At 42.9% G+C, this 226,428-nt stretch overlaps 4 protein-coding genes across 5 annotated transcripts; 2 read left to right on the top strand and 2 right to left on the bottom strand.

The window, feature by feature from the left end:
• Positions 1-593: 593 nt before the first annotated feature.
• LOC128844913 (nodal modulator 1) lies at positions 594-33,699 on the bottom strand. Its single transcript, XM_054043053.1, has 31 exons — positions 33,489-33,699; positions 32,216-32,305; positions 31,534-31,579; positions 29,795-29,895; positions 29,578-29,684; positions 29,290-29,362; positions 28,497-28,649; positions 27,325-27,462; positions 23,811-23,900; positions 23,004-23,109; positions 22,399-22,549; positions 21,792-21,969; positions 20,377-20,518; positions 19,180-19,311; positions 18,216-18,352; positions 17,254-17,341; positions 16,273-16,336; positions 15,242-15,337; positions 13,028-13,237; positions 12,650-12,732; positions 11,287-11,446; positions 10,997-11,123; positions 10,513-10,626; positions 9,621-9,748; positions 8,511-8,652; positions 7,398-7,481; positions 5,010-5,120; positions 3,183-3,284; positions 2,832-2,951; positions 1,700-1,792; positions 594-1,093 (listed from the first exon to the last, which is right to left on the bottom strand). Exons 1-31 carry the CDS (start codon positions 33,618-33,620, stop codon positions 962-964), a joined length of 3,630 nt encoding a protein of 1,209 aa, XP_053899028.1. The 5' UTR covers positions 33,621-33,699; the 3' UTR covers positions 594-961.
• Positions 33,700-36,720: 3,021 nt separating this feature from the next.
• On the top strand, positions 36,721-84,639 carry ABCC6 (ATP binding cassette subfamily C member 6). The gene is made up of 31 exons (XM_054043052.1): positions 36,721-36,844; positions 41,371-41,547; positions 43,212-43,337; positions 43,871-44,008; positions 45,864-45,989; positions 47,779-47,840; positions 48,791-48,922; positions 49,702-49,914; positions 52,928-53,105; positions 53,597-53,758; positions 56,455-56,547; positions 57,094-57,297; positions 57,885-58,031; positions 60,010-60,097; positions 60,808-60,877; positions 62,374-62,500; positions 63,047-63,223; positions 63,661-63,828; positions 64,894-65,074; positions 65,514-65,577; positions 66,587-66,698; positions 67,895-68,102; positions 69,414-69,724; positions 71,265-71,464; positions 74,296-74,422; positions 79,624-79,725; positions 80,455-80,601; positions 82,292-82,450; positions 82,721-82,887; positions 83,523-83,717; positions 84,249-84,639. The coding sequence occupies exons 1-31, from the start codon at positions 36,791-36,793 to the stop codon at positions 84,355-84,357; spliced, it is 4,524 nt and encodes a 1,507-aa protein (XP_053899027.1). The 5' UTR covers positions 36,721-36,790; the 3' UTR covers positions 84,358-84,639.
• An 11,471-nt stretch (positions 84,640-96,110) lies between these two features.
• On the bottom strand, positions 96,111-194,726 carry ABCC1 (ATP binding cassette subfamily C member 1). 2 transcript variants are annotated; one of them, XM_054041819.1, is made up of 32 exons: positions 194,574-194,726; positions 150,536-150,712; positions 149,478-149,603; positions 147,960-148,097; positions 146,174-146,299; positions 142,767-142,828; positions 141,740-141,871; positions 139,184-139,411; positions 138,079-138,256; positions 137,174-137,335; positions 136,194-136,286; positions 134,275-134,478; positions 130,934-131,080; positions 130,177-130,264; positions 127,546-127,615; positions 126,221-126,347; positions 123,023-123,199; positions 121,224-121,391; positions 120,267-120,444; positions 116,501-116,527; positions 110,593-110,677; positions 109,444-109,582; positions 108,036-108,243; positions 106,742-107,052; positions 105,441-105,640; positions 104,861-104,987; positions 104,137-104,238; positions 102,381-102,527; positions 101,136-101,294; positions 99,640-99,806; positions 98,515-98,709; positions 96,111-97,623 (listed from the first exon to the last, which is right to left on the bottom strand). In XM_054041819.1, the coding sequence occupies exons 1-32, from the start codon at positions 194,619-194,621 to the stop codon at positions 97,515-97,517; spliced, it is 4,605 nt and encodes a 1,534-aa protein (XP_053897794.1). In that variant the 5' UTR covers positions 194,622-194,726; the 3' UTR covers positions 96,111-97,514. The 2 variants fall into 2 exon arrangements, with proteins under 2 accessions (XP_053897794.1, XP_053897795.1); XM_054041820.1 differs by lacking the exon at positions 116,501-116,527.
• A 17,770-nt stretch (positions 194,727-212,496) lies between these two features.
• Positions 212,497-226,153, top strand: CEP20 (centrosomal protein 20). The gene is made up of 5 exons (XM_054042750.1): positions 212,497-212,558; positions 219,540-219,737; positions 221,242-221,326; positions 222,219-222,355; positions 225,682-226,153. Exons 1-5 carry the CDS (start codon positions 212,531-212,533, stop codon positions 225,756-225,758), a joined length of 525 nt encoding a protein of 174 aa, XP_053898725.1. The 5' UTR covers positions 212,497-212,530; the 3' UTR covers positions 225,759-226,153.
• The last annotated feature ends 275 nt before the right edge of the window (positions 226,154-226,428 follow it).

The raw sequence follows: 226,428 nt of genomic DNA, 5'->3' as shown, positions 1-226,428 counted from the left end.
ATTAAAACAAATAAATAAATGAAACAAATTACAACAACTTAAAGGCAGCCCTCCAGCGGGCAAAATGGTCACACGTGGCGTGACAGTTTCAGAAAAAGCAGGACCATAGGCCATGCATATTGCAGTTATGATGCATTTTAACTTCAGGAAGGAAGGTAGAACTTGCTGCATCCACTTCGTGAAAATTGGAGGTTTACAGAGTTCACATTACGTACATAAACTTGAGATTTACACAACTTTTGCAGTGGGAACACAAGCATATATATCAGACATTAACACTAGTCATCAAGCCAAGGACTGTCTTCATCTTTGTCAAGCAAACATTTGGCATTTAACTAAAGGTAATTTACTCACTGGGCAAGCATTGATTACATTGCTGTGCAAACAATAGCTAACCTTAAACTGAGTTTTTGAACTATTTACACACCCAAGATATAGTTCTCCAGTTCATACAGATCCATATAAACTTCATATTTCATGGACCTATTGATTTAACAGAATTCCCTGATGGCTGACCTAATAGAATTAAGTGGATGGTTGGAAAGAAAAGGAAGCGGACACCTCCCCCTCCCCCAATAATAAAGGCTGAGAGGTAAATCAAAACCATTTTTATTAGAACTGTCCCTGCAAAGTTATCTGTGAAGATGAGTGTGTTACATTTTTAAACCAATAGGAGGCTTCCAATAAGGAGACAAATGTTGTCTTCAGTATGGAAGAGCTGTTCAGAGTGACAACAGAGCCATTCAATTCTTTATTTTAAAACAAGACAATCTGTAGATGCCATAGAAAATTTACAACCAAAATGTAGTGACTCTGAGAAAGGACTCACATAGTATAATGAAAATTTCAAGTCAATAAAGTCCACAGATTCATCAAAAATATGGTTTAGTGGCCAGGCTTCTAAAACTCCTTGGGCTCCAACCTGACAGACGCGTCACTTCATGCAATCATTCCTTTCACCTCACGTCCGTCTTGTTTTCTGTTTTTTCGCTTGTCTCTTTGCATCCTCTGGGCCACCCATGTCTGAACCTGTCTGTCCAAGTGCCCGCACTCCTTGCAGTCGACTTGTCAGCTGTAACAGCAAGGGAATAAGCTGGGAAAGAAAGGGGAAGCAAGATATTATTATGATGATATATGCACTTAGAATTATAACACTCTATAGTACTTCTCAGCCAAGCATTTTTACAAACAGATCGTAGACATGCCCTTCAATAGGTTCAAAGACTGGACCATGGTAAATTCTAAATGGTAAAGGGTCTAATCCAAACCTCCTGGAAATCTTAAAGCTCAAATATGGTTGAAATTAAATAATTAATGCCTACTTTGAATTCCAGCAAGCAAAACATGTAACGGCGTTAGTGTTATGATCCCAAAAAGAGAAGAGAGATTTGGGTCACTATGAAGGAAGTAAAATACACTTACATCAATGACAGCTGTGATTGGTTATCTGGCATTGTTCTTTCCAGGACCATCATCAGACCAGCTGACCAAAACACAGAAGCAGCATAGGGACTAAAACACTAACCCTAAAACTAAATATGCAGGTATTTAAGAAACTCTAAAGCATTTTGTTTCCTGACATTTAATCCTGTTTTCTTACTTCTATTTAGACATCCACATCGGTTGTACCCTCATTTTATGCAACACAGTACAAAATGTTATGGGGAGTATTAGAATAGTAAAACAGAACTTTTACTACCTTATCGTGATTGTAACCAGCTAACAGCAGGAGCAGTGTCAGAGGCAATGCAATGTAGGATCCTTGGGGAATATCTTGTTCAGGCAACTTTCTCTGCAAACAACAATGGCCACTGGTTTTCAGAACGTTTCTTGCTGTTTTACCTATTAAATCTCTCAACTTTAAATGACTAAAAACTGATTGACAATAGAATTGTGTGGCATGTTCACCACTTACTATGTGACCAATTCCTGTTCAAGTGACATTGTAGGAGGACTACGTCCTCCATTGTAGAAGCAATCTTCATTCAGCTCAGCTCGCCTGTTAGCTGGGGAGCTTGTTTTTAAAGTTCATGCATTAAGGCAAGTCACTACACTGCTTTTAACAAGGTACATTGTGATTTACCTGACATGATACCTAAATATCACCAGTTGCATGGATTATTCTACAACTACACTACTAGAGGAGCATCCAGGCACACCTGCATCCTTCACTCAAAACTGCCATTTCATGTTTCCCTCCTATTCCACTGGGGTCTAGATGTGCACTGAAGCAGAAAAGAAACCATCCATTTAAGTGCCACACACACAAAACATGGCTACACTGGCAGAGGCAGAGCCTGACCATACATTTTAAGATCTGTCTCACGGGAGGGATGGAAGTTTTACTGCATGTTAGTTTGGAGAATCCCCCCGCTTTAACTGACAGTCTTGGTTCCAAGTCTCATTCTTTACCAGTAGTAACCAAGGACTTTCCTAAGTGACACTCCTTACCTAAGAGTCATTGTGGAATTACTATGGCAACCTCTTTCCTTTTTAAACCCCAACACATTTCAGCCATTAGCAAATCTGAATTACAATGTCATGGCTGCAACTCTTTCATGCCACGGCCATCACTTACTCCACGGGAGCTAGGTATGGCAGCTTATATGACAAGTATTAGGTCACTTGTTGTTTGAGGCCTCATATGTATGCATGTTCCTCTGTGCACCAGATCCAACTTGCACTGAAATCAATGGCAAGACTTCCACGGGAGACAACAAAGTTAATGGAAGTCTTTCCATAGGCTTCAATGGAAGTCTAGAGAAGCATACAAGCTACAATACCTCAAGTTCAACTTTGCAAATGAACAAGTTAGAACACTAGATACTTACAGTGGGACTGAAGACCAAAGTGATGTGTTTGTGGTATCCAGTGGCAGTGAACGAAACTTGCGGTAGAGTGTAATCATACTGGGATTTGGACAGTGTGGAATCCAAGAGCACCACATAATTCTGGGTGTAAAAAATAAAATCAATTGCCAGCTCCAGTAGAAAATATGAGGTTCATAGACAGGAGAAGATTTAAATGTAATAGTCGTTTTAACAAGCACCAAGCCTTCCAAGACACCTGTTGCTCCAGCACAAGTACAGATCTCATTTGTGCCACAAGCACTCGGGAAATAACGCTAACATCTTTTAAAAAAATTGAAATGAATGAAACCAATAATTAATCATTAATATTACCTCTCCATCCCGGAGCAGAGGTGGGAAATGGAAAAATAGGGACTGGCCTAAGGAGACTGTTTGAATTGGGTTGTCAAGATTTTCACTTTTGTAAAGCTTCACCTGGGAGAGGGGGAAAAGCACAAGAGAAAGACAGTTACGAGGGTGTACTGTGATAAATATTGTAGATGTCACCTATAAAAGGGAGAACAGCACTTCAAAGTACAGTGGACAAATGTTAAAAGAAAATGCTGAAATCAACCTGGCAATTTAGAACACCTGGTACTGTCAAACTACGGAAGTTTAAAATCCCACAAACTGGCTTGGTATCTTGTAACCTGAGATCTCTGGGCTTGTAAAAAACTCATCTGCTCCTAAGTACCTACTAGGGCTTTGGATTTTTCTATATTTTATAAAACTACTTCAGCAGCTTCACAGTAATTTGTTTTCTATATTTCCCCTTACAATTTAATGAATTTTGCATGCTCAAACATAACCTCTTCCTTTTCCATTGACCAGGCAGTTGGTAGGGCCACGTACAGTCCTTTCAGATGCAGGACAGCTTATTCTCATCAATTCCGCCCTGTATCTCTGAGATTTCGGCTCCAACCAAAGCTGCGATTGCCAGCTGTTCTGTCAGCTTATGCATCCACAACAGGCTAAACTGAGGTCACAAAACCTCTCACTTGTGTTTATGCCAATCCCGAATGCATCTCTTTCCAGGATAAAAATCTCTGTGTTAAAAAACAAGGGCTATTGTCACCCACACCCGCAGGGTGCATGCAAGAATCAAAGGGTGTGTAAGATTAAAACTAATAACAGAACATATGTGCAGGCTTAAAAACTTGAAAATATATTTCATTCTAGAATAAGCTGCCTTAGTCACCTAGGCTAACTTGTAGGTTATGAATTCCCCTAAAAGAGCAGAGAATCATTCACACACACAGCCCTAGAGCAAGGCATTTTTCCTTCACTCCTGTTCTGTGCGTTTGGTGCTTCTGAGGTTTCCTGTAAAAGCCAATGACCTGGAACTAAGATCTTGGTAACTGAGGGGAGGAGGAGACAATCTATTTGTAACCCTATACCTTGACTTTAATATTTTCTTTATTGCCATTAACACATTAACAGTCCAAATAAAGCAACTGTTTGAAGCTGGGGAACACAGCATTAAATCCTACACTCAGGCCCTGAAACAATTTGGCCTGACTTTCAGATGCCTTCAGCACCCCCATCTCTCACTGAAGCCAATGTGAATGTGAGTGGCTCAGCTCCTTCTCTAAAAATGAGACTGAATAATTTGAACACCTAACTTCAGTCACTCAAGTTTAAAAATTTCAGCCATGCTACTCATTCCCTATACTCCCATCTTCCTATACCGTAACTGTATTCTTATCTGTGCATATTCTTACGATAAGTTTTCATTCATGTGATCTCTTTTCCCTAACAAAACCATGTGTCAAGACTTCTAGCAACATAGCTGTTTTAGGGTCAAATACAGTTCTCTGATCCGAATAGCGGACCTCAATTCTAATGTTTTACTCTCCTTACAGAGAGGCTCTCCCAATGGGAGAGCACTCCATTAGATTAGAGAGCCAGTCCAAAAGAGATCACTACTCCTTAGCTCTGGACAGTTCCATTGAGAACACTTTACTTTCAGTGTCTCTATTCACTGAAATCTCAACTCTAACTAGAATGCAAATTCAGCTTTAGTAAGTAGTTAGTCACTACTAATCTGAATATAATTTATAGTCTGGCTACTGATCAACTGCCAGCAAACTAAGACATAGTTATCTTGGAGTTGAAGGAAAATCCTCGGGAGTAGGATCAGAGGGCTGGCTTTACACTTACCCATAATGTAGAGAGATACTCTGAAGCTGTGATCACATTTCCACTTAAATCAAATTGGTTAATTTGTCGGAATGCTATAATATTCACATCATCGATGTCACTGTTCCCAACCTACAATAGACAAACACTGGAACATTTACATTGCTAGGAGGGAAAATTAACAGAACACAGATACTGTTCAGAATTTTAAACAAACATTGGGTTTCCCACTATCATAGTCCCATGGAAACTTGGAATCTGTTTCCAATCATAACTGGGTTTTCTCCATTGCTGGAGCGTGCATTACCAGCATAAGGCTGCTTGGTGCCATGGTGACAAGCACTGTATTACTACGCTAGGACCAGCATAGACATTTGAGAAGTATAGAACATGTAGGCTAAATTGTAAGACCATCATCCTTGAAACAGTCTAACCTCTTTTGGGGGGGGGAGGGGGGGAGGAGAGAAAGGGGAGAGGAGCAGCGAAGCAAGACCTGACATGACCTCTCCACCAGGCCTTTCCGGCAGAATTACAATTTAAATACTATGTGCTTTTAACACCAGATTCTGATTGATGTCAGACCAGAGTATCTTTCTAAATAACCTCATTAAAAAAAGTGGTTGTGGTTGGAACGGGTGCTTCTTGGTTTTCCATATCAAAAAGGGACACTAGTCAAGGGGGGGGGGGTAGACCTCAAAACTAGCGATATCATGAGTAGGCTCAATCTGGAGGGTCTTATACATTTGAAAGACAAAGAACCCAGGGCCCTTCTCCAGCTGGAAGGAAATAGCGTGCTAGCTAAGAGGAGAGTCGGACAAATTGGTGTACATAGGCTATCATTCACAGCATACTGGCACTGATTTGTTTTCTGTAACTTAGGTGGCCTCTTCCCTCCCACCTAAGGAGCAGGCACAATTAGCATGAAGAGTGCAAATGCTTCAAGAAATTCTGCTCCTTTCTTTTGCTGCAGTGAAGGAAAGCCTGGTCAGCCATCCGTTTTAGCTTGAGTAATGACCATCTCCACAGAAAGATTTTAAACAACTAATGGCAGGCTAATTAACCTTTGCCGGATGTCAAGAGATAAATGAGAGGCAACTAATCAGAATCTCTAACAATTGAGGAATATTCATGAAATCTGATAAGTTTTAAGTTCAGGAGGTTTTTTTATTGCATTTTATGGAGCTCTACAGAGCTTAGGGTGACCAGATGTCCCAATTTTATAGAGACAGTCCCCGATTTTGGGTCTTTTTCTTGTATAGGCTCCTATTACCCCCTACCTCCTGTCCTGATTTTTCACACTTGCTGTCTGGTTACCCTAACCGAGCTGAACTAGTAATTTTGCCTGCAAGAGGACTTCATGATTTGGACCATATAAACAAACAAAAACAACAGAAAAGATATCTACCATGTGTAATTAAGTGTAAAATATAAGCATACTATAAATAATTGAAAGACTTGCACATGCTAAGAAATAAAATCCTTCAGAGTTGCTAGCTAATGTTTCATTGTCTGTGGTAAAGGAAATCCAGAAACAGTGACCTGTGTTAATTCCCTAGACTCAGATACTTGGTGACTGAAGATCACTTATTTCAAACTTGGTTTCTATTGGGGCTTCATTTAGTTTAAGCTTCAGTGCTAATATCCAGCATGAAGACATGGATTTGATGAAGATACCTTGTTTGAACCCTCTGGTTCAAAACAGAATCCACTCAGCTACTCCACTGATGGAGGATATGCCAAATACCAAAACAGACTCAAGATGTGTACAGCTCATATAGAGATCTGACCTTTCTTAAAGTGCAAGCAAGGACAGACCCAGGATTCCAGATCAGTGTGCAGAGCTATCAAAGAATTCTCCTGGCACTGTTGTTATTCTAATATGACCTATTATAGTGACCAAGGTACTCCCTCATCCCTAATGAGCCAAGATAAACCTTTTGTTTATTTCCTTATGCAGATGCTCAGGGGAAGGGAAGGAATATAGTTTGGTTACAATGGATTCAGAGGGGAGAGGTGTCCTTTGGGAAGGCTGGGCTCCACATCCAAAGTCATAGAGGTGCATTTAACTTCAGGGATGGAGGAGTCTTCAGGTACTATTTGTATTTATGTTACCTTGTTTTTATTTCTGGTTATAAACCATGTTCCCTTGAATATAATCCCTTGCTGACTGCCTCAGTTTGAGTCAATGTGCCTTCTTAAAATTCAGGTCTAGAGCCAGAATTTCAAAGTTAATGAGGTACCTAAAGATGCAGATAGGCCCTATTGGTATTTTCAAATGCATCTAAGCAGGATAAGAATCTAGTTCCCATTGAAATATCCAACATTAAATGAAACTTAGCAGAGACAACCAGCAACTCTGATGCCTTTTAATAAAAGGTTCAGGTTTAAAAAGATGCCAGAAGAAATTACCTCAACTGCACGATGCTGTGGTAAGGCTCTTTCAATATGATCGTTGCCTTCAGCTTTGAGCTGGACGTGATACACACAACCAGGCTAAAAAACAAAATTCAGACAAATCCCATTGTTCAGTTATGTTAGAACCTTTGTCATTAACAGACCTGAGATACTCAAAAGGCTTTAAAAAGCTGAGCACAATTCAGTTCATAATTCACCACCATAAATGGATGCAGTCCTATTCACTGAAAGTGTCTCCTGCCCTGCCACAAAAATGTCACTGAATAACACTATCTAAAAAGAGAGGCTCCATTCCTGCAGGGAAGTTTTAAAGGGCCAGGACTGTACTTCCATTGGTTTATCAGAAGGAACGGTCTGCTATGCAACATTTTACTTGCACAGAAAATGCATTAAACAAGGTTTAAAAACAGATCAAATAGTCCCTTCCTATATTCAATAAACACTGTGCAATTTGGACTTTTGAAAAGCATAATTATGTCAGGTTAATTTAAGCTGCCATCAATGAAGTAAGGACAGCACAGGAAACCATAGCTGTGCAAAGCATGACAAAATGCAGGAAGCAAAGGTTCTGTTTATGATCCAGTATTCTATAGCTGATCCTAGACACACATGCTAGTCCAAAACTTCTGCTTTCAGGTCTTCATCCAGAACTGTTTACTGTATCTAAAATATGCATGCACAACTGCCTGATAAGACAGATATGTTACTGAGGTAATAATCTCACACAAGAAAGTAAACACTCTCCAAACTCCTCTTTGCCTAGGATACTAGTACTATTCATGTGTATATTCATACCCATTAGATATGTCACACATATTGTGTGTTATTCTAGCTGAACAAGGGAAGTGCAAAAGGATTCTCCCAAGGCCCCCACAGGATACTGACAGAAAGTTCTGTAGGATGTACACTAATGAATGTTTCTCTTTTACTGGAGTTAACAATTACTATACCTCAATGTCTCCTACCACAGACAGACCCAAGGGAGTCTGATCAGGCAACTGTGATAGGAAAATACTAAGCTGTGACTAACTATAAAATGCATTTTATAGTTTTGTTAACACACAACACTATACAAGCAAACAACGCTGGACGCATTAGAATCCTTACCAGAAGTCCACGAAGTCTGAATTTACCCTCTTCGTCTGTTACTGTGTCTTCTCCATAGATATTACACTCTTTCTGCCCCACAGCTTCTACTGAAACTCCTTGTTCAGGTTCCCCATTTAAAGAAGAAACTGTACCATAGCAGCTAGGGGTGGAAAAGACGGATCTATTACTACAAGTATGTGGCTGCTGCTGATGATGCACACGTTAAGACACTCCACTATTATAACAGATACTTTAGCTCAGGGGTAGGCAACCTATGGCACGCGTGCCGAAGGCGGCATGCAAGCTGATTTTCAGTGGCACTCACACTGCCTGTGTCCTGGCCACCAGTCCGGGGGGCTCTGCATTTTAATTTAATTTTAAATGAAGCTTCTTAAACATTTCAGAAACCTTATTTACTTTACATACAACAATAGTTTAGTTCAGGGATTGGCAACCTTCAGCACGTGGCCCGCCAGGGTAAGCCCCCTGGCGGGCGGGGCCAGTTTGTTTACCTGCTGCGTCCACAGGTTTGGCCGATCGCGACTCCCATTGGCCGCAGTTCGCCACTCCAGGCCAATGGGGTTGCCGATCCCTGGTTTAGTTATATATTATAGACTTATAGAAAGAGACCTTCTAAAAACGGTAAAATGTATTACTGGCACGCGAAACCTTAAATTAAAGTGATTAAATGAAGACTCGGCACATCACTTCTGAAAGATTGCCGACCCCTGCTTTAGCTGGTCCCAAACTTCTTGATGGGAATCACACCTTAAAAGGAAATGGTATAACAGACAAATCTCTGTCTCCCACTGGCTGTGGTGCAAACCCAACTCAGTGCAGTTGCCAAAGCTCTTTCAAAGCAATGCCCTTGCTAGAAATGCTTCAACCCATGCACATTCAATCATAAAACCACATCCATGGAGTATGCATTTTTAAATGAAAACTGCTTTCATGATGCACAGTGTGAGAAAGTTAAGTTCTACCTTGAAAAGCCCCCATAAGCAACTGGTATAGAGGTATATCAGGAAAAAATGTGAACGTTTGGCTTAATGTCCATCCATGCAGAGCAGGGGGCAGTTTTGGGTACACAAGCTAAGCGGGACAATAAAGTATCTCAGCTCTACTCACCTGTAAGCTGTTCTGTGACCTGTTATTGTGATTTTAAGATTCTGTCCCTCCTGCACTTCGATCATTTGAGATGACGGTTCAAAGCGGAACTCTTTCATCATGGGTTTAAAGTAATACTGCCCTGGGCTCTGCAAACAGCATCAAGCAATTTCAGTTTTATTGCCATTAATATACCCATAATAATTCACTTCGCTCCTGCCAACTGCATTTCCTAAAGAGTTCCATGCTATATGGGCTAAGGTTTCCCCCCAACAGCCACATGCCATGCTGTCTTTCAGAACAAAGAAAGAAAAACGTAAGAAGCACTTGAGAAAGACAGGGAACATATGGGACCATAAGCCAATGCAGCCCTGCTGGGAAAGAGTGTGAAATACAAAGGGAGAGGGAACTGCAGTGTCACCTTTATTACAAGACCCCAACAACAGGTGAGTGACCAGGAAACAAGAGATTTATGGGAGGAAACATGGCTCATGTGTGTAAATACTGGTGTGAACAATACTCTAACTGGATTCCAGCCTCAAAGAATCCAAGAGTATTACAAACTAATGTGTTTGTTTTGTGTTTACAGGCTGCATCTAGAACTGCAGGCCAGCCTAGTCTGCCAGCTATGTGGAGAAGGTCGGAGTAGGAGTCAAGAAGCACAGTCTTTCCTGGTTAGTTTTCTCCCATTTCCACTCACTGAAATTTGGGGTGTTCTTATAAAACTGTAACACACCACTTGTAGGGGAACTCAGGTCTATCGTGGATGGGTAAGACGAGTGGAGAGAGAATATGGGCTCCCAGTACTGTGGGGTATTGCTAACATCTCCATTTTGGAGGGCAAGGTACGACTGAACATAGACATACATACACACTTCCAGAATAGAGAAAATCGTAACTGCGTGAACATTACCAGGTTGGAAAAGGTCAGCATGCCGTTGTCCTGGGTAAGGAGGTTAGACCGGAACACCCCTCCACTAAGGGATAAGAGAACTCCAGCAAGAGGCTGGTCATCTTCAGCTTTAATCTGTTTTTAAAAAGCAGCAATGATCAATGAACACCAGCAATTCTACTGAACTCTGCAATTTACTTTATAAGGCATTAACATCATCAGGAAATTACTGACAGTATCAAAGTAGTTATGAAAACAATGGTCTAAATTAGGAACACACACACAAAGCCAGTATTTTGTAAGCGATTCTAACACCTTCACTGTAATACATGCAAGATAATTTCTGCATAGCAAGTCACAGTCCACCAGGGAGATTTGTTCCACTGATTAGTGACACCAAAATCATCCCAGGGCAAATTCTCCCCATATCCCACAATTATTTCTCTGCATTTGGGTTTTTTGCTCTTGAGGCTTTGACTACATACTCTCTTGTGAGGAACATTACCTCAAAAGTCACTCCAGCAAGAGCAAAAGCTTTGAAGTCCCCAACTGTTCCCTCTACTTCAGTTAAAACAAACCCTTCTTTCTGGGCAGTAATGGTATAGTCCAAGTCACTGTGGAGAGGGCCAACGCTGCAAATAAAAGGAAACAAGAACCAGTTAAAAAGAAAAAAAAGAAAAAAAAAAAGTCTACCAAGAAGCATTCAAATAGTACACACACACAGTTTCAAGTTTATAGTCCTCACAGCATTCAAACTAGGGCAACCCAAAAGACAGAAACAATTGTGCTGTTTACCTATAGGCACCTTTGTCATCAGTAAAAACTGTAATGAGTGGTGAAGTCGCTCCCTTTTCACCAATGATAATCTCAACGCCCTCCAACTCAGGATGAATCTGCCCTTCCAGAAATAAGCCTGCCTTTCCATGAATCTCTATCAGCTTCCCAGGGCAGCTTTCTTGGAAAGGAAAGAAAACAGACAGTAACAATACACTCACCCTGGGCTCTACAGCAATATCTCAGCATCATCAGAAGTCACTGACTGAGGTTCTTTGGCCTGAGTTATGCAGGAGGTCAAACCAGATGATCATAAAGGTCCCTTTGGCCTTAGAATCTATTAACATTGCCCATGCTCAAATCAGTCAACTGAATTTCAAAACTTAACCCACATGTACCCAACACTGAAGTTCTAGATATACTAGATTAACTCTCAGATAAAGCACTGTGTATTATACAGGCTTGGAGAGGAATCAAAAAGCCATAATACACCCACAAGTGACTTTAGTATTTCAAAGCTTGGCAAGAATTTATTTGGGGGGGGGGGCAAGGGAGGAGGCAGCATGAGGGAGGGAGACACCTCATGCCACATTAACAACAACATTATCCGGAAAAAAAGCCTAAACCCATTTGTGTGCAAGAATCAAAAACAGTGCAGCCTAGGACAGCATTCAAATGTGTATGAGACACACAGGCAGTCCAGTACTTTCTTGGAGGTATCAAATATCAGATGCCATTCACCTACGAACCAATGTCATATTGGGCATAGGCAAAGAATTTGTGACTGTATTGCAAACTATCTGTAGATGGCAATGATATTATGAACTAATTTGTTTCATGCGGACTATTTTTTATTAATTCATTACAAAAAAATCTCTGGCAACAGAAAACTAGATTTGCCAGATGAACTGTAAGATGAAGGAAAAAATACAAAAATAGAAACAAATAAAAAAATCTATCCAATAACTAACTGATAGATCTAATCACAATCAAAAGCTCAAGTCTGTTCCACTAAAGATGTACTCTCCTCATCTGTTTAATGAAAGAAAAGACCTGACCATTCAGCTATAGCTTTAGTCACCCTACCTTACAACACGTCTTGCACACATTTTTTTCAATGTATTATTATTGATATTGTTATAGCGCCTAGTGGGTATGAACAAGGACCCCTGAGGGAAAACATCTCTCTCTATTATCCTGTAGCTCAAACACTACATTTTCAATGTTTAATAAGTGAAATTAGGCCATACAGAAACTGTGCTGCAATTGAAAGGGGCTACGTATGTAATGCCAGAACAACCCTAGAAGAACAATTTATGAATTGATCTGTGGGAATGTGACTTGGCTTACACTGTATATGTTTTACTATCTTACACATATTTACCTCCACTGACAATTGTTTCCACAGAGGGTGGATAGAATAGCAGCTCTTTTGAGGAAGGTGTCACAGTGATTTTCTCTCCAGACCTAGATAACAAACAAGACCAAGATTAGCAGCTCTAGTAATACTGCCTAGTGATCAGAATGCCCATCAAGAGACTTTAGAAAAATTAACTAACAGTAAGCTATTAAACGCCAACACTATGTAGTAAAATTTCCTCTTTAGACTGCAGCCACAGAACATTACTACAGGCACTTAAGTAGCTTGGACACATTCCACCCAGATGACAGTGGTGCACACACAGTGTGAGATGATGCAAGTTGGATAACATTAGACAATAGCACCAAGAAAATGGTGCTGCACATCTGTGTGCCATAGTACCTTGCCCAATATGAAAATTCATATGAGAATGGCCCTTGAAGTTCCTCCACCATTTCTTGTACTGGTGGCTTTGTTCCTTCTTCTTCCTGACCCTTCTTTTCTCTCTCCTGTCTGCGAGCCTCAATTTCTGCCAGCTGTTGCTCTCTACGCAACTCTTGCAGTGACTTCAGGGGTCCTAGAACTAAGGCAGGTTCGCTGTCAATTGAAGACCTGAAAGTGGAAATGGGAAAATGAAACAGTCTCTTTGGAACTGAGGCCCATGCTCGTTGCATCTGCACTGACACAAGCCTCTCTCCTTGTTCCATACTGCTCAAATCTCTCCAGTTTCCTCATTTTCTTTATCCATCCTTCTTTCATTCAACTACCTATTCCAAGTGTAAACAAAAGTAAAGCAACTTGAAAAGCAGAACCAACTTCCCTCCTGCACACCAGCCAGCTAGTCCTAGAAATGCATGTTCACAGAAGACACAGAAAGCCTACCATCAACTTAGCCTAGAGGAAAATTGCCTGGTTTACTCTAGAATGGGGAAAGATTGAGGCTTCACATTTTGAAGCTACTTTACCACAGCAGCTCAGTTACACAGAACAAACGCAAGCCTGTGAGAGCTCATATTTCATTTGCCAGTGCTCTGAAACTGTAAAAACCTCAGTGAGAGCCCTGCTTAGAGGTGCAAAGCGTGCATGGCCAAAATAGCTACAAAAATAAAATCAAGGGGACCAAGTGCGGATGCTGAAGGACAGTAACTTCAAGTCACCAGCCTTCATAAACAAAAACAACCTTTCGAGTCAGGTTTGGCCACCAGCTCAAGTTGTGAAAACAAACTTGGCAGAAATTAAGATCAATAGAAACATTTCTATTTAGACACTATATACGTGCACTATATACTTAAACAACAAAACATTTCCCTGCAGCACCTGAATCCCACACACTGTAGCATTAACATTTATACAGCATTCTGGGTGCATATATGGTGGTGCTTTAGAACTAGACACATAGATATGATCATTCCCTTGGGGAAAATGAGCTAGAACCTGAAAGCTGAACTGGCTAGTCTACTTTATTTTCCAAGCTGAAGAAAATGTGCATAGAAAAAGTGAACCATAACTGTGAAAAGATATTCCTTCTTTTACATTTAGTTCCATTATAATAGTCATGCCCATGCTTCAGATCCCAGGAAGTAGGAATTTTTAAAACAAATAGATGGTTTTTAACGTAAGAACTGGCCCTTTAAGATCTGGGACATGTTTTCCTTTATGTCATAAAAGGCACTTTCTCTAGAAAGCTTGGAACAGACTAGAGCAGACGGGTTCTGTGGACCAGCAGCAGTCTGCAGAGCACTTGCTGGTGGTCGGTGGAGAGCTGGTTGGTTGCATGATATTGTATCTCCTTGTTCGTGGCTGCTAAGAACTGTATTTAAAAAAGCTAACCATTCTTTGCTGTTACTTTTCTATGTTAGTAGTTGCTGTAGCTGCCACAGGTTTGTGATATACTAAGAGAGGTGGGGCCCTGCAGGGAAAAGCACTCTCTGTTAAGATGATTTCCATACCATAAGTAAGCCTAAGAACCCCGGACTAGAAAATGTGAATATCAGCAAAGCTCTAGTAAAGCTCTGATCATTAGCAGTCTCATCCAGCCAGATTTGGCACCTCAAACAATTACATGTGTTCACAAATCAGTGCTCCCTTGTGTGCTGTGTGTTTAGCTATACATAAACAGGCACATTAGTGTGTAATCACTCTGCATGGTTCTCTTTTTATAGCCCTCTTTACATCAGTAACAGGCCGCTAAAACAGAAGACTCTCTCTTTGAAGTACTAAAAGAGAAAAACAGATCCCAGGATTAGAGAGTTCAGAACAGGCTAATATGTCGATTCCCCTTTAGATTCCAGCTAAGGGGCAAGTCACTAAAAATATAAATTCTTGCAAAAACATAATCCAGGTTGTTTTTTTTTTACCCTGGTACAAATAAGTATAAAAGTGGCTAAATGGGAATCAGGAGACAATGTTCAAAACAATCATCAAGAAACACTTATACATCCACAGAGAATCCCAAGCACACAGCACGACCTGCCACTCAAGAATGCTGTGGCTAAAAGTGGGATCACTCGAGAAGCAGTCAAACAGCTGTGCTATAGACTGCAGTATTAAAAAGCTCAATACAGTTTTATGCAATAGATGTCCTTTTTTTTAAACCCGAGATTTCTTTGTTCTTACTTAATTGTAACAGTCACCTCCATCAGTTTATCTGTTGTTATTGTTCCCAGGACATGGTGTCGAATTGCAGTGAGTGTCAGGATACTGGGAGAAGATCTGAAAACCAAAGCAGCAAAGAGGTGAACTAAATATCTCCCTCCTTTTAAAAAAACTGAAACAAAAGCATCTCATTTAGCTGAATTTGCCCCCAAAAGTCCCATGCACTTTACAAACTTGGAAATATAAGTTATATAGGAAAGGCAGTGTGGTCTAGCTAACAGGACACTGGACTGGAAGTCTATTCACAGTGCTGTCACTGATCTGTTCTATAACCTTGGGCAAGTCACTGCCTTACTCTGGGCCTCTGCTCCTCCTCCCAATCTTTGTCTGTCTTGTCTATTTCAACTGTATGCTCTTGGGACCAAGGTCTCCTGCTATGTCTTCGCACAATGGAGTCTGACTCTTGGTACTATCTCTGGGTGCGAGTGGAATACAAGAGTAAAACTACTCCACCCACCAGCCAGGCAGCTCACCACTGCACAACAGCAGTTTAAGGTGAATACTTTATTCAATAAAGACTGCAGGCAAAAGCAAGACAGGTAGAATGTAACTACCATGGCTAGAATTTAGACACAACACTATGGGTAGTTACACAGAGAGCAATTCATCTTCTTGTGCACTTTGTTCCAAGTCTTTTGCATGCCAATCCTGACAAGTGATCAATGTTCTATGTAAAAAGCCATTTTGATGTTTGCTACAAAGAAAAAAATCATTATTCAGAGAAACAAAGCTGTCAAAAATATCAATTTAAAATGACAAAAACATTTTGAAAGCTTAAAATATGGATGAGGCAAGTTTTTGGCCATATCTAATGAACATGAATGTGTCTCTCCTCTTTCTAACATTGTTGTGGTAAGGACTCCCTCTACTGGTTAAAATGACTCACTGTCAACATTTGAAGCTTGATTTGATGAGTCTCAGGTGAGGAAAGCATCCTGAAAGCGTATTATGGAAGATACATGTCAAATACATTGAGTAATATTTGTTCTTACGTGTCGTAAGTGTAGTACTTGTGCTCAAACTGGTGACAGGAACGTGGGGTCACTTCATACACACCTGAAGAGTCAAAAACAGAAGCACTGAAAAGATTGAAGTTTTCCATGTTAACATTCAGCGAAATTCTAACGACAGCTTATGGCCAAAATTTGCGCCATTTAAAGCAGTTTAGTTAAATCAGTGCAACCCCTTCTGTGGGCACTAACAAATTGTTTTATCTCACTTGAATACCAGTCACTAGAGAGGCACTATGGGCTAGTTCCCAGATTTTCCCAGACCACACTGATACAAACAAAATTAGGCAGCATGGCAGGTGGGGACATGCACATTCTGTTGTGATACTGGTGTGGACACAAACTGAACAGGGTTACTTGTAACCCATTAAGGTGACCAGTCTCCAACTGGTTACGGACCACTGCAGTATCAATAAGACAACTGAATTTAACAGTGAACTGAAGATCAAGGCCTAACACTGAGTTAAACCCAGAGTTGTGTTGATGTCCCTACTAAGCAGGCTATCGGGGCATTCAGCACAGAAAAGTTTAAATCAAACTTTCTGAAGTTCCTTTTTCTAATTTGAAAAATCTTTGGTATCTTCTATTTCAGACCTATCCCAGAAGGAACCCTGGATTGCAATGAGGCCTATGGGATTTGTGATGTCACATTCTAGAAAGGGAAAGCCCAGTTATGAACAAAATATATGAACCATTAGCCTGCTCAATTTAAATGGTCAAAGATCAGTGCCTCTGATCCAATTCAATGAAAGTTTCTGACCTCAATTAGTTTGTGAGGAATAAACTACCCCTAATAGAAGAACTAAATAGTATGAGAGACTGCATAAGCCTTACAAGGTATTTCTATATGAACAGGACTATAGCAAACACCACTCAGAGCTTTGAGAGACCCCAGAAGATCAGTTACCTTAAAAGAGGTTAAACTCACAGCAATGTTTTAAATCAACATTATAAAGAAGCTACCTGGCTTTGAAAGACAGAATCGGTTAACTCCTTTGGACAGGTTATAAACACCAACATTTTCTGGTCCATTTCCATCCTGGTAAAATTCCTGAATGAGGGACCCCAATACAAAAGATTATCAGCAGGTACCAACACAACAGCATTTACATGGCAAATACTATTTACAGCACTTCTATAGCAGTTTCCAACCAAAGATCTCTAAGCCCTTTACAAAGGAAAATCTCAAAGAGCTCTAAGCTTAAATACTCTTGTGAATTAAACATTGTCCTTATTTTATAATCCCAGGGAGAGGGGCAGTGACAGGTAGAGAGATCATTTGTCATTGTTACATATGAAGTCAGTAGCATAGCTGGGAACAGAACTCACATCTCCTGATTCCCATTCCTGCGCTGCAACTATGGGTGTCTACACTACAATGTAAACCCAAGGTTAGTGGACTCAAGTCAGGGGGGACCCATGGTTAGGGAACCCTGGATTTGAGCATCGTCTACTTTGTATTTTAACCCTACGTTAAGCCTTTTCTAACTCATGCTCAAACCTAGGGATCTGGCATCCACTAAAGTGCGCAGACCCGAGTCAAAGTAACCATATCGTAGAGTTCCCCCGAAATGTGGCCGCTCTAGCCATAGGACCATGGTGCACTTTGGAAAAACTTTACCACCCACTTTGCAAAAGCCTTGATCTGTTCGCTCTCCATTGCAAACCCAGGCTCTCTGACAGTGTGCTTGCAGATCGGTGATCAGAAGAGAATGGGTTCACACAGACCTCAGCTGCTGCATTTGCAAAAGGCAGGGGGGCTTCAATTTTCCACAGTGACCCTCCCACAAGTCTACGTAACACTCTATCACCTCTAAAATGCTTTCAAACAGGAGGATAACTGCAGAAATTCCAAACTGTGTACACGTCGGACTGTGTTAAACTGTGCTTGTAAGAAAACAGAAGAGAACATGTCACGTACGTACCAGTGTAATTGCATGGGAAAGAGAACACCTCAGCATATACCCAGTCTGCCTAAATTCTATTCCAGACACATCTTCCTCCAGAACTTCCAGCTCCAAAGATTTATTCTTCCAACACCAGTCTTCATGTACAATGCTTACTAGAAAACATGCACGACAGAGAAACTCTTTGTGATTTATAATGGGGGGAACAAAGGTTGTCCTGGTTGCATGGATGTCTCATATGACTCTGATTGCTCCCCAACAAAAACTTGCCCACCCCAGCTACTCAACAATTTTAAACCCATCGAACGCAGATGTGACAATAGGTTTGGGGCAGCCTAACCAGCAGCACGTAGCCATGCAGCATCACTGCTAATCCAAGCACATTTTGCAACTGAAAAACTGAACAGCAAAACCTTCAAGCTGTTCCCATGTCCTGATCTCACTGTGGGTGTGACACTGAAATGTGCCTAGAGGAGTTGCGATCCTTTGAAAATCTCTCCTTATAAGACTATGTTTCACTGCCAGGTTTAAGAGGGAAATCTCAGAGAGCAAACACTTTACAGTGGCCTGGTAAGGGTTTCTAAAACACTGTTAATGGGAGTCACTCAATTACTATAGGAGTTGGGAGAATGACAGGTGGAAGAATTAGGGCCCGATCAATGCTATCAGTTTTGGCATAACTACATTTACGTCAATGGCCCTTTGATTTACACCAGCTAAAGATCCAGGCCTGCATGTATAATTCCCAGAGCCTATGGGTCTTTGACTGTAGATTGATTTCAGGGTTGGATACAAAGGGCAAGAAAAGTTGAGGATATTCATCTGTGATATTTTCAAACTACTCTCAAACATCATGTATTTGACTTGGGAGGCAAGTACTGGAGTACAGCAGGACTAAAGCCAATTTAAGGAAAGGAAGCAGATTACAGTTACAAATGTAGTGACTGAACTAGCGTATTGAGAAATTCTCTCTAATCCCTACTTTTGTATTTGCCAGGTAGCACATTCTCAAATGTGAAAGCCACAGAGTCCATCTTCGCAGAGAGCTGGAGGTTGCGCTTTTCTCCCTGGCGGCTCACGGACTGCAAAGCCACCATCAGATCACCACAGGAGTCTGTGAAAACAAGCAAGGCAGACAAAGGAATTACAATGGCTTCTAGTTTGCAAACCAAACCCGTTTTTCACATCCTGAGCACTATGACTACAGGAAATTAATCTTTTAAGGGGATTATTTCTTAGGCACTCATTTACCAGAGCTTTGCTGTATTTTTTTAGCGAGTTTTAGTTCATTAAACCACAATATATTCTTGGGGACCAGCTGGTGATCTATTTGGAGCAGACAAGCAGAGCCCAGATTAGACTCCTGGGATCATCCTCTATACACAAGTTGCAGGGCCTAGAAACACTGCAGAGAGAGAATGTTCAGTCCCTGGAGAAGGCCCATGGGAAACAATTTAGGTGCAACTATGACCAATTCCACAGAGTTCTGACCCCAGTCCTTTCTGGTGAAGTTGGCAGACGCTTGGGGTTCGGGGTTAAGGGGAACCTCAGGACACCATGTGCAGCTTGAGGGACCCCGCTGGGAGGAACAGGAACATAGTCAAACACATGTACTTTGTATGTACGCTTGTTGGTGGTTTAGGCCTTGAGCCTACAAACACTCATGTGCACAACTATTTGTGAAGTTTATTCTTGTGGCAGCATTTACTTTCAATACACTATCCCTGCACCGGAAAGATACACACTTGCAATCAAGACGACTTATCTATCAGCTGGTGGGGTTACAGCAGTAAAAGATAAAGTAGTTAGCGAGTGCTGGCAGTGTGTTTGGTGCAATACAGGACACACAGACAAAGCCTCTGATCTTGCACACACTTAAGTACATACATAGTTTTACTAATGCAAGACACCCCAATGGCCCCAACAAAGAAAAGTCTTATTGGACTGTAAGCTCTTCAGAGCAGAGGTTCTCTCTGTCAGTGTTTTGCACAACACAAAGCACCCCTGGCACCAAACAGTAAGAAGTCTGCATTTACCTGGGTTAGCCCTGCCTGCAGATTGGTAACTAGTACTGATCAGAACAATGCTCACGTTCTGCTCAGGTGCAGGGATATCACACTTACCACGTACACTGCTAAGAAGTCACCACCCGTGCTTTTACTTTCAAGGCAAGTCTTACCCAAACAGGAGATTTTCCCCGAAACTGATGCTAGAAATTGAGAAAAGGTCACATCCATCACTGGCCTGTCTGCAACAGTAACAGGGAACATTTTGGGTTTCAAAGCAAGTCCTGCTCTGCTTTCAGCCTCCGGAACGATTACCTGCAGGGTACACCACATCACCAGAGGCTTTTATTTAAATGCTACAATAATTGTACTGCACACAATTTATCAGGGATTAGTGGCTGGAAATTTACTGTATATCTTAGAGAAAACAGAACTTGCCCTTCGGTGCATTTGCTTTTCAGGATTATCTGGTCACTACTACAAAAATATAGTTCTACAGAGACACAGGGGTGAGAGAGGGAGGCCACATCCTGGGAAAAATGGATGGAGGGAAGCTTCTTCTTTCTTACACTATGCAGTCTAGCCTCCTCCTAAAAACTGCTGAGATACCTGTGCGCCAGGAACCCACCCAACAGTTCAGTCATGATGACCTGCCAATCCCACAAGTGGCAACTGATAGGAACCACCACTTTGGTAACTGTCAGCTCTGTGAGGGCCAGGGCAGCCTGAATCTATGAGTCGTCAACCATCTCCTAAAAGCATGCTTCCTAATCCTTTTCCAGCGGGAAACAGCTGCAAGTTCCTGAGCTCTCAGCTGGAAGGGGATAATCGTGTGTGTCAGCCTTAGTTGCGCCTTGTATCTCAAGCAGACACTTAGGCTATGTCTACACTTATGCTAGTGTGTAGAGTACACACAATGCTCTCCCCCTGCACAGGTATAAACAGCAGTGTAGACAGTGAAGTACTGTTTAGGTAAGTAAAGCCATGTCAGATCCTTAGGGTATGTACCCTACACAGCTCTCTGCACACCCAAGCAGTGCCTCTCACAGCTATACTGCTATTTTTAGCAGCGAAGCGTCCCGCTGCTGAAGCCTTTCCCTGCCAAAGTGAAAGCAGGGAGCTGCTAGAGCCTTTCCCCACTGCCTCCCTGCTGCCAGTCTTTTGCTGCTGCATGTAGCTATACATACTCTACATGCCATCAGCAGCATAGACAAGGCCATAGAGAGCAGGAACAGGCAGACTGCAACAAGTTGTCTGACAAGTCTTACTCACACGGCAATATAATAGGACAAGATGGACTGGCAGACAGGATTTCAAACCAAAGACACAGAAGAAAAACAACATTCATCCCGTGTAGCCTGGTCTCCTACTTTTGCCAGCTGTAAGCAGAAAGGAGCATAGGAACTTTAACTCCATTAGAATACAGCAAACTTTGTTTTGCCCAGTGTAAAGGGGATAAAAGTACTGGGGAAGACACCTTTTCAGATTCTTAAACACAAAGTAAAACATTAAAATATTGGTTTTCTTGAGTGTCTAGAAAATTACCCAGCTTTTCACTGGAGAAGGAGAAACTGAAACTTGCTCTCACCTGGATGCTGTATGTGCCTGATTTTGCCTTAAAACAAAATGCTCCATGAGGGTCAGTCTCTGTTGTAACCAAAGATGCTTTGTCCTTGTCTTGTGGCATCATGATTACCTTGTATTTATTGAACTGTTTGATTGTGTCAGGGAAGCGAGTTACCGAGATCTGACCACACACACTGAATCTACAAATGAGATTGCCATCCATTAGCCAAAACACACAGATCCCATGTAAAATATGTGCATTCAAACCCCATTAAAAAAGAAATATTACTAAGTTGGAGAGACAGATGTTCAGTGCAGTGCACTCCTCTTAATTACCACAAGAGACTCCAGTAGCATTAATGCAAGTTACTGTATAATCAATTTTATTCTTAATGGAGTCACCATGAAGTTACTGCCCAAAATGTATGTTTTAAATTGACCTACACCATCCCATAATAAGCTAAGTGTTTCCCAAAACTAAACACTGAACATTTCTCATTGGCTACAACAGCTCATTGTTAGCACAATGCTAAGTAGTATCTATGCAAAACTTTGAAAAATCTAAACCTGTCTATTAAAGGTTGTTCTTTTTAATCAATTCACATTTCTACCCTTAACATTGTACTCACCCTGTTGCTATGATGTCAGCCAGCTGAGGTGTGTTCGGTGCAATTTTCACTGTAATGGTATCAAAGAAGAGGTGCTCTTTCTGTGCATGAATGGTGTATGTGCCTGTTGTTATGTTTTCAAGGCGGAAAGAGCCATCAGCTTTTGTTTTCACTATAACAAAAAGACAAGACAGTGAGGAAAAGGTGTGTAAAGTGCATTTTCTTGTCAGAGTTAAGAAAAAATTCTGAGATGTCCTTCAAAGCTCCAGGTTACTTTTAACGAGCATTGTGTGGCAAGAAATAGTCAAAGGGTTTTTTACTAACACAGCTTTTGTTTCTGTTTCTTACAGCTCTGTCCTTGATTTGACAAGTCTTTGAAAGAGAAATTGTGACAAAGCTTTAGAAAAGCAAAACAATACAATGATTACAGCACTATTGTTCTCATAACAACAGACTGCAAATGGAAAATTAATCCAGTGACTGAAAATCCCTTTAACTTGCCAAATAAACCACAATGAAAATGTCTTATTGCCCTCTAGTCTTTAGTTCAATCTCAGGCCCTATTCCCCTAGTTCAGTCTTACTTTAGACTTTCCCTTAGCACCATAGGTCAAGGTCACTGTGCACCTTTAATTTGGTCATTCAGTGTCACAGTAGCATCAGCAACACCTTCTCCTTCAGGGCCATTCAACACCCTGCCTGTGACCGAGAAGCCCATTACATGGAAAAGAGGCTGTTGGGGAGAAAAAAAAAATTGTTATATGGTGGGTACAAATGTTAAAAACAGTGTTTGGCTGTACATTTGTAGTTAGGGCACATAGAACAGATTATAAATTTCCTGTGTTTAAAAACAAAGACAAATTTCTTTTCACTTTTAGAACTAAATCTCTCGGATGTGTATGCTACATAAATTAAGATCAAAATCAAAGCAGCTTATATCAACAGCTGCAGAAGCAGGATAGCTTTCACCTTATTCTTTGTATTATTGTAGTGCCTCTAAATCATGGAGCAGGACCCATTGTGCTAGGCGCTGTACAAACACTGAACAAAATGATAGTCCCTGCCGAAAGAGTTTACAATCTAAGGAGCTCACATAACCAATTTAAAAGGTTACTGTGCATTTGCAACAAAGAGAACAGTTCACTGATCTGTAGGACTACTTTCCCAATTTTGCTTTAAAACCAGGCTCAAGTGTCAAAGCACCATGTCACAGCGTTCAGACATGAAACGTGCCTGATCTTCCCCTATTATCAGCTTATGTGCTCTACAGTTTGCTTCATACCCAAACGTGGATTAGGAATTTGCTTAACACTGATCATTAGGAAGAAAACTCTGTTGGAACAAATCTGCTTTCTACTAAAACAAATGCAGTTGTTACAGGTATAAATTTACAGGGAAGTTTTTCTCTGTAAATATCTACAATGAACCCCTTACCTCAATTTTCAGACTGTCATGTTCTACCAAGAAGTCCAGTCTAGATGGAGCAACATCAAAGGTAATTCTCTCTCCCCTGTAGAATGGTATCTGGAACAAGATGCATTTCTTTGAGTCCTAAGCAGCTGTGGTATAATCAAGGCATTGTGTCCTATGTGGCACATTAGACAAAGTTACGCTGCACAAATCTGGCACGCCTTCTTGCCTTTCTGAAATGGAGTTGAAAATTTGCTGGAGAAATAATTCAGAGGGATGGAGGAATGGAACGAGTTAACCTTTCAGAAATGTTTTGGTCTGGCAGACTTACATTTAAGCATAATAAAGGAGAAATTAAATCAGGCAACCCAAGCTCCATCGTAAGAGTCACACGCAAACACACATGGCAGGGAATTGGTAAGCGTTGTCCACACAGTCAAAAACAGCACATATAAACGGTTCTATAAATGTTATATCTGTTCTTAGGCATTTAAAAGCTGGCATTCAAGCCAAAATATTTTCACTAGTAGTCCCAGCATCTAGTGCAGAGGAGGATTTAGAGCACACACTGGGAAGATTGCCTCATCACTACTTGCAATTTCCTGCTAACACACCCAGCTACAAAGCAAGCAGCCATTGTAAAGAGGAAATACATTTCCTCACTGATTACCCTCAAGTTAAAATGGGTCTTACCCTAGTACTCAGTCCTACATATTTTCAAGAAGTTATTTGGTGAATAACAATCAAACATGCACTGAAGATTTCCCAGGTTTTATACAAAGAATGGATTTACGCAATTTCTAGTGGTGAGAGGAGGAAAACAGCCAGGACTTCTGCATCCTATTTTTCAACTCTGTCACTGACTCCCTGTATACCTCACTCAAGTCACTTGACTGCTCATGTCTTAGGGTATGTCTACACTACGAAATTAGGTCTATTTTATAGAAGTTGATTTTTTTAGAATTCGATTTTATACAGTCTATTGCATATATCCATACTAAGCGCATTAAGTCAGCGGAGTGCGTCCTCACTACTGCGGCTAGCATCGACTTACAGAGCAGTGCACTGTGGGTAGCTATCCCACAGTTCCTGCAGTCTCCGCTGCCCATTGGAATACTGGGTTAAGCTCCCAATGCCTGATGGGGCAAAACCTTTGTCACGGGTGGTTTTGGGTACATCTCGTCAGACCCCCCTCCCTCCCTCCCTCCTTCCATGAAAGCAACGGCAGACAATCATTTCGCGCCTTTTTTCCTAGGTCCCGTCCGCCGGACCCACTCAGCCTGCTGCCTGCCTGGATGATCGGAACCCCAGGCAGGCAGTGGGCTGAGTGGGTCCGGCGGACAGAACCCCAGACTGGCAGCAGGGTCCATCCGCCGGCTCCTGCCAGCCGGGGTCCCGCCCAGCCCTGCTCAGCTGGCAGACCTCAGAGAGGTAAATCGGGGTGCCTGGACTGATATGGCTATCCTCCTCTTAGAGCACCGAATGGGAGTGACTCCAGGTCATTCTCTTCTTTAAGTTTCGTCTCATGGAGATTCAGTCCTGCTTGGAATAGCATGCGAGCTGGAGGCTTCTGCCTCAGGCTGCTCTCCCAGCCAGCAGCACCGCACGGTTGCACCTACCCCAGCCTGCCCCTTGCTCCCATGGCTCATGAAGCCTGGACAGTAGTAAGGAGCACTTCAACTTGTGCAATGACAAATCCAGAACAAAGGATCGCACTCTATGGGCCACGTTAAGATTCTTTCAGAGTCCTAAATAGCATTTAGTCCCTATAAAAGGCTTCATGAAAATTTTCCCCTGCCCCTAACAAAAATGTTAATTTATCAGAGCAGCTGAAAGAGTAAGGAACCCGGGACTAAAACTTAGAAAGAGCTTCCATATTATTTAACTCATAATTGATATAATTCAAAGTAAAATTTCACAGCACTAAGACTAAAAATGCAGGAGGGGAGTCAGAAAAAAGAACAGTGACCTTTTTCCAAACGGTTTTGAACCAGGGACGTTTCGCGTGTTAGGTAACGTGATAACCACTACACTACGGGGCTTTCGCGTGTTAGGCGAACGTGATAATCACTACACTACGGGCTTCTCTTTTTTTGCCACAGACTTTGCCGAATGCACAGGAATGTTTTCTCTAGCTACAGAAGCTACCTAATGCAATGTTTATATCTATGGCCTTCCTGATACAGCGCTGAGTGCATGTGACACTGCGACCTGCCTCAGACAGGATCGCTAGCGAGGCATGATACTTTTGCCATTAAGCAAACACAGCAATTCTTTCCTGGCCTCTGCCACTGAATGCCTCCATGCATTACGCTGTGCCCTATCACTGTGGGAGGACTGCATGAGCTCGGAAAACATGTCATCCCGAGTGCGTTTTTTTCGCCTTCTAATCTGCAATAACCTCAGGAATGGAGATGATAGGGGGAGCGTAGAAACATTTTGGGGGGACTGCATGGTCACCTGTGCTGCTGAGTTCACCACGCTGGCCAAACAGGAAATGAAATTCAAAAGTTCCCGGGGCTTTTCCTGTGTACTGGCTAGTGCATCTGAGTTCAAAGTGCTGTCCAGAGCGGTCACAATGGAGCACTCTGGGATAGCTCCTGGAGGCCAATACCATCAAATTGTGTCCACACTACCCCAAATTCAACCCGGCGATGTCGATTTCAGCGCTAGTACCCTCGTCAGGGAGGAGTACAGAAATTGATTTTAAGATCCCTTTAAGTCGACAAAAATGGCCTCTTCGTGTGGACAGGTGCAGGGTTAAATCGCTCTAACGCTGCTAAATTCGACCTAAACTCGTAGTGTAGACCAGGGCTTAGTTCACCCATCTGTGCCAAGAGGAAGAGGGTTGCCAGGTGACTGATGCTGGTCAGAACAATCGCTGATCAGTGGGCAGGAACGCTTTGGGAGTTCAATGGGAGGATCAAATACACTCATGCAGCTGCCTCACTTATATGTGCTGACAGGAAAGTACAATGTTAGTGCAATCATAGCTGTGGGTGCCTCTACACCACTAGAAAAAGCTAAGGGAATGGACGCATGGCGCATTCCAACCGTTCTACAGGTTACAATACCAAAATGCTCTATACCAGGCCCTCGCATGAGACCTAATTAGAAGACTTACAAGGTCTTTTCCTCCCTGGCTCAGAGTGACTATGTTTATTAGGAGTTGTGAGTGAACTAAAGAGGGGTGGTGAAAGTAGAGAACTTTAAGGATACAATCCAGCAGCAGCTATCTGCAGCTTTCCAGTCCAGAACAAGCCTCAGGGGAGGTCTGTGACTGGCTGAGCTATCCAGACTTGATTTGCTTCATAAGCACTGCCTCAGAAACCACACCACACAGCTCTTCCACCCCATCTTACTTCAGCGCCCAACTTTTTACACTGCACAACTCTTTTCCAGCTATTTCATCCAATACAGAAAGCTTCCATTAGTGCTGTTTTGGCAGCTATAAAATTATGAATTCTGGTTTAGAAAAAATAAGAAACCCTACAGCAATCTAGTGTACAAAGAAGGGATGAACTTTCTAGTTACCTACCACAGTGTATTCCCCACTCGGTAAAGACAGGAAGGTGAAAGATCCATCCTCTTTTGATATAACATTGCACAGATAGGAAAGAGACTCGTCTCTTGCTTGGAACCCATCAACTGGAGAAATGTTGCAGCCCATAATGTCCTGTGCAAATAAAAAGCAATATTACTTCTTTCTCCCATACGTTCGGTCTCCTCCTGAGTGGAGAAAAACAGTAACGCTTCACACAGAGGGACAAATTTTCAAAAGCAGCCTCTAAAATTAAATCTGCAAATTTGCACCCACGAGTTCTTGTGCACACTTTTTTGTGGGGGAGGGAGTGGCAAATGTTTAGATGTGGCAGGAGAATTGTGTGTGCCTTGAGGGGTGGAGTTTGAAAGTGTGTACATACCAGAGAAAACTACATGAATGAAATGTTATGGTAGCAAGTTTAAAGGCACAAGAATCAATAAATTCAACATTTAACAGCCGCACTGCATGTCTGTACAGTACTATTTGTAATACCCTGGACAGGATTAATATTTTAGGCTAGAGGTGTGTTTTGTTCCCCTCCCTCCCCCCCCCAAAAAAGAGTGATAAGCACTTGAAAATAAACACTTAAGAACAAATGCTTTCTGAACCAGAACATTAATTTTCCTAGTCCTATGCTACAGTGGGTGGGGGGCTGGAGTTGCCATACCAGATGAGATCAAGGTCCATCAAGTGTGGTATCCTGCCTCCAACTGAGGCCTGGGTCTGATGCTTCACAGGAAGATGAAAACCCTAGCGCTGCACAATGCTGTGCCAGAAGTTATTCCCTGACCCCTGTGGCGCTTGTGCGTTGCTGGAGAAACCCAAGATTTGTGACCCAGAGTTTAGCATGCAGGGACAGGTTACTGGACAAATATGATTTTAGAAAAATGTAGGGGATTAAATCCCCCTTCTCGCCCTCACAACAAAAATCATATGACTGACATAAACACGAACACTTAGTTTTACATGTACTGCAACCTTAGAGCTCACGCACATGCTTAATCTCACTGAGCTCACGTGAGTAAAGTTAAGCACATGCAGACGTGTTCATAAAACCATAGCCTTTTTGTTAAAGAATAATTAAAGGAACATTATTCATTATCAAACTACAAATGTTCTCTATTTACATCCTTATTATTAATAAAATGTGTCTGATCTTACACTACCTCTTTGGTGACTGAGGAGGAGAAAAGAAGAAACATGACTCCTTTCATGGGTTCCCCATCACTCCGCACAGAGCCTGAAACATTGTAGCCAGCAACGACTAGAGGGCCAGCAGCATAGGCATTAGAATTGGTCACTCGCACCATTGTGTTTGCCTGAAATGTAGAAGCCAATACATTTCAATCAAAAATAATAATAATAGGATGCCTTTTATAACTACCACTAAGACACAACAATGTTAAACAAAACCAAGACAACTAAACGACAATGCAACTACATACATAATATTCAAAAAGGATTTATAATCCACAACATCATTATTCAGGGGGAGGGTGATTCAACACAGCAATAAGCAACGTGTCAGACAGAAGACCCTGTTGAAAAACCACGATTAAGTTGCTTTAACAAGAGACTGGGATGGACAGAAGTCCATGGGAAGTAAGTGTCACTACTACAAAGGCCTAGTCACCCTCCAGCCATCTCAACATAAGACAGGACTGCAAACTTTCTGTTTACAAATACAAGTAGGAAGATGCAGGCTCTGCACATGCATTTTTGATGATGTATAGTCATTCAGCCTGCTAGCCCTGTACCTTTAAAGCTCAGCCTGACAAGGCAGTTTCCCACCCCCCTCTAAGTGAAATTTACAAAAAACATTGATCTAAACTTGTTTACCTGATTCAGATCTTCTCTCGTGTTCATTCCTAATTACTTAAAACAGAGTGCACTCATTGATATACACCCACAATAAGCAGAAAGTCGCCTCCTTTTTACCAATGCTTTCTGGGCACTAACCTCTTTCAACGTCCAGGTAGGATGAGATGCAAAGATTTCATATTCTCCGGGAAGCACTTTGAAAAAAGCAAACCTGTGCAATATGAAATGTGTTATTTTTCTCAGCATTTCCAGCATATTCATAGAACAAACAGATAGCGGTACACATTAGAAAAAATATTTAAGCAAAAAAAACCAAAATCATTAGCAATAATCCCAAATAATTTAAATATTTTCTTCCCAAATCTACTAATGCAGTGTAAACTTAATAAAATCAATCAATCAATCACGAGCACACACAAAACTCACTTTCCTCCAGCTTGGGTCACAGTAGCTTGCATGTTTACTTCAGTACCAGGATTTCTCAGTACAACCTGGACTCCTGCAGGACCTAATGTTTGACCCTTGCTGAGAACCTGTCAAGATCAACAAAAAGTAACTTGCCGAGCAGCAGTGTACTGCTCCTATGAAATAGACATGCATTGTTAAAGTGAGATGTGGCAAAAGAACATAAAAGAAGTCTAACCTTTCCAGTCACAGAAAACCCTGTAAACACAAAGTTAATATCGCCTCCTTTTGTGCAAATGTCATTAACACCATCCACGTGGATGTCCACACTAGTTGGCTCTGGAGAGAAAAAAAAAAAATGAAATCACAAACTCCATTAGTGACATGGGAATTGTGGGTCTATTTTACTGCAGTTTTGCAGAATCATCATGGAAATTTACTAGCCCAAGCACAATATCAGCTTGCCAACCCATACCATATGAAGAAACTACTGATGTTTAACTCACCAATCAAAAAGTTACTTTCCCCAGGCAAATGAGTGAATGGTCTCATTATTTTGTACACTATTTTTACTGTTTGATTGTATTCACTGAAATGTTGTAAGCCTCTTTAAAAAGCAAATCATTTAAAGGGTTGGGTTCTCAGAAACAAGTGACTGAATAATGAAGTCATAAAATGTTCTAATTAGAGAGGTGCTGGAATATAAAGACCCACCACTGTCAACCACTTGAAGTTGCCTTGAAAATATCCACCAGACACATTAGAGTCAAGCTAGTCGGTCTTCTTCCCTCCCCATCTCGCAACTTAAGTTTCTTCAATGAAATCAGTTAAAGTCAATGTGCACTTTTTCCTATAACGTGGTAAAAGGGGAAAGTCTGGTGGCTGGAGATTTAGTCTGGGAGTTCATTTTAGATAGCAAGATATTTAATTAGGAAAACCAAACTTAGTTTACTAAAAATCCTTAATGCTAGTTCATATGTTCATTCTTCAACCTACAATTCAGTGTTTCACTGGAGTGCCAATACTGCAGCAGCCATTTGCCACATTTGAAGGAGTCCATAGCAGTAACCACCCCAAAGCATGGCCCATAGTAAGAGCCTCATGAGCCCCTTCCCCCACCCACAGTTCATTCAAGCTTCTATTACAAGCGCCAAAACTCCATGCACTTTAATTCTATAAAATTAAAGACCTCGGTGTCTTCTGGGAAATTTTTCTTCCCAGAGCAGGAAGAGTAACATCTTTATAAACGAGAACTAAAAAACACATTATGTGTTGCTGTTCTGTAGTCCCCGCTTTCTACAATTAAGCTTTAAAAGAGTGTCAGGACACACTGAACATATTCAAGATGCCACAAACACTCTAAAATGGTCACTATTTCTACCAATGCACTCACAACTGCCTATTACAATTTATTTATATACAAAGAAGCAGCTGCTATCCCAACCTCTAGACATGTCTGACATCTTTAAAACAGACAAGGTCTGATTTTCAAAGGTACAGAGCATCCACATCTCCTGTTGACTTCAGCTAATTGATGGGCACTCAGCATTTCTGAAAGTCAGGCCTATACAGTGCACGCATTTCAACCAGTGCAAAATATAACAAATCCAGCAGCCTAACTCTTAGCCAAGGCAAACCACAAAAAAGTCAAACTTAAAAATACCCTATTCCGCTGACCATTCTAATTTCCATCCATAACCCCAATTCTCCTAAAGCAGTATAGCCTATACAGGTGACCAGACCATCCAGTTAGTGGTTTTTGTTAGGTGCACAATAAGGATTGGGATGAAACCAAACCAATTTTCAAAGAAAAGTACATTTTAGACATTTAAACCATAACTGGGACATACGTAGGTAGAGCTTAGCTCATTTGAAACAATTGTTTTTTCCTGCTTACAAATCAAAGCCAGTCTAAAGGAGGCAATGGAACAGCTGCATGGGCAATTGCACCATTTCTACAACAGATCAAGTACTCACCAAAACTCCAGCCAAGAGGCGGCTCAATCTTAAGAACAAAATCCCCCTAGAAAAAGAGCATAATGAGGATCTGTTGATTTAAATGGAATCATCCAGCTTAAAGAAAAACATTCAGTGCATAGTTTCAATGTTTTAGACATCTTTAGATATAAAAACACATTAAAAACATCCAAAGCATAATTTTCAAATCCCTGTGACTGCTTGAGCATCTCCATTCAGGAAATAGGTCAGGGGCCTCTCTCAACAGGGACTTCCATTTCAGTGATATTATCCCCGGGAGGCCTATGGAAGATACTAAGCCCCCAGTCCTGCCATGAGCTCCATGCAGATAGGCCCATATATCCATGCAGAACCCCACTGAAGTCAACAGGGTACCACAGGCACTCAGGGGTCCACCTGTGCAGTGCTCATTGTCGGATTGGGGCCTAAGCACTGGAAATCTGAAAGCCTCCAAGTTATGAGAAATATAATTTAATTAACCATTTTTTAAAAAAAACAGTAAGCTATTATTAAACATCTGAAGCTGATTTCCATTTTTTTCCCAATGTAAGCATCAGCTGTCCCAGTGTAACTTTGCATCAAACTCTAAAAAGACATTTCATTCTGCAAACAGGACTGAAAGTTAAATTAGCCCATTATGTTATTGTATGGTAGAGAGACCACAACAGCTTTGGCTTCTTACCTTATCATACAAGGGAATCATGAAGTAGCCATTATTTGGGGCACAATCTGTTTGGTATTTCAGAGTCCCATGCTTTGTATATAATTTAATCTACAAGAAAGAGAAAAAGATGAAAAGTTGTCTCTGAAAAACTCACATGTAAGTGAAGTTTGAAAGAGGAATTCCCAGTGAATTTTGCACCTCAAAACCATCACACAGTTCCATGGGGATAACAGAGAGGAAATTTACAGTGGGGGAACCCCCAAAAGGGTGAATCTCAGACTTGGGAAAACATGGATGAATGTTTTTAAAAGAATGCAATTTAAGAGCAAAATACGTTAAAGGAATACTATCAACTTGAAACCTAGTCAACATAAAAAAATAGTTAACGTGGTTTCACACAAATTCCCAAATCCTCACGCAATCTCTTTTGTGGTTTTACAATCACATTTTCCTAGGGTTGTTTTTTTTTTTTTTTTTTAATTGTTCTCTCCCCCTCTCCTATTGTGATACAAAACTGACAAACAAAATGGAAATTAAGTGACTGACTATTCAGGGAAAAACAATGAACCTTGCTAAACACAAAAAGCTGTCAAATGCACAAAATGGAAAAAAAAAAAATCCCTCTAGTCTACCACTTCAAATAAGATTAGATCTTACTAACTATGGTAGGCAAAAACATTCAGGCAAAGTTTGATTTTTAAATTGACAGCCTCCCTTTAATAGGGCATTTAAAACCCCCACAATCCTCTGAAACATAAGCTGGACCTTAAAGACAGCAGAAACACATGGGATTTAAAGACAACAAAGCCCGTTTAAAGAATAATAGTAACAATCCTTTCAAACACATCAGCATCCTCCAATTTTAAAAAACACCCTAACTTGGGAGAGGGATAGTTTGGGGACTATTTCCCATGGAAGGCGCTGACACACCGGAGCGATCGGTGACCTTGTAAAAAAAAAACCTGGACGAGCAGATAAAACCCACCATTCAAACCACAAAGGGGCCTGAACCAGACACCCTCACACTCTGGGCGAGTTCAGATACAGGCTCGCCGGCGTGACACACACAAGCCAATGGGCGGACCCTGCTACCTCCGGGGAGACCTGGCTGCCCCTGGGGCAAGAGGGAGGGCGTGTGCCAGCTGCTCTCCGAGCCGGGCACAGAGGAGAGGGACCCAGGGACTGAGGAGAACCGGGGATGTGGTGGAGGAATCCCCCGCAGGGAAGCCCGGGGCACACGGCTGGGCATGGGGGCGTCTCAGGGGACCCTGCGGGGACCCGGGCCGCTCACCTCGATCAGGGAGTAGCTGATCTCCACGTCGGACTTGACGAAGCCCCCGCACCCCACCACGATGTCCTCGGAGCCCCGCGCCAGGGCCCAGCACAGGGCCCAGCAGAACGCGGCCGCCCAGCCCCGCCGCATCCCGCCCGGCTGCCCACGCGGGACCGGAGCAGGTGCTGAGTCACGCACCGCGCCTCTGCCACCGCAGCCGGGCTCTGCCTGCCCGGCGACAGGCGGCTCGCGGAGAGGGCCCGAAAGGCCGCGGAGTAGGAGCTGAAACCGCAGCCTGCTGCCATCTGCTGGCCTGGAGGGTTCCCGCACCTGAGATCCGAGACTCGGCCCCATCCCCCAAACCGTGCCCCATCTCCCCATGAACATCCATACCCTGACCCGCCCCACCCCCTAGTCCCATGCCATGCCCTATCCCCCTCCACCCCATACTCCTAAAAGCTACCCCATTCCCCTCCACTTCAGGCTCCTCAACCCTCAGTTCCTATATTCTGCTCCATTTCCCCTCCACCCCCAGTTCCTATACCCCCAGCTCCCATCCTAAGGTTTTGTCATATAAGTGTATCTAAGCAAGTGGTACAAGCCCTAAAATTTGCTACAAACTAATGAAATTCAAATACTGGGCAATGACACACCCAGCACTTCTCTAAGACCATTTTAAACCCGCTTATTTCCGATGTTCACACTAACTTTGTGACAGCTTTCAGAGTAGCAGCCGTGTTAGTCTGTATCCGCAAAAAGAAGAACAGGAGTACTTGTGGCACCTTAGAGACTAACAAATTTATATGCTCTAATAAATTTGTTAGTCTCTAAGGTGCCACAAGTACTCCTGTTCTTCTTTTTACTAACTTTGTGCTCTCTCTGCCTGTTATCAACATCATCACCTAGAAAAATAATTTACCAGCCCAGATTATTTGTAGGTATTTTGTATTTAAAAAAAAATAAAAAAGCTGATGTTTGAGCTCTATTATACTTTGCTCTGGATAACCTCAGGCAGCCCAATGTCAAAGCAGGACCAGAATGTTTTAGATGGAGTCACTGACACTGCAGAAATCTTCCAGCTAAAACAAAGCATGAAAAGATGTACAGAAGCCTGGGATTTGCTATCGGGGAAGCCTAGGGAATCTATCTCAAACAATCTGTTCACTGGCTTTAAGCACTTAGACCCGGGGTTGGCAACCTATGGCACGTGTGCCGAAGGCAGCACATAAGCTGATTTTCAGTGGCACTCACACTGCCCGGGTCCTGGCCACCGGTCCAGTGGGCTCTGCGTTTTAATTTAATTTTAAATGAAGCTTCTTAAACAGTTTAAAAACCTTATTTACTTTACATATAACAATAGTTTAGTTATATATTATAGACTTATAGAAAGAGACCTTCTAAAAACATTAAAATGTATTGCTGGCATGTGAAACCTTAAATTAGAGTGAATAAATGAAGACTCGGCACACCACTTCTGAAAGATTGCTGACCCCAACTTAGACATTACTTAGCGTGTAAACTCATCAGGCAGGGACCATCTTTCTTCATGTGTTGGTATAGTGCTTAGCTTAATAGGACCCTGATCCATTAGCCCCTATGAACTACTGTAATACAAATTAATAATAATTATTAATAACAACAATACTGAAGGCCCAATTTTCTTTGGTGCGGAGCTTCCACCCTTCCCAGTGAATTTAGTTAGGGCTGCAGGCCCTCAGTAACTTTCCAGCTAGGGAATGCATTTCCCTCTCCAGCTCCTATATAGATATTTTCTGTGGTTTACATTAGGGGACAGATTTTCAAGAGCTCTGCACCTAGGAGCTCTCATTGTTCTTCCTGAGCACTTTTGAACATCTGGTCAGTTCATGCAGGTGTCTAAGACCTTGTCTATACAAGAAAATTGTACATATTTAACTGAACTTGCTTAGGGCTCATCTACACTAGAAAATTAGGTTGGTTTAACTACATTGGTCAGGTGTGTGAAAAATCCACACCCCTGAGCAGCATAGTTAGGCCATTCCAAGTCCCCATGTAGACAGAACTAAATCAACAGAAGAATTCTTCCATCAGCCTAGATACTACCTCTCAGGGAGGTGGATTACCTATGCTGATGGGAGAATGCTTCCCATCAGCATAGCAATGTCTACACTAAGCGCTACAGTGCACAGCTGTAGCATATTAACTGTAGTAGACAATCCCTTAGAAACTGATTTAGTTTAATCAATGCAACCTCCATGGATTTCGGATTAGCAGTGCCTTATAGCAATTTAGTTTGATTCCTCCTGAGTTAATTAAGGGTATGTCTACACTGCAGAGATTATACCTGCATAGCCTAAATCAACGGGTAGAAATCGATCTCTCGGGGATCAAATTATCGCGTCTCATCGGGATGTGACAATCGATCCCCGAATCGACGCTCTTACTCCACCAGCAGAGGTGGGAGTAAGCGCTGTCGACGGGGAGCCGCGGAGGTCGATTTTGCCGCCGTCCTCACAGCGGGGTAAGTCGGCTCCGATAGGTCGAATTCAGCTACGCTATTCGCGCAGCTGAATTTGCGTATATTAGATCGACACCCCCCCCCCCCCCCGTAGTGAAGACCTGCCCATCGACAGAGCCAACACCAACAGAAGGGGATGTTGGTGTAGCAACACCAGGTTGCTGAATGAAGTTAGCTAGTTGCCAGAAGCCCCCTTTCATTGACATAAGGTGTTAATGCAGCATAGCTAAGTCATTCAGGGGTGTGGTTTTTCCACACTCTGGGCCCTGATCCACATGCCTATGCTGCTATTGCTTTCCAGTGTACACCAGGCCTAAAAGAGATCATTAGTGTTAATTGGTGAAATTGATGCCACTTTCTCTGGGCTGCAAGGTGAGCTAAGCTCCTGGAAAGCTGACCCTGGGGGCCAATCCTAGGCAGTTTTGGGGTCTGTCACTCCCCAGCAGTCAGCAGAGATACATGGGTGGTGTAATGGAGCAGGGAGTGTGGAGTCTGACCCCCAACCCTCCCAATCTGGAGCTGGGCGCTTGTATCTGCTCTTTGAGACTCGCTGGGACGTTCCCATCGGGATGCGGCCTCCGCTCCAAACTCTCCCCAGGTTCGGGGCCGGTCCGTCCAGGCCCAAGCCCAAAGGCCATTTGCCAGGCAGACAGGCCCAGGCTCTCGGCAGCGCCCCCGGACCCCTTCCCCCGCCCCGGGAACGTCACACATTAACCACCCCTGGCCAGGAAGCCACTGACGCGGCGAAGGCGGGCGGGCGGCCGGAGCCAGCGCAGGGGGCCCAGGCCAGCTGCAACCCCCGCCGCGCTCCGGAGCACGCACCATGGCTGGGGGCGGCTGGTTGTGCGGCTCCCGGGAGGGCTTCGCTGGCCTCTGGGTGAGTGAGCTGCCCGCGTCCCCGGCTGTGGGGGCGTTTTCACAACCCCCCTCTCCCCCGGCAGTCCCCAGCCGATCGCTCTGCAGCGGGCGGGCATCGCACCGGCTGCTCCCTGCCCCGCGTTGCAGCTGGGCACGGTTCGGATCTTGCAGCTGCTGCTACCACCCGTGGAGCCTGCTGTCTGGTACCCCGGTTGCAGTGCTTGTACATAGCCCAACGCTGGGGTCTGTGCACGGGGGAGGGGGGCACTTAAACGCTGCCTAGTGCCTGGAGATGGGGACCATTCCCTCTTCCTAGCCATGCAATAACTGCAGCAACTTCCCAGCTACTCAGTGCCCGCTGGCTTCTCTCTCTCGGGTTTTCCTGTTTGCAGTGTTATATGACAGGGCACTTTATCTCCACCTGCAGAGTCCAGACCTTTGGGAGCTTTGCCCACTCTCCAGCCATTTCTCCTCTCAATCATTGCAGCCAAATGGTTCATCACCCCTTGCTGCAGGGGGTGGGAGGAAAGCGAAGTACAGTGTACATGGGGGGGAGAGACCAACTGGTGTGGGGTGTAGGAGAGATCCAACAAGGAGAACTAGAACCCACAGTGAAGGAAAGCCCACACCAGCCCAGCAGTGTTATAGAGCTCCACCCATTCATAGATAGCACCTCTCCGCTTCAGTGACCTTTGTTACTTCAAGAAACTTTGGACTCATGTGGAAGTTGAAACCCTTTCCCATGAGCCCTTAGCTTTTGGCACAGCCCAAAGCTAATACACCACTCTGGACTTTAATATTTGAAAGTATAAGCTACAAGAACATACGTGGAAAGCAGTCAAAATCTGTAATAAATTGCTATGCTGGTTGTGATACTTTTGCATCATACATTGTCTCTACCTATTACCAGTGGTGAAAATATTTGCAACCCTTCTAATGTATAAGGCCATGTCTACACCACAAAATTGTCAACTTAACTTACGTCGGCATACAGCCACTGCAATTATTAAATCGCTTGACTGTGCACACATTTGGCTCCTTAGGTCAGCGGTGAGCTGACACCAGGCTCGCTTGTATTCATAGGAGTGCTGGGGCTTCTGCCGCAATCGCTGGCTTGAAGTGATTTCTATTATATACCAGGCTTACAGTTTGGTTCAATGGCTCTCAGCACCCCCACTATAAAAACTGTTCCAGCACCCCTGCTTGTATTGTCAGCCTTGGGCATTATGGGACGGCTCCTGAAAGCCAGTAACAGTCAGTGTAAGTAATGCAATGTCAACACTGACACTGCTTTGACCTAATTACATCGACCGTGACTGCACCACTCAGAGAGGTGATGTTATTTAGTTGCTGTAGAGAGGCATCTGCATGGGTGTGAGCCAAATGTAAGTGAAGATACTTCCACAGCTAGATCAGTGCAAGGCAGTTTATGTCAACTTAACCATGTAGTGGCCCAAGTCAAGACACTAAAATTACTGTTAGCTGGAGCCATTACTGGTACCGCAATAATTTTTATATGGGAAAGAAGCTCCTCCAATTGACACTGTGTCTGAGCAAGAAATAATGGTGGTTGGAAATAAATACATTAATATTACAAAAAACAGTATTAAAACATTAAGAATGAAACCCTTTCCCATTCAAGTCAAGGGGACTTTTGAAGTTGACATCAATGGGGCAGGATTTCACTATCAATATATAATGGACCAAATTATTTTCTGAATTACACTAAGCATTCAGTGGGGCTTAACTAGAGTAGAACTTAGTCCATGATGGAAGGATATTAAAATGGCTTTAGCCCTCCTTATGTTAACTTTACTTCAGTATACACCTGTAATGTTATGTATTCATAAGAGAAATACTTTTAAAAGGGCTATGGTGAATAGAAACCTAAAGGGGGACACTTTACAGTCCCCTTGCTAAAAACTGATAAAGCCTCATAGTAATTAGCAAACCATCATCCACTTTCTCTCCTCACCAAGTGATTGCTTTCTTCTCAGCCTTGCCTATCAGCATACTGAATAGGAAGGTCCACATCAGGTGTCAGTAGCCCCCTAACTAATGAGGGCACTGATACCACCCTAGCAAGCAGCTAAAGGAAAGATAATAGACTCCACTTACATGGAGCTAAAACAAATGTATGTGATTTCCCAGTTATATCCACACCTGTCTCTCTAATCCTGTGAAAATAATCCTAGCACTGGTCTTTTGAAAGTAACCCAAGCACAGGTCCAACCAGTGCCGGTGGCTGCTCTTAATAGCCAATGCTCCAATTGTGCACTGTGACCTACACGAACAAATTGTTGGGCTCACATGGAATCCCAGTCAAGTCAATGGGGCTCTGCGCAGGCATGGCCATCCAGCTGGGCACATCACAATGCAGGATCAAGACTCAAGACCATTCAGGGGCTTAGGGAATCATACAGGCAGCAACCTGAAACCAATCCACTGAATATGAACAAGGCAGGCGAGTGCTGGGTTATCAATCCCAGAGAGATATCTGGCAGCAAAAGCTTCAACATTAAATCCTTCAGTCACGTGAGCACCAGACTAGAATCTGCCATAACTATCTCTCCTCCTATTTATTACCCCCTAAAAGCTCCAGGAGAACCAAAAATATCCACCCAGTCCCATCTGTTCTACCCTGGTGATAGAAGGAAGAGTTCAAGAAATGTAGGCTAAAATTTTCAAACATGGCTGCCTAAAATTAGGCTCCTAAATGCATGTTTAGACATCTTAATAAAAGGAGCCTAATTCTCTGAACACCCACAAATCTCTCACATATCAGTGGGAGCTGCAGTAAGGTTGCCAAGCCTCCAGGATTGTCCTGGAATCTCCAGGAATTAAAGATTAATCTTTAATTAAAGATTATGTCATGTGATGAAACCTCCAGGAATACATCCAACCAAAATTGGCAACCCTAAACTGCAGATGTTCAGCACTTTGAAAATCAGGCCACTTTTATTTAGGTGCCTAAATACAGACTTGGGAGTTTCACTTCAGTCACTGATGTTTGAAGGTTTTGGTTTTATTTCTCTGTGTAACGTCTTCCTCCCACCTTCAGGCCCAATTTCTGTACAAACACCAGGGCCCATGAAAGTAAGGACCAAAGCATTATTCACTGTAAGCATCTGACTAGCTTAGCAGTTACCTGCTGAATACCCCTTTCAGATACCACATGCTCAGACTTGTCCCCAGTGTGCCTGGTAGTTATTTCCCCCTGTAAATCCCCATGGGAAGGAACCTTTGCTGTTATTCTGTAATTTCTGTAATCCACATACTTACTTAAAATTTTTCAAATATAAAAAAAATCATTGTACTGTCAATTTCATTATGCTAACACCCTAATCCAACTATCTGATCATGGGATTTTTAAAATACATTCCCAGAGATTATACATTAAAGATTTCAGGAGGTGGGGGGAAAGGAAGTAACAGAGTGCAGTTTATATACTGAATTTAACAGACCTTATCTCTCCTCCTAATCCTCTCCTTAGCCTATTTTATCTTACTCAATTAACAACTCTCCATAGCCTTCCTGTTTCCCTGGTCCACAACCTTGAAGTAATCTTTGACTCTAACCTCTCTTTTTCCTCCACATCCCAGTTTCTTCCTTAATCCTCTCAGTTTTTCCTCTTTAGTTTTTCCACAGTCTGTCCTTTCTTTATTATCTCAACTGCTAAAATCCCTGGCCATTCCCTGGTTATTTCTTACTCTGCTTTCTGGAGCTCTCTCAAAAACATAAGAACGGCCATACTGGGTCAGACCAAAGGTCCATCTAGCCCAGTATCCTGTCTTCTGATAGTGGCTAATGTCAGGTGCCCCAGAGGGAATGATCAGAACAGGTAATCATCAAGTTATCCATCCTGTCACCCATTCCCAGCTTCTGGCAAACAGAGGCTATGGACACTATCCCTGTCCATCCTGACTAATGGCCATTGATGGACCTATCATCCATGAATTTATCTAATTCTTTTTTGAACTCTGTTATAGTCTTGGCCTTCACATGCATTTTGTGAAGAAATACTTCATTTTGTTTGTTTTAAACCTGCTGCCTATTAATTTCATTTGGTGACCCCTAGTTCTTGTGTCATGAGAAGAAGTAAATAACACTTCCTTATTTACTTTCTCCACACCAGTCATGATTTTATAGACCTCTATTATATCCCCCTTTAGTCATCTCTTTTCCAAGCTGAAAAGTCCCAGTTTTACTGATCTCTCCTTTCTAGCCTTCCCTCATCTCCCCTCTCCCACCTCCAGTTCATCCAAAATGCTAAAAAATCTACCTCTCTCTCCCATCTCTTTAACCATGTCATTCCCCCACCCCTCTTGAATCTTTCTGTTGTTCAAACTCCTTTTAAACTGTAAATGTTTAAAAACAGCTCTTCAGCTGGTGAAAATCAGCATAGTCCTCAACCAACCTACATTGATTTACTCCAGCTGAGGATCTGGTCCCTTCTCTCTGTTTTTCCATGCAGTCCAAGATAGGGGTAAGGTCGATAGCAGGCTATGGCTGTGCTAAACCATTTCTCTGTGTGTGTTGTTGCAGGACTGGAATCAGACGTGGTATACAGATAACCCAAGCTTTACCCAGTGTTTTCAGAATACAGTCATTGCTTGGATTCCCTGTGCCTATCTTTGGATCTGTTTTCCATTCTATTACCTGTTTCTTGAGCACCACAGCAGAGGATATATCAGAATGTCGCACCTCTTCAAAACTAAAATGGTAATAATCAAAAATAATACCTAGCTATGACACATAGCACTTTTCATCTGTAGATCTCAAAACACTTTGCAAAGGAGGTCAATATCATTATTCCCATTTTACAGATGGAGAAACTGAGGCACAGAGCGGTAAAGGGACTTGACCCAGGTCCCTAAGTAGGCCAGTGCAGAGGCAAATCTCCTGAACCCCAGTCTGGTGCTTGCTCCACTAGGGTCACACTAGCTAGTATTAGAGGCTGGGTATTTAATGCTAAGTTTATTGTGACTTTGTTTTTCTAAGTCAGGGGTGGGCAAACTTTTTGGCCTGAGGGCTGCATCGGGTTTCGTAAATTGTATGGAGGGACAGTTAGGGGAGGGGGTCGTGGCCTGGCCCCCACCTCCTATCTGCCCCCCCGGGACTCCTGCCCCATCCAACCCCCCCCCCCCATTCCCTGACAGCCCCTCTGGGACCCCTGCCCCATCCACACCCCCCTGCTCCCTGTCCCCTGACTGCCCCCAGACCCCGCTGCCGCCCCATCCCACCCCTTCTCTCATTCCTGACAGCTCCCACCGGGTCCCCTGCCCCATCCAACCACCCCTTCTCCCTGCCCTGTCGCCCCATCCAGTCCCCCCTCCTTCTTGACTGCCCCCTGGGACTCCTGACCCCATTAAACCTCCTGTTTCCCCCCCAACCACATCCCCGCCCCCTGACCACCATCCCGAACTCCCCTGCCCTCTATTCAACCCCCCCATGCTCTGCCTGGAGCACTGGTGGCTGGCAGCGCTACAGTCACGCTGCCTGCCTGGAGCCAGCCACGCCGTCGCCACCGCACATCACAGAGACCGGGTCAGGCCCCAGGAGCTCACAGCCCTGCTGCCCAGAGCATTGTGACAGCAGCAGAGCAAACAAGCTGAGGCTGCGGGGGAGGGGGGACAGCAGGGGAGGGGCCAGGGGCTAGCGTCCCAGGCCAGGAGCTCAGGGTCCGGGCAGGACGGTCCTGCAGGCTGTAGTTTGCCCACTCCTGTTCTAAGGCTAGGTCTACACTACCCGCCTGAATCGGCAGGTAGAAATAGACCTCTCGGGGATCGATTTATCGCGTCCCCGAATCGGCGCTCTTACTCCACCAGCGGAGGTGGGAGTAAGCGCCGTCGACAGAAAGCCGCAGAAGTCAATTTTGCCGCCATCCTCACAGCAGGGTAAGTTGGCTGCGATACATCGAATTCAGCTACGCTATTCACGTAGCTGAATTTGCGTATCTTAAATCGACTCCCCCCTGTAGTGTAGATGTACCCTCAGTGGTTAAAATTGTCTTGATAATCTCCTTTGAATCCCCCATCCTCCTCATGGTTAGTATGACTGTGTAGGTTACATTGTCTTTGTCTGATTGTGGATCTCCCATATAAGTGCCAGATCCGGAGAGCCTGACTTAGTTTTTACTCTCTTCTTAATCAGGTAAGCTCAGTTCCGAGCCGAGGAGTGAGTGAGTAAGGATTTCAGGATCTGGCCTAAAACAGAATAACAATCCTTGTAGCACTCTCCATCTTAGCCTGCCCCTACTTCCCAAACTGCTTCCAATCACAGTGTGTCCCAAACCGCCCCTTTACTGTACCTTAGAGTACACAGACTACTGTTATCATATTTGTCCTTTTACAGTCCATTCCAACATGTTTGTTTCCCTATCCCAGGTACTTGGATTCATATTGATATTACTGTGTTTTTCAAACCTATTCTATACCCTTTGGGAAATAAATCAAGGAACCCTACGAGCTCCAGTGTTCTTCATTAGCCCAGCAGTTCTGGGGATCACAATGGTAATTCCTTTTTTTTTTTTTAAACATAAGTTTCAATTTAACTATTATAGGGCAAAGCTGGTCTTGGCCCTCTTGCCCCTCACCATTGGTGGATGCAGAAGACCCAATCGACAGCAGGACTGATGGGGTTCTATAGGTGAGCTGGTTTTGTCTGCAAAAACCTGTGCACTGTGAAGCTGTGTTCTCTGAGGCTTCACCTGTGGTGCTGCATGAAATGGTGGCAGGCCACGGTTGGCACAGTGGTGTGGTCACTTAGTCTGCACCTGTATGGCTCCACTGACCCAAAGCACCATGTGGGAGCTGATGCAGCAGAGGCTATGGCATCCCTGAGGTTGCAGTAGTGACTGCAGAGTGGCCTCAGGCAAAAGGAGAGAGGATTCCATTTCCCACAACCTACATGTGGTAGAATTAAATGTTACCATAAGGGGAACAATAGTTCAGCCCATTAACATTGAACTGATCTGACACCAGCAGACAATAACCTCTATTGACCATTAACTTGAAAGTGTTCATTGTTTCTCTCTTCTTCCCAGATCCCTGCAGTGTTTCTCACCCAGTTTGAGAGGCTGAAGGGTGTTCAGTCTTCGGGTATCTTGTTGATTTATTGGCTGCTGTCATTCCTGGCTGCTACTGTGACTGTTAGTTCTAAAATTCAACAGGAACTGGAAGGGGTAAGCAGAACTTCTAGTTTCAGCATGTGCTTCTGCTAAGGTCTCCCATGTAGCCGCTCTTTGCCAGCAGAAGAGAGCTCTCCTGCCAGCAAAATAAAACCATCCCCAATGAGAGGCGGTTATCAGGAGAGCGTCTCCCACTGACAAAGCACTATCCGCACCTGTGCTTTTCATCGGTAAAACTTTTGTCAGTCAGGGGTGTGTTTTTTTCACACCCTGACCGACAAAAGTTTTACCAACAAAAGTGCAGTGTAGACATAGCCTTAACAACAGCATGGCTCCATTTGGCCCTCTTGTTTGCCGTCTTGGCCATTAGGCCAAGAACTAAAGAGGGCAGTAGACTGAATTGCTCTCTCCAAGTAGCCACACTGAATTATGCGTGAGGAGCATTGGCCAGGCCCTTTGAAAGAAACTAGCACTGCCACTACCCAGGCTGCATCTGTTCTATGGGTGAAAAGAGCACCTTAATCTCCAGGCCCCACAGCTTTTCTGAGCACCCAATTCACACACAAATCAAAGGAAAAATGCTCTTTGAATTTTAGTGCTGTTACTAAGGCCTGGTCTACACATAGATTTTGTACCGGTAGAACTGTGTCAGTTAGGGCATGTGGATTTTTACCAGTATAGTAATTCCAGTACAGCCTCTAGGGTGGATACAGTTTTACTAGTATAAAGGCGCCTTATATTGTTAAAGTTTATTCCCTTTCCCATCTGGGAATAGCTATACCTGTATAAACAGATTTATACCAGTATGACTGTGTCCATACTATGGAGTTGTACTGCATTAACTATACTGGTATCATTAAAGAGGTACAGCATGGGCGTGTAGACAAGATTAGGCAGAGCAACTTGATTTCAGAGAGCCACTTCTGCTGTAGATCTTTTATATCAGCTGTTTTGGTTTCATTAGGTTGAGCGTCTATATGTTAAAACTCACTGGATAGATTTATGGACCTGATACTTACCAGTACTGGTCATTCTCCTAAGTGATAAACCCCACAGGTGAATCTTTCTGTGACAACAGGGAAAGATCAGAAGTTCCAATCAGCACCTATATTTCACTGACAGACAGAAGAATGATACACTCCCACAAGACAAGGATGGTGGGAACTCACTATTGTATTGAATTAATATTGATTGAATTAATTAATGTTAATTAGTCCCACACTCTAGGGACATGCTAGGCATTTGACATTGCCATCTTCTTTTTATTGCCATGATATAATTTCTCACTCATGTAATTCTTCCACACTGCTTGCCTGTCTCAGACGCAGAGCGGATTATGAGGCCCAAGTGGAGGTTCCCCAAACAGCTCCAGAACACGCTATTTAGAATAAAACCAGGGAATGGCCTTTTTCCATTTTGAAGTATAGGTGAATGGGGAATTTATATCCTCACAGGACTCAACCCCTTGCATTAGTTTAAATTAAGCAGCCATAAACATTTACTGGAAACTGCCTAGTCAAAGCCTGACACTGCCATTTTCAAAGCAGGCTAAGGGACCCAAATCCCCCTGAATTACAGTGGGATTTCAGCATCTAGCTCTTTTAGGCACCTTCGAAAACCCCAACTGAAACCTTTACTCTAGTCTAAACTATAGTTACACTCCAGCTCCCCCCAGTGGTTTGTTAGTGCATGTGTTGTGATTTTCAAATTGCATGAGTTTTCCGTATCAATAACAGTAATTTAACTCTTATATAGCACACTCTATAAGAAACTGGTGCAAGAAATACACATGGCACACATCCACAGCAACACTCAGAGCTTATGGCTTACACAGTGTGTGAATCCACCTTTCTTTAGTGATTTCACATTAAGTATTTTACCTCAACCTCAGCAATTCTCTTTTTCGTAGGGCTTCGCAGAGGACCCCTTCCGTCATGTCACCTCTTACATTTATTTTATCCTGCTGCTAGTAGAGGTCGTACTGTTCTTCTTTACCGATTGGCCTCCCTTCTTCTCAAAAGCTGTCAATGACTCTGTAAGTATATTTGACTTCTTCAAATGAGCCCACTGGAAACGGGCAGCTCAGATGAATGTCTGAGATGAAAACATGGCAGCCTACATATAGACCAGTATTTAAAAAAAAAAAAAACCTAGTAACTTGGCATGCCAAGGTTTCCGGGTCCCCAGCTTGATTTTCAGAGGTTTCATAGATTAGAAGGCCAGAAGGGACCTACGATCATCTAGTCTAACCTGTAATGCCCTGAGCATAGGACCTCCCTGAATTAATGCCTGTTTGAACAAGAATGTGTCTTTTAGAAAAACATCCAACCGTCATTTTAAAATTTCCAATGATGGAGAATCCACCACCACCCTTGGTAATTTGTCCCACTGGTTAATTAACCTCTCCGTTACAAATGTCCACCTTGTATCTAGTCTAAATTTGTCTATTTTGAACGTGCAGCCCTTGGCTCTTTGAGCAGCTCTAGTTCCCATTGACTTCAACTGGAGTTGCAGATGCTCTGCAGCTCTGAGACGCAGTCCCGAGCTCTCTGAGTTTGGTACCAAAAACAGAGGCAGTCTACGGCAGGGGACATGGTTGAAAACATAAGTCTAAAATTGTATTATTTATTTATTGTATTGATTCATCAACCCTTCTTTTGTCTGTTTTTCCCACCTATTGCATCCGGACTGACACCCACATTGTGAACTCCCTGGGATGAGGATTGTGGTTTTATACTTCTTCCCTGTGTCTGGGCCCTGATACTTGCATGAAATTCCTAAGTAGTTCTGTAATAAAATATTACAAACAAACAAACAAACAACAACAGAACTGGCCAGTGAGGCAATTTAAAACAAATTATTTGATGTAAGAAGGTCCCATGTCAGCCTGCATTAATAGAAATGGGCCTCAAGTATTATTCCTACTAGCATCCCATGTTCTGTACTGTACACACAGAGAATGACTTAGGATTCCATTTTGTGTCTGACAGCCAAAACAAAGCGGCTTTAACCAATACTATATGTAGTCCCACATGAGGTTAATGTATCACAATAGAGGCAATTATCTAGAAACAACAGCTCTTATTAAAAGTGCAAAATTAGATCTTAATGGCAAATTGAGGCGCATTCCATGTTATGTTCACTGCCTTGCTCAGGAAGAACTGAGATGATAGGGAGAGATGTAAGTGGATCTCTCCAAAGGGAGAGTACGGAAAATCACTCCTGGAAATAGTTGATCCTGAGAATCAAGTGTATTTTTTTAACATGCTTCTGCTTTGCCCTGCACAGGACAAATCAGAGAAAAGGGTTTACAGTGCAAATGACCAGACAGACTATATAACCAGTGCCACAGGACCATGTCTCTGCCTGTGCTGAACCTGGCATACTGATGGCATGCTTCATATGTACATTCTGAAAAACTAGTGACCTATCCCTATCCACGCATCTCACTTCCATTTTCAGTGCTGTTACCATACCGTGCTGACATTTGCCACATGCCTTCCCAGTGCAGCCAGCATTGCATCTCCCTTCACTACAATCATGGCAGTAATACTTGATCTTTTATAAACAAGTCATAGCCCAACTCCTGCATGAAATTAGTGTTTGTAAATCATAATATGAAGAAAAGGTACCCCTTGCTCCCAGCTCAGGCCTTATTCAGATTTGAATTAGTAAAGATCTGCTGCTTACAGCAGTCATAGTCTTAGTACCTTAACACAAGCAAGTTGCACATCATTTCTTGGTGGGGCAAAACCAGGATATTGTGTATTATGCAGTACGTGACTATTTCTACATATGAAACTTGTCTGTTTTTCCTCTCACAGAGTCCGTGTCCAGAACTTGGTGCCTCTTTTGTTTCCAAAATCACTTTCTGGTGGTTCTCTGGGTAAGAAAACAAGTGGCAAGAGACGTTTACTCTAAAATATCGGATAAGCTCCATCAGCTTAAGGCAGAAGGGCCCAGATCTTTGCTGGTATTTAGGCACCTAACTCCATTACAATTAAATGGGAGATAGTCGCCTAAATACCTTTGAGGATCTGGGCTGAGGTTTAAGGGACAGTGGCAAAGCTGACAAGCTCAGAGTTCCTTGCAACAAGACTAATTCTTTCCTCAGACACCTATGTGTACTCCCCAGGGCTCAAACTGTGCTCTGAGTTACGCTAGCGCAGTAGAGGCCTTTTTCACACCTGGATTTGAAGGGGACTTGAGTATACAATTTTCCCAGGTAACTTTGTGACTTGGAAAAATCCAGCCACCCTTCAAAATGATCACTGCAACTCTGCTAACATCCCAGCTTTCTGTCAGGAGAGCCTCTTTCAATCTCTACAGGGCCCCAGGGTAGTTAGAGATCATGAAGTTGCACCATCCTGCTACTTAGTTTTCATGAGCAAAGTGGTTCCTGAAATTTTTGAGAATACTTAAAATATTCTTGTAAATGTTTAGGGGTGGGGCAGCCAGCAACCATGCAGAATGGAAGGACAGTGCCAGATGCCCCCAACCAATGGGCCTGCTCTCAGATAGGCCAAGGCCCTGTCTCTGTTTCACAGGAGTCATGGGAAGCAGAATGCAAGTTTGAACAACCTCAGGGCTGATCTAATTTATGCGGGGGGTGGAGGGGGACACACAAGGCCGCTGAATGGCCCCAAGAACACGGAGGTTGCAAAGTGGGCTTAAAATCACCTTTGTCCTCCCCTTTCTGTCCCTGCCCCAAGCTCAAGAACGGAGTAACTGAGAATTAGGCTTAATATGTAGGACTAATTTAAGGCCAATCAACTGAACATTTTTCTTGGACACACAATCCTCTGTGCTTGGGACCGTTAACCATTTATTTTACAGGCTAGTCTGGAAAGGCTATCGGCAGCCGTTACAAGCAGACGACTTATGGTCACTGATGAAAGAAAACTCCTCAGAGGAAATTGTTTCCCAGTTTGAAAGAGAATGGAAAAAGTACTGTAACAGAGCCAAGCAGTAAGTACTTGTTCCAGACGGTGGGAGTTTCTCCTCTAGCTAGTGCAGAGCTAGCATGTTCAGCTTCCCAGGTGCTAACACACCACCTCAGAGCCCCATTTGACACCATCTAGTTCTCATTAAAGACTGGATCGTGGGGTTTATGCTGATAGGGCCAAATCCTGGACACCAGGGCTCAGCCCATGTGAGGGATTGTGTGCTGGAGATCGCCGTGGGGGCTGAATGTGGTAGGGTGCAAAAGAAGCTGCACTGCTGCTGTTTGTGCAGCTTCAGAGATGAGGCAGCCCCAGGGCCATTGTATTCCCTATTTGCACAAGGGAATGGGCAATGGAGTCACTGCCATTGAATCCTCAACTCATTCAACTAGTGGAAGGGGGAAGGCAGCCCCTGTGGATGGAATACCCGGCAAGGAGAACTTTGTGGAGTTTCCCTTCCCTTGGGCTCTTTCCACTGCCAGGTGATCTTCTGGCCATTTATCATTTAGAGCCATCTGACCTTAACTATGTTGAAATCTACTGGGGAACATCTTTTAATGTCCAAATATCCAGAACTGCTTTGGGGCAGGGACCATCTTTTTGTTCTGTATTTTTACAGGGGTCCTGTTCCATGACTGGAGCTGTTAAGTGCTGCCACAATACAAATAAATAACTCACTATTCAGGCCACTTGGGAAGCCCTGATTCCAAGTGTGGGGTGTTTATAGTGCTGTTGACAGCCCAAGTCAAACACTTCAGGCCTTCTTTGGTTTGCAGCCAATTTTCTTTGTGTTTATTTCTTTAGAAACACAGAATCCATCAAGTACAAGAAGGATCAACAAAGTGGAGCTGGTTTGGTTGAGACAGAAGAGACCCAGGTTCTACTGCAGCCAGAACAGAGTCAAAGTGAGCCACTGTTGAAAGCATTTTGGAACATGTTTGGAACCTATTTCCTTCTTGGTACCCTCAGCTTAGTCATCTGTGACGTCTTCTTGTTTTCTGTCCCAAAGATACTGAGGTACTTGCACATTCAGGAATGACTGTCTAGAAGGAAATGCTGTACATACCCTTACATTAACTACTTTTTCCTTACGTTATTTTTTTATGCTGATGAAAGGTGTCAGATTTGGCATCTTTGGATCGCTAAATCCTCTGTTTATTTGCTAAGCAAATGTGGCACTGGCCACATAACACAAGGTTCCTTGCACTTCTCTGCCAGGTTATTCCAATCTCTGTCACATAGAGAGAGACTTAAACCTCCAAGTCCTGAAAATTGTTGGTCTCTTTGTTACCAAAGGTGGCAGTTAGGGCCAGTATAATGGTCTCAGTATAGTACATACACATCACAAAAGTCATTTCACACAGGCTGCCAAACAGCCATCAGATGGCCGTGACTTTTCGTCAACACTGATGGGAACAAGATTCAAGCTGTTGCAGCATTGCCAAATCCAAGTCTTTAAATATCATGAGTCAGGCTCCTAAATTTCAGGAAATTGTCGTAAAAATTATGTTTAATATCTTTGGGGTTCTTTTTACTTGGCTTGTGGGATTTGAGCTTTTAGGGTGCAGTGCACCTAGGTCATGTTTTCAAGCTTCTCTCTGTGACCAGAGGACTAGAAACTTACTACTTGTTTTTAAAATGAAAGCCGAGGCTCTTAATTGCATGACTCCAGGAGCTGGGGCTTTAAGGAACACATTGGCTATCATGAGACTCCATATAAAACCGTGAGAGCAGACAACGCACTTGTAACTGTAGAATTGAAAGACTCTGTGCTTTGTATCCAATGATAAATTATAAACAGTAGAATAATGCCCCCCTACAGTTCTTAAAAAACTACTTCTTCAGGTAAGTATTTTTCTGCAACAGTATTGGTTCAGCACCAAAATGCATTATAGTATCACTTCAGACGAGTCAAACCCAGTTCGCAGGTGGAATAAGAGCCTGAAACACCATTGACTGCAGCAGAGTGGTATTTATACCACATATATATCAGCAATGAATGTGGCCATTGATTTCTCTGATATTTCCGATCAACTCATGCAACCCAAAAAGAAATGCAATTAGGACTGTCAAGTGATTTAAAAAATTTGTTGTGATTAATCGTGCGATTAATCGCGCTGTTGAACAATAATAGAATAACATTTATTTAAATATTTTTGGATGTTTTCTACATTTTTAAGTTTTTTCTTACTACAAATATTTGCACTGTAAAAAACAAAAGAAATAGTATTTTTCAATTCCTCCATTACAAGTACTGTAGTGCAATCTCTATCATGAAAGTTGAACTTACACATGTAGAATTATGTACAAAAAAAACCCCTGCATTCAAAAATAAAACAATGTAAAACTTTAGAGCCTATAAATCCACTCAGTCCTACTTCTTGTTCAGCCAATCAGCCAAACAACATTTTTACATTTGCAGCAGATAATGCTGCCCACTTCTTGTTTACGTCACCTGAAAGTGAGAAGAGGTGTTCACATGGCACTACTGTAGCTGGCGTCGCAAGATATTTACGTGCCAGATGCATTAAAGATTCATATGTCCCTTCATGCTTCAACTACCATTCCAGAGCACTTGCTTCCATGCTTATGACAGGTTCTACTCAATAAAGATTCAAAACAGTGCAGACCAATGCATGTTCATTTTCATCATCTGAGTCAGATGCCCCAGCAGAAGGTTGATTTTCTTTTTTGGTGGTTTGGGTTCTGTAGTTTCCGCATCGGATTGTTGCTCTTTTAAGACTTCTGAAAGTCTTGTCCCTCTCAGATTTTGGAAGGCACTTCAGATTCTTAAACCTTGGGTCGAGTGCTGTATCTTTCCTTAGAAATCTCACATTGATTCCGTCTTTGTGTTTTGTCAAATCTGCAGTGAAAGTGTTCTTAAAATGAGCAACATGTGCTGGGTCATCATCTGAGACTGCTATAACATGAAATATATGGCAGAATGCGGGTAAAACTGAGCAGGGGACATAAAATTCTCCCCCCAAGGAGTTCAATCACAAATTTAATTAACGCTTTTTTTTTTAACAAGCGTCATCAGCATGGAAACATTTCCTCTGGAATGGTGGGCGAAGCATGAAGGGGCATACAAACGTTTAGCATATCTGGCACGTAAATACCTTGCAATGCTGGCTACAAAAGTGCCATGCGAATGCTTGTTCTCACTTTCAGGTGACATTGTAAATAAGAAGCATTATCTCCTGTAAATGTAAACAAACTTGTTTGTCTTAGCGGTTGGCTGAACAAGAAGTAGGACTGGGTCGACTTGTAGGCTCTAAAGATTTAGACTGTTTTGTTTTTGAATATAATTATGTAACAAAAAAAATCTACATTTGTAAGTTTCACTTTCATGATAAAGAGATTGCACTACAGTACTTGTATGAGGTGAATTAAAAATACGGTTTCTTTTGTTTATCATTTTTACAGTGCAAATATTTGTAATAAAAATAATATAAAGTGAGCACTGTACACTTTGTATTCTGTGTTGTAACTGAAGTCAATGTATTTGAAAATGTAGAAAAAAACATCCAAAAGTATTTAATAAATTTCAATTGGGATTCTATTGTTTAACAGTGTGATTAAAACTGTGATTAATCACAATTAATTTTTTTAATTGCAATGAATTTTTTTGTGTTAATCGCATGAGTTAACTGCGATTAATCAACAGCCCTAAATGCAGTAGATCATTTTACACTGCAGTTGCACCGTACCGTGCTGGGAAAGTGTTATGCTAGGACATCTCTGCTCCAGCATGAGAAGGAGCAGTTGAATGTTCTGACCTGCAGTAAAATAAAACAAAAACTAGGTTGGGTGCTGCCATTTTACATACTTGGGATGCTGGGCTGTTTGCCCTGCCTTCTATTGTTTTACTGACAAATATCAGCCAGTGAGGGTTACAAAGCCTGTAGCCTTGCTAAAGACAAGACAAAAAATCCCCACTGTTTAGGCCTTTCTAAAAATACTGCCTGCTGTAAGGGACATGTATTTTGTAATCTCAGTTTGTATCCATCCGCTCAACGTTCTCTTGCAGCCTTTTCCTGGAGTTCATCATGGACCGAGAAGCCCCAAATTGGAAAGGTTATTTCTATGCAACGTTACTGTTCCTATTAGCTTGCCTCCAGACTCTGTTTGAACAACGTTACATGTACGTATGTCTTGTACTGGGAATGAGGCTGAAGACTGCAGTCACAGGCCTAGTGTATAGAAAGGTAAGCCAGCTTTTCCCTTGGGGAGTTGTTTTTCTTATCAACCACTAATGTTTTTGATGCAATGGTAAGTAATAACTTCTACCCCAAATATGAATAATAGTTAAGAGCTATTTTTAGCAAATAATTCTGAGATCTGGGGAAAGCATTGTCCCGTTTGCTGTTGTGAGGTTCATGGAGTAGCTCTTACATCTAAAAAAAAAAAAAAAAAGGACTGGAGAGCAGGGGGTGAAAGGTGTGCTTTGCCGAGCAAGCTAGACATTATTTCATTTTTTATTGAGCACTGAATAGACTCATCTGCAGGGTGAAGTCACATGACCCTGAATGATGTTTTCGTTCTTGATATTACAGTGACTAGTACTTGGCCTCTTTATGAGCCTGATCCTTCTTCCCTTTGACCTCAGCATGAAGTTGGTTATTTATTTTCTGAACAGAAGCTGATTTTGACTGTTTGGGCTCTTGCTTCTCCCACCCCCACCCCATCCCACCCCCAGATCTTGGTCATGTCAAATGCAGCAAGGAGAGCAGCAACTGTAGGAGAAATTGTCAATCTGGTATGTGTCGATGTGCAAAGATTAATGGATCTCATTATATATTTTAATGGGACCTGGCTTGCTCCCATTCGGATCATCATCTGCTTTGTCTTCCTGTGGCAGGTAAGAGATGGTCACGTCTATCTGTTCCTATTCATGAGATCAATGGTAAAGAGAAGTTGTCATGAGTCAGGTGTGAAGTTTGCTGCCCAGAACAACCTGATATTTCCATCTGTCTCTTTTCCCATCCATCTTTGAGCTCTGTGGTATAAAGCAAACACAAACACACACACTCATTAGAAGGAAAAATGAATTTCCCCACACATTTAAATGTGTCTTTTCATTGTTGTTTGTTATTCTTCACTGGATGCCTTGCTTTGCTTCATCCTTCCACCCACACAACACACAGTTCTTGGCTTAATTTTGTGGATTCCAGTGTTCAATCTGATCTCCGAGATAAAGACAGTGAATGCAACTGTTCTTACAACCTGCTCATGGAAAAAAAGGGGTCTCTCCTTCCGGTGGTGCCATTTAGAAGAAAAATATGTTGCCCTTTCACAATCAATACTATAACTGTTTCCAGCTCTCTGACTTTCATGGTTCTGGTGTTCAGTTATTTGGCACTGCCCTAAAACATAACAATGAGTATGACCTGCAATGTGAACTTTCCTACACTTTATCCTAAAGGCTGATTCCCATGAAGTCAGTGAGACAATTTGATGAGAGCGATCATTGTGGTACTGTTATGAGAAATGTTCGTTGTAGGCTTACTGGGTAAACTAGATTTACTACGTGCCAACGTTAGGATATAAATGATCCTGAATTAGTGCAAGACTGAGATGAGCTAGATAATGCTAGTGACCTTTCCATCCCTACATTTAATGAGGAGTATTATATTTCTGCAGAATAAAGCCCCCAGTTTTGAATCACGAGCATTTCTGTTTCAGCCTATTTGGTTCTTTGCCAGATGAAATCGTGCACCCTGTGGGGTGGGATGATCATGTTTGTAAAGTCAGGCAGCTTTGAAGACTGGGGTCCTGAGAGACTTGCATTACCCCGCTTTGCTGACTAGGATGGCCCATGCTCTTGTTAGCACCTGGAAGGGTATTACAGCACCAGAAAGTGAATTAACAACTGTATGTCATGTTGAGCATCACCGCCTTTCTGGAGATGGTGTTGCTAGTTGTCTGGGGGAACACGGAGGTATTTGGGGGTTACTTGCAGGTAACTGATATAGAGATGTTGGTCCATCTCTTCATTTGGGAGTAATTAGTGCTCACATGAACATCAGAGACTGGTATAATCAGCTAGAGCCAGGAGTAATGCAAACTGGCATAGTGCCAATTCTACCACCCTACCTCTGCCCCAGGCATGCATCACTGTGATTATTCCAGTACTGGCCTCTCCAGCACACTGAGGTGATTTGTAAAGGGAGCAGAGATCCATTAAACACTACGCTAAGAGAGCCAAACATTTATAATTTACCATTCACGTCAAATTTGCACTCATATATCCAGTGGTCCAAAGCTAGTGCAATAAAACATTGCTGTTGCACTTTGCTAGCTGATTTAAATCCAGCCAGACCCTGCAGCATTGGCCCGTGTGACTTTCCTAAGCCAGCCACTAGATGTCTCCATTAATGCATCCAAAGGCTGCTAGAGGAAATAGCAATGAAGTGTTGGTTCTCAAGCACGTTTCTGGATCTCTCACAGACATGACTGTTTTGTTCCTTCAGGGAAATAAACATAATTCATCAAAATAAAAAACATTACCACCTATGAGATAGTCTATGAAAATAAAATCACTGGGCCAAGTCTCCATCCACATCATTGGCTTCAATGAGCTTCCCCCGGGGTATGTGAGAGGAGGATTTGCCTCTGAATTCAGTACTTAGGTGTTTTGCATCAGCACAGTTGAGTAAGGCCCATGATCACTCCAGAATCCTCATGGAGGGCTGAGGCGGCAGCAGGATGAATTGGTCACAGTGTCTTCATTAAAATACTCCTGAAGGCAGAGGAGGAGGAAAGTTCTAGGATTACCCAAAGGAGTGTGCAGTGAAGCGTGACTTACCAGCACGGTGCCTCCTGCTGGTTGTCCTGGGAATTAGCTCTTTTCCAGCATACGGTGCGCCCTCTGCAGGCAGGTGTCTCACCTGCCGCTGGCCCCATGTCCCTCCCAGACCAGGGTGCCCTTTACCTCAGGGTTCTGCCACAGCAGTACCCCCATGCTCTGGGTCTCCCCTCCCTGGGGAATCTCCAACCCTCTAAACCCACCTTGCCTCAGTGGCTACTGCCAATCATCATCTAGCCCCCGCTCACTGGGGCAGTCTGCAGTCTGTAATGGCCACTCATCATTGGAAAGGGGTTAGGACCTGCTGCCTTTGCCTATTCCCAGGCTGTATCTCTGCAGTCCCAGTACCTCTGTGGGCCTTCAACAAGGCCTGCAGCCTGGGGTTTTGCCAGGCTGGAGCTCTCCAGCTCCCTTGTCCTATTCCCCAGCACTTCTCCAGTTCAGGTACCTTCCTCTCAAGCAGCTAGCCCTTCTCCCTCCAGGGCTGGAGAGAGAGACTTCCTCAGCTCCTGGCCCACAGCCCTCTTATCAGGGCCAGCTGTGGCTGCTTCCCCAATCAGCCTAGCTTGGCTGCTTTTAACCCCGGCTTATCGGAGTGGGGCAGCCACCCCACTACAGGGTGTTAGACACAAGCCTCAAGTGGGAAAACAGGCAAAGAACAAAGTGACCAGGAAAACTAGTATCTCTACAAATATTTCACCAATGTTTCTTGTGTTTCTACGGCAATCTCACCTCTTCTCTCCTGGCAGCTCCTGGGACCATCTGCCTTGACTGCAATTGCTGTATTTTTAATTCTTTTGCCTTTGAATTTCGTGATCACCAAGAAAAGAAGTCACTTTCAGGTACTTTTTGCCTCCTAAAACTGCAAAATGTTATCATTGGCATGTGAATTTCTGGGATTCAAGATCTAGCCTCACAGATTAAATCCCATCATTCTCACCCAAGTAAGAACCCCATGGAGCCCAAGGATAAGGAACAAAACAGAGGTGATTACATGTGGGTATATTGTAATTGCACTGAGATGTGACTAAGTGATAGCTCAGTGTTTGTTATCCATGCTGATCGTTGCTGTTTGAAAGGATCCCAGACATTCAAAGCCTCTGAAGATTGCTTATAGATGTAGTGTGAGCTCTCTAATAGGATTATATTTTGCAGGTTCATAGACCAAAATTTTAATGTTTTTCTGCTACTACTAAACAATTAAATTGCCTGAAGCTACAAAAGTAAATATCCAACCTTACAGAGCTACAGGCAAAGGGCCCACATGTTACTTAAGGGCCCGGAGATCCATTCCGAATTTACAGCTAGGTTCAAGGTGGTGTTCACAAAGATGGAAGAGTGACATTTTCAGCATTCCTAATGACAGCCTCAATGGGCCTTTATTTTAGGAGGACCAGATGAACCATAAAGATAACCGAGCAAGACTCACCCATGCCATCCTCAGTGACATTAAGATCATCAAACTCTATGGCTGGGAGAAAGCCTTTATGGAGAAAGTACTCGGTATCCGAAAGCAAGAGCTTCAAGCTTTAAAAAGCTCTCAGATCCTCTTCTCGCTGTCTCTGTCTTCCTTCCACTCATCTACATTCCTGGTGAGCAGTTCACTCTCCTTTACAGCACACAGCCTGTTATTCCCTTAGCACCATAGCTGTGCATGGCACTTTATAGACAAATCCAATAGACAGATGCCTGCCCAGAGAAATTAATTGTCTATTTTCCTGATTCTGCAATGGGTTCCCTGCAGGCAGATCTCTACACTCACACAGGGCCCACAAGGGCCTGAGGCTCTGTGCAAGTCCAGAGGTCCACCCACACCAAGCTCACTGCAGGATCAGGGCCTCAATATTTTTTTATAATGCACTGTTGCCTTTGCTGCTGTCCCATCCCAGCAACATACATTATCTAGGATAGCCTTCTGGAGGGGAATGTTCATGTCACTATCTCACTGTATTTGCAGTGCTGCAACGATCTCAAAAGCACAATAAGTGGCACAATCAAATTGGCTGAACTGTCACCAGATTATAAAAACTTAGCTTCTAGAACTCACAGGACAACGTAAATGGGTGTGGCGGATGCCACTGCGGTTTTACAAAATGAGTCCTGGGAGAATGACGCACCATCTGAGCACTGCTTTGCCGGTCTGTGAATACTAGTTTGCCTTCCCTTTGCTCCCTTGCAGATTGCATTTGCCATGTTTGCGGTCTACACCCTGGTGGACAAGCAGCATGTCCTAGATGCTCAGAAAGCCTTCGTTTCTTTGACCCTTATCAACATTCTCAACACTGCTCACTCTTTCCTGCCATATTCCATAAATGCCACTATACAGGTTAGTTGCAGGCTATGTTCTCATTTGCTTGGTCATTACTTTCTTTTGCACAGCACTGGTCCGAGGTGAAGGTAGGGATTTCTTAAGGAGCGGCACACTCCTAGCTTAGGTCATGTGGGGAAGGCCATGGGAATCGGGGAGTGGCGCATGTGGGCATACAGTCATCCAGATGCGTGGAGCCTTCTGGGTACTGCTATGCAGTCAATGTTCCATAGTGTATTGAACGGGTTAGCAAGAGCAGTTTTTTCACTCCTTTTTGGCTGTCATCATGAAATGTAATGTTAATGATTTGGGTTTATATTCATTCACATGGAACAACAAGGATGTATTACTATCAGGGGCAGTCTTAGGGATAGGTTAAGTAGGCTGCCACCTATCCCATACAGCAAGAAGGGACCATATCTCCCAGGATGCCACATCTCAGAGTCTGACGAAATAGCATTGTGATGGTCAGACTCAGCAATGGTCTGATTCCAATCCACGCTTCTCCAGCCAGGAAGAGGGCGAACTCCAAACTCCTGCTTCAGAAATGTTTTCTTATTTCTAGCTCATTCCTGTGCAGAAGGCACCACTAGATCTCGGACGTGTCCCAGGCTCCATTATGCCGAGTGGGGTGATTAAAACAGACTGAGACAGAAGGGGAAGGGTTCTTAGCACTAGCCCATGAGAAGAGGGGGAGTTGTGAGTGAGCACTGCTCACCCAAGCCAGGGAGACGAGGAGGAACATCTGCTGCTTCTAGCAGAAGTGGGGAAGCTGGGCTTCCCTCCTGTCTCCCAAGATGACTGTCATTGCACCTCATTGAAGGAGCATTAGAGCCAGTGAAAAAGGATTCTGGGGCATATTTGGGAAACGATGGCCAACTGCAGACCTCCGAACAGAGAGAGGAGCACCCTTCCAGAGGAAGAAAGGACATGGAATGACTGGGTATTGCGGAGCTGGATGGGAAGAAAGGCAAGTGGGGTATGGTATGGGGAAAGGGCACCAACGCCCATTGTTGTCCTCGCTTACAGACAGCTCCCCAACTTGAAGCAAATACTCACCAGCAACCACACACCACAGAACAAAAACACTAACCCAGGAACCTATCCTTGCAACAAAGCCCGATGCCAACTCTGTCCACATATCTATTCAAGTGACACAATCATAGGACCTAATCACATCAGCCACGCCATCGGGGCTCGTTCACCTGCACATCTACCAATGTGATATATGCCATCATGTGCCAGCAATGCCCCTCTGCCATGTACATTGGCCAAACCGGACAGTCTCTACGCAAAAGAATAAATGGATACAAATCTGACATCAGGAATCATAACATTCAAAAACCTGTAGGAGAATACTTCAACCTCTCGGGTCACTCAGTAACAGACTTAAAGGTGGCAATTTTGCAACAGAAAAGCTTCAAAACCAGACTCCAATGAGAAATTGCTGAACTTGAATTAATGTGCAAATTAGACACCATCAACTCAGGTTTGAATAGAGACTGGGAATGGCTGAGCCATTACACACATTGAATCTATTTCCCCATGTTAAGTATCCTCACACCTTGTTGTCAAAGTGTCTGAAATGGGCCATCTTGATTATCACTTCAAAAGTTTTGTTTTTTTTTCTCCTGCTGATAATTGCTCATCTTAATTAATTAGCCTCTTAGAGTGGGTAGGACAACCCCCACCTTTTCATGTTCTCTGTAATTATATATATCTTTGCTATATGTTCCATTCTATGCATCCGATGAAGTGGGCTGTAGCCCATGAAAGCTTATGCTCAAATAAATTTGTTAGTCTCTAAGGTGCCACAAGTACGCCTGTTCTTAAAGCACCAAGAACGCTCAACTGTCAGTTTAATTTTCCACGAATAAACTGCAAACACCCAGACAATACCATTGCCAGGGAAATGACCTGAGCTGGGCATTCACTTGAATTGTAACCATTTACTATTTTAAATCCATTGACTGGTTTGTGTGTTTTTAAATTTCAGGCCAAGGTTTCCTTAAGCCGTTTAGCTGCCTTTCTTAATCTTGAAGAGCTGGATCCAAACAACATGAGCACAGTTACCTTGGACCACCGTAAGCATTGCCCTAGGGTGATTGCCCTGGTGAGGAGAGCATAGCACTCCACTTCCACTAGTATTAGTTACACACAGCATAGGGAGTGTGCGCCATGTAAAATGTGGCTGTATCGCCATTATAGCTACTAGTTTCATTCGGTTCTCTCTCCTGTATATTGATGATTTGACAGATACAATTTTTATCCTCCATGTGTATTTTTCTTCCCCCAAAAAGAAATAATCCACTGCTGTCAGTTAAGCTTTTAAGAGGAGGGTCAAGAGAAGATTTTATAGCGTTAACATTAAAATACTCTTAATTATAATAATTAACTTCCTAGAATGCAGCCCTTAAGGGTCACTGAATAACTCAAGGAAGTGGTGAGGGGCCTGCAGGCCACATCCTTGGCTAGTGTCCATCAGGATAGCTAGCCAACTGAGGACCAGACCCACAAAAGCTCATCCCTAAGTCACTAGGACAAATCTAGCCACTGGTGGATATTGACCAAAAGTCACTTTATCTGTTGGTTTGGTGATCCCGCTCTAGTTGCTAGTGTATACGCATTCTACTGTGTGCACTCAGTTTGGTGATAATTAAACTGCATTAATCTTTTTTAAGCTATTGAGAACATTGCATAATTTACTGCAATGTAATAAATCAAATAGAAACAAGTACATTTATGTAGCTCTCTAAATACCCATGTATGCCTTTCATGTCTCTTTATATGTTAGTACAGAATGGTATCACCGTAAGAAATGGAACATTCAGTTGGTGCAGAGGAAGCTCTCCTTGCATTAAAAGGTACAGGCTTTTATTTCAAATAAATATTTCCAGCGATTCAGTGATCACCACCAGTGCTGATCAACAGCCCTGCAGAGTGAATCCAACGAGGTCAGTACAGGATAGTTAGAGGGATTTCTGATCTAAATTTCCTACATTTTGTTTTTCTAAACATAGTTCAGCTTAAATTGCAAAATCAAACCATGCAGGACATTTACTGTACCTGTGTCCAGTCCAAATGTGGCACACTAATAGGATGTCCCAACTCTATAGTAGATTCTCAATTAGGCACATTGGTTTGTCAAACTGGCTGTTATCAGCTCAACCACCCACTTGTCCAAATATGAGCTTCGGGTGTCTTAATAAGACAACATGCTAAACAATGGTTTCAGAGTAACAGCCGTGTTAGTCTGTATCCGCAAAAAGAAGAACAGGAGTACTTGTGGCACCTTAGAGACTAACAAATTTATTAGAGCATAAGCTTTCGTGGACTACAGCCCACTTCTTCGGATGCATAAACAATCTGTTTATGCTAAACAATCTGTTCCACCTGGCATTTGACTGCGAAACTCGGAGTACATTTCCCAGACCTGAAGAAGAGCTTCATGTGGCTCAAAAGTTTTTCTCTCTCTCACCAACAGAAGTTGGTCCAATAAAAGATATTGCCTCACCCATCTTGTCTCTTTAGTAAGATAGCTTCCTTTGAAAACTGGAACAGCCATATGTCTTTCCTTTACAGTGCAAGCCATTTTATGCCATTCCATATGCGAGGTCCATTCTTGTGACCTCGCAATGCACAGCAGTTCCAGAAATGGATATTATAATAAAATGCAATAACAAAAAGTTAAGCGTATGCAGTGGAAGAGGGGGGGTGTAGGAAGCTGACAGTACCTGAGATGGGCTCAAGTCACAAATTTGGATCTGAATCCTGATTTTGAGCATGCCAAAGAGCAAGGCTATTAAGATCCAGTACTTGGGCTGAGCTGAAAAACCTGGGGCGCAGCTGGGGAGCCATTGAAAGACTTGCCAGAAACAGACAGGAGTGGAGGAGCTTCGTCGCTGCCCTAAACGCCAGAGGTGTAATGGGAACATGATGATGACGACGACAACGACAACAATGACGATGACTTTGGTTTACACAAATAGATGGGCCTGTTTCAACATTTAGATCTAGATTTCAAATAGCCTCAAACAGGGGTTAGATCTGGGATTTTGTTTAGAAGAGCCCATCTCTAGATGATAAAAAGCAACAGTGAGCAGAATGGGACAATGGCATCCTGGCCAGAGACAGCTTTGACGAGCTGAGTTTGGAGCTGTCAGGAAAGTTAGTGTGGCAGAAGGAGATAGTTTGTCCCATATAACGGGGCCTGACAACTGGCAGAAGGAAAGGGAAGCAACTTTTTTCTTCTCTCTTTAAGAGACAATAGCAAAAATGTTGCTAGTTTCCCTTGCAAATGCTGCATCTAAAAGGTACTGACGGCACTAATCTGGGGAGACGCGGGACTCTCTTTTTGCAGGATAAATCTAACCGTGCCCCAAGGCTGCCTACTTGTTGTGGTTGGCCAGGTGGGAGCTGGAAAGTCTTCCCTGCTGTCCGCGTTACTTGGTGAGCTGCAGAAGTTGGATGGCTACGTGGCTATTAAGGTAAAGCCCTCCCTGGGTGTTTGCTTTCAATTAGCACGTATGAGCTGACAAAGTTGCACATGGAGTCGCTGATATTTGGTGAAAACCCATCTTCTGCCAAACGTTGAGGGAGGAGGGGCAGCAAGGAGCCCTGGGCTGGCTGCAAGTTTGCCTCCCATCTTGCTCCAGTGACTTGGGCAATGACCTGGGACTGGGGGGGCTGGGTTCTATTCTCTGCTCCAGCACTGACTTTCTGTGACAGCTTGGGTGAGTCATTTCACCTTTCTGTGTCTCAGTGTTCCCATCTGTAAAATGGGGCTAATGACGCTTTCCTTACTTTATGAAGTGCTTTGAGACCTATGGGGAAATAGCACTCTATAAGAGCCACTTATTGTTAGTGCTTGGGCTCTCATATTTTTGCATTACACAATGGCAGTAAGGTAAATCTAGGGAGGTGATTATAAAACACCAGATTTCTGCTCTATAGAATACTTTTTTGGGGGGGCCTCTGAGAGGCTTATGAAAGAGACAAATGCATTAGTGATTTCACCCATTTCCATTTTATAGGGCACAGTAGCTTATGTCCCCCAGCAAGACTGGATACAAAATGCTTCCGTGGAAGAGAATATCATCTTTGGAGAAGAGATGGATGAAAGCTGGTATAACAGAGTGATTGATGCTTGTGCACTGCAGCCAGACCTGGAGAGCTTCCCTGCAGGAAGTAAAAGTGAAATAGGAGAGAAGGTATTGGACCAGTTACTATCCCCCGCCAAGCTTTCCATGCGTGCCCAGTGACTGTGGGTGCCCAGCTTGAAACACCTTAAAGGGAGAGGGCAGGTGCTCAGTGCTTGCTGAAAAATCAGGCTCTAATTTAAAGGTGTCAGACTGGCCACCTGAAAATTGAGGCACCTCAAACTAGGAGAAATGGTTGAAAATGTAGGCAAAAATCAATAACTCCAAGATGTTATAGGGTCCCCTCCTGCACGACTGCAGAAATTGATTGGCTGATTCCGCCTTTAGTAATGAAAGCACTTCTGGGATGAAGAAGGTATAAGGCTATGTGAAACTTTATACAGCAAATGTATCAAGTGCCATTAATCTCGTTAAGTCTCCGTGTAAAATAGTGAAAAGGGTCAAAACACATACCAGAGCATATGAAATACATCATTGTATTTCAACAGGGGATAAACATATCTGGAGGGCAGAAACAAAGAGTGAGTCTAGCTCGTGCGGTGTACAAGAAGGCAGCTGTTTACCTGCTGGATGACCCCCTTTCAGCCGTGGATGCCCAGGTTGGACAGCATATTTTTGAACATGTCATTGGACCCAATGGCTTACTGAAGGACAGGGTACGTAAACAAATTCATATCCCCCATCATAAATAATAAACGAAAAAAATGGTTTTGGTCATCCAGCCTCTTTCAATGCCTGCCTTTGGTAAGAATAATCACTACGTTGTATTGGTCTGCTTTATGCCCTTGTTGAATATCTGCAGCGACGGCACCTCGTGGCGTTAAAAACTTTGTCCTAATATCTATCCCAAGTGTTTCTCTTCACTTCCTTCTTCCTGAAGGATGCTCTTGGCAGTCCTTATTCTTGTCAGAAACAATCTGAGCATCACCTTTCAGTGCAGTAGAGTGGAGAATTGGTTGGCTGTATGGTAGTTTCGCAATCTATGCTGTGGCATGGGCTTTGTTTTGTTAGCATGTAAGTTCTAAGTGCCTGCGCTTTGTTAGTTGGCACTCTTTTTTAATTGGACAAGGATGGAGCAGAGCATTCTGACAAAACCAAGATTAAAGTCCAACATGAATGTGTAAGTAGAATGGATTCTGGAAGTGCTGATTATTAGTCCAGTTAGGGTAAGATGTATGGGTAAGAGTTCAGTAAAAGGCTACATTAAAACAGGCAATCAGTGCTTACAGACGTCAAATTTGTATTCACAATTAGATTGTGAGATTGAAATTATGAAAGACACACAGAGAACTGACTTTAGGCTTAATCAGCACTTGCAAAGAGTTTGATTGTATATTAGAAATAGAGACATGCTCAAGTCTTATTTTGAAAAAGCTTTACTGACTTTCTTCCCACATACAATTGTGTGGAAATATCCTTAGAATTTCAAATCAAAGGGCAACTTCGCACCAAGTGTAACTTCACTGAAGTTAATGTTGCAGAAGGGATGAATTTGGCTCTAAGACATTCAAGTTAGTGACAATAAATCTGACATAGAATCCGAAGAATGCCATCCAAGTTGAGAGGTTCGGCGTTGGTGCTAACATGAATGGTGAAATGGACTAGATCAATCGCACTGCCAGAGGTGCTCACCTGTGCAGTCCCTTCAGTAGACAAAAGAGGCTGCGCAGGGCAGCAGAAGGCTGGAGCAATTATAACTGGTATTTATTTATTTAAAGTAGACTCGTGTTCTGGTGACTCATGCAATCAACATTTTGCCCCAAGTGGACAATATTGTTCTGATGGTGGATGGAGAGATTTCCGAAACTGGCTCCTACCAAGAACTTTTACAGAGAAACGGGGCTTTTGCAGACTTTCTCCATTCATATAACAATGCAGAAGAGAAAGAGGGTGATTTACAAGGTACACCAACTGAATAACTCTCTTTTTGGTTTCATGATTCATGTGTTTTCTGATTAATGAATGTTGTCTCAGTGGGGATCCACTGCTGTTCACACAGGGGAAGAGCAAATGAAAGAACAGATCAGGAAGAGACAATCAATAATCATTAGCTTTTTTCTATTCATGAAGTCTCAGGCATTTTCCCATGAGATCCCATACTGTGATGCATCCCACTAAATGGGGCTATGTATGCACAATGCATGAAAGGTACCATCTTATGAGGCAAAGATAATGCTATTAACACACATTATTCAATGCCTGTGCCATCACTGCAGCTTTGCTGAGGTGACTCACAAACACTTACCTTTATCGGAAGTTCTTTCCAATGATCCCTCGTTCTCTCCGAGGCTGAACAGAACAAAGGAGGATGTCAGGTATAACAAGAATATTTATTCCACAGCTGCAGGAAGCACCAAGGACATCATCGCTTCCAGAAATGCCGTGTCCCCAGGAAAGCTCTGCAGGTGAGTGTAGACCTGCCTTAGACACCAAAGCACAAGCGCCTGCTCCAAAGCCCATTCGAGTCAATGGAAAGATTCCTACTGAGTTCAGTGGGGTTTGGACCGGGCTGTAAATGAACAGGATGTGCACATGGATGGATTGCATGGCTGTGAACAGGCACCACCACCAAAGAGTGCTTTTAATAATATTTTCTCTATACTTCCCAAGGAGCTGTAAGTTTCCTCCCCAGAGTTCAGATGCTAGGCACTTCCATACCATGAGGTTGATAGAGATACTCCTCTGGTATTAAAACCACAGATCAACCAGTAGCAGTTAAAGGGAGGTAAGCAATCCTGTCAGGCCAGGGAGAAAATGGGTAAGAGATGGCAAAGTAAACAAGGAGTAGACATTTTGGACTGAAGCCATAATGGGTTGTCAATCACAGTAACTGACAGACAGCTCCCATAGGAGGCAGGTTCAGACCCATTAACAAGTGAACTGTTATTAGTAAAGTTTGCTTAAATATTTGATTCATCAAGGTTATTAGCCCTCACTTGTGTGGTGCATCACATAGTTAACTGAATCATTGCTTTTGGATGGTGCTGGATTGACAGCATTAAAGGCTGAAGTCTTGTGGATTAGCCTCAGAACAGTAAAAGCACTAGCAAGCTTCTCTGTCTGCCAATGTGCCACCTCCCTGCGTGAGAGGGTATTTCAGTCTCTGTACCCATTTAATCCGTGGCCTCTCTGCTGAGACTCCATAATAGTTACCAGTTTGGGGAATGTGAACATCTGCCACTGGGAAACAGACCGAGACCAAACATTTCATCCAGTCTGCAGTTGGATGCGAAAAAGTTTTGTTCATCACCAATCTGTTCCGGATTCACATTGCTGGAGGTGTGCCCTGAATGCGGGGAATGCTCGGAGTAATTCCGGGAACCACAGAAACCACAGCCCTCTTAGTAATGCTTAAAAACGTCATGGTCTTGGATAAAAAATAATGGTGTTTGTTTTGCTTTTATAAATCGACAGATCTTCTATTAAGAGAGATGGAGCCAAAGCCATAAATCAAGACTGCACAGCTGCTAGAGTTCCAAAAGATGCAGGAAGATTAACAGAAGGGGAGAAAGTTCAAACCAGCAGGGTAACTGCAGCAATTCCTTGTTAGAGTAATGAAATCTAAAATAAACCTGTTATTGCAACAGGAACTTACACTAAAATCCTTAGCTGGTGTAAATCAGCATAACACCGTGCAAGTCAGAGCGACACCAATTTGCACCAGTGGAAGGTCTGGTCCTATTCAACCTTATTTTGTGTAGCATCTGTACCAACCGTGTTCCCCAAAATGCTTTATAGAGCTAAAGTGTAGCTAGAAAATTAGAATAAAACAGCAACAGAGGGAGAGAAAATTGTAGAGATGAGGAGGAAAGTCTTTCCATTATGATGGGTGGAGAGATACAAGACTGTTTCAAGTGGCTTGTGCTGCAGAAGGAAAGTCTTTTGAGTCAACCGGGGGGAAGTGGTGTGAAGGGACAAGTGAGACAAGTGACAGGAGACACATAAGGTCAGATAAGGTTCATGGAGGACAGCTTAACCATGTCCTGAAATGTATGGTTAGAAGTGCTGTTGTTACTCTTCCATGGCTGCAGGTGAAGGCAGAGATGGGTTTTGTGGAGGTCAAGAGCAGGGGATGTGCGTTAACCCAGGTGAGAGGATGAGGATTTCAGCAGAAGTGGAGTCCAGAGCGCAGTATACCCAGGCCATGTGGGGGTGATGATGAGGAGACTTAGGAGATGTGGGAGGGAAAAATAGTCAGGATCAAAACTGTAAATCCTGTTACAGAGAACAGAGGCAAATGGGAGGTTTAAGTCCCAAAGAGATATGGGGGTGGGGTGCTTAAGGAGAGTTGTGTCCAAGGGAAGCACATTCAAAAGATGTTGCTTTCACCTTAACGGCCAGATGGCGATCCCTGCACTCCTGCTGGTGATCAGTTACTCACACGAGTAGTTAATGCGTCTTGTCAAGTAACCACTTACCAATGGGAATAAAGTGGATCATAATATCACTCAAAGGGATAGTAAAATTCATTACTGCAAATAATGACACTTTCAACCCAATAAGCATTTGTACATTGTTTGCACTGGTTAAAGCCTTGAGGTTGGTCAACATGGCTTCAAATTATTCATCCTGCACTGATAGGACAAAGAGATGAATGAGGCTGTCATGGCATGCGATGCGTAACAGAGAACATACACCATAGAGCATTCCTTCACTTAGGAACAGACAGCTTAACAAGCCTGACCCTTCTTTCCCTCCTTCTTTTTGATTGCTTCACTCCAGGTCAGTATTTCCATTTATCTGGACTACCTGAGGACCACAGGGCCTGTGATCTGTTTGTACATTGTGTTCTTGTTTGTGTGTCAGCAAGCTGCCTCGTTTTGTCGCGGTTACTGGCTCAGCATGTGGGCAGATGACCCTGTTCATAACAGAACGCAGCAGCACACAGAGCTGCGAGTTGGAGTCTTCGGTGTTCTTGGAGTCCTTCAAGGTTTGCTTGACCCGGTCACCTAATTCTTCTGCATTTCATTTGCCTCCCTCTTTCCCATTCCCAGGAAATTTTCCCATCATACAAACTTTGGCATGTCCTAGGGGTGCTAGTCTGCTGGGCTCTTGGCAACAAACTAAAAGGCTTGGCATAGGACCTAAAAAAACAAGTTCTGACGCACATTTGCACAGGGTGCACTGATTTTTTTGGTGGGTTTTTTTGGTTACAGTATCTGAACAATATTCCAGTGTCACTGCATAAAACTCTGGCTTGCTTGTGTGTGCATTGAATTCTTCTCTCTAGTGTGCATTGCAACTGAGCATGATGGGTGGTTCCCCCACCTTTAGCCATCTTGCCTCTCTTTGTCAGAACTGTATGATCTGGTACCCATGAAAAATTCACATGTTGAGGGAGATTATGATGTCAGTTTCACTTTTCCCATCTCTCCCAATTTTATTTACTACTCCCTCTTTATCCCCCTCCCCTCTCTTCCTCATACCCCCTTCCCATCCTCTCTTCACCAAATCCTAATTTAGCCAAATTAAAATCTCACTTCTCAATGAGGGCCAGATTTAATCTTTTTACCACCCTAGGCCTTTTGGATCTAAAAAGCTGTTAGAAAAAGGCTGCCAAAATGTGTATTATTTGAAATGCGTACATTGTTTAACTCTTCTCCTAATCAAAAATAGCTAAAATGAAACTTTCAACAACAAAAAGTAAGTTTAGGGCAGAAACAAAATCTGAAAAGCGTAAGCCCAAATGGTGAAAGTTTTGAGCCAGTTAAAACAGGGGATTAGAATAGAAGCTCTTAGGCAACCTTAACTATAGAACAGTCCCGGCTGTAATAGTGAATCTAATAGTACATGGGAGTCTACCCGACTCAAGAGAGTTAATTTAATTCAGAGTAATCCCAGTTATTTGCACCATTCACTGAACAGAGGGCTTCTGTCTTCAGGGCTGTTTGGTAGGAGACAGAACTAACTGTTCAATCAAATTAACACGTGCTGATGCCCATTCTATGGCTATTCTGCAGATCCAATAGCCATACAATGGGCTCTGGGGTGACTGTTAGACTGTAAACCGCTTGGTGCAGGGATTGTCTTCTGCGTTTGCACAGTGATGATCACAATGAACTCCTGGTTCATGACTCGGGCTCCAAGGCACCAACTCAATATAAATAAAAAAATAGCAATAATAATAGACCAGCACCTTTCACCAGCACCAAAGTCACATTCAAGAAAAACTCCCCTTAACATGCTTTCAGCTGAGAAATCTGAGTCTAGGTTGTGTGACTTCCCTTCCCTTCCATTGCAGCCATTGGCAAATTCGGATCAACTGCAGCCGTCCTGCTAGGAGGAGTGATTGCATCACACAAGCTCTTTCAGCAGTTACTGGAGAACGTTGCCAGATCCCCGATGATGTTCTTTGAGCAGACGCCCATCGGAAACTTGCTGAACCGATTCTCCAAAGAAACAGATGCCATTGATTCTGTTATCCCCGATAAACTGAAGTCCCTGCTGGGATTCTTGTTCAGTTTACTGGAGATCTACATAGTTGTTATAGTGGCCACGCCAATAGCGGTGGTGGCGATAATGCCACTGACAGCGCTGTATGCCGTGTTCCAGGTAGGATTTTGAGATACGTGGCTGATCTAAGAACTCGCCACACCCTTTCCTACAGGAACCTGCTCCGATTGTTTAGAGTAACCTGAACCAGACCTTTTTGAGGGGCTGAGATTTTCAGTCAGTGTTTTTTCACCTCTGATTTCATGCCGGAATCAAAACCACCGTGTCTAATTTTAAGAAGAGTCTTCCCACAGAATCCAGGCTCTCAGTAGTTGCCTCCGAAGCCTTATTAGAAGGCCTGAGATATCATGATGGTTTTAGGTGGAACTTCTGTGGAGATTCCTGATTGACATCAGTGTAAAGGAGATCAGACTAAGGCCCGAAGTGTTTTTCCTCTTCTCCAGTCTTCCTGTGCCACCCTTAACATAAAACGTGTGCCAGAGAGGCAGATGCTTTTCAATGCACCCATTTATTCTCCCAGTCTGGTTCTCTGAAATGTCAAATAACTTTGCCAGGGAGGACTGGGGGCAGAGGAGGGGGTAGCCGGGGGAATATCAAAAGTCTTGAGTACAGTACTTTTACTTGTTACAGAAAATTAAGATCAGTCTGCTTTGCTACTTTAGTGAATAAGTCAGGTAAACAACAAGGGATTCTTCATGAAATCCCATCTGAGCACGGAAGGATGGGATTGAAGCAGTCAGTACAACTCTGCAATTCCATTCACGCCATGGAATTCTGTGATCGGTGTACCCGTCACCCAGGACATAATGAAATGGGGCAGGAAATCATCTGGCCCATCACAGCACTATGAAAAAAGAACAGGAGTACTTGTGGCACCTTAGAGACTAACAAATTTATTTGAGCATAAGCTTTCGTGGGCTACATCCCACTTCTTCGGATGCACAGAAGCACTATGCACCACTTCAACAGACTCTCTTCTTTCTGGAGAACTCTGCTTGTCCTGGCACACTCAGTCTGCAGCAAGACACCCTGCTCTCGGGCCTAGCTTGTTGTATTGGGTGAATACGTTGCTAAACTGTAGGTTGCTAATCTACTGTCTTGAACTAGAGGCAAAGTTTAAGAGATCAGGAGAGATTTTAAAATGGAGGAAGTATAGAAATGATGGGTGAGATCCTGACCCCTGCTCCCGCTTAAAACAGCCAGAACCAGGGCTTTTAGGACCCAGAGATTCCCCCGATGCAGGTATGTGGAGCACAGCCCTATAGCTGCTCTCCAAGGACTCTTTCACAAATTCTGGCATGCCAGGGATGGGATTGCAACATGTAGCACTGTGGAGATTCCAGGTAATGCTGCAGCCCATAGGGCAACCTGGAGAGGCTGCCAAAATTTAGATAATGCCCCCAAGGACTCAAAGGCCTCCTTATACCTCACCCAGGCTACAAGTTCTATGCCACAGTATCTCACCCAATAAACACATTCTGCCTGCACATTTGGTTTTATAACATGAGGTTAATGTGCACTGCTGTATTTTTTTGCATCATTTCTAATTTTCTGAACATGATCAGTTCCCCTGATGAATTAGCCTAGTGGGGGGAACATAGTGGTAATCACATACCCTTTCCATTTCCCTCTGTCTCAGAACTTCTACGTTGCCACCTCCTGCCAGCTGAGACGCCTGGAAGCTGCGAGTCGCTCGCCCATCTATTCCCACATTTCAGAGACTTTCCAAGGGAGCAGCGTGATTCGTGCTTACAAGGAGCAACCGAGATTTATTTTACAGAATGATTCCAGAGTGGATGAGAACCAGAGAACATGCTTCCCTGGGGTCGTCGCTGACAGGTATGGAGCTGCAAATATAGGGGATACAATCATGTTATTCTCAAGCTATAGATTAGTGCAACCCTTCTGCCAGGTGGAGTCGGCAGCAACAAGAGCTAGGTTCAGTATCTAAGGGTTTCTCTTAACAAAGACAATAGAACCAGCTTGAGTCCCCATTCAGTAATCTGGGAAAGCTAAACACCTCCCCCACTTGGTGCCTCTAAGTGGCAGTACTTCCCTTCTCGCCAGCATTGAGTCCGTGTACAACCAAATACAACTTTGATTAAAAGGGAAAAGAGGGTCCAACATTAATTTGGGAAAACACCACAATCGAAATACAAAAGCATGTGACCATATGCAAACACTCACCCCACAGAGGGGTTGGGCAGCATCCTTTGCCTCAGTTTCTCCCCTTGTGGTGTGAAAGTCTGTGACCCGAGTCCCAGGGGAGACAACTGAGGTCACTCAATTAGGATGAACAGCAAAAGAATGGGGCAGACAATCCCCAAAGCTGGTGGATATTCCAATGCTTTGATTCACCAACCCAGCACAAAACAACTTCTATAATACCTCACTGGTTACCCAGAAGCCAACACCACAGTTCCCTTAAAGCCGTAGGCCTCCATCCAGACACCCAAATCAAATATGAGGATTACTGAAAATCTTATTCATCATATAAAAAAATTCTATCAATCCCAAAGGATCGGACACAGTACCACCCAGGTTAATGAATATTCCGGATCTTACCCAAATACACACTTACAGCCAATTCTTATTAACTAAACCAAAATTTATTAAAAGAAAAGAGAGAGTAGTGGTTAAAAGATCAGTATACATACAGTCATGAGTACAGTTCTTGAGATTAAATTCATAGCAGAGATGGTGAACTTTGTAGTTGCAAAGAGTTCTTTCAGAAATAGTCCATAGGTTATAGTCCAATGTTCATATTCAGGATGATTCCAGATTAGGACTGGAGATCTCAATCTTGGGTTTAAACTTCCCCTGCATGAAGCATCAAGCAGATCTGAGATCCAAAGGATTGGGACCCAAAACATCTTTATACAGTTTCCAGCCTTCTTTGACAGGTCGGAGTCCTTCGGTGAACAAAAGGCACTCATGGAGATTTTGAAGTAGACCTGATTTCTTAAACATTGCCGCTAATTAGCTACACAGCTTAACATAAGGCAATTGCCCATTTTTCCACCATTCGCGGATTATTTGCTATACATTTCAAAGAGATGAATGCAGTGATGTTACTATGTTTACAGTTCATTTAAATGTTAATATGTCCTTTTGATCTCTGAATCAATAGCTATAGTGACAGACAGGAACATCCTACAAGAAAAAAGTACACACATACATTTAGTATCATCTCCAATTCTCTAACAATACAAGTTTGCATTTCAAAGTTCTAGCCAATCTAACATGCAGTGGCCCTAATTACCTTTCACATACTTTAACACGTCTCTAATGGTTGCCTTTGGGCCATTTATCCTGCAAGCTGCTTAATCCTTTCTGGCCACGTGTCACACTTGGTATAAGATCTGTTGCAATTATATAACAGTAGTAGCAACCATGATTTTGCATGGTCATATTTTAATCAGATGTCACAAAGTCCAACAAACAAATGTCTCTTAACACACCACTCCCTTTCCCTCCCCAGCGCCCCACTCACAGTTGGTGGTCTTTGCTTAGCGAACACCCAGGGTTCAGAGGTGCATTCATGAGGGGGTTGGGTCCACGCTCTACTGCTGCTAATCGCCTCCCACTGCTACCGCTGTCTCTCTGCCACCACTCCCACTGTCCCACCACTCCCACTGTCTGGCGTCTCGGCGCTGCTGAGCTTCTGCAATGTCACATTCTGAGGTTCTACCACTTCACCCAGCTCTCAGTGATTTCAGCAGGTAGCAGGGAACATCACTGCCAAGGCAGTTTCTGTGTTGCCTTTACCTGTTCCCACACAAGGTCCAGGGCTTAGCCTTAGACTTGCTCAGCAGTGAGGACAAGCTTTAGGAATCACCACCTGGAAACAAGGACTCTTAATTGAGTCTAAGCAGCTCTGTCATTAAAAGCTGGAGAAGGGAAGGTCAAAAAGTGTCTAGGACTCTTTAGGGAGTGTCCACGCTACCAGTTAGTAACACTTGTCTTCATCCACTCATCGCTGGAATTTGGTATTCTACCCCCTGCTTAGCAAGAGAGGTTCAGTTTAGGGTGACCCCCTCAATCAGGGCATGCTAAGCACAGTTCTGCTGCCCTTTACTCATACAATAAGGATAACATTATTTCATTATCCCTGCATTTGAATACTACAGTGATTTGTAACCCAAACCAGCCAAAATTGATCATTTTGGCAAAGCAGCTCCATGTCTATGCAAACATGCTCTGCTCCTGAAGTCTTCCCTCCCCTCCCCCATCCCCCACGGCAGTGCATCACTAGATGTCAGGGGAGGGAGGGAGGGGGAGAAGAGGGGAACTCCTTCAGACCCAGCTTACATCAGAACTAACTCCAAGGGAAGAGCCATTCATTGCTGGTGCCAGGCTCAGAGCAACAATTCCAGGCTCTGAACGAAAGCTGCTCACCCGGTGGAAATGATGGACTCAGGCTACAGCGGAAGAGCTGTGGCGCAGCGCATGGGCCATTTACAGACCAGCACTGCTGTCAATTCCAGAGGCTTGCTAGCGGTTATGTAAAAAGCCAACCCTATGATCATAATGACCTTATTTAACATCCTTTACCGAGAAGGCTTCAAATACATTTTACAAAAATAGTTGCAGGCAGTATATGAAATTGAGAGGACACAAGAACATAAAGAGAATGGAGGTGGGCTAAATCCTCTCTTCTCTACTTGCAGGTGGCTTGCTACAAACCTAGAGTTTCTAGGTAATGGTATCGTGTTGTTTGCAGCCCTGTTCGCTGTGCTTAGCAAAACACATCTTAGTCCAGGGATTGTTGGCTTTTCCATTTCGTGTGCTCTTCAGGTAACTCAAAGCAGCAGTGCATGATTTTACCATCTCATCAGAGGGGATGTCAGGTTACAGATCATTTTTTAAAATCCTTACCTGTATCACAAATAACTCTATGGGTCCAATCCTGCAGCCCTTACTCGTTTGATTAGCACATAGATTGCAAGCATCAGGCTCTAGAGAATTAAAAGTGGAAGAATTTTAAAGACTCTAATTTCCTTTCCACTAGTTGTGCTGTTTATGTTGGACATTTCTCAGCTTGGACAATGAGAATAGATTAGCTAGCCTCTTATTTTTAAAATTTCCTAGGCAATATCAAACTCTCAGGGTATGTCTACACTACGAAATTAGGTCGATTTTATAGAAGTCAATTTTTAGAAATCTATTTCATACAGTCGATTGCGTATGTCCACACTAAGCGCATTAAGTCGGCGGAGTGCGTCCTCACTACCACTGCTAGCATCGACTTACAGAGCAGTGCACTGTGGGTAGCTATCCCACAGTTCCCACAGTCTCCGCCACCCATTGGAATTCTGGGTTAAGCTCCCAATGCCTGATGGGGCAAAAACACTGTCGCGGGTGGTTTTGGGTACATGTCGTCAGTCTCCCCTCCCTCCGCGAAAGCAACGGCAGACAATTGTTTTGCGACTTTTTTCCGTGCAGACGCCATACCACGGCAAGTGTGCAGCCCGCTCAGCTCACCGACACCGCCGCTGTTGTGTCCTGGGTGCTGCTGGCAGCAGATGGTGCAGTAGGTCTGCAAACCATCGTCATACACCGCTTCCGCTGCAACTCTGCTCTGCTGCTATTGCCTCGATAGCGATTTTTTTCCATGTTTTCTGTCATGGGCTCCCAGGTACATGTGTTCTTCCTTGGGAAATGTGCGCGGTGCTAACCGTCGTCCTCCACCGCTTCCACTGCAACTCTGCTCTCCTGCAGATGTCATATCATGGCAAGCATGGAGCCCACTCAGCTCACCACTGCTGCAGTGAGCATTGTAAACACCTCGTGCATTATCCTGCAGTATGTGCAGAACCTGCAAAAGCAGGCGAGGAGGACACGACAGCATGATCACGATAGTGATAAGGACATGGACACAGACTTCTCTCAAAGCACGGGCCCTGGCAATTTGGACATCATGGTGGTAATGGGGCAGGTTCACGATGTGGAATGCAGATTCTGGGCCTAGGAAACAAGCACAGACTGGTGGGACCACATAGTGTTGCAGGTCTGGGATGATGCCCAGTGGCTGAGAAACTTTTGCATGCATAAGGACACTTTCATGGAACTTTGTGACTTGCTTTCCCCTGCCCTGAAGCACAAGAATACCAAGATGAGACCAGCCCTCATAGTTGAGAAGCGAGTGGCAATAGCCATCTGGAAGCTTGCAACACCAGACAGCTACCGGTCAGTCGGGAATCAATTTGGAGTGGGTAAATCTACTGTGGGGGCTGCTGTGATCCAAGTAGCCAATGCAATCACTGAGCTGCTTCTATCAAGGATAGTGACTCCGAGAAATGTGCAGGTCATACTGGATGGCTTTGCTGCAATGGGGTTCCCTAACTGTGGTGGGGCAATAGACAGAACGCATATCCCTATCTTGGGACTGGACCACCTTGGCAGCCAGTACGTAAACTGCAAAGGGTACTTTTCAATGGTGCTGCAAGCACTGGTGGATCACAAGGGACATTTCACTGACATCAACGTGGGATGGCTGGGAAAGGTGCATGACACTCGCATCTTCAGGAATTCTGGTCTGTTTGAACAGCTGCAGGAAGGAACTTACTTCCCAGACCAGAAAATTACTGTTGGGGATGTTGAAATGCCTATAGTTATCCTTGGAGTCCCAGCCTATCATTTAATGCCATGGCTCATGAAACCGTACACAGGCACGCTGGACAGTAGTAAGGAGCACTTCAACTATAGGCTGAGCAAGTGCAGAATGGGGTAGAATGGGCATTTGGACGTTTAAGAGTTCGCTGGTGCAGTTTACTGACTAGGTTAGACCTCAGCAAAACCAGTATTCCCATTGTTATTGCTGCTTGCTGTGTGCTCCACAGTATCTGTGAGAGTAAGGGGGAGACCTTTATGGCGGGGTGAGAGATTGAGGCAAATCGCCTGGCGGCCGATGATGCACAACCAGACATCAGGGCAATTAGAAGAGCACAGCTGGGCGCCCTGCGCATCAGAGAAGCTTTGAAAACTAGTTTCATGACTGGCCAGGCAGTCTCTTTGTTTCTCCTTGATGAAAACCTGCCCCCTTGGTTGACTCTACTTACCTGTAAGCCAACCAATCTTCCCCCTTCGATCACCGCTTTCAGAGGCAATAAAGTCATTATTGTTTCAAAATCATGCATTCTTTATTAATTCATCACACAAATAGGGGGAAAACTCGCAAGGTAGCCCGGGAGGGGTGGATGAGGAGGGAAGCACTGAGTGGGGTGGTGGATGAGGGGAGAAGGGAAGGACAAAGCCACACTACAGTTCAAAACTTATTGAATGCCAGCCTTCTGTTGCTTGGGCAATCCTCTGGGGTGGAGTGGCTGGGTGCCCAGAGTCTCCTCCCACCCCACCCACGTTCTTGGGCATCTGGGTGAGGAGGATATGGAACTTGGGGAGGAGGGCAGGGGGTTGTATAGTGGATGCAGCGGCAGTCTGTGCTCTTGTTGGCTTTTCTGCAGCTCCACCAGACGCCTGAGCATGTCTGTTTGCTCCCCGATTAGCCTCAGCATTGCATCCTGCCTCCTCTCAGCGTGCTCCTCCCTCCTCTCATCGCGTTCATTTAATGCTTTCCTGGACTCTGCCATTGTTTGCCTCCACGCATTCTGCTGAGCTCTTTCAGTGCGGGAGGACTGCATGAGCTCTGAGAACATCTCATCGCGAGTGCGTTTTTTTCACCTTCTAATCTGCGCTAGCCTCTGGGACGGAGATGATAGGGGGAGAGTAGAAACATTTGCAGCTGCGGGAGAAAAAAAGGGAGAGTAGTATTTAAAAAGATACATTTTAGAGAACAAAGGGAAGACTATTTCACACTGAATCAAGTGATTCACATTACAAAGCACATGTGCTTTTGCTACCAGATCGCATTTTTCCTCTTATATTGAGTGCCTGCTGGTTTGGTGTGGGACATCACACGCTCGGCTGGGCAACAGAATTCGGCTTGCAGGCAGCCATGGTAAGGCAAAGGGTTTCGGCATCTTCAACCTTCATAACATGTGGGAACAGTTTCAAACAGCAGCGCCCTCCTTTCCCATACCAAGAAAAGCCCGTTGGGTTGGCCATTTAAAAGGAGGGGCTGCGGTTTTAGGGTGAATGTGCAGCACAATCCAACCCCACCCCAATTCTCTGGGATGATCGCTTCACACCCCCACACCTCCACCGCGTGGCTAGTATCAGGGAAGATCCCGGTCAGCCATGAACAGGCTTCCCCCCGCTGCGTGGCTAACAGCGGGGATGATTTATTTTCAGCCACAGGCAAACAGCCAAAGCCCGGGTCCATTCGCTACAAGGTTTTGTTCTGCAATGAATCCAGACTACTTGCTACTGGCTTGGCGTGTAAATTAATCATTAAACACACTTGCTTTTAAACCCTGTATTATATTTAAAAAGGTACACTCACCAGAGGTTCCTTCTCCGGCTTCCCTTGGGAGAGTTGGGAGGGTATTGGCTCCAGGGTGATGAACAGGTCCTGGCTGCCAGGGAGAAGGGATTCTCCGCTTGCCTGCTGTGCGCTATCCTCAACCTCCTCTTCATCTTCAGACTCCTCATCCCTGTTGCGTGAGACTGCCCCCTTGCAGGTGTCCATGGACAGTGGTGGAGTACTGGTAGGGGCCACCCCCCAGAATTGCATGCAGCTCATCATAGAACCGGCATGTATGGGGCTCTGACCCAGAGCAACCGTTTGCATCCTTTGTTTTTTGGTAGGCTTGCCTCAGCTCCTTAACTTTCACACGGCACTGCTGTGTGTCCCTGTTGTAGCCTCTGTCCATCATGCCCTTGGAGATTTTGGCAAATATATTGGCATTTCGTCTTTTGGAACGGCGTTCTGCCTGCACGGATTCTTCTCCCCATACAGCGATCAAATCCATTATCTCCCGTTCGGTCCATGCTGGAGCTCTTTTGTGATTCTGGGATTCCATGGTCACCTGTGCTGATGAGTTCTGCATGGTCACCTGGGCTGATCAGCTCACCACCCTGGCCAAACAGGAAATGAAATTCAAAAGTTCCCGGGGCTTTTCCTGTCTACCTGGCCAGTGCATCTGAGATGAGTGCTGTCCAGAGCGGTCACAATGGAGCACTCTGGGATAGCTCCCAGAGGCCAATACCGTCGAATTGCGTCCACACTAACCCAAATTCGACCCAGCAAGATCAATTTTAGCGCTAAAGCCCTCGCCAGGGAGGAGTACAGAAATCGATTTTAAGAGTCCTTTAAGTCGACAAAACAGGCTTGGTCGTGTGGACGGGTGCAGGGTTAAATCGACCTACGCTGTTAAATTCGACCTAAACTCGTAGTGTAGACCAGGGCTCAAGTACCAGCACAATTGTGCAACATTTGAGTTGCAAATACTGGAAGGGAATTTTTTATTATTTTAAACAAGATGCTTCCATTGACTTTTGAAAGAAGCTTGGAAATATTTTTATTCCTTTCCAGACATTAAACTAGTTTTATAGACTCCCTTATTTTTTTAAACCTCAGTAACCCTGTCACTGTTATTTATAGACTATAGGACCTTACAGAGAACAAGTCTCAAATACATGCAACATCCCTCTTGTTCCTTTGAATTTGAGCTTAAATGGTCACTGTAGTTTAACAGCCAAATGGTTTTCTTCAGTGTTTATTTTCTATGTTCATGTGACTAGTCGCAGATTATCTTGAACGGTTTTCATGTCACTTTTAAGAGCTGGAAGTTTAACATAAGACAGGCAGTAACATCTAATTCTTGGTAAATTGGCACTGAGGTAGCCTCAGGGTGAGCTGGCAAGGCTCCTCCAATGTGGCCTGGGCAAAATTTTCCAGAAAGGTCTGGTGTCAGCAGGATTTATTTTATTTTATTTTGTCTTGCAAAACAATTTACAGACAGACAATCTCTTAATAGCTTATCCAGGGAGGCCCCTTGTGCAAACACTGGGCCTGATCCTACAAAGTGCCAAGTACTTTGTAAGAACAAGGTCAAAGTTGGTATTTCATTTCTAGCCAGTCCTCTCTCCTTTTGTAGATAACAGGCATTTTGAACTGGATGGTGCGCTCCTGGACAGAAATAGAAAACAACATTGTTTCCGTGGAGAGAGTGAGAGAGTATTCAAAAACTCCAAAAGAGGTAACTAGCCAACCATTGTTCTTACCCTTTGAACTGAAATTTGTCAGAAACCAGATCAGCAATTTTTCTATTCTAAGGATCAACACTTCCCCATTTTAATTCCCAGAGACCCGGTTAGGTTACTTTAAAATAACTAGGTGTTCTTTATAACCTCTGCTCAGTTTATGTCCTTAAACCAGTGAAGCTGTAGTTGTTATTTTAAAAAAGTATAATTTATTAACAGTTACCACACCCATGGAATGCACGGTGGCGTTTTCTCCATGCTTAGAATAGAGACTAATTGTGGCATCTCAGATCTGATGTTATAAGTGTTGACAGTTGCTGGCCTTTAATGACAGAATCTCAACAATCATTTTTATTTCTTTTATGCTATATAAACATTAAAAATGAACAGGTACGATCTCTTCAACATAGATTGAACTGAGTGTGGCAGAGCCAACAGTTAGAACAGTCAGTGTGGTTTCCCGATAATGTAATTAATCTGACGTGCATACAAATGCTTATCCCCAAACTTCAGTTAATAAAGTAATCTGGATCTTTGTATAAAGAAATTAATTTCAACTTCAACAATTCCTTTATGAAGAATAAATGCTGCCTCTAAAGAAGCTTTTAAAGAGAGAGATCCAGAAAGAATTTTTGCTCTGAGAAGTTTTCCATTTTGATTATAGCCATATTACTTGAAGACTTAAACCAGCTTAAGAAGGTGCTGTTTGTTTCTCTTTTACACAGGCTCCCTGGACTCTGGGCAGTAATTCTGCAAGTCAGGCTTGGCCAACTGAAGGAGCAATTGAATTTAGAAACTATAGTGTGCAGTACAGGCCAAATTTAGAGTTCGCACTAAAGAACATCAATATAAAAATAAACGGGCAAGAGAAGGTAAGCAAGGCCATTTATTTCTTTGGAGCTGCAAGCGTGAACAGTGCTTTCGAATAGGCAGCTGCTGCTAAACTGAAAACAATCCCTGTGTCAAAGAGTTTAAGGCTTGAAGACAAAAGCTACACTGAGGTAAATACACAGTACGTTTGGCCTTCATAGTCTCCTAGCGCACTGAGGAACCCCTTCTTAATATATGGCTTTGTTTTCAGTTTTGATACTGTGTGTTAGGAATTCTACCGAGTCAGATCCTATTGTTTTATAGGAAGTTGACAGAGCAGCTCTAAAGGAATTTGATGTTTATTTTAATTTAATGTAACATCTAAGCTCCTTTATATTTGGCAGCTATTCTGGTTTTTCTCCATCTAAGGCAGGGGTCTCAAAGTCCCGGCCGCAGGCCATCTGTGGCCCGAGAACCTCCCCACTGCGGCCTGCGGAGGAGAGACTCATGCAGCCATGCTGTTGGCAATGTTCGCTGCAGGTGCCACCCCTCCCACCCCCACAGCTCCCATTGGCTGGGGAAGAGGAACAGCAATACCATCACTAGTCGCCAGGCAGTCAGCATTATTAGTTGCCAGGCAGAGTCAGCCATGGAGGCAGGGTCACTTTTTTCCACAATGAATAAAAACAAGTCAAAATACCGAACACAGCTCTCTGATGCACACCTTGCTGCAATCCTGAAGGTTTCAACTGCTCAGTCACTGAGGCCAAACATCAACAAACTGACAGAACTGAAGCGTTGCCAGGTGTCTGGCAAACACTAAAAACTCTCTGGCAAGCGAAGAATTGTATAAAGTTGTATGACAGTTTTATTATTGCTAAGAAATTCAAAATAAAAAATACAATATAAACATTTTCTTTTCTGAATACCATCTTCAGTGACATTATTGGCCCGCTGGGAGGATTTGAGGACTGGCACTGGCCCGCAGGTAAATTGAGTTGGAGACCCCTAATCTAAGGCTTTTAATGATTTCCCTCTGTAATTAAACAATTTAAAGTTCGCTATGGGTTGTTACCCAACTCTAAGAATGTTAGGTGAATATTTTGACAACGTGAGGCCAAAGGTTCTTGGAGAAATGGTCCGATCCTTTCAAGTCATGTGCGTCCTGGTCCTAATGACTATGTATCAAATTTATGCTGGAATCCACATGGCTGATCATGTGTACCACCAACCTGTAACCAAACGTGATGCCAATTCATGCCAGTCCTCAGCTATTCCAGGAGGCTGCAGTGAAAAGGAATTAAATCCTTGGCCTGTGACAGGAAAGACTGGCAGATATTGCACCCAGGATCTGCATAGGACAGGCTGTTTGTCACTCACAGATCCATCCACTTGTCTTCTCCACCATTAAAGCAGAGGAATAGTGCCTTTACTTTGTAAACTGGTGAAAGATATTGGATGGCTTTCAAAAAGAGGCCAAGGGGAACAGCAGATGAAGGCAGAACAGCTTGTAGTTGAAAATGCAAAGGAAAGTTATAAGTCCATGTGTCAGCACCACCCCTGTATGCAGAGCAGGAACTGCAGGAATAGGTGCTTAATGGGGTGTTTTTCTCTGACAGATATGGTCAAAGGCTGGACAGATTTAACCAGTGGTTTGTTACCTGTCAATTCCATGGTCCTAAAATGTAACTATGACTATGAGTCAAATAGTGTAAAACATACATCCTAAACCTTCATTGTATTTTTTTTAAGATTGGCATAGCTGGAAGAACCGGAGCTGGGAAATCAACTCTTGCCATGGGGCTTTTGAGATTAATGGAAGCTGCAGAAGGCGAGATCTTAATTGATGGAGTGAATATTGCCCAAAGAGGCCTCCAGGACCTTAGAGCCAAAATAACTGTTATCCCCCAGGTATGAAGTTAATTTCTAAAGGCATTTATCAATTCTGCAGGGTATTTCCATTAATGTCCATGACACTCAGGAAGGCTTAAGTGGGTCACAGAGAGAGGTAAATTCATTGCTTTTAAAATGGAAAAGTAACCACTTTACCACACTGTCTGACTTCCACATAACACTGGCTGTAGCATTTCACCCTGGGATTCCTGCAGTGGAAGGAAGTTAAGGAGCTATGTTGTTTTGTAACAATCATTTCAGGAATCTTTTGTGCTGTTCTATACTCAGGATCCAGTTTTATTTGCTGGTTCTCTACGAATGAACCTCGATCCTTTAAACCAGGACTCGGATGAAGCCATCTGGACAGTTTTGGAACTGATTCAGCTCAAGAACTTTGTATTGGAGCTGCCTGATCAATTGAACCATGAGTGCTCGGAGCGAGGGGAAAACCTGAGGTACCATAAATGCAGAAAGAGAAAGGCAGAGCACGTTGTATCTGAGGGTCAGAGGGTGCACAATTAGTAAACGTTCCTAAATGCGGTTAATAAATTTAAACAGAAAAATCTAATTTAGTAAAGCACAAAAAGCAATAGTCAGCACAGAGCAAGCTTGTGGTAGCAGTATAACCCTTAGCACTGTGGAATTGCTTAAATCAAACTTTCTTGGGGGTAGGGGCAGTCTGTTCTGTGTTTGTACAGCACCTAACACCGTGGGCTCCTGGATGCTACTGCAATACAAATAATCCCCTCGTTTGTTTGGCTCGCTTCATGCTGCTATCTGCAGTGCTACCAGGTAGCTGAATTAAGAACAGATCTGTTCTCTCAGATGGTGCTGGTAGTATGGTGTCTACACACATTGCACATCTGGCCCCTCGGTCTTGTCCCCAGAACCAGACCAGGTGCACTCCTAACATTCCCAGACCCCTGCCTCGCTTGGGAAAGGCCATCAGCTGCTGTGCTGCTTTCAGACTCATCATTGCTTTGAGCAGGGGGTTGCACTAGACACCAACCCTAATCTTCTATGATTCTTTGATTAAACTCAAGGAAAAGCAACAGCCTGTTTGTTCACCATCTGCCCTTCTTGCTTTCAGTGTTGGTCAGAAGCAGCTAGTTTGTCTGGCCAGGGCACTCCTGCGGAAAGCCCAAATCCTGGTGCTAGATGAGGCCACCGCAGCGGTGGATCTGGAAACTGATCTTCAGATTCAATCAACCATAAGGACTCAGTTCAAAGAGTGGACCGTGTTAACAATAGCTCACCGTATAAACACCATCCTAGATTACGACAGGTAACCTTTCATCGGTGTATTTGTTCACATTCATTTTCACAAGGACAGCAGAAGACAGAGGCAGGCTTTATAAAACTGGACAGACCCCATAGCATTTTAGAGAGTGACATCTCCTTGGAACCATTTAGGTCTCATTTCTGTCTATTTCTTGTTTACCCCACTCAAGATTCTGCCTTAGGATGGGCCTTCTCACCATTAACCATGGGTTAATCAGAGGGAAAGTGAGATCTGTGTCCATTTCATGCTCTATATAGCCCTTTTTGTCCACTCACAGATGAATCGTTACTGCTGAATGTCTACTCACTTGAGCTCCTCTCCCGTGCTCGGATACAACTCGGTGGTTTGGAGTTAATCCAATGAATTAAAGATCACATTTACTGCATTCCTAGTCTCTCCAAGGGAGTATCTCATAAGTAGTAGCTCTCTTCAGAGGGGTGGAACTGAGGCATGCTCTAATAATAGCTTAGGTATTGTTTGAGTTCAGTGCAACTGTTTATCTTGGTGCTTACATTTCTTTTTTAATATTCACAGGATTTTAGTCTTGGAAAACGGTCAGGTTGCTGAATTTGATTCTCCAGGGAAATTAATAGCTCAGAAGGGACTATTCTACAGACTGGTTGAAGAATCAGGCCTTGTCTGATTGTCACCCAAGGAACACACCATACTACCAGCACCGTCTGAGAGAACAGATCTGTTCTTAATTCAGCTACATCGGTTTGGCTAGAAAATGCCTGATACTTAACCAAATCTGATTTGAAACTGAACCCCAAACTACACTGGATATGTGAAGGGAAACTGCCTTGGTGTATTTGGAAAATGATCCATGTATATCACATGCTATAGCTGAGATGATGGCTACGGAGAACGAGTCTTGTTTTCACGTTCAGTCATTGGAGTATATTAAATTATGGTTGCAACTGAATGTTAGTTACTGAGTTTGTGGTCACTCTCTTGACGGAGTCATGACCACTGTATAAAGTTTTATGCAGCTCCAAATTAATTGGCTTCATTTTCAAAATGAAATACCAAAAACTCAGTTAAGTCCAATTAATCAGATGAGCCCATTAGAAATCTGGAGTAAGCATAAAAAATATGTACTCACATCTTACGCATTTATGGCAAAGTAACTGAACTTTCCAATCAGCTCTGTTTAGAATATAAATAATGGTAAAATACACATTGCAACATTTATGGGCGTGCTGTGGATATTTCTAGGAATGCCAAAGAAATCATACTAGATAGGTAATGTTCTAATAGACAATGAATAGCATTTTAATTGGTAACAAATGAATACACAAGTGTTTTCAATCCCATGCACATTTTAATGAATATGTTATGAACATTTTTAAAATGTCCATAAGGTAGTTACCCGTGGATTCAGCTGCTCACCTAGCACTCTCCCATATGAAATAAAAACTAATCTTTCACAATTGTAATTTTTAATCTGTGCAGATTTGTAGCCCAGTGAATCACAGAGGCGACCAGGCTTTTGAAAATAGAACAGATATTCTAACTGGTTTGGCCAATGCAGCAGGACAAAATACCACTAGTCTAAGTTGTAAGGAAAGGTTGAAAAAGAGAGGACTTTGGGAAGGGATTGATCATTGAACACCATTTTTTAGATAAATACAAGTGCCTGATTTTATGACCCCACTGATAATGTGAACCAAAAAACCCCACTACCTAAGCATAAACAAGGAACTCAAATCTGTTGCACACAAAAGTTAAACGAAGTGTATAAAGCAGTTTATGTACTACTGAGATTTGATTATGGCTTGAAGGTTGGGTGAAAAAGCAGGAAGGAAAGGTTGCTGAAGAAAGATGTCTCCGGCAAATACCTAAGAGAGATCTAGAGATTGAAAATTGAGTTATTCTGTTTTGTTTTCCAGCTTCAGAACAGATTTCTGTGCTGAGCACTAACTAGAATAGCTTCAGTGACCCAGGAATTACCAAAAGCATTTCATAAATGGAATGTGTCTTTAAAAGAAATAAAAAGGTTAAGTAAAATGTATTCCTGTGCTGAATCCCAGAACAGCCTAATTAACAGGAGCACAAAAATCTGGATTCCATGTATTGCTTATTTTTGCTTAACATTTAATAAAGATAATGACATTTTAGACTAATTATCTTCCTTACAAGCTAATAAAGCTCTTTCAGATCCTTGCAGTGTTACTATCACTATACTTTGTGAGCACAACCTTATTTCAGCTTAAACAATTGTCCTGAATATTTATTGCTCTGGACATGTGGCTGAATTGTTACATTTCCTCTGATTACAGAGTAGCTGTTCAGAGTCATTTTCTTTAATCCCAGTGAAGAGAATAAGATGATATATTATTCTCACTTCTAGCAAGAATGAAATAAGTCTAGTCTCTTTAATCAAAAACACAGCAACAAGGAGTATTTTGAAACAGGAAATTCGAGGAAGTATATTCATGAATATGTAGTTTCTAGTAAAAAGATAGGATTATACTTGTTACAAGACTAAGGAAATTAACTTTGGTGGCTTTGCCAAACTGTTTTATTTGTAAGACTGATACTGTGCAAAGTTACTGACCTTGCATTTCAACTGAAATTTGGTACCTTTTCCCCACACTGGCAGAGGAGTGGTGTCAAGAAATAATCCAGCCCAACAATTTGTCAAAACCATAGGTTCAAATTCTTTCATGAAATACATGCCGCCCAACAAAAATACTAAATTTCCAAGCAACATTTCGCATTAAACAATAAAAACACAATAAAATATTTCTACAGCCGGGGGGGGGGGGGGGGGAAGAATCCACTTTGTGCTTTAGGGTTTTGTAGCAAGCTAGCTATACCCAGTTAAATTGGGAGGCAGGGTTGCCTAGTGGCTAAAATACTGGATTAGGATTCAGGAAACCTGGTTTATATTCCTGGCTCTGCCCCTGGCCTGCTGGGTGACTGAGCAAATCACTTTCACCTCTCTGTGCTTCAGTTTCCTCATCTGTAAAATACTTACCTTTGTAAAGCATTTTGAGATCTACTGATGATATGAAAAAGGCACTAAGAGCTTGCTATTATATTATTAAGAAAACCAATATTATTCAAGGAAGATTTAATTTGACTTGATTTAGCAGCAGCCCAGATCCCGTCAGCCTGCACTCAGTTTATTCTTCTTTCACTTGTCTCCTGAATCGGACCCCTTTCTCTTCTCCAGTGCTAGTGCAAGTGAAGCAGAGTGGTTTGGAACAGAGGCTGCAATAATTTTTTAGAGCCCTACCAAATTCATGGCCATGAAAAACGCATCGCGGACTGTGAAATCTGGTCTCCCTCTGTGAAATCTGGTCTTGTGTGTGCTTTTATCCTATACTATACAGATTTCATGGGGGAGACAAGCATTTCTCAAATTGGGGGTCCTGACCCAAAAGGAACTTGCGGGGGGAGGGGGGGGGAGGATCACAAGCAGGGCCGTCCCTAGACATTTTGGTGCAATATGCAGCCCCCGCTCCATGGGTGGGGAGGCTGGCCCCAGGCCTCCATGGGGTGGGGGCTGTGCCCAAGGTCTGTAGGGGCAAGAGCAGGCTTGGAGGGCAGGGGGAAACCACCCCCCAGCACAAGCCAGCGGAGCAGGTTGGGGTTAGGTCGCTCCACTTCCCACCGCCCAGTGAGTGCAGGTTGCGCCCGACCCCTGCTGCAGTTCCCCGGGACGTAGCTCAGCGGAGGGGATGGAGCTGGGGCCGGGCTGGGGCACAGCGGGGTGGGGAGACGCAGGGCAGGGGCAGAGGCTATGGGGAAGGGGTAGCCTTCCTGGCCAGCTCAGCCAGCCGGGGGATTGGTCTGGCCGCAGGAGCAGCATGCAGCTGCGTAGTTTGCATCAGGGTAAGGATGGCCCTGGTCACAAAGTTTTTTTGAGGGGGGTTCATGGTATTGCCATCCTTAGTTCTGTGCTGCCTTCAGAGCTGGTTGGCTGGAGAACAGCGGCTGTTGGCGGGGGCCCAGCTCTGAAGGCAGCATCCTGCCAGCAGCAGCACAGAAGTAAGGGTAGCAGTACCACAACCGCCCTCTACAATTCCTTATGACCCCCCACAACTCCTTTTTGGGTCAGGACCCCTACAATTACAATGGCCATGAAATTTCAGATTTAAATATCCAAAATAATGAAATGTAGGATTTTAAAAATCCTGTGACCATGAAATTGACCAAAATGGACCATGAATTTAGTAGGGCCCTAGCTGTTATTCTTAATCTTACCAAGGAAGTCTGACATCTGCCTGAACATTGGCTGGGCTGAAAATCATTATATATGCAGGTGCATAACTTCCATGATTGCTAGTAGCTGCTCTTTGCCTGTAACTAAGGGAGAGAGATCTCCTTAAGTGACAGCACGTAAGTACCTTCTGAGACAGAATCCAATGAAGACCAAGAGAACGTCCCATCTTCTATAGCAATCTCACCTGCTCAAACGAAAACAGTCCAAGGGGGAAATAAAAGCACAGCATGGAGAACAGGGTTTTTAGAGTAACAATAGGCTTTTAAAACATTAATATGCAATACCTTTTACCTCCACAGGATTCCAAAGCACCTTACCTCAAAGTAAAAATGCCTACTGACTGCCAGGTGGCATCCTACCAGATTTGAGGTGAACAAGGGGAGGGCAGCCCAGCAGAACATCAGCTCAAAAGCAGGGCAGGGAAAGTTGGTTTGTTTTTAACGAGGGCACTAGTCTGAATGTCTAGTCTTTCAAAACAAATCCTACGATCGTGCAAAAGTAGACATCACACCCATTTTAAAGTGTTTTTTGGAAGATCCCGCATCCCTCCATGTCGACTACATGGCATTCAGACACCCTTTTGTGCTATCCAGTTGTTTCTCAGATATTTGTCACCACATTTTTGTGCTGCTGAAATAGGTTTTCAAAGATTTGGTCACAAAGCATGTGCTTAAGTTCAGTGGAACTGCTCACATGCTCGAAGTCGGTATGTTTAAAGTTAAGCAGGAGTGCAAGTGCTTTGCTGGACTGGGGCCATTGAGAACAGTTAAACAGAGCAGCTTCCCTCCTATTTAACTCTGATACCCACTGTCCACATTGAAGCCTTTATCTACCATATGCAAGAAAAATTCAGCCAGACACTTCAGGGAGACAAATGACTTGGAGGGAAAAGAATTGTGCCAGCAGGTTACATTATAGAAACCCCAAAAAGAAAAAGAAAACAGGGACTTGTAGCATTGTGAGCACCCACTGTACATGTACAAAACTTTCGGTAAACAGCAGCGAAGTGCATGGGGCACTCAAACAATAAGGTTATGAAGGCTGTTTTTGTATCCAATATGCTGTTCTCTGCTATAGACATGTGCACTCCAAACAGCAAGAGAAATGTGTTCACAAAGAAAGAAATTCAGCAGCAGGAGGTAATAGCTTGGCCTTTGCCCTCTTAGCCCACTGTCTCTTGCTCTGGCCAACAAAGTGCTTAAGAGGGTCAGGGAGGAACAATCGGTAGTGACATAGCTAGCGGACACGTCTTCATACTTCAGGGTAATGAATGACCCCTGGATAGCTATGTAGCCTGTGCACAAAAGCATTAGCCTGAGGTATGAAGAATGCATTTAGGGTTGCTGCTTTGTTTATTAAAAACTTTACCTCATAAGTTATTTTCCTGCAATCCTTGGTCATTATAAAAGCAGCAAGAAAGACTTCACCTTCTGGGGAGATTATAAATCCAATCTCCTCTGATGTGCAGAAACTGATGAATTCTTGTGATGCCTTCATGGTCCAAGCCTCTGATCAGAGCTGTGGCAATATAGATGCTCCAGCAGGAGAGGACAATCAATGACCTTTTTCAAGATGCTGACTCTATTGGTGGTGGCCTGATTTGTGTGCAGATGTGTTCAACCTGCCTCCATGGGAATTGAGTTTTTAGGGGTTGCTAGCTAGGGGGTTTAAAACGTAGAGGTTGATCTTTCAGAGGGCTGTGGGTTTCTACTGGCTGTGGGTTAGGATTAATTCCAATCTCAGCTATAGGACCATTTAAATCCTGTGCTAAATGACTGTATTAAGCTTAGCAGAGCTGTCCAAGTATTGATCTGCAACTAGAATTCAACCTATTCAGCTTATTTCTGAAATATGAGTTTTTCTGACAGGAATGACAGATGAGACCAAGGCATATCATAATCAACCTGACCAATGAAATTCTTTCAGGGATGAATTGACTTGTGTTCTATGCCTGGGAGATAACTTTTATGAAGAACGATCCAACCATAACAAAATACAAAGATGCCGCTGATAAAGCGCTACGGTAGGGGTCTCAAACATGCGGCCTGCAGGCTGCATTTGGCCCGCAGAGTTATTTCCTGCAGCCCACCATAGGTGCCGACTCCACCAGCAGCCAAGCTCTCCATAACCCCTGTCCCCCATCCCCTGAGCGTGCTAGGTCCCCGCTCCTCCGCCTCCCTCCCAGCACTTAGGACTTCCCAGGAGGGAGGGGGCAGGAGTGGGGATGCAGCGCGCTCAGGAGAAGAGGTGGGGCTGGGGAAGGGGTGGGAAAAGGCAGGGCAGGGGTGGGGCCTCATGGAAGTGGTGGAGTGGGAGAAGAGCCAGGGGTTGGGGGGGGCGGGGGGGGGCTTTAACTGAAGTAATTCTAAAAGTAAATGCATGTTTTGTCATTTGAGGGAGGTGCATTACTGAGTGTTTATATTTTATTAAAACCGCTCTTCGCATTACAGGTTTTAAAAAGTTAATACATTGACTTAATAGCATACTGTATTACTCTTCATTTTTTACTATATTTTTGTATCATTGTATGAAAAAGGTTTCAGTGATGCAGCCCTCAGACCAATGTACTAGTCCTCATGGTGATTTGAGTTTGAGATCCCTGCACTAAGCTTAATATAGTCTGGAGAAGATACTGAGTTTTTAAGTAAAATTTTTGGGATGGTATTTATCTAGGGTATACATGCTACAGGTCCTATCAACAATGGTGGAACCATATTTTTTATATATGTATGTTGAAGCATCCGTCTCTCTCTCTCTCTATATATATATATATATGCGCACACACACACACACACACACACACAGAGAGAGAGACTTCAATTTTTTTCATAATACAATTTCACAATATCAAATCAGCTTTCATAAGTTGTACAGATACGGCTCTAATTCCTCACAGGGTGGGGATTGGCTCCTCGTGACCTGACACTCATCCCCACAAAAGAGAAGTGTGATCAGTGTCTCCAAGCTTGAGAACTTGACTCAGTCTCAAAGTAAAACCTTTTTACTTCCTTTTCCTTAACACAGAATTTATTTTGTGGTCTGCTGACCTGCATGAATTACATCCTCAAATACAGGCTGCAAAATAAAAGCACAACATGTAGGGCCACGAAGAGCGAGCTCTTCAGGTACTGAGCTCTGAATACTTTACACAGGATCTGCAGGAGTGAAAATAGACCCCAACTGCACCCTTTGGCTTTTCTGGGGAATCTCTGCTTCATCAGCTTCTTTCTCCTGCTCTGTGGTAAGACACTGGGTTGCTGTTCGGTCATGGGAATTAAACAAAGAAGAGGATCACTTCAAAGCTGAACTGGAGACTACCTCTTTGCTCATCACTCCATCCTGAGATTAGAGATCCGCAGACACCCACTTGCCAACAGTTCCTAGGATGGAGACGGGGTGTTCTCACCGCAATGTGGGGACAAGGGTATACATGGGTCTCTGGAATTAGCTTTCACTACTGGCCCATCAGAGCTCAAGTTTGTTTATACTCCTGCGTAGAAAGGGAATGTTCCACCCAAGTTCTATATGGAACATCCCCTCAGACCAGCCAAAACCACTCTGAAGGCATACACAAAATACTTGCATGTATTTTACGAAGTACAGAAAACAGGTCTCGATGCCATCCATTAACCCCAATTCTAACCTCTTGGGGCAAGAATCAGTCAAAATGACTTCAGTGCCTTAAAACAGTAGTGGCTGGCATACTATTAGCACTGAACAGCTACATTCCCCCAACCCAGTTAGGCCAGTGGGTCCAAGAGCATGGCCTTTCATTTTGTACATTGTCCCATGTTGACAGGCCATTGAAACATGAAAGCGGTAAAAGGCCAATTCTAATGGGAAATGCCCTAGCAAAGTGCCCACCCAAAAGTAGGAAACATCTCACCATGGGACACATGTATGTCAAAGGAGAACATGTATGGGATAGTTGGACAGTGTGTAAGACTGGTGGGAGCCAGCACCATGGGAGCTGCCAGGTCGAACCACAACAGCTGCGGACTCCCCTGTGCCTAGCACAGACTAATGCAATTTCCCCCCCTTCTGTCCCAATGCACTTCATTCCATGGCAGAAGCTTACAAGCTAAGTCTATGTCTACACTACCCCATAGTTCGGACTATGCGGGTGTGAATTGCAGTGCAAACCCAAGTAACTCCCCCATGTGGATGCTGAGGGCACAAACTAAAAGGTTCACATAAATGTAATCCTGTCTGAAGAGGACTATGTGAACTAGGAACCTTTTAGTTCACACCCACAGTTACAGCCTAGCACTTGGGCGCACACTTCTAGTCACCTCTCTCCCCTCCCCCCCCCCGTACGGACCATAGAGCAGTGTAGACAAGCCCCAAGTTAAAATATTGAAGGGTTGAGACTGCTTTGCTTTCTCTACTCAGAAGTGCACAAAAGGACTACATACAAAGGAAAACAGGGCAAGTCATTCCACCTCTAAGTAACTTTGAAACATGGACTAGAATGAGCTATATACATAATAGATGAAATAAAAGTCAACCCTCATTATATGTAAGATTTCTATTAGCAATGCATGTTATTCTGATACAGTAACAAGGATTCAATACAAAAGAAACTGTAATGGGACTTTATCAGACTCCTAATCCTTGTTGAAAGCGTGAAGTAACTTGCTAAACTAACAAGTTTCAGAGTAACAGCCGTGTTAGTCTGTATCCGCAAAAAGAAGAACAGGAGTACTTGTGGCACCTTAGAGACTAACAAATTTATTAGAGCATAAGCTTTCGTGGACTACAGCCGAAGATTCGGCTGTAGTCCACGAAAGCTTATGCTCTAATAAATTTGTTAGTCTCTAAGGTGCCACAAGTACTCCTGTTCTTCTTTTTGCTAAACTAAGGAATTAATTTTTCAACACTAGATACGAACAAAACTAACTTACCCATATTTTTTCTGAATCGATTAAGCTACAAAGCCATCATAATGAAAAGTAATTACCATTCACTACATGCAAAATGCTTTTGGATTTGTGCGCAGACAAGATCTGGAAGGATTGTTTTTCAAAGCTGGTCTTATTTCAGGCTTTCATCTGCAGTTTACTTGTTAGTAGTTAACAAGAACTCTAAAAATAGCCAGAGCAAAGGCCTGCATTAACATGACCCTATCTCATATTATTCCTATACATTTACAGATCACTGTGCGCCTAAAAGGTAGATCGTTTTCTTACAATAAACTTGCATTTAAGAGGCCATTGGTACTTAGTTCATAGAACACATACTGCATTCCTTTAAATTTTTTTTTTTTTTTTTTTTTTTTTTTTTTTTTTTTTTTTTTAAATCAACTGCATATGAAACTACAAATTTCACAGATGCATTGGAGATGGTTTGGTAGGAATCCTAAAGGTGAATGGACAGCTAGCATGGATGATCTGTGATATTACAAAAAGTCAGAGTAGATGAACTGCTGGTCCTTCGTGGCTTTAAATTCTATTAAATTAGTTAAGCCTAGAAATATGTTCCAAGAGCTTGCACTAAAGAGATTGTTCCGTTCCAACAAGAGATGTTTAGGACACAACCTGAAAGCCTCCCACCCGACACATTACCCCATCGATCCCTTCTAGCAAATGTCTGAAACGTGCCCCAAAAGTCTGATGCAAACTCCTTGGAGCTGTACGAGAAGCCAGTTCCAGAGGACAAGGCTCCTGCTCCCACTTTCAAATGAGGAGCACCCCCATCTGATCTCAGCTGTTGAAACAGCAAATAAACAGTGGTTCGTACCCAGGATGCAATATAATGATAGGGCTTTATAGATTATGGTGTGTAATACTGCTTTGAGGTTGTGGAACACAGAGAAGAGTAACGAACATGCTAGAATGAGAGAGTGCAAGCTCAAAAGGGTACTTGAATGCAGCGGAATTCATGAATGGTACATAGAACAAAATGCCTCAAGTGCTGCCCCCAACATGTTGTGTCCCAATCCCAGCTCTGCAGAAGATGCCACCGTGTTCTGCTGCAGTTCTGTGTATGAGAAGTCAAGGAATTAAGCAGCAAGATTATAAGGGGTTTGACAGGGCAGCATGGAGCTGGATTTTTTTTTTTTTTCCTATTACACTGCACAGGTGCTGTCAATTTGGGAGACAAATTCAAAACAATAGGTTATATTGTAAACGTTGCTTCTATGTGGGTTGTCTCACTCTTGGAGCAGCCAGTGCAGAAACATCTACGGGTCTTTTTATTGAGTTTCTCTTGTAGGTTTGGATCCCAACCTCTAAGATATTAACTTCTGTTTTGTTCAGGTTTTGGTTTGTCTTATCACTGCACAATACCGACTGACACTCCTGGTTCAAGTGGCAACTCATCCTCTAGATCCTGCACTTTTCTTGATATGATGACTCGTCTGCCTCAAAACATGGTTCCCTCTGCTCCCCACAGAAAGGGGGGATATTGAGAGCTCCCAACCCCATCAAAATGCACACCAGTAGGAAAAATCCCCCTAGAAATGGAGAACCTTCCCCCCTTCAAAGAAGTTTGCATTAATAGCTTTACAACAAGGTTGGACCTTCTTAGAACTGCATATAGGATTATCTCTTCCTCCATGGAGCCAACAGGTCTTGCACAGGATCCAAACAACAAACAGAAGTGGCTGTAGTGGAATTTATATGCTGCCAGGAGAGAACAGAGTTGAGATTTGATGAGACTTTTACAAGGCAGCAGCCCCACAGGAGGAGACCAAACACGGTATGCATTACACAGGAACAAAAGTTGGCGGTGGGCGTTCGGAATCAAGGGAACAGAAAACAGTACTGTTCTAATTCACCTCCCTCATACCAGGACTGTGCCCGCTTACCAACCACCATCAAAAGGAAGAGGCGGTGAAGTGGGAAAATGTATCTTTCACCCAGGCCAGGCTTGCATGTGCAACACACAAAAACATTCAGCAGACCCCAAAAAAGGGGAAAAAAAGAGAAAGTTAGACATGACATGGGATGTAGTTATTTTTAAGTCATTTTTAAGCAGTGCTGTATGATTCAACATTTACAACACTCCTTTCTAGTCATAATTCGTATCAGGACTGTGCATAACACACCAATAGGAAACTAAGTCTTAAAGCATGTGACATCATTAGGTACTGTTGAAATATAGGTACAAGAGAATTGACTTTGGCGAGGGAAAGGCTTAAGGAATGGTGCTTGCAATATGCTGATTTTATAACTCCTGCAGATAAGGAGCAAGTTACAGACAGGAACCAGAAAGATTAAGGTGAAGGGCCTCTCCCACCAGTCAGACTTCACTTTTTTCATACCCTATAACTCTTGAACTTTGAGATATTTCAGTTATCTGAGGGTTTCCTGGGTTCAGATGTTACTTCCAAATGGTACAGGGTTGCAGCTCTACTCAGGTTTGGCTCGGCCATTCCTCCCTCATGACAGTTGAGCAAGCTGGGCCAAATCTGAGCGAGTATTGTAGTGACCTAGCACATGGGGTGACAACACCACTCATGTCTGGCCCAGCAGCCCCTCCATCATGACTAGTTATGCTACAACTACAGATTTCTAGAGTGTGTTTAGAGCATAATTCACCAACAGACCATGCAGGAGAACAACTCCCTGGCTGTGGAGCAAGGAGGTCTGGTAAAAGTCCAGGAAAGGCCTTGGAGACTACACCTGGTGATCAAAACCACAGCCCTTAGTCTAAAAGTTGGCCTTTGGTAACCAGAAGAACCACTTTTATTTGCAAATGTTAATATGTTATTTTCATAGAACAGCTACGCAGTGATAGCGCCACCTGAAAAGAGCAGCAAACATCAATTGGGCATGTTGGGTACTGCAAAGCATCTTTAGCACCCATATGTGGGAGCCAATTCTTTTTACTTGCCACCTCTGAGAAGCTCTCTCTGCTTATTTCCCATTGTAGTACTGCCATAGTAACAGAGTTACCATGTAATCGGAGTACTATGATCTGCTTATCCAAAGTGCACACTTCCACATATTCCCCTCAAAACAGGCCTCAGAACAAGGCTGATTATTCTCATCTATTAATTCTTTAACTGGTGATGATATTTTAGAGGCTTAGTTTTCAAGGCATGAACATCAACCTCCGATGCACCCACAGTTCTCCGGGCCTTAAACACTTTGTCAATAATGGCACTAATACTTTTGTCATTAAAAGATTACAAAGGAGTATAAAAATTGGGACAATCATTTTCAAACAAAGAAAGTTTACTCCGAGTTCTTCCAGTATAGTCATTACAAAAAATACCAAAGACATTTTCAGTTTACTCAATTTTAAAGAATCATAATTTACAAAAAAAAATAAATAGCTTTTATTCTAAGCGAAGACACTTGTCTAGTTTTAAGGTCGGCAACATAAAACTCCCAACAGTCCACATTTCCAAAGTGGTAGATATCTGGATCCATCTGAACTCAAACTGCAGTCATTCAGCAATTGTTCTATAAAATAAGACTGTATGGAACTTTTCTTTTTCCTACTAAGTAAAAAAACAGAAAACACTTGAGTTTCTTGGAACTAGACTCCATTATAAATTAAGCTCTGTCAGGCTACTCTGACATCCACGCATTAGTAAAAATGTGTATATTTTTGGGAACAGTAAGAGCATTTTGCACAACAGTTAAGAATTAGTAGCAGCAGCCTCTAAAGAAGGTTTCACTGTTTCCGTAGGGCTAACAGTCCTGGATGTGGCAGGGCTTCTGAATGAAATATGAGACAGTGAAATGCAATGACCAATAACACTACAACCAAATTATAACGGACTCTGAAGCCTTCAATCAGGTAAATCCTTACTCAGAAGTGTAACCCTCCCCCCGCCCCGCCATTGGTACTTTTCACATAAATAAGAACCACTGTACTCTATTCACTCAGAATTGGGTACTTAATATTGAAATACATTAATTTTTGCATTCACACAAGAGTTTGGTGTTATAGTGACTGTTTTGATGATGATTGTGCTTTTTCACATCAATGAGATGGACACATTTCTGCAAACTTGCTGCTACAAAGTATAAACACATATGAAAATTAACATGATGCATAAAAGCACTGACCCCATACAATAAGTGCCAAGATAAGGCCTGGTACATGACAGTATTTCATAAGGAATAAAAACGTTGACTCATATTGCTATTCCATAAAATGTCCCGAGTGCATCCCAAGGCAGATGGTTCTAAAAATGGTAAATCTCAACTGAACAAATAGGTAGCATTTTACAAATATTTTTCAAACAAAATGACCTTCAGAACATAAGCAACTCAAAACAAAGGATTTTTCTTGCTTTCAGAAGACAAACATTTTTGGACTGCAGTTTCATCTTTTGCCTCAAATCTATCAAACAGGTCTAAGTTTGGTCTTTAGCACAGTACATTCAGAACTTCTACTTCTTGCAAAATAAATCTTTAAGGAAAAAAGACATTGCATTTATGTTACTTTTATCTTCTTCATGTTAAACTTAGATTTTTCCGGGTCTGAGTTGGAAGCATTTGGTTTGAGTAGCAGAACAAAGGAAGTCAGAATTCTCAAAATCCTCTCAATGTGTATAGTCAGTCAATTTCCACACTTTTTCCCCCACTCGTACAAGCTAAGTTCTTGTATTATACCAAGCCAGAATCTTTGGCCATACTATAGAAAATGCCTTTCTTCTGAAGTAGATTGGCTGGGGAATCACACTCCACAATTTCGCCTTTATCAAGGACTAGAACTCTAAAACAAGAAAAGAAAAAGTGGTCAAAATACTGACTTTTCTGGAATTTTAGCAATCTTAGCATAATATCTCATAAGCACTGGGAAATAATGCAGGCTATTTGCAAGAGCTTTCACAAAAGGCGAAATTTGTCCCCGACCTCACTAATCCTATCGCAGATATACGGATTTACTCTGTGCTTAGACTGCCTAAGCAAAGCAACAGTGTTACTGTAACATTAAGGCTGTGAAAGCAAGCACTAAAGTCAGGAAACCCAGCATTCAGTCGAAATGCTACCCCCAACTCGCTGACCTCTGGGAGAAAAATACTGCTAGTACCCCCAAGAGGGGGTGTGTGTGTGGGGGGGCTTCCGCTGCATGAATGGCTGGAGTGCCTGAATTAGTACTGAGTGACTGTTAACAGAGGTGGTGAACCCCTGCAAGTTTGGTGGGGATATAATGCCCACTTCTCCTGCTTTGTCCCATCAACAGTGTGGCTCCCCAGTCCAATTACAGGAGTCACAGAAAAAGGGGAAGAGTAAAACACCTGTCAGGGGCTTATCAAGTTTTGATTCCTACCCCCACTCAGAGAAAGAGGGAACGTTATGAATCTACATTTCAATTGTAAGAACAAGTGCTGCCATCAGCCACATCTGTGCAAGCATGCTGTGGACAATGGGGTTGCACAACCATGGCCAAGGACAGAACTTGACCCTCCGCATGCTTACACTGGCGATACGGGGACACACGAAGAACTCACGAATTTCAGCTGATAACAGATCTAGCAAACATAAGGAAAAAATATTTGTAAAAGTTGATCAGTGTCCATTTTTGGTTAACGTCGATTCCTATTCAATGTAAGATACGGACACTAAAGACCATTCTCCCTTTGCAACAGTTGCATCACTTTACCTTTCATAGTCCATAATAGTGTTTAGACGATGTGCTATAGTTAAAACAGTGCAGTCTTCGAATTGAGTCCTTATTGTTGACTGTATAAGGTCATCGGTTTCAAGATCAACAGCAGCTGTGGCTTCATCTAAAACCAAGATCTTGGACTTTCGAAGTAGAGCCCGAGCGAGGCACACCAGCTGACGCTGTCCGACACTTTGTAAAAAAAACAAAAAAGTTAACTGCAAGAAGAAACTTATATTTTGTTTCACATCCGAACTTTATTACCTGTACAGTCTTTTGTGAATTTTAGGTGCCAAGAGTCTAGCAAGCTTTAGATATGGAATTAACTTCAAGTTCTGTGATTTCTTCTCTATAAACAGAGGGTCTCTTACTACAGCTTCTTAATGGTAACAATTAAAAAAAAAAAGCTTTCGTTTTTAGAAAGATACATGGAAACCATTTGTAATGTGTAAGTACACCAGACTATAGCATTTAAACAGTGCAGACTGTAGCAAAGTTTTGTATTTGAACTGGTTCGGTGGCCAATTTACAATTAGTAGATTGAATGTGTTTATTTAGGATTAGTATTGCAGTTACTAGATAATGTTTTCACCCCTCAGCTCACAGAGCCGAGCTGCATTATGAAACCTGCATTTGTTAGGTACAATTTTCTCTCCAAATTATAAGCAACTACAGCAGTCTGAAGTTAACCAAAAATTTCCCTATGATTGTCCAAGCCAATAAATATAAATCTAATATATTTTACTATTTCTTATGTACTTTCACTTACACGGCTTAAAGCTTAAAATATTTTCAAAAACACTTAATTGTCTCATTTGGCAATTTCACATTAAAATTTCTCTGTTTCCCCAACACAAGATAATCGGGTCTTATGCAGTGAATAAAAACTACAATGTTTATTTATATTGTTAGGTCTGTTTTGATGTCTGAGATAGATTTTAAGGTCCATGGGTCAGGGATCTCTCATGTTTGTACTGCACCAATCACGTCACAAATAGTAATATTGAACCTGTAGTCTGAAGTAAAGTGAGAGAAACATACAAGCATATGTTTCTCATATGCTGTCAAAAGTTTTAGTTCTAACAGTAAATTTTCACTGAAAAATAAGGCATTTTACTGTACCTTAGATTCTCTCCACCTTCAGAACACTCATGATTAAGTTTATCAGGAAGAGACGAAACAAAATTTTTCAAGTGAGCCAATTCCAAAGATGTCCAAATTTCTTCATCAGAGTATTTGTCAAAAGGGTCAAGATTCATACGCAGAGAGCCAGAAAATAATACTGGATCCTAGTCAGAAAATAACATGCACTCAACACTTCTACACACAAAGAATATGGCAAATGTTCAAGAGAGATTTCATTTAAATGGCGAAGGAAATGGTATATTTTGTAAGCAAACCAAGGAATAGAATTAATTATAGCAAAAGATCTTTTGAGTTTAATTATTTTTAAATAAAGTGACTTGTTTCTTGCTTGGAAAATGCATCTGCAGAAAGAACCTCAGACTAGTTGCAATACCAAAGAATATATAGAAACATCTTCAATTTAAATGCCAAAATATCTTTTTCAAATAAAATGGCATGTGAAAAACAAACTTCAAAATACACTCCCACAAGATTCAAAGTCCAAACTGGCTGCATCAGTAAATGCATCATGCCTACAATCTACTTATTCCATTTCCTCTTATGGCAGTTAGTGATAGATTTCAGCTTTGCTAACATGGAATGATCAAAAAGGGCAAAAGCAATATAATCCCGACGTCAAACCTATTACCCAGATCCTAGATAAATAATTGCAAAAGGTGTTCTGCAATTCAGCTAAACCCAGTTCCTTCTTGCATTACTATAAATAGGCAGGAACGCTTATAGACTAAAAGCTAGTAACTTATAAACCCAATAGTTTTAAAAACTGAATTCAAAGACAAGTGACTCAGTCATGTGGCAATTTCATAAGCAGGCATCAAGCCCAAAACAATAACATGATCCTAAATCCTCAAAACTGGAGTGACCTGTGCCATATCCCCATATGATTAATGTTGTTTCTTACTGTTCCTAAACAGAAGTGAACGGCAGAGACCAGACTTGATCTGCCAAGTTATTGTCAAAACAGAGTGAAATTTATTGAGTCTTAGTGTAATTCTAGTGAGACGTCTCCACCCTGTAATATGCAGTCTATATATGCCCTCTATTGGTCCAGAAGAGCTGGAGGCTTCTAAACCTGCTAAGGTCTACATCATGTCAGTTGCACTACCTGGTCAGACCTCTGCACTCATGCTGAGAAATCCGCAGCATCAGGACCTACGTGACTACTGAAAATCTATTATAAGGAGTTAACTAAATGAGTTCGTAATTTCAGAAGGCCCTGGATCCTGCCTCCATAGCAGCCAACCAATTCACATCCAAATTTGACTTCTTACATAAAGCAAGAGAAACATGCCTAAGCCAGCACAAAAGTCTGATCCAAAGTCAACTGAAGTCAATGGAAAGAGTCCCATTGACTCCACTGGGTGTTCAATCAGACCCTAATAAGGTATATTAATAAAATACGCATCCAGTTAATTAAAGCCTCAATAGCCTTAAGAAATCAATTATAGTATTGGCAGGAACTTTGCACCTACCTGGGGAATAATGGTGATCTTGAACCGCAGCTCATGGAGCCCTATTTTTGCAACATTAACTCCATCAATAATAATCTCTCCCTCTGCTGATTCATTGATTCGAAATAAACCTAGAGTAAGGGAGGATTTTCCAGCACCTGTTCTTCCAACTATTCCCACCTATTAAAAGGCACACAGAAAGAAGTTATTGTTTAATAATTCTGGGGAAAGGATAAAGTCAAAGTGTCACCGAGAATCTCCTGAAGTGGACAGTTTCAGACCAATACATCTACCCAGTGCAAAGCAACTATATTAAGAAAATGGAGAATTAAGTTGGCACATTACATACATACATACATATTATATACATATACACACACACACACACACATATATACATACACATGCAACCGATGGTGCATATATATATATATATACACACACACACACACACACACACACACACACACGAAAGGAACAGATGTGATCTGAACTTTGTCAGCACTTCTCTACTTCACATTTTCACCACAATTCCATTTTCCTGTCCAGAAAAGTCCCAAAGCTTTTCCAGGTGCATTGGAATTTTGATGCGCCATTTGAAGGATTTTTTCGTTTTCTATATATATATTTTTTATAGCTACAGTTGTGGAGCTATAGGTTTTGATCTTGTTTTTCCACCTGACTTTAGGATACAATTGTGCTCATTAACAGAATACTCAGTTGCATGTCTGATTAGGAAGTTATAAAAACATGTGCCTTTTTTTGTATTTGTGCTTGTATGGTTATATGTATATAAACTGCCTTGTATTTTATTTTAAAATAAAATAATCTACTAATTTACATAAAAAAAGGATGCACAAGTCAGTAAAATGTGGTTTTGAGCAGTAAGTGAAATTTAAACTTCATAAATTTGCCATTTCATTTTGCTTGTGTCAAATAAAAAAGGAAATTGGTTAAGGTCACATTCTCCAGTACACTCGTTCGTATTTCTATACCAAAAGAGCACACGCTCGGGAAAACAGTGAGCACATGTAACCCACAACGCACAGCAGGGGTCGTTGTCCCACTCTAGCTGGCAGCTGTAGTGGGCTCTTATTGTCTTATAAAGACCAGCCACTAAAGGACTTAATCTTTTAGCTCCAATGGTAACCTCATCCTTTTAGTGCCGAAAGTCTCAGGGCTCAAATCCCATTGTCAGCTGAAGCATGAGGTTGCCAGCTTATAAAATGAAGTGCGGGTATATAAACAGCAAGCCACGTTACTTACCTTCTCTCCTCCATTTATGGTAACGTTTATGTTTTTCAGAACTAAATCCAAGTCCTCACGGTAACGTAAGCCATAGCCTCTGAACTCCACTTTGCCTTTATGAGGCCAGTTGTCTGGTGGAGCAGTTTGCTCAATACACCAGGGAGCCTGAAAGAACAATTGCCCAGCCATTCAGCTAGATCATTATTAACAGATCTATTACTTTTTTTGACCCATCTGACTGAGCAAACGAAGAAATAGCTCCACCAGGGGTTGAATAAGGAAGAAGAGGGCAGAAGTCTTTTTCAAAAAGGACAGTACTGGAAAAATCACAAAGGGGCAAATTCGGCTGCATTGAAGACAATGAGGTTACAATGTATAATCAAGGGCAAGATTTGACTCAAAAGTTGTGAAAAATTTGTGTCTTGACTAAAACAAGCCTCACCTCCCGGAATAAGTCTCTCTACAATTGCTGATGTGAGAATAACAGACAGCAAATATTATGACAAACTGGTCATGCAACAGTTACACACTGCGGTGCCAACCTAGAGAGCCGGGTTTATAACGATAAGAAGCTTGCCTGAGACAGAGAACACTCAACACTTTGCATGGTGGTAATGAACGAGTTCTGACTCAGATTTCAGTGGGTGTGTAAACGGAGCAGGGTTTTCACCCTAATCAGCAGTTATATTAAAGCGGAGATCCCAGTGGGTTCATTGTTAGAGCCAATTAAAACATTCTTAAAATCAGGAAATTTTCCAACAGATTTTAGTTTGGAGGAACCACATGGGGAAAGGAGTGAGGAGAAACTCAATGGTTTGTACCCCACCCCGGACATGACTCAGGCTGGGCTGGGTTTTGATTTGAGGGTTTGGGCTTCCTATGAACACATTGCTGAAAATAAATCAAGTGGGGGAAGAAGGCTAAGAGGGGAAACGCACGACCAAAAGACGTTTACATGAGTCGTCATCAGACTGAAAACGAATTTTGCATAGCTCCATTTGTTAATTTGGTACGGACTAGACAGAAGACAAAGGGTTCCCACAAATTAAGTGCAAATAGCGATAGAGGAAACAAATGCTTTAACTCAGTGGTTCTTAACCTGGGGTGCACACACCCCCTGGGGTGCGAGATGCCCCTTCTGAGGGTGCGAGACATGCCAGATTTTTTTAGAAGGTAAATCATCGAAAACACAAATTAAGCACAGGCACGTATGTACAACTACTTTGTTTAATCAAACCTATGTATTTATTAACATTATACATTTAACGATTACTGTAATATACAAACAAAAAATATATCTAGGTTTAAAGAACTGACCTACTTCAACGATTTTTGATAAGGAGTGCGAGAATATATTTTGAGAACCAAAGGGGTGCAGGCAGCAGTAAAGGTTAAGAACAACTGTTTTAAGTGAAGAAAAATACCTGCAAAGTTAACATTCTGCCACTAGGGGGCACTCTCAGCATGAAGTATGAAGAAAACAACTAGTACTTAAAAAGCAAATTCCAAGACAAGTATCTCTGGATTCCCTTGTCAGTAAGGGCTACGCAAATTCAGCCCACTAGGGAATGGCAAGAAACACCTTAGCGTAAATTCTTTTGTTCAGAAACCAATACTGTAGTAGTCTAGCCAGTTAGGAGGCAGCTTGACTAATTGAAAGTCCCCCTTCTGTCCCATTAGAAAGACAATGACTGTACAATGCAAGCCTGCAGCATTAGTTAATAGCAAGGAAGACCTTTAGACATAAGTATAGAACCTACTAGCCACAACGTACCTCTTTCTCCGTTTCAGAGTATTCTTTGACTCTTTCCACAGCGACAATGTTAGTTTCCATCTCAGATGACATGCGAACCAGCCAGTTTAAGTATGTTGTAACCTGAAAAAGAATTCCTAAATGAAGCGTTTACAATACAAATGGACATCAACATATAAAAGAACATTTAGCATGCAATATTGAGATGAAAACCCGAAGTGCCATCTGCTCATTAAACGCAGCACTTGGCTTTACCTGGGATGAGATGAGAACAACTCAGCCACCTTCTACAATTATGAAATACAACTAGGACCAAGTTCCACCCTCAGATACGCATGTGCAGTGGGAGCTGTGTAAGTATAGAGCAGAATTTGGCCACTAGTGTGATCCCTAAACCAGCTGCCCATTTGTCCTGCTAGAGTCAGTGTGCCTCATCACAATTTCGTTTCATTGGTTCAAAAGGTTTCTCCTTACAGCCCCTCCCACATAGGAAAGTCCACCTGGACTCTAAATCTCTTTTCAAATCTCATCTGTAAACATTTACCCCATCGCATGCTCCGCAAATTAGTTCTCTCTCCAGGACTCGTTTAGTTTCATGAAGTATTTGGGGATTCAGTTTGTAGTGACAAAGCCTATTTATGACTATAGATGACAGATCAATTCTCAACTCTAATTCCATTACAGATTTATATCCTGATACTGGGATGTGGTCTTAAAGTGCAGAAAGATTTCTGAAGTATATTACCTGCAATGAATAGGACACTGAGAGTCCAACTAATCCAGGGCTGAGGCTGTTGCGAGCAATCACTGCAAACAGCGCTGCAAAGAGGACTATACAGTTCCCCACACATTCCAGCCGGACAGCCAGCCACCTGTAAGACACAGACAAGTGATTCAATTTTCCAGAAATATCTGATTAAACAAACAAAAATTCAGGGTGAACATGCTTAAATTCACATCTGTTTTGTTTTTTTAATGTGTATGTCAAGTGAGGCATTTACATCTACACATCCCCTTTGCCAGTGACACGGGAACTGACACATTTGGAGCTGTCTGACCATTTCCAGAAGGATGGGGTGCGGAAGCACATGAAACTAACTCTTTGGGGCAGAAAATCCTATTTTAACCTTGAACATGTTGGGTCTCAGGTGCCCAACACAGCCACAGTTCAACTAAATGAACAATGTGTAGAGGAAGCGAAGGAGGAGCAAAACTTTCTCTGAAATCAATGGGTTGTACCTGAGTAACGGAGCGAGGACTGCAGAACTGCACCCTCGCTATGCCACTGCTCTCTATGTGCTGACCCAACGCTCACGCCCATCTACCTGTTTGCAACAATGCTGGGAAAGTACGCTTTCTGATTTTCATCCACTTTTAAGTCACTCTGCTGTTTGAAACGCGTCTGCTCCTCAAAGGCTCGAATGACACTGACACCCAGGAGAGTCTCGTTAAAGTGAGAATACACTGGAGAGCGGCTGACAGATTCAAGACGTTTCAGCTGGCGAGAGGTGGCCACATAAAATCTCTGGAAATCAAGTTGAGTAGAACACTTTGAGTTCAAAGGCGCAGCACAGCCTGGACACGACTTCAACTATTAACAACTACAGGGAGTCAAGGGAGCCAACTCTCACCCAGACTTTTACTCTGGATAAGAGTACTACACATCACTTAGAGAAATCCAATTTGCTTCTAGAAAAATGCACTGATTCATGGATTTTAAAACCAGAACAGACCATAGGATTATCTAGTCTGACTGCATTTTTAAGAAGCGTGGTAAAAACAGCAGTGGGTGCTCTTGTTTATGATCTCCAAATGGCTGAAGATCACATTTCCTCACATCAGGAAGATGTATTTTCCCCTCAAATGCTGGTCCTGAAAGCTCAGTCTGAGATCTGAGAGTCAAGCTGAGTTCTGTTTGGCTCAGGCATCACCACCAGGAAAAAAGATTCCACAACCAGAACTTGGTGAACAAACTCACTGATACAGGAGCCAAAAAAGAGAAGCCAATTCCCTTTCCCATGGCTGTATTGGCTCTGCAGGGATCACCAGAGTAAAGCAGTGAAGTCTTTTTTTTAGCCACTAAAGTAAGCAGGTATGACAATACACACAGGGAGCAAGACTGTAGAGTAAAAAGGTTGCTGTCAATCCTATTCTCTCCCTGTTTTAAGCTCAGTTTTCTGACTATACCTGCATTTTCTACATCTGTGCCTCTCCGAAGCACACACTCGTTGTTTGAATTATAGGAGTTTCTTTCCCCAATACTAGAGCTCTGAATGAGAAATATTTTATGTAATATACCTTAGATTCTTAAGGAGGCTGTCTTTAAGTCCAGTTATATTAAAATATTCCCATTATCTTCTTTGTAGCATTTACAATGAAATGATCCATGATAGCAAAAATTATTCATGGTTTGACACAGTGTCCTATTGAGACAGGCAAAGCAGAGAATGCTCAGCTACTGGAAATCCAGCAAGCTGACGGGCCTGCCAGGCACAGTGCACGTCATATAGTATCCAAAAATGGTCAGTCAAACTCAAGTCACAATCACATTAAAATCTAAAACCGAAGTAACAAAAGGAGAGGAGAGACAGAGGCTGGTGAGAGCTCAATGGCCGACGTTCCTTACCTGCACAAAGAAGTAGACAAGTCCCAGCGGCGGAATGACGATGGCAGCTATTGGCGTGGCCAAGAGAATGATGATGCAGGCCCCAATGACGTTAAACAGTGAGCCCATGAACATTTTGATTATCTGAGGAATCACAGAGTCTATAGTGTCCATCTCTTTAGAGAACCGGTTCACTAAGTTCCCACTGGGTGTTCGTTCAAAAAAACTCATTGGAGACCTAAGGACACTGTGAAGCAGGCCAATGTGTAGGTGTCGTGAGGCAAATATCCCCCCTATTGACACAGCCATTGAGTAGCCAAACACAGCAATACCTGAAAGAGAAAACCGAGTTGACAACTTTTTTTCCTCCCTGAGCAGAAACGTTTTTCCTAATTATGTTTATTCTTGGTTTGTAATCAATGAAATCTAAACCATAGTAAATTTAGTCAACACAAATTCAAAATCAATCAATCCTCACTGAAGAAGGCAAATGGTGATCTGAACTAGTTGGACTGAGCAGTAAAGATTCTTCAGTGAAAAAGGTACGCTCATCCGAAGGAAATGTTACCCTGAAATCACATGTTGAAAGGCTATTTGGCACACATGGCCTGCTTACACGCTGCTCCACTTTAAAAAGTTGTTTATTTCTCATTGCAAGGCTGGACGTGGCAATTCTGAAGAGAAGTGGGATATTGTGTGTTTATTTTCAGGTCAGACAAAGCCTATTTATACACAGAACAGACTTAACAGGCAGCAATTGTGCAAACTTCTCCTGGACACTCTGTCAGCATGTCTGAATCCGGAGGTGGCAGGACCCATGTAGCAGTGAGAGGATAGCTTAGCAGTCCACATGGCTCAGGCAATCCTTGGCTGCTGCTCTAGAACTGCCAGTAAGGCTGCCAAAGAAGATCAAAAGGTGTGGTGGCAGCTCCTGACCACTGGGAACTGGACTGAGACTCAATTCATTTCATTCGGGTCAAAGAACCATCAGATGGCAGAAACTTTCAGTCATCACAGACTGGGATGGATTTGAACCAGCCATCCAGCAGCTAAAGATTCCAGATCCCATAATCAGAAACAAAGCTAGAATGCATATTACATTAAAAGAAAACCAAATTCACTAACTGAATAATTTATTGCCATTATTTAAACCTTCCCATAAAAAGCAAAATAAAATTCATGGCAGCAAGAGACTCCTGAGGAAGCCTTTGTGCAGTGCCGGACACCAAGTCACTGATCTTTCTAACATTTGGCTTAATATTTTGAACCAGTCAGTTAGTTTTAAAATAGCTTAAACAGATAATTTCAGGCAAACCTTGAGACATTCCCAGTGCTCCATACACTCCTAGCCGGACGTGCGTGTGCTGCTGAGTCCCATTAATAACGGGATCGTCTGTCCATAAACTTAGCCAGTAGTTGGAAGCCAGGGCGGCTATGTGGTTACACATAAAAAGGAAAATGCTCAGAAAAGAGATAAAGAGTCCAATGGCTTTCATATATTCCCAGTACACTGTTGCCTTTACCTAAAGATGCAAGAGGAAAAAAAAGAAGGTCATTTTACACAGGAAGTGTAAGGCCTAAAACACTCATATATGTAACCACCACCTACAGGATAGTGAAGTCAACATACCGGTTACACAGTTTACATCTTTATGGTGGGCCACAAAATACCTACTAGTCCTGTCCCAGAAAGATAATGCCTGGCAGCACCAGTGTCACATTCTAACAGAATGCCTTGCAAAGGTTAGCTCAGTGACCCCAACTGCCCTGGGATGTTGGTAGGCACTGCTGCCTTTACACACATGGAGAAAGCGAGACAGATTAAGGGACTTCCACAAGCTCATACAGGAGATTTATGGCAGAGCCAGGAATAGAATCTGTTTCTGAGCTTTAGCTATAAGATCCTCCCACCTTTTAACAGGAGGATCCAACCACAAGCAGATTGGGGGTACTACAACCAAAGGAAAAATTGAGCCCAAGGTTACTGCCCAATACGTATGGATGGGATAAGTTATAAGCTGCATTTAGAGAAAGATTCAAGTGAAATAGTTGACATCTATGCTGCAGTAGAGAAGTATTTCCCCCTCAAAGTACTAGCTCACTGATCTCTTACAAAAACCCCTGGGTGTGCTGGGATTCAGCACTTGGATCTGACAGTGGAAACTTGGTTTTAATCCAGTTGTCAACTCCAATCCCTCTAGAGTGTGACTCGGGTCACAGAGCTTGTCACAACCTTGTAGCCTTTTTCCAAGAAGTGACTGCAATAGAGTTATAATTAACAGCTGAAATTTTCACCTCATTTTTTCCAGCTTGCCAGGTAATCGTGCCAGCCACACCAGTGTAACTGAAGCTCTCATTTCATCCCTCTCTGCCCTTCCTGGGCCTACAAACAAACCTGGGACGCAGGCTTAATAGCAGAGAGTCTAGAAACAATCAATGAACTCAAAAATGTGTTCACCTCCTTCCCCAAACTAGTTACTTGCTCTTTGCAGGGGTGCTGGAACAATTTGTATCGTGGGGGTGCTAAAAGCCATTGAACCAAGCTGTAAACCCTGGATACGATGGAAACCTCCTCAAGCCAGGGGGTGCTGCAGCACCCCCAGCACTGCTAGTTCCAGCACCCACGGCACTTTGCTCCTAGATTTGAATGCTATTGTCTCCTGAATCAGAGGGATTTTTGATAAACTAAAATTTGGAATTGAAGAGAAATAATTAAATCTCACCCTCCCAGTCTTTGCTGTGTCAGCCTCCGTAAGTTTCCAAGCATTCTTTTCTGCTGGTGCCTTCTGAAGCTCTGTTGTACTAGTCTGGTTCGGAGACTTCCCTGTTTCTCCACTGTAAGTTGATGAGTTACTGAGTTGTCTGAAATAAAAAAAATTTTTAAACAAGCCATCAGAAAGGGACCAGTTCTTTACTTGGCAAATGGATTTCAATGACCCAGATCTACAAGTCTGGACACAATCTTACTTTATGCTTCGCTGAGCCAGACAGAAACCTCCCTAACAGGAGAATGCATGTGAGTATTCAGTATTCTCTACCTGATTGCACTTCCTTAGCACCTGAAGACAAATGCTTCGGAATAAGTACACAATGGACTGCCAAGCCAGAGAGGAGTTCTTGCTTGAGCAGTCAAACTCAAGGAAGAACTATTCCTTGGTTAAAATAAATAAATAAATAAATAAATAAATAAAAATCTGCCTTTCTGGATCCTGCCCTTGTACTGAGCAGATGCAGGGACTCAAGAGTATTCCCATCATCAGCAGGATTGAAAAATTAAAATACATTTAATACATTATTCGTCAGCCTTCAAAATTTGCAGTCAAATTACTTCCAGAAATGGGCATATTCATCTCTGTGTTGTTTAAAGGAGAAATGGACTGACTTGTGGGTATCCTGACCTGAAGCCTCCCCACAAAATGCAAACCCAGGCAGTGGAACAGGCTAAGATTTTCATGGGATATTCAATTTTTGCTGGCATGTGAACTTCCTTAGCACAAGACTTACACTACGGAACCACAAAACAGCCTTAAATGTTCTCTTTGGGAAGCATGAAGGAGAGAGACTTTATTTCCTAAGTCTTTGTTCAGGTCAAAAACCATTTAAGACTTTTAATCGTTTAAGGAAACTCATTCTCATGAAGAGCAGAAATACTGTACTTGGAATGGTAAGAGTAGGCTGCAAACTGTCCAGTATGAAGCAGAAGGAAAAGACTAAGGGCTTGTCTAGGTGAAGAGAAAGCGCAGAGAACACTGGGCTGTAAATGTATAGCATAGTAGTGTGCTGCATACTAACTGTCTGTGTAGACCCCGCTACTGCGCACTAACAGTTCCCTAGTGCACTTTGACCTACGCTGCTTTGAAACAACTACACACCTAAGTATCGGTTTTCCCGTTGCTTCATTTGCGAGAACACCATTTTCCATATGCTTTCCTTCTTTCACAGTTGGGCTGTTTGCATCTGTAGGAAAAGCAAAGACGAACAAAGTTGGCCACAGCTAGAGAAGTCATAGTCAAAACCCAGTCAAATATTTGCACACCAAAATTGCACCCAAAGGGGAGAACACAATTAAGCAATTAATACTCTATATGGTAATTATTTCTAATAGGTTTTAACAATCATACTTTTTAGCACTAGTTTGAATCTTAATCTTACTAGGCAAATGCAAAGATGATAGAATATTATGCTCCTTTCCCTACTCAATGCACACTAATTTTAGTAGTTTGAAATAGGGTTATGAGAAGTGTTTGATAGTAAAGCACACATCAACTTCATAGTACAGAACATGCTACGGCTAATTTAGAGGATGCTCTAAGCTTTTTCTACTCTTCAAAAATTCATGCCTTGACTATTCATTAAAGAGGCAAAAAGTTATTTTTATTTTAGAGCAAACCAGAAACCACACAAAAGCTTTTTCTGGATTTTTAGTGCAAAGGTAGAAGATACATTCAGAGTAACTTGGAGAATGCTGGCTTTCCTTCATCACCCTAAAACAACACACACTACACAGCAGACAACAACAAACTTTCCAATAGCATTAATCAAGTACATGCTACTGAGGCTGAGTAACTAGAAAGGCCTTTCTACGAATTTAACATTAAGCAAAAAATAGGTGTTACATTTCCCCTTAATACAGCTATATAAATCCATTTGATTAACAAGAGGCAGTATTGCATTTACGCAAGTTAACCCGAAATGCTTCGAAAACCAAATTAAAATTTGAAGTTTATGTAGCTTGTGAAACAGTAAAGATAAACAACAAGAATTAAATTCAAAGCTTTCTCCAGGCAGTTTAATGAAACTCTATGAAACAGTGTCTAGTGTGGCTATCAGACCCTGACACATTTATATTTCATAGTTTTTCCACACACAAATCAAATGCCTTTTTTCCCTTAAAGAAATACCTTCTCTTAGTCTGGGCAATAATGTTTCCATGTATGCAGAGCTGTTCAGTGTTTAACCCAGAAGGAATTCTGCACACAAACAAATATTCTTAAGGAGGCTGAATACAGCCAAAAATAGTCAGTTTGTATCTACAGTGAAACCCGCTATACCACGATGTTTGGGGTCCAAAAAGTTACCCAGCAGGGGAGAGAAGCTGCGGCCCCACACCTGCCGGGGACAGAGAGCTCCAGGGCTGCGGGCGCCAGTGCTCTCTGTCCCCGGCAGGCGCGGGGCGGCTTCTAGGACTGGAAAAACGCGGTTTATTTATAAATGTCATAAAAAGTGGCAAAACGAACAGTATTACAGCAGTGGTCCCCAACCTTTGTGTGGCCAGTAGCACATTCATATTTTGAGAAGACTGTGGCGGAAGCGAACAATTTTTCCAGACTTATTTTGGAGTTCTCAGTCACTGGCAGGAGCGGGGCCGCGGCTTCTCTCCGGCCTGCCAGGGACAGAACACCGGTGCCTGCAGCCCCAGAGAAACCAGAGAGAAGCCACGGCCCTGCACCTGCCCGGGACAGCGAGCACCTGCACCAGCAGCCCTGGAGCTCTCCAGATTGCTCGGTCACATGGTGTGAGCCAGGGAGCTGTGCCAGGCAGGGGGAGGTGGAAGCAGGAACAGAAGAAAAGTTGGGAGTTGCTCGGAAGTTCCGCTGCTTTAACTCTGCCAGGAGAGGCAAAGGAATAGCTGGGAGCTGCATGGAGGGGCCACTGTTTTCCGGAGCGGGGGCTGCTTTCCAGAAGGGGAGATTGCTGCCAGGAAGGAGAGGGACATGGCTGACAGTGGTTGTGCTCCCCACTGTCAGCAGGCAGGGTAGTCTATTGGGAGCAGTGAGTAGGAAATAAAACAAAATGGTGGGGGGCAATCACTAGCACTGGGGAAACAGGTCCATGGGGTAAGCAGGGCTGGGCAGAGCAGGACAAGTAGGGAAACAACTAGCAAGTGGAATGGTGCCTGGGCAGTGCAGGGAATAAACAGATAAAGGGGGCACTGGGCTGGGAAAGCAAGCACTGAACAATGAAGGGGCGGGGAGGGCAGGTACTAGACACCAAGAGGAAGGGCAGGGAACAAACAGTGAAGCAGGGAGGCCAGGTCTGGCCTGTGAAGGGGAGTATCAAGCCACATTGTGAGGAGCAGGGCATGGCAAGTATCAGAGCCGGAGAGGAGCCGCGGCCCCGCGCCTGTCGGGGACAGAGAACAACAGGGCTGTGGACGCCGGTGCTCTGTCCCCAGCAGGCACGGGGCCGCAGCTTCTCTCCCCTGCCTGGCACTAGGCGGGGGCACATCAATGTCCCAGCAGCCATCATGGCGTTGGGGACCACTGGTACCAGTACATACAGTACTGTGTGTCTTAAGGGGGGGCCAAATTGTGATCGCGTTATATGCGATTTCGCATTATGGCAGGGCACCTTATTGTGGGGTTTGACTGTATTAGAAAAAAAACATTTGACAGGGAGACAATTATTTGTTTAGACCTGAAAACATTTGTTTTGTTAAAAATAAAGATGTTCAATGTTTCCATGAACTATTTTTCTGAACATTAAACAACAAACTCCACTGAACTGCAGCTGTCTGTTTGACTTAAGGCATTCTCTGCTGCATGTGCAAATGAAACACTGATGCATCGTGCTAATGCTGGAGAGTCAGAAAGCTAAACTGATCGGTGCTGTTTCATTGTCCAGGATGAGTGAAGTGCAAACAGTGAATAAAACAGCATAAATGAAAACTTCACACACTTTACAAATGAAGTTATTAAAAGTGAGAAACTATATTTAGATTTTTACCCAGACAATATTTCTTTAGGAAAACTTCCAGATGAAGAACTTCAAGCATTCAATATCCCCTTCAATTGCAAACACTGAATTTAATGGCAACCCTTATTCCACGTTATAGCCCGCAGCTCCCAAATGGCTCTTCAAAGTCAGATTTAATTTTGTACGCAATAAATATTTCTGCACATGTTGAATACAGTATTTCAGAAACAAGGAAAGCTCTCAGAAGTATAATTAATCTGGCACCATACCAGTGAGGATGCAAACTCACTAACAACTATTCTTATTTCATGTCTTAGTATCACCACTGAAGAATTCCTTTTCAAATCAAAAGGTTGTATAGTTATAACACTAAACAGGCAGTAAAGAAAGGAAATGAAGGAATCATTACTGCACCAATCCTGCAAACTCTCATGCATGTAAGTAGTCACGTTGAATTAAACGAGACCACTAACATGCATAAGCATGTGCAAGATTGGGCCCTCAATTTTTGTCATCCTGACAGGTTTGATGTTTAAGAGACAAGACCCATCTCAACCTGTCAATGGGATATTCATTAAGGATTTCCATCTTTCATATTTATTTTCCCACCCTGCCAAAAAATTAGGATGCATTCAACTAAACTTAAAAACCTATCAGTGAAAGTTTTCAGGACTTTTTACAGTGTTTACTCTTACTACATCTTGAAACATACCAATCTTCCTCATAGTCCATTTCACAAAGAGGGGCTGTTAACATCTGGAAGGGTGAAGACCGAAGACCCGAAACCACAGGACAATTTAGTCAGGAGAATTTTTCAGTAATTTTTTTTTTCTTACATTACTACTTTTTTTTTTTTGCAAATTTCTCAATAAATATTAATTTGAATCTCACACCGGCAGCCCTCAATTCAGTCAGTCCCGTTTGGGATGGAATATCACATCTTGTGAAAAATCTACTGCACAATAGAATGTAGACAACTATTATGCAAGTTTTCAGTTGCCATAAAAAGTTATTTTAAATGTAATACTTAAGAAAATAAAACCTTAGGTTTGTCTAATACACATCTCTCTGTGTCAAAATGAACATTGCCTTGTGGCTTCCAATTTCCACAAGTAACTGGGAAACATTAGTTTCATAAGGAAAAAGTTTCTACATCGTATAAAAACTCATTATGTAGAGCAATCAATATTTTAAAACAGCTACAGGGAAAGTGTTCAGCTTTTTTTGACAAGATTTTGTCCAACCTTAAAATTATTTCAGATGAAGATTCATTATTGTCATAAATTCTATTATTGAAAAGCCAGTGTCCCAAATGCTGAAGTTTAAGCCACTATTTTCATGCAATGTGCTCTCTCCCTACTGTTATGAAGTGTAGTGAGGCCGTGTGGCTCCCTGACGCCCCCGAGAGGGAAGAGCCCATCTGGAGGCCAGAGTGGGAGGAGCTAGGGAGCTCGAGCCCGCCCCTCAGAGGGTCAGGCAGCGACCCGGAAGTATAAAGGCTCGCCCCCAGAGCTCAGTAAGGCCCGAGCTGCCGGAGAGGCCAGACGCCTCCAGCCTAGCTCGTGACTGGGAAAACTCAGCGGCCCAAGGCAGCCACCAGGACTGGCCGAGCCTGCCCTGCGCCCACTACCCGGAGGAGCTGCCGGGCCTGCCCTGCGCCCACTACCCGGAGGAGCTGCCGGGCCTGCCCTGCGCCCACTACCCGGAGGAACCTATGGTGCTGGACCCCCCAGAGGACAACACCCTGACCCAGGTAGGCCCCGAGGGGGAGTCTGGAAGTAGCCCGGGGGCAGATGACCCTAGTCTGGCTGCAGCACTTCCAGAGCCCATATCAGTGTGTTGCGGTCAGGATCTCCACTAACTACGCAGCGGGTCTTCTGCCGCTGCTAGGGCCCCAGGCTGGGACGCAGTGGAGTGGGAGGGCCTGCGTCCCCCCTGCCACCCAACTCGTGGTTGGCAGTCTCCCTCTCTCCCAGGCCTGAGGAGGCATGGGCCTATTGCTATTGGCTGTACTGTTATTGCTCAGCCCTGCTTGAAGGCCTGAGCTCTGACTTTGCACTGCTGCGCCCTGACCTAGGGCCTGGGCTTACAGTATTTGTTCCTGTACAGCAAGGGCTGCTGAGGAAGAACCCACGGCCAGACTAATTCCCCAACATCAACTGTGCGTAGTGAGCTGCTGTGGCTCCCCGCCGCCCTGGAGAGGGTCGAGCCCTGGTTAATCCTTGTACATGAAGCAAGAAGCTAACCAAACACTATTCTTCATGTAGTGTGAAACGTCAGCTGCCAATGATGCAGCCACATGAGAGAAAAAACGCAGCCATGTCTATTGCCCTAATACTAGGGTTACCATACGTCCGGATTTTCCCGGACATGTCCGGCTTTTGGGGGCTCAAATCCCCATCCGGGGGGAAATCCCCCAAAGCCGGGCATGTCCGGGAAAATCGGGAGGCTTGGCCGGGGCCTCTTTGTGCGGGGCCGGGGGCATGGTGCCCGGCCGGGAGCCAGGCCGGGCCAGGGTCGCAGTGCGGGGCGGGGAGCCGGGCCCGCGGGGCGGGGAGCCGGGGGCCGGGCCTGGCCCGCGGGGCTGGGAGCCGGGGGCCGAGCCGGGCCCGCGGGGCTGGGAGCCGGGGGCCGGGAGCCGGGCCCGCGGGGCCGGGGGGTGCGCCGGGGGTGGTCGGCTAGGGCCCGAGCCGACCCAGGCTGGAGCCGCCGGGGGCCAGCCTGGGCCGCGCCTCCTCCCCCCCCCCCCACTCCTCCTTACCTGCTTCAGGCTTCAAGCAGGGGAGGGGGCGGAGACTTTGGGAGGGGGTGGAGTTGGGGCGGGGGTGTGGGCGGGGCCCCCGGGAGTGTCCTCCATTAGGAGGCACAAAATATGGTAACCCTACCTAATACAAAGAGTATAAAACAAACGTGGCAAAAAAGGAGTTACCTGTGGCCAGTGAAGGAGGAATGGTCAATTGTAATGAATATTTTGAGTTTAAACGTATACATTGACTTTTCCAAAACCATGCATATCTTTTATATCACAGTCAACTATTTCCACTATCTACATGCAGAAAAGCATCTGAGCAAACCAACACAAACCTTCCTTGTCTTCTCCTGTCTTTGGATCTGTGTTCAGGATTCGGGGCGGAGGGAGAGAGAAAGGGGGAAGAAGGTGATGAAACAGTTTAAAAGACAAACAAAAATTGAATTCAAATGAAAAAGGCCATCAACTAAGAGCGTGACAAACCTTCTCCTTTCTTTGCAGCTGTATATTAATGGAAGCAAGAAGAGAATGGTAAAGAGTGGGATTAAAAAAAAAAAATCAAATGATTACTTGCTATGAAAGTTTACTAAGACAGCTGCCCCCCCGCCCCCTCCACACCTGCCAAAAGTAGTTCCAGACTTAGAAAGAAAAATTCAAAGTTAATGCTGGAGCCCTTCATAAATATGTTCAGATGAAAGTGCGAGACATTTATGCTATTCTAAATCAAGTTGGGTGGAAGGACAAGTGAGGAGGTTAGACTAATGGGTAGCCCAATTACTGCACCAACAGAGGAGCTGGAAACAGGTAAATTGGAGAAAAAGCTGTGGGAGGGTGGACAGAAAGCTGTGTAAGGTTGAGCCAGCATTAAGATGACATGGGAGGACAGGCAGCCAAAATGAGCTTTGGAGGTGTGAGATGAGTACTGAGGCCGGGGGGAGTTTCGGACACTTGTTTAATATAGTGGTGACTCCTTTTTGTTGGTTTCCATAGACTATACAGTCTGCTTATGCAACTATAGATACAGACACACACAGTAATTTGACTTTAGAAGCAAAAGACTTCTCATTTATATGTCCCCTTTAAATTAAATTAGTCCATGTGAACTAGGTAGAGAGAGCAATACCACCATTTTACGGCTAGGGAAAAATAAAAGCAGAGGTAAAGAGATTTGCCCACAACTAAAGGGCAAATAGTAGTCAAACACTACGATAATACATTGCATTAGTAAACAACAAAGGTGCCCAGTGTTCATTTGGATCACAGTAATGAAGAAGAATTACATGCAAGGATGGCAAATAAGTGCAGCATGCTAAAAACACTGGATTTCTTTCCAAAACAAGTTACCCAGCACACCAATGGGAAAAGACTTTCAAACAAAAGCAAGGGCATACTTGTCAAGCATGTTTACATGTACAAAAAGCAAACAAAACTGCCTAAGTGAGCTGACAAAGGCTAGAACTAGGGAAATTGCAAAGTATTAAATTTTATCGAGACTACAAAAGAAAAAGGCAGATTAATCCTTCTCTCTGAAGTCTGCTCATACATTGACGTCCATATCAGATATCCTTTAAATAAGAGTACATCTAGCTGCTTCCAAACCCAAAGCATTATTTCTTTAATTCTATACAGTGTGCAAGTTAATCATATTTCTTCTATTGTAATGGCTTTTTTGTGGTACTTGTCCCAGTGGTAGGTGAGAACCCCATAATCCTTACTTTGCCCCACAGCTCTCACAGTGAAATATGAAAATATTTCCATTTTGCAGAATGGGAATTGAGAGAGATTAAGGGACATGCCCAAGATTATACAGGAAGCCTGTACCAGGGACAGGAGACCGATCTGCACAGTCTCAGCTCAGTGAGTTAGCCAGAGGACCATACCTCTCCCAGAATGCCAGTGCCTACAAAAGGTCCAGTGGAGCTAGGGTTGCCAACTTTAATAGCACAAAAGTGAACTCCCTTGCCACACCCCTGCCCTACTCCTTCAAGGTCCCACCCCTTCTCAGAGGCCTCCTCCCCACTCACTCTATCCCCCCCTCCTTCTGTCGCTCGCTCTCCCCCACCTTCACTCATTCATTTTCAATGGGCTGGGACAGGGGTGGGGAGAGAGATACGGGCTCTGGGGTGGGGCCAGAAATGAGAGGAGGGTGCTCGGGGCTGGCGCAGGGGGTTGGGGTACAGGCTCTGGGATGGGGCTGGGGATGAAGAGTTTGGGGTGCAGGAAGGGGCTGGGGGATGGAGCCAAGGGGTTCAGTGTGTGGGAGGGGGTTCCGGGCTGAGGCATGCGGTTGGGGTGTGGGATGGGGTACAGGCTCTGGGCTGGAGATGCAGGTTCTGGGTTTGGGCAAGAAATGAGGGGTTCAGGATGTGGGAGGGGACTCAGGGCTAGGGCAAGAGGTTGGGGTGTGGGAGGGTAGTGGGATTCAGGCTCTGGGGGACACAACTTGTTGCTGCTTCCAGGGAGCCCACCCATGTCCCTCAGTTCCTAGGCCTAAGGGTGGCCAGGTGGCGCTGCACAGTGTGCACTGTCTCCACCCGCAGGCACTGCCCACGCAGCTCCCATTGGCTGTGGTTCTCAGCCAATGGGAGCTGCGGAGCTGGCACACAGGGCAGGGCAGTGTGCAGAGCTCCACAGGCTGTTCCTCCGCCTGGGAACCAGAAGGACATGATGCCACTTCTGGGAGGCACGCGGAGCCAGATAAGGAGCTTGACAGCCCCGCCAACTGGACTTAACGGCCCGGTTAGCGGTACTGACCAAAGCTGCCAGGGTCCCTTTTCGACTGGACGTTCCAGTAAAAAACCAGACACCTGGCAAACCTAAGTGGAGCAGATTCAACAAGCACATTCAGAAGACAAGCTCAGCTCTTCTACAACACACATTAATACATGCTCTCACCAAGGAGGCACATTCTGCTCTGCTTTCTCCAATAATCAGAGGGGGAATGTCATAGCTTTCTATGGCCTGGGAAGGACAGGGCCTGAACAGGGCAACTCTGCTTCCTACCTTACAGGCCCTCTCACCTGGCCTCACTCTCCACCCTGTTCCCTAGTCATTCTCTTTGTCAGCCTCTCTCCACCTGTCATTCCCTTCCCACTCACCTCTCCCATTGCCAGAAAGGGGATGCAAGCATCGCATTTCCCTCTCCTGGCCCGTGGTAGAGGGCAGAATACTATTCTCACTTATCTCCTGGCTAAGAGGACAAGCAGCAATTCAGTACAGTTCTATGGCTTGTCTGACAGCTTCATTCAAATTCTGTAGTTCAGTGCACTGCTCATGTTCAGGCAGGATAGAGTGTCGAGCACCAAACACCCATGCAGCACTCCAGGTGATAGGTGTGAATTATGCAAAAAATCAGCAGGAGCAATCCATTTCCTGCAAAACCTGCCATTTGTGTGCCTCAGCAGAGGGTGCATGCCAAAGGACACGTCCTGTGTGCACACAGAGGGAATATCAGCGTAACCCCAGCCAAGCACACTAAAAACCACTGCTTGTATCTGAGCATTACTACAGGGAACAAAGCCAGAAAACAATTTGAGCAAGTCTTGTAAGAAATCAGACTGGGAGGCATTGGACCTTCTTCCGCGATTTGCAGACAAGGTGCAATACCTTGTCTGAAAGTTACAAAGATTCCCCGCAGTCTCTAAGTGTGAATGCAGCTGTGTTGTAACAGGAAGATCTGGGAAAAGAACAGCTGCTCTTTCCGGCTCTCAGATTAAGTAAGGTTCCATTTATGTGAGGGACTCACCAGCCCTGTGGATAAGTCGTCAGAGATTCCATGACTTTTAGATTTAAAAAAAAAAGAGTGAACAGATGCCCAGCCTTAGACTGACTTCAGAGCTGTATTGGACAATCTGAAAGGATCCACGATTGGGCTTCCACAGGAGATTCTTCTACAGCCCAACAGACCTCACTATTATGCTGAATATTGAATACCTGGTTTTCAATTCTACCAGCCAATCATGGATACCTTCATGAAACAAGGATCCCTGCCTATTTTGATCTACCATGGGGAAGGAAAAGTACTCAAGGAAGCATGCTACCACAAACCCACTAGCAGGCAGCACATCATCTTAGCTCAGTGCAGTTTCTTTGTGAGCTTACCTCCATTCTCCACATCCTGATCAGCATTAGCATATGTACGAAGAAACTCGGCAAAGGCCCCGTCTTGCTTTAGCAGGTCTTGGTAAGAGCCCATCTCAGATATTTTACCATCAGTCATCACTATAATTGTATCCATCAGAGGCAGATAACTGACCCCATGGGTTACCAAAACCCGAGTCTAGATGTTAAAAATATAAATAGATATATATGGAGTACAAGGCTCTCTCTAAACAGTAACTAAGTGTTAAATACTTGCAGTAAGTGTCGCACAGCAGATTTTAATTATGTGCATAACAACACACGCAACAGGCACCTGGTAATTGTTAGACAAAATTAGTTCTTGTTTTTTAATAGTCGTTTTCTCCAGCTGACCTGCATCTTAGGCCTTTGGAGTCACTGAACTCTCTCATAATTCTTTGCACTGATGCTACTGGACCTTTCATCAGAGGTGCTCAAAAAGCACTTTATAAACACGAAACTCACATTTTTAAAGCTCTGTCTCTGCTCAACATTGCAACATCTGACTGACTTAGGAGCATGTGTCTCATTTTGAAAAGTGACTTTGGCACCCAAGTTTCACTGAAAGTCATTCGGACTTAGGCACATAAGCACCTAAGTCACTTTTGAAAATAAGGCTTAGGCATTGCAATGCTGAGCCGAGTAGCGCCTAAATACTTTTAAATATCTGGGCCTACCTCTTCACATCACTTCTCCATTTTACAAATGAGTAAAGCCAGGTCCAGATGTTTCATGCGACTTTCACAAGATCATGTAACAAGTCAGATCCAATTGGAAATAGAATTGAGGAATAAAAATGATGATAACCGGGAAGTAAAATGGATGAAGTTGTTTCAAAGGAGCTTTCTAGTTCTTGGAACCTTTTGAACCAAGCTTAAATCACAGAAAAGATCATTCCATGGAAAAGTCACCCGATCTGAAGTATTTAAAAATACCTACTTTGTTTTTCAGGATTCCCTTTGGTCCAATAACTTTGTCAAAAATATGCTTCCCAACATGGGCATCAACAGCAGATAAAGGATCATCAAATAAATAGACATCGGTGTTACAGTAAACTGCCCGAGCAAGGCTGACTCTCTGCTTCTGTCCTCCAGAGAGATTCACACCCTGGAGAAGGAGGAAATAAAGTGCTGCTGGGTTTTACAGTAAAATACATTGTTTCAGGGTAAAAGTCATAGGAGGCTTCTGTGAAGGCATTAGAGGAGCTGCAGCTTCATGATAAACATACCAAATAATAGACATTATTTCAGTAGCTTAATAGTGTTAAAAATCGTGGGCCAACGCCTCCTTTTTGATATGTATGGAAAAATCTAGACATTAATTAAAATCTGGCCAGGCCTCTAAACACGTGAAACACTATAGAGTGGCAGGGACCATATCTATCTATATGTTTCTATAGTACCTCCCACAAGAGAGAGGAAGTTCCAGACTGGGACTTTTGGCACCACTGTAATACAATCATCTCTACTGCAGGTCCTGTAACTCGTTACATTCACAGGATTTCCATGAATTAAAGTGGGAGTTTTGTGAATGGAAATCACCTCCTATATTTTGCCCAGTGTAAGGAAAGCATCTTAAACATGATTGTATTTAGTTTTCTTACTAAGCTGGGAAGCCACTTCAGTGTTGTACGATAAACAAGCATTTAGTTACCATGATGAAAAAATAGGAGTTCTTGATTGTATAGGGGCTATTTCATATTACAAGTGAAAAATGGCATGCTTAATAAATATACGGTACTCTGAAAAAATAACCCATTTGCAAACTCATGTCTGTAGTCATCACGAGAGCAAGCCAAGAAAGAGCATGACTAGCCCTAGGTTTTGCAAGGGCCTTATTCAGAGACAGAAGTGCAGAACTCCTGTTTAAAAATCTTCTCCTCCTCTGTGCGCTGGCACTCTGGCTCTGCTATCTTCCACAATCTGGAACTATTTGGTTAGAGCACCCACCAGAACTGCGAGCCCTAGGCACTCTCCCTAGACGCTGCACACTCCCAGGATGCACCAGTGTGGGAGCTCCTTCTGTGCACCAAAGCATGCAGGCGCCTTCCCTCCACCGCTATATGCTTTGCATGTTGTGCAGGGGCTTAGGTAAGGGCTTTTCAAGGGCTCTCCTCCTGTTTTCCCCATTGACAAACAGCCCAATTCACCTAGCTGCCTGCTCCTTTCAGGTGAGGGGTGGCTGTACTTGGATGAGAACTTAGCTTAGTTTGGTTGGAAAGTGGATTTGTACGGGCACTGGGGGCTTTGGGGCCAATGAGGCAGCTAGTGGAAAGAGTCTGCCCAAGCATCAAGCTGTCTTCCTTAGCAAGTCCACAGCTATGGTCACTCCAGGCTGATTCCATAGATGACCTCAGTCCCTGTTCAGAAGTTTTTACGTTTTTCAACACTTAGTTAAATTAAACATTCAGCAACGAGGGTGATTTCCATACTGCTCATCAAGATTCAGCTCTTAGACTGCTTAACAATAATAATGAAAATCCTTTAATTACATCAATTTACTAATGGGGACAGGCTTTCTTCCCCAGCTTTCCTAGCATTCAAAAACCACCACTTTTGCTCAACTATTTAAATAAATAAATAAATAAAATTCACCTTCAGGTGGAGACCTGGTCTGACAGATTTTTACCAAAAAGATTTTCAAGTCCCGTACAATTCTAAAAAGGGAGTTAGAATGGAAAGTATGTATCTTTAACTCCAATGACTGCATCCATTAGGATATGGGGTGTATCTCAATACCTTTTCCCCTATTTCTGTTCTGTCTCCACTAGGAAGAATCTCTATATCAGGCAGAAGTGCACAAGCCTCAATCACACGTTTATACTGGCTCTCTTTCATCTCCCTCCCAAAGATAATATTGTCCTTCAGAGCTGCATTCTGTATCCAGGCTTGTTGAGGAACATAGGCAACTGAGCCCTGTAAGAAACAAAAAAATAGCTATTCAGTATTTCACTCTATTTAAATAACATCTCACAGACATCCTCAAAGCACCATGCAAACAATAATCACATTCAACATCCTTGTAAGAGATGTATGATGCCCATCATACAATTGGGGAAAACAGCGCTAGTGTATGTTTTACAGTGCAGCTGAGAGTGCGCTTCCCAGTGCAGGCAGACAGATGCGCTAACTCTCCTTAGCTAGCATGCTAAAACAGCATGTGGCTGTGGCAGCTCAGGTTAGCCATGCTCTTCTACAGCAATCATGTTGCAAGTATGTTTTGGGGAATGGGCTTCAAATGGAACATGCTCCCCCCTCCCCGCCCCCCAACAACCACCTTGCTGAATTCTCCATGCAAATACACGTGCTCTATAGAAGTAGTGAATGCTAAAAAGTAGGGCTGTCATGCGATTCAAAAAAATCCATCACGCGATTCAAAAAAAAAAAAAAAATTAATATTTTTTTTTAAAATTGCACTGTTACACAATAGAATACCATTTATTTAAATATTTTGGGATATTCTCCATGTTTTCAAATATATTGATTTCAATTACAACACAGAATACCAAGTGTACAGTGCTCACTTTATATTTATTTATTACACATATTTGCACTGTAAAAATAAAAAATAGTATTTTTTAGTTCACCTAATACAAGTGCTGTAGTGCAATCTCTATCATGAAAGTTGAACTTATAAATGTTAAATTATATACGAAAATAACTGCATTCAAAAATAAAACAATGTAAAATTTTAGAGCCTGCAAGTCCACTCATTCCTACTTCTTGTTCAGCCAGTCGCTCAGACAAACAACTTTGTTTACATTTGTAGGAGATAATGCTGCCGGCTTCTTGATTACAATGTCACCTGAAAGTGAGAACAGGCGTTCTAATGGCAATGTTGTAGCCGGTGTTGCAAGATATTTATGTGCCAGATGCTCTAAAGATTCATATGTCCCTTCATGCTTCAACCACCATTCCAGAGGACGTGTCCGTGCTGATGACTGTTTCTGCTTGATGACGATCCAAAGCAGTACGGACCGACGCATGTTCGTTTTCATTATCTGAGTGAGATGCCACCAGCAGATGGTTGATTTTCTTTTTTGGCGGTTCGGGTTCTGTAGTTTCCGCATCGGAATGTTGCTCTTTTAAGGCTTCTGAAAGCATGCGCTATACCTTGTCCCGCTCAGATTTTGGAAGGCATTTCATGTTCTTAAACCTTGGATCAAGTGCTGTAGCTTTCTTTAGAAATCTCACATTGGTACCTTAATTGCGTTTGTCAAATCTGCAGTGAAAGTGTTCTTAACATAAAGAACATGTGCTGGGTCATCATCCGAGTCTGCGACAATATGAAATACATGGCAGAACACGGGAAAAACAGAGGACATACAATTCTCCAAGGAGTTTAGTCACAAATTTAATTTACACATTTTTTTTAATGAATCAGCATGGAAGCATTTCCTCTGGAATGGTGGCCAAAGCATGAAGGGACATACGAATCCGAAGAAGTGGGCAGTAGCCCACGAAAACTTATGCTCTAATAAATTTGTTAGTCTCTAAAGTGCCACAAGTACTCCTGTTCTTTTTACGGACATACGAATGTTTAGCATATCTGGCACGTAAATACCTTGCAATGCTGGCTACAAAATGGCCATGCAAATGCCTGTTCTCACTTTCTGGTGACACTGTAAATAAGAAGAGGGCAGCATTATCTCCTTTAAATGTAAACAAACTTCTTTGTCTTAGCGATTGGCTGAACAAGAAGTAGGAATGAGTGGACTTGCAGGCTCTGAAGTATTACATTGTTTTGGTTTTGAGTGCAGTTATGGAACACAAAAATCTGCATTTGTAAATTGCACTTTCATGACAGAGATTGCACTAATGTACTTGTACAAGGTGAATTTTGATTTAGTTGGAGTTGGTCCTGCTTTGAGCAGACGGTTAAACTCTGACATCCTGATGTCTCTTTCAACCCTAATCTTCTGATTCTATTAACTGAAAAATACTATTTTTTGTTGATCATTTTTACAGTGCAAATATTCATAATAAAAATATATACTTTGATTTCAATTACAACACAGAATACAATATATATGAAAATTTTGAAATTTGTTAAATATTTGTTTTTCTATTGGTAGTCTATTGTTTAACAGTGTGATTAAAACTGCGATTAATTGTGCTTCATTTTTTTAATCGCAATTAATTTTTTTGAGGTAATCGCAGGAGTTAACTGCGATTAATCAATAGCCCTACTAAAAAGACATTCAGGCTCATATCTTGACTAAGAATGCTTCAGAAATGCCTGTATCACTGCTGAATGATTAAATGAAAGATTGGAGTATTTCTCCCCCCTTTCCCATCACATACAACAGGGTGTAAGGAAAAAGATGGCTTGTGTTGAATATTTTTTCTGTTAAAAAAAAAGGGGGGTAGAGAGGGGGATGGGGGTTGCAACATGAGAATTCATGTCTTGTCCACTTTGTTTTTCTAGGACGATTCAAAGGATGACCAAATTAATAAAACTCCATCATAGGCACAAAGGAAATTAAAGTCAAATTTTTTTTTTTTTTTAGAGGGGAAGTGATTTTTTTCAGATAATTTAAGAACAACGTTGGATTTTTCGACTGAAATCTGTATTAAGAACAAATTTACAGCTGGAAAAAAGGTCTTTGTAAGTGATTCAACCCTGCCCTCTCCCTTTCAATTTAGGGCTGAGAGAGCTTCCAAATCATTTCTCTAGATCCTCCACAAAGACCTGCAAAAACAGGAACAAGGTTTTATATTCCTGATATTTCTATGATAAAAAGAAAATTTGAATACACCATGCACACTTTCAGGCCTCTATGTACATCATAATGCAGCACAAGCACAATTCCTCCCCCACCGCCACCCATAAAAAATAACTTGTTAATTTGAGAGGCTTTTATCCCCCTCATGCTACTGAAGTGATAACACTTCCAAAGTACCCACAAACAGAACGGTTATCCAGACATTTCCTACCTTGACAGCCACATATCCTTCCCTCTTGTCCATCTCTCCTAGAAGGGCAGACAACAATGAAGACTTTCCACAGCCAACCTGTCCAACAACGGCAATCAGGGAGCCTTCAGGCACAGTGAAATTAATGCTGAAATAAATCACACAGAGTTCAGCCTTGCTTGATACAATACCACACACAAATAATAGTGAGCATTTTATTGTAGAATCAAATACAGAGAAACACCAGATACAATTAGAACATCTGCTCTATAGCTGCTGACAATTGCAATACAGTCCATTGGTTCTTTAACAAGAACATGAGTCTGAGAATTCAAGCTTCTATATGCAGAACGTGCTCAGCTCTGCTTATACATAAACAATCATAGTCTCAGTATGTGATCAGGCCTCCAAAAAGCAGCTGCCAAGACCATCCTTCTTGCCCACCAGTCTGATACTCTCACCCTTGCTTGAAACTCTGCACCAGCTTGACCTCATATTGCCTATGCAGCACTATAAATATGCATGGTGTTTTACAAACACCAAGCAACATCTGCGTCCCAGAAAACATATGATCAAAAACAAGGGAGAGGATAGGGAGAAGGGAAGACTTTCAAGCAAAAACATCCTGCAGGTGCATTGGTTAGCACTGTGTGCATCCTGAGGATTTTGTAAGGTTCCTCTCCTACCCATCCCCAGTACTGGAACAAAGAGGGCTATAGATAAGATGTTTAAGGGGGAGACTTGGAGGATAGGGTGGAAACATGGCAGGGAAGGGGATACAGGTGTAAGGAGCCTCATGGATGAAGTCATAAAACAAGAAAGGGGCTGGTTAGTTGTGTAGCTCACAGCTTCTACTAACTACAAGCTATTCTCATCACTTTGAGCCTCCGGAGAACTCTGCTCCTACCTCCATCTTCTCTTCCTCTACCCTAGCCCACTGCATATGCTCTACACCAGATTTTCTCCTGGCTATTCCTTTAGACTCCTTACCCCACTAATAACTTTGTCTTCTTTCGTACCAACCTGTATGCTTGAAAGAGAGACTCCTAATTAATTGGAGGATGCAAAAGCTCCCTTCCCATTCAACAGTCTCTCCCCCGCCCCTCCCCAAACAAAACCCACACACCTTATAAAGCATGGAACATCCTATCTATGACTAAGTGAAATGTGTTTGTATTGCTGTTCCTTTAAGGTTGTAAGCTCTTTGGAGCACAGACATACCATTTTAGCAGAGCTTATTTATTGTGCAGTGATGCACACACTTCAAGCTCTACAGAAACAATTAAAAAAGTGATAAAGATTTAGTGCAATTATAGGCCAGAACTAATTAGGATACCAATTCTTACTCATTCAGTGAGGGAGGATCAGTTCTTGACCAACTAAATGTTGCATTCTTCACAATAATGCTTCCTTCAGCTAGCAAATAATGAAAGAAAAATTATGTTTAGACGCAGACCAATAAGGAAACAGTTGTATGATGTACACTGCACTGTGCCATGGGAAGTAAATCCAGGCACACACACAGAGGCAGGTCCAATGCTATTTTAGTAACAGAACTCCAGCACTGTTTTCGTTAATAGCTCACGCTCCATTCTGACTGATTCTACAAACAGGGCTGGGGTTCTCAAGTTACAATCATTGGCTGGCCATGGCACAGGTATGGCAAGAAAAGCATGTATATCAAAATACTACCTTGATATGCAACTGGCAGGACTTTGACTCCCTGTATGTATTCAATCTGCTTCCCTTTCCCAACAAATTAGATTTTACTATTTATTCCTTTTAACACTGTAAAGCCAACAAAGAAGCCAGTTGAGGAAGCTGGATTCTAGTCGGACTTACAATTCAAAGGAAGCACTAAAGGCTGAGTTAACAAAACTGACATTAGAAAAAGCAGCCCTAACTTGTAAACAGAACAATTTTGAACTGAAAATCAACAAGAGGCACTTTTCCTACAATGCCACATTGCACATTCACTTTTCAGACGTTAGAGCAGTGGTCACCAACCGGTCAATCACGATCGACTGATCGATCCTGGGGACTCTCCCAGTCGATGGTGATCTATGGCGGTGCCACTGGGTGCCACTAAGGCAGGCTCCCTGTCTGCCCCAGCCCCACACCGCTCCCGGAAGTGGCCAGCGCAGCCCCATGCGGGGGTGGGCAGGGGTCTTAGCATGCTGCTCCTGCTTGCAAGCACTGCCCCCACAGCTCTCGTTGGCCAGGAACGGGTAACTGTGGCCAAAGGGAACTGAGGGGCTGGTGCCAACAGAAAGGGGCAGCACATGGAGCCACAGGGATACATTGTCCCCTTCTGGGAGCAGCATGGGGCTGGGGCAGGCAGGGAGCCTGCCTTAGCCTCACTCCACCACCGACCAGGAGCTGCCTGCGGTAAGTGCCGCTCGATGGGAGGCTGCACCCCAACCCCCATCCCCAAGCCAGCACCCCATAGCCCCTCCTGCACCCCAAGCCCCAGCCCTGATCCCACACCCCAAACACCTCCTGCACCCCTACCCCAGCCCTGAGCCCCCTCCCACAGCCAGCACCTCAAACCCCCTCCTGCATCCCTGCCCTGACCCCCCCCCAAGCCAGCACCCGCACCCCGCACCTCCCCGTGCATCCCAACACTCTGCCCCAGCCCAGAGCACCCTCCTGTACCCAAAACTCCCTGACAGAGCTTTCACCCCATACCCTCTCCTGCACCCCAACCCCTGCCCCAGGCTCAGCCTGGAGCCCCCTCCCACACTGCGAACCCCTCGGCCCCAACCCAGAGCCCGGACCCCCTCCAAAACCCGACCCCCTCCCCCAGCCTGGTGAAAATGAGAGAGGGTGGGGGAGAACAAGCCAACGTGAGGGGGTGGGGGCTCAGGGAAGGGGTGGGGGTAGATCCTGGGTTGCCCTTAAATTCAACAAGTGATCTTGGCTGTAAAAAGGTTGGAGACCACTGCTTTAGAGGGACACACTTTCATATCTACCAATCCCAGCGGAGCAGGAAAAAAAAAAAGCCACTGTAAAGCCAACAAAGAATCCAGTTGAGGAAGCTGGATTCTATCCGGACATGCGATTCAATTGAAAAAAGGAAGAAGGCAGATAATGGTCATAGCAAGAAACTGCTGATAGGAAAACCAAGCGGATCTAGTAATGGAGAACCCACTTGAACGCATGAGAGCGAGAGAGAAAATATTGTATTAGCTTTATAAAAAGGATGACTAGGGAATCACTTATCAGGGTTTAAACCAGCTATAAGAGCAGCACATTTTACAACATGGGGCATTAAGATTCTACAAAACCATACAGTTCTGTGATAAATCCACAGAGACATAGTGCAGCATTACCTAAAGGTCACTACACCAGGTAGGGCCCTGCCGTGGTAGATACTATACAAACATAATGACTGACAGTCCCTGCGTAGAATGGGAGACTGGAGTAGTATTAATTGTATTTAAGCAGAGTTGGATGACTACATGCAATTCCATAAATGAAGAGAGGTGTGTGTCACTGTGCTGGGGAAGACGCTGACTCTTTCTGGGCCTCAGGAGTGGTGTTTAGATGCTCTCCACAAAAGTGATTATGGGTTTTCAGTATGGGAGTGCTTTTGCCATCTTCTGACCTACACTGACTGCTACATGAAAATTACTTTTCTGCAAGGTGTCCACTTAAATGTGATCAATATAATTACAATAACCCTCCTTGTTTCTTACTGACACTGGACATGAGCATTTTATACTATGGACAAAAGGGAAGGGGGATAAAAAAAAAACCTCGAAGAAATTGCACAAAAATTGAATTGAAAAACCCAGATTTCTCTTGCCAGATACATAACTTCCACAAATTGCAAACATTTATTACAAAGACCCACAAGACACTTTAGAACCCACCCAAAACATGCTCTATTGGGCTCCAATACTTGTAGTTTGTAGCACTGGAAATTAACACGACAAAATAGAAGCAAATAAAAACTATACAAAATAAGGACTTACCATCTTTGATAGAACCTCTGATTACGCTATCTGGCTCTAACTCTTCATGCGAGAGAAATAACCTGAGACGTTTTAAGGAAACACTTGCCTAAACATGAAACAATTGAATAACTATTTTACACACAGCTTATAAAAAAGCTTCATTTTGCTTGGTTAACTAGATGTTAAATCCAGTATATTCTTCCCACTGTAGCCACCACAAGCCACTCCACCCACCCCCTCCTCAGAGTGGAAAAACAGACAGGCATTTATTTGTAGTGCAGTAACACCCAGAGGGCACAACTAGGATTGGGGTCTGATGGTGCTAGGTGCTGTACAAAGGGTATATCTATGCTACAGAGGTTATACCAGCATGCCTACGTCAGCATAGCTACGCTGGCATAGCCTCCAATGAAAACACCTACACCTAGGAAGGAGGTTTTCTGTCAGTGTAGTAATACCCCCGATTTGAACAACACTTCCATCGATGTAGCTATGCCTCTATTGGGGGTATGTTGGCATCACATCTCCTCTCCTGACCAACACAGCTATGTCAATGTAACTTTCAAGTGTAGATCAAGCCAAAACACACAGGAAAATAAGAGACCCAAAAACTTTACCTTCTAAGGTGACTGCATTTCAGTGGTGAGTAGAGAGAAGAAACTTCTATGTGCACATAGGACTGTAAAGCTTTAAAGCATTCACAGACCTCAAAAAAGCCACTATATATAGAAATAATCACTTTGGAGTTAATCAGTCACTAATATTAAAATCTTACCTGTACCACGCTGCTGATGACCATAGGAAGAATATTCAGTGGGAACCTGAGGATGTTGAATAAGGCTAAGGAAACAAAAGCTTTCTGAGCATCCAAGACATTGTTCTTATCTACCAGTACATAAACAGCAAAGGTCGATAAAGCAACCTAAAAACAAAGAGGGAATAATCATGGTCTGTTTTCTTTACGCTTACATTTTTAAATTCAAAGACAATGTCTTCTCTAATAACTAGAGCCATATTTACACACTGCAAGGCAATTAAACAAAAACTCATTCTTAAGAACAAGAAAATAATTAGAATAAGCCTTTGCAAAACAAATACTGGGCCTTAACCGTTTTGTTATTCAGCAGCTGCTGGCTTCTCTTGGAAAAGTTTAAGGAAAAAAAAGTGCCTCACTCTTTACAGAACAAAGGTGAGACAAGGCAAAGTAGAAAAAGAAAGTATGCGGATTAACTCAGCTGTACCAAGTTGCGTGTTTATTTTTTTGCTTCCTCTGCCTTCTAATCACCCCTTTTCCCTCTGCTAGTTACAATCACTGCACTGTGCCACATTTCTGAACAGCTCTGAAGGTGGGCACACAGCTAATGTAACTAAGACAACTTAGATCTTGCCCACGCTACATTTTGTAGAAGGCTACCAACAAGCCTGGTTTTCACAAGCATAGCTTCCATAACTGGGGATAGAAGAATCATTTAAGAAATGTGTTCTTAAGTATACTAGAAGATAAAACTCTACAGTACCCCACCCAGTTCAGGAAAAGAATCACTGTGCGCACACAGGTGCTGGAACTAGGGGTTTTAAGGGTGCTGCCACACTCTCCGGCTTGAAGTGGTTTCCATCATATACAGGGTTTGCCATTTGGTTCAATGGCTCTCAGCACCGCCACTATACCAGTTGTTCCAGCACCCGGGTGCATACTTAACAAAGAAACTATATGCTTGACTATGTCATCAATAACTACATTTAAACAGTGTGGCTAAGGCATTATGTACTGACAAAGAAAACAATAAGATAACAGACTAGCACAAAGCCAGGCATGGCTGCTACTAAAATCCCTCCCTTAAGACTGCTCAGCTCACCTTTCAGCTCCTCTTCTCCCTGACAGCCACTCCCACATGCCTTATACCAAGGTGGTATAATAAATCATGTGCCTCAGTATATCAGCAGCACCCAATAATGCTTTCCCAGCACAATCATCACCTGCTATCCAGTTTGAGGCATGAAAGTGCCAACAATCTTACATTTAGTTAGAAAGACTAAACCCCACTTTATTTACCTAATGCATAGATTGTTTTTCTTAGTTCTGCATGAGGTCTATTTAAAAGCTTATGTAAAAGCCTATTTAACTGCTATGAAGGCATGTACTGTTTTTCTTACGCCTGCTGACTCAACTGTGCATGGTAAGGTAGCTTGTTTACATGTTCGTTTATTCAGACAGATTACTACAGTGAAAAAAGCCCTCCTGTAGAGAGAATGAAAAACCAAGAAGGGTTCAAACAATAACTTTAAAGGCAGAAAGTTTGCACGTTCCTATGTTACTGGAATCTATATTAAAATAGACTTATCAGCACACTCTGCCACAAAAAGGTACAATGACGTGAGCAGTTTCATGAAACAGATACTGAACAATTTTATAAGGAGCCCTGGTCAGAAGAGCTACAAAGCAGGGCAAAAAGGAAGAGGGTGCATGGGAAAGGAATGACCCAATTTGAAAATCCTTTGTGCTTGCTATAGTTCTTCATAAAAGTTGTTATCCTGACTGATAAAAACTGGGGAAAGAGAAAGTTATAAAATATCCCCTCCCTCAGAGTCAAATCTTGCTCTTGTAGAAGCTTGGGGATACCTCTCCCTTTAACCTGGGGTACGTTTACACTTACCGGAGGGTCCGGCGGCAGGCAATCGATGTTCTGGGATCGATTTATCGAGTCTAAACCAGACGCGATAATCGATCCCGGAAGTGCTCACCGTCGACGCCGGTACTCCAGCTCAGCGAGAGGAGTACGCGGCATCGACGGGGGAGCCTCCCTGCCGCGTCTGGACCCGCGGCAAGTTCGGACTAAGGTACTTCGAATTCAGCTACGTTATTAACGTAGCTGAATTTGCGTACCTTAGTCCGAAGTGGGGGGTTAGTGGGGACCAGGCCTTGTATGCGAGCAGGTCCATTGACAAACAAACATTCGTAACACACGGGTGTTTAGGGAATTGGCTATGGAAATCAATCATCTTGGCTTCAACAGAGCTAAACTGAAATAAGGAAAGTCCCTCTGCGGAGCTGTATTTAGGAACCTAGTAAACCGGCTTTTTAAAAAGCCATCTCAGCCTTCTTTTAGAAAAAGATTCACTAAAGAATACTTCTGACATTTCCTACGCAGGATGCTGCTTCTTCTGCCTTTTATCATACCAATGTCATGTAAACATGAACAGCACTTGGAGGGAAGGAATCCATGAGTGGAAAGAACACTTAAACGCCTTCAAACAGAACATACATATTTTACCCTAATGTAGGCATGGTTTGTTTGCTTCTGCCAGATGACGATAGCAATGGCCCTTTGTTCTATTAGGGGCACAAGCAATTTTAACACAATTTGTCTCCTCTCTTCCTTTTCCGTGTAAATTCAAACCAGCCATAAATAGTCAGAGATAATATTTAAATGTGGAACAAAATCTTTTTAAAAGTTAGAATGATCCCAGGCTAAAGAACAGCCCTCTCCCGCCAAATCAGCTTTACCAGTGTGGGTGGGAGAAAAGAGGCATCCACACACATCTATGTAGGACTAGTATGTGGTGTGCTTGGAAATGCAGAATATTCATTTTGATTAACGCTCTCACTTGGGAATCTGTATAGCATGCACTTCTATAATGTAATTTTTCTGGAAAAAAATTACAAAGTATAAATGTTAATGCAAAGGGAAGTTCTAAGAGGTGCTTCCTAGATAATCTATATATAATAATGACTTCCTGGAGGGCATTTTGTTCCAGTTTGTGACCAAATTACTATTATTACTATTTATTCCTTTTAAGTTCCAACAACAATTGCAGTACTGGTGAAAATGAAAGCCTAAGAACTAATCAAGTCACTGTCTTAAAGTCGGGAAATGTTTAACTTGGAGGTTGTTAACATTTAAAAAAAAAAGTGTAGAGAAATACCTTTTCTAAAAGTGCTGAAAAGTTGACTGTTGAACTGCATGTTGCTGTGGATAGAGTTCTGGTTACAAGACTGAGTTCTCTGAACAGTGAAAGACCAGTACAGTAACTAATAGGAAAGCAGGACTTTGCTCTCACTGTTGCTTTGGGCTTCTACCACCCAGCAAAACACAACTTCAAACCTGTTTTACTTACCAGAAAAGGAGCGCACACCCAAGTGAACGTAGACACTGCTGCAAGGTAAGCAGACTTTTTAAGCACTTTCAGCTCTTCCTGTCTGATCCCCAATATTTTCTCTTTGAAGGCTAATTCCCAAGCATAAAGTTTCAGCACTTTAATCCCATTGAGAATTTCATTCATCAGCTTAATTCTGTTGTCTTTGCTCTTCATATGGGCTACCTAAAATCCCATTACAAAGAAACAAGTCATTAGCATAGCACAATACTTGGCATGTCTACAAAGCCGTTTGAATAAACCGATTTAGCCCATACAAGTTTCTTAACAGTATATTTTGTGTTGGCGAATTATTATGGGGAAAGACCACTTACAAATGCAAATGAACAACAAAAGTGCCGCCTTACCAACAAATACGGAACTGCAGAATTAAACAAACGTTTTAACTAATTAGGGGTGGTTTTGAGGAAAGGCAAAAACAATTTCCAACAAATAAAGTCAGACATCTTTGTAGAATTCAGGAACTTGATGGTCCCTACTGGCCTTAAAAAGTCTATGCATTTATGTACAAAATGCGGTTTAAAAAAGTAACTCCATTATACCTTTGAGCGCCAATGATATACAATTTGTATCTAGCCCTTGGCCACCCCACACACTTTTCATTCTGTTCAGACTCCTGTTGGCTCATAGCTCATGTCTTCTAGTCAGCAGCAGGAACAAACCTACCTTCCCTTCTTGCTACTTAACTTCTGAGCATTTTTCTCCCCACTACACCATGAGGCTACACTTATATGTTCACTTCAGAAGCCTCCTTCCTCCTAGAGGCCTTTCCAAATTAAGGAAAAGAACCTTTGAAAAGATGTACCGTTCTAGACACGGATGGAGTGTGAATCAGTATAGAACAGTCAGGAATTGCGAGTTCTAATCTCAACTCTGCCACTGACTCATACTATGTCACCTTGGGCCAGTCACGTATCACACCTGTACCTTATTTATAAGCACATTATACAGGTATTACCTTCATTATAAAGGACATCTATAGAATGGGGAAAATACCTACCTACTGTTCCTCAAAGGAATGTGGGGAAGCTTCATCAGTGGAATGGGGCACCTGAAGAGGCTTGGATGAATGCACTATGCAAGTGCAAAATTCAAAGGCGTTTCACTTTATTTGGGTGGCAGCAGGGTCATATGATTCAATGCAATGGTCCCCATTAAGGGTCAACATTTACCCACAGTAATCAGACTCTGATACCTGGGAAATCTCAGCTATTTCATATTCTGGACTTAAATTTTCAACTATAGTTCACAGAAAAAAAAAATGACCATAATCAAATGGATTTGTATTCTTTGACCTGATTAGTTTGAAAACCAAAACTGAGAGTCAAGGAGTTTTGTGGGTATTCTAAGAGGTTTGTTAACAGACTGACATTAACCTAAGAAGAGTAGTCTACAAGCATCCCAAAGTTAAGCTTAACAGCATTCCAGTCGTGTCCCAAATTCAGTAATACACTTGATTCAAACACTCTGGTGTACACATTTCTTAGAAGAGTCAGCTAAAAGCCAGTTTAAACACTTAACAGCACGCATTTTATCTATCATCTCAGGCATTCTGTTGAGTTGGCGAAAGGTACCTTACCACTGTATTGGAAGTTACTGCATTTTACTTGTGACTTAAAAAAGCTACACTGCAACACAACATTGCAGGACACTGGTGCATTTTTATTTTGGAAGAGTTTTGTGCATTAGCTTTGCTAGTCACTGGTGGGAAGGCTACTGTCAGGAAGCACATGCCCATTATAAAAAACACCCTGGCACACAGGACAAGAATTTGAATAGTAAGCATAAAACTTTCATGAATTGAATGGGTCACACAGAACAGTAAAATAGCAACATGTCTTAAAGCATATACACATACAAACAAACATGAAGTGTCATACCTGATATGTTTTTGTCTTCATTGCCATCACAGCATTTACTGGAACCAAAAGGATCATGACTGCCACACCTGCTAGGACAGAAGGACCTAAATTCTAAGAGGGGGGGGGGGGGGAAAACAACCCACATTTACACACACACACACACACACACTATTTAGAAAATGTTAGCATACACCTTTAAAGATCTTATATCAAAGCATTCTATGTAGCGTAAACCCCCATGTGTATATATAATTTTTCTATCCCTTTCCTCCCTCCTTTTTTGACTAAAGATACATGCAGATAATTATGATCTTTGCTTCTTCAAAGCTAAAATGCAAGTCCTTCCCGACATGCCTCAACTTTTTGTTGGTGCTATTCTTTCAAAGTAGAATACAGGGGGGTGAGTTTCTAAGATTCTGCCTTAACTTCCTGGCTGTAAGCAGAACCGGGGCTGCCCTTCTAATAAGTACCTGGACTAGAAACAGCAGGCATTATCCCAGCATGATGGGTGCTGGGATGATGAATCAAAGATCCTTCATCTGCCCACTTCTCCACCAAATGACACAGCGTAAGCAGAGTCCCAACAGCTAACTGGGTGCTCTAGAAGCACAGGACGCCCAAATTCACATGACACATGAAAGGGCTGCTTAGCTGGCCAGCCACTGGGGCCCAAGACTGCTGAGTGGAGGAAGGGCTGTTGACAGGACATTCACTTTCTACACAGGGAATGGGTAAGAGAAGCCTTTGTCCCAGCATGGTACTTGAGGAGGCTTGGGCTAGATTTGCAATTGAGAGCCCTCTACCTCCTCTCTTCCATCACAGCGGCAGCATACTGCCCTAAATGGTTCTCCATGCAGATTCTCACTCTCGCATGTTCTATACTCTCCAATGGTCTGACATTAGCTATCTATAGTCTTGAACTTCAGAGGAAAACACCTGGCCACTAGTTGCATTCACCTACCATAATTAAACAGGAAAACAAGAAGTATGACAATTACCTGCCATAATAAATACAATGCTAATATAACTTGCAGAGGCGCAGACCAAATCATGTTTATATACGTAGCCAAGTCCATGAACCTCTGAGCATCCACAGACATTAGATTTACAATCTCCCCAACAGTAGACGTCTTTCTTGCAGAATTTGTGATAACCAATGCCTGTGTGTAGATAAAAAGGAACATACTGACTATAGTAGGCAAAACAGCTTCACAATTTGCCTTTATTTCATACTGCAGCATGAACAGCTTTTTCTGGAGTTTAATTTGTGGTCACAGGCAATGCTTCTCTGACGTACAGTATTGATTTTTTCCTGCGTGCCTAAAAAGCACTGTATATTGAATACACAGTTTTAATCAGGGTTAAATTAACCAAGGGTTAAAAACATGAGCAAGTTGTTTTTGTTTGGGGTTTGTTTGGTTTTAGTGTCCGGGTTGAGTGCTGGCTTCTTGTCATATGTTTTCCTGCCTCGCCTCCTGCAGAGCAGCTAGTCTAAAGTCTATTTTTTAAATAGTTCCAGGTTGTTTCAGGCTGAGGTTGTGCAGACTGGTGCCTGCTTAGTTGCTAATAATCCTCTCATTTTACTGACGTCTGTCCCATTTCTGTGCAGATGGAAGTTTAGTTCCCATTCCAAGGTAAGATGTGAAATAGGTTGGGGTTTTGTTGTACATGATCAATAAAAGCAGCTTCTTAACTGAAAGTATCTTTAATTTACAGCTGTGGGCTGAAGGAGGTCTCTTACATTCTGTTTACCATTAGATACCAGCCTGGGCAAAGCATACCAACTAGTTAAAACTATGTAATTTACTCAAGTTCATCACTAAGATTTTATTGCAGCTTCCCCGCCCCAATTTTCAGAGGTGCCATTACTCTGGTGATGATGCAACATTTCAAACATGCATACCTTGCGATAGACTGCACCAATGACAGCTGTTTTAAGCCTCATTCCAGTAACAAAGCAAATATGGAAGTACTGGTGGAGGATCAGAGTCTGCAGACAGGCACATGCAAACAGAAGCCCTGTGTACAGATAGCCTTGCCAATTTGGGGCATCTTTATCATTCACAAAGTTAATTAACAACCTGCGAAGAGAGAATTTGGCAAGGTTAATGCACATTGTCAGAGCTTATCAAAATTTCCAAACAATGACTAGATTATTCCAGACATATCGGTCACATGATATCCCAACAGACACATCAAACTGGCAATAGCAAACACTCAGGAACACTAGAGTGTGGCCTCAGTCAAGTCACAAGATTTTTACCCAGACTTTGTAACTGAGAGGTCCCCCGAATTCCCCCACCACACACCGCCTTCCTATCCCACCAGCATGGGTCCCATTCCCAAGTGTCCCTAGCTATAATCTGGAAGATTGAACTACCAAACTTTCTCAGAAACTTCTAATATAGGTCTTCTTGGATGTACTGACAGAAGTGATCACTAGTAAGGCACATGGCTATCTCAAAAAGAGAATGAGCAGAATACATTGCATAGGCTCTGCACTGACTCAGAGCTACTGCCACAGAATTGTTTCACCACCATCCAAACTAAAGGTACATCATTTCTACTTAGTGTTCCACTTCTTCCCTTACATTATACCAGCACACCTTTTCCCCTCACCCTTCCATTGCTTCACCTACTGATTTTAAGCATTACTTTTCGCTTCAGGAGCCTTTAGACCCTCTCTGTGATCTCATGAACTGTCACAGATTAACATTAGCTTAGATGAAGCAAGTTTCCTGCTGCATCTGAACTTCCATTGTCTGACCTTCCTAGTGTTAAAGGTCACTCTCAGAGCATCAGAAGGGAATTGGAATGCTAGATCCCAAATTGGAAACCAGTGAAGCAAAGTCATTTGCATAGAAACTCTAGTGCAAAAGGAAGCAACTTGTCAGCTGTCCCAGCTAAAGGAAGAGTAGTCTGATATTAGCGAGAAGGAATCAAAAGAGATCTACCTAGGTACTTTGTATAAACAGAGGAACTGAAGAAAGCATTAAAGGAAGTCTTACTTTAAGATTTCCGGGCCAGAAAACATCATAAGATCATGACAGGCTTTAAACAGGAAACTCATGAGGAAGTACGGTCCAAAGGTTTTATACAACACTTTCAACAGAGAAGGTGCAGAGTTCCTTTGAGATGGTTTTACAATCAAAGCTTCAACTTCTTCTGTCACATCGCCATTTGAGTTGCTGGATTTCATTTGCTTTTTGGGTGAATACACCATTTTTATGGCTTGCCTACAATAATAATAATAATAATAATAATAATAAAGAAACATTTCTTTAAATCGTTAGGACATTCTACTGAATCACACTGACAACTATTTAAAATTAATGACAGTGACTCTTCTGTAAAATTGAACATAAGAATGCAGAGTCTTAAAATGAGAAGTCTACTCCAGTTGCCAAGAAAAAGTAGCTTAGGGTATGTCTACACTTACTGTGACATCCAGAGTACAAACACTGCATGCCCAGCTAGCGCAAGTTTAAATAGCAATGTAGTCAGTGAGTTGTCAAGTATCAGGGGGTAGCCGGGTTAGTCTGTATCTACAAAAACAACAAAGAGTCTGGTGGCACCTTAAAGACTAACAGATTTATTTGGGCATAAGCTTTCGTGAGTAAAAACCTCACTTCTTCGGATGCATAGAGTCATCCGAAGAAGTGAGGTTTTTACTCACGAAAGCTTATGCCCAAATAAATCTGTTAGTCTTTAAGGTGCCACCAGACTCTTTGTTGTTTTTGTAGTCAGTGAGGTGCAGCTTAGATGGGTACCCCACACAGCCTACACAGAGTATATACCCTGGGATTCAGCTATCTACTTGCCCAAGCCATACCTCCCATGCCTAACATTTTATTTTTTAGCAGTGTAATGTCCTGTTGCTGGAGACTTTCCCACTGCAGTGAATGACTCCAGCAGTGGGGAAAGGCTCTGGCAGGGGAGACAGCAGGGAAAGGCTCCAGCGGCAGGGAGGTAAGCAGGGAAATGCTCTGGCAGCTCCCCACAGCTGGAGCCTTTCCATTGCAGCATGTAACTATGCATGTAGTGCATGTACTCTACACGTCACAATGAGTGTAGACATAGCCTTAGGCCTACTCTACACTGGCAGTCGATTTATCATGTCCAAACTAGACGCGATAAATCGACCCCCGCTGAATTGATCACTGCCCATCGATCCAGCGGGTAATGTAGACAAGCCCTTAGATACTCACCACCACAGGGATTTGCAGTCGTCATAATATTTGCCATCATTCCTTTCAGTAGCTCCAAGTGTCCCTGCATCAGAGATGGTAGTTTACCAGCCACTTTTGGGACTGGTAAGCCAGTGTTTCACAACATTATGGAGGGATCTGTTTATCAGAAGCTACTAGCCTTTGGTTAACTGAGCAGCACTTCAGAGCCCTAGTTTTTTTTTTTTTTCCTTGGGACAAATGTTCCTAAAAACCACATCCTATAGCTATGGAATACTCAGGTGTACAATTATATGTGAGTTGCAAAGTCAAACATGAGTTTATTATTTATATTACTGTAGCAGCCCTAGATCCTAGTCAATATTAAGGTCCCACTGTGCTCAACACTGTACAAATGGAGTTAATAGACACAGTCCCTGTTCTTAAGAGTTTACAACCTAAGAAAGAATTATGCTAAATCATCCCTAATGAGTAGAACGAAACCACAGTTAAGTTGATGAATCTGGTGTATGCCAAACCATATTTCCCAGTATTTGAGAACAGGCTGTATGTAAAACTATGTTTCTGTGTATACTATCTACCATGAGTGCTGGAACGAGGGGTGCTGTTGCACCCCCGGCTTGAAGTGGTTTCCATTGTTTACAGTTTGGTTCAATTGCTCTCAGCACCCCCACTATACAAACTGTTCCAGCATCCCTGCTGTACACCTAACTAAATTGAGAACAACATATGAATTTAGAGTTTTTTCCTTCACTGGCCAGTCATTTCAGTATGCCGTGATGACGTAAGCATGAGAAAAATTTGTAGACAGAATGAACATTGGTTGAAAATTATACAAAATAGAAGACTGCAAAGGTTGTAGTCCATTTGCAAGCTGAGAAAATCTAAATTTAAAACAAACAAAAAACCCTCTTCTCTGACACATACACTCACAAGGTTACTCCTCAGTGTCTATGCACCTAAGGGCAAATCCTGGAGGTCCATACTCAATCCTTATTCAAGAAAGTGTCTAATGAGCTTATGGAAATTTGTCTGGGTAAGAACCAAATAATGATACTTTAATTGTCATGGACTTCTGGAACATATTCATAATAATATGCATAACAAGTGGAATTAACCAACTAGATAAAAGCACGGATTGTGTAATCAATCAGTTGTACTTCACTACTATTTCTCAGTGTTAACAGCTTATTTTACTTTCACTCATGTATTATTTTACCTATAAATAAAATAGTTTCCTCTTTATATTAAGTTTTCTTGACATAAATGGAATTCAAGAAAAGTTTCCTGACTAAAATGGATCTTGACCAATGCCATCTAAGTTTCCTATATTAGCTACCACTTTGTATTAATAACTGTTAGCATAACTGAACTTACTTCTTTGTATTTGCACACTCCTTCTCCCAGTACCTAGCCAAACCTTGCACTACCTCCTCAGATGTGTCCTCTTTGTTTAATGACCACAAGTCTTTAGCTTCCAATGGTCGCCGATATCCCTGAATCATCAACCTATATTGGAAAGAATCATCATCAGCAGCAGCATCCTTTAGAGAGTGCCAAAACAAGTTATACCCTGTATATCTAATTTCATAACACAGAGAACTATTGATCCACCCCCAAAATGCAGCCAGCTGCGAAGTGAGATGCAGTAATTTATTTAACAATGCACAAAAAATTAAGATAAGTAGTAATATAGTGCTTAAGTGAAACTACAGGGAGAATTTAGGAAGCAGAATGAAATTATCCCACTTGGAATTTAGCAATGCAATTAAAACTCATTTTATAAACTGAACAATAGAATGTTTATTAGCCTTCATTTTACTCTTACCTAAAAGGCAAAACCTGTACCTAAGACTATGCTGAGACACTGGCCAAGTCCTGATTAAGAAAGAAGTTATAACCTGCTTAATCACCTATAATGCTTTAAGTGTTTACATATTCCTTAGTGCTCTCCCATCCAAACAGTGATACCATGTAGCTTGAGATAGCGGATTTGATCACAATACAAGGAAGCACAGTTGAAGATAAATAAAACGAAGCAACTACAGATAACCAGGAAAAAAATTTTAAAAGAAGATTAGTCTATCATCTTCTAACAGTCACAACGACACAGGTACTATAAGTTTGGTTTCCACTCCACCACTCCTATGCATCAAACATTAAAATGCATCATTTAATGATACATGTTTATGAGGCTACATATGCAACATCAGCAGAATTCAAGAGACTGAAGAGACCCGTCATTAGAAAATAAAAGTAATCATCCACCTATCAGTTTCCTGTAGTTAAGTGTCTACTGAACAATCGTAAAACTCTCCACAGGTCAGGATATCCTTAAGTATCTTCTGAAAGCACAATAGGTTGACACTTGACAGCTGCATTATACAATGACTTATTCTCTTACCCTGTAATCCACCAGAATGTAATTTTGGAAAGGAACGAAGCACTAGACTCTGGGCAGGGAATCTAAAGGAAAGGAAAGGAGAAAAATGTCAGCCATGTAAATAAAACCTATTGAAACAATTAAAAAAATACTACTTTTATCCTTCTGAAATTATAACAATTCCTCAGCACCACTAAGTCCTCCTTTCTTGGTCATGCATGTTTCAGGGGGCTGCCAAGCAGGGCTGGCTGGCATTAGACTCACTCGGGTCCAGGGCAGAAAACCAAAGCCCCACCGCATGGGGCTGAAGCGCAAGATCCGATGCACTGCCACCCGGTGCTGAAGCTGAAGCCTGAGCAATTTAGCTTCACGGGGCCCCCGGGACATGGGGTCCCAGGCAATTGCCCTGCTTGCTACCTTACTAATACTAGCCCTGGCTTTTATATGAAGAAAAATAGTGGTTGTAAGCACAGGTGGGCCATGGAATTTTTATAGCATGTTGGGGGGGGGGGGGGGGGAGGGGGCGCGCGGGTGTCTCAGAAAGAAAAAGGTTGAGAACCCCTGCTCTAGATAACCAAGCAGAATCTTATATTTTATTTCTCAGTAACTAGCAGAAGATTGTCTAAGCATTACGTAGCCTGTCTGGTGATGGAGTGGAACTGTAGGGAAAACCTACAATGGAATGATTGAGACATCTAAGCACCAAAATTCCATTTTTAAAAATACATTTTAAAAATTAGGCAAATATCATTGAAAACAAGGAGAAAGTGTATGTTTAAGCAGTTGCAGCATTTGCAAAAGGTGCCAAAACTGATTGCCCTGGAGACTGTAGGCCTTTATCAACAAGACATACAGCACTGGCCAGCAGCACAGAATCCTGACATCTAGCCACTTGCCCTTAGAAGGCTGAGAGTTTAGTCTCTGAGACTATCCGCAAGGGTATTGCTCAATGCCGCTTGTGATAGTGATTTGGGGTGATGTGGTCTGAAACCCGTCAACTCCTTTCAAACTAAGGCAGTCACTGGAGAATGGCCATTTTAAAGTCAACTATTCTGATCTTACATACACACACAGCCCTCCAGTAGCTAGTAGACTTTCATTAAGTCTGTGAAAACAAAAAAGGGCTGGCTTCTTAGAATGAGAACCACATTAGAACATGGTTTTGCACCCCAAAAAAGCCCAAGCCTGAGGAATGGAAGAGGGCAACTGGTCAGAGAAAATTAAGTTACCCATGAAGAAAGTTTTCTTGTACACCACATATGCAAATTCCAAATAGAAAGATCACAATTGGAGTTATGCTGGTCTCCACTCTCTGACTCATCACAAAGTCAGCACCAGATTCCTAGTTTGGGTTTTCTATCAGTTTATATTAAGTGTAACATTAGCCTTAACTAGTTTAAAAAAGTATCAGTGATTGGATTAAGTTAAAAAGGAATCTTGGAAGAATTTCAAAGGCAATACTGTGGATTCAGTGCAAAATTCCAGAGGAGATTATACACTCCCCTCCCTTTATTCCCCCACCACACACACACACACAGACACAAAAGTATCAGCATATCAAGAACACACAGTCGGTCACTCCTCTGGCACATGTAACCAATAACCATAATTATAAAATTATATTATATGTGTATTATAAAATTAGAACAGCTCATGCACTTTCACCTACGAAGTCATCTGTCACCATTACAGAGATGATGTGAAAAATACAGGAGTTGAATTTTTTCAGGATTAATATTTGTCTCATGTTTGTTTCACTCAACTTTTCCATTAAATTGAATTCTAAAAATGTTACAACAAAGTAGCATGAAACAGATCTGCATTTCTTCTCCCTTTCAAATGACTGAGCATCTGACCTTTTGGGGGGGAGGGGAGAGGGAATGATCTATTGAAGTTAACAGTATTAATTTTTTCTGTGTTAAGAAGCAGACAGACAAATATAAAATAGCATATTTATGTATGAAATAGACAGCATTTGGGGGAGGGATAAGGAACTCGACAGTTCCCAAGTATTCAACATTTCTAGCACTTTGCCAGATCAAAAACAATGCTACTTGCAAGCAATTGAAGCACTCTGCCTTCCTGGAAAAAAGGCAGTTTTAAACTGACTCAAGGAAGCATACGGAAAGTATTAGATTTTCTCTGTGCATTTCTGCAGTCTACTTATAAGTAAGACCATGGTTTTGTCACGGAGGTTGCAGACATCACCGTGACTTCAGCTCTGGCAGCTGCAGGGTCCTGCTGCCTCCCGCAGTGACAGGGAGCTGTAAGGTTCCCCCACCACCTGAGGCAGTGGGCTGCGGGGCGCTCAGGGGGACCTCTGCCGCCCCCAGCTACCGCACGGGGAAAGGGGAGGAGCGCAAGCAAGAGGGATTCCAGCAGCGCTTCCACTCCTGGGGGAAGGGTAGGGGGACTCTGCAGCTCCCATTTGCTGCTGCTGGCAGGGGGACCCCGGAGCTCTGAGCCCACATGGGGTTGTGGGGGCCCCAGAGCTCCTAGCCATTTTGCTGCTGCCCAGTCCCTTCCCATTTTATCAAGGATATTTTTAGTAAAAGTCACAGACAGATCACGGGCAATAAAGAAAAATTCACAGAAGCCGTGACCTGTCTGACTTTTACTAAAAATATCCATGATAAAATCTTAGCCTAACTTATAAGTGGAAGTTCTGCATTAGGCAGCTAACAAGGTCTCCTGCTATCAAGTGCTGAACTTGATTTGTAGAGAGAAGTCTAGAACACAATATAAACATTTGAGTATTGATGAAATTAATAGCCCTAAAACATTTTTTTCATTTTTAGTATTAAATTCAAAACCATTCTAGGCTGTGAGAGCAGATGATGCATTATGAATTATATAAAGCACCCAGGGACTGTTACAATGGGTGGATAACTTGCTACTATATCAGGGTTTCTCAAACTACTCCAGGGGGTCTGCCAGCCCCAATGATCAACTCCTCCCTCTCCCTCCCAGTGCCTCCTGCATGCCAGGAGGCACTGGGAGGGAGGGGGAAGAAAGAGGCAGGGAAGAGGTAGAGTGGGGGTGGGGCAGTATTTCTTAGAATCAAACCCAGTGCCTACCAGAAAAAAATATTACCTCTACCATCCATGTTCCAGGATAGCTAAAGCAATCTCCTCCCATTTAGCCATCACCACCACCAGCCTGTCTCTTAAACTGTTGACATTGTTTACAAAATCCATCTAATCTTTGCATGTTGTGGACCTAATCCTGCACGGTGCCAAATGCCCTCACTCTCAAATCAACTCAATAGTGAACTGCAAGTGCCTTCTACTGCAGTTTAATTCAATGGGAATAGAATTATTCAACATTTTCCAGAATCAGGCCCAATGACTCACTGTAAACAGTATTACAGGTAGGACACTTTATATTCCAGTCTATTCCTCCTGGGTAAAAACATTACTGAAACTTACAGGATCATTAACGGTTTCAGAAAACAGAGGCGGTCGTTCTGGGAAGCAGGACAGTATAAGCTGTATTAGCACCAGGACGAAGTAGCTGTAGAAGGTAACGTAACGAAATACATCAACTTCAGCACCCTAAAAAAAGATTTGATATTCTGGTTAGAAGATGTAAAGCAACTGCTTAATGTACAACAAGTGACAGTGTACCAAATGCCTTTATTTGGAAATAAGCATCTAAGCATCAGAGCAAGTAAATATTCTTATCAACCAAGCAAAAGGCGGGTTCTGTGCTGCTGGTCAAACTGAGCCACAAAACAGCAAGCATTCCTTAGGAGAGTATTGGGCATTCCAGGCTAAATGCATTGCTGACAACATTCTAGGACTCGCCTGGACAAAACAGAACGTCTGGCCATCTCTATGCAATGCTCTGTTATAGTCATGTCGGTCCCAGGATATTAGAGGGACACGGTGGGTGAGGTAATATCTTTTACAGGCCCAACTTTTGTGTGTGTGTGGGGGGGGGGGGGAGGGGGAGGGGAGGAAGAAAAGAGAGAGAGAGACATAGACACTTTCAAGCTTATACAGAGCTCTTCTTCAGGTGACCTGTGTAAAACTCAAACGTTTGCCTCTCTCTCACCAACAGCAGGTGGGCCAATAAAAGATATTATCTCATCCACCTTGTCTCTCCACCTCTATGCAAAACATTACAGGAGAAACAGTTTTATCTTTGTGGAGGAGAGAGGAGAAAAAGGGAGCTTTTTTGCACCAGGTTCATCTGAGGACACCACAAAAAGCGTTCCTGAGCATCTCACTCTTTCTTTTAAGGCCTTGTCTACACTGGAGTTTTCAGCCACTGGTGTAGCCACACGTACAATTCCCTAGTACAGATGTGGTGTTTAAGCCAGGACTTGCACCAGTGCAATTCACTTCAGTTTAAAGCCAGGATCAAATCACAAGGGGTTTCATGGAATAGTAGTAAGTGATTTGGCCAAGCCCACAGAGGAAGTAAGTGTCAGAGCCAGGATTAAAAATTAGTCCACTACACCATGTTGTGTTCAGACACCACAGCTTCCTCTTTCTATGCTTATGCACAGCACAGCTCAATCCAACACTCCCAAAGAAAGTAGAGACAACTTAGGCTGAAGAAAGCACAAAGCCACTACTAAACCCAATACCAATTTAATAGGAGCCAGTCAAAAGTTTTCAAAAAACCTCAAAGTTGAGGAACTTTTTCAAGAAAGTTACATTCCATTTTCAGCCAGCGCTACAATTTAATGAATTTGACAAGGGTAACTTATTATTAAAAACCCAACCCCAGCGAGATCTAAAATATTCTAACCATACAAGGGAACACTTTGACTAAATGGGCGTATAAAACAGAGCTACCATCAAAGCAAGTGCTTCAGGAAATCCCCTGTATAATCAACAGGAAAAAGAACTAAACTTTAGCCTGAATTGTTTCAGATGTAACCGTACACTCATTCATTCTATTCAAATAGGTTATGAATGTTTCTAGACGTTCCAGTAAAACTGTTTTGCTTTTAAACTTCCTTGCCAACATTTATAAAAGACCATCAAACCTTTGATTAATTTCAAACATAGAAAACTAAATAAAAAGTAAAACAAGCATGACTTAATGGCCCTTAAAAGCTCAGGAATGAAGGTACACTTAATGGATCATCAACTCGCTCAGTGTCTTAAGAAGCACTGATGGGCACTACAGGTTAAATCATTAAACAAGTAGCCACTGCTATTGCAGCACTTAACTCACCTTAATTGAAAAGTAATCACTTACCAGGTTTAAGGCCTGCAGTATTTTGGACCTGAAAATTATTGTGGCACACAACAGTGCAGTAAACCAGAAAATCAACATTACGCCTGAAGACTGGACTCCTTTCATTCGCTCATATTGTATTAAAAATGTGGCGAGCAACTACAGACAGATAAAAAGATAGCATAAGCAGGTTATGTTCATAAAGGTTAAGAAATAAAATGATACACAAAGCAAATGCAATATACGAAGCACGAGCATGGCTATCCCAAACCATGAATTAGTGTTTCTATTCCAGTATCATCCAGAAGTTCCAACTATGTCTTAATGTCTTTGGCCCTGTACAAACATAACTAAAAGCTAGTTCCTACTCCAAAGGGCGTCAGTTTAAAAAAAAACACAATACAGAGATGGGAAAAGCAGAGCACCAAACAAAATATGTTCAAAGCCTCCAAAGGGAAAAAAAGCGTCACAAATCAACATACACAGCCATGTCTAATTATGAAGATATTTTAACCTGTCCAAGGGATTTCCCAAGGCTAAGCGCTTGAAAGCTGACTTAGCAAGAGTTCATCTTTAAATAATCATCTCTTTCATACTTGTTAAAATAAAGTTACACTAACCAATATGATTTATGTTTGTTTTTTCCATTTCCACACTCTGTTTAAAGGAACTTTTGTACACTTTAGGAAACTTATGTAGCCCTCGCGTGGCATAAAGCATGTTTACAATGGGTCCAGGGCTTCCCATTTTAGTCACATCATTAATCTTGCATGTAATTATGGTCAGGTATGGGCCTGGGTTATTCTTTTCAAGTGTGTTGTTTTAAGTGGGTTTTTAATTTGTATTACTCCTAACCTGGGCTGAAGAAAAGAAAAAAAAAAAAATCAACTTGCTGATTACTAAAGAGAGGTTTTCCTGAGGAAGCACAATGCAGTCAGCTTTTCTTAAAAGCTAACAGGATAGTACCTGCACTTCCCAGCAGGCAGGCAGTCTGGGACATCTAGCACCTAGTGCACAGAAAACTAACTTTTAAACACTTTCCATCACTGCGTCAAGAGTGAGTATAAACACATGTATTTCACTCAGACCCAGAGAACTCAAGGGTCTATTACAAATACCCATAACAATTTGAAGTTTTGTTTTTAAAATTTAGTAATGTTGGCAACTCTCTTGACTATATTTTATGGTTTTAAGAACTTCTATTTAGAGTTACTGGTCCGCAGAATTAAATCAAGTTCTCAAGCATGTGCATGAGTAAATGGAATCTCTAACCTCCAAGAAAGTGTAGATGCCTTAGAACTAGCCTGTATGCTTCTCAACATGCTGATACGCAGTTTTAAGCACAAAGTTTGCTTTACATAAATCAAAAATCAGCATTTCAGTTCAGCATCAAGTGAAATCTGTAAATGAGGATTGTACCTAATGGAATAAAAATGCTAAGCAGCTGCAAAAAAGGCAATATGTACAGTTGAGAAAGCTAGATTAGTGGTCGTGATTTTGCATCACAGAAGGACTCTGAGTAGAATGATTTATACTTACCATTGTTATGCCCAAAACTGTAGGGCTAATGACAAAAACTGGAGGTCGGAAAATATTTTGACTTCTTTCCCAGAAAGAGTAGAAAAGATCTGCCCAGCAGATTATCCACAATAGTAAGCCCAAGGCCTGGAACATAAAAGTACGAATAAATATTGAAAGTGAACTCTTACCACATGTAACAAAATGTCTTTTGGTACAACAAATTAATGCATACACAGTCCAATGCAATTGCCCTATGTGTGTAGTCCTATTAGGCAATTAAAATTAGTCCAACCGTATACTACATACATAATACATGAGGTAAAAAGATACTCTCTCTCTGTAGGTTCCCAATTAAAAGAGAGAATTTTAGATTACTGTGTTATATAGTTCAGATTTATTCTAAATGTCATATCACACGCTAACATTTTATGAAGCAAAGACTGGCGTATATCAACTTAGACTGGGAAGAAACTCTTAAATTGAAGGTTTATAAACAGGGCAGAAATCCTCAAAAATACACATTAATGAATCAACTCCTCTCAAAGGCTCTTGCTTGTTTTACAAAGGAACAAACTCTGTTAACAGATTGTTAAACGCCAGTTGGTCGAGAGAAATGGAACGGGATGTCTATAATTACTCTAAAAAGACAGACTATTTTATATGCTTTAAGAGATGGTCAAAAACCTGATTAGTTTAATAAAATCCTTTCATTTCTAGGGTTGAAGCTTCAGGATCAAGTTGGCCAACACAATGTGGTACTTCCCAACTTCAGGGCACCAGGCACGCTGTAGGGGCTGTATCCAAGGGCCAGTAATATGTATCAGCACACACGCAAGGACCTTGAAGGATATGCGCTTTTTTAGACCTGACAAACTTATTCTCAGGCAGCCCATTGACATGACAGCATAAGACTTGGAAATTAAATTCAGGTGAATTGTATGCATGGATCCCATCCCAATACAAACGTTTCATAGAGTTAAACCATTTAAAAACAAAAAGCCAATTTGGTACAAATCTGAAAATAAAACCAAAAAATCCAAATACATGGCACAGACTCTGAAGTAAAAGTCACTTACTGTTTTGGCTTTGTTGAGATGCGACATTTGGATATAGCCCCTGTCATGACGACGGAGGTACAGGAAGTATATTGGGAAGCAAACCCACAGGTAAATGCAAGGCACCCAGACAAGGATGGTGTTCTGAAAGCACTTAGTGAAATCTGGATTTTCTGTGTGCCAGGTCAGGTTCCAATCCTGAGGAAACAAAATGGATAAGTAGTGAATGAAAAAGCAAAATGCCCACCACCCACTTGTGCCTGAGGAGTCTTATTCTTACTGGACTGTTAATCTAAATCTGGTTTAAAGATTAAGATCAAATGGCTCAGGACTAGAGAATATTTAAAAAGTTTGGCTTCACCTCACATTGCTCACGAAACTGCTTTCAAAAAACCGCTCCAAAAAACAAAACAAAAACAAAACACAAAAAAACACAACACAGGTCATTGTTCTCTGTGCTGGTTTCACAACAGCTACCACAGCAATCTTCTCACTCAACTGGCCATACTGAGACCTTTAACTTCACTAACTAGTTATTTTAAAAGTATCTCTGCAGAAAAATGCAGCAGTTTCCTGTCCCCATTACACCTGTTTAAGAAATAATATTTAATATTTAGTGTGAAAAAGATATGTAAAGATTAAAAATCCAAGATTAAATAAGAAATCTTGAAAATGCTGTTGTAAAGCAGCTTCACGGGGCACCACTTAATAGCATGAAAATTCTCTCAATCCTTGAGTATTCACCAAGATGATCTGTACAACTAAGGGGGAAGAGCCTTTCCCTTTTGGCCAGATTCCTGCTCCCTCTATGAAGCTGACAACTTCTAAACAGGAGGAGGATCAAACTTTATGTATCTAAGGGTATGTCTACACTACGAAATTAGTTCGAATTTATAGAAGCCGGTTTTATTGAAATCGGTTGTATACAGCCGATTGTGTATGTCCACACAATAAAATGCTCTAGGTGCTCTAGTCGGCAGACCGCGTCCACAGTACGAGGCTAGCGTCGACTTCCGGAGCATTGCACTATGGGTAGCTATCCCACAGCTATCCCACAGTTCCCGCAGTCTCCGCCGCCCCTTGGAATTCTGGGTTGAGATCCCAATGCCCGGATGATGCAAAACAGTGTCGCGGGCGGTTCTGGGTACATGTCGTCAGGCCCCTCCCTCCCCCGTCACAGCAACGGCAGACAATAGATTCGCGCCTTTTTATCTGGGTTAGTTACCTGGGTTACCTGTGCAGACAACATGGAGCCCGCTCAGCACAGCTGAGCTCACCGTCACCATATATCCTCTTGGTGCCGGCAGACGTGGGACTGCATTGCTACACAGCAGCAGCTGCTAACTGCCTTTTGGCGGTAGACGGTGCAGTAGACTGGTAGCCTTCATCGGCGATCTGGGTGCTGGCAGCCGTGGGGCTTGCCTTTTGGCAGTAAATGGTGTATTATGACTGTTAGCCGGCCTATTACAAGTCGGGTCATCGCACATTAGCAGAGTCTTCCCTGAGCAGCAGCTCGTGCAATAGGCCTGAAGACCATCGTCATACACCACCCCGTATTTGCTGCCAAGCACCCAGAAAGATGCCGAGGGCTATCAGTCACGCTGCACCGTCGTCTTAAGATGTAAAAAATAGATTTTCTCTGTATTCATTTGCTTCCCCCTCCCTCCGTCAAATCAACGGCCTGCTAAACCCAGGGTTTTCAGTTTAATCTTTGGGGGGGACCAGTCTGTGACAGTTGTTTGTGTCTCTCCCTGATGCACAGCCACCGTTCTTTATTTTAATTCCCTGTGCCTGTACGCCATGTCGTCACTCGGCCCCCCTCCCTCCTTCCCCTAGGCCGTCAGATACTACGTTTGCGCCACAGCTCGAGCCGTGAAGCGGTTCACGCCTTTTCTTTGAATTCTGGGTTGAGATCCCAATGCCCGGATGATGCAAAACAGTGTCGCGGGCGGTTCTGGGTACATGTCGTCAGGCCCCTCCCTCCCCCGTCACAGCAACGGCAGACAATAGATTCGCGCCTTTTTACCTGGGTTACCTGTGCAGACAACATGGAGCCCGCTCAGCACAGCTGAGCTCACCGTCACCATATGTCCTCTGGGTGCCGGCAGACGTGGGACTGCATTGCTACACAGCAGCAGCTGCTAACTGCCTTTTGGCAGTAGACGGTGTAGCATGAGTGATAGCCGTGGGGCTGGCAGCCGTAGGGCTGCATTGCACCAGCCCCTTCCAGGCGATGGTATATTATGACTGGTACCCGTCGTCGTCGTACTGGAGTGGCTGTCAATCATGGCCACCTGGGCAGACATGCTACTGTCTCGATGATGACGGTTACCAGTCATAATGTACTATTTTCTGCCAATTGCCCAATATTGTCTGCTAAGCACCCAGAAGAGGCCGAGGGCGATGCTGGGTGCTGGCGGACGTGGGGCTGGCAGACATGGGGCTGCATTGCTACACAGCAGCAGCCCCTTGCCTTTTGGCAGATGATGGTATATTATGATTGGTACCCATCATCATCATACTGGTATGGCTGTCACTCATGCTGCAGCGTCGGCTGCCACCTTAAGATGTAAAAAATAGATTTATTCTGTGTTCATTTGCTTCCCCTTCCTCCGTGAAATCAACGGCCTGCTAAGCCCAGGGTTTCCAGTTTAATCTTTGGGGGGACCATTCTGTGTGACAGTTGTTTGTGTTTCTCCCTGTTCCTGTACCTGTACGCCATGTCGTCACTTGGCCCTCCCTCCCTCCCTCCCTCCCTCCCGCCCTCCTTCTCCTGGTCCATCAGATACTACTTTCGCGCCTTTTTTCTGACCAGGCGCCATAGCTAGCACTGGGATCATGGAGCCCGCTCAGATCACCGCGGCAATTATGAGCACTATGAACACCACGCGCATTGTCCTGGAGTATATGCAGAGCCAGAACATGCCAAGGCGAAACCCGGACCAGGCGAGGAGGCGATTGCAGCACGGCGACGAGAGTGATGAGGAAATTGACATGGCCATAGACCTCTCACAAGGCACAGGCCCCAGCAATGTGGAAATCATGGTGTCACTGGGGCAGGTTGATACCGTGGAACGCCGATTCTGGGCCCGGGAAACAAGCACAGACTGGTGGGATCGCATCGTGCTGCAGGTATGGGACGATTCCCAGTGGCTGCGAAACTTTCGCATGCGTAAGGGCACTTTCATGGAACTTTGTGACTTGCTTTCCCCTGCCCTGAAGCGCCAGAATACCAAGATGAGAGCAGCCCTCACAGTTGAGAAGCGAGTGGCGATAGCCCTGTGGAAGCTTGCAACGCCAGACAGCTACCGGTCAGTCGGGAATCAATTTGGAGTGGGCAAATCTACGGTGGGGGCTGCTGTGATCCAATTTGCCAGGGCAATGAAAGACCTGGTGATAGCAAGGGTAGTGACTCTGGGCAACGTGCAGTCAATAGTGGATGGTTTTGCTGAAATGGGATTCCCAAACTGTGGCGGGGCCATAGACGGAACCCATATCCCTATCTTGTCACCGGAGCACCAAGCCACCGACTACGTAAACCGCAAGGGGTACTTTTCAATGCTGCTGCAAGCCCTGGTGGATCACAAGGGACGTTTCACCAACATCAACGTGGGATGGCCGGGAAAGGTACATGATGCTCGCGTCTTCAGGAACTCTGCTCTGTTTCGAAAGCTGGAGGAAGGGACTTTCTTCCCGGACCAGAAAGTGACCATTGGGGATGTTGAAATGCCTATCGTGATCCTTGGGGACCCAGCCTACCCCTTAATGCCATGGCTCATGAAGCCGTACACAGGCAGCCTGGACAGGAGTCAGGACCTGTTCAACTACAGGCTGAGCAAGTGCCGAATGGTGGTGGAATGTGCATTTGGACGTTTAAAAGCGCGCTGGCGCAGCTTACTGACTCGCTCAGACCTCAGCGAAAAGAATATCCCTATTGTTATTGCTGCTTGCTGTGCGCTCCACAATATCTGTGAGAGTAAGGGGGAGACCTTTATGGCGGGGTGGGAGGTTGAGGCAACTCGCCTGGCCGCTGATTACGCGCAGCCAGACACCAGGGCGGTTAGAGGAGCACAGCAGGGCGCGGTGCGCATCAGAGAAGCTTTGAAAACGAGTTTTGTGACTGGCCAGGCTACTGTGTGAAACTTCTGTTTGTTTCTCCTTGATGAACCCTCCAACCCCCCCCCCCCGACCCGGTTCACTCTACTTCCCTGTAAACCAACCACCCCACCCCACCCTCCCCTCCCCCTTGCAGAGGCAATAAAGTCATTGTTTTTTCACATTCATGCATTCTTTATTAGTTCCTTACAGAGGTAGGGGGATAATTGCCAAGGTAGCCTGGGATGGGTGGGGGAGGAGGGATGGAAAAGGACACACTGCATTTTAAAACTTTAACTCTTATTGAAGCCCAGCCTTCTGATGCTTGGGCGATCATCTGGGGTGGAGTGACTGGGTGGACGGAGGCCCCCCCACCGTGTTCTTGGGCGTCTGGGTGAAGAGGCTATGGAACTTGGGGAGGAGGGCTGTTGGTTACACAGGGGCTGTAGCGGCGGTCTCTGCTCCTGCTGCCTTTCCTGCAACTCAACCATACGCTCGAGCATATCACTTTGATGCTCCAGCAGACGGAGCATTGCCTCTTGCCGTCTGTCTGCAAGCTGACGCCACCTATCGTCTTCAGCCCGCCACCTCTCCTCTCGTTCATGTTGGGCTTTTCTCATCTCCGACATTGACTGCCTCCACGCATTCTGCTGTGCTCTATCAGCCTGGGCGGACATCTGCAGCTCCGTGAACATCTCGTCCCTCGTCTTACGTTTTCTCTTTCTAATGTTCACGAGCCTCTGCGAAGGAGAAACATTTGCAGCTGGTGGAGGAGAAGGGAGAGGTGGTTAAAAAGGACACATTTTAGGGAACAATGGGTACACTCTTTCATTACAAGGTCGCATATTTCGGCTTGCAGGCAGCCATCGTAGGCCACAGTGTTTTGGCTTTTTTAACCTTCTTAACATGCGGGAAAGGTTGCAAACAGCAGCGCATTTCCCATATCAAGGATGAATTGGGTTGTCCATTTAAAATGGGGTTTCAATGTAAAAGGAGGGGGCTGCGGTTTCCCGGTTAACATGCGGCACAAACACAAGTAAACCACCCCCCCCCACACACACACACACGATTCTCTGGGATGATCACTTCACCCCTCCCCCCCACCGCGTGGTTAACAGCGGGGAACATTTCTGGTCAGAAGAGCAGGAACGGGCGCCTCTGAATGTCCCCCTTAATAAAATCACCCCATTTCAACCAGGAGAGCTTTCTGGAGATGTCCCTGGAGGATTTCCGCCCCATCCCCATACACGTTAACAGACTTGCTTGCTTTTTTTTTGTAATGTTTACAAATATTTACAAAGTTACACTCACCAGAGGTCTCCTGTGTGCCCTGAGGGTCTTGGGTGAGTTCGGGGGTTACTGGTTCCAGGTCCAGGGTCACAAACATATCCTGGCTGTTGGGGAAACCGGTTTCTCCGCTTCCTTGCTGCTGTGAGCTACCTACAGTACCTCCATCGTCATCTTCCTCGTTCCCCGAACCGTCTTCCCTGTGTGTTTCTCCAGTGAGAGAGTCATAGCACACGGTTGGGGTAGTGGTGGCTGCACCCCCTAGGATCGCATGCAGCTCCGCGTAGTAGCGGCAAGTTTGCGGCTCTGCCCCGGACCTTCCGTTTGCTTCTCTGGCTTTGTGGTAGGCTTGCCTTAGCTCCTTAATTTTCACGCGGCACTGCTGTGTGTCCCTGTTATGGCCTCGGTCCTTCATGGCCTTGGAGATCTTTTCTAATACTTTTCCATTTCTTTTACTGCTACGGAGTTCAGCTATCACTGCTTCATCTCCCCATATGGCGAGCAGATCTCGTACCTCCCGTTCGGTCCATGCTGGAGCTCTTTTGCGATCCTGGGAGGACTCCATGACGGTTACCTGTGCTGATGAGCTCTGCGTGGTCACCTGTGCTCTCCACGCTGGGCAAACAGGAAATGAAATTCAAACCTTCGCGGGTCTTTTCCTGTCTACCTGGTCAGTGCATCTGAGTTGAGAGCGCTGTCCAGAGCGGTCACAATGAAGCACTGTGGGATAGCTCCCGGAGGCCAATAACATCGAATTCCGTCCACACTACCCCAATTCCGACCCGCAAAGGCCGGTTTTATCGCTAATCCCCTCGTCGGAGGTGGTGTAAAGAAACCGGTTTAAAGGGCCCTTTAATTCGAAAGAAAGGGCCTCGTTGTGTGGACGTGTCCAGGCTTAATTCGGTTTAACGCTGCTAAAGTCGACCTAAACCCGTAGTGTAGACCAGGCCTAAGAGCTTGTCCACATGGGACCCAAGCCAGGGTGTTAAATCGACAGCGTGCTAGCTTGCCATGTAGTAATGTCTCAGGTGGACACTATGTGGCCGCTACAGTGTACTAAAAGTTCTGTTGTGCGTTTTGATGTTACTTTTCCTATGCTCTGACCATGATGCATAAACAGAGTCTAATCTAAAGCTATCATGTCCAGAAGCCAAAGGAATACTGACCATCAGAGTAATTGAAGTATAATCACCATTTCCATTACTGGTCACAAAGCTATATACAGTGACACATACTCACTACCAAAGGAAATCCTATCCCAGGAGAACTCATTAGTCTGAATTAAGGAAAAGGAGACTACAATGCAGGAAATCATACATGATTATCACTACCAAGATGAGACTATAATTATGAACAAAATCAAGTATTGGGATAGTAAAGTAAATAGCTATAGTAGCATTATAAAACTGAAAATAGGATGTAATTCAGCAGCAGATAGTTTCTCTTCAAATATTTGAAGAGACCAGTTACTTCCTGTTTAGAAAATTAATTTTCTTCATATACAGAATGATACAGCAGGACAAAATGCTTATGTCAAAAGTAAAGCATAGTATGCTACAGTTAAAGACACTTACCCTCTAGTGTTTTAAGGACCACAGTCAATATTTCACACATCTGAATTTTTTTTAAAAAATTACTACAACATTTAAGATAGTTATAACTAAGTTTAGAGAAAAAATACTTCTATTTTTTTCTGTTGACTTCAACATTTTACAGCATTGTGTAGAAAGTAACTATAGTCTCATTCAATAATAACTCATAGCATTTTATCTGTAGATTTCAAAGCACTTTACCTCCTTTGTAAAGTATGTGGAAACTGAGGCACAGGGAGGTGAAGTGACCTGCCCAAGGCCACCAAGCAATCTACTGGCAAAGCTGGGAACAGAGTTCAGCCCTCTTGAATCCCAGGCCTCTATCCAACAGCCCACACTACCACCTTGAAATTCTTCCCTATCCACGCCGGTCTCTCGCAGAGAGACAGTAATTTATAAATACATTTTGAAAGATAAGAAAACGTGGTTGCAGTGTCACAAAAGTTGGCAGAAGGAAATCAGAGGCTGATGTAACCTTGGAAATATTTTTAGTTCATCTTTTTTAGATTAGCTAGATATCAGGTTGACAGTGTTCTAGTCTCTATCATTTTAAGTGCCGTGCCATATATTATATTGCTGTTTTATGAACTTTCAACTCCTCCAGGAAGTGTTCTATGGGAGGGGGGAAGGAGGGGACCTATGAAGCATAGAGGCATTCCAGTTTAAACTGGAAACAATTATCCTAATTCTTCAGGAACTAGTGTTTAAAAAAATACCACAACAACAAACCAAGCATGGAGCTGGAGGGAGAGAGCAGAAGGAAGCAAGGCTCTTTTGAAAGACATTCAACATTTGTACCCTTTTCATGTTGTCTGCTGTAAGTCAGAGCCTGCAAGATTTTGTTTTATTCAGAGTTCAGTTCTTGGTTACACATAGTAAGTGATATGTTTGGCTGTCACACAGCAGGACTATAGGATACAAGTAACAAAATGAGGCTTTTTTTTTTTTTAAACTATATCTTGTTAGCAGTGAAATAAAAGGTTTCTGATCAAATACTCACTCAATGCAAATACATAAACAAAAACACAGATTTTCCTAGAAGTAGTGAAAAGAACAGGCACTGACAATAAGTATCAGAATGGTAGCGGTATTAGTCTGTATCAGCAAAAAATACTAGGAGTCCTTGTGGCACACTCCTCGTTGTTTTGACAAGAAGTAAAATCTCAAAACTGGAAAACCTGAATCCCTAATTATATTTCCAGTGCGTGTATGTGTGTTAAGAGATCTCCCTGAACCGCTGGGTCAAACAACTCCTTTGATGATTCTGCAGAAGTTATAATGAGAATGCAGTTGCTATACGTGAAAGTCATTGAGCTAGCATGCTTATACATTTCCTTATCCCTGAAAGACCCCATCTGGATTATATCTTTTATTGGACCAATGTGTGTTGGTGAGAGAGACAAGCTTTCAAGCCACACAGAGCTCTTCAGGTCTCTGTGGCTTAAAAGTTTCTCTCTCACCAACAGACACTGGTCCAATAAGAGAGATTACCTCACCCACCTTGTCTTTTTAATATCCTGGGACCAACATGGCTACAACTACACTCCATACCATTGGGATTTTCAGCTTAGTCACGCTTACATTTCGCCACTACACAATCATTTCCTGCTTTAAAGATTTCAATTTCACTCTTCCCCATACAATAGTCAAGAGAAGCATTAAACTGGATAGCAATTTACAGACCTTACAATAGTTGGTACAATTACAGCAGTACCTGATTTTACGAACATCAACCTCATACGTGATCAGTTATACAAACCATTTTCCCAGTGGGGAAAAATAAAACCTACCACTTTCATTATGTGATGCCGATGAACAACAAGTCAACATCCCTTCACATTCTTAAGCCTTCTGTGTATTGGAAGTCGCTTTGCAGTGGTTTAAAGGACAAGAATAAAGTGATGCAGTGCACTAGACTGCCACTTACACATCATGCTTATTGTCATTTTGAGATGTTTATTTTATGAACTCTTCAGTCCCCAATTAGTCCGTAAAATACGTGTTTTACTGAAAACCCCTTCAATTCTAGAAGTGCTCTCTGTGCAGGTGTCATACATAAACTACTTCAATTAAGGGTATGTTTAATTAAGGATTAAGTATGTAAATTACATTTACATGAATTCATTATATAATTAAGGATTAAGTATGTACAACTGGCACGGACATCTATTTCATGCCTCAGTGACACAATTTCTGAAACCAAATACTCAAATATATGACGTGGAGGGACAAAAAAGGAGAAAGGTATAATCTGTACACATCTGACCTTTCTCCTGCCACAAAACATACCAGGAAAGTGGTTTCTTAGCAGCCAATCATTGTACTGTTTCCATGTCACTGAACAGAGAGAAGTGCTCTATGCATTATTGATGTATAAACTGGCAGGAGGTTATCCTGAAAATATGCATGTAACTTTTAGTTCAACTGACTTACATATTCATGTGTCTTTCATATAGCTGTACCTCAAAATACCTTGCAAAAGGATACAAGGTATGACAATCAGAGCCCAGAGACTCCAAGGGGAGAACAGAGGGGTGCACCCACCAAAAAATAAGCAGCTAAACCAGTAGTTTTCAAACTTTTGTACTGGTGACCTCTTTCACATAGCAAAGCCTCTGAGTGCAACCCCCACCCCTTATAAATTAAAAACACCTTTTTATATATTTAACACCATTATAAATGCTGGAGGCAAAGTGGGGTTTGGGGTGGAGGCTGACAGCTCGCAACCCCCCCAATGTAATAACCTTGCGACCCCCCGATGGGTCCCGACCCCCCCCTTGGGAACCCCTGAGCTAAACCAACTGATCGTGTACTGTATTATTCTAATATAAAAATATATCAAGTAAGGTCTTTTATTAAATTGTAATGGTCTGAACTTGATGGTCATTATGAGTTGTATACACACTGATTATTAATATATGTGTTTGTGTATACAAAAAACTGTGCTCAGAACTTGTGGTGCAGTCAAGCAGGACAGACTGCCTCCCCAACCAGACAAGACTAGTTCCAAGCACCTAGCATCCTACAAACCAGGTGTAGACAAATCATGGGCCATTAGAGTTAGTGGAAAAAGACAGATAGGATAGTTAAAATTTCCCATTCTGAAAAAGCATGAGTCACCATCAGAGAGAGACCAACTTAAAAAAAAAAAAAAAAAAAAAAAAAGGAGAGACGAGCTTGAAACTGAGGTCTTCATCCAGAAATTGAGGGACAGTCACTTGGTGGGGGCTGCCTCTGAAGCGCTCTCTCCCCTCTAGGATGGGGGTTATGCTGGAAAACTGTTCCACGGCAATCGGTAACTTGTATTAGAAAAGGGATTTTCTCCAGTATAGAGATGTAAAGCCTAAGGTTGCATCTTTATGTTTATTTTCCTTACTATTCTACCTTTGAATCGGATTTTGCTATTAAATAAACCTTTTGTTTATTTATATCCCAAGCAGTCTCTGGTGTGCAAACTGAGCGGAGTGTGCACGATAAAGTAAGCTGGTGTCTGTGGGGCTGGTTTCATGCTTTCAGGGGTGACGAGCCAGAGGGGAAATGTTCAAATTGTCTGGTAACTAAATCTGGGGAGACTGATTTGGGGAGACTCTGAACGGAGGGACTGTCGGTGTCACCGGGCTGGTGGAAGCCAGGGTGAGACCTTGCACTTGTGGACAGGCTACTGGTGTCAGGGTTCTGAACTAAAGCTGCACAGTAAAAGGCCCCTACGGTTACATGGCAGGCAGAGACAGAACCCCTTACTGGTTGGGTGATCCCCAAAACATCACACAAGGAAACGCCACAGAGATAAATACAGTTGGTAAGAGTCAAGCAAAGGCGTAAACAAGAAAGGTGTAGGCAAGGCAAGAAGGTTCAGAAAAGAGCTAGACGACTGTTAGAAGTTATCAGCTGTAATAGCAATGCATTTTCTAAGGCTGGATTCAAAGCCCGTAGACTCCCATTGACGTCATGCCCACAGTGAGGGAGAAAATGAAAGTATTTTCATAGAGAATTATCCAACACTGATATGGCTACAAAAAGACCCTTGTAATCAGTTTGGTTGAGAAAGAAAATACAAGGCAGGCAAAATAAAAGATTTATAAAAAGATAGGGCAAAAGGCACAGAGGAGTCAGGAAAATGAGGAACTAAGCAGACAAGTGTAACTAAGCATACTGGATTATGGGGAAATCTTAATACTTTAGACATTTGTGAAACAAGGAAAACACAATTTGTTTTTTCTTCACTCCTGAAGGCTTTTCCCAGCCACAAAAATCAGGAAAGCCCTTAATCCAGAGGCCAGTTTTAACAAGCTGAGCAAAAGGAAAGCTCCATAATGTCACTGGGTACATCCTGTCCTTGGGAGGTTAATCCGGGGCAGTAAGTCTAGTCTGTTTCCTCACTAATACTAGATCATCACTGTGGTTTGAGGGTGAATAAGTGCTGCAATAGTTTTTCTGCCAGCTAAAGGCTTGGGTGCGAGGATGGGAGGAATACAGCATAAGAATTTAGTAATGTGGGGAAGAGGATGAAAAGGAAGCAAGCAGCTGATTTAAATTCAACACATTTAGGTTAGTTGGGCAATAAAAACAATATCTATACCTCCTGCAGTCCATGTCAGTTTCATAGTTTCATATCCTTAGTGCAAATCAAGACTCTAAGGAAGTCAGGAAAAGTGTAGCAGAAAAAGAAAACTTAGTGGAATAAACTGAAGTTAAAGACAAATCAAGTGAGTAATAGTGGTAAAATATGACAAAATAGCATTTCTACTGCTGGATTCAGAAAAGGAATGAGGCAGTAGCTACTCAAAAACAAGTCACATGTGGGTACCACCAAAGATTAACCGCTCTTATTTTTCACCCCATCTAATGACACTTGATGCATCTATTTTTCAAGAGAAAACTTTTTTCTTGTTAGCATAACAAAGAGCTCCACATGCATGTTGAATTACTACTTCATAAAAACAGCAACTTCATAGCTTGCAATGCTCTGACTGAAGCTGTCGGCAAGTGGTTTGCAAATTGAAATTATTGTCCCATAGGAAAAATTAGGGGCGGAAGGGACCCACTGTTCACAGGAGAAGGAAGTCTAGTGTGGAACCTCACTTCTTGGGTTGCATTGAGTATTGAATTTTGCAGCAATTTTTCCAGAGATGGCTGCTTGTTTTGTTTTTATTGTATTATTTTAATAAAATGTCAAAGTCCCAGCAAAGTAGCAGATAAGTACTTCTTATATATTGATTTTTAACAAGTCTACCACCAATTTCTCCAAAATCTAAGCTTTAATTTGATTTAAAAGATTTTACATTTTTAGCTCTATGGTTTCAAATAATACTGTCCCAAGTCTGTACTATACCAAGCACAATATGCAGGCGCAGACTGAAACAACAGGTCTTGGGGCCAAGTAATAGCTCCTTTCACAGGCACAAAAGGCCTCAATAAAAAAAACAAACACACACAATTTAAGGAAAAAGCACTCTTGCAAGAAACAAAACTGGCACCAGGTACCCAACATTCAGATGGACCCACTGAAAAACTAACTACTAATCAAACCTGGAACTGCACAAGGTTTGGAAAAGTAAGGGTCAAGCATTTCCTCAGAAGTGTCCTGTATTTCCATTCAGAATGGAGTGTTGAACTCTTCCTTCTGATGGTTGATTCCCCCATAAAGCCTATGCATACAATACCAACTCACTGGAAAGCAATTCCTGTCTGAACTTTCCTAGACTGATAAGATGGTGGTGCTGGCAGCAAGACTAAGTGCATGGCTACAGTTGCAGATTGTACTTTGAGCACTTTGAGTTAAAACCAGCCTTCATAGAGCACAGTAGGGAAAGTGCTGCAGTCTGTCCACACTGACAGCTTCAAGTGCACTGGCATGGCCACATTTGTGGCATTTGGAGCGGCATTGGGAGCTTTTCAAATGGGGGGGGGAGAGGAAGAGAGAAAAGAGGTGGAGTGTGACAGGGAGTGTGTTGTGTGTACATGGGGGGGAGAGTGGGTTTTTGGGGGGCTGAGAGCATGTCAGCATGCTGTCTTGTAAGTTCAGACAGCAGCAGACCTCCCACTCCCCCTGCCTCTCTCTCTCTCTCTCTCACACACACACACACACACACCATTCCACACTAATGGTTGCTTTGTCTCAGAGCAGATAAGCAGCCAGCTGTCAGAAACTGAGCTTTCAAAGGGCATATCTGTATTCCTACAGTGATTCAAAACAGTGACAAGAGTGGCCACTTGATTTAAGGGGATTATGGGACATTTCTGGAGGCTGATCAGAGCACAGTAATGCAACACCTCGTCCACACTGACAATCGGGCATCGTAGCAAGGCGCAGCAAATGTTATTCCTCTTGCCTAGGTGGAGTACCAGGAGCGCTCTAGCTGCGGAGTCAGAGCACTCTATATACCACTTTTATTAAAACGCTGGAATTAAATTGCTGTTGCGTGTCCACACTGTGATCCTTGTGATGGTGGAGTGCATCCACATTAGCAGCTCTTGCAATGGCAAAGACAGCAGTGCATTGTGGTAGCTATCCCACTGTGCAACTGGCTGCAGGGTGCTTTGGGAAGGGTTTGCAATGCCTCAAGGGGCAGGCACAGCATTCCCCAATCCCATTGTTCCATGGGCATTCTACTACATTGCCAGCTGCTTTTCAACTGAAGGGGGGAGGAGTGTGTGACAGAGAGTGTGTGTGTATGGAGGGGGGGGAAGCAAGACTGTTTTGGGGGACAGCGTGTCAGCATGCCATCTTGTAAGTTCGGACAGCGGCAGGAAGCAACCAGTCCTGAGGCAGAGGGAAGAGGAGGAAACCCCGACCTCAGCCCCCGCCTCCTTCCCTGAGCGCGCGCGCTCTCTCTCTCTCTCTCACACACACACACCACCTCTGTTTTCAGCAACATAAGCATTCCACATTAATGGAATGTGTCCCGTATGCGTGTCCCAGAGCAGATCAGCACAGCACTCAATGGCTGTCAGAAGTGGTGCTTTGAAAGGGGAGGAGTGCGTGTCTCCAGGGCAGCTAAGTTCAAAACAATGAGCAGAGCGGTCACTTGAGGCATTATGGGACAGCTCCAGAGGCCAATTACAGTGCAAAAAGCAATCAAGTGTCAACACAGGCAATAGAGCGCTGGAGCCTCTGTGCAAAAAGCCTTACACTCTCGTCGAGGTGGTTTTTTTTTTTTTTTTTTTTTTGCAGCACTGCAACAGAGGAGTTTCTGCGCACTAAGTGGCTTGGCAGTGTGTACACGTTTGCAGTTTGAGTGCAAAAAGCTGCTTTACTGCGCAGAAACTTGCCGGCGTAGACAAGCCCTATGAAATGTTAATCTGCCTCCATAGATGGGAGAAAAAAATAAGGAAAGTTGTGTCCTAAATATGTCTAATTTTGGGAATAAACATTCAAAACTATGTCTGTCTTTGTAGCTGGCTGACTTCATCCCTGGCATGCAATAGCTGCTGTTAAAGGAACAGCTACATGCCTACTGTTCTCATGTCAATAATCCTTTTAAAAATATGCTGTGATTCAAGATTTCCATTGTCAGAGGGGAAAAAATTAAACTTGCACACAGCAGGCTTGAAAGTAAACTAGTGCTCTGGCGGTGCAGGCTGCCAGGTATGTTATCAATGCGGTGTTTCATGAGCTACCTTAAATGGAAAAACATTTTAAAACTACTGAAATTCCACATTAGATAAATCTTTGTGATGAACACAGATTGAGATTTAAATATCTAAAGCCACCACTGTTTAAAGTCAGTTTAAACTTGAAATGCAGTGTTTTGTAAACAAACATCTATTTACACACCCACACACAAAATCTGAGTTCTGATACTTCACGTGTAATTCCGAACAATAAAAACAAAGGGCATTGTAAACTAAGGCAACATTCCTATGCAACACCATGCCAATTTAAGCATTAGACCTCGACCATCATCATACTCCACTTTACCAGCATACTTGTATCCTCTCCAACACATGCATAGAAGATGGTAGTACTGTTGACCTGAAAGTGAGTGTATCAAAGAACTGAAACGGTTACACTGCAGCCTGAAAGCTTTGACAACTAGGCATATAAGTTTGAACACTGGATAAAGCTCTCTTTGCCAGAAGAATATTGGCACTGTTGGTGGGTTGGTTCCCTTAGTCCCGCTTCCTGAACTCCACTCCAGACACCTGTTGGGTGAAGCGCAGAGTCTGCGCCAACTACTAAGCTTAACTAGTTTAAAGTTTTAACAACATATCGTCCTAAAATTTTCTTATCACATTAATTAAGCATAAAGCACAAGTAAACAAAGAACAGGATCAATTATTCTGTCTTGGGGCACAGGTAGGCTGTTTCTATAATCAAATCCATGGTGATCTGGTAGGGGTTCCTGTGTTGTTTCACCCTCCCTTTGTTAAACACACATCCTTTATACCTTGTCTCCATAGGCACAGATTATTAAAACTATTGGAACATTCTATTCTAAATATACTCACACACACCCTAATCCAATATCCCTTTAACTGATACCTTCTAAAACTCTAATTGGTACCGCCTTATCTATCTTTTTTTAATCCTTGCTATCCTCCCTATTCAATCCAGCTGTCCTTTCATTGCTTTCATATTTTTCCATTATTTCTTACAACAGTTGTCTTATTTTGACTTATCTGCTTTTTGTGGCCTTGGAGTTACAGGTTGGCTAGCTCTGTTCAGTCAGTATCCATCCTCCCTAGTCTGTCGTTCTAGGGAGATCTACAGCTGGCTAGTAAATCACACTGTCTGGTTTGTTTTGCCCGGCTTTCTACACAGACCAAGAATCCACAGTAGATAAGACTCCAACCAATTAAAAAAAAAATTTTTTTTTTTTTAAAAACACAACCTTTGAAAACTGCGTCAACAAGAAAAGTTCCCTTTTACATTTTCTTATAACATTATTAAATACAGAATAGCTACCTCAAGATTATTTAGTATACATTTATCTAAGTTCATTATACATTTCTTTACACACCCATGGTTAGTCTTCACCCATGGTTACAGCAGCTCAGCTACGATGCTGCAGCTGTACCACTGAAGTTCAGACGCTTCCTGTGTCGACTGAAGGGTTTTTCCATCAATGTAGGTAATCTTCCTCTCTGAGGCACACTAGCTAGGTCGATACTGGAAGAATTCTTCCATCAGTCTAGTTGTTTCTACAGTGGGGGTTAGGTAGACAACATCATGCCCAGGGCACAAAATTTCTCCCCATCTCTGAGTGATATAGCTAGGTCAATGTAACTGTTATGTGTAGACCAGGTGTTAGGCAGGTGTTTTCAGCACCCTCACTACACAATCCCCCATTCAGTTTTCTTCTTGTTAGCTCTAAGCCTAAGTGTTTTGGGTGTATGATTTACGCTTTCAAAAATTATACACAAGTGTCTAAAACGTGAGCTTACAGGTCATAAGTAAACTGGACAGGGAAGCACAAGTGTGCAAGGAGCAGCAGCAGCAATGGTGAGAAGAGGAAGTGGGCAGGGAGACTTAAGGGCCAAGTGATAAACTTCCATCCCACATGCTGGAACATTCACATAAGGTTTAATATTGGCTTTCTATTAAAGTATCACCTAGTGGTCCCACTTAGGGATCAGGATCCCATCATGCAAGATGCTAGAAACTAGAGTAAAGTCCTTGCCCTAAAGTGCTTATTTATTTAGGTTAATTATAAGAGGCTACAGGTGGATAGATATTAGAATTTAATCATGTTTTGATAGAAAAGTCTCCAGACATAGAAGAGAAAAAACTCCATACAATTTGCTAAGCCATATCTGCTGCCTACAAAGACTCTGCTGTTTCATTACTAGTACTCATGTACTCAAGAAACAGACATTCATCCCATAAACAGTATTAGTGGAGATGGCATTACACAAATCTCTGCATGTCACACTATAGACTACCCTGGCTCCTCCCTCTCCACCCCACCCTCCCCTTCACATTTTCTTGTACAGCTGTCATTACATACACTTAAAAAAATGCTCACAATTCAACAAAAACTGCATCGAAAGTTAAAGTGATCTTTCAGGTGTATTAAGCAATTATATTAGCTCCCTCCAGCAGCACCAGAATCAGTGCAAGGTGTGGTACTAACAGACGAAGACAAGTTCCTCATTCCAAGTTAGTTGGGCACCTAATAGCCCTAGGATCTTTCAAAAATTCCCGTTACCTTATAATGCAGTGACCTCAATGCCATAACAAAAATGAACTGGATGTTCTCAGTCTTGCAACTGGAAAGCCCTTGACAACAGAAACCCGACTGGCTGTGCGTTGCCCAACTGGATCTGATTCCATCAAGCCCCCAAACACACATGTAAAACAAAATTGCTTCTTCCACACAGTGTGTGCAAGGTCACACTGCATGGAGGATGCCATTTTTTAGATCATGCCTTGCATGCAAAAATCTTGTTGCATGCCTTCTTTAAAATGCCAGACAGAAGTTCAAATTTCTAAAGACAATAGTTTGAATTAAGGCAATCTGGTGTCTCATTTCATCTAACCTGAACACATGGATTTTAATTTTAAAAAGGCTTTTACAGAGTGAGAAAAAAACATATCAGAATTAAGAGAATGCTTGAAAATGCTGAAGGAGGAATGTAAAAATCTGGTATGTAAAAATTAACTATGGAGTAGTTACATCCGAGTTCTCTGGAAGAGGTAAAAGCAGAGAAAGCACATAGAGTGGTGCTTCCCCTGCCTTGGTCTTGTAATAGACCCAAAGATCTAATTGTGAAATGTCATGACTAGCAGCAGAAATAAATTAATTATGAGAAAAGCCAGAGAACATTCAGAGCTCATACTCAAAGGCCACAAGCCAGTGCTCAAGTCCTTAAAAAAAGAAATGGCCAGAACGCATGATTTCAGACCGACAGGTCGAGTCACTGACCAAAGCATGTCAGCCAGGCACACCACAAGGTAAATATAAAGACAAATTATCAGAAGTACATAAATGCCTTTCTGATTCCCAAAAAAAGTGCCAGAATGGCATTCTGGAGCATTCTACCATGACAAGTGCTACCACAAGCTGCAATTTGTCCATGAATTCTCTCCTTACTTTAAAAGGAAAAAAGAGCAGAGGGAAACTACAGCAGCACTCAAGGCGGTAAATATCCTCTACTGATGGGGACTTAAACTCTCATTCAGCTTCCAAAATCAGTATTATACAGTAAGAGACTTTAAATAAGCAAAAAAATACACTCCAGTCACTTTGAATACAAATTCAAATCTCAGATGTGCATTTGGATACTCCAGAGGTAGTAACTGAAGACAAGCTACTGAAAAAAACTCTAGGCAGACTATGAAACCTAGGAAAAGGAAGAGAGAAAAAGAAAAAAAGAAAATGACTCTAGAGACTGTATTGGCAACGGCAGAGTGTAGCTGAACAAGAGAACTCAGATACCTGAGCAATACCCTAAAGATTAACTAGAAGGGACTTCCTGGAAGTCAACAAGAATGACCAGGCAAAGAGTAATTATGTTGAGTCTGAGAGATGGATGAGATTGGAGAAAAATAAAGAGGAGATGAAGATCCCTTAGTGGTTCTGTGGAAATCCTCCCCATGGAACTCAAATGATCAGATGCTAATCTACCCCTAGGGACGGGGGTTAAGGTCCCAGAGGTGGAGAATGTACCTTTTGGGTTGTGAGAAGATTTCCAAGTGTTCATGGGAGAGTACAGGGGCTTGGGGTTCAGCAAAGCACAACAGCACGTAAATCAGACCCCTAAGTATGTCAGTATTTTATTTTTGGATTTAAAAGCCAGATATATGCATGGTCACATCAGTTATAAGAGACTGGTTTCTGGTGTCAGCTGCAGACTCATCATCCATAATGCCTTATCGAAAAAAAAGACATTTCTTGTGTTCTCACTTGACACGGAGAAAACCTTTCATTCAACAGACTGAGGCTAGGTCTACACTGGGGGGGGATTGATTTAAGATATGCAAATTCAGCTACACGAATAGCGTAACTGAATTCGACGTATCCGAGCCGACTTACCCCGCTGTGAGGACGGCAGCAAATCGACCGCCGCGGCTTCCCCGTCGATGGCGCTTACTCCTACCTGCGCTGGTGGAGTTCGCGCGTCGATTCGGGGATCAGTTGTCGCGTCCCGACGAGACGTGATAATTCGATCCCTGAGAGATCGATTTCTAACCGCCCATTCAGGCGGGTAATGAAGATGTAGCCTTAGAGAGAGACTGGGCAGGGAAGTCCACTGTCTCCTTTACTTTTTGCATTGGCTACTGAGCCTTTTGCATAGCAGATAAGGAACAATTAATCTCTCACAGGAGTCTCTCTTGCAGGAGCACAGAAGAGAACAGCTTTAGATGCAGATGAGGTTAAAAAAAAAAAATTATCTAACTCAAATATTTCCCAAAAATTAGTCTTTAAAGAAGTCATGATTTTGACAAGGCATCTGGAATTAAGGTAAATTATGCCAGATCTGAAATGCTAGCTACAAATTTGCCAGACCATGAAAACGTTAGGGTACAAATGAGCAACAAGTTCTATTAGATAGCAGGGAATTCAAATCTTAATCTAGAAGAGCTCTTTGATTTAAATGTCAAACCACTACTTCAGCAGATGAAAAAAAGACATGGCGTGTTGAAAGATGGATGCAATTTCTTGCTTGAGAAGAATTAATGTTTTGCCAAGGGTCACTTTTCCTGTTTCAAAGTCTTTCTTGTGATCATCCCAGATAAAACCCTAGCAGGAATACAGAGGATGTTAGAATTTATATGGAATAAGCAACGACCAAAAGTGAGTGCAGATATTTTGTACAGACCCATTAAACAGGATGGACTAGCTCTTTCAAATATTCTATGGTACTATTAAGACAGATAGCTCAAATCAGTAGTGGATTAGGGGTGCTCTATACCAGCAAACTCTGGGTCTTTATTGAACAAGAAAATTGTGGCAGTGTAAACGCTGCTAGGTTACCATGGATTAACAACAAAATCACGCCCTCCAGAAATGTATACACATCCTTTAGCAAAGGAGACTCTGGATTTGGAATAGAATTAGAGAAATTATTTTCTCTCGCCAATGACACCCATTGCAAATCATCCAGATTTTAACCAAATCTGGAACCAGAGAATTTTCAAGGTTAGGAAAGAAACTTTTCTAATTTATTTAGAGATCAAAACTAACTTTCACTGGCCTACTCTCCCATGGTACCAATACCTTCAAATTAGACATTATGTTTCTCAATTTTCTTGAAAAACCTTTCATACAGAAAGCTAACTTTAATAGAAGCAAGGGTGTCTGGTCAGGTCTGAAACATAAAAAATAATTTAGATCAATCTTTGAAGTCAACTTTCTTAAAAAAAAAAAAAAAAAAAAAGAAGGATGTGCATATATGACACGCTGGGAAGAGGACCTGCATATATAAATTTCCCCAGAGGAATGGAGTTTGATCTGGAAAAGAGGACCAGCAGCCTTAGTTTGTGCATAATAATAATAAAAAATTCTTTAAGATACTGTTTCAATGGTACGTCACACCAGTCAGGTTAAAAAATAGACACTGAATGGGAACAAATATTGGACAAATTGTGATGAAGGGATTTTATGCATATATGGTGGGAATGTCCAGTTATTAAAGAGTACTTGGTGCAATCTGTAATGAAATATCACAAATTATTTATTTATTACCAAGTGATCCTTTGGTAATTCTCCTGGGGCTTGTCGGGGAAGGAGGAGTGACCCAAAATGAAATGAGGAATTCATATTGTAGCTGCTCGGCTATGATATAGTCTCACTGGAAAAAGAAAAATAGTCCAACCATAGAGGAATGGTTCAAAACAAAAAACACAACACAAGGAAGGTTGTGATTATGTACCCAGCCAAATAGACAGAGGACAAAGACACTTACATGTTTGGTTACCTTTTATTCAAAACTCATACAAAGTATGTTCACTTGCAAAAAAAAAAAAAAAAAAAAAAAAAAAAAAAAAAAAAAAAAAAAAAAACAGCAAACCTGTTCAATTTTGATTAATTACACATTTAACATACCAGGTATGTCTGTGAAATGTTAATCAGAGATTTCACTCAATTAAAAAAAAAATCATCACTAGGAATGATGTTATAGCCGATGTAATGACTCAATATGGTCTCCCTGTTAAACAGAGATTGGATTACTATTTTCCTGTAAGTCTCTTTAAACAAAGATTTAAATGATTGTTGTAATGATTGTTTGTTTGATATTAATTTGGCAAAGATTTGTAAACCAGTTAAGTCCTTCTTAAATAGTTTTTAAAAAGACTTAAATTTTTACAAAAGCCAGTCATCTGTCATGTTATTTAGATTGCACACTCTTCCAGATTCTGTATCTGGAAACAGAAGTTCATTTTGATTGCTGCAATATTCTAAGTACCGTAATAATAAAATAATAATGAAAACTCTTTAAAGGCAACATTAACTTTTGAATAACCTTTTTACACAGAAGAATGGTGCGCTGTTATACCAACCATATGCAATAAGAAAGACTGACTGCAGTTTACTAGGAGTCAGAAGATAATTTATAACAAGTATTCAAGTCTCTACCTAGACAAGTAGAGGAAGTGTTCAAGATACTTATACAATTTAAAAATGCATTTTTGTAGCTACATATGTATAAGAAGGGTATGGAAGCGGGCGCTAGGAGTAATTTGCATCATTCTTGTTTTTAAAAGTATACAGAAAAGAATTCTATTCACCCAAACGCTCGAGTTTGCTCCCAGATTTCCAAAAGATTCTGTTTTGTTTACTTTATTACTAATGATCAATTATGTAGAACTATAGTACTGATCACATACAGTAAACCTGTGGACCAACACTCCATCTGATTAGCTGCTTATTTGATGGTGAGAGACTTTTTGTAGGGCCCCCCTTTCTTTATGAAATATGCAGATTGCTTCTTCCATATATGCTCGCTCACGCACACGCAGAGTGCCACACTGCCACCAAATTATCAAACAGCCCATCAGGCTGGTAACAGCCTGCCAAGATAAACCTACTTCTCCCTATTCACTCCCCAGCTTCCAACAAGGGAGATTGCCATGAACGTTTCTCATTTTAAGTAATTAAAAATAGGGTGATGCTCTAATGGCACATGGGGTTTCAAGTTTAGGCCTTCATGAGAGTTTCAGACCATGTCCTCACTGACCAAAAAATAAAATACAAATAGATGTGTTTTTACCACATAACTAATGCACTTTGGCTATCTCACGCTGAAAACATAGTGGAGACAAGGCACTGTAGTTTTACCCAGAGGAAAAACTAGGTGATGTCAGCCACGGTTGTGGGTACAGTATTGGCCTCACCTAGCTACCTTGGAGTAAACAGGACAAGTACCTAAGTCTCCATTTAGTGTTTTATGGTGATAAGGCAACTAACCTGTGTTATTTATCTCACCGTAAAAAACAAAAACCAACTTTGTATCAGCGAAGACAAGGCCTATGTTCTCATGAGCAAGTCTTCCAGCTGATTCTCCTTAATGTCACTGATAGTCGTGTTGGGTGTGACTGTTCAGGAGCCTTAGACAGAGAGAAGGTGTTGAGGGATGAGCTTCATCCCATCCACCTCCACATTCCTGAGTCACTCTGAACTCAAAGTCTAGAGACTACTATTGTTTACTTTCACTGTTTAATATTGTCACGACTACAGAGCGCCTCTAAACACAGAAACAAGGCTCATCATTAATGTCTTTCAAAATAAAACTAAAATGCTTAAGGAAAACAGCTAAATATCAAGACATGCTCCAACAGAAATATAAAATGGGATTTGGCAAGAGATAGGAAACAATAATCCATCTGGTCTATTACTGTTTACTTTCACTATAAGTGCCCCAAGAACAGGAAATTTATAACAGACTCTACCCTTATGGGTTCTCTTATTCATTTATAATCTTCAAAATGCAAGTTTACATTTCTAGAACTCCTTCCAGCAAAAAGATCTCCAAAGCACAGACTTGCATAATGCTAACACAGCAAGTATGCAGCACAGCCAAGAATAGAACATGCATCTCCTGACTCCCAGTCTTGTGCTTTGACCACTAGACCATACTTCCTTTCATGGAGATCCCAAACATCAAGCTCTCCTCATACTCTGCTTTGATCCTGATGTAGTGCCAAAGAAATAAGGATTAGAAGTCCTGTGACAAAATATTGCATCCACTGAAATAGTAACATAATTAAATGTAACCAGAGCAACAATAAAAAAGCAGCATTTTATGCTTAGCCAAGCTGAAAAAAAATGGGAAGTAGAGCAATTTCCATGATTTTACATGCCACTACAATTAGCCATTGTAATCCAAGAATCAAAAAGCCTCCGGTCCATTGTGTGTTCTTAATTTCTGGGAAATTGTGACAAAAAAGACAAACTTTCAAAATATAAATACTTATCCTCCATCTATAGACAGTTTAACAGCCCCACATCCTGCTGTCTGATGGTACAGCTAGATGAGACACTTGGCCATCTGTCATTCATGTGTCATTTAAGGCCCATATTTTTAGATTATTCTGGGAAACTCTCTTTGATTTTAAACCATGATCAATTAAAGACATACGGAGATAAGTTGTGCCTTCATTACTTTGCATCTAAGTAAGTCTTGTGTGTTAGCCTCCCTGATGTCGTAACTAAAGTGACAGCAAAGATACCCAGTCTTCAGGTCAGACTATACAGAGGGCTTCAAGTTTTTGTAGCTTCTTGTGACATAGAAGGAAGAGGTAGTTTATAGGACCTAAAGCTACAAACGATTACCAGACCAGTGTTATCTTCCCCTCCTCTTTCCAACGGTTGCTAATATGAGCCCATCAAAAGTAAGCAAAAGGTCAGGCCTTGTGGAAAGCTTTTTTGAGACACGGCCCAGAACAACTTCACTGCAACCTAGATTAACCTTCACACAAGCCAGAATTAGCAAGGCTTTTTAAACACACACAGCACCAGCAGCTAGAGAGAGAGCGCACACATGCCAGGACAAGTTTTTTCCTTATACATTTTTGAAGTGAGCTTGAAAGTGCTCATTTGAACTGAAGGCCATAAAGACTGATCTCCTCTACTTAAAACAGTAGAGATGGAGGAAGGGCATCAAGCTACACTTTCCCCACTTCTGTCCTGAAGTAATCTACCTCTAGATTGACAGAGATATGGTAACAATTTATTTGCACACTCAAATCTTTAGTTTCTCTGCTGAGGCTGCTCAGACGGGTGTGGTGGTGATCTAGCTCTCAACTTTTCCCTCATTTAAACATAAATTTGCTTCCATCCCACACCAATCTTTTATCCTGCTTCTGGCTTTCATTACTGTAAAAACCAACAACTGAGTCATGAGAATGAGGTTATAAAAATTTATGTTAAAGGTAGCCCAACACTGTTTAAAGCTTCCAGTTTCCCCTCTCTCTCTCTTTTTTTTTTTTTTTTTTTAAATAATGTCCTGTATTTGGTCTTGGTCCCAAGTTATGGACACATCTGATCCTCCATGGTCAGCTTAAGTAAAATGGTGTAACAGCAGAGTTCCCAACCTTTTTCTTTCTGAGCTCTTCCCCTCCCCCCACCCCCGCTATAAAAATTCCACAACCCATCTGTGCCACAACTGTTTTTCTGCATATCCAGTAGATTAAAAGCCAGGGCCCATGTTAGGGCATAGCAAGCAGTACACACAGCCAAATCGCCGCCCCACTGACAGATCTAACCAAAAAGAAAACAGCCAAATGCAGTTCAGTGGACTGAAGAGTGTCAGAAGGCTTTTAACCAGCTTAAAGCAACACTCATGACTGACCCTGTGCTAAGGGCCCCAGACTTTGACAAACCTTTCCTAATAAATACAGATGCGTCTGAGCGTGGTGTGGGAGCAGTTTTAATGCAGGAAGGACCGAATCAAGAATTCCATCCTGTCATGTTTCTCAGCAAAAAACTGTCTGAGATGGAAAGCCACTGGTCAATCAGCGAAAAGGAATGTTACGCCATTGTATACGCGCTGGAGAAGCTATGCCCATATGTTTGGGGACGGCATTTCCACCTGCAAACCGACCATGCTGCGCTGAAGTGGCTTTATACCGTCAAGGACAAGAACAAAAAACTTCTTCAGTGGAGTTTAGCTCTCCAAGATTTTGATTTTGAAATACAACACATTTCAGGAGCTTCTAACAAAGTGGCTGATGCACTCTCCCGTGAAAGTTTCCCAGAATCAACTGGTTAAAATCATCCTTGAAATGTGGAAAATATTGTTAGGTTTTATATAATCAGTAGTATATCTAGACGTGCATGTGTCTTATTAATTCTGTTTTCTCCTAGAGCTCCAGGAAGAAATCACAGCCAGTGTGAAGCAGGCTGTCCAGCACTGTCTGTGATTTGTGGGGGCGGCATGTCATAAACATAGAGCTAAGAGTAACATAAAATCCCTCCTTTACCTGTAAAGGGTTAAGAAGCTCAGATAACCTGGTTGGCACCTGACCAAAAGGACCAATAAGGGAAGAAGATAGTTTCAATCTGTGGGGGAATCTGTTTTTTGTGTTCCTTTGTTCTCTCTGGGTCAGCAAGGAACCAGGGCAGGGAAAATACATCTCCTAAAGCCATGTCTGAACTAAGCATTTAATATTACAGAAATAGTAAATAATAGCAAGGAAATGCGTTAGATTATCTTTTGTCTTAGCTTGTGAATTTTCCCTGTGCTACGAGGGAGGTTTATCCCTGTTTTTGTAACTTTAAAGTTTTGCCTAGAGGGGAAATCCTCTGTGTTTTGAATCTGATTACCCTGTAAATTACCTTCCATCCTGATTTTACAGAGGTGCTTCTTTTACTTTTCTTTAAAATAAAGTTCTGTTTTTTAACAATCTAATTGGGGTTTTTAGTGTCCTAAAAACCCAAGGGTGCTCACCTTGGTTACTCTCAAGCCTTCCCAGGAAAGGGAGTGAAGAGGCTTGGGGGGATATTTTGGGTAAACAGGAACTCCAAGTGGTCCTTTTCCTGAATCCATCTAACTCACTTGGTGGTGGCAGCATACCATCCAAGGGCAAGGAAGAATTTGTGCCTTGGGGAAGTTTTTAACCTAAGTTGATAGAAATAAGCTTAGGGGGTCTTTCATGCAGGACCCTACATCTGTACCCTAGAGTTTAGTGTGGGGAGAGAACCCTAACACCTGCAAACAAGTGTGAACCCAAATGACACAAAAATCACTGAGAAGTGAAAACAAATAAGAACAAGAGACACCAACTCAATCTCAAAGTGCTCTCATTACTTTATGTCCTCTTACATCAAACATTACTAAAGTAGCCAGCATAAGTTAGCATATACAGGAACCACCATGGTACAAAGTAAGCAGTATCTTACTACTATTAAAATTAAACAAAACCTTGAGGCATCTTTTTGCAGGAATTGCCTTCATTAAGCGGAATTACCAGCTCTTCCAGTCTGTTTGCCTTTCACAATCCAGTTGAGACCAAATGTTCATTTTCCAGACCATTATTACTAATGCACTAACGTACTGTTATTACTATTTCACTTAGACATGTTGCCAAATAATGATCTAGAAAGTAAATTTGACATCTTCAGGTTATGTTCCCTCAAGAAAGTGTCCAATTTTAGCAGCCATTGTTTTACATTTCCATTTATTCCATAGAATGATTTCTTGTTTCCAATAACTAACTAGTGGTATCTAGATCTGCAGTGTTGATTTTATTAAACTCTGGCTAATGTAAACAAGTTACTACATTTTCAGGTAGATCCCCTAGTCAGAAGACTGTAGAATATAATCTAATTTTATGTAGTTAAGGGGAGGGGGGGGGAAGCAAGTGAATAGGAGCAAGAAGTTTCTCCATGAGTTGATATAATTATTCTGTCAAGAAAACATCAGTGTAAATTCTTTGCCACCTTGAGTTCTCTACAGCCATCACATATTAGTCTATAAAAAGGTACATGTACCTCTCCATTCAGATATCTATATGCATCTCTTTTACTCTCTACTTCTTCCTCTGCCTTGATACCTGTCAACCTTCATAACCCACAATAACACAACACACAAGAAGACCAGCACTCTGAATACCTGGGTTTAATTCCCAGTTCTGCCAATAGCCTCTTAGGTTACCTTTGGCAAGTCAAATTTCATCTACCTATGCCTCAGTTTCTCCATTTATAAAATGAGGATAATGATTCTGACCTCCTGCATAAAGCACACTGAGATGACTGTGATGAAGAGAGCTAGATATGATTACTATTTACATGTATTTTTTTTTGCTTAGGACTCTTTATCCTTCCAGTAGGTCGAACAAGTTTATTGTAGAGTTGTTGTAGCTTTGTTGGTCCCAGTATATGAGAGACGAGGTGCGGAGACCAACTGGATGAGGTACTGGACCAACTTCTACTGGTGGAAGAGACCAACTTTCAAACTCCACAGAGCGCTCAATGAGCAGGAAAGACGGTAAGTGTGGTTAGAGACCACTCCGGCTTAAACAGGAGATCTTCAACCACCTGAAACTCAAGAGTCACACCAGAAAAGTAGAAACTGGGTCAAGTTATATGAAGGTTATATTTAAAAACAAAAAAAAACAAACAAAATAAACAAGCATGCAGGGACAAAATTAGGAAGGCCAAGGCATAGAACAAGATTAAACTAGCTAAGGACATAAAAGGTAACAGAGAAACATTTTACAAATACATTACAAGAAGAGGAAAATCAAGGACAGGGTAGGCCCATTATTCATAAGGGAAAGACAACAACAGAGCAATGGCCAAAATGTTAAATGCCTTTTTTGTTTCAGTTTTCAACCAAAAAGGTTAGCAGTGGTCAGACGACTAACATAGGGAACATCAGGGTAAATGGGGTAGGATCTGAGGCTAAAATAGGGAAAGAACAAGTACCGTAATTTTTAACAAGTTAGATGTCTTCAAGTCAGCAGGGCCTGACAAAATACATCCTAGAATACTTAAGGAACCAGCTGAAGAGATCTCTGAGCCATTAGCAATTATCTTTGAGAACTCATGGAAGACAAGGAGAGATCCCAGAGGATTGGAAAAGGACATGTATAGTACCTATCTATAAAAAGGGGAATGAAGACAACCCAGGGAATTATAGACCTGTCAGCTTAACCTTCGTACCCGGAAAGATAATGGAGCAAATAATCAATTTGTAAGCACCTAGAAGAAAATAAGGTGATAAGTAACTGTCAACATGGAAGTCAACAGTCGAGACCAAATCCTGTCAATAGACCCTGCGTGGATACAAAATTTGTATCCACATCCGATCCGCAAACGTAGTCTACAAATATAAAGCGGCTGTTCTCAGATTTGCAGGGCTCTAGATATAAAATTTGGATCCGCATCCATCCATAATCAGAAAACATGGTCCATGGATATCTGCAGATTTGCAGGACTCTACATGTCAAAGCCACTTAATCTTCTTTAACTGGGTAATAAACCTTGTGGATGGGGGGGAAAGGGGAGAGTAGTAGATGATGTATATCTAAACTTTATTAAGCCTTTTGATACTGTCTCACATGACCTTCTCAAGCAAACTAAGAAAATATATCCACCCTAGACAAAACTAGTAGAAGGTGGGTGCGCAACTGGTTGGAAAACTGTACTCAGAAATTATCAATGGTTCAAAGTCAAGCTGGAAGGGCATATTGAGTGGGGTCTCACAGGCATCTCTCCTGGGCCCAATTCTAGTCAATATCTTCATAAATGATTTGGATAATCACACAGAGAGTACACTTATAAAGTTTGTGGACAATACCATGTTGGGAGAGGGTTACTAAAGCTCTGGAGGACAGGATTAGAATTAAAAATGATCTTGACAAACTAGAGAAATGGTCTGAAATAAATAGGATCAAATTCAAATAAGGACAAATGCAAAGTACTACACTTAGAAAGGAATAATCAATTGAACAAATGACAAAATGCGAAATCATTGCCTAATGCCTAGGAAGGAACACTAAGGAAAAAGGATCTGGTGTTATAGTGGATCACAAATTAAACTTGAGTCAACAATGTAATCTAAGTCTTCTACTCCACTCAGCACTTGTAAGGCCTCAAGTGGAGTACTGTGTCCAGTTCTTGGCACCACACTTTGGGAAAAATGTGAACAAACTGGAGTGTGTCCGGAGGAGATCAACAAAATTATTCAAGGTCTAGAAAACATGACCTATGAGGAAAGATTGAAAAAAATGGATTTGTTTAGTCTGGAGAAAAGACGACTGAAAGGGGACATGACAAATCTTCAAGTACGTAAAAGATTGTTATGAAGAGGAGGGTGATAAATTGTTCTCTTTAAACCACTGAGGACAGGACAATAAGTAATGGGCTTAAATTGCAGTGAGGGATACTTAGGTTAGACATTAAGAAAAACTTCATAATAATAAGGGCAGTTAGGTCATCTAGTCCAATTCCCTGAGGCAGGACTAAATATTGTCTAGACCATCCCTGACAGGTGTTTGTCTAACCTGCTCTTAAAAACCTCCAATGATGGAGATTCTGTAACTTCCCTAGGTAATTTGGTCCAGTGCCTATCAGGGTCCCTTCCAGTCCTACATTTCTATGATTTCTTCAGGTCTGGGAAAGGTAATCAGTATCACAGCTAAACACAAAGTGGAACAGATTTTTAGGCATGAGGAGTTGACACATGTTGCATTCAAAATGAAGTGGGCAATTAACACCCCTGCAGTCATAGGACAAAGAATTTACAGATTGATGGGTGGGTTACAGATTGTTGAAATGAGACTAAAACCAGTATCTATACTGAGCCCATAATTTTTGGTATCTAGCAAAATTATTAAGTTAAGCTCCCAGGCTCGTCTTTTGAAGGTGTTGTGCAGGTTTCCTTTGAAGGCGAGGACTGAGAGGTAAAATATGGATTGATCGTTTTATGAAAGACGTTCCCACAGATAATAGGGCGTTTTTGTCATTTTTCTGTGAGAGTTCATTTGAGAGCGTAGTGATGGTCTAGTTTCACCCACATAGTTGTTGGAGCATTTGATGCACTGGATGAGGTACACCACATGTTGTGATAGTTATGTGTAGCACCCATGGATCTTGAAAGGAGTGTTGTGGGTGGTATTGATCATAGCAGAGGAGATATGGCTGCAGGTTTTGCATCTGTTATGGAAGTGTCTAGTGCCATTTTGCATCGGTGTGTAATGGTCTCTGGGGAGTTTGCTTCTGATTATTAACTTGAGGTTGGGGAGTTGTCTGAAGGCCAAAAGAGGAAGTTTGGGAAAGATTTATTTCAGGATGTGCTCCCTTTTGAGTAAGTCTCCCCATCAGGTTCTAATTCTTTGATAATCCCCATACAGGTTCCCATATACCCATATAGGGTGGGTAGGTAACAGCTAGGGGTGTGCACTCAGTCCCTCCTCCCTCCATCCCTCTTCCCCTCCCATATTGAAGCAGGTTCTCTCACAGAACTAGGGTGGCCCATTCCACAATAAACACTGATTTTTCCTAGAAGGCTAAAGCCAAATGTACTTCACGAACTGTGCACACATTTGCTTGGACATTTAGTTATTTATTTTAAATTCAGCATTTGCTACGGCTGTTTTAAACCACAGGGGTTTTTGTGCCTGAAAGTTTGACATTGGCAGCCTACTATCGTGAGTGCATCCACACGCTTCACTGTGCAATAGCTGCTTATACAAACATTATTATCTGATATGGCAGACACGTTATCTATTTCTATAAGTAATACAAGGTTATTGCTACGCACCAAGAGCAGCTCACTTATCTTGGAACCCGTGTGTTGAACATAGCTAATTAACTAAAATATTAATTATTACAAAATACAATATAAATATTTTCAATTTATATCCACCATGAAATTTGATTAAATAAGACAAAAACAGAAGACATTCACTTTCCTTTACGGCAATATTTATCAGGAAAATTCTTCCCTCTCTTACCCAGTGTCCCTACATGAAGAATGGGAATACCCACCTACCTCACAGAGTTATTATGAAGTTTTACAAGTTTCAACTAATCACTCTTAGAGCCCCCACTCATAAGAAAAGCCATACTGGGTCAGACCAGTGGTCCATCTAGATCAGTATCCGGTTTTCTGACAGTAGCCAATGCCAGGTGCTTCAGCAGGAAGGAAAAGAACAGGGCAATTATTGCATCATCCATCCCCTGTCATCCCCTCTCAGCTTCTGGTAATCAGAGGCTCAGCGACAACCAGAGCATGGGGCTCCAACCCTGACCATCTTATCTAATAGCCACCGATGGACCTATCCTCTACTAATATATCTAAATATTTTTTGAACTCAGTTATACTTTTGGCCTTCACAACATCCCCTGGCAATGAGTTCCACAGATTGTCTATTGTATTAAGAAATACTTCCTTTTGCTTGTTTCAAACCTGCTGCCTATTAACTTCACTGGGTGACCCCTGTTTCTTATGTTATGTGAGGTGTAAATAATAATTCCTTATTCACTTTCTTCACACCAGTCAAGTTTATAGACTTCTATCATATCTCCCTTTAGTCATCTCTTTTCCAAGATGAACAGTCCTGGCCTTTTTAGTCTATCCTCATATGAAATCCATTCCATACTCTTAATTATTTTTGTTGTCCTTTTCTGTACCTTTTCCAATTTGAATATATATTTTTTTGTGATGGGGCAACCAGAACTTTACACGTTATTTAAGATGTGTGCGTACATCTTATTGTGGCAAAACTGGGTTACTGGGCAACAAAATGGCAAATGAAATTCATTGTTGATAAATGCAAAGTAATGCACATTGGAAAACATAATTCCAACTATACATATAAAATTATGGGGTCTAAATTGGCTGTTACCACTCAAGAAAGATCTTGGAGTCATTGTGGATAGTTCTCTGAAAACATCCACTCTATGTGCAGCAGCAGTCAAAAAAAGTGAACAGACTGTTGGGAATCATTAAGAAAGGGATAGATAATAAGACAGAAAATATCATATTCCCTTTATATAAATCCATGGTACGCGCACATCTTGAATACTACGTGCAGATGTGGTCACCCCCCCCCTCAAAAAAGATATATTGGAATTGGAAAAGGTTCAGAAAAGAGCAACAAAAATGACTGGGGTATGGAACAGCTGCCATATGTGTAGAGATTAATAAAACTGGGACTTTTCAGCTTGGAAAAGAGATGACGAAGGGGTGATATAATAAAGATCTATAAAATCATGACTGGTGTGGAGCAATTAAATAAGGAAGTGTTATTTACTCCTCATAACACAAGAGCTAGGGGGTCACCAAATGAAATTAATAGGCAGCAGGTTTAAAACAAGCAAAAGAAAGTATTTCTTCACATAACGCACAATCAACCTGTGGAATCCTTGCCAGAGGATGTTGTGAAGGCCAAGACTATAACAGAGTTAAAAAAAAAATTAGATAAGTTCATGGAGGATATGTCCATCAATGGCTATTAACCAGGATGGACAGGGATGGTGTCCCTAGTACCTCTGTTTGCCAGAAGCTGGGAATGGACGACAGGGGATGGATCACTTCCCTCTGGGGCACCTGGCATTGGCCAGTGTCAGAAGACAGGATACTGGGCTAGATGGACCTTTGGTGTGACCAAGTATGGCCGTTCTTATGGCATTATGATATTTTCTTCCTTATTATCTGTCCCTTTCCTAATGGTTCTTAACACTGTTAGCTTTTTTGACTGCCACTGTATATTCTCAGAAAACTTCCGGTCAACTATCCACAATGACTCCCAGATCCCTTTCTTGAGTGGTAATAGCTATTTAGACCCCCATCATTTTGTATATACAATTGGGATTGTGTTTTACCATAAGAATTACTTGGCATTTATCAACCTTGAATTGTACTGACCATTTTGTTGCCCAGTGATGCACTTTGTGAGTTCCTTTGTATCTCTTCACACTCTGCTATGAAGTTATCTATCTTGACTAACTTTGTATGATCTGCAGACTTTGCCACCTCACTATTTACCCCCTTTTTCCAGATCATTTATGAATATGTTGAATAGCACTATGGTCCCAGCACAGATACCTGGGGGAGACCACTATTCACCTCTCCATTCTGAAAACTGATCATTTATTCCAATCCTTTTTCCTGTCTTTTTAACCAGTTACTGATCATCCATGAGAGGACCTTCCTTTTTATCCCGTGAATGCTTACTTTGTTTATAAGCCTTTGGTATGGGGCCTTGTCAAAGGCTTTCTGGAAGTCCAAGTATTTTATATCGACTGGCTCACCCTTGTCCACATGTTTGTTGACCCCCTAATAGATTAGTGAGGCATAATTTCCCTTTACAAAAGCCGTGTTTTGACTCTTCCCCAACATATCGTGTTCATCTAGGTGTCTGATCATTCTGTTCTTTGCTATAGTTTCAACCAATTTGCCTGTACTGAAGTTAGGTTTACTGGCCTGTAATGGTCAGGATCACCTCTGGAGTCCTTTTTAAAATTTGGTTTCCCATTAGCTATCCTCCAGTCATCTGGTACAGAAGCTGATTTAAGCAATAGGTTACATGCCAGTTAGTAGTTCTGCAATTTCATATTTGATTTTTTTTCAGAATGCTTGGGTGAATACCATCTGATCCTGGTGACTTAATACTGTTTAATTTATCAATTTGTTCCAAAACCTCCTCTATTGACACCTCAATCTGGGACAGTTCCTCAGATTTGTCTCATAATAAGAATGGCTCAAGTGTGGGAATCTCCCTCACATCCTCTGCCATGAAGATGGATGCAAAGAATTCACTCAGCTTCTACACAATGGTGTTGTCTTCCTTTAGCGCTTCTTTAGCACTTTGATCATCCAGTGGCCCCAATGACTGTTTAACAGGCTTCATATTTCTGATGTACTCAGCACAAAGCTCTCATAGAAGGAGAGCTTCCTCAGGATTGAGTTCTCAAAATACAAACTGTGGTGGAGGACTCACTATATTCAGAGACATTGTATTTCCAGAAAGTTCTCACCAAAATGAACAAGACTTAGAAATAACTTCTGTCTTTAATCAAAAAAGAGGCAATACTTTTGGCTGTGAATAACCTAAGTAGTCCTTACATAAAATGAGACATGTTCCTTTTTTCCTCCCCTAAATTCAACCTAGGAAATCAGGCAAATTATCAGATTCTACTTCCCAACAGAAAAGCTTCTCGGGATGGATAAGTTGAGACTCCAGCATTGTTCCTGGCAAAAGCAGAAGGAGATATATTGGAAAAAGACTCAGGTTAGCAGTCACCCTATCCACCATTTAATTTTTCAAACAATATTAAAGTGAGTCAGGCATGAGAAGGCCAGAGGTAATATTTTTACCCTTCCCTTCCAATACACACACACACACACACACCCCCCCCAAATGCAAGACGATTTAAAATGTAAATAGTTTGACTTAAATTATATTTGATAGATAACAAAAATGTATAGAAAAATTCAACTGTGTTAAACTAAAATTGGAGACAATGTTGGAGGCAATTAAACATAGTAGCTATTTAAAAGTGTCACTGTACTGAGGCGGTCTCAATTGTGTGAGCTCCCACTTACCATACACACAGAGCTAGATCAGCAGCTACACAGTGCACAGTAACTTCTAGATCTGCTTTGATAATACTGCTGGTATTGAACATCTAAAGGCAAAGAGGAGCTGCTGTTTTGCATTACAAGTAAAAGTTAAGTTTTTATGTTCTTCTGTAATGCAGTTTAAGAACGGCCGTACCGGGTCAGACCAAAGGTCCATCTAGCACAGTATCCTGTCTACCGACAGTGGCCAATGCTACGTGCCCCAGAGGGAGTGGACCTAACAGGCAATGATCAAGTGATCTCTCTCCTGCCATCCATCACCATCCTCTGTCAGACAGAGGCTAGGGACCCCATTGCTAGGGACCCCATTCCTTACCCGTCCTGGCTAATAGCCATTAATGGACTTAACCACCATGAATTTATCCAGTTCTCTTTTAAACTCTGTTATAGTCCTAGCCTTCACAACCTCCTCAGGTAAGGAGTTCCACAAGTTGACTGTGCGCTGCGTGAAGAAGAACTTCCTTTTATTTGTTTTAAACCTGCTGCCTATTAATTTCATTTGGTGACCCCTAGTTCTTGTATTATGGGAATAAGTAAATAACTTTTCCTTATCCACTTTCTCCACATCACTCGTGATTTTATATACCTCTATCATACCCCCCCCAGTCTCCTCTTTTCCAAGCTGAAGAGTCTTAGCCTCTTTAATCTCTCCTCATATGGGACCCGTTCCAAACCCCTAATCAACCCCCGCAAAAAAACAACAACCCTGCATTCATAAATTAATGACACTATAGAAAAAGCCATTTCAAATCACAAACGGGATTTTCAGTTTAACAGTACCCTTAAAAAAATGATACTGAGCTGAAACTTGATTAAATTCACACTCCAAGCATGTTTTAAGTTCTTAATGTACTGTAACCCTTTTACTCCAGTGTAGAATTATATAAAATGAATAGCAAAATTATCCGTTGCAAACATAGTCTTGCCTTCTTATATTATTCATTGCAAGCTCTGAAATGCTGACTGAAGCAAGAGAGCGAGGAAGAAACAGTGCCCTTATGAAAAGGGAATTTGGTCTGAAGGGAAGTGAGAGAAAAACACTGAGTTCTGCAAGCTAAGTTAGATACAAGTAAAATTAAGATGCTGAGTGGTTGAACAAAGATGAGTTAAATAACAAAAAAGTCAAAGATTAAACAGGAAGATAAAGAACAGGTATGATCTGGTTTCAAAGATGGAACATGAACTGAAAACTGATCCTGTTTCACTAAAACAACACTTGAATGTACAGAAAAATAGCTGGCAAGATTGGAAGGATTATTAGCATGCAAATTAAGGAGGACACTTGCTTACCTAAAAGTGCAGAAATTCCAAGATATTTAAATCAGAATTCCTCTATTAACAAAGAAGCAAACACTGCCGAAATAAAGCCCGCATCAGCAACTTGTCAGTACTCCTCTCAGGCTCCTAGTTTTCCACAAAATGAAACAGTCTGCAGCTGCTCTCATCTTTACTATTGAGGCATGCCCTACAGAGAACGCTGTAACCTGCAAGGCCTTCAGAGGTACTCAGATCAAACCGAACGCAAATGTTGGGACCTACACAAAATTAAAATAAAAAAATTAAAAAAAACAAAAAAAAACAAAAAAAAAAACCACACAGCCTGAGGCAGACATCCAGCATGCAAAATTTCAACGCACACTTTAAGTTTGGCAAAGCAATCAAACACACAGCTTCATAATGGTAAGTGTTATTATCCAGTACTACCAGCTCTGCCTGTAACACACACATGGTCTACTCTCCAAAAAAAACAGTATTTCTTAATAAGGAAATTACTTTCCACATTTAAATAGGATTAAAGTTGTGACTAACCAACAGAACAAAAAAATTCCTTAATGTTAGTTAACATGGGTCCTTAAATAGTGTCTTTAAGAGGGAAAGAACATGATCTGCTGTCTTCTTGTTGGTAAAAGTTATCTGAACTGTTTAACATTAAGATGATTATCCAATGTATTCAAAGCAATTTTCAAGGGCGTTTTCAGAATTACAAATGTGGAGATACAACCACATATAAAAGTATATTTCTATATTCTTCTTCCAACTAGCACTGACTTGTGGAAGCAGAGAAAGAACTGTCATGCATTGCATCCCCTTCCTGTCAGTTCTTTCTCTGCTTCCACAGACTTCTTTAAGTCCCTCTAGTAATCCTGTATAAGCACCATTACCCTTGCGACTCTGGCTAGCTTTTCAATACACCATTATCTGTCTTTCCATGTTCATTTTTTAATTTTAGCTTTGCGATTCTATTATTTCATTTTCAAGGAATATGTAGGCTGCCTGGATAAAATTAAAAACCTGACAGAATCAATTCAGACTTTCAACCTTTCACGGAAAATAATGCAGTTACAATTTATTAATGCATAATATTTTCTTTAATATCCCTCAAATTCTTGTTATTTACTGACAACTGAACCACAAACTTCACTTAGGACAGTCAGATTTCAAATTCCCAGGAGCCAGAAATATCCTTTTATTGTACTCAAGTTTATATGTTAATACCATTTAAGCTGCAATTAAACAATGGTTAGGGAGAACTTTAGTTATGCCATTTAGGGAGGCCATGTCTACACTTACAAGGTTACAGCGGCACAGTTATATCGATATGTAGCTGCATTATGCCAATGGGAGAGGGCTCTCCTGTCGACATAATAAAAACAGCTCAACGAGCAGCAGTAGCTATGTCGGAGAGAGAGCATCTCCCGCCGACATAGAGCTATGCACAAGAGCGCTCATGCTGGCAAAACTTGTGTCGCTCAGCGGGTGTTTTTTCACACTCCTGAGTGACAAACGTTTTGCCGACACAAGTATTAGCGTCAACATGACCCCAGTTTACCAACGGAAAAGCAAGAAAGCCAATTTTCTAACTAAGAACAGGCTGAGAGTATGTATAGACAAGCAATGAAAAAACTAGAATTTAGAAGTATGAGTTTAAAGTGGCAGTATTTGAATATTTACAAAATGTTATATGGATGTTTCCAATATGGTTGCTGTGAATTCCTATGCATTAATATGTGAATATTGATATGTAATTTTTAAATGACTTTGGTCAGTAAGGTAAAGTTACTGTCTAACTATGGTGGGTTATTAGAATTGCCTGTATGACTACTGATCTGACTTAATGGGGGGGTCTGGGAAGAAGAAAGAGAAAAGCAACACAATAGATCTAGATAAGGATTCCCCAGCAATACACTTGAAAGACAACAGGACAAGCTGTAAGCTTCAAGGATCTTGTCTCCAAGGAAGATGCAAGTTTGGTTTGCCAAAGCTAGCAACCTGGAGATCAAACAAATATTAAAGATTTAAAAAGTGCTTCTCAGAAGAAGGGTTCTCTTCTTAAATGCTATGTAGGGAGACAGAGAAAAAAAGACATGGCAGAGCGAGTCTAAACAAGTAGGACCTTCCCATTTCCAGCACAGAGCCAGCCTTAAGGAAAAGGCTAGATATACATACATTATGTTTTATTGTTTTAAGATCTACTTTTCTGTTAAATGCTTTTGTTCTAAATAAACAACAATCTCCCTTTAAGGAGTCTGTCTGGCGACTGTATTAACCCCGTCATTGCTCTGTGAAGGAACAGAACTGCTGGGTGTTGCCTAAATCTGGCCTGCTGATGTAATCACAGTTAGTACCAGGGGACTGCAACCCAGGGCACAGTCAGAGTGGAAGAATCTGTAATTTCATCTGGAGCCAGGTGACAGTTAAGATACGTCTACACAGCAAGCAGGAGCCCCGACAGCAAGTCTTGGAGCCTGAGTCTATAGATTCAGGCTTGCGGTGCTCAGAAGCTGTGTAGATGTTCAAGGCCTGTGATCTAAAGCTCAGCCCCCCTTCGTAGGCTTCAGAGTCTTGTCTACACAGTTATTTTTAGTGCTGCAACACAAGCACGAACCTGTAGACCCACGCTATGAGACTCACTGACACAGGCTGCCGCATGTTGTGTACGTGACCTATGAGGGACGCATTCAATGAGAGCAAGAGGGATCAGAGGTGCAGTTTGCTCAATAACTGAGACAGTTACTTACAAATCCTCTACACTAGTGTTTTTGGGATGTTTCCCACTGTTGCACTACTGTACCACCATTTCAGCTTCACGGGTGGCAACACTAGTGTATTCAGAGCCCGGACATTTTTACCATGAAGTAAAACAAAGCGGTGAAAATACCTGTCAAGTGACTACCCTAGTCTTGCACTATTATCAGTGGGTAGCAAAGAGAAGAGATTTTCTGCAAATAGCTATTGAAGACAAGTGCGAAAGAGAGATGAAATGGAATTCTATGTGCTTTATTGCAAAGGGGACTGAATATCCCTGTGACTGGTGCTCTATTCTTCACATGTTATGGCGCCTCCTCCTGGTCATTCTGAGGAATAGTTCACCAGGTCAAAGCCATCCCTCCACCTCTTTTTGTCTGCAGTCCCCTCTCACTCCAGGAGCTGCTTCGGCCTCTTCATTACGCAGCCCACAGGCTAGGTCACTGTTTCCCCTTCAGTTGGGGGGAGGAGAAGGGGGAGAGGAGGTTTCTTCTCCCAAACAGGCTCAGGCAGTCTTCCTATGCACTGCCCCACCACTGCCACTTCCCCAGTCGCTGGTTGGGGGAACCCAGGCCCGCCCTCTACTCCTGGTTCCAACAGTTCTCAACCTTTTTCTTTCTGAGAGTCCCTTCCCTCCCCCCAGCATGCTATAAAAAAAAGCTGTGCCACAACAAATGTTTTTCTGCATATAAAAGCTCTGGTAGCAAGCAGTGAAATTGCCCAAGGCCCCACACCACAGAGGGCACCGCAAAGCTAAATTGCTCAGGCTTCGGCCTCAGCCTTGGATGCTGGGCCTCGAGGCCCTGGGCTGCAGTCCCACGCAGTGGGGCTTTGGCTTTCTGCCCTGGGCCCTAGCGAGTCTAAGGCTGGCCACGCTTGGAGGATGCCGTGAAAGGTGTTCACGGCCCCCAGACCTCTGGCTCAGAACTACTACAAGTCTGTTCCACCCTGTACCTTTCTGCATTTCCCTGAGCCCTTTCCTAACCTTCTGGCTCTCCCTTCCTTCTCTGGGTCTGCCAGCTTCAGCACTCCCTCCTCCCAAGGAGCTACAAGGCACAAGCTACATATCTGTGCAGCCTCCAAATACTCCTCCCTCTTCCCAGAGACTGACTGCAGCCTGTCCAGCAGCCCCTTCTGTTGTCAGCTTCTTGGTCGCACCTGTTCCTGCAGATGTGAGCTATTTCTAATGAAGGTTTCTCTCTGCGTCTTAATTCTCCCAAGCTTGCCGCCTAAGAGGCTAATTGGCCCCTCTGGCCTGCCTTAATTCTTTCCGTGCAAGTGTGAAGAGGACACCCCATCACTGAATTCAACTGAAGCTGAGGGCACATAGTCCTTTGCATGATTAGGCTCTTCCATATGAGAAGAATCCAAAAAGCAGGTGACCACACCACAGAAGTGGATGGTGCAAAGTTAGGAAGACTGCAAGGGATTTCTAATTCTCAGGAAGAAAGAAGATGGTAATGATCTATCTATCTGCATGTTTCTAGAGCATCCATCAGCTTGGACAAAAATTCCCCTCCCATACATTGTGGCATCCACTAGTGACTTACAGCCTCTTCCCAAGAAGTGGCAACATTTCAGAGAAGTTGTATGATTTTCCATATACAGTTTGAAATACTTTAGAATCAGAATCGCTATTACTAATTGTTTGTATGAAAGACATTACATTTTAAGCTACTATTTTATATAAAGCCATGGAACAAAGATGTTATTTAAAAATATATTACAGATCTTCTGTTTCTTGGTGATGCAATGTATTTGTAAAGGGGGCATGACTCACTTTGCCACCTAACCCGTTGATTTCAGTTTTCATTCCCTGAAGTAATTGAAGAAAAAGTGAGACACTGTTTCACAACAAACAAGCGCACAAACAGGGCTCATGTTTTACCAGAGCTTTCAAACAGAAAGGATGTAACCTATAATCTTTTTTTTGGGAGGGGGTGGTTCCTAAAAATTATCTGAACCACAAATTCTATTACAGTAGGCTTCTTTTTAATGGTCAGCCCTAAGGATCAACCTTTCCACACTGGCAATTGTATTTTTTTTTTAAATACCGAAATGACTGCACATTTTTTTCAAATCAAGGATTTCACAATATGGACAGAATTCTCACCAAAGAAACATACCAAAAGCAGAGTTTATCAATAAAGAAATCTGCCTTCATTCACAAAAAGAAAAAATATTTTACTATTCATAATTTATTATTCATTAATCAATCAATATTAATTTTAAAAGGACTGCAAATTAACTCTAAAAAGGATATGATCACAAGCAACCTTTACCTTTTTAATTAAGGCCACCAGATCACAGCTTAGATCAAGCCGAAAAAGAATTTGTCCTAGTACTTATGCTTTGGAACAAATCCAAGAACAACAGGAGTCTGAAATCCTCCAAGTGATTGCAAGTTACCCACCTAATTAGTAAAAAGTGATACAAAGGCATACCCGTCAACCTTGAAAATAAGCGCTATAACTGAATTTTTCATTTTGCATTTGTAATATTTTAAGTTATGAGAAAAGTCAACACGTAGTTAGAAACCTGAAAAAGAAAAAGTTCACACACTGTATGCATGTGCCTATTTCTAACTGAATCAAGCAACAAACTCTAAAAATGTACCCATCTATTTGCTCAGATATAATAGGTGGGGGGGAATAAATACCCCCCAAAGCTACTCCCTTTCTTTGCCACCAAACGACATCTCCTGCTATTTAATTAAAACAGTTGCGTGCTGTTTATTATGTATATGCTTAACTGTAAAATTGTCAAACTTTTTCTAATGCAACATGTTTGGATAGCTGAGCAACAAAACAAGATATTTGTTGAATATCACCAATATTCATAGATAACGTATTTGCTGAATAGTTTTTGAACAGCTATTGAGCAAGATAACCACCACTAGACAACCAACAAATACATTTCATCAGTATTGTTGAATTATTTATCTTACAAATTCTCTCTTGAAGTATCTAATCAGCTTATTATCTGTTCAAATACTGTTTGGCAGATACATGAGTTGACAAATATGTGAAATTAATGGATTTTTTTTAAGTTCTATTCACCCAGCCCTACTTACTACTATATCTTGCTTTTGTTATATTTCTCTTCTTCTCTTTGCTTTAATAGTCAATATATTTTTCCTTCATTTCCTTCACTGTTTTCCTCTTTCCCTGTTCTCTCCCTGCATTCCCACTTCGCTCTTCCTTTATTTTCTTACATTGTCCATTCTAGTGCCACCTTTCCACGTTCTCTATATATTGTACTTCACTTCTCCAATTTATACCTTTCAGTGCATGGCAACAGCCAAAGGTCAATATGAAAGGTAGATTCCTAGCTACTACAAGGGCATGGGTGTTGAGTCTCTGCTACTCAACCCCTCTCACAGCTCCCTCTCTGCTGCAATGGAAACTTACAAGCTGCAGAAAGGGCACTGAAGTGGTATGTCTGCAGATTTATCAAGATATGCCCCATACCTACACACTGCATTGTACACGAGTGGCTCACATTTGGGAAGTTACCTTCACAACCATAAGGACTAGAGACTTTTTTAAAAATGAAAACTTATGTTCTGCAGAAGCTGAGGGCACACACCAGGGAAAGCTTCCTACTTGCCATGGGAGAATGGATTTTTCAAGCCCCACAATTTTAATACCTCTTGAAAATTTCAGGAAAAGTCGGACTAAAGCAAGCGCTCAATAGCTACTACAAGTCAGCCCAAAGAAAGTCCTCTGAACTCATCAACAAACAATCCAATGCACTTAATGCAAACTGGTAACATTTTCAGCAATTAATGTTACCATTATAATCGGATGAGTAACACAGATTACTACCTCAGAAAGGTGTATTTTCCCAGGAACTCTCTCTCACTTCAAGCAGGTTGGTTTAGCAACTGCTCCAGCTTGAACAAGAACTGTTTTTCAGTAAGCAAGGCAAGTTCCCAACTTGGAAACTCCCAATGAACTACAAGTTCCAACACTAATACACCCTTAACTATTTACAAACCTTCAACAAAAAGCACATCAGTTATATCTATTTATATGACTGAAGTAAGAAGAATATCAAATGTAACTGAATATCACATGTGAGAATGTGGTTTATCTGACCAAAGCAGGAAACCGTTATTACAATGACCACATGTACAGACCACTATTTTGTGGCTAGTACCCTGAATACTTATCGAGTCTACAAGATACCACATTCTATGATTCCAAAATGTAAGACAGGTTGAAGTGTCACTAGAATCTAGGATTCTATATTTGCAGTAGCAATTGAAAGCCCCATTCAAGATTAGGGCTTCACTTGATCCACAAAGCAAGTGTTTTCTTTATTATCTCAGCTATAAAGGGGAACATTCCCATAAACCTCTATTCATACCCAAAGTTGCTCTATTTACATTACATTCAAGGGGACATCAGGCAAGTGAACCTGTACATGCCTGATTAGTAAAGAGACCAAATGAAAGCAAAACCAGAACAAAATTCATTAACAGCAGCTTTAAGGGCAGAGACCATGTACTTACAAGTGTTTGTTCAGCACTTAGCACAATGGAGCCCCAATTCTGACTTGCTACCAGAATATTCATATTTTAAAAACAATACATAGCAGAGAACCATGTAACCAACCATAGTGTAATGATTTGGATAACCAGAATATAGCCCATGTTCTAACTACTCAAATATCCAGATAGAAAGTGCATTTCAACGTAAGACAGTATTATAGAGAAAGGTGGAAGGAGAATCAGAGTTTGGGGCATGAAAACCACAACAATAAAGATAAAGGAACCTTTGCTACTTAACTGTTGAGATACCACAAAGAGCCACCCATATTAATGTATTTACTTAACACACACAATCTAACCTCGATGAGACAGGAAATAATTAAAAGCACTTTTTCTCTTAACAGATGTCATAATTACTGTAGCACAGAACAGGCAGCTCTGTTTGCTACTCAATAAACATGCCCTGGGCTTCACAATCTCCTTAGGTGAGGGCTTGTTATTCCATAAGCCTTATATATGTGATGCATTCTCACACTCTGCCAGTAAAGCAGCCTGTACCATACAAGTGCACTCACCACCACCTCATGCGGCTAGAGCTGCCCTTAGGATCTACCTAAACTGAAACTAGGCTTAGCCTGGGTGAAATTACCAAGAGCTTGCAATGAGTAAATACGTTTAGCAGACAGTCCTATGCCATCAGTCACAAACCCATTTACCACCACCACCCCAACCCTTTACATAACTATTGGCAGGGCGAGAGAACAACACAAGGCATCAGGCAAGCTCTTGGTACCCTAGCGCTGCCACTGGATGGGTGGGGGAGACTCTACCCCTTCCTTGGACCAAGGGCCCTGCACCTGCTCCCTCTGGGGCCCTGCAACCCCCATGCACTCCCTTCCTGTAAGGGAAGAGGGGGCTGCACCCTCCCAGAAAGGGCCAGACCCGGGGGAAAGGCTGCACCCCTTCCACGAGGACCCTAAAGCTGCTCTCCTGTGGGGACCCCCGTCAGGCGGCGTGCGGGACTCCCGGGCGCTGGATCTGGCCCCGGCCCCGGAGCACGCGGCCGCAGACCCCGTGCCGCTCTTACCCAGAAGGGCTCCGAGCCGCCCTCGCCGCACAAGCCCTGGATCGCCATAGAGCGCGGCGACGGCTGGAGCTGCCTCCACTCCACGTTCCCCCTCCCCGGGTAGCAGCGGCGGCGGCGACTGAGGGAAGTGGGGAAAGGCGGCCGGGCGCGCCGCTGCCAAGCTCCCTGATTGGCTCCTCGGTCACGGGGATGCTGGGCCTGCTGTACCGGCAGAACGCCTGGCTGGGGAGCGGCGCCACGCTGGCCGGCCGCTGGGGGCGCACGCGCCGGTATAGAGTTCCATAGGGTGCGGTTTGTAGCGTGCCCGCCCCGCCTACGCGCCGCCCACCCAGCTACAGCGTCAAGAGATTTAATCCCTGCTGGAAGTGCAATTATCAATGCACCCTTCATTAGATAGGCATTAGGGAGCCTTATTACTACCCCCCCCATGGTGCACACCCCTACACTAGGGGATTAATCCGAATTTATATCATTCGAATTTTAGAAACATTGTATAAAGTCGAATGTATGCAGCCATCCTAAGCACATTAATTCGGCAGTGTGCATCTATGTACCGGGGCTAGTGTCGGTTTCCGGAGCGTTGCACTGTGGGTTGCTATCCCATTGCTATCCCATAGTTCCCGCAGTCTCCTCCGCCCATTGGAATTCTGGGTTGAGATCCCAATGCCTGATGGGGCCAAAAACATTGTCGCGGGTGGTTCTGGGTACATCCTCCCCACTCTCCAGGGAAGCAACGGCAGACAACCGTTTCACGCCTTTTTCCTGGGTGAACAAAGCTGACGCCATACCACGGCAAGCATGAAGCCCGCTCAGCTCAAGACAGCAGTCATGAACATTGTAAACACCTCGTGCGTTATCATGCAGTTTATGCTGAACCAGAACCTGCAAAACCAGGCGGCGAGGAGTATGCTACAGCAGCGCGGCGGCAAGAGTGATGAGGACATGGACATGGAATTCTATCAAACAGCAGGCCCCGGTGCTTTGCAGATCATGCTGTTAATGGGGCAGGTTATAGCCGTGGAAGGCCGATTCTGGGCCCGGGAAACAAGCACAGACTGGTGGGACCACATAGTGTTGCGTGGCTGCGAAACTTTCGCATGCATAAGGGCACTTTCATGGAACTTTGTGACTTGCTTTCCCGTGCCCTGAAGCGCCAGAATACCAAGATGAGAGCAGCCCTCACACTTGAGAAGCGAGTGGCAATAGCCCTGTGGAAGCTTGCAATGCCAGACAGCTACTGGTCAGACGGGAATCAATTTGGAGTGGACAAATCTACTGTGGGGGTTGCTGTGATGCAAGTAGCCAAAGCAATCACTGAGCTGCTGCTACGAAAGGTAGTGACTCTGGGAAATGTGCAGGTCATAGTGGATGGCTTTGCTGCAATGGGATTCCCTAACTGTGGTGGGGCGATAGATGGAACCCATATCCCTATCTTGGCACCGGAGCACCAGGGTACCCAGTACATAAACCGCAAGGGGTACTTTTCAATGGTGCTGCAAGCACTTGTGGATCACAAGGGACGTTTCACCAACATCAAAGTGAGCTGTCCGGGAAGGGTTCATGACGCTCGCGTCTTCAGGAACACTACTCTGTTTAAACGGCTGCAGCAAGGGACTTACTTCCCAGACCAGAAAATAACCGTTGGGGATGTTGAAATGCCTATAGTTATCCTTGGGGACCCAGCCTACCCCTTAATGCCATGGCTCATGAAGCCATACACAGGCAGCCTGGACAGGAGTCAGGAGCTGTTCAACTACAGGCTGAGCAAGTGCAGAATGGTGGTAGAATGTGCATTTGGCCGTTTAAAAGGTCGCTGGTGCTCGTTATTGACTCGGTCAGACCTCAGCCAATCCAATATCCCCATTGTTATTGCTGCTTCCTGTGTGCTCCACAATCTCTGTGAGAGTAAGGGAGAGACCTTTATGGCGGGGTGGGAGGCTGAGGCAAATCGCCTGGCTGCTGATTATGCACAGCCAGATACCAGGGTGATTAGAAGATCACACCAGGAAGCGCTGCGCATCAGAGAAGCTTTGAAAACCAGTTTCATGACTGGCCAGGCTACGGTGTGAAAGTTGTGTTTGTTGAAAACCCGCCCCCTTGATTGACTCATTCCCTTTAAGCAAACCACCCTCCCCCCTTAAATCACAGCTTGCTTTTAAAGGAAATAAAGTCACTATCGTTTAAAAATCATGTATTCTTTATTAATTGATTATAAACATAGGGAGAGAACCGACAAGGTAACCTGGGTGAGGTTTGGGAGGAGGATCGGCGGGAAGTAAAAGGCCACTGAAAAAATTCAATATAATGACAGCCTTTTGGTTGGGCTGTCCACTGGGGTGGAATGGGAGGGTACACGGAGCCTCCCCACCCACCCACCCCCCCCGCGTTCTTATACGTCTGGGTGAGGAGGATATGGAACATGGTGAGGGGGGAGGGAGGTTATATAGCGGCTGCAGCAGCAGTCTGTTATCCTGCTGCCATTCCTGAAGCTCCACCAGACGCCGGAGCATGTCCGTTTGATCACGCAGCAGCCCCAGCGTTGCAGCCTGCCACCTTTCATCTCAAGCATCCCTCATGACCTCACATTCACTGGCATCTTTCCTGTACTTAGATACAGTGTCCTTCCACTCATTCAAATGAGCTTTCGTTGCGGGTGCATTCCATTATTTCCGAGAACATCTCGTCTCATATCCTCTTTCTCTGCCGCCTCATCTGAGATAGCCTTCAGGACGGAGGAGGGAGGCTTGAAAAATTTGCAGCTGCTGGAGGGATGAAAAAAAGGAGAGAAGTTTTTTAAATGATGTATTTTACAGAACAATGCTTATACTCTTTCATGGTGAACAACACTATTCACATTACATAGCACATGTGATTTCAATACAAGGTCGCATTTTCCATCTTAATATTGAGTGCCTGTGGCTTTGGTGTTAGAGATCACAGACGCAGGTCCGAGCAACAGAATTCAGCTTGCATGCGGCCATGGTAAGCCATTGTCTTTCGGCTTCTGCGCCCTCTTTTCCCACATACCAAGCAAAACCCATTGACTGCTGCAGTTTTCCTATTAACCTTCAGCAGCAGAAAACAATCTAACCCCCCCCCGCGTCCAATTCTCTGGGATGATTGCTTTATCCCTCCCCCCACCGTGTGGCTGGTATCAGGGAAGATCCCTGCAGAAACCAAACTAACCCCCCGCCTCCCTCTCCCGCCATGAATTATCTGGGATGATCGCTGTACCCCTCCCCCCACCGCATGGCTGGTATCAGGGAAGATCCCTGCTAGCCAAAGGCGAAAAGCTCAGTGCCAATTCCGTCCTCCCTCCCCCCCCCCTCCGCGCACTTGGCTAACTGCAGGGAAGGATTTCTTTTCAGCAACAGGCAAACAGCCCAGTAGGAACGGCCACCTCTGTCCCTTTAATTAAATTCCCGTATTTCAACCAGGTTACCATGAGCGATATCACTCTCCTGAGGATTACGCAGCAAGATAAAGAACGGATGTTGCTTGAATGCCAGCAAACACCGGGACCATACGCTGCCAGGCTTTGTCATGAAATGATACCAAATTACTTGCTACTAGGAGGACGGAATAAGGCTGCACTGCCCAGAAACCTTCTGCAAAGGCTTTTGGAGTACCTCCAGGAGATCTTCATGGAGATGTCCCTGGAGGATTTCCGCTCTGTCCCTAGACACGTTAACAGACTTCCAGTAGCTGTACTGGCTGCAAATGCATCCCAAGTCTTCAGGGCAAATTAATCATTAAAAAACGCTTGCTTTTAAACCATGTTTTATATTTTAAAAGGTAAACTCACCTGAGGTCCCTTTCATGGGGTCATGGGCTTGGGAGGCTTGGGAGGGTACTTCAGTCAGGCTGAGAAAAATATCCTGGCTGTTGGGGAGAACGGAGTGCTGTGTGCTCTCCACAAACTCATCCTCCGCCTCCTCCTCCTCTTCCCCGTCCGCAGAATCCTCAGGTGTGGCTGATGAGATTACCCCCGCCTCGGAATCCACGGTCAGAGGTGGGGTAGTGGTGGCGGCCCCCCCTAGAATTGCATGAAGCTCAGCGTAGAAGCGGCACGTCTGCGGCTCTGACCCGGAGCGACCGTTTGCCTCCTTTGTTTTCTGATAGGCTTGTCTGAGCTCCTTGACTTTCACGCGGCACTGCTCTGAGTCCCTATTGTCGACTCTCTCCATCATGCCCTTGGAGATTTTTTGAAAAGTTTTGGCATTTCGTCTTTTCGAACGAAGTTCTGCTAGCACTGAATCCTCTCCCCATATAGCGATCAGATCCAGTACCTCCCTTATGGTCCATGCTGGTACTTTTTTTCGATTATCGGCCTGCATGGGTACCTGTGCTGATGAGCTCTCTGTGGTCACCTGTGCTCTCCTATGCTGGGCAAACAGGAAATGAAATTCAAATGTTCGTGGGGCTTTTCCTGTCTACCTGGCCAGTGCATCCGAGTTCAGACTGCTGTCCAGAGCGGTTACAATGGTGCACTGTGGGATAGCTCCCGGAGGCCAATACCATCGAATTGCGGCTACACTAACCCTAATTCGAAATGGCAATATCGATTTTGGCCCTACTCTGCTCGTCAGGGAGGAGTACAGAAATCGATTTTAAGAGTCCTTTATTTCGAAATAAATGGCTTCGTTGTGTGGACGGGTACAGGGTTAATTCGATTTAACGCTGCTAAATTCGAATTAAACTCATAGTGTAGACCAGGCGTTAGATGCAGTGTAACATGTTCTCCAACTGTGCACAGTGGAGGCCTGCAGAGCACGTGCTGGTGGCCCACCCTGAGCCACAGGATGCTGGTGCTCCCTACTTTCAATTGAGAGAAACAGAACTGATGGGAGGAGTAAATTAAGGGCCTACGCCATTTCCCACTGAAGTTAGGGGAAATCTTTCTAGTGGCTTGATCAGGATTTGGATCAGGCCCTGCATGAAGAACCAGTGTAGTTTGTATACCTCACTTTTTTCAAAACAGATCAAAAACTGGCCTAAAACCCATCTATATGCACATACTTTCCAACATGTTAGATTTCCAAATATTCAGTGTAAGCAAGTGCTGTAGTTGCCACATTTTTAATAATGAATGCAAGAAGATGTTTAGTACTCAAACATCTTCAGTATTGCTCACATGTAGAACAGTGCACACTATATGGCCACATTTCTGTGCTACCTTATGTACACTAGACAGCAACAAAAATAACCAGGAGTCCAGTGGCACCTTAAAGACTAACATTTATTTGGGCATAAGCTTTTGTGGGTAAAATACTTCAACTTCTTCAGATGCATGGAGACATGAAGAAGTGAGCTTTTTACGCACAAAAGCTTATGCCCAAATAAATCTGTTTGTCTTTAAGGTGCCACCGGACTCCTGGTTGTTTTTGTGGATACAGACTAACACGGCTACTTCCTGATACTATACAGCCAGCAACTCTATGAAACACATCTGATATGTAGAGCTGGTGTAGGGCGTAGACAGTATCTCTTAGGCACACTATCATTGTTCAGCTGATAATGTGTACATGTAGTGCAGAATATCCCTATGCAGCAATGGCACTGTACATAGGAGGAAAGAGTGACAAGCATACATACTACACTACTGTGATTAAGCAATACACTATTTGGAAATATTTATTTTGCAGGTCACATAATGAACCTGCATTTAATTTCCCTCGTAATGTCTTATAGAGTTAAGTTAAATAAGAGATGTGTAAGAATATAGATTAACCCCACTTGTGTTTCCTGTAGTTAATCAGAAATCTTCATATTCTCCAACAGCAACACATACCATATCTTGGTTTCCCCTTACTTGTCTTATACTTAGATAGCTCCAAAACCCTTCGGGGGGAAATAGAGATGTACTGTATAACCACAGACAATGGAACACTACTGTGCCAAGCAGCAGAGCCATAACTAGCTATTTTTGCGCCCGAGGCAAGAATATAAAATTGCGGCCTGCCCCCTCCATATAATTTCATAGTAGTTACTTTGTAAAAAAAAAGAGAAAGAAAAATACGTAAATAACAATACTACTAATGATAATAGAACGTTTATTTATTTTAATCATAAGTTCCGCGTTCAAAATCAACTAATACATATAAGGTGTGCATCATAGTGCATGTAACATACTAGAACCCTTGCTGGCTCACTGTTCACCTCTTTGCCCACTTGCTGCTTGCCCACCCGCTCGCCCCCTCGCGCCCCGCAAGTATAAAGCCTCATTCAAAGACATGGGGTCACTATATTACTGCACACAGCAGTCAATCAATGCAGTTGTAGATAAATCTCTACATTATGCATTTTTTATAACTTTTATATGACTTTGTATTGAACCTTGGTAATATGTTATAGCGGGCCCCTAAGGTAGTATAATTAAGGTAAAAGAAAAATGTCTTTTTGCTAGAAGTAGAATAAGATCTTCCCCCCCACTTTGTAATCAATTGCCCTGTTGAACGAATGAGGTGTGAATGAGGAAGGCGTGGAAGGCAGCACCTCCAGACAGTTGCAACCCTTGGAGAGGGGTTGAGAGCCAGACCAAGGACAATCAAACTTGTCAAGTGGGTTGACTAGAGAAAAGCAGACATACTGATGGACTATGGGATTAGAAGCAAGCACCTTCCTTTGGGAACACCCTCTTTGCAGCATTGGGACAACCCCCAGCCCAGAGAAAAGCAGCAAAAAGGACCAACGGACACAGTCCCAGATTTTGAATCTGGGAGATTTGCCCCCCTCCAGCCACTGACTAGCCGCTTGCCTCCTCACCCCCTTCCCTTCCCCCCGCAAGTATAAAGCCTCATTCAAAGACCCAGGGGTCACTATATTAATGGACACAGCAGTCAATCAATGCAGTACCAAAAATTAAAATACTGAAAATGGATGCCCCTCTCCATCCACGGACTCGCCACTCACCTCCTCCCCCCCCCAAGTATCAGAGGCGGCAGTTTGTAGAAATTTTGGTGGTGCCCAGAACACTCAGAGTCCCCCACCCCCAAACACTGCACCCCACCTGCTTAAGGCTCTATGAGGGAGTTTGCGGGGGGAAGAGGTCTGGGGTGCAGGCCCTGGGTTGGGGCAGGGGATTGGGGTGTAGGAGGGTTGAGAGGTTGGGCTCTGGGATGGAGTCTGGAGTGCAGGCTCTGGGATGGAGTTTGGGTGCTGGGTGCAGGCTCCAGGCTGGGGCACAGGGTGGGGGTGCAGGATGGGTGGCGGGGTGCAGGCTCTGGGAGGGAATGCGGAGGGCTGGGGGCAGTCTCTGGGAGGGAGTGTGGGGGCAGGAGAGGGAGTGTGGGAAGAGGTGGGGGTGCAGGCTCTGGGATGGAGTTTGGGTGCTGAATACAGGCTCTGGGCTGGGGCAGGGCCTGGGGGTGCAGGAGGGGGTGAGGGGTGCAGGCTCTGGGACAGAATTTGGGGGCCGGAGAGGGGGTGTGGGCTCTGGGACAGAGTTTGGGTGCTGGGTGCAGGCTCTGGGCTGGGGCAGGGCCTCTGGGTGCAGGAGGGGGTGAGGGGTGCAGGCTCTGCGACAGAGTTTGGTTGCAAGAGGAGGTGTGTGGGAAGGGGGTGGGGGTACAGGCTCTGGTAGGGTTACCATATGTCCGGATTTTCCTGGACATGTCCGGCTTTTTGGGCTCCAAATCCCCATCCGGGGGGAAATCCCAAAAAGCCGGACATGTCCGGGAAAATCGGGACATGTGGGGCCGGCGGTGCTGAGCGCCGGGGGCCGGCGGTGCCAGGGGCCGGGGGCGCCAAGCGCTGGCGGCCGGCAGTGCCGAGCACCGGGGGCCGGCGGGGCTGGGGGCGCCGAGCGGGCCGGGGGTGCTTGGCCGGGGGCCCGGCCGGGGCCCGGCAGTGCTGGGCGGGCCGGGGGTGCTCGACCGGGGGCCGGGCCCGGGGCCGGCACCCCAGGGCCCGAGCCGACCCAGGCTGGAGACGCCGGGGGGGCCAGACTGGGCCGCGCCTCCTCCCCCCCACACCCCCTTTACCTGCTTCAGGCTTCCCGCGAATCAAATGTTCGCGGGAAGCAGGGGAGGGGGCGGAGTTGGGGCGGGGACTTTGGGGAAAGGGCGGAGTTGGGGCGGGGGGCATGGGCGGGGCTGGGGGCGGGGCCGGGGCCCCGTGGAGTGTCCTCCTTTTGGAGGCTCAAAATATGGTAACCCTAGGCTCTGGGACAGAGTTTGGGTGCTGGATGCAGGCTCCGGGCTGGGGCACAGGGTGGGGTGCAGGGTTGGTGGAGGGGTGCAGGCTCTGGGAGGGAGTGAGGAGGGCTGGGTGCAGGCTCTGGGACAGAGTTTGCGGGCTGGAGAGGGGATGTGGGCTCTGGGAGGGGGTGGTGAGTGCTCGGGGGGAGGGGACTGCCATCACATGTGGCTTCCTTCCTCCCCTGCTGCCCCTTGCCATAGTCTCACTGGGGGTGGGGGATGGGGCTGCCCCTTGCCCAATGTTTGCAGGAGTGGTGGCGGGGGGGTGGGGGTGGGGAGGGTGGATCACAGGGTCAAACACTCACCAAAGCCCCAGCAGCTCAGGTGAGTGAGGTCCACTGCAGATGATCCTGTCGCCCACCTGAAGCTCCCTCGGTGTCTCCTCCAGGTGGGAGCTGGGGGAGGGGAGGGCTGTGAAGCATGTGTGTGCCACCTCTCCCCACCCCCTCCTGATGTGCAGCAGCCGGCTGCTGGCCTCTGTTGCCATAGGCAGCAGCAGCAGCCGGGAGAGCCTCGCGCGGCTTTCGATCCAGCAGGGATGCTCCGGGGCTTTTCTGCGCCCCTCAGCTTTGCACGCCCGAGGCAAGTGCCTCACTCGCCTTGCCCTTGTTCCGGCACTGCCACACAGCATGTTTGAAGGTCAAGACAGACCCCCCCCCCCCCCCCCACACACACACACACACACTCCTCCTCAGGAGGGCTGAGAGTATGGCAGAGGCAGCACTGCATTCAGTACACATTGATCTCTCACACCTACTGCTGCTCAAGGCAGAAGAATTATTGACAGACTCCAGGAGAAGCCAGGATATGTAGCTCTCCTTCACAGAAGAGTCAAACGGCAGAATTTACATAGCTCATTATGCTTGTAATTTTTGTTGCTTATTCACTTTATACAATAAAACTAGAATGGTCCATTCACACAATGGAATGTTTAAATATTAAAACTTTTCACTAACTTAATATAATTAAATTAAATATTTCTAAATCCAATTTCGTGCACCCTGTTCTTTCTTTAAGATATTAAAAACTAGTTGGAAGTTGTTTAACCCTTCCATGTCTACCATGACCCATATCCAAAAAAATGGACATAGAGTAGTACTTAATGTGTATGTGTACTACGACCCCCTAATACAATGGTTTTAGATGTGTCCCCTATGGTGACTGTCCCACGAAGGATATACACCTTAATAATACTGACAACTAATAAGGATTAAGTTGAAGACACAGAGGTTCTGGAGTTTGTCATTTATTATTTTCAATAGCACTGTAAAATAGGTAAAATATGCTGAACAGATAATAGTCCCTCTTCTGAAGAGGTTACAATCTAAATGCACATGTGGGTACAATATAAAGCAATACATTGCAGGACAAACAGACAAGGAGGGTGATATAGACAGAATGCTTCATGGACATGACAGGTCTTCCAAAGAAAAGGGAGTTGCCTACTAGGAGGAAGGCATTTCCAAGCAGAAGGGAAGGAAACCTAGTATGAAGTCAGAAGTAGAAAGATAATACCTAATCTGTCTTTTCCTCATCTTTCTCTCCAGACAACATCAGTGAAAAGATGCACCCACATAACTTAGTTTCAAAGCCCAGGTTCAAGATCCAAAAGTATTTTATGAAGACCATTTGCCTTGAACCATCAGGCAGTCATTATACCAATGATAATGACCAAAGTTGATGGTATTCTTGTTGTTCTAAAGTTTATCCAAAACATTTAATAAAAAAACCCACAGACATTGACAGTACATTGTTCCATCAGTCTCTCAACTGGAACAGGTGTGCTATTGTATTTGGTGGTAGAGAATTCAGGTAGATAGGTCTGATCATTTCAAGCTAATTTGACAAAACAGATGGATTTTCTTTTTTGCAATACTGCTAAATAACCTACAGCAGTTGGATTCTTTATTACTACACCTGAGGAAAGTTAGTTTAGTACTATACTTATTCTGATTTTGTTTCTTGATAAATTCATTATTGTTTTTTGTGTAATTTAAGTATTTCCATGCATCTTTCAGATTATATTTGGATGGGTTGTTTAGATGACATCTTCGCTAAAGTTGGTACAGTCTGAGGCCTTGGCTACACTTGCAAGTTGGAGCACATTAAATCAGCCCCGGGCGCCCTAACTTCTGAGGTGTCCACACTGGCAAGGCATGTAGATCGCCCGGACGCCGTGGCTGGAGCGCCTCTGGTAATCCACCTTCACGAGCACAGAGCTTGCTGCACCCCAACTGGAGTGTTGTGATGCCAGTGTGGACGCCCTGGTCTATTAAAGCGCTCTGATCGGCCTCCAGGAAGCATCCCACAATGCCTGTTCTAGCCACAGCTGGGACTGGACAGCTTCCTCCCCCTAAACACTGATGAGGTCCAGCACCTTGCCATTGCTACATACTGGGGATCACCTGGCGCGTGGAGGCATGATCACCTGGAAAGGTGTGCTGAGAGCACTCCACGCCTTGCTGAGCGAATAGGAAGGGGACTTTCAAAATTCCCAGAGAATTTAAAGCCATGCTGGTAATCACTTTTGAAGTCTACTGCCTTGTACTCAGGTGACCAACCAAAAATTCCAAAATTTTTCTCTGGGAATTTTGAAAGTCCCCTTCCTGTTTGCTCAGCAAGGCATGGAGTGCTCTTACTATGACCCTTACCCACTGCACTCAACCCCATCACCATGCATTTTAGCCAGCCTGAAGTGCAGCACTCATTGCACGGCACTCCAGATAGGAAGGCGGAATATGATAACAGGACATTTGCAAATCTGTGATTGTTCCATGCCCCCTTCCCTCCTCCCACACAGCACAGATGGGTCACGCCATGTGTGTTTCTCTTCAATAAATGAATTTTTTGGTTTTTGAAACATTCTTTATTGCATTAAGTAAAAGATAGCAAAAGACACTGCTAATCAGTTCATCATACGTAGCAAACACAGATGCTTACTAGCCTTGTGACAACTTCACTCCAGTGCAGGGCACCAAACATTACTTATGATTTTCAGCATTAAATTGCTCCCTCAAGGCATCCCTAATCCTTACGGCCCCGTGCTGGGCGCCTCTAATAGCCCTAGTCTCTGGCAATTCAAATTCAGCCTCTAGGCGTTGAACCTCAGAGATCCATGCCTAAGTGAAGCTTTCACCCTTCCCTTCCCAAATGTTATGGAGGGTACAGCACACGGCTATAAGCGGAGGGATGCTGTCATCAGCCAGATCCAGCTTTCCATACAGACAGCACCAGCGGCCCTTTAAACGGCCAAAAGCACACTCAACAGTCATTCTGCACCGACTCAACCTGTTGTTGAACTGTTTCTTGCTGTGGTCAAGGCTCCCTGTGTATGGTTTCATGAGCCATGGCATTAAAGGGTAGGCGGGGTCTCCAAGGATCACAATGGGCATTTTGACTTCCCCTACGGTGATCTTCTGGTCCAGGAAGAAAGTCCAGGCTTGCAGCTTCCAGAACAGGCCAGTGTTCTGAAAGATGCGTGCATCATGTACCTTTCCAGACCAGCCTGTGTTAATGTCTGTGAAACGCCCACGGTGATCCACAAGTGCCTGGAGAACCATAGAGAAATACCCCTTCTGATTTATGTACTCGGAGGCTAGGTGGCCTGGGGTGCCAGAATTGGAATATGTGTGCCATCTATCGCCTCTCCGCAGTTAGGGAAACCCATTTGTGCAAAGCCATCCACAATGTCACGCACGTTGCCCAGAGTCACTGTTCTTCTGAGCAGGATGCAATTAATGGTCCAGCACACTCGCATCAACATGATTCCAACAGTAGACTTGCCCATTCCGAACTGGTTAGCGACCAATCGGTAGCTGTCTGGAGTAGTCAGCATCCAGATTGCAATCACCACACAATTCTCCACCGGCAGAGCAGTTCTCAAATCTCGTGTCCTTGCGCCGCAGGGTGGGGGAGAGCTCAGCAAAAAAATCCCATAAAAGTGGCTTTCCTCATCCGAAAGTTCTGCAGCCACTGCTCGTCATCCCAGACTTGCATGATGATGTGATCCCACCACTCAGTGCTTGATTCCCAAGCCCAAAAGCGGCATTCCACGGTGGTGAGCATGTCTGTGAATGCCACAAGCAATCTCGTGTCATATGCGTTATGCGTGTTGACCCCATCGTCGGACTCTTCACTGTCACTTTGTAGCTTAAGGAGTAACTCAACTGCAATTCGTGATATGCTGGTGAGACCCATCAGCATATTCCTCAGCAGTTCAGGATCCATTCCTGCAGACCAAAAGGGAAGACAGAACGCGCAGTACAAAAACCATTGAAAGATGGCACCAAATGTGGACGGAAGCACAGGGATTGCTGGGATGTAAAGCGATGCATCACGGAGCATTGGGATAGGATCCAGGATGCCCCGTGCCGCTCCTTCCCCTTCCCACAAGCCTCAGCACCAGAATGGGAAGAGGTGCTCTGTAGGATAGCTGTCCATAATGCACCGCTCCAAATGCCACTGCAAGTGCCGCAAATGTGGTCACGCCACCGCGCTTGCAACTGACAGTGTGAACACACGGCAGCACTTTCCCTGCTGCTGCCTACGAGGGCTGGTTTAACTCCCGGCACTCTACATCTGTGAGTGTAGCCATACCCTGACACAGTGAGATTTCAAGAATGCAAGTAGGTGTAAGTCTGTGGTTATTGTTAAATAATTTGTTGAGAATTACACCTACTTGTATTCTTGAAATTTCACTGTGTCAGACCGTACCAACTTTAGCGAAGATGGCATCTAAAACAACCCATCCACATATAATGGGATATAACAGAGAATGTATCCTAAATATTATTTAAAAAGTCAATGGGGCTGATTAATTTAGAGCCAAATCCAACTCCTCCTGAACCCAGTAGGACTCACTTTCTCTTGATGCTTTTACATCTTTTATTGCCACACATGTTGCAATATTAAACTTCTATAAACTTCATTCACCACAGAAACTTTGAACAAAATAGGTTACACCACATCAGCAAAATGAACCGTTGCCCCAAAAATACAGAGCAGTTTGTCATAACAAAGGTGTCATAGAAATTCCTGTCCGTTCCAGCTGAGGAATAAGGAGAGACAGACACAGCTAATCAAGCAAGGAGCCCTGGGAGGGGCGATCTGTTTATTTCAATTGCAATTGGGTTCAAGCTCATAAGTCAGCAAGAACAAGAAAACACTTACACCAAAGCATTATATGCAGTTGACTATGATAATCTATCGCTCTATGATTGGCCAAAATTTGCCATCATTACCATACATAACTAGCAAGCTACATGTATCTGCCCCTCTGATGACCCCTTATTGTTCATCTACTTGCTCCCCCCTTGTGTTATTTTGCAAACCAAGCAGTTAGTTATCTGCAGAACGCAGGCACAGAAAGTTCCATTGTCTCCAGGTTTGGAGTTTGGCTACATTTCCTCTCGAAGGAACTTCCTGAGTTAAGATATAGCTGACGCTGCATGTTTCACATGTGTACGTGACAAATTTGCCCCCTGGCAGCTAAGTAGAATAATTTTATATCAATTTGACCCATATAACGGGCTCATGATCACACTTTCACAGCTGTAGGAGTGTTACAGCAAATACATAGGGGTCAGAATATCGGCATCTGGCATGGTTCCCACCTTTGCCAAAACCTGTCTTTCTTGTAAAGAGAGAAATATTCACTTTGATTTGCTAGTTGCCCTAGCACATTTAGACATTATGCACACGGACAGTTTAAACACACAAAACACAATCAGTAAAATCTTAATACCTGCTTTCAGGAGTCCCTTTAACCAGCCTGTTAGGGATGGGAACCAGGAAAATAAACCATCAAACCAATCATGTGTTCAGCTATCTTCATCAGACCTGTCTCGGGCAATGTCTCTTAAGTGGGCTGCTCTGTTAAAGGTATCTTTATAGATGTCATTCACAAATACATAAAACTCTTACCTAAAGCCATATGATTTTGTAAAGCTAACTGTCTAAGCTGCTTAAGTTTCGTGGCTTGATTAGTAACTATGGTAGCAGTCTCATTAGCCATAATTTATAAAATACCCTGGAGTCTTATAACCCTTCTCCTAAGTCTGCAATTACTAGGGAATGTTGTCCACGTCATTGGTTCGAGGGCTGCAGCCTCTTCAGCTTCAGGTTTGCTAGTGTCCCTTACATTTCTAATCTTGCCTTTATGTAATTGTTTCACAATACGAGCGGGGGGTAACAACCAGGCAAGATAACAAGAACCTGAGAAGTGTACTGGAAGGTATGATAGGCTTTATTCCCATACCCCCAGTAAGAACCGAACCCTGCTGAAACAGGGCCGGGAGGTGCATCCCGTGTCACTCCCAACGCTTTTTGTAACAGGGATGTATAACGTCCCGTAAACCCAATAGGCCCGTGCTCCGAGGAGATGTCTTCGTCTCTACATTTCTGCCTACATACAGACATTTTCCATCGGAGTTTTCCCATACCATGGTGCAGTTTTCATAGCAGACACTATTGGCGCAGACACTCTTGCGGTTAATGTCGTCAGTGGTGTCAAAACAATAAACAAGGGGAGTGGCCCACTCTCCATCACCATCTGGGCCCACATAGTATTTGCAAGTACTGTTCCCTAAAAACAGGCCTGGCCCATTCCCCAAGAGACACCACTCACCCTGCGCCTTGAAGGTTAACAAATACCTGGAGTTAGGGCTTAGTTGCCTTCTTGTTGCCAAGTATGAGTTGTAGCCCGATAGGGAGTAACATACACCTTTGAATGAGTAATATTTGCAGCCATCAAAGGGATAGGAAGGAAAGAAAGTCCTCATTCCTAATCGGGAGGCACCAAGGTGCACACCCAGCATGAGTCATTCCTCCATTCTGGGATTCTATTCCTCACCACATGGCTAAATCTAATGAAATTATTATGCTTGTAAGAAAGGGAAGGGGAAAACAACAAAATCAACAGAGGAAACATTTTCACAATAGGTTAAAATACCAACAAATAAAAGAAAAAAAGAGCAATAAATGCTAATCCAAATAATACTGTCCAATCTTCTATATCCATCGAAAACTCTGATATCAGTCGTTTAGAGCCATGGTTGCCCTGTAGTCATCTACTTCGGGTTGGCCTTGCCGGTCGGCCAACAAGCGTTGCTCCCTCCTTGGGGATCTTATCTAGGGGTTCCTTTTTGAGTGAATTTAAGTTTCAGTCCAGGCAAGGTCTACACCATCCACTGATACTCTAGTCAATCTTTCATTAGTGAAAGGTTGGGTATTTCGTTAATTTAGATTAGAAGGAGAGTAACAGCATGTGAAACTTTACCACTAGGTGGTGTCCTTGTACCAACTCTTGAGCTTTCTCAACTAACAAAGCTGCAGCAGCTAGGGCTTTAAGACATTCTACTGCTCCTCTTACAACAGGATCCAGTAATGCTGAAAAATAGGCCACAGGCTGTCGCTGTGATCCTATAGCTTGTGTAAGAACACCAGAGGCCACCCGCGCCCTTTCATGAACGAATAAGGTAAAAGGTTTCTTATAATCCAGGAATCCCAAGGCAGGTGCCGATGCAAAGGATGCTCTCAAAGGATTTGGTAGCAACTTTAGTCCATTTCACTGGGTCAGGTTTATCCTTGGCGGTCATCTGCACTAATGGTTTTGACATTTCCCTATACCCAGGAATCCAAGACCTACAGAATCCTGCCATGCCGCGGAACCCCCTTAACTGTCTCTTTGTCTTGGGCTGGGGTACATTTAAAATGACACTTATTCTTTCCTGAGCAAGGCTTCTCTTTCCTGGTTTTAGTATGTGCCCTAAATATTTCACCTCCTGTGAGCAATACTGAATCTTTGAGGGTGACACCTTGTGTCCTTTCATTGCTAAGGCACATAAAAACTCTGAGTCCTGCTTATTAGTCTCTTGTGTTTCTGAGCATAATAAAAGATCATCCACATACAAAAGTAACATGGACTATCCTGGGAGTATTACATCTTGCAAATCTTTGTGCAAGACAGCTGAAAATATAGCGGGGGATTCCACATACCCCTGAGGGAGACGCCCCCATGATATCTGGGACGACCCCCTAAAAATGACTCAATTAACGGAGTCAGTCCCTTTATTGCCTCTCATGGGAGAGAGTATTGGGGAATGTGAGGGGGGTCTATGTCTGTCCTAACACATATCTGAACGGGCTCAGCTGACTTTAGTAATCCCATGTCAGTGTTTTTTGTTCCCCATACCCAAGGTGGGACAGAATTTTCCAACTCCCTGGGGAGCATTGCTAAATATGAAGGAGTTTTGGGATTCATTAGAGCCATTAAGGGGATGACAGAGTCATCTGGCAGGCTCAAAAGAATGCCTTGGTCAGAGCAGTGAATAGTAGCCCGGAGTTTGCACAGCAAATCACGTCCCAATAAACTGGTTAGTCCTTGGGTAAGTAGGAAGGCGTGTTCCTCAGACAGGGGCCCTATGTGTATGTTTAAAGGTTTGGAAATCTGACAACAAAAAGGATTTCCTTCAATTCCCATAACATGTTCGATTTTGCCACTCTTAGGAAGATCCAAATCAGTAAGGGTGGAAAGGGTGGCTCCTGTATCTAATAAGCAATCATTCTGTTTTCCTCCAATCATCAAAGGAACTAGGGGATCATTGCGGGATAAGGAAAACACTGCGCAACATAACAACATGGAACCCCCCTTCATCCCATCAGTCATAAAGTCCCCCATCCTGCATCACCCCCTAGAAGGGTTTTCCTCGGCCTCTGCCGACGCCAGGCTCTGCTCCCTTCAATACAACTGCTAACATTCTTATATTCCCTTTTTCTTCCTTCACCCTCTCAGCCTTTCGTCGGGCTTCTCGCCCATTAAACACTCTGGTGGCAATAGCCACTACCTGAGGAAGAGGCATCCCTGCAAATCCTTCCACATCATTTAATCCCCACGTTATATCTTTCGCAGCCTGGCCTTTAAACAATCGAGGAGTCGGGCAGACTTCGCCTGTGAACGTGGCTTCGGGTATTATAGGCCACTGGCAGATCAGGATACAATGTGGCTTAGGGTTGGGATAGGGTTAGAGGTAGATCCTACACCGGTGCAGAGGTGGTCCCTGGGACCACCTGATTTACCTGAATGGTAAGGGGTTGATTGGACGCAGCTGGTGGGGGAAACGGACCTATAATCATCTTCCTCTTACCACAACACTGCTGGTAAGGAGGAGGTTTAGCTTGTTGTAACATGAGAGTGCACTCTTTATCTTTGCAAATTCCAGTTCCCCCACTGCACCCCGCAGAGGGTCCCCTCCCACCTCCTGAAGAGGTCAGAAGGAAATAGAGCCTTATCATCGCTCTGGGTGACAAAGAAATACAGCAAACAGCCAAATTCATATAATGCAGGCAATATCTGGCGATTTATGCGAAGGGCTTCCTGCCCGACGCTCCCCCTCCCTAACACACAGGGCTAAATCCACCGCAACAAACACTCCCACCTGCCCACACCCATGGGCAGAAACCAGCTCCACCCCAGCCTCAGTGGGCACCATCTCTCCGTCCCGCCCCAGAGAGTCACTTTCTCCCATTCAAAACCCCCCCACGCTTCGGAACGCTTCAGTTGTCACGCACCCTGATTGGCTCAGGGCGCAGCGATGGAACGTTGAGACAAGCGCCACTTCCGCAATCGAAAGATTTTCGCGCCACCTCCCCGTTGCGGCTTAGCGGAGTAGGCACGCGCAGCGCGACCTTAGCCGTTTTCATCCGGGGCCTTTCCCTCTCCTCCCAGTCCCCGCCCCTGGGCGGAGTAGTGGCCGTTGGAAGATGGCGACCATCGCCGAGTTGAAAGCAGGTAATGGCTGCCTGTAGGGAGCAGCTGTTCCTAGAGCGCCCGCGCTGTGTGGGAGCCGCTGCCCGCTCCGGGGCGCTCTCGGGGGAGGGGGTGGCAGTGGGAGCCGCTGTGGGCAGCGTGTGCGCCGGGCCGGCGCTGCTGGATAAATCCTTGGAGCCAGGCCCTGGTTTCCCAAGTGGAGATTCCCTCCCGCCCTGACAGACGATTGGGCGAGAGGCCCTGGTAGCCCAGCGCTCTCTCCCGGCGGCGCTGCCGGAGCTGCGCGTTGCCACACGTGTGGACGCAGCCCTGGAGGAGCTATGCGGGCTCCCCCTGTGCTTGAAGCGGCCCTCCTCCGCCCCAAGCGCCCACCTGGCCCTAGTGTAGACAAGGCCCCAGAGGTAAGCTAGGTGATGAAGGCACTGCTGCGCCCTCTACCCGTAGTTTATTTTCTCTCCACTCTGTATTGTGCAGGGTAATTACCCCTTGTTTTAAACACATCTTCTCTTAGCAGTGAAGCCAAAGCCAGACTCTGGCAGGAAAAGAGGGGAACAACCCTGCATTTATAATGGAGAGGGGAAAAAATTGGATAAAAACGCCTCACATGTTTCCTGAATACATCATATCGAAACAAACAAGGGCATGGATCTAGTTTTTTTACCCCTTCTTGCAAATCCTCTTTCATGTTCATCAGTCTCTTACTCTTTGGAAGAGTGTTCCTTCCCAAACCCTAGCATTTCCCCCCAAAAGCTCCTCTCTAACAGCCATTACAAAACATATCAGTGTTGCCAAGTCTCATGATTTTATCTCAAGTCTCACAGTAGTTAATGAGAATAGATTTTTTTTTAAAAGCCCCAGCTCCTGGAGTCTTGGGATTAGGTAAAACTGTCAGATTTCACCAAAAAAGATAGGGTGGATAAAATTAGGTTTTTGAAAAAAAAATGATTTAAAGTGGATTTTTTAAATTGTTTAAGTTATTCTCTTTTAAAATTAAACCTGTTTAAACTAAAATCTGAATTTAATACAAAATATTAAGGCCTACATTTATTATAATCTCAAAACAGTTTCAGCATATTTAAATATGTCCCTCTATCAAAATCTTTGCGTTAAAGGCTACTTTTTGTATATAAAGAACCTTGAGAAAAGCCATCTAACTTTTCAAGTTAAGCTTTATAAATATCACACAATATTTTCATGTACTGTATTAAGGGCTTGATCAGGTGGGAGCCATAGGGGCTGTGCTACTGGGAGCAAGAGACTGGCAAAATCATCACAGGCATTGGGACCTAGCCATTGACTCCAGGAGACACCATTATTATTTCATTAGGATCATCCACTGACTCAATTCTTAAATTATGAATATTTAAGACTCCTCCCACCATAGAAATTTACTCATTTCATGGGGAGGAGGGAAGGGGGGAAAAAACAGCAATTGATCTACCTAGTAACTACCAGCCCTTGCTTCTGGACAGTTTTGGGCACGTCATGTAAATGGCCTTGCTCTGTCTCTTTGCATCTGTACACAGATAAACAAATCCATTATTTTCTCAACTGCCTCCCTTTTGTCTCTAAATAAATAAAATACTGCAGTGCAAAAGGCATGTGGGTCACATGAGCAAAAATCTTGGATTGTTAGTTCTTTTGTTTTTTGGGGGGAAGGGGGAAATTGGGGAAATTATGTGACAAGGGAAGAGGAGCAGAGTGTACAACCAAAAAAGGAGTAGCATTGGTAGCAAAGCAGAACACTGAAGAAGGGACAACATTCTTCAGAATGCAACCTCTAGAGTGGATTTCAACACCAGGGAACTGAAGGAAAAAAGTTCCCATGGCTGCAAGTCATAAAAAGACACTAACTGGGAATATTTTCAAGAAATTCCTCTACCTCTGGCTAAACATGAACACCTACCAAATGTAAATAATGCAACAAAGTTGCAAGGTCTGGTTTGTCAAAATGAAACATGAAAAATGAACAGGAGTACTTGTAGCACCTTAGAGACTAACAAATTTATTTCAGCATAAGCTTTCATGGGCTACAGCTCACTTCTTTAGATGCATAGAGTGGAACACACAGGCAGAAGATATTTATACATACAGAGAACATGAAAAGGTGGAAGTATGCATACCAGTTGTAAGAGGCCAATCAATTTAGATGAGCTATAAGTAGCAGCAGAAGAAAAAAAACTTTGAAGTGATAATTGAGATGACCCATAGAAGGTGTGAGGAGAACTTAACATGGGGGGAAAAAAATTCAGTTAGTGTAATGACCCAACCATTCCCAGTCTCTGTTTAGGCCTAAGTTAATTGTGTCTAATTTGCATATTAATTCAAGTTCAGCAGTCTCTCTTTGGAGTCTGTTTTTGAAGTTTTTTTGTTGCAAAACTGACACCTTCAAGTCTGTCACTGAGTGATTAGAGAGGTTGAAGTGTTCTCGCACTGGTTTTTGAATGTTATGATTCCTGATGTCAGATTTGTGTCCATTTATTCTTTTGCGTAGAGACTGTCCAGTTTGGCCAATGTGCATGGCAGAGGGGCATTGCTGGCACATGATGGTATATATCAGGTTGGTAGATGTGCAGGTGAACAAGCCCCTGATGGTGTGGCTGATGTGCTTAGGTCCTATGATGGTGTCACTTTTTTCTTCTGCTGCTACTTATAGCTCATCTCAATTGATTGGCCTCTTATAATTGGTATGCGTAATTCCCCCTTTTCATGTTCTCTGTATGTATAAATATCTTCTGCCTGTGTGTTCCACTCTATGAATCTGAAGAAGTGAGCTGTAGCCCACGAAAGCTTATGTGAAATAAATGTGTTAGTCTCTAAGGTGCCACAAGTACTCCTGTTCTTTTTGCGGATACAGACTAACACAGCTGCTACTTTGAAACCTGTCATTATGAAAAATGTTACTCAGAAGGCAATGACTTTGAAGATGTGGACAGCTGCAGTAGGAAGACTTTCATTTACAATCTTTTTTTTAAGCAGTGCACTGAGTAATAGTGAGTGAACGAGTGACGCTTTACCATTTTGTTTCAGGATCCAGTTTAGACATAAGGGGCTATGAAGGTCTATCATCTGCACTGTTTACAACTTCAAAGTCTTCTGCTGTCACCTCTAGCAGTGCTGTAACTAAACATATGGGCAGCAAATACCTGTATCAACAAAAACTCCTCCTTCAATAAAGCCTTGGATAAATTCATAATCAGGGCCAGCTAATTAAAGCAAGACTCCATAGATGAACAGAAAGGCTAATCTGTTCAGTTCATTTATGCAACTTTCTGTCTTCTTCAGACCAACCATTTCATCCACATGGTTCGATCATTATGACCAGGCTATATGCCACCAGGCAGAGCAGATGTTGCTGGAAGGTTGCTGCATACGGTGTATCAGAAGGAAATTGAACAGTGTGCAAGAAGTATTGATAGGAAATTTGTTAATTTCAGTCTTAATGAGTGGAGCAATATACACAATGATGCAGTAATACATGCGTGTGTCAACAGAAGATGGGGATGTCTATCTTACAGAAACAGTTGATACATCAAGAAATGCTTATACAACAGAATACTTAGAAGTAGCAGCAGTAAAAGCTGTAACAAACAGCAACATTTCAAGTGTGAAATACATAGCTTGGTCACAGACAATGCTGCAGATGTAGCAAAGATGAGAAGAAATCTAGAAGATAAGGAAGGGAGCCTGTAAACTGTAACATGGGTGCAAAGCTCATTTGCTTCACTGAAAAGATCAAGAGGATCCAAACTAATTCTCCCCTAAGATGGAATTCAGTGGTTGACAGTTTTGAGCTATTTATTAAGAACTGGCCTATTCTGATGACGTTTTATGAAGAAAATAGTGACAAAAATAGATGGAACTATTATACCCAAAGTAGTCAACATCGGACTAAAGAGGAATGTAGAAGATATGCTGAATGTACTGAAACCTATTTTCATAGCCTTGGACAAATTGCAGCAGAAAGATTGCTACTGTATTGCTGATGATGTTGAAATTTGGAAAGAACTCAGACATTGAAGAAATGCCAACAAAGTAGTTAAATTGCGGGTCATAGAGTAGCAGATGGATCAAGCTGTGACGTTGTGCAGTCTATATAGTTTTATAAAAACTTGATAATAAGTCAATATAATGTAACTGAGATAGTTTTAGAGAAAATACGGTAATAAGTGAATGTAAGTAACTGGGATATGCCTCATGCAAAAGGTCTCTTGTAAGGTATCATTACAAAGCTTATAATCTACTGAGTGTGATCATCTGATTTGCATAAATGTACCACTCTTGTATCTAAAACTAGAAATATAAAATGTAACTCTGAGGGCCTATTGTAATTGTGTAAAGTGTGGACCATTAATGATGGTTTGGAATCTTGATGACTCCCATTGTCTGCAGATGGCTGTATTTACCTGTGAGTCTTCCTGTATATGTGTGTGCTGGCAAGTGAGTAATGAAGTCTTGCAGTGACATGTGATCATGTCACCTGAACTGGAATCCATCTTTAACCTGGTGCTTTTCCAGTAAGGGGGGGTGGAAACCCAGAGAGACAAAGAGTTCCCGCCTTATGCAAAAGATATATAAAGGGGGGAAGAGAACAGAGAGGGGGAGAAGCCATCATGAAGAATCCCCTAGCTACCACCTGAGCTGCAACAAGAGCTGTACCAGGGGAAAGAATTGTGCCCAGGCCTGGAGGGTGTCCAGTCTGAGAAAAACTTACTGAAACATCTCTGAGGGTGAGATTATCTGTATTCAGTTTGATTAGGCATAGATTTGCGCATTTTATTTTATTTTGCTTGGTGACTTGCTTTGTTCTGTCTGTTACTACTTTGAACCACTTAAATCCTACTGTCTGTATTTAATAAAATCACTTTTTATTTAGTAATTCACTCAGAGTATGTATTAATACCTGGGGGAGCAAACAGCTGTGCATATCTCTCTATCAGTGTTATAGAGGGCGAACAATTTATGAGTTTGCCCTGCATAAGCTTTATACAGGGTAAAACGGATTTATCTGGGTTTAGACCCCATTGGGAGTTGGGCATCTGAGTGCTAAAGACAAGCGCACTACTGTGAGCTGTTTTCAGGTAAACTTGCAGCTTTGGGACAAGTGATTCAGACCCTGGATCTGTGTCTGGAGCCAAACAGTGAGTGTCTGGCTCAGCAAGACAGGGTGCTGGAGTCCTGAGCTGGCAGGGAAAACAGAAGCAGGGGTAGTCTTTGCACATCTGGTGGCAGCTCCCAAGGGGGTTTCTGTGATCCAACCCGTCACACAAGCATCTATGCTACCTCATTTCCTTGACAATATTCTCAACCTAAAGTACCAGGGTAGATGCTTAATTGCTGAAAAAGAATATGTGGCTATGACATGGGGATCTAATAATCACCCAGTCATTCTAATCATAATAAATTATGGCACTGAACTGGTGGAAATCATAGCTAATCACCTGAAAAAGAACTTATTGAAGTGCTAAACCAGCTTTTGACCACAGAAAGCATATTTTCTTCATTTGACTAATTAATTCAAAGTTGAAAAATTGATTGGGAGTTGGAAAAAAAAGCAGGAAAACTTGTCTCTTCCAGTCGGTGAATAAAGATGAGGAGGGAGGGGTGAGATCGACCAGTCTTATGTTTGAAGGATAGCTGAAGTAACTTAAGTCTCCTGAAAATGAGACCGTTTGGGCAAGAAGGACTTTAAGCTCCAGTCACATTCACTTAGGCATATTGGAAAATTTTCCCAAGCTGACTTGAAATCTGTTTAATTCACTGACTACAGTTAATCCCTGTTTCTTTAATAAATGATTGAGTTGTCTTTTGATGAGACTGTATTCAAAACAGGTTTTAATAAAAAAAAACTTTATATGCAGTTGTGTAATTCTAGTTTCTAACCTAGTGCAGCTTGCGCAAAATTAATTATTTAGTAAATGAGCAAGATATTCACCATTTTCTAACAGTCTATAAATGTACAATTAGGAATCTGAAAATTGAAAGCTATAATTGCATAAATAAATGTGTAATAGTGTACCTTCCTAAGTGGCAAAAAGATGTGGCAAATCTAGTGTACAGCCTATTCAGTTGTAAATCAACATGTTTTAATGTTTATATCAGGGGTCGGCAATGTTCGGCACGCGGCTGGCCAGGACAAGCACCCTGGCGGGCCGGGCTAGTTTTATTTACCTGCTGACACGGCGCGGGCGAGTGATGTGCTGGCCGTGGCTTCTCGCCGCCCCCATTGGCCCGGGACGGCGAACCGCGGCCAGGGGAGGCCGCGATCGGCCGAACCTGCCGCATCAGCAGGTAAATAAAACTGGCCCGGCCCGCCAGGGTGCTTATCCTGGCGAGCCACGTGCCGAACGTTGCCAACCCCTGGTTTATATGAACCAGTGAGAGTGCACCTTTCTTTAGAAAAATAAAGGAAGTACAAAGAGTTTATTAAAATTGATTTAAATCCAGGCTTTCCACTTGGTGATTTAAATAGCTGAAAAAGTAGTATCTAGACCTCATTGTTGCAGAGAACAGTTTGACACTAGAATCCATGTTTCCAAAGGCAAATAAATAGAACTCATTAAAATATTTCTCAAAATTCATTGTTAACCAATGTCATGATTAGTTTTTGGGCCCTGACTCATGATTTTTGAACACTAGGGGTTGGCCTTTCCTATATTAGACATTTTGAAATAATTTCTTACTGGTTTTAGCAGCATGAGAACCTTGTATACACTTGAGCTCACAGTGGCTGATATTGTTTTTAATTTCATGTTATCTAGCTTTGCTCAGAGATGATCTCTAATCAGTGCTTAAAAGGCCAGCTGACTTGTCCATGGTTCGGATCCCATGCATTTCTCTTCATAATTAATAATCCATAACCACCATTCCAAATAGTTTGGACAACTCACTTTTTTTTTAAATGATTAAGTTATATAAAATGACTGATTCTGGGGGTTAGTATTGAATAATAAGCTTATGACTATGTGCAGTAATAGAAATTCTTTTTTATGTATTTAATAGTACTGAAGGACACATTGGAAAAGAGAGGTGCACTGGGACAAATAAAAGCAAGGATCAGAGCTGAAGTTTTTAATGCGTTGGATGACCAAAGTGAACCACGGCCACCACTGTCTCATGAAAATTTTCTAATCAATGAACTAATTCGTGAATACTTGGAATTCAATAAATATAAATACACTGCATCTGTTCTAACAGCAGGTATTGGGTTGGCTTACTGGCTTCAACTGCTTTATTTACAATCTCTATCTTAATGGATAATAGCTGGATTAGCTCAATAAATCTGATCGTATTACATTGTGATGACATAAGTCAGAAAATCTTCAGGGTAATGTGTATACTCTTTTCCCTTCTCCCCAGCTTGTTTTGTAAAGGTTAGTGAAGATAAATAAAGTGTAGACATCTCTTTTCCCTCAGACATCAGGCTAAATAATGGCATTAGTCTCTGAGAAGTCTCTCTTTCCCAGGCTCCTTACCATAAGTTAAATGTGTCAATGTAGCAACTGATGCACAGGAGAGGATGGCTTTCTAAAGCAAAAATTAACAGTCTGCAATAGCAGGCGGAGAAACATCCTTGCCAGTTAAGCGCAATCGCATGTGATGCACATATAGTATATGGAATGCAAACTGCCACCACTGAAGTGTCCAAATATTTTCTGACACGGGAATGAGTATTTTAAAGTATACAGTCCCATTTATATTTCCATTTCCTATTAAGTAAAGTGCAAAATGGAAATATAAATGAAGGATGAAAATTCAGGTGTCAACTAATGATTCCAAACTATATTAGCACTTCAAATGCGGTGGAGGGCAGTCTTATGTCTTGGAGTACTGTGAATACACTATCTAACTGCACCCAAGACTTGGTTAGAGGTACTCAGTAAATAGTAGGATTGAGGGTAAAAAGGAGTAATTAGTGTTTGAACAACTGCATTTATGCTTTAATGTTATTGATTATATTTCAAATATTAGTGTGATAGTTATATAAAATAAATCAGTGTCCTACATATTTATACATATTTGAAATTTGTACAGGTCCTCAGTTCTGGCATTATTACTGCTGTTGCCTGTTGGAAATGTAGTGTGCAAAAGACATGTAACATGCTCTAATTGTGCTTAGCAATAATATTTAAACTGGAAAGATGCAATAATTAGACTGAAAATAGCTCAGTAAAGCAATATGAAAGATGTTCAAGTAAGGAGCTAATTTGATATTTGTACTCATTGTGACAGTATCCTTTAGAGTCAACTTTCTCTTAAAAGGATATTTTAAATGCACAGATATGTCCATGCATCTTTTGATGGGGAGAGAGGAAGGAGTTTGTGGATTCCATTATGTGCGGAATCAGCCTGATATTTGTAACAGTATCCCTGTGGGGGAAAAATAAGTTACCCAAGTATTTTTTATTTAAAAATGACTTTAGTCATGTTTTTCTTTTATATAACTTTAAGAACTTCATAGTAGAGGATAATTATTAAAGTTTGTTATAGGAATCCCATGTAGTATTGGACTCAGAGCCATCATGGGAATAGAAAAGATCTAACAGTGGGAATATATGTCAAAGGTAACATGTGCACTCTGATGTTGTTCCAAAGACCAGAATGTAAAAAACATTATTTATATATCACACACACATACTAGCAGACTTTTAGTTTAACTATTATTTAAGAACTTAAAATATTTTAAACATTCTTAACTTTTCAGAATCTGGCCAACCTGAAGTACCATTGGATAGACAGTTTCTTGTCCGTGAGCTGAATATAGTGGAAGATCCAAATAGAAAATCAGTGTAAGTAGATTTGAAATCACAGTGCACTCTATTCAGTATATGTGCCACATTTTCTATGCCTGCTGTAATATTTGTTTAAGACCTAGGTAAGTGCTATTTGCAGTCTTAAGTCTTGGGGATGTGCAAATGGTCTTTGGAGGAACTGGCCTACATTTCATGCTCCAAGGGTGTAATTCTGCTCTGCACAAGCATGTTACCAATTTGTGTAGTAACTGTTAGCATCTGAAACACGTATACGGAACTGTTCTACCTGGTTTGCGAAAGTCTCCACACTGCGCATTAGGACCGCAACACGCAAGCCTCAGACACTACCCTTTAGAGAGCTGTTCACTGTGGTTTTCCACACATCTTTCAACTAACTCCAAAGTCAGTTGCGAAATTGTGCTTTGAGACTTCCATGTGAATTTGTGTGGTGCTCCTTGGCATGACATTCATAAACCAATGAAATGATTGTTTCTGTATTGGCAATTATTAATTTTGACAAATATGAATAAAGAATTAGAGTAATTTTTTTACTTATCCTGATTTAGGGCATCCTGTATGAGGGAAGATGATCAAATAGGATTGCTTTTTACAAAATTAGAGGAATGTATTTTAGGTTTATTTGTTTACAAACAGAAGGAAAAAGAGCATTGGCTGTAACATTTTTAAACTAAATAATTTTGAGACAGGAATTATAAACTTTGAGTTAAAAACACAATGTTTGGGAAATAGTTATGCTGAAGACATCTATCTGTCTACATTCTGGGAACCAGTACTGAGGACTAAGTGGCCTTTTCCTGTTCCAGGACTCTTTGTTATTTGAAATTAAAAAAAAAAAGGGGGGGGGGGAATTCTTATGCTCAGCACTTTACATTCTATGTACACTACTTTGTTGTTTCTCTTTTAACAGCCCTCTCTTGTATGGAATTATAGCTCATTTTTTACATGGTAGTAAAGGCGACATCCATGATACATTTTCAAAAGGATCTTCACTGCAGTTTCCAAGACGGAATCTCAGCAAACTACCTAATGAAAGAAATCAAATGGGTGTGTATATCTTAATCTGCAGCTTTGTTGTTCCTCAGGAGTTTTTAGGTCCTACAAGAAGAGCCAGCACTGTGCCCTCTGCGCACCACTGACTCTGCTCTGATCCCGTCTCATGTTTCAAAGGGCGTAGTTTAGCACAATGATTAGGGATAGTTCTCCATTCCAGATAATCTGGTATTGGCAATTAGAACTTGACCACTATTCCCCCCACCTCCAGTGCCCTGTTTTGAGCCACTTGACAGAGATTTTAATAGAACAAAGATGCTAACAAATGGGAACAGTCATTGCCATAGATTCATAAGTGTTTTTTGCATCTAAAAGTGAATTCACAAGGCAGATCTCTATAGCCAAAAGTTTGCCTAGCCCATATTAAATTATTTCCCCAGTTGATTGATAACTTCATACACATGTATAAAGAACATGAAAGTGGAACACATCAGAATGCAAAATAAGATACACCAAGTGTATAACCTCTTCTATGCAAAGACTACATAAAGGATGAGATTTATTTTTCCAGGTTTCTCTGTGATGATAGTTCTATCAAAAACAATGTTAATATTTTCAAAATGTGTTGGCTAATCATGTTAAGATCTAGGGCTGTAGGATGTATCCTGCTACAAAGTGCTACATTAATACCAGATATAGCTATATGTACATGAAAGATCTTTGCTCAAACCATGGCTAATTTTATGAAGCAAGAATCCTTCACTTCTGATCTCTTTTAATGCGTATGAATATTTCATTTTTACCTTGTAACATCAAGGTAGGAGGAAAATACATTTCTGACTTACCAAGACCAAACACGCTGAAAAGCAGTTGTGAAAAATGTTCACAGATCTTGTTTTTGCCATCAAATGTCTTGATAGTTGGAATTTTCCTCTAAAATGGGAATTAACATTATCTGGACAACAGACATTTTTGAAATTGGACACAGTCCACAGTGAAGTTAACTATACAGCCTTATTTTAAGTATTGCTGAGTGTTGCAGTTTCTATTGTCTTCAATGGTAGCTGCAGGTAGCCAGGACAATTGAAACACACAAGTTGTTTTTTAACTGCATATGAAAATTTTAAGAATATTACAAATGCTTGAAACTCATTAACAGGAGACAGATGAGTTATTCTGGTTGATAGATAGTAGGAAGAGAGTTATGTGCAATTTTTCCTGTAGTTTTAGAAGTCAGGATTTGCTGACGCTGAACATTACCAGTGTTACTGATCTTGCATTGAGAAGCCGTAAATCCCAACTCCCAGTGCCAAAATATCACCCACAATCTTTTTCCAATTTTGCTTCTGAGGACAAGGCCCAAATTTCACTTTGTCACACTACTATACATCTGGAATAGTTCTACTGGCATCAGTTGAATTACTTCATATTTACGCTGGAATAACTAGGAGCAAAATTTATCCCAAACTCTCAGTACAGGGTTGGGGGTGCATACACATGAATATATTTTTATGCAAAGACATTTCTTGTATGTTCTGATCATCAAAATATTTCCACTAGGAAGTTCTCATTAGTTCAGGCATCTTTCTTTAAGATTAATTTATGCCTGTAGGCATAAATACCCAATTCTCTATAAGGCCTGATCCAAAGCCCATTGAGATCGGTGGGAGTTTTTCCCCCTGACTTCAGTCATCTCTAGATCAGGCCATAACTGATATTACCATGTTATACTGTAATATCACTGTCTTTACTTTCCTGTTTGTTTCTAGCCACTTTGACCAGGTCCACACAAGTATTTAGTCTCCTTTCACTGAAATCAGTGGAAGTTGGGGCCTAAACACTTGTGTATCTGGGCCTTTCTGCCCACCTACTACTGATTCTGACTAGATACAGTGTATTTTCCCCCTTACTGTTTTATGCACAAGAGAGTGAAAGGGACAGTTGCTCCAGGATTTTTTTCCTTGAATAAGCCACTCTGCCGTGTTTTATTTCACTTATGCGCTCGTTGAGATTTGGTACTTTCCCTTAATTGTAAATCCTGAAAATCCTGCTGAAGATGGATATGTTTTATTCTCTTACATTATCTACAGATAAAAAGCATTATATACAGGCTGTATTTTTATAGAGAGATTTATTTATCATGTAGGGGTATCAAAATGGGAGGCAGGGACAGCTAGTTTCCTTTCTGCCACAAGAGGGTGCCAAAGAAGCAACACTTTTTGGTACAGAAGCTGGGCTTCTCAAGAAGTAACTGGTTTCTCTTTTAGTTAAATCTCTTTCTGTGCAGTATTATCTCTAAGTGTTTAAGTTCAGTGTTGTGCTGGTTAGTTTAAACAATTATAAACTTAGTCAACAATCTTGCAATTGATTCTGCTCCGGAGCTCCTATGCAGAGCCCATTGATTTCGGTGAGACTCCACGCTGGGGTCTCCCTGCCAACTACAGGATGGGGTGTTAGTTGTTAGACATTACTACCTCCTTATGTAGGAACGGTAACTGTAGAAGCATATCTTAACTTTTTCGTAGAGGAAGCTTTAATCTTTAGCTTTAGCCTATTTGTATTGTGAAGCAAGCGGATATGCAAAATGCAGCTGAGGAGCCCACAAAAAGCAATTGTTTTATGATACCAGATGTGTCTGATTAATTCTTCAGTACGTCTTACTATGAAGAAGCAAAATCAGTCCAGTGGAATAAATAAATGATCTTGAGAAAACAAATATTTCAGCATTCTGGAATCTGTTTTCCCTTTCTTTGTAAATAGAACTCCTAATGAGTCATGTATGTTAAACAATGGAAGAGAAGACCTTTATTTTTCATGTTAGAAATGTTCTTGTTGTCCTGTGAATGTTCTGATATGCTTTTGGGCATGATACATCATAGAATATCAGGGTTGGAAGGGACCTTAGGAGGTCATCTAGTCCAACCCCCTGCTCAAAGCAGGACCAATCCCCAGACAGATTTTTGCCCCAGATCCCTCAGTGGCCCCCTCAAGGATTGAACTCACAACCCTGGGTTTAGCAGGCTATCAATCCCTCCCCCCTTTGGTGATGGGGGTCCTGCTATATACTGTAATTTACAGTATGTTCCAATATATAAATACAGTACATTCAGGTGCATCTGAGAACTATAATAAGACTGAAAGCTCATTCTATTAATACTTATTCAAAATGTTGTTATAGCTGTATAGACAGATTTATGGTGCATAACTGCTAATGCAAAAACTGACATGGACGAGCTTCCTAGCCTCCTCCGGTCTTAAAATGTTTTATGTACTGAGGTTCGGATTACTAAATTTTGTTGACAATGACATTTACATAGAAATGTCTTCCCTGACTCTGCGGATGCATAAATACTTATACTACATCTTGTATTAATTTTCAGATTCAATTCCAGAACCAGGGAGGATGGCCGGCACTAGCATTGAAGATCCACTTGTTTTACAGGGTGTAAACAGATGACAATTCAGTTTTGTTGTCCATTTTTCATTTAAACAATCAAGACTGGATCCTGCAAACCTTTATTCACATGAATAGTTCTTGCTTACATAAGTTGTCCCTTTGACTTCAGTGGGACTGCTTGAATGAGTAAAGGCTACTCATAAATCAGACTTTGTAGGATTAGGCCCACAATAATTTATTGCTGGAAAAGCAAAGTTAGCTTAGGGCCTGTTCCTGCTATGCAAGAAGGGGCCCAACATGTTTTAATTTACAAAAATAAGACTTTTCAGGAGTATTTATTCTATTCCAGCACTCACTATTTAACTCTGTCTTTAGTCTCATTACTTTACACTACTTTTTCTGCACTTGTGAAATCACTATTACTGTACATGTGAATAAAAGCTAACTTCATTTTCTGTTTTACTTGATACTGCATTTGACTTGCAAGGGTGTAAACTTAATATTTTAAGCATTACTTGATAAGTGGCAGCCTCACCACTTCCTACAGATAATCAGTGGAAAATTAACTATGAAAACAGAACTAAAATGCCTTAGGGAATGTTTGACTTTTTTACTCCCCCCGGAAGCCACAACTATATTTATCTTCATGCTATTGAACAACTATTGTCAAGTCTTCTTTTCCAGCAGGAGTTGTTATAAATTGTATGGAGTTAGTATCAAGCACACAAAT

This window comes from Malaclemys terrapin, chromosome 10, assembly GCF_027887155.1.
Source record: "Malaclemys terrapin pileata isolate rMalTer1 chromosome 10, rMalTer1.hap1, whole genome shotgun sequence".
Taxonomy (NCBI): Eukaryota; Metazoa; Chordata; order Testudines; family Emydidae; genus Malaclemys; species Malaclemys terrapin.
This window is presented reverse-complemented; position numbering and strand designations above follow the sequence as displayed.

Coding starts and splice junctions, on each gene's coding strand:
- LOC128844913 (XM_054043053.1), bottom strand. CDS start 33,620: ATGCGGCGGGGCTGGGCGGCCGCGTTCTGCTGGGCCCTGTGCTGGGCC. Junction 11,124..11,286: donor GATGACAAAGGTGCCTATAG/GTAAACAGCACA, acceptor TTTTATTTGCAG/CGTTGGCCCTCTCCACAGTG. Junction 8,653..9,620: donor GGTCACAGAACAGCTTACAG/GTGAGTAGAGCT, acceptor TTCCACCCCTAG/CTGCTATGGTACAGTTTCTT.
- ABCC6 (XM_054043052.1), top strand. CDS start 36,791: ATGGCTGGGGGCGGCTGGTTGTGCGGCTCCCGGGAGGGCTTCGCTGGC. Junction 44,009..45,863: donor TTCAACAGGAACTGGAAGGG/GTAAGCAGAACT, acceptor TCTTTTTCGTAG/GGCTTCGCAGAGGACCCCTT. Junction 68,103..69,413: donor TGTTCTTGGAGTCCTTCAAG/GTTTGCTTGACC, acceptor CTTCCATTGCAG/CCATTGGCAAATTCGGATCA.
- ABCC1 (XM_054041819.1), bottom strand. CDS start 194,621: ATGGCGATCCAGGGCTTGTGCGGCGAGGGCGGCTCGGAGCCCTTCTGG. Junction 142,829..146,173: donor CTGAAACCGTTAATGATCCT/GTAAGTTTCAGT, acceptor CCTTTCCTTTAG/ATTCCCTGCCCAGAGTCTAG. Junction 121,392..123,022: donor GAACAGAAATAGGGGAAAAG/GTATTGAGATAC, acceptor CTCCTTCTCCAG/GGTGTGAATCTCTCTGGAGG.
- CEP20 (XM_054042750.1), top strand. CDS start 212,531: ATGGCGACCATCGCCGAGTTGAAAGCAG. Junction 212,559..219,539: donor CATCGCCGAGTTGAAAGCAG/GTAATGGCTGCC, acceptor TGTATTTAATAG/TACTGAAGGACACATTGGAA. Junction 219,738..221,241: donor TGCATCTGTTCTAACAGCAG/GTATTGGGTTGG, acceptor TTAACTTTTCAG/AATCTGGCCAACCTGAAGTA.